This window comes from Leptidea sinapis, chromosome 3 (genome assembly GCF_905404315.1).
Source record: "Leptidea sinapis chromosome 3, ilLepSina1.1, whole genome shotgun sequence".
Lineage (NCBI taxonomy): Eukaryota > Metazoa > Arthropoda > Insecta > Lepidoptera > Pieridae > Leptidea > Leptidea sinapis.
In genome coordinates this window covers 6,610,923-6,818,354 of record NC_066267.1, presented here as the reverse complement: position 1 = coordinate 6,818,354, position 207,432 = coordinate 6,610,923, and the positions used below count along the sequence as shown (strand labels likewise).

Genomic DNA, 207,432 nt, shown 5'->3' with positions numbered 1-207,432 from the left:
TAAAGGAATCAATTTTGAGAGAATAAAATCCTATTATGCCTTTAAACATTTTTATTCAAAATAGAATTATAAATTACATAATGAACGTCAAAAATTACTACAGATTTGAAAATGTATGCTTCAGCCTGAAAAGAAACACAAGAAACTGAGCGGCCTTTCTTTTTTTTAAATATTTCATTAGGTATCGTAATATTTATTGTTTAAATAGCCTAAGGGCGGTCTCTCCATTCCAGATCTGTGGTATAATTAAGAAAGTCACTTTGTTATACTTACCTTTACCACATAAAGGTTCTTTAACAATTCTTTTCAATTACGTTACACATTTGTAATGTACATTTTCACCTCATAAAAGTATATACATCACCAAAAAAATTCTTACCAAATTGATTTAACCGAGTAAAAGGCGTATAAAAAGGTTATGTTTGTTGGCATTGTAAGTGTTAGTCAAAGGTAACAAAAATAAATCATTTATTTAGTAAATCCATTTTAATGTTCACAAAATATATCATTGTAAGCCAATTCTCTCAGAAGCAAATTAGATTCGACTGATCTGGATTTTTCCTAAATCTTGTCACGTACACGTAAACCGATTTTGTCGAAATTTTTCTGCTAAAAAAAATTAATTATCTTTTTTCTTATTATTAAAATCTCTAAAATCTTATTATTACATATATTTATAACACACTGCCCTGTGCTACCCAGGGGTATAAAAGAATATACTATAATATATATATAGAAGTATAAAAGAAGAGACTCCTTTGCACGGGATGCCAGCTAGGTTATGAGAACCACACCGGCGCATTTTCTGCCAAACATGGAAAGGTTGATGCGATAACCGATCATTTTTATTTATACGAGTGGCCGTTGAGTTTTTTGTATGTTCTTCTCATTAACTCTGTTTTTCCGGCTACTGTGCATACAGTAGGAGATTCATTAATTCAAATTACCTACCTAAATATTTTGATTGACAATTCAAAACCGTCTTGTTTAATCCTAATTGAATAAAGTCTATTTGACTTTTCTTTGACTTTAACAATACGTAATTGTAGTTATTATAAGTTTTTACTAAGTATTAATAATGTCCACGTAGATGAAATTTCCGATACAAACTAAAACAATTATTATAAAGTTAACGATTTTGTTTGTTTGTAGAACACGCTGATTTATGAATCTATCAGTGAGATTCGAATAAGAATTAACAAACTCTTTAGAGGTTATATTAAATTCGAAAAAAATTTTGTGTATTTACATTATATGATATTTAATCCTATAAAAGTTAGAATTGGTTCGAGTGAGAGAGGAGGAGCGTATCGCTGCCGTATGCGTGAGAGAAAGACAAGCCAGACAGACTGGCTCCGTTACGCGTTACGTAACGAAGCGGCTTACCCTCACACATATAATATATAGGGTATCACGGGCTACTATCTGCAACACCCGTGGATTGGGAATTGGAATCCTGCCATCCCAGCTCTTCAAGGTGGTCAACATCTAACCGTTGATGTCACCCATGACCTCGTGGGGGAGTCCTCGGTGACTCCAGAGGTTTGGCCCGGTATGTGGCCACACTCCTATACTCTAAAATGATGTGTGTGACCGTCTCTTCTCTCCGCCTCCATACAGGTGGACTGTCGGTGACTATATTAAACAAATACTTGTTAAAAGAGGCGTGACCCTTTATTTTATGTAACCCTGGTCTGGGCATTTTACCAGCTTGCGAGAGAGCTTGGAGTCTATTTGAAGTACAGCTTCTTTTGCTTGTCTATTACTTTTATATCTATTCTTACCCTCCCATAAGAAATAATTACTTAAAACACTTATACAATTCCCTGGAAATAACAGCAAGGACTATATAATATATATATGTAATTCAATCTTAGCTCATAAATGTCCTACGTAGCCTCAGAGAATTTCTGTAATAAGATTTCAGGTAACGTTCTCACTGAGAATAAATAATCGAAGATACCTTAGGACTAAAATTATAAAAACCTTCACGACTCAAAGTAAAACAAGTTACATCGTTTATTAGTACGTTTGAGAAAGGTGTCGAATATTTTATTAAATTGTCACAATTTTTCCTTTTTTTTATTTCAAATAGTAGCGATCGCAGACATTGTTGGATTGCATAACTTGGCTGTTCAAGAGAACAAGGCGTAACATTTTTTATTTCATACAATCAAACTTCCAATGAAGCCGGGGCATTATGTTAAATATAGTGACGTATCTATCTATATAAATAAAAATGAATTGCTGTTCGTTAGTCTCGCTAAAACTCGAGAACGGCTGGGCAAATTTAGGTCTTGAATTATTTGTGGAAGTCCAGAGCAGGTTTAAAAGGTGAATAAATATGAAAATGTTCGGAATTAAATAAAAACAACAATTTTGTTTTTCGTTTAATGTGTCCCCCGTCGCGTCGTTAGCAAATCAAACCGAAAGAATAGTTTAAAATTAATTACTAATTAAAATCTTTATATCGTTCGAACTTTCTCCGGAGGTAAACAAAAAACTTAATTTTAGCTACATATAGTTCGCAGATTTTATGTACGATTTAATATTTGGTAGGTCTGAGAATCGGTCGTCATCTATTTTTTATACCCCGAAAATGTTTTTTTTTTCTTATTACTTTATATGGCAATACAACGTTTGCTGGGTCAGCTAGTCGTTTATAAAACCCTTGTATGCTTTGTTCAACTTTCAAGTTGTGGCTTCATCGCGATGGCTAAGTTATGCAATCGAACAATGGCTGCGATCGCAATCAATTTTAAGTAGTTATATAAAAAATTAAAAAATGTTATTTTTGTAGAAATAGAGTAATATTTATATATTTATTTACCACAGGAAGTGACAATGACATAACATATTGCAACAACACTCGGTAAACGTCATGAAGTTACATCAGTTCGAAAAGGAGCTTTGAACTGGGGAGAAGAACTGATAAGAAACTCTAAGCCCATGATATTAAGAAAATTGGTAAGCGTACTTAACATAGTACAATTTTAGGTATCACCAGTCAAAAACCATGCATTATTATCCTGTATATTAATAACAATACTGCAGTATACCACGGCTGCCATAAATGAGGTCAGTAAGATTTAAAGTTTTCTCCAACATTTTGAGCCTTTACTCTAGTGTTGCAAGACAGTATGGGCGACAGCATTAACGATTGAAATAAAAAATAATGGGTTGCACTCCAGGAGTTCCGGCAGAAGTGAAAACTGTTCATTTTTGAATATTTTGGAATGAATTGCTTTATTTATCAGTATAAAAGTACTAGCGTTAAATACAATATCTAATATATAAAATTCTCATGTCGCGGTGTTTGTAGTTAAACTCCTTCGAAACGACTTGACCGATTCTCATGAAATTTTGAGTGCATATTGGGTAGGTTTGAGAATCGGACAACATCTATTTTTCATCCCCCTAAATGTTAAGAGTGGTTCACGACAAATTTATTTTTTTATTTCTTTGACATTTTTTTTTATTTTGTTTGATTATAAGTCAGCATTAAAAAATACATACAACTTCAAATTTTCACCCATCTACGATCAACAGTTACTTTTGTATCGCGATTTTAATATCGGCAATACAAAGTTTGCTGGGTCAGCTAGTTCATCTATAAACAATACCGAATGCACAAAAGTACTATATAGAGTATTTGTCTGTCTGTCCGAAAAAAAGAATTAAGATACATTATCTTAAGACAGATACTTAAATTAAATGTGTATAAGATATGTTTTCTTCAAACCAGCGCTATAATTTAAGTTATATCTCAAATCGACAAAGCAAAAGCTGGGACAATGGAAGCAGATATTCCAGGTAATTTTATTTTGATGGACTGCCATAAAGTTTCACATCTAATACGTCTCATTCATAATTTTATGATCCGCATTTTACTGCTTAGAGGTAATGTTTCAAAGCAATTTATCAAGAAATATCTTCGTGAAATTGTTTTATAAAAATATATCTCTGAGGTTACTATTAAAATTCTTAGTATGAATTATTGTTGATTGATGATCCTGTAGATGAAGCCTCAACCTGAGACTTGAAGAAAACATACAAGATTTATCAACGATACGTCACTCGAAGAGTTGGCCTCTGGAAAGAGCGCAGGCACGGAACGTGAGGGGTCGCGAATTAGAGTTCCGCATCGTTCATAAATTTTGTTTTCAAATTTAATTTGTGTAATTAATCCCAGAAGTCAGGGTTATCACTTAAAAAAATTGGGTATTTATATTATTTAAAAAATCACAACCTATTGTTTATTTATTTTTCATGGAAAAATGAGCATACGTAAGTGTTCAATACAGTCCATAGTCCCTTATAAGTTTCAACACCAGACGAATCACAAAAGCGTCGCCGTCCTTTTAAAGCGTCGAAAAGTACATAATATGTTCAAAAAATTCAAACACCGAAAACAGGTTGGTATGTGGTGGACGAGAACCGGGGGCTAATTAATTAAATAAAGAGTTTGATAATAAAAATAATAATAATACTGTCACACTTTTACATATAAAAAGGTAATTATTTTCTCAAAATGGATTCCTTTAGAATTCTTTTTGTTTCTTCAAACACCACCACCGCTTCGAAAACAAATGGCGCTCTGAGAGAGAAACGACAAAAGACACTCACCCGGCATTCTTTTTTGCGCTCTTTTTAATAAAATCATCTTGCCCCAAACAACGATTTATTTAATACAGTAAACAAACTTAAACATACACAAATAAATGTAAACATTATTGACTCGGAAATAAACATCCATCGTATAAATATTTATACCTACGAGGATTCGAACTCGTGACCTCTAGATCAGTAGGCAGGGTCACTAACCACTGAGCTATATAGGTCATCAAATCTATTGATCCTAAAGATTATGTTTTTAACGAGTTTCTGCTTGTATGTTTGAGTAACAAATTCATCGGACTATCTTATAATGAGAGATTTCCTTGGGCCATCTACTTGTCTCTTAGAGTTCTTTTTATCTTCAAACCGGTGGTTTTAATTAAACTGTTCTTCAAACAAAATTCTATTAATATAGATGCGGAGATAATGAAATACCTTTAACTAATTCATAACTCTTAACTTTATTTCATACTAGCTGACACCCGCGACTTCGTCCTCGTACACATGACTAAGCAAGTAGTACTTATAAAAATCTTTATTTCTTAAAACTTTATTAACTTTATATTGAATTAAGATATCGCCATATTTTTTCCTAAATGTGGGCCAAGTGTCTAAAGAATAAAACTTAGAAGGCTTAATAATTTATATCTAATAGTTTTTCCATGATGTGCGCACAAATGAAACGTATATTACTTGGGTAGCATGTTTACAAGAGACGGAAGATACGAAGGTGAAATTGAAAGGAGAGTGATTGCGGGAAACTGTGTGAATGGAGCGCTGCATGCATTTATAAACGGTCAGACTGTGCCAATAGAAGCGCGAATGGCTGTACATAATGGAGTGCTTGTCGCCACGTTAATGTATGGAAGTGAGAGTTGGGTATGGCAGAAGAAGCATAAAAGAAGAATTAACGCAGTTGAGATGTGATCACTGCGTAGTATGTGTGGGGTAAGACTGACTGATAGAAATCCGAATGCGGTAATAAATATATAAGGCATGTGTGTGTGGGCAAGTCGGTCGCGGGAGACCTCGTAGAACATTCGTCGACCCAATTGGGGACGTTTTGAGAAAAGGAGAGGTCCGAAGCACCCGCAACCGGCGAGCATGTATGAAAACAGTAATGAATGTAGAGGAAGCGCGTGAGGTTTGTAAGGATAGAAACAAATGGCATTCTAGTTGACACAACGTACTCGTAGTTGGATGGAACTATTGTACTCAATAGCTTTTTTGAGAATAAAGTAATTAGGTCATTTAACTACCTACGTTTTAACTTAATCAATTGATTCAAATGTTTGAGCTCTGTCTGTCAAGACCCTTTATATCGGTAGCACGTGGAGGAATCTTATATTGAAGTTACATACACACAGTCTTACACTTATACTGAAGTAGGTTAATATAAGTTTACTTGTTTCAGTTGAAACTAAATAATTTAAGTTAAAATAGGTTGAGTCTAAAATACTTATTTAAGTTGTGTCTTTAATTCCTTTTTAGAGCGATGAATATGCTTTTACATAATCCCAGAAAATATACAAAACCAATGTGTTACGAAGTTCAAAATAATTGTTGAAAAAAACTTTTATGTGGTTAAGGTTATACAAATGATTTGAGTTTTCTTTAGTTTTAATTCCGCCAATTTTTGTCTTTAAACAATTCGACACGTGTTTCGCCTCTACACAAGGCATCCTCAGGACGTGTTCTCGCCAAAATCTGGCACGAGACTGAATCAAATGAGCCGGAAGCCGCTCTTTTATACCTCCGTCCCATGAAATGACGCGCTGTGTTTGGTTGGCTATTGTGACGTATTACCCCCGGAAGATATACGTAACAATAGTGAAGGGACTAAATTTGTTTATTCATTCAGCAATGTTAACATGTTGTGTTTTATTATTTCTAATTGCTCTAACACATTTAAGCGAAACCCTTTTTCACATGTATGTAAAATATTAAAATTATTATTGTTTCCGAGTGATTGACCGGTATCAATTAAATGTTTCGCGAAGTGTGATTTTTCGGTCAGGGTCAGTAAGTAATTAATAAAAACTGTTTTTCCAAATATCGTTCGCAAAGTTCCATTTTGCTCATACATTTGCGTTCGCAAAGTACCACTTTCCCACATGTTGATGTGCGGGAATGTGTTGAGTGTGTGGGAATGTTTGAAAATTATTATAGTCGTCGGACTTTGCGCAACTTAATAGGAAAAATAGTATACGATACTCGTGCGCACGTAGGTCATCCTGCACTCGCTTCGCTTGTACTTGGAACGACGTAATTTGGGCAAGAAAGAATACATTTGCAAAAGGAAAACAATCCAAATCGGATAAAAGCTGACATAAAAAAATTCACATGTTTTTATATCCCTTGTAGACGTCATGAAAATTAAATTTCGTGAGACATTATCAACCTTATTTAGTGTTTTTGTGCTCGACATCACCGCCAGCATACTCCGCGTCCCCCGCCCTGTCAAGCCGTGCACTACCAGCGCAAATCTGTAGTCTGAGACGGGTTGCGAACTCACTACACTTGCCCTGATGAAGAACCTCTGAAAGGTCCGAAACTAGTCGGTGCCAATACCGTGAGCAAAGGTGATTTAATAAATAATCTCTAGAGGTCGATGAAATAAAATCGTAAATTGATACGGATATAACAAAGTTAACAATATTAACAATTCATAGGGATGTGTTAGAGGTACTCTATCAAATTACTAGGAATAACTATGATATTTTATTGGTACTTGCGCCATTGCCGGTGAGAACGCAAGTGGCTATAAACCATTTTGTTGCTCAAAAAACGTACAATAGATATGACTCGTGTGAATAAATCTTTAAATGGAATGAAAAAATTTAAAAAATTACATGGACAAAATATATACTACCAACAGATAAATTTACTAATGTCACTCCTGTTAATTCACTTATAAATAGTAAATAGTAAAACACATTGTATGCTTCGTAATATATTTGGTCCTAATATAGCAGACGACGTATTCTTTCATATTTTGGCCACACATTGCTCAGCGGCGACGAAAGCTTAGAACAAATAATTGTGATTGGAACTACTGAAGGGAAAAGATCGCTATCCAACAAGATGACTGACAAAATTAAAAACTCGTCATCCAAATCTATGGTTGTAAGAGACGCGTGGACAGAAACCGGTGGAGGCAGATCATGCGCTACAGATGCAACCATAATAATGACCACAATACTCAGATGATGAGGTACCGACCCCAGAGAGAGTTGATCAATAATTTATTAATTTGTATTTTAAGGTGACATCAGTCAGTTCATTTTTGCCTTTTATTCGGCACATTTCACTCAAAATGAAATGTCTGACCACAAAATGACTCAAAAGCGCCGAACGAATTAATTAGTGAGCAAAACCAACAATGACGGATTTTAGCATTCGGCATCATTCACTATCACTTCGAATGAACAGTCTGAACCCGGAAGAGAACATTCATTGGCATTCGACCATTTTGTTTAGAATCCTGTAGCAGACGAACGTCAGCGTTTATTATGATATTTTGTCAAAATGGTGTTCAAGTGGGACGATCGAAAAATCGCTACTGTTTTCGGAGAGCTTTAAAAATAATCAATGCCCTTGGAACCATAATTTAGACGAATACAAAAACAAAACATTACGGGCAAACCCTATTAAATCTCTTATAAGTGACATAAATATACAAGTTAAGACGATATTAATCATAAAAAATAAACGATTCATCATCATTACGACTCATCCGATGATGTCTATGTACCGACTCTGTACTGGATTAAACTTGCAGAATTTTTGAGCAATGTACGGAAATTCTGTATGCGTTCCACGTCAGTCATTTCCTCGTCTTCTTAATGACTCTGGACAATTTCACACTAACTTCAGAATGTCGAAGACAAAATTCTATAACAAACAATTATAAGCTTGTATAATGAAGCGACTCTTGCTACGTCGCACTGCGCGTCAATATATTCTCTCGGAGGCTACTACGCCGCGACGCGACGCAGTACCGCTCTAATGCGACATGCTCCATACAAAATGATTGAAATAATGCGTTCTGGCCCTAAACCTAACTAAACTAATTCCAAGACGCACGACTTTAGTCGACGAGTTTTGAAATAAAGAGCGAATGAATTTTCTTTTTTCTATCATTCTATAAATGCCGTGTACACATGTAATGAAGAAACCTGAAAAAAAATTGTTTTACCTTAACAAATAGGATGATCACTAAAATATCTTCAATGCTGAATTACAGTAATTATACAACCAATGACATTATTTGGGTGTATAAATACAGTACAGTTGAAATAAGAATGATTAATTATAATTAGTTTAGTATTCAAATTCAAATAATTTTATTCAAAATAGGATTTATAATCACTTATTGAACGTCAAAATCTACCACCCATTCAAAAGAGACTGCCTCAGACCTGAGAAGAATGGGCGCAAGAAATTCAGCGGGCTTTTTTTTATATAAAATATGGATTACAATGTACTATCGTACAATAAACATTTATAATTAAAGAGCCTGAGGGTGTTCGCTTCATTCCCAGTCCGTGGTGTCATTAAGAAAATCGTTTATGCTATAATAATCTTTCCCACACAAACGTTTTTTAACAATTCTTTTAAATTTCCTAACACATTTGCTTTGTACATTTTCTGGGATCATATTGTAGAAGCATATACATCGCCCAACAAAAGACTTACTAACTCGACCCAACCGAGTAGTAGGCATAACAAGTTTATGTTTGTTCCTCGTGTTAACATTATGAATGTCACAGTTTCTAGAAAATTCCTCAACGTGCTTTAACAAAACATTACCAAAAATGTATTGAGAAGCAACAGTCAAAATGTTTATTTATTTAAATTTTTCTCTTAATGATTCTTATGTACTCCATATATTTTTAGTTAATGTGAACACGCAATCAAAATATTACGTATGCCGTCGTGCAGTCAAAGCATATTATCAAAACCTCATCGAATAAAATTTCATTCAATTCCGTGACCCAAATACACCCAAAAATGACCTAAGAATACTTTCAGCTTGCATATAGTCCGGAACACAATAGCGGTCGTTAGATGGCTGTAAATGTAGGAAATTACCTGTTCTGTGATTTATAGAGCTGCCGGTACAACGCGGATCGTTGACCCCGATAGATAGGGCTCAATCTTTTAGTAATGACGGTGTTCGCACACACACGAACGACACGCATCACTGTAACAATAAAAATAGTGTGTATATTAAAAATAAAAATATAATAATGGTTCCGAGGAAGAGATGATCTGCAGCTGGGCGCCCCCGCTAATCCTTTAGGAACACCTGGTGCTAAAGTGTGTATTACTGTCCTCTCGGCGTTTGGTGAACGAATTGCGTTACACTGAGTACTTTAAGGCAATGCGAATATTCACATTGCTCGGTGACAATTGATTATTAACCGGCGCGAAATTCAATTGGCATTAGATTTGCCAATCAGATACCAATGCGTTTGTTGTCTTTAGGTATCTCTCTATTTCTACAGGAAACATCTGCACTTTAGTTTGCCATAACAAAAAATTACAACAAAGAATAGATAATTGCGGCACAACCATAATCAACCAAAATGGAGCCTTTATTCGTGACCAACCAGATGTTACTGGGCTATTGATATTTGAAATGTATTTATTTATTTGGTTATAGGTCTACAAATAGTTATTACACTAAAACATATAAAAAAGGATCAAAAGTGTACAACTATTACTATATGTATTATACTTATTTTTTTTTGTTATGCATACTATTTTTTAAAAGATTACTATATTTAGCCACAAATTCATATCTATTGGTGGGGATATCATCCCCTCCAACTGGAATGGCGGTCAATTAACTTTCTTGCATCTAGTATAACCCTGTGGAATGAGCTTCCTTGTGCGGCGTTTCCGGGAGGATACGTCATGGGTACCTTAAAAAAAAGCGTGAACCTATACCTTCCGTGAACGCTCCTTTGATTCCTCTAGTGCTGTGATCACTTAACACCAGGTGCGCTCTTTTGTCCTGATTTTCCATAAAACAACAACATTATTATAATATTGTGCCATTTGACTTCTTAGCCTATGCAAAAATAATGATCAACAAAATGTATTTATTTAAATTTACCTCCTTACTCAATTTTAAATACAGCTGTGATTATACAATTTAATTCTTCTTGTATGTTTGTATATAAAGTTTCTTATATGTTCTTCTCACGAGCTCCACTTTAGCACATGGTTAGTGGATTCAGTAATTTAAAAGAAATATTTATAGTGACGATTCAAAAGAGCTTAATTTAAACCTAATTGAAAAAAGTTTATTTGACTTTGACTTTTACACAAAAATAAGAAAACAGACCTTAAAGTGTCACAAAAGAGAGAAAAAATATTGAAACTCTTATAAAGACCCCCTAGGGATGTGCTTAGATTATTTAAATGAAAATCTACCCCTCGCAGTACTGCCTTGTATGAATATAGAGTTCGTTCTTCTAATCTTCCTTGTGATAGAAGTAACAATGATAATCTTTGTCTTACATCAAAAATTCCGAATAAATAAACGTCTTCAGGTATTAATGATGAAAACAAAACTCAGAAATAACTTTTAAAACAAATATAAAACTAAGAACATTCAGTAAGCGTTACAATAATACAACAAATCAATGAGACTATGAACAAGAAGTTAAAAGTGTCTTAAAGTCGTTAGTGTGTAATCCGCCTTATAGCAATAAATGTGAACAGTGCACGGAAACTTTTAAAGGGATTAAAACTTGATTCGGGTATTGCCCTGACATGGCTTTATTCCTTACAAATGTCGTATCTCACCTATGTTGTAAACATTATTTTATATTAATTAAATTACAAAAATGCAGAGTCACTAACCACTGGCTATATAGGTTGTCAATACCTAGGTGCCCTTTGAGCTCTGCTTTTAATATATTTAAATATCTTAGTAAACTGAGAAATTCATAAAGTGTATAAAAGCCTTAATAATGTCGAATATTCTTTTATATTTTATAGACCTACTAGCTGTCCCGACAAACGTAGTTCTGTACATAATAAATAAAATACTGTTTTTTTTTATGAATTGTCAATTATATTTCAAAACATTAAGAATTAATTCGTAAAATATGCTCCCTGTTGTTATAATGAAATTGTTTCACGGCAGAACTGTCAAACTGTGCGTCAATAAATTTTTTCATAGCAAATTTGTCCATACAAAACAAATAATGAAAATAAATATAATTATGGGTCCCAAATTGAAATAAAAACTATGCTATCTCTCAAGTTGGACTAAACTGAACTCCATGCAGTAATCCCCATTAAAATCCGTTGATTAGTTTAGGAGTCCATCGAGGACAAACAACGTGTCACGTAATTTATATATATTAGACTAGCTGACCCGACAGACGTTATTCTGTATATAATAAATAAAATAATGTTTTTAAATGAATTTGTCAACATCACAACATCAAAAATTACTTCGTAAAATATGCACCCTGTTGTCGTAATGAAATTGTTTTACAGCATAACTGTCAAACCGTGCGTCAATGAATTCTCTCCTAGAAATTATGTATGGACATATCAAAGGAAAAAAAAATTTGTTGTTTTTATTTAATTTAGCAGCATTTTCCTATTTATTCACCTTTTAAACCTAACCTGGACTGCCACAAATAATTCAAGACCAAAATTAGCCAAATCGGTCCAGCCGTACTCGAGTTTTAGCGAGAATAACGAACAGCAATTCATTTTTATATATATAGATTAGATTATACTTAACATCTGATGTCTCAAGGTGACAAGCGCAATTGTAGTGGAGCTCAAAATTTTTGGGTTTTTCAAGAATCCTGAGCGGCACTGCATTGTAATGGGTATGGCACATCAATTACAATCAGCTGATCGTCGTTTTAGTCTCGTCCCTTAGCCTTAATGTCATAAAAATAGACAATTTTCGTGCAGTCATCCAATTCAAAGAATTAATTTTTTACATGATATCTATATTTAAAAAAAAACATAATTTAAATGTTAATCATGTATAATATTTTCGCTGTAAAATTATCATTTCATTCAAAAACTTGTACAGAAAACTAAACTTCACTAAACATACAGAAAACAAAAAGCACTAGTGCGGAAATGAATAAATTTCCGCACGCGAAAAACACATGGAATATAAATAGAATTCAACTTTTGCAGCAAATATATAAGAAACTTATACGACGTGTCATGTAGGAAACATATTTTCATGTAAGAGTCTGGCTCTAACCTAACTGGTATTAACCAGAAAAAAGTTCTATCTAGTGTCTATTCTAGTGCACAGAACAGTTTATTTTGTGTGTGTTGATAAAGACCGAGCTATCGGCAAGTTGACTGCGGGAACGCTGTCAGTCGCAGCGAAATAAACCATAGTAATTTATACCTACTAATATTATAAATGTGAATGTAACTTTTTTTGTTACGCATTCACGGCTAAACCACTGAACCAGTTTTGATAAAATTTGTACAGAGATAGACAAGAGCTTGGAAAAGGACACAGGGTTACTATTATCGCAAATAAAAGGCTTGGCGGGATTGCACTAGGGGTGGAAGTTTGTATGAAATTTCGGTGCTATCGAAGTAAGTACCATGTAACTTTGTATTTAGTCTCTTGATAAAAAATAAATAAATATTTGTACTAGCGTTTTTAAAATTGACATCTTTATAGGGATGAAAAAGAGAGGTGGAAGTTCTACTGTTTTTAGCTTATAAAAATGTATTTGTTACAGAGGCAATAAATGAGCAGATTTTGGATTTAATTAATTTCATTTTTTTATTAGGATAAGAAATATAAGGACATAAAAAATCAAGTTCGTAAATGATTCTTTATTCGCTATGTATGGGTTGCACTCTTTAGTGAAGCACCTTGTGATACGACATTGCCAACCCACGAACATGCCACATTTATTAACTGACCATGGGAAATGGATTTTCTAGATTCAGACCACAAACTTTCAAGAATTGGCCTTGAGATTGTTAATGGTCATGGCGAATGCAAGACGGATCGGAAATTAAAGATTTGCGGGCTAACTCGACATGCAAAATGTTCATGAAGTAGTTGCTGCAGATCATGAAGAATTGCTATTATCATTGCTGCATTGATCTCTTCATGTCGTTGTTCCTCCATGGTGCCCATGAAATATAATTGTTAAAATTTATGGTGTGCATCTTCGAAAGATTGCAATGATCCAATTCGAAGGTGAATCTGTCTTTGTATCTACAAAATCAAAAGCAAAGTCCGTATTACTGATTTGTAAACACTTATTTTTAGAATTAGCATACATAATACATAGGAATAGGTATAGTAAGTATGTTATTCTTCTACTGTATTGTGTGTAAGAATATAAATAAATTAATACCCTGAATATCGGATTAAATCGTCGTTCTTAGATAATATCTGCCCCAAATGAAGACATTGGGAAACAAACATTGTATTTTTGAGTGTTTGCTAGAAAATGTCGTGATTCAATGGTTTCCCACTAAGGCAGCACAATCCTGGCATTTCTCCGGAAAATACTTGCAAACAACGTCCATTGACCCAATGTGAACGCTAGTATGCAAGCGGTAATCAGTACTGCAATCGTATCGACATGCTGCTCGATTCAAATCAGTACTTAATAAATTTCTTCTTGTGTGTCGAAAATTATCTAGTAGTTGATCTCTAAGGTTTACTGGCTGCCTCGCTTTGCTCTTGTGATTCAGAAACACAACGTCGAGCCCATACTAACGCGGTGCTTTTTACCTGCAATTTCTTGTTCTTCGTCAGTCCAATTCGCAATGTTTCGAATCCTCGTTGCATTACGTCTATGTCGGGAAAAATGGCACAATAAGCTAATTGAAACTCGAAACAAACACACCCACCCAATGACATTCTATACATAAGAACGTCATTGCACTCACTAGTCAACTTCAATAACATGACGTGCACTGTCAGTTGTATTTTATTACTCATGTAGCGTGAAACTAACAAAAAACTTCATTGAATTATTTCTATTCTCGAGATGTCATGAAAATGTCAATCCATACAAAATGTATGAGAAAATAAATGATTTTATAATAATATTTTTTTGTAATTTTTTCGATATTTTATTACTTATTATCCTATTCTGGACTACGAGAAATCCAAAAAATCAAACAACAGAAAAAATGGTCTAGCCGTTCTTGAGTTATAAATGGTGTAACTAACACGACTTTGTTTTATACATATAGATAATATGTATATTGTAAATGTTCTTATTTTTGAAAAAGGAACAGAAGTATGTTGTATATATTACTTATCTCGACTTGATGAGATATTTGCTTTTGTCGTGTAGTTCTCACCACACACCGTTTTGGAAGTGAAAACGTCTTTAGACGCGTTGGACACTTTTTGGTAGGGGAAAATCTTTTAGGTTAGCTTCACCGACATGCACATGACTGGCGCACGTGATAAGTAATAAAAAGAAATATAAATATATATAGCTACACACTTTTTGGATGGGTGAAATAGCTGATGGTAGTTGATATTCCCTACCCATTACAATGCAGTGCAATTTAGAATTCTTGAAAAACCCAAACATTCTGAGTGGCACTACAAGTGCACTCGTCTCCTTGAGACATAAGATGTTGAGTCTCATTTGCCCAGTAAATTCACTAGACTGACTGAAACACAATAATAATTACACATTACTGCTTCTTCGTCGTTTGATGCTAACCTTGATCAAACTTCATTAAATAAAACTAGACAAGACTAGATAGACTTTTATTTTCAGACATAGATAATAAAATTTGTTATTTTAATTATGAAAATTTGCGATTAAAAATAAAAACCCAAAATTAGAAGAAAAATAGAAACAAAATTCTTAAACGCCTACATAATATAGTGAGCAAAGTGTTGTAATAGTGTAATTGAAATAGTTTTTTATGTATTTTTCTGGTTTTGTCAGTTCAGCCTCACTGGCTCGAACTTTTCTGTACAAATATTTAAGTCTTTGCTTAATTTAAACGGTAAAAATTATAAATCAATCAGATTGTGTTAATTAACCTTATTAGCTCTTAGGTTACGAGCCAACAACACGTAAAACTATATTCGGGTACAGTTTACTGGTAACACAAAAACTAAAATGGCCTAAGATGTAATTTATCTCTTTATATTGCAACTTAATTGAATTCTAATATGTAGTTCTGGTAGCGTTGTGATTACCATCGAATTGTCTTTCCATTATTAACCCAACCCAAGTCAATAAAGTGTTATATAAGGTTGTTTTCCAGAACGAGCGATAATTTAAACGACACAATAACATCATTCACATTTACCTTAAAGTAAAGTTAGTAAAAATTTTAAAATTAGAATATTTTCACACAAGTGCGAAGAGGTGCGGTGCAGGGGAGGCATAATACGCTTCCCGGCTATTACTAGGTATGTGCCGGCAGAGCAGTTAGGGTTAGCACTTCAGATTTATTAAATGAAAATGATTACTTAATCAATGAGTTTTTTGGAGATGTTGACATCCCTATACACGTATCCCACTAAACTTGCCTGAAAAAAACGATAGTTGAAAATGTTCTACTTACTAAGGCCGCTTGATTTAAGTAATTTGCTTAAAGAAGCAGACATATTTCAATACAATATGTAGATATATAAAACGTTTCGTTGAAAGAATAGGCAAAAGCGCATTGAATGCACAGAGAAGTAGAATTTCAGAAGTCATTAAAGTTGCAATTGATTACTAATATTAAATATGAATTCACAGAAATTACAACAATTATAATACCTTAAGATTAATAAAACTTCATCAAACAGTGCTTATCTGATGCATTGGGATTTCAGTATGTTTTTAATATCCAACAATGAATATTTGTATCTTAAAATTTATTTTTAGCAATTAAGACTAAACAGAATAAATGAAATAAAGCATCAACCAACACATAGCAAATCTTTATACATAAAAAATTTCGAGTCACGTTGTATGTCCGCGATGAACTCCTAAAGTACTGAACTGATTTTAACCAAATTTTGCGCACTGTGTGTAGTGAATGTGTAGTTAATAAGAGTTTTATTTCGATACATCACCCTTAGTTTTGTTTAATATCGAATTTTATATCTGTATGGTTAATTATATTAGATAATTTTTTGACGCACAGTTTGATAGTTCTACTGTGACATTATTTCGTTACAAGATCAGGGTAAAACTAAATAATTATTGTAATGAAATTATTAAATTTATTTAATTTAATAATTAAATTTGTACACTACTAATAAGATAGTATATATTAGCTCTTTTTATACTGCGACAAATATAAAACAGAACTAGCTAATTCGAAAACAAAATTATCTGTTCTGTTAGTGTTAGTAGGTGTTTCGATTTTACCACCCTATTCTTTTTTAAATTATCAGTTAAGAAATTATACTATTATTATTACGTATACTATTGAATCAAAATCACATTAAGTAAAGTATCTCCCAAGGGAAAGATTGCCTCCATCAATAGTGTGAATAAGATTGCCAATAAAGGGAGAATTTATATTGTATATTATACAATTTATATTCTCTCTATGAATGGAATCGTACAATATGCTGTGTATTAAATATTTGTATTTAGTAGCTTTAAATACCTTTTGATAATCTTCATAATTATTCTTGCAATAAAAATTGTTACAATTAAAAATAAACAAAAAATTACATTTGAATTTGGAATCCGTCATAATAGTATGATTGTTCATTGATTTTCTCATTTTGGTGCCAATATAAACACAACAGGTATTTCAGAAGAAAAAGATTTTTAGAAATATATGCTAAAGAAATATTTCAGGTATATCACCTCAAAATATTAGTATTCTGTACATTATAGTCATAAATTATTAAATTATTAATTTTATTCTATAAATTTCATAATTAACGTAACACAAATAAAATTTGGTATGAAATGTTATATAAATGCCTTTGTTTACATGAAGCGAAGCGCACCTGTCAGCTGCTAGTAATAATATAATATTCTTTAATAAGAACAACCTTATGGTAAAGTTAAATAGAAGTGGAAATTGCACAAGAGGTATTTCAAAAGAAAAAGATTTTGAGAAATATATGCTAAAGAAATATTTCAGGTATATCACCTCAAAATATATGAGTATTCTGTACATTATAGTCATAATTTTTCAGATTAGGTATCTTAATTGTATTATGTAAAGCTTAAAAACTTCAAAAATTGCATAAAATAATATTTTAATGTCTTTTGTTTATTAAATTATACTCATATCATCTAATAATAAATTATGTTAATATTATAATCAAAATAGTAATAATAAAAGTTAAAGATAAGTATAGCTTTTTATGTAGAGAAGTCCTTATCTTTTACGGCATAAAGAGCGAAAATTCTCTCCAGAATGGAACAGGCCAGCATGAAATTGTCGGGGATTCTCCCTTTATTGGCAATCTTATTCACACTATTGATGGAGGCAATCTTTCCCTTGGGAGATACTTTACTTAATGTGATTTCGATTCAATAGTATACGTAACTCTCTCTATGAATGGAATCGTACAATATGCTGTGTATCAAAAATTTGTATTTAGTAGCTTTAATTACCTTTTGATAATCTTCATAATTAGTCTTGCCATAAATACTGTTACAATTGCAAATAAACAAAAAAATACATTTGAATTTGGAATCCGTCATATTAGTATGATTGTTCATAGATTTTCTCATTTTGGTGCCAATACATTGAACAATATTTTGCTATATTAAAATGGAGTGGGGTGATAAAGAGAACCGAATCGCTGTGATTGTATTACACAAAGAAGTTGGAGCCAAATTCAATTCTTAAAACTCTCCGTACGCTTAGTATTAGTAAAATGTATGTGTATGAACTATTAATAGGTACAATGAGACATCCTCTATTTGTGAAAGAGAAAAATATTTGGCCGTCCACGCAGTGTTGGTACTAAACAGGTGGCCAAAGCAGTAAGGGAAACAATTCGAAGAAATCCTGTCCGAAGAGAAAAGATTTTATCTCAGGGCATGAAGATAGCAACTAGAACCATGTCGCGTATTTGAAAAGATGACTTAGGACTTGCAATCCTTGAATCTATAAGAATCTCGAGCTCCCGATGTCGCGCAAGAGGCCAACCAGCTGGACCTATATTCCCCTTGTAGCCCCCTTGGTTAAGTTAACCATCCCCAGGTGCAGGCTCCGTGGAGGGTGGGGAGCGAGCGGTATGAAGTTATACCCGGTAACGATATGGACAACATCAGATCCAAAAACCTCCCGAAAATAAACAATTCCCCAGTGGAGAAATCCACCGGGACTACCCATACCTCTGGAGAGTGTTCAGCATCTGCTGCCACCCAGAAAATACAGGCCAAGGAGCCTATGAGCCACAAACCGTCTATGTGTACAGACGCCGCATCAGCAGTGTCTACCCAATCAGTCAGGTTGGACCCTCGTATCTTACAAGAGCCGAAAACAAGACAAACCCCGTATAGGGGAGAGTCATTCGGCACAGGTGAATACAGTTCACCATCGACCCAACAGGAGGCAAAGGCGCATAGCAGCTCGCCCTCGCAAGGCCAATGCACAGAATGCTAGCGCCTCAATGCCCTCCTCTGAACCCGAATTGCAACCCAGCATCTCACGAGGTTCGGAAATGCCGGATAATCACGCCCGGTATGAGCCCAGGAAGGCCCCAGACAACCGAGGGCCTCCTTCTAACAAAGAAGGCACTGTAGCCCAACCTTAGGTATCTACCAAACGCACTTGTTTGGACGACACCAACTCTTCGAGGGGAGACCACAAGAGGGCCAATTTTTTGAATTTTTGGAAAACCCAAAAATAGGTGCCTTTGTGGAATCCATAATCTAGCCGGCATCCTGTGCAAAGGAGCCTCCCACTGGTGTTATGACATGGGTACCTTCAAAAAAAGCTCTGCACGTTCCTAAAAGGCCAGCAATGCTCCTGTTATTCCTCACTTGTTGTACGAGAATGTGAATGGTAATGTTTACTTTTAATCACTGTTTAATTAATAAAAAAACCCTTATACACCTACCTACTAATTTTCCCAATTCAGAGAACAACACAGCAAAGTTTACTGGTAAGTTTTTTTTTTTATTTAATTTGTAAGGATGTTGTTTAAAGTTGTAATTTATAACAGGAATTTAGAGGGTGCAGATGATTACAACAACGGCACAAATAGAACTATCCACTTAAATACACCTTTTCTTATTTACACATACATCCTTGCATCCTTGGATGTATGTGTAAATAAGAAAATCCATCATTGGATTTTTTCAATATTCACATTTTTTATGATGCTGAACGATCGCATCTCCTAGAAAAAGATGATGATTTGAAACTAACACTTGAATTTATTCGTACACAATGTCAATATATTACATAATATTATGTCAATATTGATATTGCGTCAACTGAAACGTTAAAACCAATATCTGAAAATCTAAGAAAAGTGTAGAAACTCCTATCTTTATTTATTGCTTCGAATACTGCTTGCTTGTACGTGCCCCTGTCAAAAGAATAAATTGTCTTCATCAAAACACGTGAAAGCTCTTAAATTTTTAATGATTCTCTTTGATTATAGCAGTTTATTTCACGCTGCAAGACATGATCCACATAATTTTAATGATATAATGTTCGTATAAAGGAAAAATCATCAAAGATAATTTTAACTAATATTAATTATTCTTGTGATTCTATGAATGCGATTCTGTAGGATCTATCTTATTTAATATTTATACTATTAAGAGTCGAGACGATTAGGACGTTCAGTTGATGGTAATTGATACGCCCTGCCCATTACTTTTCATTAGGAACTACAATTGCGCTCGTCACCTTAAGACTAGCAATGGTCTCCGTGATTCCTCTGGTGTTTCAGGACAATGTGGGTGGCATCTTTTACCATCGAGTGCCTCGTACGCTCTTCAATTAAACAAAGGAATCCCTGTTGTTCTTGTTCTATTTTTCCCAATACAGTGAACAACACAACACAGTTTACTGATCTATATTACGATATAGTGTACTTAGATAATTTATACGTTTAGATAGAGCATTTTGATGATAGACAACCGACGAAAACAGGCCAATTTTATTACTTTAGTGTGCATGTACGTCTTACACTCGCGATTTGTATGTCACTTATGTAAGATTGTCATGGTTGTTTATATTGTTATTGTAGATATATATATCTACTTATCGTCTGTGGAGATAAGCATCTATTAATTTGGCTAGTGTTGTAGTAGTGACAGTTCAAACGCGCTGACAATGACAGCTGCTTGTCATTGACAGCTACTTAACAGATAATTTTCGCACGGGTATATATATATTGAATTGATTAGTTTCTCCGCCCTCTTTCACACCATCAAGTCAGGAGGCCCAGAAACGCCCTCACCGATCCCCCTAACTAACTCTAGTCTAAACTGGATCGCCTCTTGGCATCCGGGGATAATCAGACGCATTTAGATTCACCTCTAGTTTGTGATCATCCTTCTGATGTTACTAGTCCCAATTAGATAGCACCTTCTGTGCTATATCCTAGCGGATACTCCAGAGGGAGTGCCGCTTGCACCTCTCTCTCCCCAAGAGAAGGTCGCCTCCGAAGAAGGCTTAGAGGGCACTGGCCCAAAGCCAATCTCAGGTGGTGTTTAGGTATGGTGGCACATAGGTTTTACGTGAGTCCCACATATCCAACGCAGACTTAATCTGCATTGGTATGCATTTGCATTCACCACCTCCCTTCCGTCGCTATCCCGGAAGGTAGCCCTTTCCCTTTGTCTGGGCGCAAAAAAAAGGTTGACACTGATGGTCTTGTTACGACGAATTGAATGGACGTGTGTTTCTTTCTTTAAATTAACAAGAATCAAGAATATCTTTGTTTTATTTCTGAGTTGGAACTATAATATAATACTTAGTGTTAGTGTGCGTGCATTGCTAAATATATAGGTTGACAGTCAACCTCAAATTTTAACGTTTTCCCAGCCGTAACAGTATATAATAATAATAATAATAAAGCCTTTATTACAGTTAACAAAACAAAAATTTACTTACTAGCTAATAGAAATACTATAAATCATTTTAATTAATTAATTTATCTTACATAACTATATTATTAACCTAATTATTAGCAGTAACTTTTAAACAGTCTGTGTCCTCATTATGTTACCTGTTTGTCCGACGACAAAGGCCTCCTCCAAGGTCTTCCATTCTTTCCGGTTCCTTGTTATTCTATTCCATAGTGGTCCTCCTATCTGTTTCAGTTCATTCTCCCATCGTATGAACTGTCTTTCTCTATTCCTCTTATCTCCTCTGGGGTACCATTCAGTTATTGATCTAGTCCATTTTGGTGTTTCATCCCTCATAAAGTGGCCTACCCATCTCCATTTCAAAGTGCGTATTGTTTTCTCTATGCTTTTGAACTTAGTTTTTCCTTTGATATGATCCAATCGCACTTTGTCTTGGCGCTTTACCCCGACTACACTTCGTTCTATTGAGTTTTGGCAAACTTTTAACTTACTTAGTTGTTTTTGGGTAAGGGCCCAGGTCTGACAACCATAGGTAAGTCAAGGCAGTATGCAAGAGTTGAATACTTTTCTCTTGTCTTTTATAGAGATTTCCATTCTTCATCACTTCTTTTAATGACCAATACTTCTTCCAAGTGTTTGTAACCCTTCTGTTGATTTCTTTTTCTGTTGACTCCTTAGTAGCTATCACTTGTCCGAGATAAATATACTCTTCTACATATTCTATGGGTTCATTATTTACTGTTATTATAATTTTGTCAGAATTGGTCATTATTTTCGTTTTTTCGGTGTTCATAGAGAGTCCAACTCTCATGCTTTCTTCTGCTAACTGCTGAAGCATAACCTCTAAGTTTTTACCATTTTCAGAGAAAAGTATCAAGTCGTCAGCGAAGCGTAGATGATTTAGGTACCCTCCATTTATTTTTATGCCATATTCCTCCCAATTCATCTTACTAAATATCATTTCCAATACGGATGAAAATAATTTTGGCGAGATCTCCTTGACGGACGCCTCTTTCTATGGCAAACTCTGAACTGAATTGGTCGAGTCTTATAATAGCTTTACTCTCGGCATATAATTTTTTCAGGATGCGAATGAATTTCTGATGTACACCTTGTTGTTCAAGTGCGCACCATATAGCATTGTGGTCCAACGTATCAAATGCTTTGTTGTAATCTACAAAGCCTATGTAATATTTCTTTTAATATTCCGAGTATTTTTGCAGGACTTGCTTGACAACATGGATATGGTCTAAAGTTGAAAACTAACTCCTAAATCCTGCCTGTTCTTTCGGTTGGTTAAATTCTAATATATTTGTGCACCTAGAAAGCAAAGATTTTGCAAAATATTTTATATATGTTTGACATAAGACTTATCGGTCTGTAATTTGCAATGTCTTTTTTATCACCCTTTTTGTGTATTAATATTATAGTTGATTTGGTCCAGTCTTCCGAGATAACTTCTGAATCTAGGATATCATTATATAGCTCTGTTAGTCTTGGTGCTGATTCTTCTATTGTGACCTTTAATAATTCGTTCGTTATTTGATCTTCTCCCGGCGCTTTGTCATCTTTTTGGGTTTTTATGGCTTTTAGGGTTTCTGAAAGTAGATATCTGGGATCAGGTTCTTGATTTCTTATTTCTTCAGTACCTTGGTTTGCTCTAATTTTTCGGTCTATCTGGTTTTCCCTTCTTTTATAAAAGCTCTTTGTAATAATTTGCTGCTGTGTTTGCTATTTTTTGTCTCTTTAATTTCTTTGTTGTTTTTGTCTTTTAAACTTGGCATCCATTTCTTTGCATGTATCAGTTCTTTGAAAGCCTTCTTTACTCCTCCGGTCTTTTCTATGTGTCTTTGTAATGTTGCAGTTCTTTTTGATTTCCTTTCTTTCCTTATTTTTTCTTTAATTTTTTTACTTAATGTCATAATTTCTTTTAAATGTTCTTTTCTATTTTCCAATAATATTTTTCTTCGATCCATCAATTCTTTAAAATCATCGGAAATTTTGGTTTTGTTGGATTCATTATGTTTTTTTGTTTCTGTTTTAAGATTTGTTATAAAACGGTTGTATTTTTCTTCTATGGTCGTGCATTTTCCCATTGTAATGTTATTTATAGACTTTAATATTTGCGTTAACTTACTTTCATTAGCTTTACACTGTAGTGGCCTTTCTGCTCTCTGTAATGTTCTTGGCCGTTTTGCCATAGAAATCATCAATTCTGATCGTACCATTCTGTGGTCTGTGTCGAAATTGAATTGAGATTGACTTATAATATTTATTTTATTAAAGTATTTTCTGTTGTTCGTCATAATTAAATCTATCTCGTTTTGGTATTTGCCGTCGGGTGAAATCCATGTCCATTTCTTGTTCTCTTTTAAGTTGCATGAGCTATTCAGAATGAATAAATTATTCTGCAGTGCAAAGCTTATCAATCTTTCGCCTTTTTGATTTCTTTTCCCGTAGCAGTATTTATCTAGTATTTGTTCTTCGCCATTTTTCCGTTTACCTATTTTTGCATTGAAGTCGCTCATCAAAATTATATTTTTATGTCCATGCTTTAAAGTATTCTGCAGGGTTTCAAAAAAATGTTCTGTTTTCAGCAAACCTTCTTTATATTAACCTGTATGATAGAAATTTTTTCTTCCTTGCCGTTGCTGTTTGGAATAGTGAGATGTAAGATTGCTATTCGTTCGGAAACTCCGTTTATTTCATCTAACATGTGAGCAATATTTTTTCGTATTAAAAACCCAACTCCGAATTGACCTGGTGTTTCACCTTTGTAAAATAAAATATATTCCTTGTATTGTTCTATTTTTTCTCCTAGTCTTCTTACTTCGCTCATGCCAATTATATTCCACTTTAAATTTTGTAAAGCAGTTTCTAGCTCGATTAATTTTTCTGGGGTACTTAATGTTCTGACATTGATTGTTGCTACATTTAAGCAAACGGATTTTTTGTTTATGTTCCTTGGAGGGGTTTGGTCTTGATTCCCCGCGGGGATCAACCGTTTTGGGGAATGGTAAACAGTATATATAGAGGTATAAATGATATTAGGTAATATAAATATTATGTACACATTAATATTGCGCCACGCGATATGTTAGAACCAATATCTGAAAATCTGAAAAGTCTAGAAACTTCTATATTTATTTATTACTTAGACTGGCTTGCACGTATATGCCACTGTCAAAGAAATAAATTGTCCTCATCAAAACACGTGGAAACTCCTTAAACTTTTAACGATTCTCTTTGGTTATAGCATCTATTTTCTACACTGAGAAATATTTACCAGAAAATTTTAATGATATGAAGTTCCTTTAGAACTCACGGCTGTAATGTTATTAATAAGAGTGTATACTCTTATTAATAACATTACAGTTATTAATAAGAGTGTATACTCTTATTAATAACATTACAGCCGTAACAGCAACTATTGTATAATACAGATATATCAGAATAGCCATGTTTAAGAAAACAGTAAACAATGTAATAATATAATATAAAACCCTAACCAAGTATTTGTTGCCATTAGAAATTCGAAAGAAATCAATTTTAATAAAACGCTACTAATGCTTTTTTCGATGGATATTTTAAATACAGCCTCATTTAATCCATAACTCTCTTTTACACAAAACTAATTATTAGTACTATTAGTAATTAAGATAAAATTCTGATTGTTTTCTGTTAGTCAGATTGGTTTCTTATACTACTATTTCTTTGAGTTGTGGATCTCGTTGGAGTAAAGGCCTCCTCCAGTTTTTCAATAATATTCTATTTTACCTTTTTATCTTTTATGCATTCAGTATTTTCCTGCAATCTCTATTATGTTCATCAGTCCACTTTTTTGTTGGTCTGCCGACTCTACGTTTGCCTAATGTTGGTCCATTCCATCTTGTGGTTGGGATTGTCTTAATTGTTCTACATTTAAATATCTCGTGCTCTGTGAGCCGTTCGACATAGGCATTCAAGTGTCTACATTGAGTTCAATATTCTGCAACCTTTGTCAAATATGAATGGCGTTGATACTTAGGCTGAGATCCATAGAGTGTACTTAGACTTTGCTCAGACTTTACTCATGTTAAGTATAGCTAAGTGTAATTATAATCATTTATTTCGATTTTATAGTTATTTGATAGCTTAAAATATACTGAGCTTAAGCTAAGACAACCGAATTCAAAAGTCAAGTTCGCATTTTATCACAATCAGCAAATTTTTACGTAAGTAAAGTGTGAACAAAATCTAAGTCCCCTTTATAGATCTCAGCCTTAGGATCGGTATCCACCAAAGCGAAGAGGAGAGGAGATGTATTATGGTAACCAATCAGATTTAGTTATTTTCACATCTCCTCTTTGCTTAGCTTCGGTGGAAATGGATCAAGCGGAGAGGAGAGGAGATGTCTCATTTGTCTATAGAATTTTGTGCCGCGTCGAGCGATCCAGCGACGCTGCGGAGCGGAAATGCGTGTATTTATATCCCCGCTACCTTCTCCCCGCTTCTCGCACAACCGAAAGCGTTGCTTTATGCACAACTCACATCTCCTCTCCGCTCTGGTGGAAATAACCTGAGAGCCTAATCTCCTCTCGTCTCCGCTTTGATGGAAACCGGGTCTTACTCTTACTACTTACTCACATGTGAGTTCATTCTCTCGCCTGTTCCAAAAACAGTAACACTAACTACATTCCATTCCTACTAGTAAAATTAATTACATATTATTACCTACGCAGTGTTTGTTCGGAGCAGTATCGCCATCACACTTAATAACTTTGGATCACTTGTTCTGATGTGTTCCTGTTTGGGTATGTGTAGGTGTTATTACCAACAATTTATTTCCAAACTTGAGGGTAAGTACGGTGTCTTGTAATTTGAATAACGCTACTGCTATTACTGGAAATTGTTTCTGTGTAATACCAGTGGGAGGCAGCTTTGCACAGGAAGCCGGCTAGATTATGGGTAACACAGCGGCGCCTATTTCTGCCGTGAAGCAGTAACGTATAAACATTACTGTGTTTCGGTCTGAAGGGTGCCGTAGCTAGTGAAATTACTGGGCAAATGAGACTTAACATCTTATGTCTCAAGGTGACGAGAGCAATTGTAGTGCCGCTCATAATTTTAGGGTGTTAAAGAATCCTGTGCGACACTGCATTGTAATGGGTAAGACGTATCAATTACCATCAGCTGACTGTCCTGCTCGTCTCGTCCCTTTTTTTTAGATTTAAGATTGGGCATCTATTACTTTCATCACTTACTCTTTTAAAAATGTAATATCAAGTTAACTACAGAAAACACAAGCTAACACAACGAACGCCTTATTTTTCAAATGGATTAGGAAAATGTAATCGTCAATATATTTTTACAAGGGAATGAGAATGTCAGCTTAATCCAATTTATCAATATTTGTTGTCGACTTGATCGTAGAAGCTTTTTCTGGAGCTTGCTTTCTTAAAAAATTATTGCTTGTGTCACACAAATGGCAGTGTATAAATATTCTAGGAATAGGACTAAAAGGGATTTTTGTAAGAAATTTTAATATAACCTACCAAATATTTACAAACAAGCTAACGCCTAAATCATCATCACCAGCCGGAAGATGTCCACTGCTGAAAAAAGGCCTCCCCCAAGGATTTCCATGACGATCGATCCTACGCTGCCCTCATCGAACGTATTCCGGCGATCTTGACCAGATCGTCGGCCCATCATGTGGAGGGCCTACCAACACTGCGTCTTCCGGTACATGGTCGCCATTTGAAGAATTTACTGCCCCAATGGCCATCTGTCCGTCGAACGATGTGCTCAACCTACTGCCACTTCAGGTTCGCAATCGTTTTTGCTATGTCGGTGACTGTGGTTCTCCTACGGATCTCCTCATTTCTGATTCGATCTCACAGGGAAACTCCGAGGATAGCCCTCTCCATTGCCCTCTGAGGAAATAAACGTCTAAATAATTAACTAAAATTAAATGGAAGTCAATAATTGAAACGGAAGTGTGTCGACCCCCTTTTTTACTCCCAGAGAAAAGAAAAAGGGCTACCTCCGGAAAAAAGACGGGGAGAGTTGGTGAATGCTCATGCATAAGGCTAATACAAGTTTTGAAGAACAACTTTTTTATTAGAACAAGACTGTCTCGAACGCAACGTTCACCTTATGGAAAGTGATACGCCCTGGCCATTACAATGCAGTTCCGCTCATAATTTGAAAATATGATTATACAAATTCACAATTTGCGGTTGTCACTTTGAAACAGAAGTTGTTTAGTCTCCCTAGAAAAAGTGTGCTAAGAAAACTGCAAAGAAGCCTCTCACAAAATTAATACAAGTTTTTTTAAGGAAAACAAAGCAAATAATAATATTCTCAACAAATTCGATATTGAATTTTTTAAACGAAAACAATTTAACTGGGATAAATGTTGTTACTTTACATAAAAAAATATATTTTAATATTCATATAAAATCACAATAATGTACTTTAATGAGAATATTTATATATATATATATATATATATACCTTGTAATTACATACAATCTACAAATGTAACGAAAAATTGAAATAAAATTATATTAATATTCTGTTATAACAATCCACATAGTATGATTTTAAGGGTACCAAGAATACTGACAGCATTTCCGCGTTGGATGGCTAGGCTGATCCGTTGACCGAAATAGCTGCCTGTGATTAGTTTACCAACAGCCCTATTGAGGCGCGTAGAATGTACTTTATACTGAACCCTACGGGCCAAGCGTCTCGCTACCAATCAACACAATGTCAGGAAATTCTGAAACTCAAAACCTATCTTGCATCTAAATTTGTGATTAATTAGTTCATTGAAAGCCTGGTTACATGGAATACCTATGGATTTCATAACAAGATATAACACTGACGTGGCATGAAGCCTCATAAAGTAATAATAAAATATGTAAAAGAAAAAAAATGAGCGTTAATTTCAGAAATCGATACCAATTCAGAAATATCAAATTAATTATTCAATCAAAATCTGAGTGAAACTTTCTTGAAACATTTAAACGGTTTCTCGAACGAACTGCAAAAGTTTAATGTTTGCGGTGTTTCTTTGCCTGTTTTATTAAATGAAACGAATAATTTCACTGAAAGGTTCAGTTATATATTAGCAGATGTTTGAGAATATGTAGACAGTTACAAATTTGCCAGTTAGAGGCTGGGCCAACTATGTAAGGCGCAAATTCGGCCTCACATGGAGTACTTTTCTCACCTCTGCGCGGGTGCTCCCCAACTTCTTCCAATTGACCGCATACAACGAAGAGCGGCTCCAATAATCGACGATCAAGTCATCTCCTATCGGCTTGATTCGTTCGCAAAAATCGTAAGCCTTTTGCTCTAAATAATTAATTGTTTTTCGTTATTATAACACAAGAAATAAAGGATGGCTTGTAACTAATTCTAGTAGGCTTTATAAGATACATAATAGCTGTCAATTCAAAAACATACTTACTAGATCTCGTTCTAACCAATTTTCGGTGGAAGTTTGAATTTGAAAAAAGTTTGGGTAATGTATATCATATTTTTTTTTAGTTTTATCATTCTCTTATTTCAGAAGTAAGAGGGGGGGGGGGGGAACACATTTAACTACTTTGGAAGTGTGTCTTGCACAAACTATTTAGTTTATAAAAAATTATATTTGAAACCTCAATATCATTTTTGAAGACCTATCCATACGTATTGTTTGGGTTTGATGAAAAAAATTCTCAGAGTTTCAGTTCTAAGTATTAGTTCCGTTTTATCCATTTGGCTACGGAACCCTAAAAATTGCATCTATCCAAAACCTATAAAACACTAAGGGAAAATTTCTTATATTACCAAGTAATTCGCTTGACTTAATTAGGATGGCATTAACGTTATATAAATAGATTTATGAAGCATTTTCTCTTGCGTTATCTGCAGGCGCTATTATGTCAGGCTAAAGAGATGTACATTTATATTATCTCTGCAGCTAATAACAGCCGTGGAAGGCTGCTTGAAATGTCATTCATTCTATTATAAGGCCTATCGCAGATCACACACCTTTTGTGCTATCGAGTCTGCGGCACACAAAAAGTCTGCATTGCGTGCAAAATGTCTTTGGCAGATATTATACAGACTCAACGCACACGACGCATTCTTTTGGTCATTTTGTCGGCAGAATTAAAAGGGACTGTTCCATATTAAACATTCAGTTCTAAAACTATATCCAAATAAATTTGCACACTTCATCCAATAATTTTCTTTTTAAATTTCTATCATGATACTCTGCCAAAGATGTATCATACAGTGCTGGTCTGTTTTTTATTTCTTGTGTCAACATAGATACATCGATGTCTAGCGCCATGATACACGTCAATCACTAGCAAGTGCAGACTACAGACTAAAGTGATTGTCGTCTGCGTTAGTGCGTGTTGACGCGAACGTTATATTCTTGTAGCGTACTTTTTGATCAGCGCGGTGCGGCGTGGACTGTCATATTTACGAGGATATTTTGTGTGTCAACTTTTTGCGCGTCGTATGCGTTATCGGTTTTATAATCACAGACTAATAAGTGCGTCACTGATAGTGTGTCGTCTGAGATAGGCATAATATTTCAGTCAAGCCTTTGTGATTATATAATGTACACTGCTTTGTTACGAGCATTAATTAATCTATTCCTTTCATGATTGATGCCAAATTGGGCCTTCTTAAAAACATACATAGCAATTTAGCTTACATAATTTATAAGTCTCTTCCTGTTAGACAACCAATGAAAACAAGCCAGATTTAATAGTTTAGTGTGCGTGACAAGCTACGTCTTACAGTCGCAATTTGTGTGTCACTTTGTGTAAATGTGCATGCATTGCTCAAAATATATGTTAACTTTCTAACTAAATATATGTTAACATCTACAAAACGCAGATCCGGCCACACATGGAGTATTGCTGTCATCTCTGGTCGGGCGCACCCCGGTATCGTGCAACCGACCGACCGTGCAACGCAGAGCAGCTCGGATTGTCGGGAACCCAGTGAACGGCTGGATCACTTGGCGTTGCGTAGAGACGTCGCTTCATTGTGTGTCTTCCTCCGCATTTATCACGGGGAGTGTTCCGAAGAGCTGTTTAACCTGATTCCTGCCGCCGAATTCCACCTTCGCACGACACGTCACAAGTTAGGATATCATCCCCACCATCTGAATGTGTGGCTGCTTTTTAAAATATTATTAAAATAATAATTCTTCTACACCCCACGCTTTTTTTTACAACAAAATATTTTTTTTTACACTAATTTCAATTTAAATTTATTTTCTATTTTTTAGTTGAATTTTATATAAAGCGTGCTTTTTAGTTTTTTTTTAAGTATTATTTGTTTTTTATCATAAATTCCTCAACCTTAGTCAATGTAACACGTAATATGTAAAAATATAGTCGAGTCGAGAGAGTCGGAAAGAGTAGGTTCTTTCCAAGACATTTCTTTTACCAGTGGGAGGTTCCCTTGCACCGGATGAGTACCACAATGCCTATTTCTGCCGAAAAGCAGTTATGTGTAAGCATTACTGTTTTACGGTCTGAAGAGCGCCGTAGCTACTGAAATTTATGGGCAAATGAGACTTGACAACTTATGTCTCAAGGTGACGAGCGCAGATGTAGTGCCGCTCAGAATTTTTTGGGTTTTTCAAGAATCCTGAGCGGTACTGCGTTGTAATGGGCAGGGCATATCAATTACCATCAGCTGAACGTCCTGCTCGTCTCGTCCTTTATTTTAATTAAAAAATACATCTTCAGAACCCATCATGCGAATTCCTATGAGAGTTATATTTAAACCATAAATTATTGCTGTAGTTCGATATTTATTTAAATCAATATTTGTGCATGTGCTAAAAACACTGCTCCGTGATAATTAATATTAAGTTTTTGCAGGCATATTTATTTTGCGTTAATATTTTCGATGTTAGCTGAGTTATAAATGCTCTGCAGAATCCGACAGTGTCATTCGAATCCCTGAGGATTTATATATGATGAGGGTTGCGGATTTTTCTTGGGAAACTGTCATTTACGACGAACGAAAGGTTTAAAGGTTTGAAAATATTATGCGAAGTACATTATAAATTGACAACTGCTATGAACTGTAACAAAAGATTGCGTGAGGTAATAATATATTTTGGAAATAAGTTTATAACAATTTAATGGTGGAAGTAATGACGTTCTTACACATATTATAAGAAAATGCCACTCGCAGTCTAATTGCGGAACGGCAAAAGAGTGCTGAAAGACAATGTATTATTATTATTTGAAGAGAGTGGCTTTTTCCTAGTCCTAAAGATTCCTAGTATTCCTAGTCCTCCGCCACTCATACTAAAGCTCGTCGTCAAGCCCTGCCGCCTTTACGAACCGCAGTAATTCCTTGACGCGAGTGTTGCAAAAACTATCTGGTGGCACGAAGTAGTCGCCAAAGATTGTGTTACGCTTATGCATTAGTGGGCCGCAGTCGCAGAGTAAATGAATAGGCGTTTCATCATCCTCAAGGCAGAACCTGCAAGTTTTGTCGCTTTTGATGCCGACCACACTGAGGTGCTTGTTTAGGCGACAGTACCCGGTTAGCATCCTTGTGGGTATGCATAGATTTTTCCTGTTCAAAGATAGGGCTTCATTCACATAGCTGCTATATGCTATATATAAGACAATGTAAGCTTAATATGATGAATGTGCAGTTTGTTTTCGAGTCATGGATGTTATTCTGTATTTCTGTATGTTTAATTAAGTCTATCGTATTAAATATATTAATTAATTAAATTGCACCCATAGCATAGGCTATGCCTAGTTTGGGGCGAGATAATTGATATAAAATTGTGCCAATATTTATGAAATAAAATGTCTGATTTTTTTATTAATTTGTGTTAGTTTAGAGTTATTATATTCAGAAAAAAAACCTCACCTTAATGCTGGAGCTTAGATAAAAGAATTAAATAATTCTTTTATCGATGAATTACAAGATACATACAATAGAGACACGGCTTTGAAAAGATTAAACGTATAAAACTGCAAGGTATTGAGACACGACATTATCGTTTTGATAAAGAAGAATGAAAATCAAACCGCGAGGATATTAATCTCACAGTGCAAATCCAGTGTTGGATGAAATAATAAATGCTTTTAGGCTTTTGTTAAAAAGTGTAAAGCTATTACTATTGATACCTACAAAGAAAAGATTATGATGCAAAAAGTATGTTATCATGCTAAATTCTGAACGAAGTATGATGCAAAATATTGCTTGATAGCTTGTCCCATAATAATACTAAACTCCCCGGATATCATCATCATTTCAGCCAGAAGACGTCCACTGCTGGACAAAGGCCTCCTCCAAAGATCGCACCGACGATCAGTCCTGCGCTGCCCTCATTCAACCTGTTCACTGCGTCTATCAGTATGTGGTTGCCATTAGAAGACATTACTGCCCCAACGAATATCAGCTATTCTTCGAGCTATGAGCCGTCCCCACTACCTCTTCGGTTTCGCAATTATCTGCTAAATCTCGTATATTTATTAACTATGTGAAAAATACTCTCCTATTTATATTAAATATTCCCTGTGCATCAAGAATATCCGAAACAAAATACAATTTTAACTTAAAGAGTCCTATTGAGTTTTTACATTTCATTTAACTTACTTGAAGCTGACAGTATTATGCGACGATAAATAATACTCTGTTAGCATAAATAATATAAGATAAATTTTACAATTATAATGATCATCAGTATATGTGACAACAATCATTGAAATCAATAAAGAAATAATGATTTGTACCTATTTGCTGAAACATTTTTTTTCTGTACTAAGCCTCATAAAGGGGATAGCCGTTTAGAACTCAACTTATGACTGATAATTAACTAATTAAGTCCAATTTTGCAATATCCAATCAGAATTTATTGTTGGCCAATTTGATTAAATCAAATCAAATTTGATTTAAATAAATTATTAAACCGATGTTGTTGTATATATTTTATTATAAACTATACATACATTTATTTTAATTTATAAACAATTTTATTATAGATATGTATTCGTTTATAATTGACAATTTTATTAACAATACAAATATTATTCCACAGAAGGCACAAAATGTTATATGACTTGAAAAATTTAATTTGCTTACCAATTAAAGGAATTCTATTTTAGGAATTCTTGTGAATGAATGTTATCCACAAAAGAATACTCAAATTTAATAACGCTGTTCTGTCATCAGATAACGTAGATTTAATTTTTCGCCCCATATTAAGTTGAACCTTAAAAGGTGAATGTTATAAAGGCTTCAATTTATTGCTGAGTGTCTTGTTCTGAGGGATGTATTCGTAGATGGTAGATTTTAATGTTCGTTTAGTTTTGACAAGGTTGACTAGGAATGATAATTGGTATTTGTACTCTAAACATCAACTTTTTTTTATGACAATGTAGGACGAAATGAGTCGGACGTTCAGCTGATAGTAATATATACGCCCTGCCCATTATAATGCAGTGCCGCTCAGGATTCTGTAAAATCCCAAAAATTCTGAGCGGCACTACAATTGCGCTCGACACCTTGAGACATAAGATAATAAGTCTCATTTTCCCAGTAATTTCACTAGCTACGGCGCCCTTCTGACCAAAACATATTAATGATTGCACATTACTGCTTCACGGCAGAAAAAGGCGCCATAATCTAGCCGGCATCCTGAGCAATGAAGCCTCCCACTGGTGTCTCGAGTCGTTTCAGGTCTTGCTTTATCATAGAGCATAATTAACCATATTTAACCAAGGCTCTCAAATTCATAGCCCCTCTTTAAATAGTCATAATCATGGCGTTTGATGACATCAGGCAAACTTGAAGTACCTAGAGTTCACAATTACTTTGGCGAAAGAACTTTAAAGAAAAGAATACCATATCTGCTAAATAGTTTACCGGAGAACATCCGACGTGAACCAAACAAAAATAAATTTAAAAAACTACTGAAGAACTATTTATTGTTGCAGCGACATTTGTTAAATTAGTTTTAGGATTTATTGTATGAGACTTGCGTGACAGGGTCATAATGTGTGAACAGTTTTACAGAACATTGTATTAGTTCAAGAAGTGTGTTTGTTTATTTTTAATAAATAATAAAAACAAATTTAAAAATAATTAATTATAAAGTAAATTGTGACTACCTGCTCAGTTCTATTGCACTTAATGTCTGTTACAAGTATCCGAGAGCTAAATTATAGATTTCTTTTATAAATCCTACAGTCTTTAAAATATGTCGCATCGATTTGGATGTGTTTTATAACTCTTTATATAGTTTTAAGTAAAAAAAAAGTTGGGGCATTTCAAAATTTAATTTATACATATCTTAGGAGTTAAAGTATAAAATTGCCGTTTCATTGTAATAGATCTTCGAATTGATTTAGAACCTTATGGTTTGAGATTTTTGTGTGAAACTTTTTGACATTGTACCTATGAATTATTCTTCTAAAAAAGGTGTAACATTCGATTATCGATTTTCAGTTGTTATTTTTACTCAGCTTAGCCAAGAAAGATGGATATTTTGAAAATTCGTGTGATGTTTTAATACGAGTTCCGACGAGGAACTAACGCGGCAGAAACTGCTCGCAATATCAATGTTGCGTTTGGAGAGGGGAATGCTAATGAACGTACCGTTCGATTTTGGTTTAAACGCTTTCGTGATGAGAACTTTGATTTGAAGAACGAAACAATGAATTGCAAACGATGGTGGAGCCGAAAATTAAAGTCATTTAGTATTACTATTATGAGTCTTACGTGTTGTACGTACTTATTTAAATAGTTGAATAAATATTTCCCGTAAAATGTCTTATTCTCGTGACTCTTACAAAATTATTACTAGTAATAAGATATCATTTAAAATATCACTTTTTGCGAACCAGCAGCGTACAATTATTTTTTATCGTTTGTTTTGCAAAAACATATCTTAAGCGCCATTTTATGGCATTTCATGATAATATGGTTTTATATCGTAGATGTATGTGTATACACTGGTCTTTTATTTTATTTATACTACTAATAATTTACGAAAAGAATCTTTAGTTAACATAAACAGTTTGTCTGCAAGATCACTAGCAAGAATTGGAAGGAGTGTAATCGACAAATTTTAATGACAACTTAGTGAAAAGTCTATATTTAGGGCAATGCCGATAAAAAATCTGACCTCTTTCAGCTGCTCAGTCTGCTAGAGGGCCTATAAGACGTGTAAATAGTTTCAGTAGGAAAGAGTGGCTAATAATTGAAGCTGACAGAAATAGCATATCAACAGGGTAACTTTAATATTACGTGAACGTTTAGGTGTCAAATAGCATTGCATGTCATAACTTTAAATCATTGAATTAAGGCCGTGTAACACAATAGAAGTTTCATTCATATATTTAGTTCCAAAGGTGATCCAGAGATGGCGCTAATAGAATATTTACTCGCACGTAAACAGTTTTTTGCCATTTTTTTTTATGGAATAGGAGGACAAACGAGCGTACGGGTCACCTAGTGTTAAGTGATCACCGCCGCCCACACTCTCCTGCAACACCAGAGGAATCACAAGAGCGTTGCCGGCCTTTAAGGAAGGTGTACGCGCTTTTCTTGAAGGTACCCATGTCGTATCGTCCCGGAAACACCGCACAAGGATGCTCATTCCACAGCTTCGAGGAACAAAGCTCCTTGAAAACCGCACTGTGGAGGACCGCCACACATCCAGATGGTGGGGATGATATCGTAACTTGTGGCGTGTCGTGCGAAGGTGACATTCGGCGGCAGGAATCAGGTTGAACAGCTCTTCGGAACACTCCCCGTGATAAGTGCGGTAAAAGACACACAATGAAGCGACGTCTCTACGCAACGCCAAGTGATCCAGCCGTTCACAGAGTACTGGGTCCCCGACAATTCGAGGTGCTCTGCGTTGCACGCGGTCAAATGGATCGAGCTGATACTGGGGTGCGCCAGACCAGAGATGACAGCAATACTCCATGTGAGGCTGGACCTGCGCTTTGAAGAGTGCTAGAATGTGGGCCGGCTTGAAGTATTGCTGTGCTCTATTTATGACGCCCAGTTTCTTCGAAGCCAATTTGGCTTTGCCCTCCAGATGGCCACGGAGTTGGCAATCGCTCGAGATTTCGAGACCCAGTATTCCGATACTAGGCGAGGCTTTAAGGGAAGTGTTCTCGAAGAGCGGTGATTTTAGTGGTAAACGCGCAAACTTGAGTGTTCTGGGGGTTAAATTGGACAAGGTTCAACTAACCCCATTACGCGACCTTCTAGAGAGAGGACTCGATAGAAGACACAAGTTTCTCCCGGCACTGGTCGACGTTTTCCCGAGAGAGACCTGCATGGCCCGTGTATACGGCATCACCAGTGCTGTCATCTGCATAGCAATGCATGTTGGCGGTGTCCAACATATCATTGATATGCAGAAGAAACAGCGTGGGAGATAGCACACAGCCTTGGGGCACTCCAGCGTTCACGGGCTTGGGATTCGAGCAATAAACGTCGACAACGACCTGTATGCTGCTCCCAGTGAGGAAGCTGGAGGTCCACTTGCATAAGCTCTCGGGAAGCCCAAATGATGGAAGTTTTGCGAGGAGCGCTTTGTGCCATACACGATCAAAGGCCTTCGCTATATTCAGGCTAACTGCCATGGCGAAAGCCGTACTGCTGGTCCTTGATCAACTGGTGACCCTCAAGGTATACCAAGAGCTGGCGGTTAATTATGCTCTCCATGATTTTGGAGAGTAGGGAGGTAATAGCAATAGGCCTGTAGTTTGCCGGATCCGAACTGTCTCCTTTTTTTGGGATCGGATGGACAAGGGCTGACTTCCATGAATCAGGGACTACGCCTTTTGAATAAGAGTGCCGGAATTAAACGCGTTAGCACCGGCGTCAACTCAGGGGCACACGTTCTAAGCACGATTTAAGAAATTCCATCCGGCCCGCTCGACTCCCTGACGTCCAACGAAAACAGAGCTCGCCTAACAGTTTTCTGTCGGAACTGTACTTCAGGCATGGAGCCTCGACACCGCAGGATGGTCGGCGGTGTTTTTCCGTTGTCGTCAAGAGTCGAGTTGGAGGCAAAAAGAGTGCACAGAAGATCGGCTTTCTCTTTTTTCGTATGGGCCAGGGTGTCTTTCCTCATGTGCAACGGCGGCATGGACGGCTGGTTGAAATTACCAAGAGTAGCTTTCGACAACGACCAGAACTAACGTGTTCCGGTCGGGTAACTGGAAAGCTGCTCGCCAATTTTGACGACGTGCTTCGATTTCGCACGGGCGATTTGGCGCTTAAAAAATCTGGAGGCACGGTTATATTTGTCACCTTGGCTATTAACTCTCGTATTGTATTCCTTATTCTTAAGGTAGGGTCTGTTACTTGTTTTATATACACACCGGCACAATTAGCGGAACACAAAAAAAGCAGGATTTTAAAATCTTTTACTTTAGGAACTGGCCAGTTATGATATTTTTTTAATTTATTGTCAAATTTGAAAATAGAAAATTAGATGACATACACTTTTTTCATTCATTTGTTTTATTTTCCCGAACGTTTTGTCAACTTGTTCGAGTAATAACTACGTAATTGTAATTTTTTTGAAAAATTGCACTTAATGGTTTTTTATAAATTTGTTATTCTATAGGCAATTTTGTTTATTAAAAGCTCTTTATTATGCCTGACTTAACATCACTGGAAATCATTAGGGCTGATGAAATGAGAAGAAATGGCCATACCTAAAGATTGATTGCCTCAAGGCTTCGTCGACCAGTTTCAACGATTCATCGCAGCATCCAGCGGTACAGAACGTCTAATTCTCTTGTGAGGAGGAGGGGTCAAGGTAGAAAAAGATGTACATCGAGGCGAGATGACAGTTTTTTACAACTTGGAGTGCGTAGGAATACCCGATTAACGGCTGTACAAGCTCGAAATGAACTAGAAGACATTCGAGGAGTACGAGTAAGTGAGCGTACAGTTCGCAGGAGATTTGAAGAAGTTGGTTTAGGGTCGTATATACCTGCCAAAGGCCCAAAACTTGAGAGACGTCACCGCGTAAACCGATTAAGCTATGCGCGAGAACATCGTCATTGGGATTTGAACGAATGGCAGCAGGTTCTCTTTACTGATGAGTGCAGAGTTCTTTGGGAGACAGCGAATATGGAGACGCAAAGGAGAACGCCACATACAGTCTAATTTTGAACACACAGTCGCTTATGGTGGCGGCTCGATTATGGTTTGGGAAGGGATATGTTTGGGAGCTCGCACGGAGTTAGTGATAGTCACAGGAGGGACCATGACAGCAGATCAAAACATCAGAGACATTTTAGAAGAACATGTTGTACCATTTGCCCCATTTATTGATGACGACTTTATTCTAATGCAAGATATGCTCGTGCTCATAGTGCACAATCGGTACAGGCATATCTGAGCCACGTAGGTATACCGGTGATGCAGTGGCCAGAAAATTCCCCCGATATGAATCCGATAGAGCCTGTCTGTCTGAGACTTGCTAAAAATAATGGTTAAATCCAGAATGCCACCCCCCAACAATCTGAATGAACTTGGAAACGCATTACTTGAGGAGTGGGAGCGGTTGCCTCAAGAAATCATCGATAACATAATCTGTAGCATGCCCAGACGAATGGAAACCGTAATCAGAGCAAGAGGGGGAAACACTCGTTATTAATTTTGTTTTAATTTTATTGTTAAATCATTTAATGCTTACTTTTTTTATTTTTGTGATGGTTCATAATCATCTAAAAATTTCACTTATTTCAAATTTCTTTATTTTTCAATAAAAAATAACGAAGACTTTTCAAAGTCGTTGTTAAAAGATGTTAATCAATTTGTTATTTTGTGTCTAATTACATTTTCGGCAAATATATGCGTTATTATCTCAGAGTTTCACTTTTTTTTCTGTTCCGCTAATTGTGCCGGTGTGTATATATAGCTTCCTGCTTACACGCTAGTGTGACTGTTCTGGGACATTAATATTATATATAAAAAACTTATCAGGCAACAGGTATACTTACAGAGCGCTTACACGTCAGTGTGACACTTTGTTAAGTATTTCATTGTAGTAAAACTAAATTTGTTAAGTTGTACGTTAGACCAATAAATAGTTACTTCTCAGATTCTTAGAGTTTTTTCACTATAATAAGCGTCCAGCAACCACCCGACCTTACAGCCGGAATTAAAGTCATTTCATTCAATGGATAGAACAATTGGATAAACCACCGTTTACTATTACAAATGTCTATACGGAATTAATTATTTATTGTATTAAATTTGTATTATACGTTTTTTTAATCTGGAAAATTTCAGATAAAAGTGTTAAAAAAAAAACAAACAAAATGACATTTAAATTTCAAGAGGATGAGAAATTTCTAAGTGATTGCTTTATGGAATCAGGAATAAGATTTCGACTATGTAAGTAAATATTGTTTAGTATGTGTCTTCCTTCACATGTGAGATCGTTGTACAATATTCCCTCTAATCTTTGGTATCGATATTATTTTATTCATTTTAATATACTGTTTTAATTATTAAACATTAATTATTAAACCAGCTAACGCGACGCACGCCGTTCTGTTCATAGTAAAAAAACTCTTGCGGGTGGAATATTCTAAAATCAGTTATTAGCATACTCGTATACTTGGCTAAAGGAATATTCCAATCAAAGGAATGACCAGTATTGTATGGAGCTTTGATTACGTACAAATATTTTTGTGTCTGGATAAATGTTAGTATAAATTAAAGTTTGATAATTCCTTTTTTATTCACAAAAATATTTTTCGTTTTGGAACTCCAGATTCAGAGAAAATCATTTTCAAAGGATGTTAGGTTATGTTACTTTGTTATGAAGGAAGTGCTAGTTTGCACGAATATTACTGACTTATGGTACTTACCTACAGAGTTATTCTGACCCAATAACCAATCATGATTGAAATAATGGGGTAAAAACCACGTATACCCTTAAATAGGTAACTAATCGCATAATAAAGTAAGTAGGTACATTACTTCGTACTTATTTTATAGAAAATAACACTCACTGTAATAATTTTAAGAAATATAATTAGTATCTCAACTTGACGTAATCAAAAACAAAAAACAACGACATGGGATTGAAATAAAATTCAAATATCCTTTGGTTTGCCACATTTCGAATTCGTGGTTTTTTTTATGGAAGGGAGGACAATCGAGCAAACGGGTCATCTAAAGGTCACTGCAGCCCATTTCCTCTTGTACCAGAGGAGCGCTTAATAAATACCTTTAAACTCTAAGATTTCATAAATAGTGCCTGTTTACCGTGTAAGAATCAGGTTTTAACAATCTATTCTTATTAACCAGAAAGATAATATAACCAATTAGAAATATACATTTAACTTACAAATATACATTTTACTCAAATATACGTTATTGTACCAATTATAAATACATTATATTATATTACAATAAAATAACGTGTATAAATAATTCAGTCAAATACATTACAATTACTCGTTACTAAAAGTAAATATAATGATGCGCACAAAATTAAACGAAATGCAAACACTCCAGATTTTCATTAAAACGGGATAGACGACAGCGTTGATAATTACTAGTGGGAAAAATAAAAATAGATGAATTACTTCTGTTGGGAAATCAATTAATTTCCAGGGGCTGTTTTATTTTTACTAATTATGATGTTACGTAGTCCATTGCTTGTTTTGATTAGATTTGATGCTAGTACTGATAAATATACGGCAATGTATAGCGATCAACTTTCAAATATCGGGGCTGAAATGAAAATGTTTTCAAGAATTCAGGGTATAAGAGCTTTCCAACAGGTGCGCGTGAAAGCTTCATTCGGCGGCAACCGTCACAGCTGCCGGACGTGTTCGTGGCGGCAAGATAATATATAAACTTTAATTCCAAATTTTATTCGCGTGCTTTCAGTGTGAGTGTTAAAAACGATTAACGGCGTGATTCGTAAAGTTTATAGCGGAGAGATAAAACCTTTGTGGATATCAAAGTGTTTTTTGGATTTAAGGTAATGTCTTTGTTATAATTAAACTTTTATTGCCTTACTTTTTGTAGCCATAGGTCTTTTTTATAAAATTTAATAAGATTTTATCACATTTCTTATTAAATATGTCATGTTTTATATTTATGTATGTATTTTTTGCAAATTATGAAAGATAGGTTTATTACTACACGTAAGGTTCTTTGCAAAGCCAGAACAGTACCATAAAGGTGCCTTTTTCTGTCATGAAAGAGTAAATAAATGCCGAAATGAAAAAAATATTTACGTAAACTTATAAAAGCATTTGTAAATAGTCAATGATTGTCCTTAAAAAAAAAAAGATCCTTCACAATAATAAGTGTGCAATAGCGTTAAAAAGTAAAGTATGGAAGCGATGTAAAATATTATTTTAAGCTGTAGGTCTTAATAATTTTGATTATTTTAAAAACATGAGGCAGAATTTCTGGTAACAGGATCATTCTAGCATGGCGCATGGGCCAGCCAAAGCCTCCGTCAACCACATTTATCAGTGGGAGGCTCCTTTACACGGATGCCGGCTACATTATGGGTACCACAACAGCGACTATTTCTGCCGTGGAGCAGTAATGTGTTAAAATTATTGTGTTTCGGCTTAAAGGGCGCTGTAGCTAGTGAAATTACTAGGCAAATGAGACTTAACATCGTATGTCTCAAAGTGACGAGCGCAACTGTAGTGCTACTCAGATTTTTTGGGTTTTAAAAGAATCCTTAGCGGTACTGCATTGTAATGGGCAGGGCGTACCAATTAACATCAGCTGAACGTCCTGCCCGTTTCGTCCATAACTGTCATAAAAAAAAATTGGGGAGGGAACAACTCGCCCCATGTTTCCGCCACAAGTAGAAGCATTTAAGCGAACGTAGCCTCTCAGGAGAACCTATCCAAATAACAACAAAAAATAAAATAATCGACATATTATGCAATACTCACTCGATACCCGCGTACACCTTCCTTGAAGGCCGGCAACGCTCCTGTGATTCCTCTGGTGTTGCAAGAAATTGTGGACGGCGGTGATCACTTAACAACAGATGATCCGTACGCTCGTTTGTTCTCCTATTCCATAAAAAAAAAACTCTAATTAGATTTTGAACATTTTATAAAAATTTTAATAATATGATTCATAATTAACATTACATTTTTCGTTTATTTACACGTCTGTGATTTTTTAAGCATTGTTAAGGTTTGCATATGATAAAATATGTCTATAGAATCATTTATGCGTGATTATAAAGAGATTTACTTCTTGGTATTTAAGGGTTTTTTTTCAAGGTTTCATCTATTATATCGTTGTTATATTCTCACGGCTCACATAATCTTAATATATATAAATTACGTGACACGTTGTTTGTCCGCGATGGACTCCTAAATTAATGAACGGATTTAAATAGGGATTACTTCATGGAGTGCATTTTAGCCCAACTTGAGAGATAAGTTTTTATTTCGATTCGGGACCCATTATTATTTTTATTTCCAATAATTGCTTTGTATGTACATATTTTCTGTGCGAAACATATTGACGCACGGTTTGACAGTTCTGCTGTGAAGCAATTTATAACAACAGGGAGCATATTTTACGAAATAATTATTGATGTAATGAAATATTATTGACAAATTCATAAAAAAAATTGTATTTTATTTATTATGCACAGAACAACGGGTCAGCTAGTATTATATAGTAATTAGAATATATTTTCTCTATAAGTGAATATTGTAATATTCTTCTGTGAAATAAAGTTCTTAAATCGTAAAAATCGTAATGCAGGTTCTTCGTGTTGTAGAGTTAACAATTCCTAATACAACCCAAGGCATATGACTCGCGTGTAGGTTTTTGAATCCACTTATATACAAAATAAAATTTCTTTTGCAGCCTTTTTAGGGTTCCTTAGCCAAATAAGCAATAAACGGAACCCCTATAGATGCGTCATGTCTATCTGTCTGTCCATCCGTAGCCACTTTTTTGCGAAACTATAAGAACTATACCTTTAAAACTTGGTAAGTAGATAGGTATTCTGTAAACCGTATTAAGATTTTCACGCGAAAAATGAAAAAAATTTTTTGGGGCTTCACTATACTTGAAACTGAAATTTAATATTTTTTTATTCATCGACGTATGGGTACGTTGGTGGGTTATCTATGGATAAGTCTTCAAAATGATGTTGAGGTTTCTAATAAAAAAATTCTAAACTGAATAGATTTCCAGAGTGGTAAAATGTGTCCCCCCCATCTAAAATAAGAGAATGTTTAGCTTAAAAAATATATAATGTACATTACAATGTAAACTTTTACCGAAAATTGGTTTGAACGAGATCTAGTAAGTAGTTTTTTAATACGTCATAAATCAAGTCAATCAGTATTATCAATAACTTAACCTAAAAAAATACACTATCATAAAAACCGATCAAAGTTTTAACTACAATAACTTTTATATTATGTTAGTTGTTGCTACGGAACCCTTTATGGACGAGTCTGACTCGCACTTGGCCGCTTTTTTAAAAATTATACACGGATCCTTAGAACCTAATTTAAAATCTTACTTGAATTTCTCCATTCCAAGGTGTTTACCAAGACAACCGATTAATGAAATATTTTCAAATAGAACGAATGTGAAATATTATGGATTATCATTTTAATAGAGTATCTAAAACATTTGACTATATCAACGATCATAATATTGACGTTTTTACTAAACACTTGCTTGAAGCCGGTACCAACCACTGAATCGAGTTGCATAACCCACGAATGATTTCTGCTGAACGCCAATACATGTCACGGCTTGTTAGAGAAGGTATTGAAATTAAAAAACATCCTAACAATTTTAATAGGGAGGATGGTTTAGGCTACACTAGGTCTCAGTATGTGGTACAAATGCAACAAAAACACCCGAAAGTATGGACGTCGTCAGTCCTCTTGTGAATTTGGGAATCAAAGACCGAAACGAACTAGGCGCCACGTGGACAGATTGATGTACTATCAGTGTCAAGTGTCAATGTGTCAAGATTTCACACCGTTACCGCAGTTCCGCCGCGACCACGATACATGCAATTGGATCGAAATATCGGCATCGTATCGTGAGTACCAGCTGTCATAATAATTTCAATGTCAAAGTTCCGCGATGATAAAAGTTTAAAAACATATATTTAAAGAAATGGTTCCATATAATACTATTGAATTCTACCATACTTCAAAGAAGCGTATTAAATAGATAAATAAAATGAGTAGTTGTTTATCTAAATTCCTAAGAATAACGTTTTATAGGAAACCTAACTCAAGGTGAGTAACGTATACCTTCTACGTGAAGTCGTGACGTTGCATTTCTAGCTAAGTCATTAGTTAAGTCGTAGTTAATGTTTGATTTCATTGTGGGACCTTTGTTAGTTCATTTCGCGTCACACACTTTGTTTTTAATGTCTGGTGAAAGTAAAATATTCTCGCCCCAAACAGTGTCTGAAAACGAAGGTTTTCAAGCAGTGTGTGTTGCCAGTGACTTACAGTACGCAGACGTGGTCGCTAACTATGGGCCTTATGAGAAGCTCATGGTTGCTCAGAGGGCAATGGAGAGGTCTATGTTCGCAGTTTCCCTACGGGATTGAATAAAAAATGAGGAGAGCCGTGTGAGAACTAAAGTTACCCCAATTACCGCACAACTGGCAGTGGGCGGGGCACATAGTTCGGCGGACAGATGGCCGTTGGGGTAGCAAAGTCGAATAGACCCTCATAAGATGGACCGACGGTCTGGTCAAGATCGCGGGAATACATGCTGAATGAGGGAAGCCCGCCAGGATCGATCATAATGGAGATCTTTTTTTTTTATTTATCTATACTATTAATCATTTACAGAAAGAATCTTAAAAGCTAACATAGTCCCGCAAAACTGTTTGGACAGTTTGTCTGCAGGATCAAGTATTTTTTTATACATTAATGCTTATTAGAACATTGATTTTATACAAGTGTAATTAACAAATATTGATAAAAAATATAATAAAAAAACCTAATTTTAATTTTAAGGCAGTGTTGACAATAAATACATCTTCGGATGTCCTCAGCAAGCTCTTTAATAGGTAGTTTAATAATTTAAGGTAGGCGTTTTTTCAAAGTCCTATCTCCGTTGTAGTTATTGATTCTAGGAACCTCGAACTTACCAGCGGACATGAACCGAGTATCGTGGTTGTGCATAATTGGGTTATGTTCTTGATTGCCGTGATTGGGGGAGGCCTTTGTCCAGTAAGATAATTGTCTCAAGCCAACCTAGAGGAAAATATCTGTCAGTTAAGTTGATGCCTAAAATCACAATAATAAATGTTTAAAATGAAAAGTGACAACAAATAGCAATCGAAAACAACAAGAAATATCTAATGCGACTTCAATCCGCGTTTTCTGCCCTCGGAGAGAAAACGATGGTTTTTCTGCCCGGCAACATTTGCACTGGACTGAGAATGACTAATTTCGGGTTCAAGCAGATGTGTGGCGGTCCTCCACAGTGCGGTTTTCAAGGAACTTTCTTCTACGTACGACCAAGCTGTGAAATGAGCTTCCTTGTGCGGTGTTCCCAGGACGACACGACATGGTCCCTTTCAAAAAAAAGCGCAAACCTTTCTCAAAGGCAACGCTCCTGTGATTTCTCTGTATTGCCATTATCACAACTTTTTCATAAATAAAAAAAAAGAACAAGTAGTTTTCACATAAAATCATATGACAGACGTGAGAATTATGAAATATAACTATGCTCCGGATCAAGTTTCACTTATTCAACTTGAGCCGACTGTACGTGACCGAGCGCTACATAGCCCAGCGTGACGGCACAGTTTCATTCAATACCACAGAAACATCTTAGCGCGCAAGTGTTACAATAAAACAGTTTAATCAATTTTCCTATTTTAGAAATAGCCCGACTGGAAACGAGGACATTAAAAACGTTTTAGGCGAATTTATTCAATGCATTTCCAATTGGAGGCGCGTTTCCTATATTATATGTAAGTCACCTGATCTGAGGGAATATTTAAATGTATGAAGATTTCATTGCAAACTTGAATAAATTTGGAGCGGAGAAATTTGAGCGTAATGCTCTTGAGTTAAGGCTGATATTTGTTTATCAAATCACATTTAAATATATCACTCTTTTACGTACTTTGTACATCGATCAGATTTTAAATATTTTCCTCCCTGTTATAATAGATACATACGAAAATGTACGAAAATAAAATAATATTTACAAAACACAATATATAGAGTGGATTTATGTGTGAAATAGTTTTGTAATTGTCCATTATATATCACTACATATTAAAAACAAAGTCTGTCTGTCTGCTCGCGATAAACTCAAAAACAACTGCACCAATTTTCATTCTGATTTCACCAATGGATAGCGTAATTCTCGAGGAAGGTTTTAGTATATAATTTGTAAAGTTTTTGTTTAAAGTTTAAATTTTGAAAAATAAAATAAGCCCTGTCTGGATGCTTTTACAAAAATGCTGTCTAAACCCTTTGAGATATAATACCAAAATAATATATGGTGGAATTATTTATCTTATAAAGTTCTACAGATCTATCTTTTAACGATAAGATACAATATTAATCTTAATGCTTTAAAAAATTGGCAATCGTAAAGCGAATATGTAAAAGCTGTTTACACAAATACGATATTAATACTTATCATTTTAAGTAAGTTAGATATTTTACTCTTTTATAACCGTGAAAATGAGTCAAACGATTGTTGATTAATGATAAGGGTCACAAAACGTCGGGTTAAATAAATAAATAACAAAAATGTTAATTTTACGCAAATACCGAATGTAAAAATATAGTTACAATTACACGGGTCTTAATGATTTAAAAATATTACTTATTTTATTTAAATGTGTAACATTCGCAATAATCAAAGGGTCTTCTTTGTATCTAAGAGAAAGATTTTTTAATATTTCGCTATTCATAAACAATTTCGCTATTCAATATCATCAAAATTGTGCTCTTTAAGATACATCGGGTATATTGATAAACGAAAACTGAATTAAAAGGTTGTTGTGTGGAATGTTTGCTCAATAGCATCTTCATTTTAAAATGAGATGTTTTTTTTATGAAAATAAGAAACGAGACGAGCACGACGTTCAGTTGATGGTAATTGATACGCCTTACCCATTACAATGCAGTGCCGCTCAGGACTCTTGAAAAACCCAAAAATTCTGAGCGGCACTACAATTGCGCTCTTCAGCTTAAAACACAATATGTTAAGTCTCATTTGCCCAGAAATTTCACTGGATACAGCGCTCTTTAGACCAAAACACAGTAATGTTTACACATTACTGCTTCATGGCAGGAATAGGCGGCCATGTACCTAATATCTAGCCGGCTTGATGTGCAAAGGAGCCTCCCACTCCCACAGATGTGAAATCGAAGTAATAACTTTGCTAATGTAATATTATGGATTGTAAAGACAAAATTTCACTGACAAAAACTGTTAACCAACGAAATAGCTTATGCCGAATAATCTTATAGAACCGCATGACTCGACCATTAATCAATAAAATTCAAGCTAGCACTGTCAAATTTTTTCAAGCAGATATAAAACCGAGGCTTATCTCAATAAATTGAGTGCAGACTTTGAAACATTTAAATAAATAGTCCTTGCTGACAGTAAAGAATGAATTTAGCTGAAATTCATTACACTGGTAAACGGTGCCTCGGCAGGGATTTGTTTAAAGATCCGAGTGTTTTATAAATACCTTTCTTGAATGAAATAGTTTACTTTGCGTTAAATTATTAAGTCCGAATAATTATGGCCATGGTAATACTTAATACAAAATTGAATGTAAACTCGAAATACATTTATTTTTATTTTACGAAGACATGACATCATGCAACAACATTTAATAATTTACTATTTAATATATAATTTAGGTTAATCGATAAAAATTTAATTAAACTAACTAAATTAAGCTCCTTTGCACAGGATGCCGGCTAGATTATGGGTACCACAACGGCGCCTATTTCTGCCGTGAAGCAGTAATGTGTAAACATTATTGTGTTTCGCTTTGAAGGGCGCCGTGACTAGTGAAATGACTGGGCAAATGAGACTTGTAATCTTATATCTCAAGGTGACGAGTGCAGTTGTAGTGCCGCTAAGAATTTTTTGGTTTTTCATTAATTCTGAGCGGCACTGCATTGTAATGGGCAGGGTGTAATTACCATCAGCTGGACGTCCTGCTCGTCTCATCCCACATCATTAAAAAGAAATTGGTCCGTGTGGTCTAAGGCACTCTCGTTTATTTTTCTCAAAAGTAGTCAGACAACATATAAAATCATTTAGTTTTATATATTTTGTGTACGGAATTAAGACGAAGGGTAGGCAGAAAACACGCAAACAAGGTGTTTTTAGACAATTTTAGTGGTGAAAATATAGCATTTGGAGCTATGAACACTATTTTATCCGATTGCACATACCCTTAAGGCTCATTTGTAGGTTTCTTTTACTTGCTGTTGGTTATAAATAAAGGCATTTATTTTCTCAAAATTGATTCCTTTAGAATTCTTTTTGATGTCATTTCTTATACTACTAGATACTACTACCGCTTCGGAAACAAATGGCGCTCTGAGAGAGAAGAAGCGGCGCAAGAAACTCTCCCAGCATTCTTTTTTTTGCGCTCTTTTCAATAAAAATATACAATATTGTACAGTCATTTCTATCGCTATAAAATAATCACAATCTAGTCCCAGGCTGTTCGATCATTTTGATATTCAGCAGTGGAGTAATAGGATTTACGACGGAGCCATTTTTTTATAAAACATTTAAATTTATTTATAGATTATGCCTGAACAGTGGCTGGGACTTTATTGTAGAAGTGTATACATTTACCCTTAAAGCTATTATGTATCTTAAGAAGCCTACTAGAAGCCTATAGTTCACACTTCAGAGCTATTTTGATCTACCACTTTCATTTACAGTTAAACAAGTTTTTTCTCGGCATTACGCATTCGTTTAATACTTCTCTCAGAAAAGTTATTTATAGAACTTGTCATTTTTTGTGTAGGAACATTTATTCAGATAAGTAATCAATAATGAGAATTGTAATAATATAAACTGTTTGCGCCTGTTAAAATTTTACGTTTTTCACGCAAGAATTTTGAAAAGATTAGCTTTGTTCCATGACGGGCCGGCAGCCATAACTCATATCGCTCAAGGTCGCTGGCATTTAGTGTCGCCTTAAGCAGAGTAGCTTAGGCTGATGTTTTATAATGATAGAGCAAACGTGCAATTCGTTCACCTAATGACAAGTGAGAATAGTCGCCCACGGATCTGCATATCAAAGGCCTTAGATAGGCTTTGCAAGTCTTTGAGGTGAGAACGTAATACACTATGCTTTAAGATCTTAATAGTATCGGTTCTTATATCAAATATGAACATAATTAAAAGCAACAGGAATATCGCTGATTTAATGCATCGTATTTAATTTAACTTATAAAAAAAATACGTTTACAATCTGCATCGTTGAAGCCTGAACGCTCATTCCGAAAATGAACGATGAAAATTAACATAATTAATGAATCGAACAGTTTTAATGAGTTTACTTTCATACGTTAATTTACAATTCAATGCTATTTGTCATATTTGGTGTTCGAACAATTGCAGTGTATATAATAACACTTTTTATGGAAAAGAAAGACAAACAAGCATACCTGGTGTTAAATGATCACCGCTGTCCACAATGTGCAAGTGCAATACCAGAGGAATCACAGGAGCATTGCCAGCCTTAAAAGTACGTATGTTTTTTTAAGGTACCCATGTCGTATCGACCCGGAAACACCGCACTAGGAAGCTCATTTCCCAGCTTGCTTGAACGTGGAAGAAATTTCCTTGAAAACTGCACTGTAGAGGACCGCCACACATCCAGATGGTGGGGATGATATCTTATTTTGTGGCGTGTCGTGCGAAAGTACTATTCGGTGGCAGGAATCTGGTGAAAGAGCTCTTCAGAGTACTCCTCGTGATAAATTTGGTACAAGACACACAATGAAGCGACGTCTCTACACAATTATTTCTATTCTTTACTCATCCAATAGTCTATATATTCCATTGTTTTTTTGTGTTTCTGATTGAAACTTGAAATTAAGAATATTATGAAATTGCAGCCTTTTTTTTATTTTGGTCATACATGGAAAAGTATGGGATCCTTTAAGCGTAGGTGGCCACCCCATCATACTATATAATTGCAATTTATACTTATTGGCTCTTATTAAAAGTGTTTCGTTTAGCCGTAGGTATTCATAATTAACATAATATATGACTAATAAATCTGAATCGCATAGCTGAAGAAATTGCAATTTAGGCTCACAATTTACAATTGCTGTTTAGGCTTTTGAATATTTTAAATGACTTTCTATTCTTTAATGCAAAGGGAAATTGATTTAACATTTTCTGCCAAAAATTCAAATTAAAAATTAAATTTATTTATTGTTAATAGATTTTAAGGAATTTATTTTGCGCGTCACTTTTTTTTACCCTACCGTCATCTTGACGTCAATAGATACGTAAATGGTCTGTTGACAAAACATTTGTTGAAATTTATACGTTGTTTTTCTATAAATAACTTATTGCACTTCGGGAGTGCTGGCGGAAATGATAATTTGAAAATAAGCGTTGTGCATCTTTTAATATTTTGGTATGGTTAGGGAATAATCTCGCACGAATTGCTTTATTTATTAAGTTCACATTAATACTAGTACTGTTATCCTATAACACTACTAGTATTAATGTGGTTAAATACGTACACAAAACAATTTATATTACTTTAAAAAAATTAGCACTATTACAATTATTTTACTTTAAAAAAGTTAATCTCTCAGAAAAATCAACTTTCATCCATAATTTCAACGACTGTCTTACCAATTTTCGATCAGGTCACGTGTCCTTTGCGAGTGGCACATTTTATACCCATCCCTATAAAAGTGCTCAATGCCACTAAAGAAATTTTCACAAAATAATATGTTTTACATAGAAAATGTAGATGAACAGATAAATGTAGCGTTCAAAATATTTTTATCTTTTAGCACACATAGCAACTGTAATTACAGAAGACCTAATGAGATAGTTTCAAAGAAACAGGAATAATATATGCCAAAAACAAGCAAATCAATCTTAAACAAACCAAACATTACATTAGAAATTACACGTCATTACACAAAAAATTACCATAAACTTCAACATACAACTATTGACTGTATCATACTACATATTATAATAGTACCCTTGCGAGTTCACTCCACATACAACCAAAAATGTCCACATTGTTTTGAAGTTCATTTATATGGCGAAGGGCTTAGTTTAGTTAAAGGCGACTTTGCCGACACATTTGTTCTCGTCATCATTAAAAAGATTATCAATTTTGCAGAAGCTTTTTTTTTGGAAGGCAATTGGATAATTATGGTGATCAAAGTAATGCACATTCATATATAGGGGAATGGTATCTGAACGGGAACTTTAGAGCTTCCCTTGTAAGCTCTAGATATTCATGTTTTCTTTTCATCCAAAACACGTCTTTTGTACTAATTCTAACCAAAAATATTCTAGACTTTACTTTTATTAAAAGACGCTACACCAATCCCTACTTATAATATAAATGTGAATGTAAGTTTGTTTGTTACGCTTTTACGCCAGAGCTACTGAACCGATTTTGATGATATTTTGTACAGCGATAGAATAGAGCTTGGGAAGGGTTATAGGTTACATTTTATCCCGGAAAAATCCATGGTTCTTGCGGGATTTTTGAAAAACTAAAATTCACGTCGACGCGCTATAACTATACCAATAATTGGTTTAGATTGCCATAGCAATCTTCCTCGAAATAGGATTCATATAATATGTTGGGAACGGGAGCGAAAACGGGAACCGGAACTGGAATAGGACATGAGATAATCTTCAATTTTAAACTTGCTTATTATTTTTAAAACCCTTATCTACGCGGACGAAGTCGCGGGCATGAGCTTCTATGGTTATAAAGTGATATAACAACGGTTTATTTTTACGTATTAATATTGTATTAATATAATTTTCAAATAATATCAAGTCTATTCTAGAAATAAAGCACTTCAAAGGGTGCTTATATTGGATCATTTTATGAAAGAAAATAAAAAGTGTTTTTTGAATTTTGAATATTATTATGAAAAGTAATTTGTAACTGAGGAATTAACTGTCGCGGGGCTTGTCGTAACAAATTCGAGCTGAGGCATTTCTTAATATGCCTATTTATATAACTCCCACTCAATTTTAGAAGAGGAAATTATTAATATGGATTGAGCCATTTTATTTAATTGTGATAGCCTCTTAGATATTGTTATTGCGATTAAGTGTTCGAATGATATAGAAATTATGATTATTATTTCACGATATTCTTTCTTTTTAAAAAACAAGCCTTACTAAAAAGTTTATTGATTAGGCGTTATTTTTAAGGAAATCCATAAGTATCGATTAAGACGAAGACTTACTGAGCATTTAAATGTGGATTTTATGTTGTTAAACTTTATGTTGAATTAAAGTATTATTAAGGGTAATTTTAAATATGATTCATTAAGCTTTACTTAAATAAATCTGGTCAAGATCGTTGGAATACGTTGGACGAGGGCAGCACAGGACTGATCATCGTGAAGGTCTTTGGCAGAGGCCTTTGTCCAGGAGTGTCTTCCAGCTGATATGATGATAAAGAGGAAACTTTACTTGAAAAATAAATTGGTTAAAGACATCTTTTAAAAAGATACAAACCATCTATGCCATTTCATCTCTGCATGGGTTGAAACTAAAATAATTTAATTTAAGAAACATCACAGGGAACAAGGGATTTATAGAATCACCAGTGGAAGGCTCGTTTGCACAGAATGCCGGCTAGATTATGGGTACCACAACGGCGCCTATTTCTACCGTGAAGCAGTAATGAGTAAACATTACTGTGTTTCGGTCTGAAGGGCACTGTAGCTAGTGAAATTACTGGGCAAATGAGACTTAACATCTTATGTCTCTAGGTGACGAGCTCAATTGTAGTAGTGCTCAGTAAGTCTGAGCGGCACTGCATTGTAATAGGCATGGCGTATGTATAACCATCAGCTGAACGTCCTGCTCGTCTCGTCCCTTATTTTCATAAAAAAGAAAGACATTAATCCCATAATCGAATATTACATGAACAGGACAGAAGCAAAATTAAAGAAAAATCTTGCCGTCGTAGATTTCACGTATTATATCAAAATCCTATCATAGTTTCATACACAAATATAAACATTTTTAATATGATAGTAAGCCTTTTATTTATTCTTGCAATGAAAAACTTTAATATGATTAATATACTTTCAAAATGGCTTCCAATGAAATCAGAGATGCGAAACTGATAACTTTTAAAATGATTTAAATATAAGTCGTTTTTGAAGATTCACAAAAATCCAGTCAATTTCATTATGTGGATTATAGGCTTACGATTGTGCCCTCATATTTTAATTACAAAACAATTAACCAAGAAAACGAGCGCCAGGAAGGATATTTCTATTACGAAATAGATTGCTCGCTCAAACTCAACCGAGATTGCATTAATAAATACGTTACATTGCCTCACAAAGACTCGGTAGCTTCTAGTCTAATATTAAACTTGGATAACATTTTCATATAAATTATTCTGGTTTTAGAGGAAGTTCAATTTGGGATTAGTTGAACGCCTTTTCATTTTGTTTCAAGCTAATAAAAGTAATGGGAGTATAATATTTGGTGCAATAGGAATAAGCGATATTGACAATTTATTTGATTGACGACCTACGATGTTATAGGTAGTGACAATCAAATAAAATCAAAATGACACTTATTAATATCTAAACGTTTTCTTCCTTTTACGAGTTACAACCGCTCCGGAAAAGGTTGAGCTTTAATGATAAGAAGAGGTAAGAAACTCATTCCTTTTTTTTAATCAACATAATAAGAAACGTAGTAGTAGTAATTAGGTATGTTGCTCTTCAAAGTTATGTTAATATTGTTTGCTTTAAATAAAATAATTAATTAAGTAGTTATTAAAATTGAAGTAGTGTGTAACTCCTCAAAATTTATATCTATAAATAAGTATTTGTGTTATATAAAATAATTAATAATGTTGTTTGTAAAATGTAGGAAACTGTAGGTCCATAATGTATAGGTATGTTACCTTCAAAACTTATGTTAATATTGTTGGCTTTAAATAAAACTATAAAATAGATTTAAAAAAAAATAAGAAATTGTAGGTTAATAATGTAGATAGTATGTAACTCTTCAAAACTTATGTCTATAATTAAGAATTTGTGTTATATAAAATAATTAATGATGTAGTTTAAAAAATCTAGGAAACTGTAGGTCTATATTTTACTAAATGTTTCTCAGCTAATATAGTTATAAATGACTGTTTGTTTCTGAATAAAATAAAATAATTACGGCTTTAACTTTATAAAATTTATTTGAATTTCAAATTATTATGTAAAGTGATGCAACAAAAATACTCAAACGTCAAATTCTTAATGCCTTACACGAGTAAGATACTATATAAACAATAACATATTGCAACAACACTAGGTAAATATGCGTCAAAAAGCTACATCAGTTCGTAAAGGGGCCTTGACATGGGCTTCTGGCGGTTCTTCTTACTTATAAGAAACTCCTGGCCCATCTTATTAACCATATAGTAACAAAAGTACTTAGCCTACTAAATAAAATAGTATACGATTTTGGTGGCCTACGCTGAACTAGAAAAGAACTATGTATTTTAAATTCTATACTGTAGTAAGCCTTCTTCTCACTTCTACGATAAATCCACAAATAAAATTTGAAAACAATATTTTATGAATAGTGCGGGACTCGAACTCACGATCTCTCGAGTTCCGTGTGAGTGCTCTGCCAAATGAGCTAACCGTTCGAGTGACGTATCGTCATAAAACTTGTATGCTTTGCTCAACTCCCAGGTTGTGGCTTTATCCACATGATCTACTTTACAGTTGATAGCCCCAATATTTGCATATTAGGAAATTGACTTAAACAATTTGTTACGTTTTTAAAGTGATAACCCTCACTTCTAGGATTAATACACAAATTTCTTGAATTTGTATTCAGTGACCTATGAGAGAGCCCCTAATCGTAGCTTACATGGCAGCTATAGTATATTATTTTTTCTTAAATTGAATGAATTACAATCACAAGCAATTCAATATTTGCTTGCATTTAGAGTTTGTAGCACTCACCATGACGTGGACGTCTCACTCGTCTTGTGTCTTACCATAACTTTCTTTCCCTTTCTTTTTTGCGACTAGACAATCTGTTCTTGATGAATAAGATTGTTTTTCTCCAACTTGTAGTCTCGTATCTCTCTTTACAAATTGCTTGTTTACTGTTGTGTCATGGGATGTCACTAATCTTGTCCAGCAACTCCACACTTCGAATCTTTTCTGAAATCGCTTTTTTTGCTGAACTATTTCTTGCTCTACTTATTTATATTGGGGTAGCTTTAATTATTGCTTGAGCTATATGCAACATAATTCTCAGTGTTTTATTCTGCAATATTTTTTTTTTATTTGAAAATTATTATTTTTGCTTTAATCTATAGTTATGTGGCATATTTTCAAATTGTCTTTGTAGTTCATTAATTTGCTCATTGTGTAAGTGGATTAAGTGGCAACTTGTGAGCCAATATATATTGCAGATTTTGGTATCAAGTTGTTTAGGCTTAGACTTGATGACGTGCTTCCGCCAAATTTATCTCCAATCCAAAAATAGACCTGGATTTTTTTTTGCTTAGGCATTTTGCATATTATGTGGACATGGTCTTATTTGCTTGTATTTCCCTACTGTAAGAAATCACTTCACAATTTAGGTCCGATGATTTTGAAGTTTTGAATGTTTGTTGAAATGTTTTTTTTGAAAGTTCGGAGGATGCAGTTTTTATCTAAGAATGTACTGAGAAAACAGGAATATATTAAGTGTTGGTCACAGTTATTATGTCCCCAGAATGGTTGTTGTATGAATTAGGTAGAGAACCGGTCTCAGAATGCTACTTGAGGGACCTTAGTGTATCTCATGTAGAGTAGAATAACCACAAGCTTTGAAGCTATTTAATATATTTGCGCCATGATTTTTTATGACTTTTACTGTAGCTTAAATCAACATAAAAGTTACCAGGGAATGTATAGTTATTGTGTGTATATATATAGTTGGTTATGAAGCTTTGCACAGCTTACATAGTGCATCACATATATGTAACATGCACTCGAAAGAAAATACCATAAGCCAAAGCCAACGCTCAATAACTAAAGGACAGTTTCTGCAGATTGGTATGTACATACGTCCTTCCCTATACGTGGGAAAAACAACCTCGTAGCAAAGTCGTCCTTCATCACTACAACTCGACTACACATTCGCATAAATTATCGATTGAGTTTTTTAAGGCCATGACGCATCAATAATACCGTCCGGATGATGTGCTGTGTCATTTGTAATGAATGATGTGCTACGTACCAATTACATGACCCGGAGAAGCGATGGCTGAATGCAATAATGACCAAGAGGCCATTTAAGTCATCCTTAGGAAATGTAAAAGTGTGGAAATAGTCAAATTAAATCAAATAAATAGCACTTTATAAAAAAAAAAACCTTAAATTTTAAAACATGAAGCATAAGTTTCTGGCATCAAATAGATAGTGAAGAAAATAACTTTCGAAAACAGTAAAACATAATGTCATAATATGGTATTATTAATAAGAAACCAAAAACCTACATAATGAAATATTGTGATTTTGTATGCCATTCCATCGCCATCACTCATGTCTTACAAGGCAGCAGAGTAGTAAAATATACCATTTTTTTAGTTGGTACATGAATGATAAGCTTCATTTCATTTTCATTGTCTATTTGTCTAATAATTATCAAGATAAGAGGCTATATTATGAGCTACTTGATGGTATCTGTTTGTAGATTTATTATAAAAACATATACGTGTACAAATACAGACTCAACAGCCTTTTTGATTTGGGAGCATGTTCCAAGTTTCTGAACTGAAATTACATTATGTCATTGTAGAAGGGAAATCCTACTGATATTATAAATGTGAAAGTTTGTATGTCTGGATGTATGTTTGAACTTCTTTAACGCAAACACTACTGAATGGATTTTGATGAAACTTTGCAAATTTTATATCTTACACACCAGAATAACATATAGGCTATAATTTATAAAAATATTGTGTGAATTATCTATACATTTAAATAAAATTGGAGTGTCTGTTTGTAATATTGAAATAACCGTTTTTTACTAAATGTTATGAATAAAATGAAATATTATGAATACATATACACCAAAATAACATTTTTTTAAATTTTCCGGCGACTTTTATTGGCAGGTAGCTGATGTAATAAGGAGTAACTTAGGCTACGTTTATTTTATAAAATTAAATCAATATCCAAGAAACGGTGTAACTCTAAAAAAAATTATATGGCAAAACAACGTTTTCCGAGTTAACTAGTATAAAATAAGGATGGCAAATATCAATTTTTGTACGGATCTGGAGATAAGTCTCGTGAAAATAAGCGTTATGGCTACAAAAGCATCAAGTAATATTCAAGAGATCTAGGAAAAACTGTCAGACTACGTAACTGAATAATTTGTCACGAAGCTCACGACATAGATTTTAGTGACGTTGAGATAGAACATGGGTAAATTCTATCCGAATATTATTACCACCATAATAGGTGCTGTTGTATTTAAAAATAATGTATTCTATCGTCATAGAATTGTCTTTTATTTTAAATTCACTAAATGCATTATCTACATATAGGTCTCTCATTACTTTTGCGTGCATGTTTCTGTCATTTTATAGAATACTAGCTGACCCGACAGACGTTGTTCTGTATATAATAAATAAAATAATGTTTTTAAATGAATTCGTCAATAATATATCATAACATCAAGAATTACTTCGTAAAATATGCACCCTGCTGTCGTAATGAAATTGTTTCACAGCAGAACTGTCAAACCGTGTGTCAATAAATTCTCTCATAGAAATTATGTATGGACACATCAAAGGAAAAACAAATTTGTTGTTTTTATTTAACTAAGCAGCATTTTCCTATCTATTCACCCTTTAAACCTTCTCTGGACTTCCACAAATAATTCAAGACCTAAATTTGCCAAATCGGTCCAGCCGTTCTCGAGTTTTAGCGTGACTAACGAACAGCAATTCATTTTTATATATATAGATTGTGCCTGTTTTGCATTTCTTGGATATTTTCTTGTTTTATATGTTGTGGTTCAGTTTAATGATATAATAATTTAATATTTTTGCAGTGTTTCTAGAAAATTCGAATATTATGTTGCCTACACATAAAAACTTCTTTAAATTTTGCTCTCAATGATTCTTTTGAACATCATAACGAAATCAAACGCAAGTTTAAAAAAAAAATTAATACTTTCCTTAACCCTTGAGTCAGAAATTAAAAATACACTTCGCCCTCTAACTACAACAGTAGTAATTTGTGTCATTGACGGTTTAAAATCAATAAAACTCGTTGATTGCATTAGACTTACGTCAGAGCAGTACAAACGGTTTTAAACTTTATGTAACATTTAAGGATTTGTAGTTATGAGTTTTTAATACATACAATTTACAAATATAAAACATTTATTATCTTTACAACGTTGTACATAAGACAATATTCATGATTGGAGAATCCTTTTAAGCACTATAGCGCCTCTGCTAGAAGATTCGCTCTTCCATAGCTTATTAATATAACATTATTTACAGACAAGGGTATTACGGATTATTAGACAGAGGTATTAAGTTTATGAGTATTACTTAATATACAAGGTGGTTTTTTGAGAAGGGCGGCGATGGCCAAGTCGGGAACTACGAGTCTTAGATAAAAGTCGTGAAAGGAGTCATGCCCTCGATTTATAAGAAAACAATAACTGCATATTTAGTCTTTTTAAATTTCTTGAACTTTTGATGGAAATCGACCCGAATGATTTTTCAAAAAAATTACATGGACCAATGGAATTTATTGCTGATAAGGATCAATCTTTGCAAAGAAATGCATTACTAAAAATGAAAGGAAATACCAAATGTTTCACTATAGTTATTTTAGACAGAAGAAAACTCACCTCTTATTCAAACTGTTTGTTAGAAATCTTACCTTTTAGCTGATATTCTACCGAGGATAAGTCCTGTCATGGTACCCATCAAAAGTTAATACCTTGAATTTTATCTTTAGTTCTTGGGAAAAGGGAATAAATAAGCCAGGTCAGGACTGTATGGCGGATGACTCATTATCTCGACACATGCCATAGTAAAATATTCAACAGTCCGTTTTGCGGAGTGCGCTGAAGCATTGTTGAAGGAAGTTCCTGCTTCATTTGGTGAAGGAGGTTCCTGCTTCGAGGGTGCTGCTGTCGAATTTTTTTCAAGACAACAGGCAAACAGCGATTGACATACCAGTCTGCAATAACTGTCCTTCCATCTTCTAGCACAACTGTCGCGAAATGACCTTTCCGACTAAAGAATTAGTCAATCATCTTTTTTCCTTGACTTCTTCCTTTCTTTACCTTAGTAGGCCGATCCTCGAAAGGAAACATCAACTGAGCTGATTGTCTTTTGGTTTCGGATTGGAAGTAGTATATCCAGCTTTCATCACCTGTGACGATGTCAAATACAGCATTTGAGTCACTGCAACATTTGGCGACACCAGTCCATGCGAAGGTGTTTCTGGTCGTCGGTTAAAGTATGGGGAATCCATCTGGTACAAAGCTTCCTGACTGGCTTGTCCGTCTGATGATAGGTCACTTTCTTATCTTCCTCTATCATGTGTCGCACAGCACTGATGCTATCTTCAGTAGTCGCTGTTAAAGGACGTCCCTCACGCGGATCATCATTGAGATTGCTACGTCCACGCTTAAACTCGTTAAACCAATCGTAAATAGTGGCACGAGATGGGGCTTCAAGAAATGCTAATCGCAGCATTTTGTACACATTTTCAATTTTTTTGTGCACATTGTCAACGAAACAACGAAAGTCATAATAAATGATAAACCGAAAATTTTCTCGCTTTAGGTTCATTTTCACGTGTAACAAGAGTTTTAGATTTGCCGCCAATTCCCAAAAACAAATGACAAATGAATGCAATATACTACATTAGGTTACCAAGGAGTTCTAAAATTGAATTTCAAAAAAAAATTCATTAGTAATGTTTCTAACTGGCCAGTTCTAAGCATTTTCAGTGTAACCCACGTATGCATTATTGATTCATAAACAGGTGTTGTGTTGTGATGCTGATTTTTATTATTATAATGATGAAAAAACTACGTGAAGCAGTAAGGTCTAAGCATTACTGTGTTTCGGTCTGAAGGGCGCCGTAGCTAGTGAAATTACTGGTCAAATGAGACTTAACATCTTATGTCTCAAGGTGACGAGCGCAATTGTGGTGCCGCTCAGAATTTTTGAGTTTTTCAAGAATCCTGAGCGGCACTGCATTGTAATGGGCAGGGCGTATCAATTACCATCAGCTGAACGTCCTGCTCGTCTCGTCCCTTGTTATCATGAACAAAAAAATATAAAAGCATTATAGCAGACAGAACTATTATATCGGCACAGAACAACAATATGCATGAAACTTCTAACCGTACTGATGTAACAGGACGAGTTCGAGGGGGTGAATACTTTATTTTCCTAAAGTAAGAGTAAAATAAAGTCTTAGTACTATTCAATTTCAAATTCAAATTCAAATATTTTTATTCAAAATAGGATGTGACATCACTTATTGAAAGTCAAAAAACCACCACCCATTCCAAATTGAATGCCTCAGACTAGAAAAGAATGGGCGCAACAAACTCAGCGGGCTTTTTTTTTCATCGAATAAATATGTTTACCAAGTAATATTGTACAATTAAACTTATTATTTAATAGCCTGAGGGCGGTCACTCCATTCCCAAGCTGTGGTATCATTAAGAAAGTCATTTATGTTATAGTAACCTTGACCAAACAACTGTTTTTTAACAATTCTTTTGAATAACGTTATACTTTTGTTTTGAACATTTTCTGGTATCTTGTTGTAAAAGCATATACATCGCCCCACAAAAGACTTACTAACTCGACTTAGCCGAGTAGAAGGTATCATAAGTTAATGACAGTTTCTGGCAAATTCACTTATGTGCCTATGAACATACATTACATTATCAAGAATATATTAATAACATAATTAATTACATAATAATTATGTTAGCATTTAAAATCAATACATCGGAGGAATTGTATTGGCTGTTACTAATAAGTGTATTATTAGATATTTATAAATTCATGTGACGTCACTATGTATAGAAAACATGTGTTGTTTCACACGACACTATATTGTACATTAAAATTTTATATTAGCCTTACAGAACACATTATTCTCTACTGTAATAAAAACACTTTGACGAACCACTTGAATAGAATTTATAATATATTCAATTATTTCATTATAATCACAACTATAGTATATAAGTAACACTAAATTGTTTAAAACAATATCGTAATCGGATGAACAGCAGCCAGCACGTCCGATACTTTCGACTGCCCCAACAAGAAGTGCCCAATAACTGAGAGCAATTCGTCACAGTACTACCAACATTAGTGATACGAAATTACCAACTTCATAATAAAGTGACATCACGAAGATTTTGCATGTGATTATATAATATTACAATTACTCAAAATATACTAAATATAATAACTAAAACAATATAATTCAAATTCAAATATTTTTATTCAAAATAGGATGTGACATCACTTTTTGAAAGTCAAAAACTACCACCCATTCCAAAATGACTGCCTCAGACCTGAGAAGAATGGGCGCAACAAACTAAGCTAAATATTAACAGGTTACATATTATTCTTTTGATATTATCATAAATGAATGTTGGTACTAATTGGAATGCCAAATATCCATAACTCTACTATTTATAGGCTATTGAATCAAAGAATGTTAAATCAAATGTACTGCAAAATTTTGGATGATAGCGATATACATACAACGGTGTAATTGTACTCTTGTATCTTGTCTTTGGCGGTAATTTCTGTCCCGGAAAACGTTGTTTTGCCAATCAATTATGTACCCAGCGCCCGCTAATTGTATGAATTGTCAAATGTAATTAAATATCATTGGCAGAACTATTTGTGTTGCGGATATATAGGTATTTCTAAGTAAAAAAATAGGTTACGGATAAGTAGTAACCTACATTATCATATACTTAAACTCCGTAACACGCTGCATCTTATGGTATCAGTATTATTCCAATCGGTTCAGTAGTTTTCGCAGTATAACCGAAGGAAAAAACCGACTGTTAATTTGATAGGTTTATTTATTTATTTATTTTATTGTCCAATAAGCACGATTATTATGTTTATATATGTCGGAGAATTAGAATATAAAAGTAATGTGGCCTGTATGATTATATTCTACTCTGTGTATTGGGCTGAACTGATGGCGAACGTCATCTTTCAAAGTGTGTTTGAAGTTGTCACGGTGTATGTCACTGTCGGTGACGTGATTGAAGTTAGATATTATTGTCCATCAGTAGAGCGCTCATTGAGAAGTCGCATTCGTCTTCAAGCTAGCGCCCGCGCCGGTTGTGCGCACTGATCGACTTAAAACAACATGGATAATACCAACACCGTGACGCCCGATTTTAAATCCAAATAAATCTCTGAGATATATATTTATTATTATATTAAGATCAATGTCGTTTGGCTAGTTGATGCTGCTCGATCCGTGAATTAAAACTTTTCTAATACTGTTGGGAGGGAACTTAAGTATTATACATGAATTGGTTTCAGATTATCACAAAAAAGAATATATTATAGTTTTAATTCAGGAGTAGCTAAGAAAAACAAATTAAAATATTATTATTTTATTAAAATTGATTAAGTATTTCATCTGTAATTTATATAATACAGAACATCGTATAATTTATTACTTAAACATTTAAATAAAGCGGAGAGCGTTTGAAGCCCCTATCATCACAAAATCAAACAAGACTTAGTTACAATTAATACAAAGTTTCATTAATTAATTACTAATTGGTCTTCACTGTTTACCCTTTGCATGTTTGAAAACTTTTCTGAAAGACATTTGACGGCGAGATGTTCAATAACAATTAGTAAAAGTTTTTTTATTTGTTTTGATATTATTGAGTGTCTACTATTACCACCATCATAAGCCGGAATACGTCCACTGCTGTACAAAGGCCTCTCCCAAGGATCTCCACGGTGATAAGTCCTGCGCTACCCTCATCCAAAGTATTCCTGCGATCTTGACCAGATCGTCGGTCCATCTCTGGGGCTTCAAACATGTCTTCCGGTACGTGGTCGCTATTCGAGGACTTTATTGCCTCACCAGCCATCTGTCCGTCGAATTATGTTTCCTGGCCACGGCCACTTCAGTTTCGTAAGCACTTAATCAAGTAATTATTGAAATGTATTTTTATAAAAATATCTTTACAATCTGCATCGTTGAAGCCTGAACGCTCGTTCCTTGGATGAGTAAAGGTATTCCGGCGATCTTGACCATATCGTCGGTCCATCTCTTGGGGGGTCTACCAACACTGCGTCTTCCGGTACGTGGTCACCATTTGAGGACTTTTCTGTGAAAAAGATGTGACATAAAAATCATATGACTTCGTGTCTAATACTATAAAAAATAACGAAGATTTCTTATAATCTCAACTTTGGTCCAAACACTCTTTATTGTCCAAAAGTTTATTTATTTATTTAAAACATCACAAAATCGACAGAACTTAAATTAGGTTATAAAAATACTATTGTAGAACTTACTTCAAATAATGGATTTACAATATTTATAATAAGTTATATGAAGCTATTGCATAGCTTCTATCGCGGGCCTTGAGCGTGGAGACCGAATCCAGAAATTCTGTAACGAAATAACCTAACACTTACTTACTACATGTACCTATATAGATATTTCGTCACGCTTTTTACAGTTGCCGTGGAACAGCGGTTATCATATATGCTCGTTGTGCAGAAGGTCCCAGGTTCGAGCCTTTTTATCACGTTTTTTTAATTTTTATTATTATGACAAGCATTTTTATTTAGTTTCACCTGTCCCGTTTTCTGTCTGTAATCAAATCTTGCAAGTAAAATTTTTCTCACTTCCCGTTTGCTTTTTTTAAAAAATAATTTTATCAAAAAAAATAGTGCATAAATAAAATAAATAAATAATTATAAGTTGATAAAAAATGCTATGCAATAGCTTTACCGCGGCAGTCCCCGAGTGCCACACGTCTTTTTTTGTTAGTTTATCTACTTTTTGGTGTATCAGGTTGAAATTTTTAATAATAATAATATTGACCCAATTTTTACATAAATTATCTAACCCCATATTAGGAATAGCATATACTATGGGTGCAAGATAACTACATATTTAATACAATATACTTACTTAAACATACATAAATACATATAAACATCCATGACTAGGAAACAAACATCCATATTCATCATATAAATGTATGCACCTGCCGGGATTCGAACCTGGGACCTCTAGCTCAATTTACGTGAATTACTCTTGTTTGAAAACAACCTATTGAAAGATACGGCCATTTTAAATTTTAACAATTCGCAGGTGATTAAATACTTGCTTTTGTCAAGAAATTTATCAATTAAAATAAGGTAAAGAAATGGTTCGTGCTTAAGAAAATGCAATACAAGTGAAAACTACATCAAGGTTTTTCTTTAAAAATAACCCTGGTCTTTTGCCTTATTAATTTAATATTATATTCATTATTAAATCCACATAAATATTATATACATAAACGTATATGACTCGGAAAAAGAAGCATACTTTTCATGTAAATGTTTGCACCTGTCGGGATTCGAAGGGGTCACTAACCACTGGGTTAAAGGATCGTCAACAGTACAAATTCTGTATTCTTAACTTTTATAACTCTTTTGTTTTAACTAACGAGCTCATCAAATTTTTGGACAGAACAAAGTCAGTATTAAAAATAATACTGACTTAATTTGGCAGTAGATTATTTTGACCAGGGAAGACTTCTTGGCATAGAATGAAAAAATGTGAAATTTAAATAGAATAAAAAAATCTTGGGGTAATAAACCAGAAATAAATTGTTCGTCCCCTTACCACATCAATTTAAATGTATCTCCAGGGATAACTCACTGAAACTATTCTACAAACTAAAAACTTTTAATAGAAAAGCAGCCGTAACACGTGAGCCACAAGTTTCCTTTTAATTTGAATTAAAGTTAGCTTTTTGCTCATAGATGTAGTTACTTTGCACAAAATCCAATATAGTGATGCGGATACGTAGCAATTACTGTTAGCGGATGTGAGGCATGCTTCTACAACTTCCTTTAACTTTGTAATGGTGTGTACACATCTATCGTAGATGTATCGCATATTTATTTTACGAAAGTAAAGGAAATAAAAAAGCGATTTCAAAAACTGAAAAGTATCAAATAGCTAAAAAATTAATTTAATACACCTTTACCTTAAATATTAATAAAATACTATTATTTGTATATGCAACCTATTGATAGGTTTTAAGTCGGTGCCAAGCCAAATGTAATAGTAGGTACCTACACTCGCCACGCGTGACTGAAGCGGGATAGCTTCGTCTAGATTCTAGACAAAGCTATCCCTATGCTAGCTATTACTATGTTGACATCTATTTATATAACAAAAAGCAATTTACTAGTATTCATATATATAATTCTAATTAGTTAAAAAAAAAATACTAGAGCCTTACGAGATTTCATATTCTAGTACATATTACAACTAGTGAATTGTAGGTATAGATTAAAAGTTATAATAATATTTTTGTTAGTATATTCTACGTGGTTCAAGATCCAGCAAGAAGTTTACATTTATAAAATATAATTACAGTTAATGAGAATAATTTAAATTGGGTTTACATAAATCTTATTGATACCATACTTTGATACTTAGGGGAGAAAGTATGATTTGGTTATCGGTTGCCGACGTGCATATATATATATATATATATATATATATATATGTATTTTATATAAGAGTGGGCAAACGGGCAACCGCCCATGGACATCCGCAACAACAGGTGTGTCAAGAAATGCGTTGCCGGCCTTTAAGGCGGGAGTATTCTTTTTTCTTGAAGGTCCCTAAGTCGTATCTGTTCGGGAAAACCGCAGCCGGTAATTGATTCCACAAAGTAGCTGTGCAAGGCAAGAATATTCTAACGAAACGCGCGGTCCTGGAATGCCAGACGTCTACGTGGTGCGGGTGGTACTTTGCACGTAATGTCCGGTGGTGGAATTCGGCCGCTGGAATCAACCAGGACAGCTCCTCTGAGCACTCCCCGTGATAAATGCGGTAGAAGATGCAGAGAGAACCCACATCTCTACGCAATGCTAGAGAATCAAGCCGATCGCAGATGACTTGATCGTCGATGATTCGAGCCGCTCTTCGTTGTATGCGGTCAACAGTACTCCATGTGAGGCCGAATTTGCGCCTTATAAAGTTGCAGGCGGTAGCTTTTAGTGAAATACTGTCTCGCCTTACTGAGTACAGTGAGTAATTAGCTTAATTAGAGGCCAGTTTGGCCTTCTCTTCCAAGTGACCACGGAACTGAACGTCGCTCGATATATCGATGCCAAGTATTCCAATCCAGGCTGTGACAGTAAGAGGAGTGATCTCGAACCGAGGGGATACGACAAAAGGAAACTTTTTAGTGGTGAATGCACAAACTTGTATCTTCTCAAGGTTGAATTGGACTAAATTTTGTCGGCCTCATTCCGTGACTTTATATAAACATAACATATTAATTTGTAAGGTGCTGCATCAAATTTATGAGTCGTGTTTAAATAATATTTCATAAAAACTAATGAAGAATTAACTGTATAAAATATAAATTATCGTATAGCATCAACCTTTAGAGCTTGAACTCTGTTTATAAAACATATAATAATAAATAGGGAAACCTGATAGTAATAATATTAATAAAAACAAGATAATTTGGCAGCCATTTGTTTTTTGCAGTACTAGCAATATCTGGTATACTTAATATAAAGTCAGTATTTTGTCTTAAGTAAACAGCGAGCAAAACTTGATTTAATATTCTTTTTGTTTTGTACGAAACATGAGCCATACGGAGGCGCAGCTCTTAAGTCTTAACGATTTGATATATATAAAAGACAATGTATACATCACAATGTCACAAAAGCTTCAACGTGGACAAACAATCAAATATTTAATGTAATTAATGACTTTCCTCGAGCCGACGTCGTCTGTATAATAAATGACCATTGCTGGTTATTGTGATAATGGGGAATGAGTCACATGTATTGAGATAAAACCGAGCACTTACAAGAAAACTAATCAGGCGGTTTTAAAGAAGTTTTAAAAACTCTTTGACTGAGCCTTTGATCTCTATTAGTCAAAAAAATTACATACAGTTAACTATCAAAAAAGTACGAAACTTCTATTTGAATGGCTGAAACACTTGGAACACACTGAAACTGAAACTTACTTAATATTAAATAAGGTAAAATTTTTCTATCACACACACACACCTAACATAACTATCACCCACATTAACAACAAATCTCTGTTTTAAAACATACTTTTATAAGGCACATTTTGTCTGGTTTGTTTTTCTCAACACAGATAATGTTTTCTCTCAATTACTTTCCTTATATAAATAAGTTTTCTTTATTTAATTAAGTTTTATTATAATATATTTATTTTTTGTATATCCTTTGCATCATAACCATGTGCTTTGGGGGCCCGGTGACTTGTAGCACAGGTATTCGTTACCTATTTCAAGTACCGGTCTCTTACAATTGAAACAATGTTTACAATTTATAGATTTTAATAGACTGTGTATACTTAGTTTTTATTGTGAGAGAAAATAAATATATTTTGAAGTTAAAGGTGAAGTCTTGTTGCTTATAATATTGCATCAAAAATGGAAAATATTTCGTATAGTTATTTCTTTGAAATGAAATGAAAAATGATTACAAAAAAGCCACTAGTTTTTAATCAACATCGCGATCAGAATGTGTGGTGCTTACAAGTTTCGTGTTTCCTAATCGCAAATTTTTTAATGATTTCATTAAAAATGTGTACCTAGTATCCAGATTTTTTCCCAATACTTCTAGTATAAGATGGTATTGCCAAATTTCATAGTTTTAGGTCCAAGAATAATAATATAAATTTTGGTTACCTTGAGATTGTCGAAATATACGTTAATTGCGGTATAAACGTTCGCACGTTTTAATTTCAAATTCACATGCTCACGAGATAAAGGGTAGATAGACAGGCAGACGGATACGTAGACGAAAGGATAACAAAGTGGTCCTGTAAGTGTTCTATTTTACCATTTGAAGCAACAAACCCTTAAAATGAAATTTTCCTGACAATTTAATAAATCATAATTTATTTGGAAACATTCTTAAAAACTTTCTTTCTGAAAACAATAGCTCATCAAAATTCATAATATGAACATAGTGCGTTATCAATCTTATATTCTAGAAATTGCAAAATTGCGAAACGTTCGCATTTTTTTATATTTTTATGACAATAATGGACGAGACGAACATAACGTTCAGATACGCCCTGCCCATTACAATGCAGTGCCAATCTGGATTCCAGAAAAACCCAAAAATTCCAAGCGGCACTACAATTGCGCTCGTCTCCTTGAGATATAAGATGTTATGTCTCGTTTGCCCAGTAATTTCACTAGCTACTATCAATGAATTTTTGTATTGCAGTGACATTGTAATTTTTAATAATCTATAAAAAATATCAATGTAATATATTCACAAAATGAACACGCCTGCAACACTAGAATCTTAACGAGCCAATATTAAAGTAATTTCAGCTTCTGGACTTCGTAATTGCGCTAGTTTGCAAAGGCCCTTATTTTATCTTCCGTGCCTTGTTAGTCCTTACACCCTAGTATGTATGTACATATTTAATAGCGCTTCAATTACGGTATACGTCCCGTTCTTCGTGGCTAAACTACTCTGATACATCTACTAACTTGGTATTAGGTGATGCTTATCGACGCTAAGTGCTCTAGCATTAAAGAAATTTACGCTGTATAATATATAGGAATATATTATCGAGGTTAGGTATATGTGTAAATTTGGTGATGTAAGTATGAATATATACAATCGCCGAAATTCGCGAGTTTTGAAAAACATCAAACAAATTTGTTATTTTTTATAGTGATAACTTCTGGGATTAATTACACAAATTAAATTTATAAACAAAATTTATGAACCGTGCGGGATTCCAACCCGCGACCGCTCGCGTTCCTTGCGAGTGCTCTTCCGCTGAGCCAACCGGTGGACCGTATCGTTGATAAATCATGTATATGTTTTGTTCAACTCTCAGGTTGTGGCTTCATCTACAGGATCTACTTTACAGTTGATAACCTGCTCAACCCCAATATTTGCATATTAGGAAGATCGAGCCCGGCCCAGTGGAACAGCACTCGCACGGAACGTGAGAGATCGTGGGTTCGAGTCCCGCATCGCTCATAAATTTAATTTATGTAAACATAAAACACTTTAATTTTTAAATTCTACAAATGTTTTTTCATTCAAATATAATCAAAATAGGTCGTGGATTTTTAAAGGCAATGCGATGTCTAAAAGCATGTCAATCGTCAATGAAGTCGACGTAACAGGTACCATTATCATATTATATAAAAAAAAAAATTAAAATAAGGGACTAGACGATCAAGACTTTCAGCTGATTTTAATTGATCGCCTTGCCCATTACAATGCAGTGCCGCTCAGGATTATTGAAAAACCCAAAAATTCTGAGCAGCACTACAACTGCGCTCGTCAGACCGAAACACAGTAATGCTTACACATTACTGCTTCACGGCAGAAATAGACGCCGTTGTGGTACCCATAATCTAGCCGGCATCCGGTGCAAAGGAGCCTCCCACAAGTTTATCAAAGTTTGTCAAGTATTGAGTGTAATTTTGTATCTGAAAGTAGGAATCGTTGTAATAATAAATCGGAACGTCCGATAGACTCCTAGTGATAAATATTATGACATATAATGGATCCTCCTCCTCGCGTCGGTTTCCTCAGTGCTGAGGGTCGTGATCATCTCGACAGAGTACTTTGTTGCGTATTATTTGCCGCCATCTGCCCCTGTCAGAAGCAGAGTGTAAAAAGTCGTGGACAGTGGTTTCAAGAGCAGTGCGAATCTGATCAGTCCATCGCATGGGGCTCCTTCCTCTTGGTCTTCTTCCCTCCACCTTCCCTGTTACCACCAGTCTCTTCATGTTGTCTTCATCCCTTCTGTCGATGTGGCCGAAGTATTCCAGAACCCTACGCAAGCAGATGGTAGAGAGCCTAGTCACAATGCCCAGCCGTTTCAGGATCGACACATTAGTTCGGTGTGCTGTCCAAGGTATGCCCAACAACCTTCTCCAGCACAGATTTCGAAGGCATCGATTCGTTTTCGGTCGGCTTTCTTTAAAGTCCATGTTTCAGCGCCATATATGAAAATGGAAAACACCAGTGATCGCACAAGATTGGTCATGGTTTTTATGCTGATATAATGGATATCTCTTGGTTAAATCCCATAGTAAGGTGAACCAGATTACTCCCAATGTGGGCTTGAAGTATTGCCACGCTATGTTAATACCTTCCAAATTTTTTTGAAGCTTATATGGCTATGCATTCCTTATAACTGTGGAATTAGCAATCGCTCGAGATTTCAAGGCCATTTATTCCTATACATAGCAAAACATTAAGGGGGGTGTTTGAAGCGTGGTGCTACGACAAATGTATTTTTAATAGCTTACGTGCAAACTTAGAATACAATAGAGAAAATAATTTTAAGGCGTTGAATATTCCTATAAATGCAGTATAACCGTTACAGATTCTACCAGAGGGAGGCTCCTTTGCACATGATGCCGGCTAGATTATGGGTACCACAACGGCGCTTATTTCTGCCGTGAAGCAGTAATGTGTAAACGTTACTGTGTTTCGGTCTGAAGGGCGCCGTAGCTAGTTAAATTACTGGGCAAATGAGACATATTGGAATGTGGAGCACATGTGGAAACACTATTTTCTGCTAAATTAATATAATAAGCATACAACATATTCATATGGTTTTTTTTTCTAATTACTGACACATCACAACGTTTTCTTTTATATAGCATTGTAAAGTTTGTGTTTACACTCTTACATTAACATCTTATGTCTCAACGTGGCCACTCAGAGTTTTTGGGTCTGTCATGAATCCTGAGTGGCACAGCATTGTAATGGGCAAGGCGTATCAATTACCATCAGCTGAACGTCCTACTCGTCTCGTCCCTTATTATCATATAAGAAAAATTTAGAAGAGATAAAACAATATTGTTTCATTTTGCAATCATATTGAAACATCCTGCATAATGAATAGGCAACCTTTTTCAGATTGTCAAATAAAAGCCGATTTAAAGAGAAACGTGAAACGACCTTGAGAAGTTTCATTAGAAAGAGACAGTCAGTTCATTATAGTATTCCATTGTTGGGAACACAAAGGGACCGATGTCAGCTTGGGGATGATAAATTATTGTGTTTGTTAATCCATAGGCTTACTGTGGGGATGTAGTCGTATGTAATACATACACTTTGTTTTGGATATCGTCTACAGACTTGCGTGCAAACGAGTATCGAATGTGGGTTACATAATATTATGTAATTCTGCCTATAATGGTTCTGAGCGCATTCTAATTCAAATTTAAATATTTATATTCAAAATAGCTTTTTAAACACTTTTAATTTCATTCATTTTTCATTGAACGTCAAAAATGTTTAGACAAGTGAAGAGCGCGCGCGATATACTCAGATGGTTTCTTCTTTTATAAACAAACTAACAATTGATAAAAATATTGTGACATTTTAATTTATTATTTTAATAGCCTGAGAGTAGTTGATCAATTCCCAGTATGTGTATCATCTTTTATCGAGTATTTCGAATTTCGTAGCACTTTGCGTAGCACAGGGATTTTGTAATGAAAGCAATACATCGACCAAAAAATGACTTATTACGTTCCTTGACCGAGTAGTAGGCACATTAATATGATTACCACAGTTTCTAGAAATATAACTGAGAGAATTCGTAGCCTTGAAATGGGCTACGGATTAACTACGTCAAATCGTAGTTTGTAGCACAAAACGTTTTTATAAAGCTTAAAGATACTATATAATTTTTAATCAAGCGATTAATAACTTTATTTTTAATAGATAAAATTGCTAAATATTCTCTTCCTATTCTTGTTTTAATGTATAATCTATATGATTTTACTTGCAAGATGTTCATTATATATTAATACTAGCTGACCCAGCAAACGTTGTATTGCCGATATTAAAATCGCGGTACAAAAGTAACTGTTGATCGTAGATGGGTGAAAATTTGAAGTTGTATGTATTTTTTAATGCTGACTCATAATCAAACAAATTTAAAAAAAATGTCAAAAAAATTTGGCATGGACCACCCTTAACATTTAGGGGGATGAAAAATATAATGTTGTCCGATTCTCAGACCTACCCAATATGCACGAGAATTTCATTAATCAATTGAATTTCATGAGAATCAAGCCGTTTCGAAGGAGTTTAACTACAAACACCGCGACATGAGAATTTTATATATTAGATAAATAAAACACACATTTCACTGACCCATAGATACTGTTGCACTAGTTCCGAGGTCTGATGTCCACTCTTTCGATCTCACGCAAAACCGATGTTCATTTTTATTAAAAAAAACAAAAAAAAACATGTAAATAATAACAGTAAGTAATAAATTTTGTAAGATATATAATGCACTGAGTGTGAAGAAAAGAAAATAAGTATTTGTAATATAATTCTCTATTTATATTATGCACATTTTCCTTACTAATCTTTATATATAAAAATGAATTGCTGTTCGTTAGTCTCGCTAAAACTCGATAACGGCTGGACCGATTTGGCTAATTTTGGTCTTGAATTATTTGTGGAAGTCCAGGGAAGGCTTAAAAGGTGAATAAATAGGAAAATGCTGCTAAATTAAATAAAAACAACAAATTTGTTTTTCCTTTGATGTGTCCATACATAATTTCTAGGAGAGAATTTATTGACGCACGGTTTGACAGTCTGCTGTGAAACAATTTCATTACGACAGCAGGGTGCATATTTTACGAAGTAATTTTTGATGCTATGATAAATTATTGACAAATTCATATTATTTTATTTATTATATACAGAACGACGTCTGTCGGGTCAGCTAGTATACTATAAAATTATGCTTTAGCGTCTATCAAATTAATTTATTTTTATACAACCAAGCTGTGGAATTAGCTAACTTGTGTCATGTTTCCAGGACAATAGGACATGAGTACCTTCAACAAAAACACGTTTACCTTTCTAAAGACAGACAATGCTGCTGTGATTCCTCTCGTGTTGCAAGAGAATGTGGGCGGCGGTGATCAGTTAACATCAAGGGACACGTACGCTCTTTTGTCCTGCTCTTTTATAAAAAATATACATTTTATTAAATATACAGAGTGTTATTAAAATTATTATATTTAATATTCACGGAGTATATTTTGGATAATGTTTCACTAATTCAAATGAACGAACTAGATGCAATGTTATTAACTGCCTTGAATAAATCTTGGAGGTAACGGTCATATTTTTTATTTCTGTTCGTTGGCTAAAGAGACCTAAGTATGTATTCGATATTTTTTTAAAGTGATTTTAATATTAATATAATTCAAACGATTATATTATTTAGTATAAGTACTTTAAAAACACTTCATACCAAAACACTTTTATTATTTATAATTTAATTTAATTTTTTCTACTCATAACTTTATATTTACTGATCTACCAGTGGGAGGCTCCTTTGCACAGGAAGCCGGCTAGATTATGTGTGTAGTACACAGATTATGGGTACCACAACGGCGCCTATTTTTGCTGTGAAGAAGTAATGTGTATACATTACTGTGTTTCGGTCTAAAGGGCGCCGTAGCTAGTGAAATTACTGTGTAAATGAGACTTAACAGCTTATGTTTCAAGGTGACGAGCGCAATTGTACTGCCGCTCAGAATTTTTGGGTTTCTCAAGAATCCTGCGGCACTACATTGTAATGGGTAAGGCGTATCTATTACCATCAGCTGAACGCCCTGCTCGTCCTATTTATCTTATTTTCATAAAAACAAAACTCTAAAAATTTACGAGTTGACCAATATATTATGTTTTTCAAAATATATCAAACAGCACATATAAATCAAATAGCCTCAAAAGTAAACTTAATCAAATGACAAATCAAAAGCCACCCTATCAATTAACAGAAAGAAGTCACAATGAAAATATCCATTGTTTTAATATTCTGTAGCTACACCGAAATGGCTTTCACGCTAAAACCGGCAAAACCTTTTGATGGATTGACGTAATAATTCACAAATAGCTTTGTGGTAATTGCGACATAAAATATGGGCCTCTTTCTAGAGTCCATTTTGTTTCTGAATAATTCAAGACATTTTTTGTTCGTTTCTCGAGTTTTGTTTCCAATAGATTTTTATTAGAACCTTATTGTACGTCACAAAATTAAATTTTTAAGTAACTTTACTTATTATCACAAGCCAGTAAAGTTCCATACATAAATTATTATTTATTCGCTATTTATAACCAAGGTCCTACGGAATCATTGAGAGCAATATGTAACAAAATAAACATCTTGACTGTTGCTTATCAATGTATTCTTGATAATGAAATGTATGTTTATTGGCACATTAGTGAATTTGCTAGAAAATGTCATAGCCGTAATGTTAACACCAGGAACAGACATAAACATATAATGCCCACTACACAAGTTAGCATATGCTTTTACAACAAGATCCCAGAAAGTGTCCAAAACAAATGTATTACGAAATTCAAAAGAATTGTTAAAAACGTCTGTATGCTAAAGGTTACTATAACATAAATGACTTTCTTAATTATACCACAGACAGAACACAGCGTCTTTTGGTCGTGACACAAAATTAGTCAGGTTTAAGCATTACCTTCTGCGCCGAATGGAACGCTACTTAATAATATGACATGGTCGATATGCGTATCACTCCGGTAAAGTTAAATGAACCACATCAATGCCGAATTGGCATTCAGGTAGATGCTCTTGGGCGTCACAGGCTATCCTGTCTAAAATGGGCAGGCCGTATCAGTCGTCATGCCAGCATTAATGAAGTCATCCTCAGGGTATTTGCCGCTCTTAATATACCAGCTGTTTTAGAGCCAAATGGTTACTACCAGCAGCAATGGCAAGCGTCGTTCTAATGTCCAAGATACTTCAGTTGATGCTAGGGCTGCTTCTACTACAATCGTCGCATATACGTCGGTCTCAGTGAGTCTTACATCGTCGTGCCGTTTGGTGTTAAGGTACATGGCCCTTGAGGTCCAGAGGCGTGGAAGCACTGCTAATAGCTATTTCAGTCAACGGATCATCCGTTGGAACCAGTCCAGTTGGTATCCAACGTGGAAATGCTGCTAGTATTCTTGGTACACTTCCCCGTATTATTACAGTATTATTTTTGTGTTGTTCAAAAGTAGATAACGAAATTTAAGGATTAATTAGGAAATTTAAAGATTACTTAGGTAATTTATCTAATAATGGTACAGTTCTAATGTTATACAATGTAATGCCTTTAGAGTTACTAATAATATAAAGTGATGATCAAAATACAGCTTGGACAAAACCGATGCTTAGACAAGTGATTGAATCGTTCGGTGACACACCTTAATTACTTAGAATGGCTTCTATGTTTGATGTTATCTATAGAATCGGTTGATGCAGTATATGTATTGGATTGACAATATTGTAGTGCAACTAGAGTCGATTTAATTGTACAAAGGACAATGTAAGGTTGAATTTGTTTTCAGCAATTCCACTGAAAATTATTTTACAAGTGCTGACCAGACAAGAGCATCGTCATGCTCGCTTAAATGCCACTGTTTGTTGCGGCGACATGGGCGGGTCATTCCCTTCCCTAAAATATGATCGAGAGAGGCGATGGCTGGTCCATGCGTCATGCTCGTTTAACTTACTCGTGTAAACCATTTAGTTTTTGACGTTTGAGTATTTTTGTTGCAACACTTTGCATATGAAATGTAAATTGCATTAAAACTAAGAACTTGTATTACTATTCTGTTTTGAAACGATTAGATTAACTTGCTCATTCTTCTCTAAGTAAATCTGCCATACAAATGAACTGTATGAAAAAAATACATATTTCAAGTGTAATATGATTTACTTTTGGAATAAATAAAACGTTGTTTTGCCATATAAATACCCCAGCGCCCGCTCATTGACTGAATTGTCATACTAGTGAAATATCATTTATTTTTATTTATTTATTTATTTTATTAGATGTACTAACAATAACTCAACATTAACAAATTGTTTTGCACTTATATACTACTTCTGGGTTGGTTATTCTAATAAGATACCTTCAAAATTTTTAAAAAGAGAGTAACTTGAATCTTGTGTGTAAATATTTATAAGTGTGAAATTACAAAACTAAAAGTAAGAATTAATAAGTAGTTAACTAGTTAACAATCTAACACAAACTATTGTCTATGGTGGTCGTAACATTTTTTAAAACTTTTTTTTCTATACGACCGAAACGTGTCGGGAAAAATTCCATTTCTATTTGTGACTCTACTGTTCCAGTGTGTTAGGCGTTAAGATATGACTCTCACTATTACTGCGGCCCCGTGGCCGAGTAATGCGTTAAGATATGACTCTCACTATTACTGCGGCCCCGTGGCCGAGTAATGCGTTAAGATATGACTCTCACTATTACTGCGGCCCCGTGGCCGAGTAATGCGTTAAGATCCGTGTCTTATATTTGTTTATTAGGCGGAAGATAATCTGAAATAACAGTGATGAACTGGTGATTCGCCGGAGGGGCGCGGGGGCCGAGGGAGTTGCCTCTGTGTAAGCGTTGGTAGCCGGAGGAGACCTCGCCCTAGCGTTTGCCTTAAGAGGCCGCGCAGGTTTGATGGTTGGAGTGAACTCCACCTTCTCTGCTCTGCCTTCTGCCTTCTGGCTGGCGGTGCCCTGGGTGACGCCTATGTTTGGGTGCCTTGGGACACCCGCGATGGCTCGCGGGGTGCCCCTTCTCCCCGCACAAGACGCAGGCCGGGGGCTCCGCGCATTGCGCTGGTCGAGGGCACTCCGGAGTGCCATGTTTGCTGAGGCACTTCACACACCTCAGGGTTTGCTTGCAGTTGCTCGCCGAGTGATCGTACAGTTGGCATTTGTGACACTGACGCCCCCGCGGTTGCGAGGGGCTTCGGCCCGGATGCCCTGAAGGGAGCAAACCGATTTTATGTTAATGATATCCTTTCCCTCTTTTGTGAGGTCAAGGATGTCTAGAACCATGTTGAATGGTTGTTTCGTGGTGAACTCATGAACCGGGTAACCCTGTTCTTTGAGGTCCGACAGAATGTCGGCCTCGTTTATCTCTTTGGGGACGTTCCTTAGCACAACCCTCAGACGCTTCTCCTCAGGCAGTTGGCACTGCTGTAGTACCAACTTACTTACACAAATTAAGTAAGCTAAAGATGTGAATGAATATTATATGTTATTATAATTATTTGTAATTATAGTGATAATTAAATAAAATACCATTACTAACACAGTAAGTAGTTAAATTAATGTAATAGTTAAAGTCTGGCTGAGTTGTGTGTCCGATGGCCTGTTTCATTGTAAAGGAACATGAGAAACATTATTATTTGTGTATTTATTACATTTCAAGTGATACAAATTTAGGTACCGGTCTTGGATTGATCTTTAATATATATATATATTTTGTATGGATAAAGTAAATCTTTTCAACAATATTTCGTTGTTCTTCTGTTCTTTTAATCAAATGAATGATCAATGAGACTTATGTCTCGAGGCAACAAGCACAGTTGTAGTGCCGCTCAGAATTTTAAATGGGGTTTTTAAGAATACTGAGTGGCGCTGCATTGTAATGGGCAGGGCGTATTAATTACCATCAGCTGTACGTCCTGCTCGTCTCGTCCCTTGTTATCATGAAAAAAAAAATGAAAGCATTATAGCAGACAGAACTATTATATCGGCACAGAACAACAATATGCATGAAACTTCTAACCGTATGCCGTAACAGGACGAGTGCGAGGGGGTGCACACTGCATTGTAATGGGCAGGGCGTATTAATTACCACCAGCTGTACGACCTGCTCATCTCGTCCCTTATTTTCATTAAATAGAAAAAAATAAGTGTCCACGAATCGAAATATATCTAGGTATACTATTTATCAACACTAATGGAAAGTATTTTTTCCATGGCCAGAAGTAAATGAAACCTGCTCAGAAGGCCTTATAATTATACCGGATTCCTTAATCAATCTCTTAGCTCCAATAGCGGAAAGAAACACATTACGCTGATGTTGGATGTCCTAAACAGTGACAAAAACCTTGTCATTACATCGATGTAATTGAGTAAGGGTAATTAGGAAAATACAGTGAGTGCGCCTTTTAAACGACCCGGTTGTATACAGTGCTGACTGTCTGATATGACGAGAGACTGCAAGTTCGTATTAAATATCAGGCCACATCGAGTTTTCTTAGAAATAATAGAATTTAATAGGCGTAAGAAAATCTCTACCTTATGATTCACGTCTTAAGGTTGAGAATAAATTAACTTACTGCTACATAAACAACGTTTTTACGAGTTTATTCTTTCTTGTTTATTATTTATGATACTGTGTAACTGATTCAGGAATAATGATCACTGGTGTATAATATAAAGGTGCACATGATTTATTGGTTAATGCAGTATTTGAGAGATCTAGTGAACATTCAGTGCGATAAAACAAACATTAGGTACCAACTTCTAGTGTTATTGGTGATCAGTATCAGTGTGTCACGAGTTATAGGTTCCAAGTATGCTGGATGTGCGTTCTAACTGCCTGGATGCGCGATTAATGATCACCGGAATTATAGTTATATTTTCTGAATCTTGTAGTCTTGATATAGTATAGGATCCCGATATAGAAAGACCTTCACCGAGCTGGTTATTGGATGAAACGTATTTTTCATGAAATTTAATATGTCAATTGACATATTGCATATGGGCTTCCAAGCAAATTTCAGTCCAGGATACGATTACATGACATGTTGACTAACTTCACGAAAACTAAGTGACGTCATGTTATAAACAATAGGGTGTATAAAATAAGTGTTAAAAATGTAATTGGTGAGCATGAAAAAAAAAAACAAAATTCTTAAATTATGTGAAGATTTCTATTACAATAACGACAGTGAAAGCTCTTGAACGCGATCAAATAATATGTTAAAACGTCAAAATTCGATGGTCAGCAATTAAACGCTTTTACTGGTTTACAGGCGTAAACTTAGTTTAAAGTGTTCTAATCGCGTTCCACTACAATGGTGAAATCAGACCTAAGCGACAAAAACTGTCTGCAATCAATATCTGATTATAATATTAGTGTGATGAAGCAATAGTTACACTTTGGTATTTCAGATTAGCTAGTTACTATTACTGTACTACTGTAGCTAGTGATTTTCCTTGACTACTAGACTTGACATTTACGTATAGCGTCAAGATCACAGACAGAATTGCTGGGCTGCTCAGAATTTTAGGCTCTAAAATTCTAAGTGGCACCACATCGTAATTAATGTATCATGTAATTATGATTTAATAATTAATTTGTATTTTAGACAATGATTTGAAAAAAAAAGCGATTGTTTAGATTCTTACCTTGTTTTATGGAAGAGAGGACAAACTAGCGTACGGGTTACCTGATGATAAGTGATCACCTTTAATATTAACAGCCTTACAATGCGGTGGTAGTGTAATAAATTTAAATAATGTTTCAAAAGTATTATAAGACTTGAATATTTTTTTTCTTCAATTCTATGCATTTTCATTATGGTATAGAATATAATCAGATATGTATATCAACAAAATCTGTACTCTTAAACAACTGACGCTGGTAATTTAACTTTATTAATTATTTAAGTGGACTGTATTTGATACCTTTTAATTAATGAATTAATGTGTGTTCTCTTTAGGTCTGACTACGATGCGCAAAGTCAGGCCAAAGATAAAATAGTGACCACTAACCTTATATTCCATTTCCTTTTTTTTTATTATCTGTTTTTTCATAAAATATTTAATAATAATATTGACAGACTTTAATACAAATTATATTACCGCAAACTAGGCATAGCCTGTACTATGGGTACAAGACAACGATATATTTAATACAATATACTTACTTAAGCATACATAAATACATATAAACATCCATGACTCGAAAACAAACATCCATATTCATCATTTGAATGATTACACCTACCGGGGTTGGAACCGGGGACCTCTAGCTTAGTAGTCAGGGTTACTAACCATTCGTCTATATTCTATATTATTTTTATCAAACAGTAATTACATTTCAAAGTTAACACTTTAATTATATGTAAAGTATTTATTTAATTTTTATTACTATCTATCCAAGAATGAAAAGTATAAGCGTTCAAGAAAAACAAGATAATTTTTGCAGGCTTCTGTATCTAGTGAGATGGAGCTTAAAACATTGCAAGAAGATTTCTGCGGTAACTTCTTAGAAAACTTGTCACATTGCTTTCAAGATGACTTAATTCTTTCCAAGCTTTTCCTCAGCGTGGAAAATACGCAAGCTTCTACTTTTTCCTTTATTTTTTCTTAATATACCTTTTAATCTTACCATCTAAGTGAGTATCGAGTTTGGATTTCCTTGTTATATTAATTGAGGCATGCCTATAATCTATAGACTTAAAATATGACGATGTGACAGCCCCATGGTTCAATATTCAAAATAATAAGTAATTATTTAAATAAATCACTTTTAAACCCCCTGAAAAGCTCTTGAAAATTCGGATTAACTAAAATAAGAATAAAAATGTAATTTTTACGCAAAGATATAATGTTAAAAGACAGTTATAATTACACGCGTTTTAATCCTTTAATAATGTTTTATATGTAAATGTGTAACACTCGTGTTATCCAAAGAAAATACTAAGTAGGTAGCTAGTTCCAAGCGTGCCTGACTGTGTACGACTTATCAATTAAAATCGGTTAGAGTATCATCAGATTCGCTTATGTTTTTAAAGTGATAACCCTCACTTCTAGGATTAATACATATTGTTGTCACTTTGCTCGTGCGACACAAGCGCATCTCACCTATAACAATGTATATAGTTACAATCCTACTTTGGCTGACACGACTCCAAAATTTACAATAATTGTAACTAGTACAAGATTAATTAATAAGATTAAATTGATTGTTTAAAATACGCTACTATTTTTTTTACTTTTTAGTGTATATTATATCTATTGCAATGGGACCACACGGGAAGCACCAGTTTTCAAATAAAAACAGAATTATTGAAGTTGCAACACTTCCCTCTTCGGCAACACTTCCCTTAAAGCCTCGCCTAGTATCGGAATACTGGGTCTCGCGATCTCGAGCGGAGGACAAAGCCAAATTCGCTTCGAAGAAGCTGGGGGTCATTAATAGAGCACGGCAATACTTCAAGCCGGCCCACATTCTAGCACTCTACAGAGCGCAGGTCCGGCCACACATGGAGTATTGCTGTCATCTCTGGTCTGGCGCACCCCAGTATCTGCTCGATCCATTTGACCGAGTGCAACGCAGAGCAGCTCGAATTGTCGGGACCCAGTGCTCTGTGAACGGCTGGATCACTTGCCGTTGCGTGGAGACGTTAAAAACGCATTTAAAATTGAGTAGTAATACTGTATACTTGAGAATCTATTCCTACTCTGTGGTAATACTTAAAAAAGCATTCAAATAGCTAGAACAGAATACAATAGCAAGACAGATTGCTTTTCTTGTTCGAATAGTGGACTCATTTAACCGGAAAAAGGTCTGCAACTCAATCTGTTGTTAAACGATGATAAACTTGGTGTGCTGATCATTATTAACACAGATTTGTAACAAAAGGCAACAGACATCCCAAGAGATATCAAGAAAATCGAATTTCTGTTCATAGTTTTTGTTCCATGATAGTTTCTCTAACATTTAGTGAATATTACTTTATATTATTAAATACTTGTATTCAATTATGATGTGTTTTGTTTGAATTGAGGTAATTGTTATATTAATTATGCTGATAGATGTCGGGTATATTTTGAGGGTAGGTATATTTTTGTTATAATTATGGTTCACTATTTTGGCGATAAAGGCTTACACATTTCTATGTGAAAGAATATATGCTGTCGCGCGCTTTAATGTAGGACTATTTCAGATAAATATTTCCACAATGCATTATATTCCTGTGACTCCAGCGGTATTTCAAACAATCTAATATATAAAATTCTCGTGTCATGGTGTGACCTGTGTGAGTTTGAACTCCTCCGAAACGGCTTGACCGATTCTCATTATTAATTTTGAGTGCATATTGGGTAGTTCTGAGAATAGGACAACATCTATTTTTCATCCCCCTAAACGTTAAGGGTGTTTTTTTTTTAATTTTTTTGACATTTATTTTTCAATTTGTTTGATTATGAGTCAGCATTAAAAATACATACAACTTAAAATTTTCACCCATATACGATCAACAGTTACTTTTGTATCGCGATTTTAATATCGGCAATACAACGTTTGCTGGGTCACACAAACTTTCGCATTTATAATATTAGTAGAATATGTTATACATCAATAATTTCTAACTGTTAGTTCCAATACGATTTAGACATTATCCTACAGCCCAAAATAACTTTGTCATAATCAAAATTATAAAGTTTAAACATACGTCGTACGGAAGCTAAATTTATATTGTAATGATTAAGACCGAATAAAAAATAATGCTCGAAACCATACCACAATTCGTTTGAAGCATGGCTTTAAACATATTTTCCACATATCGTAAAAATTTATTGTTCATATTGTAATGTTTCCCTGAGAATTCTTCGAATTTTCCTTAAGAGGTTTACCGTCAGATAATCATTGCGATGAAGGTTTTTCGGTTTTATAATTTATTTGTACTTTATAGCGTTTATATTGACGATTCAACAGTTAAAGGGATACGAGTGACTTAAATCAGGAGTCTGTGGTGTCAATATAACAAAAGTCTCGTAATACCGCGATTATCATGGGGGGTGTTGCGAAGAGCTGCTTCACCAGATTCCAGCCGTCGAAATTCCACCTTCGCATGACACGCCACAAGTTAGAATATCATCCCCGCCATCTGGATGTGTGGCGATCTTCCACAGTACGGTTTTCAAGGAGCTTTCTTCCACGTACTAGAAAGCTGTGAAATGAGTTTCCTTGAGGGGTGTTTCCGGGATGATACGACATGGGCACCTTCAAAAAAAGCGCGTACACCTTCCTTAAAGTCCAGCAACGCTCCTTTGATTCCTCTGGTCTTACAAGAGAGTGTGGGCAGCGGTGATCATTTAACACCAGGAACGCTGATTTGTCCTCCTTTTCTTAAAAAAAATACTGAATTTCCGATCATCTTGATTCTTTGGCGTTCCGTAGAAATGTGGGTTCTCTCTGCATGATTCTTCTTCTCTGCTGGAATTTCACATTTTGACATAATGTCATGAACATTATGTCAAAATGTGAAATTCCAGCTGTATCACGTTAAAGTCTGGCATTCGAAAACCACGCGTTTTGCGAAAAATTTCTTACGTGGGAGAAGAACCGTAAAGAAGCTCCTAGATCATTTTTTAAATCATTATACAATAAAATTTAATACATTTTAAGCCTAGCTTATGTGTTTTTTTTATCAAAATAAAGAACGAGACGAATAGGACATTCAGCTGATGGTAACTGATACGCCCTGCCCATTACAATGCAGTGCCGCTCAGGATTCTTGAAAAACCCAAAAATTCTGAGCGGCACCACAATTGCGCTCGACACCTCGAGGCATAAGATTTGCCCAGAAATTTCACTAGCTACGGCGCCCTTCAAACCGAAATACAGTAATGCTTACACATTACTGCTTGAAGGCAGAAATAGGCGCCGTTGTGGTACCCTTAATCTAGCCGGCATCCTGTGCAAAGGAGCCTCCAACTGGTGCTATACAATTTTAGGTGGACTGCACAGAACCAGTCAAAAACAATTCATTATTATCTTTTATATTATACTACACTATGGTAGCCTTCTTTGACAAGGAAGCTTTTATATATTTCTTGAATATGTGAGTAAGTTTATGTCTGGTATTTTATTGTAAAATTGAATACATGCACTTATGAAAATGTCATCAGCCCTAGCTAGCCCATTATCGATCAAGCAACTTTTACTATTTGTCCCAGGCAGTGGGCAAATGGACGTAGATAATAAATATTTTCATTCTTAATTATATAATAAGGTATGAAAATATTTTCATGCAAATATGAAACAGTTACATGCGACTGCATTTAATCGAGACCTAATAAATATACAAAGGCTTTAATTATTTTTCAAACAATGAGTATATAATTAAGGGCACTTTCTATGTTGTCTGTAAAGGTCGATAAAGATTTTCATGAGATTGAAAACAATGCAATGTTCACAATCACAATACATTTTAAGTTACGACGTTTTCACCTAGAATCACCTTTTGTTTTTATTATGACCTGAATTTTTTGTTAGAGGTTAAATTGAATAGTTTTTAGCAGCTATCCATAGTCTCTCACAAGATAAATAATCATTAACCATTTATGAAATATATCGTTGTTTTGCGTCCATAGAAGCGGCTATACCTAGATTGGGGGTAAAAAATTGTTTGTATGTAAATGTAATTAAGGAAAAATATAACACATCATGGTGCGCTTCTTCTGATGTTACAAGAGAATGTGGGCGGTGCGGTGGTGATCACTTAACATCAGGTGACCCGTACGATCCTTTGTCCTCCTCTTCAATAAGAAAATCTCCTCATCAAAAAGAATTCTAAAGGAATCAATTTTGAGAAAATAAATGCCTTTTATGCCTTTTAATAAAAAACCAAGTAACATAAGGAGTATTATTTTGTTTTTCCTTAATTACACACTTACACACAAATTGTTTAGCCATAAACAAGGTATGCCCTTTTCTATGGGTGCAAGACAACGATATATATAATGTGATATAAACACTGAATACATGTGTGCAACTATCGGGACTTGAACCCGGGATATAAAGGTAGCGGGTTCAGTGAATCGTAACCACAGGGCTAAATGGAATACTAAATATATATAATTTTGATATATATATAAATATTTTAATCTACATAATTAGACCTTTGGCAGGGAATTCAATTGTTCAACTGAAAATATCGAGCTTGAATATCTCAATATATATAAATTACATGTCACGTTGTTTGTCCGCGATGGACTCCTAACGTAGTAATGAACGGATTTTAATGGGGATTACTTCATGGAGTGCAATTTAGTCTAACTTTGAAAGATAGGATGTTTTTTTTTTTCGATTTGGGAACCATTATTATTTTTATTTTCAATATTTGTTTGGTATGGACTTATTTTCTATGAGAAAATATCGTGACGCACGGTTTGACAGTTCCACTGTGAAACAATTTCACTATAACAAAAGGGAGCAGTTTTTACAAAATAATTCTTGATGTTTTGAAATAATATTGGCAAATTCCTGTAAAACAGTAGTTTTAAGCCGCAATTGTGCTAACATTCAAATTGACACTTTGTACTTATTTCCTCAGAATAACTAATGTATTAAAAATATTAAAATTTTAAATATAATTTTATAACTTTTTATTAACTTTTAACAAAATTGAATCGAGGCGCACCTTAAAGTTATTTACCTACAGTCCTAATAAAGTAGTAGGTCGAATCTTAAAGTCTTTTTTCGTGCGTCGTGTACTAACAGTGGGAGGCTCCTTTGCACAGGATGTCAGCTAAATTACGGGTACCACAACGGCGCCTATTTCTGCCGTGAAGCAGTAATGTGTAACCATTACTGTTTCGGTCTGAAGGGCGCCGTAGCTAGTGAAATTACTAGGCAAATGCGACTTAACATCTTATGTCTCAAGGTGACGAACGCAATTGTAATGCCGCTCGGAATTTTTGAGTTTTTCAAGAATCCTTAGCGGCACTGCATTGTAATGGGCAGGGCGTATCAATTACCATCAGCTGATCGTCCTGCTTGTCTCGTCCCTTATTATCATAAAAAAAAACTTTTTTCGTGCAAATATAAGCCAACCCAGCGAAACTCTATAAGAAAAAAGCCATTGAATCGATTGTATGAAACGTGCAATCATTGATAGATTAACAGATGACGGCTTTAATCTTGGCATAAACGAAGAAAGCGAAATCCACTACGTTTAAGGCAAAGTGTTAGCTTTCAAATTTAGCCGGATTACACTTCGTCGCCTATCGCCATACCGAAATTACTACTATTTCAAACTTATGTGAAATTTCATACTAAACTGTATTAAAATTTTTGCTCAGGCAATATTATTATAATATCAGCAAAGTGGGGCATAAATCAATTTTATCGATGGTAAAGTCACAATATATTACATATTTTATTGTGTTCTGCACTCGTACAATTACAATATCTTTATGGGGCAGCCATTTTAGGCTGTCTTAGTATTTATGCCAGAAAACCGAAACCTCTATAATCTCAATAAGATTTTAAGCGAGACATTTGAAAACAAAGATTGTAAAACTGAAAGTGCTTCACCCGTAGCTTTAAACTTTAATGGGATAAAGTGTTTCTAAGACAAAAGTTTCACCGCATTTTATTTCCCGTACATCAGTGTTACCAAGTTTACCACTTTTTAAAATGCTTTTAGCTCTAAAACTTTGAAGAGAATTGCATAAGATACAGATTTAAAGACAAAAATGTCATGAGTATATTATATTATAACATTTTGTCATATTATTCAAAAGTATTTATTTGTGACGTGATAACGTCCTACTGATCTAAGAACGCCGGCTGCATGCAAGATAAAGTTTCACGTTCTGCATACAACAATACACAACTGAAAAACAACTCCAAGCCTATCTTTTGAAATGAATTTCGAAAAATATGAAAATTATCAGAATTAAATAGAAACAACAAAAATGTCTTTCCTTTGATGTGTCCCCCGTCGTTTTTATCTCCGCCATGTTTATAATCTTAAGTCGTCATCTATTTCTCATTTACCCCAAAATTTTTAAATATTGTTTTTTTTTCCTATATGGCAATACAGCGTTTGCTGGGTCAGCTAGTTCTTTATAATTATGATCTACTATACTTGTAGTTAGCCTTCATTGTCAAAGAAGCTTTAATATATGTCTTTAATTTGTGCTTAGGTAGTCCTAGTACACTGTGTGTTGTTGAAGTGAATACTTCTTTAGCATCGTTGTAATTTGAAAGTCGACAAAACGTAAAAGCGAGACAGTAAAAAGAGACATACACATTAATTCATAACATTTCGTGGGAGATAATGAGATAAGAAGCATTATTTATTTATTTATTTACTTTTACTAACATTACATTTATTTATTATGCAGTAGTACCAGGCGATCAAAGTTGAAGAAGTATTTATTTTTACATACTTTAGTTACTTTAAGCCTTTTGTATCATTTATTGAAAAAGTAAGCTCTAGGTCTGGATAAATCTATGTAATATATATATATATATATATAAATATATATAAATGAATTGCTGTTCGTTAGTCTCGCTAAAACTCGAGAACGTCTGGACCGATTTGGCTAATTTTGGTCTTGAATTATTTGTGGAAGTCCAGAGAAGGTTTAAAAGGTGAATAAATAGGAAAATGCTGCTAAATTAAATAAAAACAACAAATTTGTTTTTTCTTTGATGTGTCCATCCAAAATTTATATGAGAGAATTGATTGACTCACGGTTTGACAGTTCTGCTGAACAATTTCATTACGACAGCAGGATGCATATTTTACGAAGTATTTTTTGATGAAAATGAAATGAAATGAAATGAAATTTATTTGCAGGAAACATTGTACTTAAGGTGTTAACAATATAATGGATAATCCAATATGTTTCGTCAATTGACATGCAAAATATGTTACAAAATTGTCTAAACACTAATCGTACTGTTATATTGAAACATGTCGGATTTCACAATGATATCAATAATATTTATAAAATGAAATGTTAATACTTATATAATATTATAATATGAGACGTAAATAACTTAATAATTCATTTAGTACCTATGTATAATATTAACAAATTCAATGTCATAAAAGTATATTAATTTACATATATTATTATCAAATAGACTAATTCATTTTGTATTGAAAAATTCATTTAAACTATAGAAGCACTTATTTGTTAACCACTGATGCAGATGTTATGACATATTATTGACAAATTCATATAAAAACATTATTTTATTTATTATATACAGAACAACGTCTGTCGGGTCAGCTATTATAGAAATAAAATGTAAAATAATTATCAAACATTGCATCACTATGAAACCATAGTATGATCACCAAAATCTTAACTCGATTGCAACATTATACATTATTCTTGCAATAACCACTTATCCAAAAAAGATGTGCTCTTAACAGACAAAATTGACTTCCCAATAGCCCAAGCAAAGTCCTATAAAACCTCGGACCAATTCATTTCGCACGTTATAGGTGTAATAAGAGAAATTGCCGAGGTAATAGAGTTGAGGTGGAAAGGTCGGAACATATGTAATGGACTGGGATTTTTATGTCTACAACAATGTGAGTGATAGAATCCTTTTAGAAACTCTACCGTATTCATTTAAAGATTGACTTACTTTTATATCTTTATTAGTCAAATTTACACGTAACAGTGATTTAATAACGTGTGGCTACTGAGTATACAGATAGAAACTTAAAATTATAAATCATTGACTTTTACTGAAGAAAAAAATTAAAATTAGTTAACATAATATAAGGTCAGCATATTTTAGTTTAGTATTTATTAATTCACGTAACTTTTTATTTTACCAGCTCAAATAACTGCTACCGCATTTATCACGGAAAGTGCTCAGAGGAGCTGTTCGGGTTGATTCCAGCGGCCGAATTCCACCACCGGACATTACGTGCAAAGTACCATCCGCATCACGTAGACGTCTGGCATTCCACAACCGCGCGTTTTGTTTCGTAATTTCTTGCCTCGCACAGCCACTTTGTGGAATCAACTACCGGCAGCGGTCTTCCCGAACAGATACTACTTAGGGACCTTCAAGAAAAAAGCATACTCCCACCTTAAAGGCCGGCAACGCATTTCTTGAAACACCTGTTGTTGCGGATGTCCATGGGCGGTTGTCTCACCTCTCCCCATCCCGTGAGCCTCTTGCCCGTTTGCCCCCTCTCATATAAAAAATTGCTTCATATATATAATAATAATATCTAGCTAACTAATAGCTTTTACCCACGGATTCGTTCGATAACTATTGCACATAGTTACTTTGGGCTGTATTTTTTATTTTAACATGGTTTTTATTAGCTTCACCTGTATGTTTGTTTGTGACTAACTCATTTGGCGCGATTATGACACACTTTAAAGTGCCAGATTTAGTTCAAACTTCGCAGATTTATCGATGACCGATGAAAATACATTAAGTTTGATAATTATTTTCCATTTTTCAATTTGTAAAATAAGATTTTTGTTAATTTATATAATTTTCATCATTCGTCTATAAGGCAGGAATTGGTGTTATTTTGAATTTCGAAATAAATTTTCAAATATTTTACTTCAGTTTTCTATAAAAAGGCTTTTTTTTAGTTTTTTACTGCTATTTATTTATTTAATATACTCACTTTCGAAATAATACACTACAATATTAAAAAAAAAACAAACTATAGAACTTTCACACTCCTTTTTGACCCCACTAAAACCGCTATCGTCTAAATTTAAAAACGCTAGAAAATAGTTTTATTTATTTCTTATCAAGTGCTTAAATACAAATTATCATGGTGTTATCTTCGATAATGAAGAACTTTAAACAAATTTCCACCCTCTAATTCAACCCCGCCAAACCTTTGATACGTGATAGGTAGCCTGTGTCCTTTCCCAAGCTCTTGTCTATCCCTGTAATAAATTTCATCAAAATCAGTTACGTGATTTAGGAGTGAAAGAGTAACAAACAAGCTTACAAACTTCACATTTATAATATAGTAGGGATAGGGATATATTTATCGTGACGTCAACAAATGGCCCAACGGAAGACCAGCGTTGGTTTTCAAACCAGCAAACTTGCTGAGTTGGGAAATATTAATTTTATTTTAATACGACAACTGAATGACAGGTTGGGATTCGGGGGAGACCTTTGTCCAGCAGTGGACATCTTCCGGATTATGACAAAAAGCATTATGAAAAATACACTGATAGTACATTATATTTTTATTTCGCTTGGATTTTTCGAAATTCCACACGCAAAAGCTTTTTTTATTATATGAACAGAACTGTGTCTGTCAGGTCAGCTAGTCAATAATATATATTACACATTTTCAAGCCTAACAACTAACTTTAATATATGGATATGGTATTGCAACAGTTGTATAATGAGTGTCAAAGAACGAGAGCGGCGTGGGTGGTGTAACTGGTCGCCTCTTACGATGACCAAGGGCGTTTACATGTGAAAGGCTCCTTAGCACAGGATGCCGGCTAGATAATGGGTACCAAAACGGCGCCTTTTTCTGCCGTGAAGCAGTAAAGTGTAAGCATTGTTGTGTTTCGGTCTGAAGGGCGCCGTAGCTAGTGAAATTACTGGACAAATAAGCTTAGCAGCTTATGTCTCAAGGTGACGAGCGCAGTTGTAGTGCTGCTCAGAGTGCAGCTCATTTTTAGGTTTATCAAGAACCCTTAGTGGCACTGCTTTGTAATGGGCAGGGAGTAACAATTACTATCAGCTGAACGTCCTAGACATCTCATCCCTTATGTCATAAAAAAACTGTTATTTAAGTGAAGCTATACGTTTATGTTTTAAGAGGAAATGTTTAACATACATGAAATGTACGAATCTCTCGCGTTCATCCTGTATAGACTTACCATCTGAAACGTAACAAACGTTATGTATTATTCTCCGTCTATTACAAGAATTGGCTTTAACAAAGCCATTCCTTTCATCTGCATTACCAAATAATCAAAGGGTATAAGCACTACGTAAGCTAGACAAATAATCATATCTTATATCTTTAAACGAGTAATTGTTGCAGATATATTTAATATGTAAATCTCGGAAACGGCTCCAACGATTTTCATAAAATTTTGTATACAGGGGATTTCGATGGCGATAAATCGATATAGCGCTCTCTCAGGTCTCAATTTAAAAAATGTAGTTTTATCCGTATTTTGATGAGAAACTGCTACAGTAACATTAGAGTACAAAAGTAAATTTCGTCACTATAAACAAGACTATAATAGCTCAAATGGGAAATTGGATTATCCAGAAGGCAGAAGACCCCGGTTTGAACCCAGATATCCTATAAGTTTTTTTCTGTTCACGTTTTGTATATTATTAAAAATCCAAGCAAGGCTCGATCGTCCGGATATTATTAATTATTAGAGATGACGAAAATAGCGATTCTATTCCTATTGATTTATTATTATCACTCGTGTCTGTGAGGGAACCTATTAATAATTTATTTGTAAATAAAGTATAACGTCTGTTGGATTTATACTTTGGATATTTATATCTTCCAAAGCTGATAAAATCAACGTGTAACAAGTACGTAGTCGGGGTCCAATAGACCGTAATAGTGCAGCAATCTTAAACTGCAGAAATCCGGATCCTATTTTACGCAAATTACTTAAAACGTCTTGCGTCCTCTCGCGTTTTGAGCGCTCTTTCACTGAGCCAAACGTTCGAGTGACGTAACGCTCATAAATTTTCATTTATCTTTTTCAACTCTCAGATTGTTGTTTCAAGTCGCGCGGGATTGAGTCCAGCATCGTTCATAAATGCGCGACTAGTATACTTTAGTTATTTCCATAGTATTATGTCCTATGGTATATTGCTATGGGGAAACGCTGCCGATATTAATACAATATGTGTGCTGCAGAAGAGGGCTATTCGCGCTATTTATAACCTAGGTCCTAGAGAATCATTGAGAGCAAAATTCAAAGAAATTAACATCTTGACTGTTGCTTCTCAATATGTTCTTGATAATGTAATGTATGTTCATAGGCACATAAGTGAATTTTCCAGAAACTGTCATAACCATTATGTTACACTCGGCTAAGTCGAGTTAGTAAGTCTTTTGTGGGGCGATGAGAGATCCCAGAAGTTGTTCAAAACAAAAGTATAACGTTATTCAAAGGAATTGTTAAAATAGTTTGTGTGGTAAAGGTTACTATAACATAATTGACTTTATTAATGATACCACAGATTGGGAATGAAGTGACCGCCCTCAGGCTATTAAATAATAAGTTTAATTGTACAATGTTACTTTGTAAACATATTTATTCGATGAAAAAAAAAAGCCCGCTGAGTTTGTTGCGCCCATTCTTCTCAGGTCTGAGGCATTCATTTTGGAATGGGTGGTAGTGTTTTGACTTTCAATAAGTGATGTCACATCCTATTTTGAATAAAAATATTTGAATTTGAATTTAAATTTAAATTATGTTTATAATTTTAATTTGTGTAATTAATCTGAGACGTGAGGGTTATCACGTTATTAGAAGTAAATTAATTATGAAACAAATTAATGTTTCGACAGCTATTTTAGTATCTGAAGCCTTATTCGTACTCATATTGTATTAAAAAGAAAAGTCAGTAAAAATCAAAGTATAAAATATCAATAAACACGAAACCTATGAAAATAATAGCATAATTAGAAAACTTGGAGACTGATAAGTAATTGTAACATTATTTCCAATAAAAGAAAAGTAAGGCTGCCTATCTATTATGTTATTATATCTCAATATAGCTTTTTACACAAGTCTATTCTTATCTCTATCTCGTTACTGATTGAATTCTTAAGAGCAATATTGACTGAGAAGGTTTTTGTGTTTACTTGAGAGCCGCACACAAAGCCTGTGTAGTTGAGGCGATCCTTTACTATCAGGTAAGTAATGAAATGTAATATATTTATTTATTGGCTGGAAATAAAACAAAATACTTACATATTATAATGCTTAACTGCTTTTTTTTATTGATATCAATTACTTCAGGAATTAAGTGCACGTAATTGCCGAAAAACGTTTCATACCACAATCATGTCGAAATTGAGTTAAGCACAGAAAACTGGTCACGTGATTCATATTAATATAACGGACTGACAAAAAATGGCAGCCCTACTGTGACTCTTTAAATGACATCATGACTTAGTAACCCAATCCACATGTATGGAATACACTAATATTTATTAAACTTTAAACACAAATTCCTTAAAATCTGATCTTTGTGGCTAGGGACGTTTTTCAGGAACTACGTCCAAGTATAAAAACTGAATTTGAATATAAAAGGACAATGCCGGATTCGAACCCGCGCCTTTCGGGTACGTCCCAGTGCTGAGAGCATGAACACATGGAACATTCAAACTGTAGAAGGCATAAAAGGCATTTTTTTGTCTCTAAATTGTTTCGTTTAGAATTCTTTTTTTATGTCATTTCTAATATACTAGATACTACTCCCGCTTGAAACTCCGTTAAACATCATCTCTGAATGTTGTTCTTAAATGCGTAAACGCAGCATCTCTTTGGGAAATCCATTCTTCAACCACTTGTGACACCTCAGCTCACTGCAAAAGATATAATAAGATTCAAGAAAAGAATAAATCTTGTCAGTGATTTATGCAGATTATAAGCAGCCTACAGAAACACTCAAAGAAACAAGCGATTGTATGAAACGTGCAGTCATTGATAAATTGACAGGAGACAGCTATAACCTTGTAAAAAACGGAGATAGCCATAATCAACTACGTTTTAAGCAACTGTTCACTTTCAAACTCAGACGGATTATACTTTGTCACCTATTGTAATTACTATTTCAAACTTTGACTAAAATATAGTAAACCAAATTTCAATATTTACTCAGGAAGTGCCGCCTCTTATTACGAAGTATTTACATCCACTTTGGTTAAAAGTTTGTGTCACACCATTCGCAAAGAAACAGAGTTGCAATGAAATGTTTCCACTAAAGCCAAATTACAAACCATAACCATGTTACATCCAAAATATGTATGAAAAAAGCAATGAGAAAGAAAATACTACTACAAATCGTAAAGGTATCACAGTTGACGATGATAAATGACAGTCTTAAAGTATTACGAAAACAAGTTGTGCTATACTTGAGGTAGGTACGAATGGAGACATTTATTCGAGGCACGTACTGAGCTTATCCTTGGCATTGATCTAACAAGTTGTATCCAGGGATTCATACTTACGAGATGAATTGGAGTTTTGCTTAATTGGCTTTGTGTTACAGACATTTTTAAATGAATTCTTTGTCTGAATTTTACTGAACTTATTCTTCGCTTTGTTGTTTTAACACACTCTCTCTCTTAAATTTATGTGAAATTGGATTCCATCTATATATATAAAAATAAATTGCTGTTCGTTAGTCTCGCTAAAACTCGAGAACGGCTGGACAGATTTGGAAAATTAAGGTCTTGAATTATTTGTGGAAGTCCAGAGAAGGTTTAAAAGGTGAATAAATAGCAAAATGCTCGGAATTCAATATAAACAACAAATTTGTTTTTCCTTTGATGTGTCCATACATAATTTCTATGAGAGAATTTATTGACGCACGGTTTGACAGTTCTGCTGTGAAACAATTTCATTACGACAGTAGGGTGCATATATTACGAAGTAATTCTTGATGTTATAAAATATTATTGAAATTTATAAACAACATTATATTATTTTGCATGCCTGTCAAACCGTGCGTCAATAAATTATCTCACACAAAATGTGTCCACACATAAAAACTGTCTATATCTATATATATAAAAATGAATTGCTGTTCGTTAGTCTCGCTAAAACTCGAGAACGGCGAGACCGATTTGGCTTTGTGGAAGTCCAGAGAAGGTTTAAAAGGAATTGAATAGATATGAAAATGCTCGGAATTAAATAAAAACAACAATTTTGTTTTTCCTTTGATGTGTCCTTCGTCGTTCAGAAATCAAATTGAAAGAATAGTTTCAAATGCAATGTTGCAACCGGTAGCAATCGAATATTGTAATAATTATTGTAGTACGATATATTTTATGTTCGATTTAACATTTGGTAGACATCTGAGAATCGGTCGTCATCTATTTTATACACCCCAAAAAATTTAATTATTCATTTTTTTCTATTTACTTTATATGGCAATACAACATTTGCTGGGTCAGCTAGTTAGAAATAAAAATAATGGGTCCCAAATCGAAATAAAATCTATCCCATCTCTCAAGTTGAACTACACTGCACTCCATGAAGCAATCCCCACTCAAATCTGTTTATTAGTTTAGGAGTTTACTGGAAGCAAACATCAGGACACTGTTTTTATATAAGTAAAGATATATTACACAAATAAAATTTAAAAACCAATATATGAACGATGCGGGACTTAAACCCGTGACCTGTCGCGGTCAAGAATTATTTGTGAAATTAATACCAAAAGTGAGGGTTCTCACTTTGTTTAATTAAAAAATTGTTTAAATATATATTTATCTACCTACAAAATACTTTTAAAGCAAACAATGTAGGACTGAACAAAATATTTGTGAAACATTTTTGTACAACCGTAAGGAAGTATATAAAGTCCTGCCGCACGACGGTCGGAAAATATTCTCATTTATGAGTGTTGGAAGCATAAAGCAGGAATTCCATTTCCCTTTTAACCGTAGCACCGGTCGCATTCCATTTGTATAAATTGTTCCAATATTTAGTCTATCTCGTCGTGTTTTTAAATGTTGGGTTATTATTTTGTAAGGTTTTTTTATGGCTTAAATTTAACTGCCCATTTCGTGACAAACTAATGTTTTGTTACTCCACACATGCTTTTTATAATTTTAGTGCAGCATTTAGGGCTGGTTTACATTTCTTTAGTCTTTTTTGCTGAAAATATATATAGTTCTTACATTGACTAAGTCTGTTAAATACATTTCGGTCAAAATATTCTTTTATTAATATTTTTTTATGAAAATACGGGATGAGACGAGCAGGACGTTCAGCTGATGCTAATTGATACGCCCTGTCCAATACAATGCAGTGCCGCTCAGGATTCTTGAAAAGCCCAAATATTCTGAGTGGTACTTAAATTGCATTCGTCACCTTGAGACATAAGATGTTGTCTCATTTGCCCAGTAATTTCACTAGCTACGGCACCCTTCAGACTGAAACTCAGTAATGTTTACTGCTTCACGGCAGAAATAGTCGCCGTTGTGGTACCCATAATCAAGCTGGCATCCTGTGCAAAGAAGCCTCCCACTGGTTAAATTGTAAATGATTGGGACAAAATTGTTACTTATCAATTAATGTTATTAACACTACTCACACTCTATTGTAATACCAGAACAATACAGAATATTACAGGAGCATTGCTGGCTTTTAAGGTGTCATATAACGTGTCATATCGTCCTGGAAACACCGCGCAAGTAAGGACCATTATACATGTAACAGTAGCGTAACCCAGCGGAAATTTATACCGACGTCTAGGCGGAGCGCTAGGGTAACTACCCCTAGAATAGAGAGAGAATAGTAGATAGAAGTTGTTCATACCCGTAGAATGGAGAGAGTTTAGTAGATAGAAGTTGTTCATACCCGTAGAATAGAGAGAGATTAGTATATAGAAGTTGTTCATACCCGTAGAATAGAGAGAGATTAGAAGATAGAAGTTGTTCATACCCGTAAGAAAGCTATTCTGTTCATAATGTTACTTTTATATCGTTTCTTATTTTTGTATAGTCTAGAAAAGCGTGTTGGTGTATATAGTAAAGTAAAGTATGCATTTATTCATAAGAAAACAAACTAGAATAACAATATATTTTTAATATATAATATATATTAAATATCCACATAGACATCCTATTTTTAATATATAATATATATTAAAAATAGGATGTCATAAAAAGGACACCCACTCAGCATATTTGAAATTGAAATAAGGATCACGCCAATTCCAACACTGGTTGTCAGTAGGTACCTACCACAGAATAGGGTTCTGTTGTACCTACCAAATCGACCTATTGACAGCAGCCGTAGACAACACGGTTCCTTTTGTTATAGGTCTAAAAAAAGTAGAAAAAGAGAAGAAACTAAAAAGATTGAATTCTAATGGGAGTTTTAAAAGATTTTTTAAATAGGATATGTTTAGTTTTTTTTATTCATTGAAGCTGTTTATTATTATTTCTATACCTCTGAACTTTTTTGTTTTTTCTCTAATACAACAGATTACAGATTGTTTTTAAAAGAGAACAAATCTTTTTTGATTATTAATAGGTAGCGGCAAATCATTCCATCATTTCGAGGCACTGTATTTAAAGCTACCCCTAAAAGCTGCGCCTATAATAAATTAATTAATTAATACAGAAATATTGATGATGCGGAGGACGCGGGGGGCGCTACGTAACTAAATTCACTCACCCCAAGATTGCTTAGCAGCCATGTAAATCGTGTGTATGTGTGCGTGCGTCAATTCGGGCGCTCTAGTATAAAATTAATAAATGGTATTTTGAAATGATGTTTTCAAAAATTTGCAACGTAGAAGACCGACACACATCCGCATTGTCATGATGAGACTGATGTTTTTAGCGAGTTGTATGGAGGTGAAATTGAGGAATCAAGTTGAACAGCTGTCCGGAACACTCCCCGTGATAAATGAAGTGACGTGTCTACGGAACGTTAAGCCACAGTAGACATATGTATCAGTACGGAAACTAAGCCTTGTTGATAAAATAATTACCTACACGTGCGTACACTTCATTGAAGCAATAGGGTTTTAATGTAACTCTTCTAAGCGACTTTAAAAAACGAAGAGGTTCTCTAGACTGTATTTTTGAACGAAGTTCTATAATTAAAAAGCAAAAAGCGTAAGATTTTTATGTATAGTGTATGTAGAATGGCTATATAGTGTCTAATACAATATTATAGTCTAAATGATGACTGTTATGTAATAATTTTAAAAACCATTTTATTGAATGTTTTTTTGGATGTTTTTTTTTATTTTCGTTGAAATATTTTATTTTATTTCGCTATTATTACTAGCTCTATCAGTTTTATAGATCTGAAATAGATAGTGATGTAATTACACCCTCAAAACCAATGAAAACTACACCCTTTATGCAAAAATTGTCAATTTCATGCGGCCGCCATCTTGGATTTACATTATGACAGCACTATCTATTTCAGCACCCTCGAAAACCATGAAAACGACACCGGTGACGAAAAAGTTGATAATTTCATGCAGCCGCCATCTTAAATTTTCGTTTTGACAGGAGTAGCTGGTATTGGTTTCAACACCCACGAAAACCATGACAAAACACATGTAGGTAAGGTAAATAGTCCAAAAGAAACAAATATAAAAAACACCCTCGTAAAAAAAATTGATAATAAATATTGCAGCCGCCATCTTTGTTTAACATTGTGAATAATTATGTTCACGAATTTATCACAATCGATCACACGGACTTATAATTCGAGTACCTACAAATTATAATAATAATATTAAAACAATAAATCATTCTTACCTTTCAAAATCACCAGGAAATTTAAAAAACAAGGAAGACTGTATTGACCACGAAAACTGCTTAGGGGCCTCGTCGAATCATTTAGTACTAGATCTCCGACAATTTGAACTGTTCTGCGTTGCATGATCAGAATAGAAACAAAAATTTAAAATAGCTTTATTGAAAACCGTACAGGAGAAAACCAGTAACTTTAAATTTTTTAAATTATAGGTTTTACTATTTTAAATTAATGGTAATACGGCACTTCTACATATGCATAGGTAAACGTTCGCTTACCATTGCGAGGCTCCTTTGCACCGGATGCTGTCTAGATTATGTGTACCACAACGGCGTCTATTTTTGCCGTGAAACAGTTGTGGCCACCTCATACAAACCAATATAATTTACCAAAATATATTATATATAGCAGAACCCTACTTTTACCGAATATATGGCAGATTCAGTAATTTCAATTAAATATTTATAATGACGATTCAAAAGAGTTTAGTTTATGTCTATTTGAATAAAGTTTGTTTGACTTTGACATAACGTGTGTCCTTCCCGTTTACAATCAAATGTTTTGCATAATTTGATTGGATTTATACCATAAATATTAAATTTAAATTGCACCAAGAGAATTTTAAAAGAAAGTTTTACCTAAAATAAGAAATGAAACAAGGGTTAAAATATTTAGTCGCATTATCTTTTACTTACACATTTGTTTACGATCGCAACTTAATGAAAACAATTTTGTATGAAAAGCTACAGTATTATTCATTCTTCCGAAGAATATAACAGCTCGGTCAAGACACTCAAAGGTTGTTTCCAAGGATCCTTAAGAAGTGACGAAATTGTGTACACAGATATTTACTTGAAGATTTTGTTTCTTTGAGGAAATAAGAGTTCTTAAGAATTCTTAGCATTCAAAATGTATAATGGTTTTTCTTGAGGGTTCAAAAGGATAGAATAGGACTTAGTTCATATTTTTTTAAGTAGAGGCATCATAATTAAGTCTTTCTTTTCATTATGTTTAGAATTAACTTCATACAGGGCTTATAGCATTATATTATTGTTTTCTGTTAGTTTATTATGTATTGTTATTTTATAAAGTGATATCTCTCACTTCTGGGATTAATTACACAAAGTTAAAAACAAAATATACGAAGCCACAACTTTATTTTTATAATTATTGTTGTAAATTTGAGCGCTGTGAATCTTATCAGATACTATTAGAGAACAGAGAGTTTGAACATATTGAGTGATCATATAGACTGAAATTCTTAATCTATCTATCTTTATATATAAAAATTAATTGCTGTTCGTTAGTCTCACTAAAACTCGAGAACGAATTGACCGATTTGGCTAATTTTGGTCTTGAATTATTTGTAGAAGTCCAGGGAAGGTTTAAAAGGTGAATAAATATGAAAATGCTCTTAATCAAATAAAAACAACAATTTTCTTTTTCCTTTGATATTTCCCCCGTCGTTCAGAAATCAAATTTAAAGAATAGTTTAAAATGAATAACTGATGAGAATCTTTATATCTTTTTCTACCTTTCTCAGGAGCTAAAAAACTAACTTAATTTTAGGTAACTATAGTTGGTAGATTAACTACAGTTGTTAACTATCTATCAGATTATTTTTATGTAGATTAATAAATCTTAAGTTTTGTCACAAATAAAATTTCTGAATACAACCATTCAATTCAGTTTTTGTGATATGCCGTGGGGCTGCACCAGTTGGGTGCAAATTGAAAAATGATTCAGCATTAAAAAATACATACAACTTCAAATTTTCATCTGTCTACAATCAACACCTATTTTTGTATCGCGTTTTTTATATTATTCTGTTCCATCCATAGAAATAGGGTTGCAAGCTAATGGCAATCAAATATAATTATTATTGTAGTACGATACATTTTATGTATGATTTAATATTTCGTAGGTCTGAGAATCGTTCTATTTTTTTATACCCCATAAATTTTAATTATTGATTTTCTTCTAATTACTTTATACGGCAATACAACGTTTGCTGGGTCAGCTAGTAGTTAATATAAAATGATACTACTTACAGAGCTATTCCCTTGTAAATGTAAACTTATTAATTATTATAATATTAATAATTTTGTCATGCTCAAGTATAAGAAAGCTTAGCAAAACACTGGAATAATTCCTTATTGCGAAAATGTATAACTGAATTCAAAGAATTGGTAAAAATATTTGTACCAGGTTACATATATGACTTTCTTATTGATACCGCATATTGTGAATAGAGTGACCGCCCTCAGGCTATTAAATAATATATTTATTGTACGATATTACATTTTAATTTTTATGAAAAAAAAAAAAAGAAGCTCACTGAGATTCTTGCACCTCGGTCTTCTCAGGTCTAAAGCATACTTTTTTAATGGGTTTTTGACTTTAAATAAGAGATTTCATACCCTATTTTGAATAAAAATATTTAAATTTCAATTTGAAAAAGAGTGGAAATAACCTTTTAGATAATAGGCATGCTCAATCGCCTTACAATTTAATCAGAAATAGTTAAAATATTCTTCCCATTTTGGTCATAAAAGACATCGTTAGTGATGATGTAAACTCAGGTTTGAAATATATAGCCAGCCAACGATAATTGCATTTTCATCAACATCTCTATATACATATAAAAAAATCGTATAAAAAGTAAAAAAAATACAGATTTTTTTTTAAATAATCTCGTATTTGTTTGCCTGTATGTACATCTGACCAGACATAAATCAAATTTTTCACGAATTTTAACAAGAGTGCGGGATAACATAAAGGCCATGTTAGCTTTAGGATTTTTGCTGGTTTGTAGCGTCTACGCGGACTACGTAAGGTCAGCATAATAAAGTAAGTCTTAAAACACAAATTTATATAAATTAAGTGTTTGTTAGATAAAATAAATTAAAAAATGGCAATAATATTGTTAAAAAAAATAATATAAAATATATAAATAGTAAACATTACTGTGTTTCGGTCTGAAGGGCGCCGTAGCTAGTGAAATTACTGGGTAAATGAGACTTGACATCTTATGTCTCAAGGTGACGAGCACTATTGTATTGTCGCTCAGAATTTTTGTGATTTTCAAGAATCCTGAGCGGCACTGAACGTCCTGCATCCACTGAACGTCCTGCTCGTCTCGTCGAGACGTCTTCCGGCTGACATGAACGAATGAAAATAAACAATAAGAACTTCACAATAGTGTAGTTTGAGGTTTGTTCATATAACCTTAAGATACGCTTGCTTATATTTTGGTAATAGATTTGATTTCATTATAATTTTATTAATAATAAGTTAATATTATAAGTAAAATCCTTAAATGAAGCCAGCGAGTTTCTAAGCACAGCCTTTTAATAAAATGAGATATATAATTTTTTATACTTATAGATGCATGGAAAACAAATAGTACACCATTTTGCGAATTACATATGGTTAGACATATAATTAATGAATACTTAATTACACGTGTCTCTTGCACTAAAATATCACACAGTTCAGAGTGTCCATTCTTGTTAGCTTAAAGGTTAATGACAGAGCGCACTTATTCAGAGAAATCATATGAAGCTTTATTCCATTTAAATACAAAAATATTTGTATAATTTGTTACCAGTGGGAGGTTCCTTTGCACCGTATGCCGTCTAGATTATGGGTACCACACCAGTGCCTATTTCTGCCGTGAATCAGTAATGTTTAAGCATTATTGTATTTCGTTTTTAAGCTAGTACTACTGGGCAATATTACTGGGCAAATGAGATTTAAAATCTTATGTAAGGTGAAGGTGACGAGCGCAATTGTAGTACCCTTCAGAATTTTTGGGTTTTTAAAGAATCCTGAGCACCACTCCATTGTAATGGGCAGGGCGTACCAATTACCATCAGCTGAACATCTTGCTCGTCTTTTCCTTTATTTTCAATAAAAATGAAAACACAACATTAATAATTATTTTATTTTTTAACATTGTAAAATGTCTGACAAAATTGTACAAATCACTATTTTTACTGTAAAAAAGTAGTTCTAATCTTAATCATTTACACTGACATTACCAGTTTCATATTAATAGATGTAGAAGTAGCACAGGAACTGCGAGCGCTCTTCCAACCGAGCCAACCTTTCGAAAAAATTATAAATTGTTTAGATTTGAAAGAGCCACATTTCAAGTCAATTTTATTATATGCAAATATTGGGGTGAGCAAGTTATCAACTATAAATAGATCCTGTAGATGAAGCCATAACCTGAGAGATGAACAAGACATATTAAGATTTATAAACCGTGACTCGAACGGTTGGCTCAGTTGGAAGAGTGCTTGCATAGAACGCGAGAGGTTGTGCGTCTGAGTCCCGCATCGTTAAAATATTTTGTCTTCAAATTTAATTTGTACTACACTTTAAATATAATGATTGATATCGTTTCAGGCCGGTTATGTGGCCTTACTTCAGATGGGCCATGTTTATTGATATTTTTATTATTCTATAGGTATTATTATAATTGCTTTTTTGCGTAAGCACCATCGGGAGACAAGATCGTTTCTTTTCTCTTAAGATAAGATGTTTACTTAAAAGCTCTTAAAAAGCAAAGTCCCTAGGATATACAAGATTTATGAGTAAAAATTATACATTTAGCCTCTACAGCTCTCTACTCTGTGCAGCGTAGTCGCCTCTGGCCACAAATTAAACTACATAGTTCTGAGCATAAGAGCTTCCACCCACATCGTTAGTGCTACTCGAGTTTTACGATTCTGTCATTTTAAAACACTGAAATTGAAGCTGATATTACAACGTTATATGGTAATCTCAATGTTTTTAGATAGCGTATTGTATATATGACTTATTATTGGGATAGTTTTACAGGGACTTTCATTAACAAATAGTGTAAAAGATAAAGTTACCTTAAAGTAATTGACAATAATTAGTTTTGGACTTTTTTTATGTTGACATTTTAATCGTTACCTATTTCTTTTTTTTGTTTAGTTAAAATTAATCCCGGTAAAATGTATAAGGCTCATCATACAATATTGTACCTGCGTTTTATTGACTAAATAAATCATTCAAAGATTAATTAATGAGAAAACTGATACAATTCGTTTACCAGTGGGAGGCTCCTTTGCACGGGATGCCGGCTAGATTATGGGTACCACAACGGCGCCTATTTCTGCCGTGAAGCAGTAATGTGTAAGCATTACCGTGTTTCGGTCTGAAGGGCGCCGTAGCTAGTGAAATTACTGGGCAAATGAGACTTAACATCTTATGTCTCAAGGTGACGAGCGTAATTGTAGTGCCGCTCATCCATGGAAATCCATGGTATTTGTGAAAAATTTAAATTCACGTCGATGAGCTATAACTAAACCAGTTTAGTTTGCCATAGCATTTAGCAATCTTCTTCGAAATAAGATTCATATAATATGTTGGGAAAGGTAGCGAAAACGAGAACCGGAACTGGAATAGGACATGAAATAATCTTAAATTTCAAACTTACTTTTTATTTTTGAAACCCTTTATTTAAGCGAACGAAGTCGCGAGCATCAGCTAGTCTTTTCTCTTAAGTGTGCATATACAAATGTAAATTTGTTTCCCTCTTCGAAACCGATATAAAATGCCTTGAAATACAAAAACGATGTGCGAGTTTCGTAACATTTACAACCGCGTATTCCTTAGGGATTAAGTGATAGAAAGAGGAACTTTTAACGTTGAACGATGAATGGGAACATACTTTGCTCTTAAAGTAAAAATCTAGGCTTTTGACGATGCGCAAAGTATTTTTCAAATATACAATATTACAACGCATTTCTTCCGAATAAGATATGATTTTTTATCTTATAATGTATAAATCCAGTTTACAGTGTCCTTCTATTCTAATAAACGAATTTGAATGGGGATTACTTCATGCTATGCAGTTTAGTCAAATTTGAGAGATAGGATGGTTTTTATTTCGATTTGGGACCCATAAGTCACCCACCAGTGGGAGGCTCCTTTGCACAGGATGCCGTTTAGATTATGGGTACTACAACGGCGCCTATTTCTGTCGTGAAGCAGTAATGTATAATCATTACTGTGTTTCGGTCTGAAGGGCGCCGTAGCTAGTGAAATTACTGGGCAAATGAGACTTAACATCTTATGTCTCAAGGTGACGAGCACAGTTGTAGTGCTGCTCAGAATTTTTGGGGTTTTTCAAGAATCCTGAGCGGCACTGCATTGTAATGAGCATCAATTACCATCAGCTGACCGTCCTGCTCGTCTCATCCCTTACTTAAATAAAAAGAAAAATTTGACTGACTTCAAAAAAGGAGGAGGTTCTCAATTCAACGGTATGTTTTTTTTTTATGTTTGTTACCTCAAAACTTTCGACTAAATTGATTTTGATAATACTTTTTTTATTTGAAAGCTTCTTCTGTGGTTCCATTGTAATTTGGTCCAGATCTGACAATGACATCCATGAGAAACCCATAACCCATAGAACAAGCCGGCTTCAGAAGCGGTTCCAGTACATCGGATCATATCCAAGTAGTCGACCAAGTGATTGAGAAATATCTAGAATTTCGCAGACCCTTGTATGAAGCCTTTATTGATTATAAAAAAAGCCTTTGACTCTATATCACATGACAGCATCTGGGAAGCATTAAGATCACAAAATATAAAAGAAACATATATAAACCTTCAAAACATCTATGCCAACAGTACAAGCAGAGTGAAACTAGATAGAGTCGGTGAAAACATCAATATAAATAGAGGCACGAGACAAGGCGACCCAATCTCTCCAAAAATATTTATAGCCGTCTTACAAAACATAATGAAAAACTTACCATGGTCTATGCAGGGCATCAGTATAAATGGAAATTTTCTAAGCCATCTACGGTTCGCCGATGACATCATTCTGCTTTCTGTTCTGGGAACGTGCACAAAAACTAGAAAACATGTTAAACGACCTATGCCATTCTAGTATAAGAGTTGGCTTAGAACTGAACCCAGACAAAACAAAAGCCATGACTAACCACCACAAGACTCCCATCTCAGTAAATAACACTCCTCTCGAGTATGAAGAAAAATACGTCTACCTTGACAAACAGATCTCGTTTAGTAAAGGAAGAGGTGCGCAAGAAATAGACAGAAGAATAGGGATCACCTGGAAGAAGTACTTGGCTTATAAAGAAATATTCAAATTACAGCTTTCAATGCCTACCAAGAAAGTAGTTATGGACTCTGAAATTCTTCCATGCCTCACCTATGGCTGCCAAACCTGGACGTTTGATCTTAAAACAAGAAACAAAGTACAGACTAATCAAAGGAGAATGGAGAGAAGCTGTCATGGTTTAAAAATTAAAGACAGGGTGAGAAACGCAGACATCCGAAGTATAACTAAAGTAACCGATGGACAAACTTTCTCCCTCGAGAGAAAATGGAAGTGGGCGTATCACGTGGCCACATACTCTGATGACAGATGGACACACAGAATAATTAAATGGTCCGGTCCTCGAGGCATTAGAAAGAGAGGCAGGCCTTGTGGTAGGTGGACAGATGACAGAATAGTGGCGGTGGCGGAGCAAAATTGGATAGGGACTGCAAAAACCAAAACTAAATGGAGTTCTTTGCAGGAGGCTTTTACCCAAAAGGGTTCCATACAAAACCAGAGATAGAGATGAGAGAACTTAGAGAAATATAAAACAATTGTTATTTTTGCATGGAATCAAATAAAGCTTCATTATTATTATTATTATTATTATTATTATTATTATTATTATTATTATTATTATTATTATTATTATTATTATTATTATTATTATTATTATTATTATTATTATTATTATTATTATTATTATTATTATTATTATTATTATTATTATTATTATTATTATTATTATTATTATTATTATTATTATTATTATTATTATTATTATTATTATTATTATTATTATTATTATTATTATTATTATTATTATTATTATTATTATTATTATTATTATTATTATTATTATTATTATTATTATTATTATTATTATTATTATTATTATTATTATTATTATTATTATTATTATTATTATTATTATTATTATTATTATTATTATTATTATTATTATTATTATTATTATTATTATTATTATTATTATTATTATTATTATTATTATTATTATTATTATTATTATTATTATTATTATTATTATTATGTAGATGATGAATTTACGAATAACTTTGATTTATTGGAAAGGATATACTTCAAAGGTAGTTAGGTGAGAGTCTGGTTGGGTTCTGATTACGGAATCCATGACAAACTAACGGAACTCTTGAATTCTTAGGAGCAAATTAACGATACTCGGCCGAATCTTTTTTATGCTATTAGGATATTTAACTCATCTACCATAACATAGTTATGGTCAAGTAATTTTCGTAGTCAAATATGATAAACAATGGGACGCCTTAACAACTTACAGTAAGGGTGCGATCTGTGGTAGAATTTCTGTCTGTAATCAAATTGCAAAGCGCTTACGTTCATTGTTGCATTGGAAAAATTTAGTAAATCTAAACAATTTGTTATGGTTTTAAGGTGAAAACCCTCACTTCTAGGATTAATATACAAATAAAATTTGAAAACGAAAATTTCATGAACGATGCGGGACACGAACCCACGACCTCTGGCGTTCCATTCCAGTGCTCTGGCAACTGAATAACAGTTCGAGTGACGTATCGTCATACAATCTTGTAAGCTTTTTTTTTAAATTGTGTATCCACAATTACTTAAATAACATAGCGTTTTTCACCCACTTCAACACATCTAATTAACTTGATACTTGCACAGTATCAATGATCGATTACAATATTTTTAACCACAATTACAAGGATAACGAAGTGATTTTTCTCAGATCTTTGTGTGTGGAAACATCACCGGCCTTACAAATAAAATTGGCATATAGTTATAACTAATCATAAACCAAGTAAATGCAAAATGTTTACAATTAGACATTTTGCTTACGATTGGTTAATTCGGACGCATAACGTTTCCCGCGTTTATTTGCAAGGCTGAAATGAAATGAAATGAAATATATCTTTATTGCACACCAAAAAATAATTAAACATAAAAAAAATCGAGACTACAAAAAGCAATAGGCGGCCTTATCGCTTAAGAGCGATTTCTACCAGGCAACCTGTAATGAAGTAGTTTTAGTTGAAAAGATAACAGAAGGTGGTGTTATCGATATGCATATAAACTAAACATACACATACAGTAAATAATTCCAAGAAAAGAACTAGTACTGAATTTGTCACAGTAATAAATAATAATTATGAAGCATTGTTTTGAATGATTGGAGAGTTTGAGCCTTTCTGATTTCAGAGGGAAGAGAATTCTATAGGTTAACAGCTTGCTTGTCATTCGGAAAACTTCATAATTATCAGTGTTTGTTTTTAGTAATCCAGTGTATTTGACAGTGTTGTCAACGATATTATAAACATTTTGCATATTCTTTGTTTATGCTAAGTTATAAATTTATACCAAGTGCATTTGTACGGCCGCACGTCTTTTTATCACTACATATAATAAAACAAAGTCCTCCACCGCATCTGTCTGTCTGTCTGTTCGAGATAAACTCAAAAACTATTGCGCCTATCTTCACGCTTTTTTCACAAATTTTCTCTTCTCGAGGAATTCTTGTATAAATGTTAACGAAATATGTTGGAGATTTCAGAAAAAATAAGCCCTTTGAGATATAACAATATAATGTATGGTAGAATTGTTTATCTTATTTAGGTCTACAGAAAAGTCCGCGATGGCATATGTCTATCTCTTAAACATACTAAATGCAATTTTTTAAACAAATGTTAATGTTGCAAAAACTGTTTGCACAAATATGACATTAATCCTTTTCATTTTCTATTGGTAGGACAGCGTTTTTAGAGGCAGCTAGTTAAATATAAGTTACACTGTCAATAAATGTCGTAAAATGATTAAGAACAAATAATGGAAGTATATATAGTATTGACCAAAGCCACAAGTTCCGAGACAATGTGAAACTTCAAAAACAGATTAGCGCACTGAAATGTTCTCTCCATCAATATAAGCCCAGGTAAACGCCTCTGACTTTGTCGATAATTCAGAGGAAATTCTGAATGGGAGCCATAAATAATTCCGCGTAGCCCATCCTAAACGTGTCGTTTATAATTTACACGGAACTAAAACAGGTCACGCACCGAGAAGCGACAATAACTTTGTAAGGGTCTATTCTAACTTGCCGAAAATTATGTTATCCTTAGGCCAAGGACACACTTGAGTAATGAACAGAATTCATCAAAACTCCAGGTAAAAGGAAAATTGTTTTTTTTTTTTATATGATATATCGCAAGAGGCTCATGGGATGGGGAGAGGTGAGGCAACCGCCCATGGACATCCGCAACAACAGGTGTGTCAAGAAATGCGTTGCCGGCCTTTAAGGTGGGAGTATGCTTTTTTCTTGAAGGTCTCTAAGTCGTATCTGTTCGGGAAGACCGCTGCCGGTAGTTGATTCCACAAAGTGGCTGTGCGAGGCAAGAAATTTCGAAGAAAACGCGTGGTTGTGGAATGCCAGACGTCTACGTGATGCGGATGGTACTTTGCACGTAATGTCCGATGGTGGAATTCGGCCGCTGGAATCAACCCGAACAGCTCCTCTGAGCACTCCCCGTGATAAATGCGGTAGAAGTTGCAGAGAGAACCCACATCTCTACGCAATGCTAGAGAATCAAGCCGATCGGAGATGACTTGATCGGCGATGATTCGAGCCGCTCTTCGTTGTATGCGGTCAAATGGAAGAAGCTGGTACTGGGGAGCACCCGCCCAGAGGTGAGAACAGTACTCCATGTGAGGCCGAATTTGCGCCTTATAAAGTTGCAGGCGGTGGCTTTTAGTGAAGTACTCTTACTGCCTAACTGAGTACACCAAGCTTTTTAGAGGCCAGTTTGGCCTTCTCTTCCAAGTGACCACGGAACTGAACGTCGCTCGATATATCGACGCCAAGTATGCCAATACAGGCTGTGGCAGTTAGAGGAGTGATCTCGAATCGAGGGGATACGACAAAGGCAGACTTTTTAGTGGTGAACGCACAAACTTGTGTCTTCTTGGGGTTGAATTGGACTAAATTTTGTCGGCCCCATTCCGAGACTTTGCAAAGCATAGTCTCGATTTCAGTCAAAAGTTTGATCCGGTTCTCGTCGACGCTATCCCGGGACATGTTGGCACGGCCGGTGTAGGAAGCATACCCCGTGTTGTCGTCTGCATAGCAATGAATATTGCTGATTTGCAGCATATCATTGATATGCAGAAGAAACAGCGTAGGGGATAGCACACAGCCTTGCGGGACACCAGAGTTTATGGGTTTTAAGTCGGAGCATGCACCTTTGATAACAACCTTGATGCTCCGATCAGCCAAAAAGCTAGTGACCCATTTGCACAACTTCTCGGGAAGCCCATAGGATGGCAGTTTCGCTATAAGCGCTTTATGCCACACCCGATCAAAGGCCTTCGCTATGTCCAAACTCACCGCCAACGCCTCTCCCTTCGACTCAACCGCTCGCGCCCATTTATGGGTGAGGTACGCAAGAAGATCACCAGCTGAGCGACCCTGACGGAAACCGTACTGGCAGTCGCTGATCAGCTGGTGCCCCTCTAGGTATCCCAAGAGCTGGCGGTTGATGATCGACTCCATTACTTTGGAGAAAATGGAGGTAATGGCAATTGGGCGGTAGTTGGACGGATCTGAGCGTACACCTTTCGGGACTACGCCTGATGAGTAGGAGAGCCGGAAAAGACGGGTAAGGACTGGCGCCAGTTCCGGAGCACATGTCCGCAGCACTATCGGGGGAATGCCATCGGGCCCGCTCGATTTGTGAATGTCCAAGGTGAGAAGCGCCTTAAGCACGGCACCATGCCGGATTTTTACCTCCGGCATATATGAATCGCACCGCGGAATATGCTGTGGTGGTGCACCTTGGTCATCCAGAGTCGAGTTGGACGCGAAGAGGGAGCCCAGGAGATCAGCTTTTTCTTTCGCGTCATGGGCCAGCGATTCATCATCCCTGTGCAGTGGCAGAATGGCTGGCTGGCAGAAGTTTCCTTGGACAGCCTTGACGAGCGACCAGAACGCACGAGTTCCCGAGGGAAGGCGTGCAAGTCTCTCGCCAATTCTGCCAATGTGCTTCGACTTCGCGTCAGCAATAACTCTTTTGAAGGATTGTTTGTGTGTAATTTTTGAGTGAAATTGATTCAAAATCTGTTTATTAATTAATCCATTTGTTGTTAGTTGTTATAATTTTATTTGAGAGTAAGGCTTTAAAACATAAACTATAATTATAGAGTCTTAAAAAAAATCTAAAAAATTATGATGTTTTTATTTTGCCCATACAGTAATTCATAGACATATTGAATATGGCTTGAATATAAAAATCTTCAATTATAGCTGTAAGCAATTTCCAGTGGGATAAAATGCTTTTAAATCGTTATTAAAAATAGAGGCTGGCAGTTAACCTCTATTTTGAGCAATGCACGCACACTAACACAAAGTGACGTACAAATCGTGAGTGTAAGACGTAGCTTGTCACGTACAGTAAAGTAATAGACCGGACCTGTTTTCATCGGTTGTCTAGGAGCAAGAAGCTCTATCAAGACGTATAAATTATCTAAGGCTTAAGCATACCCATTTATATTCGCCGTTCACAATTTGATCTTGACATTTATAGGCAAAACTAATAAAATTATTTCACCTCAGTAAAACTGAAAGTAATAACCAACTTCCACTAACGTCCGGTTCTTGGTAAAGGTACGTAGGCGGACTTTAACGCCAATTTACAAAAATCAGTATGATTTCACCAGGGGATTATCAACAATTAATGCGGGTACTAGACTCATTGAGCAGATCTTTGACGCCTGGGAAGAGTCAAAGGATGCATTGGGCATTTTTTGTGATTTGTCAAAAGCATTTGACTGCGTCCACCATGAAACTTTACTCCTAAAACTAAAACATTATGGAGTGAAAAATAGAGCCCTAAATCTGTTAAAATCATATTTAAGCGAAAGAGTTCAGATAGTCGATGTAAATGGCAAACGGTCTTCGGGTAAACCTGTGGGAATAGGTGTTCCACAGGGTTCTATTCTCGGTCCTTTCTTGTTTCTTATATATATTAACGATCTACCGTTTGTGGTAGATGATAGCCATGAGATTGTATTGTTTGCTGATGATACTTCACTTATTTTTAAAGTGAAGCGACGTACAGATATTGATGACGAGGTAAGCAATGCACTCTCAAAGATAGTGCGTTGGTTTGAGACGAATAATCTGCACTTAAACAGTGAAAAAACAAAGTATTTACGGTTCATTACACCAAACACAGCGGAGGTACAAACCAACGTACTTATAAATGACCAGAGATTGGAACTTGTGGACACTACGGTATTCTTGGGTATCACGTTAGATAAAAAGCTTCAGTGGGGTCCACATATTACCCATCTAGCAGATAGACTGAGCTCTGCGGCATATGCAGTTAGAAAGATTAGAGAGTACACGAATGTTGCGACCGCTAGATTAGTGTACTTAAGTTATTTTCACAGCATCATGACGTACGGTATATTACTATGGGGTCATGCTGCTGACATTGATATAGTGTTTGCACTGCAAAAGAGAGCTGTTCGTACTATATATCAGCTTGGTTATAGACAGCCTCTCAAAGAAAAATTTAAAGAATTAAATATTATGACTGTTCATTGTCAGTACATTTATGAAATTTTAATATATGTTCACAAAAATCGTCACATTTTTGCTCTTAATAGTGATTTTCATTATTATAACACTAGAAATAAGGGATTGCTTGTAACTAATTCTAGTAGGCTTCATAAGATACATAATAGCTTTAAGGGTAAATGTATACACTTCTACAATAAAGTCCCAGCAATTGTTCAGGCATTATCTATAAATAAATTTAAATGTTTTATAAAAAAAATGGCTCTGTCGTAAATCCTATTACTCCACTGCTGAATATCTAAATGATCGGACAGCCTGGGACTAGATTGTGATTATTTTATAGCGATAGAAATGACTGTACAATATTGTATATTTTTAGCGCGTAATACAATATTGTATATTTAAGAGCGCAAAAAAAAGAATGCTGGGAGAGTTTCTTCTTCTTTTTCTTTTTCTCTCTCAGAGCGCCATTTGTTTCCGAAGCGGTAGTAGTATCTAGTACTATAAGAAATGACATCAAAAAGAATTCTAAAGGTATCAATTTTGAGAAAATAAATGCCTTTTATGCCTTTATGCATTTATGCCTTTTATGCCGTTATGCGTTTTATGCCTTTATGCCTTTTATGCCTTTATGCCTTTATGCCTTTATGCCTTTTATGCCTTTTATGCCTTTATGCCTTTTAATGAAATCATACTGTAGGCTTCGTGTTATTAATAAAACTTTAATTTCTACGAATTTACGTTTGTTTTACAGATGTATTTTGCGGCTTTACAATGTAATCCTGCATAACTTAAAAATATATTTAACTTTAATTAGTCTGTCTTGAAAATATTTTCCTCGCACAAAAACTGTAGGTAAAGTAACCGCAATTCAGTGAGCTTATTATAAAACGCAATGTTATTTTTATGAGATAAGGGACTGGACGAGCAGGACTTTCAGCTGATGGTATTTGAAACGCTCTGCCCATGCCATGCAGTGCCGCTCAGAATTCTTGAAAAACCCAAAAATTCTGAGAGGCACTACAATTGCGCTCGTCACCTTGAAATATAAGATGTTAAGTCTCATTTGCCCAGCAATTTCACTAGCTACGGCGCCCATCAGGCCGAAACACAATTATGCTTACACATTACTTCTTCACGGCAGAAATAGGCGCCGTTGTTGTACCCATAATCTAGCCGACATCCTGTGTCAAACTGGTAATTATATTTTTATTTTATATTTGATAATAGCTTAATTGTTATTTTAATGTCAAGGTTTTCAAGCAAAAGTTTCATTGCGAAGTTAAAATATAAAATGACCTATAAATAATTATCTCACAATAAACAGATTTTACAAAATATTTGTACTTTCCATTCATTCTTTACTTTACAATAATAATCTCTTAATCACGGACAAGTAAAAATAAGGACTCCGTATCACCTTATATAACAGTGCGGCACCAAAACAAGCCGGTAAACGTGTAAATACATAGCACACAACGCACACACTTACACTAATACAAGCAGATCGGCCGCCATTATGGGATTTGCCATCGTCTGTAACAGATCAGTTTGCAGCGCAATAAAATATTTTAAAAATGCCGTTGTGCGTTGTGACACAGTGTAAAAACAATAATATAAAAGTTCTATAAAAATTTATTTCCTTTGCATCTGCAGAAAATTAATTTCATCATCATCGGGAGGTGCTGGAGACTTGGAAGCTGTTATAGTCATCCAAATGTTTGCAAGCTTTTTCCAGCCCCAATCTTCAGGATTTTGATATCTTCCGAGCCACGACTGGACCTGGTGATATACTTGAAGACTGTGAAAACGAGTTGTAGCAGGCAGATGTTCAATTGTCCCCAAACCTCTTATTGACCTGCTTAACATTCTCGAACATGTACCTACACTCCTCTTAGAAATTACAATAAGAAACAATAATTTGGTAAGTTCTATAGAAGGGAAAATAATTAGGAATGAATGAGTAACGTTGTACGGATTTAAATTTTTTTTTAAGAATGTACAATAGAACGAGTTTTTAAGAATGTGAACAATAGAAAAAAGATAATAAAACTTAAGTTGCACATTTCGTTTTGACGGGATACTAGCGAACCCGGTAAAGTTTAGAGCACTGTATCAGCATTTTAAATTATTGAAATTAAAGAAAATCATAGAGAAATACTATATAAAAAAAGCTATAGAGCAAAAAATAAATTTGTTATAGAAATTTTCTTACCTTTTTACTCATAACTTTTTTAATTTTAAATTAAGGGCAAAAAGTCATATCAGGTTATTTTTTGTATAATGTATAAAAAAAGCTATAGAGCAAAAAATAAATTTGTTATAGAAATTTTCTTACCTTTTTACTCATAACTTTTTTAATTTTAAATTAATTTTATTTTAAGGCAAAGCAATTTTCTACAAATTATGTCTTTAAGAATTTTTTGTAGGACGCATACTTTCTGAGATATCGGGAAAACGGTGTTTGCACCTCTTTTTGAAAGATGGCGACTGGGGGACAAAGGCGGCAACCCCACAAAGGGGTTATGCTTCTATTTACCCCCCACACATTTCCCAAAAATTGCGTCCTCTAAAAATGCAAAGCTCATGTAACATTTCAATGGACTATACACGAAGCGTATGTTACAAAATTTGAAAGATGCCATTGAGTGTCAAGATGCCACGCACACAAGCATCTAATAGTTGCCGTAATTAAAAAGCTATTGTTCTTAGATAGTGTGGTATCTAGTTTGAGCGCAGCGGAGACCAATCCTTAATCTAAGAGTATAAGCTTGCGAATTTTCTCGTATGTCATTGAAGGTTCTGTAACACATTTCGGTAACAATTTTACTTCTATTAAGTGACATAATGAAGTTCACAAAACTTTTAATATTTTGGTTCCGGAATATGCTAATTTTCTTCTTAAGTGTAAAAGTTCAAAAAGAATAATCTTAAATGCGATTTTGAACATAATTTGTTAGAATTTTAAAACAGTAAAGATTATCTTAAGAAGAATGCCTCCTGAATACCTATTTTCATCTTACGTGTATCAAATGTCTCGTTAAGATTTTGGAATTATCAGATTTCATTCAATTACCGTTTTTACGTAACGTAATTGGTTATCTTTGTGCAAGAAAACTGTATCGATCCGATGCCACATGGAACACAAAATTATGAGAAAAAAAGTAATTTTTGAAGTTATAATTCTTTAGGCGCATTAGAGAAAAAATATCCAAGCGAATTTTTATGTGCCTGGTCACAGAATGATGTATTCAAATTTGCTTATAATCCCTATGCATAAAACTTTGTCAAACTTATGCTACAGGTTGATATTTCGCTCACTATAAATGCAGTATTCCTTAAAATAATATAAAATCACGTCAATAATACGATTCAGCACAGATTAATTATTAATGTTCGTTAGTCTCGCTAAAAGTCGAGAACGGCTGGTCCGATTTGGCTATTTTTAGTCTTGAATTATTTGTGGAACCCCAGGGAAGGTTTAAAAGGTAAATAAATATGAAAAAATGCTCAGAATTAAATAAAAACAACAATTTTGTTTTTCCTTTGAAGTGTCCCCCGTCGTTCAGAAATCAAACATATTTTCTACGAGAGAATTTATTGGCGGACGGTTTGGCAGTTCTGCTGTGAAACAATTTCATTATGCTATAAAAAACATTATTTTATTTATTACTAGCTGACCCGGCAAACGTTGTATTGCCATATAAAGTATAATTCACGCGATAGTTTTATAAGTAATAAAATATTGCCTATATTATAGCCTGTACATCATTTTGTTCTATTGTCAATAGTTTTTTCAGGGCACGCAAAAATAGGTTATCGATTTTACACCTTGTGTTACAAAATAGCAATTTTATTACGGATCCCTAATTTTGAAAAAAAAAAACATAGCCTATAGCCTTCCTCGATAAATGGACTACCCAACACTGAAAGAATCATTCAAATCGAACCAGTAGTACCAGAGATTAGCGCGTTCAAACAAACAAACACTGCAGCTTTATAATATTATAGTATAGATATACAGAACAACGTCTGTCTGGTCAGCTAGTTTGTTAACATTTTGTTTCACAATGATTTATGTCAGCTTCAGTAAGTTCAGGAATTGTAAGATTGAAATGTTATCGAGTTATTTTCCTCTCTCAATTAAATACTTCAATTAATTGTTTCTTTTCTATCTATATTTTATCAATTCAAATATTTGAGCAATACTCAGTGGTTTCATAATTATTATTCATTGTTCACATAGGACTTATTTGGTTTACTGATTAAGTAATATTATATTTAATTTTTTAATTTAACTTTCCACCAACGAATATGTGTTATGTATATATAATATTATATCGCAAAGAATGACGATATAACCCCATCTTTTGAGTAGCGTTGGTATTTTCTCTACCTAGAATAAAAAAAATCCTTTACCATCCTATTATTATTTTAACAAGTGAGATTTTATACATTTTACATAACATTATACAAATACTGATAATATAATTTTATATAATATTATCGGGTTCTTGATTTTATCTTTTATTCATATTTATTTATTTATTTAATCTAAAGTTAATTCTAAATGCATTATCTTTTCAGGCAGATACAGAATGCAATTAATATGAAGCTTACAAATATTTATATGGTATAATCAAATGAAGTTGCTAAATACATAATTTAAAAAACGTATTAACTTATTACCGAAAGTATAATGTTCCTGGGATTCTGTCATTCTATTTTCTTTTTCTTGTTTCATTTTCTTTCCTATATAAAATTCATTAATACCGCTTTCACATTTTAAAAATGTTCAGTCATTAAATAAAATGATTGAGAATCGATTTCTTTGTAGATTGTCACCCACACTAGAGTTATAAACCTGGCCTGTTTTTATGCGTTGCCTAATAGCAAGAGGCTCTATCTAGACGTATAAATTATCTAAAGTCCAATGTAAAGATTTGAAGATTGTTTTTCAAAATAGTTTCGTGAATTACAACAGTGAGTGATAACAAGTTTGTCTCGGAAATTAAAGATATAAATTATTTCTGTGAGCACGCGAAAGCCGGAAACCCAAAGGTCACAGAAGTTTATCAACACGATAATTCACATTTAACTATATTTAAAGTTCCTTAGGTTTCTCAACGAAGCATGGAACCCTCATTGGATTTTCTAATCTTAAGTCTATCCAACTTTATGTTTGTCAGGACACTTTTCTCATCAACGTGTCTATGGTACGTAGAAGTTAATTAAATTTTAAATTTAACCAACTCAAAATACACCAGCACTAAGCCTAATATACCAGTGGAAGGCTCCTATGCACAGGATGCCGGCTAGATTGTGGGTAGCAACGGCGCCTATTTCTGCCGTGAAGCAGTGATGTGTAAGCATTATTGTTTCGATCGGAACAGCGCCGAGAATGGGCAGGGTGTATCAATTAACATCAGCTAAGCTCGTCTCGTCAGTTACTGTCTTGAAAAAAATATACACTTCGCATGTGGTTTTACCGAATCCGTATGCTGGGAATGAAAATTTTAAATTATAGCTGATTTAAAACCTGATGAAATATGAAAATATAAAAAAAAAACGAAAACAGCAGTGCCACCTACTAGTTAGTAGCATTATCAAGGTTGACGGTCGTGCCCTATATAGCTAGAGTGCTAAGTTCGAGTATTCATTACTTACTGTGAATTCTTAGTACAAACTCTGCCATAAGAATTGTATGTGTTTATACGTAGGTAAAAACAACATGTTATAACGAAAATATTATGTTTATTGCTTTTCAAAATACTCTCCTTTACATTTTAAACATTTTTTCATGCGATCGAACCATTTTTTAGAACAGGAGGACCACAGATCTGAATGAATGTTTTCTACATGCTGATTGAACGCTATCACTGCCTATTCGGAATGGTAAATGTGAAACCTCTCATAAAATATCCGATTTTGGGGAAAATACAGAAATCACAGGGTGGTAGGTCTGGCTATGTGCAAGATAGGTGACGAGTTGTACTTTTTCGGAAGCTAAAAATGACTTAGTTTTGTTGGCCGTGTTTGAAGAAGGGTTGTCATGATGTAGGAGATCGCGGACTTTTGGTCGTCTTTCGCGAACTTTTTTAAACACCCTGAGTAAACAAATGGTAGAATATCACTCGGCAGAAACACTCGTTTGATCTTCGAGTGGAAATGTGCAGATGGGAACCATAGCTGAGCAAAAAAATGCGATCAGTTTTTTACCAACGTTTCTCGCCTGCCTCACTTTTGTTGGCCTGTTCTCATTTTCAAACACCCATTCACAAGATTGCTGTTTTTTTTGGGTTCAAAACAATAAATCCACGTTTCGTCTCCTATGACAATGTCATAAACAGCATTAGAATGTCCGTGGTCGTACTTCATTAGCATCTGTGAGCACCATTCCACGCGAGCCCGCTTCTGCTCCGCTCTCAGTTCATGAGAGATCCAACGATAACAAAGTTTCCGAACTTTCAATTCTTCGTGTAAAATTTTCTGAATTTGTCTCATACCAATCCCCAATAGTACTCGAATTGTCTCATAGGTAATCCGCGGTCCGGTTTTCTTCAATTAGCTGCTTAACAGTAGTCACATTATTTTCATTGACGGCAGTTGAAGGCCGCCCTTAACGAAATCCCTCATGTAAAGAAACCCGACCTCTCTCAAATTCAACAAACCATCGCCTCACGGTGCTCAAACAAGGTGCTTCTCTCCCAAAAGCATTTTTAAGACGCACACACTTGCGGAGACAGACAACTTTTAAAATCATAAAAAATCATTACTCTAAAATATTTTCGACTTAATTCAATTTTTTTTCGTTGCGTACGTAGAACTTTGATGTGTAATTAAAAACAATTGGCAAATGATTTTCCGCAAATTTTATTTTATTACTAAGAAGGTTGCAATGTTTAAAAAAATATAACATTCGAAATTCAAATAGTTCCGATTAGCTAGAAGTGCAAAACATTTAGTGAGCCCCATGTATTACCAACTCCTTTTACACACATTTATTTATTCTGGCTTCTCAACTATAATCACATACCAACTATTATTTTACATTATCGAATAAGATTCTAACTTACAGGTATTCACAACATTATCAACATACGATTACACATACAATGATGACATCCAGAGGAATTAATACATCAAAGGTGTCTCTTTGTCTTACGAGACATACATTGTATAAGTTATACTAAGCACCTAATCACGACCATCATGTTCACGAAGCATCCTTACACAAACAATGAATTCAAGCTCTAAGGGTTGATGCATCCAATATACGATAATTTATATTCATACGTTAATTCTTACTTTTTATATATTTTATTTAAACATGACTCCTATATTGAATGCTGCACCTTACAAACTAATTTGTTATGTATATTACAATCATTGTAAAATACTGTGATTGAAAAGAGTGGCCGTTGAGTTTCTTAAATATTGTTCTTCTCACGAGATCAACTTTTTACGAACACATGTACGTAAATTCAGTAATTTAAAAGAATTTATTGTAGTATTGCTTCAAAAGCGCTTAGTTTAAGCCTTATTGAATATCGTTTAATTGACTTTGACTTTAATGAATAAACGAAATGAATATAACGGAATTTAAAATTGGCAAAGCGAAATGTAGTGATGTATAGTCAAGTTTCATTTGTTGTTAAACTTAATATCGCTGACAGTTTGACTAAACAAATCCATCCTCATATATTGAAGTCTATACAACTACGAAGCTTATACAGAATCAAAAACAATTTAATCCGCTGAGAATATAACATTTGCTGAATTCAATAAAATGTTATGTTCGGGATTCAATGAGTGTCCGTAATGCATGTATATTTTTAAATAAAAACTTTATACAAATTAAAAAACTATACATTATTACAATATTGTTTTATTTTTAATTATATTAATCTTTATTTATCTATAAAAACTTATTCTATTGCACAAATACTGTGTGATTACAAATATGTCAATCTTATAGAAAAGTAAGCAAAATTTTATATTTCTAATGTTGTTATTTATAATAAACTCATTTAGGTCAATTCAATATTACGTTATGAGTGCTGATATGTACTTTAGTGATGTCTAAGCTAACTAGGAGAAACTACCTGTGTCTTGAAGATCAAATTATCTAATTAGAAATTACAAATGCATATCTACAAAATACATACATTTTATAAACAACTAAACATTAAATTCACCTTACATATTGTTTATAATATTATGTCCTATTATATTTACTCTAACTTATGACTTATAATAATTTTTCTGTCACTTCATATGGTTTTCCTAATCCTACTTAAAGTAAACACACACATTTTTTGAAGTTATACTTCCTTAGGCGCGTTGTGAAAAAATGTTGATAATGAAATTTTAACATGCGCGCACAGTAACACAAAAGTAACAGGTTGAAGTTGGTTACTAAAATTATCTGACAATTGCGTCATTCGTAATTTTTTTGGTTTCCTCGTCCATTATTAGAACAGGCTAAGGGTTCAAGCCCACACAGCAGTATTTAATAAGTAATTGTCAAAGCCATCGTTGCAAGATTTTTACAAAATTGTTCTTTCTAAAAGCGTATTATAGAGGAATAAATAATTTTAATGATTTTGCTTCGTTCGGCCAAAGGAGTATAACTTCTTGCGTGCATACAATACTTGCGTGCATAACACACACACATTTTTTTAAATATTGACACACTTCTGACACATTATCTTGCCTCAAACTAGTTTGAGCAAGATAGAACAGGCTTTGCTTAGGCATTGCCTGTACTGGGTGCAAGACGACGATTCTTTAATACGATATACATACACAAAATACGTATGTTTATACGTATTTAGATGTTTATACATGACTCGGAAACAAACAGCCATATTGACCATAAAAAATATTTGTACATAACAGTAGTTGAACCCGTGTACTATATCTCAGTTGGCAGAGTCCACTTACCACAGGCTATATGAGTAGTCATGTTTATAAGTCCGGTTCTAGGCCAATTACAACAGTGAGTGATAACAAGTTTGAAATTAAGGATGTAAATTATTTCTGTGAGCACGCGAAAGCCGGAAACCCAAAGGCCACAGAAGTTTATCAACAAGATAATTCACATTTAACTGTTTTTGGGTTCTTTAGGTATAAAAACCAAATAAGGTAACTTAATTGGATCGTCTAGTTATCCATCTATCCATCTTTCTGACCCTTTCGGGTCTGTGGTCGCTAGAAGCTATAAATAAATTAAATTTCAAATTGAACCCAATCTACCTATACGGTTATTAAGCCCAATATTTTACACTTCGTCTGTAGGTATATTATTATAGGTACAATTCTGTAGGACAATCCATGAGGATTATAATTTTTGTTAGTTGTAAACTTCTGCAAGAGGGTACCTACAATTATGATAATTATTGCATGTGAAAGTAAAAAAAATGCTGAAAAAAATAACTAAATTTCTTGACAGTATCAATAAGTGATTTGGGATGAGAGTTCTTGTAGTATACTTTAGTTATTTTCATAGTATTATGTCCTATGGTATATTGTTATGAGGCAGTGCGGCCGATATTAATACTATCTTTGTGCTGCAGAAGAGGGCTATTCGCGCGATTTATAACCTAGGTCCTAAAGAATCATTAAGAGAAAAATTTAAAGAAATAAACATTTTGACTGTTGCTTCTCAATAAATTTTTGATAATGTTTTGTATGTTCATAAGCACACTGAGGAATTTTCTAGAAACTGTGACATTCATAATGTTAACACAAGGAACAAACATAAACTTGTTATGCCTACTACTCGGTTGGGTCGAGTTAGTAAGTCTTTTGTTGGGCGATGGATATGCTTCTACAATATGATCCCAGAAAATGTACAAAACAAATGTGTTACGAAATTTAAAAGAATTGTTAAAAAACGTTTGTGTGGGAAAGGTTATTATAGCATAAACGATTTTCTTAATGACACCACGAACTGGGATTAAAGCGAATAACCTCAGGCTCTTTAATTATAAATGTTTATTGTACGATATCACATTGTTATCCATATTTTATGTAAAAAAAAGCCCGCTGAGTTTCTTGCGCCCATTCTTCTCAGGTCTGAGGCAGTCTCTTTTGAATGGGTGGTAGATTTTGACGTTCTATAAGTGATTATAAATCCTATTTTGAATAAAAATATTTGAATTTGAATTTGTACATAACAACGGAGCCGCTACGACGCCGCACCGGCGCCACAAAGGCATCGCACTAGAATGCATTTGTTATACGTTAAAAAAAATAACTAAAAAAGGAATATTTTTTTCATAATATATGAGTTATAATGACAAAATAAAATTCATATTAAAATAATAAGCAAACGTTAATTAGGTTTAGTTGGGAAGGCTTTACTGATCTATATTCGTTGCTTTACAATTTAACTCGACATGCGGTTTGCATGCGGTTCCGCTGCGGCGCTGGTGCGGCCTTAGCCGTAAACTGTCTTTAAAACCTTAATCTTAAACCTTATTTATATATATTAATCTTTCAAGTAAATCATCATATTTTGACGTTAAGTTCATTTCAATAATTTTTATTACATGGTTTTTACGTTTTACACGTTTTCTAATCGTTCAGATTGGACATTACATATCAGTCCCTGTCATATTTGTTTTAATCTCCTAGCTAATTCATTGCAGAGCATTAGGCCCTCAAAGATGATCATTTCACAAGACCAAGCGCCTTAAATGAAACACTGGAAACATGCCAAACGTACTTATTTGTGTTTTGTCACTTCAACAAATTTAACTCTATTTACATTTCTAATATTTTAACACTTATTAAATAAATGCAAAGCATTCAAAATTGCAGTACAAATTAAGGTTGTTACAAATAAAGAATAAATTAGTAGTTCGACTTAAAAGTTAAATTATTTTATTTTCAGTGAGCTTAAGTAATCGTTGAATATTTGAGTTTATTCTGAAAAACATTTTGTGTGTTACAATGATTATCCTCATTTGTGGGATTAATTATACAAATAAAACTGAAAACAAAATTTTATGATCAATGCGCTACTCGAACCCGCTGTTTATTTATCTAAAAAACATATTATTTATTGTTCTTTTGCCTTAAATATTATCTTAAATGAATTATTACAAAAACGTTTACGCGAAAATTACGAAGGTACAGCCAAATATATTTTGGGAAGTATTATCAATTGAATTATTGAAGAATTAAAATTGTTTGTTGGTAAAGACGCTTCGTTTAAAGACAACTGTGACGAATTTCGCTTGAGGAACAATGTTAGTGAAAGTTCTTTAGATATTTTCCAAAGGATTCCATATAACACAAGCATATTCAAAATAATTTCAGACTACAGCGTTGAAGAGAATTATTTTTGTGAATATTAGCTTAAACTCTCTAGAATTTCTCATAATAAAGCCAAGTATTTGTGTAGATTAAGACACAAAAGTATCAAAGTGCGATGTACGATGTAGTTCTTTATCTAATATAATCCCAAAATCATTTATTTTTTTTATGTTTATGTAATGTTGTCTTACACAGAGTGCTATATTATTGAATATGTTTTATTCCGTTAGAAACGAACATGGTAGTATTAGGGGTTAAAGTATGAAATTGCCGAGTAGTACTGAAAAATTGTAATTCGTTTTTTTTTATTTAACATATTTAAACTGAAATCACACGTGCTTTCATTAGCAGTCCTCTAATCAAACGCAACATTGATATGAGCCTATTGCGAGCCGTTTCTGCCGCGTTAGTTCCGCGTCGGGACTCGTATTCAAAAATCACTCGAATTTTCGATTTATCCATATTTCTTGTGTAAGGGGAATAAAAAAACTGAAAGTCGATAATCGAATGTTGCACATTTTTTAAATGAAGACATAAGTACATATGTAACCATGTGAAAAAAGTTTCACTCAAAAATCACATACCATGAAGGTTGTATATCAATTGGAAGTACCTTTTACAATAAAAGGGCAGATTTCATACCTGAACCCCTATTATTTAAAAGAATATTAATAATTGTACAGGATACACTAACAGTTTTTTCCTTTTAAGGGTCTAACTCAAGAGCTGATAGGGATCGTCGTTTATTTGGATTGTTTTTTAATATTATTTGCTAAAACTAAGTGCTTATGTGAAAGTTACAAAATTTTGATTATTTGCCGTTATACTATATTGTTTGTGTATTATCATTATAGCATACAGTCCACCTAAATGTGATTTCAGAGAACATTAAATGCCATTCATTATACAAATAAAATTTGAAAAACAAAATTTTATGAACGATGCGAGACTCGAACCTCCGGCGTTCTGTGCCTATGCTCTAACCAACTAAGCTAACCGTCATAAAATCTTGTATGCTTTGTTCAACTCTCAGGTTGTGGCTTCATCTACAGGATCTACTTTACAGCTGTTGATAGCCTGCTCAACCCCAATATTTGCATATTAGGAAATTGACTTGAGATGTCGCTCTTGTAAATCTAAACAATTTGTTAATTAAAAACATTACAATTAATTGCCATTCATAACTAGATTGTTACGATGTGTTGAAAATATGGCAATTCAGCAATTAAAATAGTTATTAATATTGCAGGTTTCATTGTAAAGAAAAGGGTTTGATAAGATAATAATGGTTAACTGCATATTTAAGTTATTGAGCAGGATGTGTTGTTTAACATCTGTTATTGTAACTTGTTTTTGTGATTTGTTTACTTTTGAAAATAAAGTACACAAGTGGTTGATGCGTGGGAAATGGTTGAAGAACGGTGTAGGGAGAGACATGAGTTTATATTATTATATCCGGGCATTTGTGAGCACGGACATGCTTCGATGATCCTTTTAAGTTCAACTACTCCACAAGACATCAAAAAGAAAGTTATTTTTATCGATTTCCGGTGTAGTATAGTATAATCCATCATTCAATAGTGCCCCTGACGTGGATACATATTTTATTATGGTTTACTTGTTTTGTGTAAAGTGAAAGCCATTCTTTCTGCACTCATTCGCTCCACGTGTTCAAACCATTTCAGCATTCCTTTCTCAATCTTTGTCACGACATCTTTCAGACCAATAAATTCCTATTCTGAAATAGGAAATTCTATGAAACGTTTTAATATCAAGTAAGTTTCAAAATTGAATTATCTCCCACGCTGCTGAGAATCTGTGTGTGGGAGTAGCCGATAAACTATTCCGTTTAGTTTGCAAAATTACATTAATTCCATGAACCATTAAATTTTGCTGAGTAATAGTTACTGCCCAATGATAACGTAGAATTCGATTATAAATTATTCTACATTCCTTAAAGTACTATCATAAAAGCAACAGTTAAATAAAGGAGTAGGTTTTTAATTTCAAACTATAAGTGTCTGACAACTAACTTGCTGCAATAGCCGCAAGCGTAGACCTAGTTTTATCTGAGCCTGTTAATAAAAAATACACGTGGTTCTGTTTGTCTGTTAGTTTGAGAATTTAATTTTTTTGGTCTTTCATTTTATTTATCTAATTATCCAATCACTAAACGAGCTAAACTAGTTGGAAAAAATAAATTATAATATGTTTTAACTTATTATGACTGCGCTCTATTGCTCAGTGCCACGTACTCATCTATATAAAAAGAAATTGTGTGATTGTTTTGTCATAGTATTCACTTTTTAAAATATTTGTCTGAATTTATGATGTAAAAAATAAAAATATGACGACCGATTATCAGACCTACTAAATATATCGTACATAACATTAATTATCGTACTACAATTAGGTATTGTATTCGATTGCCATCTTGCAACCCTATAGCGGAACTATGAATGGAACAGAATAATATAAAAAATCATGATTAAAAAACTGAGGTTGATCGTAGAAGGGTAAAAATTTGAAGTTGTATAATATTTCTCAATGCATAATAAAATAAAAATAAAAAAAATTGTCAACAAAATATATTTTTGGGCTCAGGCCCAATACACATACATACATCCAAATGATAAGGGTGTCCCCTTATCATAAGAACTATGAAAGGTAGATGTTGGCCAATTTTCAGACCTATCCGATATGCACACAAAATTTCATATGAATTGGTTTAGCCGTTTCGATGGAGTTCGGTAAGAAACATCACGACACGAGAATTTAATATATTGGATTATGCATAAAAACTGTATAATGTGTATATCTTATTATAATAAAGACTACTATTAATTATCTGCTACGGTTTTCAACAAATATCAACGCCCATAAATATTAATTATAGTTGAATAACTGGACTCTTTCTAAACCTTGCATTGGTACATTCTCATTAAAAATGTATCCAACGCGGTGGGCAGCTAAATGACTTTTAAATCGTATAAAGTTCCACCTCCAACCGCCTCGATTTAAAACACAAATGAGAAACCTCTACGCTTCACTTTGCTAGTGAATTGCAGAAACAATTATTAACAAAAATGGTACTTAAACAATTTGTTATTTTTTTAAAGTGATAACTCTCACTTCTGATATTAATTACACAAATCATATTTGAAAACAAAATTTATATCAAAATACATCAAAAGTCGGTCAATTTATATGTCAATCTAATAACCAATTTAACTTTTTTTTTATTTAAAATCTAGGATTTTAAATTATATATATAATTGAATGTCAAAAACTACCAATCTTTCGAAAATTTATGCATCAGACCTGAGAATGGGCTCAAAAACTGAGCGGGCGCATTTAAACATATTTTGTAAAAAAAGGTCGAAAAGCAATAATTTCTACTGACACAAATCAAAACAGCACAATAAAGGCAATATTGATATCCTTAATTCAGTAAATATTTTCTTTCACAGATGATAAATGAAAGCGGAATGAAGAATTGAGAATGAACAACACAATGGATTCACCGAATACAATATACATTTACGAAATAAGATGAACTGTTTCCGCTCGAAAATGAAATTGAAAACGGAATTGCAACGTAAACCGACCAAGAATGAATGAACCAGAGTTCACTGTGTATCCAACAACGGAGATTGTATTTGAGTTAAACGTTACTCTCAATACCAGTTGGGACAATGAGGAATATATTGCTAATAACAGCACTGACGATGGCAAAGACAATGTTAATAACTGGTGGGCTTTAGTAGCATTGGTCCTTGTACTATGTACAGCGGCTGGAAATATTTTGGTCTGTCTTGCGATATATTTGGAGAGGAGATTGCAAAATGTGACGAACTATTTCCTGATGTCATTGGCGATAACTGACTTACTAGTTGCGGTGCTCGTGATGCCAGTTGGAATTCTGACACTTGTAAGAGGTGAGTAAATATTTAGAGCCTTCCTTCTAAATAATCCTTTATGGTTTGGTTTATTTGGTCTTGTTTTTATATCATTTTTGATTATATTATTGTCATATAGCCAACCAATGTAAATCACCAATAATATTGTATGAACTTAGTATATTGTGTTTTAACAGATGATAACATATCAATGGAAACCGTATTCAAATCGATTAAGCTGTTTCGAAAATATGTGGGAATAAATGCACAAATAATAAATATTACAAAAACCACTGTTATGAGATCTTTGATGTGAAAAAAACTGGCGGTATTTAATTAAATATTCTTACGAAAATCAACAAGAACCGGAACTGCTTGTGGTGGCATCGTAGAGGAATGGTTTCCGCTGAATTGATAAAAATTGCTGTTAGATTGTATGTAAAATATTTGGTAAAATGTCAAAGTTATAAATATTATTAATCACTAGCTGACCGGCAGACGTTGTTCTGTGTATAATAAATAAAATAATGTTTTTATATGAATTTGTCAATAATATATCATAACATGAAAAATTACTTCGTAAAATATGCACCCTGCTGTCGTAATGAAATTGTTCAGCAGAACTGTCAAACCGTGAGTCAATCAATTCTCTCATAGAAATTTTGTATGGACACATCAAAGGAAAAACAAATTTGTTGTTTTTATTTAATTTAGCAGCATTTTCCTATTTATTCACATTTTAAACCTTCTCTGGACTTCCACAAATAATTCAAGACCTAAATTTGCCAAATCGGTCCAGCCGTTCTCAAGTTTTAGCGAGACTAACGAACAGCAATTCATTTTTATATATATAGATTATTATGAAAAGAGTGACAATGTGTCTTCTTCCATTTCTCACTATAGTAAATGTAAATAACGGACTAGAATCAGTTTCACCCTCTACAAAAGGAAAGCTGAAAGAAAAAAAACGAGAAATTTCAGATTTAATTTCAAATAAAATAAAAGTCAACAAAGCATTATTCAAATCGACTTAAAGGGAAACGGTTCAGTCATAAATTATGCATGTGCAGCGTACAAAGTAACCTGTTCAGGAAAAAGAAAACGTGACACTTCAAAAATAATGTTGTATGTTATAAAGCCAAAAATTCATAATGTGAGCAACATTATGAATTTTTTTCTTAAATATGTAATACGGCAATTTGAGCATTATTTTGACAACCTTCTTCGAGATAAATATAAACTGCTGTATTGACTACAAAATACATGTGATCAGCGGCCAGCAAAAGTTGTATGCAAAGAGGATGTAAATACTACGTAATAAGAGGCGGAACTGCCGTAGTAAAAATTGAAATTTAGTTTAGTATGAAACGTGCAGTGATTTGACAAAAGTTTGAATGCGAACAGTTGCTTTACGACCGTTCTCACAATATACTATCTACAGATAGAGATATATTACTATTACCTTCTACTGTAAGTAATTAGCTGTCAATAATCTGAAGCTGTCCCAATATACCCGATAAATCATTCTTATCGCCTTATACTGGGACGCGTGAATTGGCATTTCCATACAAACTTCTATCGCTGGTAAGCTATACGTCGTCCCATTGACAGACCGCGTGTACGGATAAGATGAGTAACCGACGATAAGTTTATTGGAACATAAAAGTCAGCGATAGTTACAATTTTTATCTCAAGTAAGAGATAGACTGAATATTAGGAACGGCCGTAAAACGTAGTGGATTTCGCCTATCTCCGTTTTTTACAAGATTATTGCCGTTACATGACAATCTGGAAATGACATCACGTTACAAACAATCGAGTGAATCGCTTTTTCTTAGAGAGTTCGTTAAGCTGGTAATATGAAATCAATTTAAATATCGTCATGATTATGGTCAAATAAATTAGGTTAATAGCATACTAATATTTGTCATGCAATTTAAGAATGGAACAATCTTTTACCCCGAAACATGGCAACCAAGGAGGTTACTAATCAAAGGTTTTTTTTAAATTTCGAACTTGCTTGCAAATAGAAAACTGTTACAAATATGAACAACCGGGACAAATTATTGTTGATCGTTGTTCGGTATAGGGGCTCCTGTTTCCGCAATTAAACCAATAGTATGGGTCCATTTTGCGTGCATCGTTGTTCGCCATTGATTTTGAAAATTTAATGTTTTTGACAAAATGAGTTCAAGTGCAGACATTGAGTTGAACTTACTTTAATGCCAGCGGCAAGAGCCGTCTAATTGCCGCGGATTAATTGAAAAAAGTACTACAAAAGCATTTTTTTTTTAACAGAACATAATATTATTACAAGAAAATAGCAATCCCTATGCGGGTTTGTTTGGAGTGCCGCGCTTTCTACGTTGCAATTTATAATTATAAAATCTATATTAATAGGTAGCTAACACTGAATCTATATTTTTTAAATGGAAAGCCTTTTTTGTTTGGTTATACTTCGAAAACAAATGAACCGAACGGAATAGAACTTATACCATAAGTGCAGTATGTTTCGGAGAAGGTTTTAGTTTCACGTTGGTGATTACTTATCTGGAACCTTTATTTTTTTGATTTAGTAATAAAATAAATAATGCCTTTTAATAGTCGATTACATTTATTACATAGGAAAATTAATACAATGAAGGGGCGTGGGGTATTTAATTAATATGGTAATAAAACGTGTCCCAGGTCAGCACTTGTACAACATAATCACCAGCCGTGATATAACTCCCCTATCTTCCAGGGGGGTAAACTCAGATAGTAGTAATTCTGTTTATTTTCGATAATCAGATTTTTTTAGTCCGAGCGTTCCTACCAACTGATCCAGACGTTCAGTGAGACATGGATCGTAAATCTTGGTATGCTTTGTACAACTCTCAGGTCGTGGCATACAGGATCTACTTTACAGTTGATAACCTGCTCAACCCCAATAATTGCATATTAGGGATGTTCTCACTAATAAGGTTCAGAATTATTTGGTAACTTAGCGAATTAAAAATACGTCTTTCTTCGATAATTGTTTATTGCGAACTATCTTTAAACACCACTGTTCTTTACTTAAATGGCATAAGATTAAACATAGCTGTGTGCGTGGAAACTTGTATCGGACAGTTGCTACCAAATACCTACTTCATTACTTATAGTAATTTAGATCAAACAAGGGAATTGAAATGAAATGTCGCTCTTTTAAATGTAAACATATTTTTTAAATTTTATTAAATCAGTATTTTTGACTTGGAATATTTTCTATAAATCTTTAATTTAATCGTGACGCAACACTTCCATTCACGCTATTTAATTAATACATAACAGACAATATTGCTTTCTCATAGGTATCACATAAAATGTATCAATTAAATAAAGAAATACAAAATGATTTATGTTGGCAACACCCACTGTCCAATTTGCGTTTCAAATAAAATAATGAAACAAAAATATTATGATAAAAGCAAACAACACAGTGTTTGGTAGCAATTAGCATGAAACATAAAACCTACGAAAACAACTTTATATTTTTTACAAATGAAACACGATCACGAAAATTTCACTAGTAATATTTTTAATTCAATTTCAATAACGCTGATATGAAAACAATACTATCAGGATTTCTGATATTCCAGCAATATTTTTATATATATTATTATTAGCAATATAGTTTTTTTTAATGAAAATACGGGACGAGACGAGAAGGACGTTCAGTTGATGGTAATTGATACGCCCAGCCCATTACAATGCAGTACCAATCAGGATGCTTGAAAAAGTCCAAAAATTCTGAGCGGCACTACAATTGCGCTCGTCAACTTGAGACATAAGATGTTAAGTCTCATTTGCCCAGTAATTTCAATGGCTATGGCGCCCTTCAGACCAAAATACAGTAAAGTTTACATATTAATGCTTCACGGCAGAAATAGGCGCCGTTGTGGTACCCATAATCTAGCCGGTATCCTGTGCAAAGTGTTAATTAACACACTTTCTTGTGACTCCATATTAATAACAGGAGGGTTTCAGGTCTGTTAGGTATATAAGTAAGATACCCATGTCTTATGGGCGTTGAAATACCTTTAAAATTTTCCACTCCACCAGTGGGTGGCTCCTTTGCACAGGATACCGGCTAGATTATGGGTACCACAACTGCTGCCTCAGTGATGAGTGCCTCCAGTCACCTGACGAGGGTACGTCTTTTTAGTTGGTACCAAGGAAACGATACATTGTATTTTAATTTAATTTTGTCTTACCGCCAATCTTCGCAAAGAATCAATTCGACACGTGTTTCACCTCTACACGAGGCATCTTCAGGAGCTGTTTACTCCTCAAAAGCTGACAAGACTTCAATTAATATTCTTAAATTCGTTTGAAAAACATGATCTTGAACCAACTTGCTCAACACATGAACATGAAACTTTTAATGAGGTATCACTTTTAGAAAAGTGTATAAAAAATTTTTTTGTTCTAATGTGCCAACTTTAGGAGCGCTGAGAACTTTATTTTTTGGACAGCTAATACGTTATATGTAACTTCGGGTTAAATTAGCTTGACTCAACTGAGGCAGGGCTATCAATTAGAGGATTATTTACCACAGTAATAAGTCCAAGTATTATAAACAGTTTGTATGTTTAAGTGATAATCCTCACTTCTGGGATTAATTACACAAATTAAATTTTAAAAACAAAATTTATGAACGATGCGTGACTCGAACCCGCGTTCCGTGCCAGCGCTCTTCCACTGAGCCAACCGTTTGAGTCACGTAAGGTTCATAAATCTTGATATGTTTAAATAAAACACTTTTAAGGGATTAAAACGCGTGTAATTGTAACTGTTTTTACATTCGATTTTTGCGTAAAAGTTACATTTTCATTTTAGTTAACTCGACGTTTTAATACCTTTCCAGAACTCGTCTCCCTGAAAATGAGATCTGAAATCTAATTTAAAAACACAGTTAGAATTTTCTTAGAATTCACCTTTAAAAGTGTTATAATTAAATGTGTAAACTCGCGTTAAACAAAGAAAATACAATCTTGTAATTATGTCTTTTTTAAGTCTCAGGTTGTGGCTTCATCTACAGAATCTACTTTACAGTTGATAACCTGCGCAACCACAATATTTGCATATTAGGAAATTGACTTGATATGTCGCTCTTTCTAACGAAGAGCGCTCGCATAGAACGCGCGATGTCGCGCCGGTTAGGGTCCCGCTGCTTTCAAAAAAATTTGTTTTAAAATTTAGTTCAACCAAGTATTATTATTATTTATATATGTACTTTATGTTTATTATTATGAATACAATAATTACTTTGTGAGTATTTAATGAAAAATTGTTTACACACCGTCTTTATGTTGAGTTTTGTTTGTAAATATGAATGTTCTCTAAAGATTGGATTGGATCTCATGTTTTGTTATAACTGGATAACATTAACAACTACTAGAAGAGTGTCGATAACTTTTGAAACCAAAAAAAATAGTAGTAGGATGAAAACCGTTGGAAATGGAAGAGAATATATCTTGAGTTGAAAAGAAAAATAAATTACGGGCGATCTGAGGACGTGGAAAGGGGGGGTGTTTAAGGGTAAAAAACGGTTTATCTCGATTTCCGGCAAAACTGCAAGTCCTATGGACGTAAGTCAAATAGCAAAGTTGTAGGTAATAAAATGATCTACAACTTTTGTTTGAACAGTTTTTTCACATAACCTCAAAATTAATGTGAAAAATTCAAAAAACCAAGATTTGGTGTTTTATTTTTAACTTTTATAAAAAAAATGTCACGAAATTTAGTGAAAAGTTACCAGTTTATGTCCCAAATACACTAAAGTTTTTTTGAATTGAGATATTTATTTTTCCACCTTTATTGTGACTCAAATATCGAAAAAGAACCCTTATTTTCAATCGAAAATTTACTTGTAAAAATATCAGCATTTTTCAATAAGTTGGTGTGCCTTCTGTTCGTATTTAATCTCTAATTTTCGATTGTGTTAAAAAAATATACATTTCAATGATAATGATTGGAAAATTTAAGCCTTTTTAAAGATATTTCATAAAGAATTTTTAACCCTAAAGCGAGTGCTTTAGGGTTAAAAATTCTGGGTTAGGTTGGGTTAAAAAAGGGGGAGTCCCCTTTCCCACTTCCCGACCTCAGATTCAGATCCGTAATTTATTTTTCCTTTCATTTTTGTTATATACTCATCCTTTTCCAAAAGGTTTCATCCTACTATATTTTTTTTTTCACTTTTTATCATTTTCAAAGGCTTCAGCACTGGTCTATACAGAGTAAACAGCAATCAAATTTGCCTACAGAGTACATCAATCCTGTAATAGAAAGTCTGGAACTAATGAGCCAAATCTAGGTTCAAATATTTAAATGCTCGTAGTATGTTGAATAAGTAAATCCGTGTTCACCACAGTGAATTATTTCGGACTGTGTAAATGTTCTCATTAATTACAAGTTAATGAGCAAATAGTGTGGAGTTTGTGCTGTAAGTTACTCTATTCGAAATCACTGCAATTTATACAAGTCCGTTCTGACCACGGAGTTTTGATGGAGATGCTAACTCAGCTTGGACTGGTATTAACTTAGCTTAAACAATTTAAATAATGAACAGTGGGAGGCTCTTTTGCACAGGATGCCGGCTAGATTATGGGTACCACAACGGCGCATATTTCTGCCATGAAGCAGTACTGTGTAAGCATTACTGTGTTTCGGTCTGCAGGGTCCCGTAGCTAGTGAAATTACTGGGCAAAAGAGATTTAACACCTTATATCTCAAGGAGTCGAGCGCAATTGTGGTGCTGATCTGAATTTTTGGGATTTTCTAGAATCTTAAGCGGTGCTTAATTGTAATGGACAGGGCGTATCAATTACCATGAGATGAACGTTCTGTTCTCGTTCCTTATTTTCATGAATAATATCTCAAGTCAATTTCCTAATATGCAAATATTGGGATTGAGCAGAATATGAATTGTAAAGTAGATCCTGTAGATGAAGTCACAACCTGAGAGTTGAACAAGAAATACAAGATTTGTGAACCTTACGTCACTCGAACGGTTTGCTCAGTGGAAGAGCGCTCGAGTCACGCATCGTTCATAAATTATATTTTCAAATTTAATTTGTGTAACTTAGTTTAAATTAATATTATATACAACAAAACTTAGTTTGAATTTTACGCTGTTCCATCTTTTGTAATTCTGTCGTAGCAGTTATTGGAAGTGTTTTGATGTTATTACTACTCATCTTGAGTTTGAGCGGCGTGGCTGTCCAAAGTAATTTCGATTTTGTGAGACTGTCGAGGACTCGGTTTAATAACAAAATAATAAGTAACAGACAGTGAATTCTAATCGGTGATATTGAATTTAAATAATTTTTTGGCCATAAGCAAGTGAAAAATATACAATTGTTAATATTTTTCACTTCGCCTTTATCTATAAAAATATATATATGGTCTATGGCTATATTATTTTATTTGTAATAAGATAAATAAAATTTAATTTAGTTCCTTTTAAAGCGGGCGGGAATACTATGTTACTTAAGAAGAGTTATTAGTTTTTGGCCATTTTTTCGATTGGCATCATAAAAGTAGGGGTGTTTTTTTTTACATTTAAGTCAGTTCGATTCCCAGACGCGGCAAGTAATTTTTAGAAAATCTTTGAATGCAGCATTACTAACTTTTAAAAATAACATAAAGTCTTGTTTTAGTAAAATAGCCTATCTTCGATATTTAAGGTACTTTCCCTTCATGTCCCATAACTTTGGGACACCTGTATATAATATTAATATTATTAACCCGTTTGCCAAAAAGTGGCCATACAAATAATTGTATTTTATTAATATAGCCACAGCCTGTATTTGCATACTTGGCGTCGATATATCGAGCGACGTTCAGTTCCGTGGTCACTTGGAAGAGAAGGCCAAACTGGCCTCTAAAAAGCTTGGTGTACTCAGTAAGGCGAGACAGTACTTCACTAAAAGCCACCGCCTGCAACTTTATAAGGCGCAAATTCGGCCTCACATGGAGTACTGTTCTTACCTCTGGGCGGGTGTTCCCCAGTCCAGCTTCTTCCATTTGACCGCATACAACGAAGAGCGGCTCGAATCATCGACGATCAAGTCATCTCCGATCGGCTTGATTCTCTAGCATTGCATAGAGATGTGGGTTCTCTCTGCATCTTCTACCGCATTTATCACGGGGAGTGCTCAGAGGAGCTGTTCGGGTTGATTCCAGCGGCCGAATTTCACCATCGGACATTACGTGCAAAGTACCATCCGCATCACGTAGACGTCTGGCATTCCACAACAGCGCGTTCGAAATTTCTTGCCTCGCACAGCCACTTTGTGGATTCAACTACCGGCAGCGGTCTTCCCGAACAGATACGACTTAGGGACCTTCAAGAAAAAAGCATACTCCCACCGTAAAGGCCGGCAACGCATTTCTTGACACACCTGTTGTTGCGGATGTCCATGGGCGGTTGCCTCACCTCTCCCCATCCCGTGAGCCTCTTGCCCGTTTGCCCCCTCTCAAATAAAAAAAAATATATAAAAAGTATAAGATTTGCATAAGAGATGTATTAAATTAAATCTCTATTAAGTTATTTTATACTTTTGAGGTTTTGAAGTCGGTTTTTTTGACGAAGTTTTTTTATAATTTTTTTGTTGTATTCTAAAATGCTTTATAAAGATTGAAACCATTGTAATAGTCTATATAACAATCATAAATGTTACAAAAAATCTATTTTGTTATCTGAGGGCGTTGCTATGGGCGCGTTTACGACGTAATATGAAACAGAAATTACTTGGAACTCATTAGTTTCAGGTTCTTTACGTTCCATTAAGGCTGTGTTGAGGTGCGACCATTTATCTTTAAATTATAACATAATGATAGTAAGGTAGGCTTTAAGTTGCAATAATTTACATTAAATACTTATTTTAACTATAAGTACATACGCATGTAGGATTTTATTATTGTTTTGTAGTTTAGATAAAACAAAATTATAAAGGTACCAAAACATATTTATTAAAATTGCTAAATTTATTAAAATTTATATCAGTATATAATCATAACTATGGTATTAACTATTATATGATATTGATACAAGCTGGATAGATGAATTTGAGCCGTAATTATTTTTGAAACTTCGAACACGTAATGGCAGATATTTTTTATTTATTTATTTTAACCTAACTTTACAGCATTTCTATTCTACAGATTAATACTATAAACTATAGACATGTATTGCCTTTAATATAGTTTGGCAGATTAAATTGTTACGAGTATGAAATAAAAACGCTGGCAAATAAATGCTAATTATATCAAATAAAGAAGAGGAAGTCCTGAGTAATGTGTGCTTGTGACTCATGATTATTAAATAGATATGTGTATAGTGTGTATGACTATGTGAGAGTGTTATGAGTTGTGAGTAGTGTGTAATGTTCAGTCTAATGGGCATCGTTCTCAGCTTGGGACATATGCTCGATCACTGAGTTAATAAATTTATTACGGCTGATGAAAAAAATGTCAATATCTTTAAATTTTTTTTCGTATAAATTTACTATCCTGTGCTAAACATAATGTCTGCCATTATTAGTACGCGGTTGGCCAACGTCGAAAAGGCGTCTACTCCATATATGTGCTGTACTGGTCGTCAGAAGCGAACAATTTACTTGCAGAGTTAGCCACATCAAATAAAAATTTCATGTCTGCTACTTTCCGTCTATCTTCAAGGGTAAGAAGACCAAAATATGTAAGTCTATCCTCGTATTCGTCTTTTCTTCGAAGAACATAATTTAGGCGACGTGTAAAGGACCGCTGAATAGACTCTAATAGAGATATGTAAGTAACATACGACGGGGACCAGAGGGCATCAACTTTTAATAAGCGATGCGAATCCGATGCAGTTCATTTTAGGTACCTAAACTGAATCACTAAAATTCGTACCATGAAGTGCTTTTTACTGTATGGCGTTTGGATCGCTTATGAAGAATGAACGAAATAAAATTGCGTTTCATAACCTAAAATGATATGATTTTAGCGGGTTTTTTGCGTAGAAAATACTAAAAATACATTTTAAAATTGCGCAATTTCGTCAAATTATAAACCATTAAGCCCTTTTTTATACCTATTAAATAATAGTAATTTAAATAAATGTAGTTCTTTGAATTACAAATTAAATGTTTGTTATGTGATTTCGTAAAAATAACGAGTTATGAACGCACCTCCATTGATGTTTGATTTGAAAGGACTACAGAGTACATTTTTTTTAATTCGTTCTTGCGAACAGGCTATAGCCGGGCCCTTACTGCCTCGTCTTTAGTTTTTTCGTTTTTGGTATTTATTTTCAGTATTTTGTTTTACAAAAAAGTCAAATAAAGTATTCTCATCTTATCTTTAAATCAATAAATTTTTTATTTTCTATGTTTTCACTATTTTTTTTAAAGTTATTAACAACAAGATTCACTTTCCTCTGAGGAAGTAGCAACTTTTTTCGAATCGGTCACTTTGACAAATAAGCTATCCAGTTTAGGTTGAACTAACACCTCATGGTACGAATGAATGAACGAACTAAATCAGTTTGCGATTCAGTTGATATCATTTTTGACATTCAATTGACATTATTGCGATTTAATCACTTGATTTGACGACAACCTAAATTAGATAGCTCTAATCACGTCGTGGTGCGAAATAGCCAAGCAGTTCATTTTAGGTTGTCAATTGAATCGCAATAAGAGTTCATGGTAGGCCCGCAGATCGGTGCGACGTACTCCATAATGCTACGAACATAAGCAAAATACAAAATTTTATGCGAGGCAATTTTTTTTAAACTTTTAACATTTCTATGTAAGAATCCAAGCATTCTATAAGCTTTTTGCGTTATATAATCATAGTGACAAGTGTACAAAAGCCTACTATCCATCATTACTTCAAGATCACGGACGTGCTCAACTCTGGAAATAGTGGTACCATAAGATAATAGTTCTGAGAGATAAAATTGCATTTTCGGGTAGATGGGATGTACTACAACAATCTAGTTGGTAGACATAATTCAATCATGGACAAAAGTAATGGAGTATCTAATTATTCATTTTTAAATAATTTTAATAAGAGTAAAATATATGAAGTATAATTTATTCACATTTACAAAGCTTTTATTTTGAAGTTGTTAGTATAAACATAGATATTTTTTATTGCATAATTTTGGTAGACTACGAGACTGCCTCAACGTTAAATAAATTCGTTCATGCAGTTATTACCAGTTACCAGGCCCCTTTGCATCGGATGCCAGCTAGATTACGGGTACCACAACGGCGCCTATTTCTGCCGTGAAGCAGAAATGTGTAAACATTACTATGTTTCGGTCTGAAGGGCGCCGAAGCTTAGTGAAATTACTGGGCAACTGAGACTTGTCATGTCTCAAGGTGACGAGCGCAGTTGTAGTGCCACTCAGAATTTTTTGATTTTTCAATAATCCTGAGCGGCACTGCATTGTAATGAGCAGGGCGATTCAATTATCATCAGCTGAACGTCCTGCTCGTCTCGTCCCTTATTTTCTTAAAAATAGTTATTACAATAACACTATTTGTGACGTAGATATATTTTATTTAACCTTGATTAGATATAAGAAATAAGTTGGCAAAATTATATTTTATTATAAAAAAATAGTTATAGTTCACTTTCTTTTCTCCCTGAGCTTATATTTTTCTATTTTTGTACAGTAATTTATATTTTTTATTTTGGTCTATTGAATTTAATTATTTGTATATTATATTTGTATATGACTGTTTGTTTCTTTAAAATCATACCTTTATAAAAAATAATACCTTTAATTACTTATATACATATGCAATGAGAACATAAATATGGTAGCGGTGATAGTAATGCTATTCGTAGCGGTTGAACACATATGTCATTCTAGCAACATGTACCAGGACTTCATATATAGTTAAGAGGTTCAATGTAAATTTTGCATCGAAAAAAAATGTGCAGAAGTCACACTGTATCGACAATAAGATCAAAAACAGTAATTGACGCAGTATTCAAATGATATATGGATAAATGTAATAATAAATTATCAAACTTTGTATCATTATGATTATAAAGCCTACAATTATCCTCTTCGCGAAATTTCACATTCGTTTCATTATCTTGAAGCCAAAATTTTTGAAGATTTCACTTCTAACAAGTGTGAATTACACACATGTTTTTTTTTTTTCATTTTAATTATTATGAAATCAAGGATTGTAATAATGTATTTACTAAGGGCTTAGTTTAGCAAAAGTTATAAAATATCTTATCACCATTGTTTTACAGGCTACTTTCCACTGCCAGCTGTCTACTGCCTCGTGTGGGTCTGCCTCGATGTACTCCTCTGCACTGCCTCCATAATGCATCTGTGTACCATCAGTGTGGACAGGTAATGTACACTTTTAAATTGATACCCGCAGTTTTCTTTCGGTTATAGGTACTGCGAAAACTACTAAACCGATCGGAATAATGATTATTTCATAAGATGCAGCGTGCTTCGGAGAAGGTATGTAATTTGTGATGATTACATATCCGGTACCTATATTTTTCTCGTATATATTCTGCTGCCCCACGCTCGTCTCTCGCCTTGTCACGTTGCGCGTGCGACACAAGCGCATCTCACCTACAACCTTCCTACAACTATGTAAATAGTAACAAACTTACCGTGGCTGACACCGACACCAAAAACTACAATAATTGTTACTAGATTTAGATAAATTAACTAGATTAATTAGACTGCATAAAATACGCATTTTTTTACTTGCATATTATCTATTGTTTTGGAATAGTTTTTTTGAAGTCGGTTGTTTTATGGTTACATTTATTTTTTATTTTTTAAGTTTATCTAAAATACACAAACTAAAAGTTTGTCTAAATTGTGCAGTAGATGTACCTACGAAATTCAAGTAAGCACATGGCAATTTGATTACAGAATACAGACAGTCATAAATTCGCACACAGATCGCACCCTTACTGTAAGTCGTTAAGAGTTCCATTGAGCATTATATTCGACAGCGACAATTACTTGACCATAACGACGTTACGGTAGGTGACTCAAATATCTGGACAGCATAAAAAAGATTCGGCCCAGTATCGTTAATTTGCTCCTATGAATTGAAGATTTCCGTCAATTTTTCATGGATTTGAAATTTAAAATTCGCATCAATTCCTGCTTTATAAAGATAGATGAAAATTATATTATACTAGCTGACCCAGCAAACGTTGTATTGCCGATATTAAAATCGCGATACAAAAGTAACTGTTGATCGTAGATGGGTGAAAATTTGAAGTTGTATGTATTTTTTAATGCTGACTCATAATCAAAATGTAAAAAAAAATTAAAAAAAAAATCGTGTGGACCACTTTTCTAAACTTCAAGTTCGTTAATGATTCTTTATTGGCTCTGTATTTTGGTGCTTGGGTTGCACTCTTCAGTGAAGCACCTTGTGATAGACCATATTTACCGTTTTATTATCCTGCGCAAAAGCAAATAACGCGGATGGTCTACCATCCCGTGAACATGCCACTTATAATTAATTGAACATATAATGGATTCAAAAATCAGACCACCAACTTTCAAGGAATGGGCTTAAGATTTGAATGGTCAGGGCGAATGCGAGACGGATCGGAAAGGATTTGCGGGCTAACTCGACATGCAAAATGTTCATGAAGTAATTGCTGCAGATCTTGAAGAATTGCTATTATCATTGCTGCATTGATCTCATGACATCGATCAAGTTATTCCTCCATGCCCATGAAGTTTAATTGTAAAAATTTATGCTGTGCATCTTCGAGATGTTGCAATGATCCAATCCGATGATGAATCTGTCCTTATATCTACAATATCAAAAGCAAAGTCCGTATTACTGATTTATAAACACTTTTTTTAGAATTAGCATACATAGGAATAAGTATAGAAAGTATGTTATTCTTCTACTGTATTGTGTGTAAGTATATAAATAAACAAACACCTAGACTGTCATCGTTCTTAGATAATGTCTGCCCCAAATGGGGTCATTCGGAAACAAACATTGTATTTTTGAGTGTTTGCTAGAAAATGTCGTGATTCGGTAGTTTCCCAATCTCAAACAATAATAAGTACTGCAATCGTATCGAAATGCTCCTCGATTCAAATCAGTACTTCATAAACTTCTTCTTGTGCGTCGAAAATTATCTAGTTGTTGATCTCTGAGGTTTTATTTAACGATTTCGTATTGCCAGCCGATCCGTTTTACGGTCTTCGCCTCGCTTTGCTTGTTGCCTTCATTCTGTTGTTGGTGTTGTTCGTTCTTCTTCAGTCCTTTCATTTGCAATGTTTCGAACCCTAGTTGATTTACGTCTTTGTCGGGAATATTTTGATCGTCTTGGTTGTGACATTGTTAATGATAATATCGGCACAATAAGCTAATAGAAACTCGAAACAAATACACCAACCGGTCAACTTGAATAACATGACGTGCACTGTCAGTTGTATTTTATTACTCATGTAGCGTGAAACTAACAAAAAACTTCATTGAATTCTTTCTATTCTTGAGATGTCATCAAAATGTAATTGTTTCACAGCAGAACTGTCAAACCGTGCGTCAATAAATTCTCTTATAGAAAATATTATGTCCATACAAAACAAATATTGTAAATAAAAATTATTATGGATCCCAAATCGAAATAAAACTATCCTATTTCTCAAGTCGGACTAAACTGCACTCCATTAAGAAATCCCGATTAAAATCCAAAATCAAAGTCCATCAGGACACTGGATTTATATATATTAAGATCATTCTCTTAGTTTTTGGTTGATAATAATTTTAAGTTCCTTCGTTTAAGAGCTTACTGTTCATGTCGAGAAGTGTGTGCTAAATATTCATTTGATAACTGTTACTTTGTAATTTTAAATATAAGAAACTTTCTGATTTTCATTTTTCTCTACCTGAACACTATTGTAGAATTCCTTTGTTATATGAACTGAATTTCCCTTGAGCTTAAGTCCATAGCAGTTAAAATCACAGTCACTTTTAGCCCTATTAGAATTCTATTTAATCTTCATTTTTGTGTCTCTTTTTCTTGACTGAAATAATTAAAAATTATATGAATGTGAGTATTCTATATTCTATTTTTTATGGAAAAGGAGGACAAACGAGCGTATGGGTCACCTGGTGTTAAGTGATCACCGCTGCCCATATTCTTCTTGCAACGCCAGCGGAATCACAGGAGCGTTTCCAGCCAGTTCAGTCCACTTTGTTGTACATGGAAAAAAGTTCCTTGAAAATCGCACTGTGGAGGACCGCACTAATCCTGATAGTGGGGATAGTATTCTAATTTGTAACATGTCGTGCAATGTCGGAATTTGGCGGTAGGAATAAGGTGAAACAGCTTTTCGGAACCTTCCCTGCTCTGCCTTGGACGCAGTCAAATGGATCGAGCTGATTCTGGCGTCCCAGACCAAAGATGATAGCAATGCTCCATATGTGGCCGTACCTGCACTTTGTAGACCGCTAGAATGTGGGCCGGCTTGAAGTATTGCCGTGCTCTATTAATGACGCCCAGCTTCCTTGAATCAAATCTTATAAAGTATAAATTTTAAATTACCAAGTATGGGTAGAATAGTACTGGAAAATAGGAATTTAGGAATCCTAAGTGGGCTGCGCCGGTGATCGCTAGCGATTTATAAAATCATTTGTGAATTCTTCGAAATTTGTCAATGATTTGCTATTTTTGTCTGATATTATGTTGAAATTGTTTATTCCTTCACATAAATATGCAAATAATTGATAAAAGGTTTTTTTGGTAGTTTTAAAATAACGGTATATACTATTGAGCTAGATCACTGTTTATTTTAATGATCTTATAATAATTTAATACGACAACGCTTGTAACTAGATTTACAATATATAGGTAGATTACCTATATGCAGTAAAACGTATAACTACGAGGAAATGTACCAAGAATACTGGCAGCATTTCCACGTTGGATAGCTAGGCTAATAAGTTGACTGACGAAACTGCCATCGCTTGGGCTTCCAGTAATTGTATTGAGAAGATTAAACAGTATTTTGTACAATCTCTGGACCACATGAGCCAAAACTCTAGATACTTCAGTAGTCAAAACAGCAACCCTACAACTAAAGTAGTTTGGACATACAAATACATAATATAGGCATAAAGGCATAAAAGGCATTTTTTTTCTCAAAATTGATTCCTTTAGAATTCTTTTTGATGTCATTTCTTATACTACTACCGCTTCGGAAACAAATGGCGCTCTGAGAGAGAAGAAGCGGCGCAAGAAACTCTCCCAGCATTCTTTTTTTTTGCGCTCTTTTCAATAAAAATATACAATATTGTACAGTTGCTATAAAATAATCACAATCTAGTCCCAGGCTGTCCGATCATTTAGATATTCAGCAGTGGAGTAATAGGATTTACGACAGAGCCATTTTTTTATAAAACATTTAAATTTATTTATAGACAATGCCTGAACAGTGGCTGGGACTTTATTGTAGAAGTGTATACATTTATAGAACTATGTATTCGTTTTTGTTGTGCAAAGGTAGTAAAATAGTGACTAATAAACCGCTACTTTTTCGGTTTTTCGTTCATTATAAAAGGTTCCATTAAAAGAACAGGGTGGTAACGGTTTTTAACATACATTTTCATTGCTGAGTTATTTGACAGAGGAAAGGTTATAGTTATATTTAGTTAGTTGGTTAGTAAGCGTTATTAAAAGATACATACAAAAGGTTTTTTTTTAATACCGGCCTTGCAGATATGAGTAGTAGTAGACACTTTATAAGAAAATCAGATTTAGGGCAAAGCTTTATCAAAATATTTATAAAGTTTTTCAGGGGAATTCGAAGCATAAAAACACTACTAACGAGATAACCAATTGGAAATCTTACATCCAGCCAATTGTAATTCTTACAATTAACAACAAAAGGCATAAAAGGCATTTATTTTCTCAAAATCGATTCCTTTAGAATTCTTTTTGATGTCATTTCTAATAACTACTAGTGACTACTACCGCTTCGGAAACAAATGGCGCTCTGAGAGAGAAGAAGCGGTGCAAGAAACTCTCCCAGCATTCTTTTTTTACACTCTTCTCAATAAAAATATACAATATTGTACACAGTCATTTCTATCGCTATAAAATAATCACAATCAAGTCCCAGGCTGTCCGATCATTTAGATATTCAGCAGTGGAGTAATAGGATTTACGACAGAGCCATTTTTTTATAAAACATATAAATTTATTTATAGAAACTGCCTGAACAGTGGCTGGGACTTTATTATAGAAGTGTATACATTTACCCTTAAAGCTATTATGTATCTTATGAAGCCTACTACAATTAGTTACAAGCAATTCCTTATTTCTAGTGTTATAATAATGAAAATCAAAATATTTACTATCAAATTGTTGTATTTAAATATTATATATTAATATATATCTGATGTGTTTTTGTTTTTAAAACAGTTGCTTTCATCCATGTACGGTATTAGTTTTGCTTTAGATTAAATTTTTTTATATAATGCTGTTGAGCTCAATATGGAATTTCAAATAGATTTTGTAATAAAGTCATGTAGGCTTTTGTTAACTTGTGGCTATTGTTGGCATTGCTTCTGTGATGCGCTCATGCAGACGATACTATAATAAATATGTTGCGTTGGTAACTATGTGGTATAACCTTTGTATGAAATAAATTTTGTATTAGAGATATTTTAAGCTTTAAGCAAAGGGTTTATTTACCTTAAAATCAGGGTAATTTAGCCACTGGTAAATACAATACTTTCCATTTTTGAAAAGACAGACGGAAAAATATAGACTACGACAGAAATAGACAGAGTAATATGGAAGAAGTTGGAGAAAGCATATTCCAAAAGGCACACAGACTAAAAAACTATTGTAGTATATTAGTAGGATGCTGGTGTCAAATAATATTTAATACTATCTCATTAGTTAAAAATAGGTTTTGAAGTGAAATTTTCTTTAGCATCGTTGTGATTTGAAAGTCGATGAAACGAAAAAGCAGACAGTAAAAAGAGACAGACACATAAATTCATAAGATTAAACGTGGGATGATAATATGATATAAAAATGAGATAAGATGCATTATACAGTGTTTTTGTACTAGAGGATCATAGTTGAAGAAGATATTGTCTTGTGCATGACGCGAGCACCATAAATATGGTAGCGGTGATAGTAATGTCTTTCATAGCGGTTGAAACCATGTCCTGTACATGTTGCTAGGATAACTTAGCAACATGTAGCAGGACTTCGTAAGCAGTTTATAGCTTCATGCACAGTGCAGGTTTCAGTTCTGACATGAATACTTTGAATGCATTTCTTTAATAATAGTCTGAATAAAAGACAAATTTATTATAAATACAATAATAGAAAATATAGACATTATACAGTAAGGGGCGGGACTTAATGAATGCCAAACAAAATGAGCACTGATGAATAGATTAATTAAACTGAATCTACTTTCATGTATGAATGAACCGATAATTTACGTGTTAGTTACAAAAACAGAATTCATAATAATAACTAAATCTAAATCTTATCATTATTAAGATAGCCGTGAGAAACACACTGTTAAAACCTTAAGGAAATCAGATGGTATAAACTAAATTATAACGAGCATTACCTCTGACGCCTTGGAACAAATAACATTTATTTTTATTTCTAAAAACTATTAAAACTACTCGTATAACTCAGATTGTGCATATAGTAGTCAGTACCCATTAAGCTTGCAATATTATTTTTTATCTGCACCTAACCTGCCTGGTTTTGAATAAAATGTATAAAAATATACTGAAAAGTAAAAGCTTAGCTAATTACCAACATATTCCACTCAATACCTAGTTTTGCCGCACATTCCTAAAAACAGCTATGCAATAACTCACCGGAGTACTAAAACTCGTCTTCTTAGTCGTCCCCTCATTGCTGAGGATCGTGACTCCGAAGACTGTCAACAGCACGCCTCCATCGCTTACAATCTGTGGTCTGGTGCAGTGCTAGTGACAGGGATATCCAGGTGTTCGGTAATTTGATCCGATCAGGTCTTCGAATTTCACCCTCTCGGTCTTTTCTCCTACCTTCCCCGTCACCATCAGCTTAGACTATCTTTGCTTCTGCTATTAATGTGCCCGAAATATTTGAAACAACCGCTGATATTTTTGAATCCTGACTAATCTCCAAAACACAGGAAAATTTAGAAGTTAGAGCTCAGTCATAATGTAAACTACCAACCTACTTTCCAGCATTTTAATATTAATAAAGTTAATTGAAGGCCTAAAGGCGCGGGAAATGAACAAAGCAATATCTACGCGCTTTAATAGGGCTACTGGGAACTATTTCGATCAAAGGATCAGTCTGGCTATACAACGCGGAAATACTGCCAGTGTTCTTGGTACACTTCCCCGTAATAATAGAGTTAAATATTTTAATCTAATCATAATCGACTTATTTGAAAATCTTTCTAATGTTTAAATATTTCTTATTGTTCTTAGTTTGAATGGGTATGATAAACTAAAAATTAGGACGCCTCCTGGTTTTATATTAATGGAAAATTTTGCGTGGTGTGGTGAGTCATCCAGCCCCACTGGAAGGTGACAGCAGCTGCTCGTAACTCCGCGAGTGAGAACCAATACTATGCGAGACACGCCTTTAACAGCCGCTTTACGAAATTTAATTGTTTACTTGCTCACTGAAAGAGCTAAAATTAGGATAGTTGGTGTTCTAGTAATAGTAATTATCTAGTATAAGTCGGTATAGATTGTTCGTAGTAGCTCTAAGATGTATGCTTATAATATAAATTTAAATACTTAAATTTAAGTCAAATCTCTATCCCAATAGGTCACTCTGTAAGGATATATTTTTGGCTTTATTGGTTAAAAAAATGAAGTGTCATTAATAAAGTATATGTTTCAGGTATCTGTCCCTTCGGTATCCAATGAGGTTTGGTCGGAACAAAACAAGAAAGCGAGTTACCGTCAAGATCATGTTCGTGTGGATCCTGTCTACTGCCATGAGCCTGCCACTTAGCTTAATGTATTCGAAGGTACACATCCTTGTTGATCTTAATTTCATCGTATATTTTCACGTTCCACTTAATAAAATATCACGCAACATTCAAGTCACAAAAAATTCCTTCGTTGTAGCACCGTTCTTAGAAGGCTTTGAAATTACACGTGATTGCCAGTTGGGGAATTGGTCACCTGGAAATCAAATTGGCTTTGAAGAAACAAGGGGTCTATTTAAAATTATTTTTAGAAAAAACGAGGATACAGCAAGATAGCAAAAGGAAAGCGAAACTTTTTTGATTGCATCCAATTTTGATTGACAGGTCGTAAGCAGTCAGCTACGCTTGACGTTTGCTCCTTCGTATTTTGAACATCAAATCACTAGCCAACGTGCACATTGACAAGGCAAAATTGGACTCGTGATATCGGGATGTCAGGTCATCTAATAGCTAGTATATTCAAGGGCTATATTTCACCGAGACACCACGGTGGCGCAACCAGTCGCCGCTACCAACAAAATGTATACAGCTCTATCGAGAGTTACTTACCTGATGTCCGTTTGGTGGCGCGAGCAGCTCGGACGCGTCATGATAACGGTGTCTGTATGGTGTATAGTTTGTTAGCTTACGGACACCACGGTGGCATCACCACTCACCGCTAACAACAAATTGTATACAACTCTATCGAGAGTTGCGCACCTGATGTCCGTTTGGTTGAGCAACCAGTCGATGCTACCAACTAAATGTATACAGCTCTATCGAGAGTTACTTACCTGATGTCCGTTTGGTGGCGCGACCAGCTCGGACGCGTCATGTCTCCGGTGTCTGTATGGTGTTTAGTTTGTTAGCTTACGTACACCACGGTGGCGTCACCGTAGTGTCCTTGTGAAATATAGCCCTAAGTCTATGGCACTCACAATCTTAATCTATCATTCGTTTTATTATAACATCGCATGAGTCAAAATCCTCGCAAATTGTTGTTGAGTTATGATAAAGTCTAATATAAATTAGTATACAAACGCTCAACAGTTTTGATTAATAATTATGTTTAAACACTGCAAACACATTACCGTTTGTCATCAATATGACGGTAACATAAACATCATGCACTAAGCGCATCTTATATAAATAAACAGAGACGCAACAAGAAACAAATGGCTGCGAAGTGAATGGATGGATTTGCGAATGAAAATAGAATAAAATGGACGCGTATTAAGGATAAAGCTGTATTGTTTTATTGACTTTAAAGAGTGGCAATGAGTTTTTCTCATTAAAGCTGAGCGTTTTCCGATGTGGTGGTTAAATGGTAGGAATGTAATTTTTTTGACTTTTATAAGTGCAACGCTTAGTAAATATAATTTTCACGATATCTAGGCTTTAAGTTTATAATACCTAATGTAAACTATGAAGAACGCTGCAAGCCTTAGACCCTTTGCCACTTAAAACTCGTAGCGAGTGGAGGCTAGATTATGGGTACCACAACGGCCCCTATTTCTGCCGTAAAGCAGTAATGTGTAAACATTACTGTGTTTCGGTCTGAAGGGCGCCGTAGCTAGTGAGATTACTGGGCAAATGAGACTTAACATCTTATGTCTCAAGGTGACTAGCGCAATCGTAGTGACGCTCAGAATTTTTGGGTTTTTCAAGGATCCTGAGTGGCACTGCATTGTAATGGATAGGGCGTGTCAATTACCATCAGCTGAACGTCCTGTTCTCGTCCCTTATATTCATAAAAAAAGAGATATTTCTGTTATAATTACCTAAATCGAAATACTAAGAAGTAAAACACAGTGAATAAAACGGTGAATCATATTCACTGTTTTATAATATTGACCAAAGTCTGTCTGGCAGTCCCTAGTAGAAGACAACAGCCTATCTTTGCTGTACCATTCTGTCGCACGAATTATACAAGTAACACATTTATTTTAAGAGCTATGCAGTCATACAATCATTTTTGTGACACGGATTAAATCGATCTTTTAGCTCCAGTTTAATTCAATGAGAGCTCATTTGGTATAACAATTTAGCAGTGATTAACATATTAACATAAGTCGTGAAATTACTCCTTTTTTATCATGCTTTAAACTGGCGAAGGGAATGCAAGAAGTTTTATTTAATAATTTTATGAAGTTTTATTTTATAACTTTTTATTATACTTGTGTTGTTTGTTATAATTATATTATACTTATTCATATGTACGTCTACATGTGGAAGATTATTATTAGCTTGAATTAATTATGTTTGTTAATTATTTTAATGTATCTAGCTGTTGCCTTTCTTAAGTGTGTGACCAGTACACAACCTTTGAACTAAAATAGGTTTAAGGCCTGAATTTACTTTGAATACTGAGTTTGAGGTATGTTCGGAGTTTCCCTGCGAGGTCGAATCAGAAATGAGGAGATCCGTAGGAAAACCACAGTTACCGACTCAGCCCAGATGGTTGCGAAACTGAAGTGGCAGTGGGCAGGCAGCTCGATGGACAGATAGACGTTGGGGCATTCGGTCGCGTTGGTTAAGATTAGCAGGAATTTCCCCGTTGGATGAGGGCAGCGCAGGACCGATCGTCGTGAAGATCTTTGGGGGACGCCTTTGTCCGGCAATGGACGTCTTCCGGCTGATGATGATGATGTTGACCAAGTTTTTATTTAAATAAATAGAAATAGCAGTTCTTAATTTCTTTTAATTTGTATAATATGTTAAATTATTGTGTAAAAACCTTCATCTAATTCTTATGTTTTACTCAAGCTCTATAATATTATCTTGCTTGCAGGGTACAAGGACTTTGTATTTACTACCTTTTTATTTTAAAGATTTTCTAGAAAAAAAGCGGCCAAGTGCGAGTCGGACTCGCCCATGAAGGGTTCCGTAGCAGCAAGTAACATAATATAAAAGTTCTTGTGCTTCTTTGTAATTAAAAACGTATTAAAAAAAACAACTTACTAGGTCTCGATCTCAAACCAATTTTCAGTGGATGGTAATGTGCATCATATATGTTTTTAGTGATATCATTCCCTTAATTTATAAGTTACAGGGAGACACACATTTTACCACTTTGGAAGTGTCTCTCGTGCAAACTTTTCAGTTTAGAAAAAAATGATATTAGAAACCTCATTATCAGTTTTGAAGACCTATCCAAATAATTTTCATGAAAAATTTTGTAAGATGACACGTATGGGTTTGATGAAAAAATTTTTTGAATTTCAGTTCTAAGTATGGGGAACCCCCAAAATTTACTGTTCTTTTTAAAATTTTTGTGTAAAAAACATACCAAGATTCAACAGTATAGTTCTTATTGTTTCGGAAAAAAGTGGCTGTGACATACGGACGGACAGACAAACAGACAGACATGAATCTATAAGGATTGCGTTTTTTGCCATTTGGCTGCGGAACCCTAAAAATTAACATTTGCACAATAACATCAAACGCTTCTGTTAGATTTAAGAATTTATTCCTTTAAAAGCATAATAACCCTAATTTGATACTGTGATGTTTTTGATATTGGGATCATAATTTCCAAAATAAACGACTAACATTATAATGATTTTAATAATTTTTGAACGTAAATTACGAAAGCTGTTGCAAAAAGGCCTATTTAAATTAAGTAACTGTCATAACTTAAGTACAGCTGTGTTTAATGCCTATTTAGGTAAAATTAACTTGCTTAAAAACGCACTTTTTAGAAGCTGGTTCGTTACCTCAAAATGCACAATTGTGTTTTAATGAAAATAATATGTATAATCATAATAAAAATTACTTAATATTATATTGTTTTTTTTTTTTTTTTTATGGAAAAAGTAGAAGCCACCTGGTGTTTAGTGATCAACGCCGCCCACATTTTCTTGCAACACCAGAGGAATCACAGGAGCGTTGGCAGCCTTCAAGGAAAGTGTATGCACCTTTTTTTAAGGTATCCATGTCGTATCGTCCTGGAAACACCGCACTAGGAAGCTCATTCCACAGTTTTGTAGTACGTGGAAAGAAAGCTCCTTGAATACCGCATCCTGATGATGGGGATGATAATGTGTCAGTTAAACTCACAAATTTGGATTTATTGAAATATAATATAAATCCTAATGAAATGTATGATATGCTATTTAAAATAATTAAAACAGAGTTTACTTTTATATTTACTTCAAAGACAGTCAAATCAGGTGGTCTCTTGTCATTTAATGATTTGGCAATAGCTGGCATTCATAGGAGCAGACAAAGGCTATATGAACTATATAGTGAGAGAGATGTTAAAAAATACTCTAAATTATTTAAAAGTGTTTGTTCTATTGCAAAGTCTATGCATATCAGACAGATAATTAAAAATGCACCGAATAAAATAAAAATGACTTGGAATGTGATTAACTGGGAATCTGGAAGAGTGGAATACCGCAACATTGAATACAATTTATCAATAAACAATACTATAATTCAATCTCAGCAGGAAGTTGCTTCTGCTTTTGAGAATTTTTTTTCTGACATTCCAGTTTCTATCACACCTAGTCTCCTCCACGAGTGTTGCTGAGTCACTTCTTCTGGAAAATGTTAAAGAATGCCAACAAACTTTCAATTTTGGTTTTGTTAGCCCTGGAGAAATAATTAAAACTTTTAAGTCTCTCGACATGAAAAAATCTGCTGATATATGGGGCAATTCTGTTAAAATAATAAGTTCTATAATTGATGTCATAGCACCATATCGTATATACTAACACCATAGTCTTTAATAATTGTATTAGTCGTGGTGTGTTTCCTGACCTTCTGAAACATAGTAAAATTACACCAATATTTAAGTCAAGTTGCTCTTCTGACCCAAATAACTATCGTCCTGTGTCGGTTTTGCCGACCCTTAGTAAAATTTTTGAAAAAATAAATTTAAGCCAAATGCGTAGAGTTAAAGTAAGTAATACTTTAACTCTCATAAGTTACTCCATTTGAAACAATTTGGTTTACTAGGGGACGTTCAACAACGGATGCAAGTGTTGAGCTAATCAAGAATATTTTTGATGCTTGGGAAGAATCGCAGAATGCACTTGGCATCTTCTGTGATTTATCTAGGGCTTTTGATTGTGTTCAACATTCAACGCTGGTCAGGAAGCTATACCACTATGGCATAAAAGGAACTGCGCTCGATCTTCTGACTTCATATCTAAACAATAGAATTCAGAGGGTCGACGTGAATGGCAAGAGATCTCCTGGGACTCTTCTCAGTATGGGGGTACCACAAGGGTCTATTCTTGGACCGTTCCTCTTCCTTATCTATATAAATGATCTTCCTAATCTTATAGAGAAAAAACATAAAGTAGTATTGTTTGCGGACGACACTTCACTGATTTTCAAAGTGAAAAGAAACCAAGCTATGTATGACGAAGTGAACGATATTTTATCTGACATCGTGTACTGGTTTAGCGCTAATAACCAATTGTTAAATAGCAAGAAAACTAAATACATTAAATTTACCGTACCAAATGTCAAAAATGTAAATGCAAATGTTTTGTTAAACGGAGAGGTGATAGAACCGGTGGAATCTGCTATATTTCTTGGCATAACTCGAGATGAAAAAAAAAGCCCGCTGAGTTTGTTGCGCCCATTCTTCTCAGGTCTGAGGCATTCATTTTGGAATGGGTGGTAGTTTTTGACTTTCAATAAGTGATGTCACATCCTATTTTGAATAAAAATATTTGAATTTGAATTTGAATTTGATATCCTAACTTGTGGCGTGTCGAAGGTGGAATTCGGTAGTAGGAATCATGAGCAACAGCTCTTCGGAACACTCCGTGTGATAAATGCTATAGAAGACACACAATTAAGTGACGTCTCTACGTAATTTAATATTTCTAACATTTTCAGTTTTACTTAATCTTTTTAGAAGTTAATGAGTAGTTTATACTTACCAGCGTGCCAATGAGAAAAATGCTAACACACCTATTTCTGTCAATGTACTGTCCTGTACCAGTTTGAAAGTGTGAGTGTTTATATAACAGCATCCATAAAAGGGTTATTACGTTCGTTGCTGCATTGCAACATGACTCAAACATTCTATCTATTTTTGCGCTCTTCACACAGTCCCTTTTGAAACTGTTCTCAAGGTAGATTTCCTCTATTGAGACTGTTTCTCCCTGATTTCGTTGGTTTCATTTGTACGGTGCTGTCTCTCATAATCAGCACGTTTAGTAGGTCTACTTATATTCAAACAAATTAGTTAGTGTACTACATTACTACCGCAGTACTACTACAGTACTATTAAAAATAAAAAATGAAAATTTTGTTCTATATCTAATACTTAAGCGTAGTCGATGGACAAGATGGATATATATCCCCCCACAAGATGGACCGACGATCTGGTCAGGATCGCCGGAAAGAATTGGATTCGGGCAGCGCAGGACCGATCGTCGTGGAGATCTTAGGGAGAGGCCGTTGTCCACCAGTGGACGTTTTCTAGCTGATGATGATAATGAATCGTACGCAAAAAAAACTCATTCTGATAAAAAACCGAATGAGTAACAGTATCACTGTTTGTTTGTAAATTATCCCCATTATCGAAAGTATTTTTTTTATGAAAATAAGGGACGAGACGTGCATGACGTTCAGCTGATGGTAATTGATACGCCCTGCCAATAACAGCATTCTGAGCGGCACTACAACTGCGCTCGTCACCTTGAGACATAAGATGTTAAGTCTCATTTGCCAAGTAATATCACTAGCTAGGGTGCCCTTCAGACCAAAACACAGTAATGCTTAAACATTACCGATTCACGGCAGAAATAGGCGCCGTTGTGGTACCCATAATCTAATTATAACCGATGCAACATTAATATGAAGTTGTGAGTACAAAGCGAAGTGCACCTGGTACGTTCAATGCCATCATAAAATGAAAATCTCTAAACGTGACCCAGTAACTGAGTCAACTGTTGGATATCTAAAAGTGCCTCTACTTTATTGTGGTAACACGGATTCTACCGGGAACAATGTCGCTTAATCGATTCTTTCTAGTTTCAGAAATTGTGTAACAATTTCTACTAAAAGGTGCAGTTCCACAGAAGGGAATTAAGAGTCTATTTTGATAATTTGTTAAATTGATTATTTGACTGCATAGCTCTTACAATAAATGTTTTTCTTCTATAATTCGTGCTACCAAATGCTGCAGCAAAGATTGGCTGTTGACTTAACATTCTACTTGAAGCTGCCAGACAGACCATGGTCAGTTCTAAAGAAACAGTTCATCACACTTCTTACTATTTTAATTAAGCTGATTATATCCCTACGTGCTTTAAGTGATAGAACGCCACAGGGCCTATTTCTTTGAAGTAGTTTTGTGCAAACACTTATGTGTTTTGGGTAAATTACTAGGCCGCTAACATTTGACATCTTGTGTTTTAAAGCGACGAGCGAGTTAAGGGTGTTCACCCACTACAAGATGTATGCTTTGTCAGCCAAAGTAAGACCTATAAGTCATACATATACATCAAAAAGTAATATCGTACAATTAAACCTATTATTTAATAGCCTGAAGGCGGTCGCTCCGTTCCCAATTACCTTTACCACACAAACGTTTTGTAACAATTATTTTGAATATCGAAATACTTTTGTTTTGAACATTTTCTGGGATCTTGTCGTAACTTATTAACTCGACTTAGCCGAGTAGTAGGCAATAAAAGTTAAAGTCGACAGTTTCTAGCAAATTCACTTATGTAATTGCGTAATACATCTAGAATGTTCTGAAATAAATATTGCTAATGTCTCTCTCTTTGGAGTCCGTCCCTCATGTCTGAGGATCTTGGTCATCATTAGTGCTGTATCTGGAGTGGATAATGTGCCTCCACCAGTCCAGCGCGTTTCTTACGGAAATTTGGATGACAATCCTTAAATTGGTTGGTCCATCTTGTTGGACAACGATCACGCCATATTTTGCCTTCGGTATTTCTAACCACAATTAGTTTCCAAACTTTAGTCGTCTGTGAGAATTATGTGGCTAAAATATGAATGTATACATTTTCTGGATAATGTGGACGTACGATTCTTATTCAGAGCTAGTTCTTTACATTATGTGTTTCAATCTTTATGAAATAAGTTACATAACACCCATTGTTTAAATTGACATTAAAAGTAAGTTTCCTTAAAACTAGCCATTCTGTATTCAGTCTTCGTTTGATTAACATATAGAGTTTAGCGTTTTTTTTAAACTGGTCAGTTAGTCCTGACGAGAGAAATCGCAGTAAGTCTTGCCACCGTAACTACCAAACTACACACCATACAGACATCAGAGTCATGACGCGTCCGAGCTGGTCGTGCCACCAAATTGGTTGCACAATCAAGCGGACATCAGATGAGTTACTCTCTATTAGAGCTGTATATATTTTGTTGGTAGCGGCGACTGGTTGTGTCACCGTGGTGTCCCAGTGATACAAATTTGTGTTTTATTTGTTACCTGTCACAGTGTGAGGGTGGTATGTTCACTCTTCGATCAAACTCTCTTTAAATAAATTAATATTTAAAAAAAACATTGCTTCAAGCTGGGAGCCTTTCCCGTAACGTAATTAAAGTGCCACAGCTTGCCTGCGGGATGCTCGATAACATACAAGTAAACATGCAAACATAGATCGATCAAACTCAAATCTGGAATAACTAATGACCGCATAAACTATTTTCACATGCTGCAAGTTATATGAGCAAACTTTGAAAATTGAATTTGTCGGCAATCCAAATAAGATTTCCGCTCGGAAGGTGAATAATGAATCAAATTAAGGTTAGAGTTTTTCCAATAAATTATCTATGATTAGAACTGATTATTTACCAACAATAGTGTTACCTACACAAACTTAGTCCAACGTGATACTAACGTTTTAATTTTTTGTACGTCGTCATTTTACTGTCTCATTTTTGTTATCAATCTCAATTCAAAAAACGCTGCACAACAATGTAATTTCATAACAAATTGTCTACCAATTGCTGGTGATGAAGAATAAAAACAGATTGTTTGAAAAAATAGTTTGATTTAATTCTTGGTAATCTTGATAAATATTGTTGCAATTGAAGATCTTTTCTCTTTCGCATTTGTATTTGTATACAGCCCTTAAAACGTTGAGGCTGGATATCAGTTACAACAAACACTTTTTAAACTATGGCACAGTAATTTCCTGAATGCTGACACCTCATCAAAATATCACTGAAGTCGGATAATTCCCACTTCGTACAGGGAACAGCGTACACAAAAGGATGAAGTGGAAAGAAGATGGAAAGAAGAATTAAGGAAGAAACAACTTCTAAATTTAGTAAACACTTTAAATGCAAATTCTTAAGATCCTTCTGGATAGTAAAAATACGGTCGTCAGAAATAAAAGTATTTCTGTGACTTCCCTTGTTGCACTATTGGAGAAGTTATTAAAATTTTACCACCGTATTAATTTTTATCGGTTTAATAATAACCAGTCTTTTTTTATAATCCCCAAGTCCTAAGTAATCTTTTAAAATGCTTAACATTATTCTACATGCTCGTTCTTCGAATTCGTTCCTTCGCTGCTTTTATCGCATATCTAGTACGAACACCTTCCGCCGAATAAATAATTGTACTAATACTAGAAGGATTTAGGCTTAAATTGAATTTGGCTCGAAACCTACTTTTTTATGAAGATAAGGGATGAGACGAGCAGGACGTTCAGCTAATGGTAATTGATACGCCCTGCCCGTTGCAGTGCACACCTTGAGACGTAAGATGTTAAGTCTCATTTGCCCAGTAATTTATGAAATTCAATTACAGCTATTAAATTCTCTTTATCATCCAATTCCATTTTAATATCAGGAGAATATACGAGTATTTCACAGATTGGCGCGAAAATTCTCTATAGGGTACAATACATCTGCCAATAAGTACCAAGTAATAAGCAAGACATTTGAAATAACATAGTTAAAAAAATTAGAACTACGAGTATTAATATTTATTTCATTAATGAAAAAAAAGTTGAACCTTTGATTCTCATCACTGTGTGGTTGGATCCTAGCTTTTCACGTACCAATGTGCTTTCTGCTTTCGAATTAATGTTTTTTTAAACTTTATAAATATGCATTACCTCACTATTTCCTATAAATTACCATCACCACACATAGAGATCATATCAATAGTGATAGGACTGTGTTTACCATAACTCTATGGTGATCAGATGTTTTTCTATGCATTACTATTACGTGATTACTGTGGTTCTGATAATTTATAGGACAAATTAGGATAGGACGGCCAGTTCAAAGTCAAATAAATTTAATTAATTTAGGCTTAAACTAAGCGCTTTTGAATTATTGAATCTACCATATGTCCGGAAAAAGTAGAGCTCCTGAGAAGAACATATAAGAAACTCAATGGCCCACTCATTGCAATCGATAGGGTATTTTATAATTGCTGTAATAAATAAATTCTTCATTGCCATACAAAACATTACAAATATAAAATGAATAATTAGGCTACGCGATAAAACAATAGGCAAAAGGAAAAGGCTCAGCTTCACCTGACATGGAAGCATGGATTTATGTTTCCATGCAGTGCTGTTTTTCAGCCATCCCCTCCTCCCTAAGGTGTTGAGTGGGAGTGGATGTATTGTAGCTCCCCGATTACCTACTTAAGCTATCTTTTTTTATAAAATGTAATATTTAAAAAAAAAAATCTTATTACCCTTGCAAGTATATGTATGTGTGTGCTTTTGTTTGTGTGTGTGCATGAGTGTGGGTGTGTGTTTATGTCCGCACACAGAAATAATCTTTTAGAGACACGAAATTCCAGTGGATGTAGTGGTGGTGTGTAATATACAAAACAAATTAGTTTGTAATGTGTTACATCCAATATATGAATCCTGTTCAAAGTTAAAAGCATTTTAAATATTAAATAATTTATGAACGAAACCCATGACCCATATGTACGCTAGTTTTCCTCCCATTAACCATCCAAAACTAAGTACGTGTCTTTCTCATTAATTCACTGTCAATTGTTTTTCTCTTTGCAGAATGAAGAGTCTGTATTAATTGGTGGTTCCTGTCAGATACCAGATCCACTTTACAAGGCGATAGGGTCTGTTATATCGTTCTACATACCCCTCGGTGTGATGCTGTTAACCTACGCTCTCACGGTGCAGCTCCTGGCACGGCAGAGGAAGGGTCTCGGCCAAGGATGGGCAGCTGGATGGCTTGGTGCGCTCCCAATGGGTATTTATTGCATGTTTGTCCTGGGGTTTGTTGAGTCCTGGGGGTCATTTAATTACCGGCGTAATCGTGTGTCTTAATATTTTTTTTATGAAAATTAGGGACAAGACGAGCAGGACGTTCAGCTTATGGTAATTGCGTGCCCATTACAATGCAGTGCCGATCAGGATTTTTGAAAAACCCAAAAATTCTGAGCGGCACTACAACTGCGCTCGTCACCTTAAGACATGAGTTGTTAAGTCTCATTTGCCCAGTAATTTCACTAGCTACGGCGCGTAATAATATACATTACTGCTTCACGGCAGGAATTGGCGCCATTGTGGTACCCATAATCTAGCCGGCATCCTGTGCAATGGAGCCTACCACTGGTTACTGGTATCTTAACATCATGCACACTCATTACCAAATCTTTATACAGATCTTACACAGTAAAATAGTCTAAAGTAATATCTATGCTAAGATTATGCAGCTGAATTATTTTTGTTTGTTTTAATACTTCCGTAAATGAAATTATTTTTTTTTGATATTTCAAACTCAACTTGTTATTTTTTATAGCTTATTGTTACTAAAGACCGTATTTTGATCGTTTTTCTGTTAACTAAATACTCGTAAAACTACAAATTACCATAGTTCATAGTAACAGTGATCGCGCATTCTTGAGACGACAACAAGTGTTTTTATGTAGGTATATTGTTTACAAGTTTAGTGCGAGCCACGCAGATATTAAACTACCTTCAAGTGTATAGTATTATTGAAACCATCTTTAGTTAGTTTATTTTATGCTTAAGATTAGTTTATTTAAGTATTTATGTTTTTGTTATATAGGTATGTAAGCATTCTTATCCGTTGAAAAGAAAGGTCTTCCCTAACACAGGTACTGCGAACTAAAAAGGGAAGTCCTTTAAATTCTATTTACAAAATGCTAAATAGATAAATATTGTTAGCTTGTTATTTACTCTTCAAAATTCTAGCTGTTTAGCAAATGCGCTTTATGAGATACTAGCTAGACAGCTGATAATAATCCGCTATTAAACAGAGGAATTGACAGACAGACAGACAGTGTCTTAGTATTTTAGTTTAGTTACGCTTCGTTTAAGGTAAAAAAATATGAAATCAAAGTAATCCAAAAGATTATTTACGTCATATGCATTGATTTATTAAGTGAAACGATGGTACAGACATGTCGTTCATAGTAAAACGGGGTTTTCATACTGTGTTGGTCTCAATGAGTCTTACATCTTTGGCCCAATGCACCCAGAGGCACGAAGATTGTACAAAGTAGCATATAAACATATTAATATGACTGGAAACTCAAGCTCTGGCAGCCATTCCAGACAAGGAATCAGCCTAGGTATCGAACGCGGATATGCCGCCATTTTTCTTGATACACTTCGTTATTGTGACTTCGTTATTCACTTCATTCACTTTCTATATATATTCTATATATCTATAATACTAACTAATTAATCATATAATAATAAGCATTGTTTTGTTTTGAATAAATATCATTATTAAGTCATATAATAGCTTCTTGTATTATTAAAATAATTTGAAGCTAATCGACAATATGTTTTAATAAACGCTGAAACTGTAAGTTCAGTTCCCCATTTTCAAATGGAAACGACATCTTAAACTTCACTTGATTCGCAAACGGCTTTAAAATAAAGATTAATGGGACTTTTGAACATTTGCCACGCCTCAGCAGTTTTACTAGATGACTTACGAATTTCTACAATCACATTTCAGTTATATTAGTGTCCTTGCAAAAATATATCGTACATTTTAGAAAATTATATCTCAATTTTTAGTTTTGTCGTATTAATTCAAGTTATTTGACAAATCCTCTTTATTTTGGAACCCGACCAAAAATAAAAATACCTCAAGCATGAATAGCTCGTTCAAAGTAGTTAAGAAGTTAATGAGATTAGCGAGGACTAACCCAGAGACCATAAAACAAAAATAATAATGACCTATATTATAATTATGGGAAAATATTTTAAAATTTATTTTCAAACTTAGTTTGAAGAAATATTTTAAATCCCGAATACAACATTTACCAGTGGGAGCTCCTTTGCACCGGATGCAGGCTAGATTATGGGTACCATAATGGCGCCTATTTCTTCCGTGAAGCAGTAATGTGAAAGCATCACTGTGTTTCGGTCTGAAGGGCGCCGTAGCTAGTGAAATTACTGTGCAAATGAGACTTAACATCTTATGTCTCAATGTGACGAGCGCAGTTGTAGTGCTGCTCAGAATTTTTGGGTTTTTCAATAATCTTGAGCGGCGCTGCCTTGTAATGGTAAGTGTTTCAATTACCATCAGCTGAACGTCCTGCTCGTCTCGTCTCTTATTTTCATAGAAAAAAAGGTCAAAAACCTGGATAATTTCCACTTGTTTGCAAATGATGTAAGGTTAATTGGAGTTGCGTCAACTTCCCGATATCAACAATTAATAATACTTTGTCTCGATTGCCAGATAAGATTTTAAACTATACATAAGTATGTTACTCTCAATGAGAGGGACGCCTATTCTACAAAACAGATTTAACAAAACGAATGTTAACTACGTAATGATTTTTTGAATGTCTGTTTTTATGGAGGCCTGTGCACGATCGCTTCTTGAAATGTATATAAATAATATAAATTTTAGTTTATCCTGGTCTGTGATCCTTGGCTGTAGGTATATAGGCTAAAGAAAAACTAGAACGCATTTTTGTAAGATGAAACAAAATAAATAAATACCTGATTCATTATTTCTGCCCCGTGTTACAAAGACTTCGCAAAACTTAATTTAGATTTAAGCGATCTTACAGAAGCCTCGAATACTTTTTTGAACACGATCATCAAAAATCTTCATTATAATTATGATTTAAATGAAGGGGATCCAGCCGAATTTCATTATACAGAAGGGATTTTTCCGAATGTTTGATAAGGGAATTTATTGTTGAATTGAAGTCTGATTAAAATTGGGTCGTGTTTCCGTATAAGATGGTATTACTTTTCAAATTATGGTGAATCCAAGGATGGGTTTAGTTAGGTTAGTCTTATATTTTATAGATTTACAATTTAATCACGTGAGACATTCTTTGTGATACTACTACTACAAAAAAGTTTAAACGTGTGTTGAACACTTGTCTTAAAAAAGTTCTATTACAAATCTGTCTTTCTGTGGTTTACCGTTCAACAATCTTTAGACACGCTTATTTTTAAACACACTTCGAAGCTTGTCTTAGGTGTGTCTAACGGATAGATCAAATTTTTAATGAAAATTTATTGCCGTTTTCAATAACGTATCTCTAGTTACGGATACATTGCTGTCACCGTTTAATGACAAGATCTTGCAATGCTTTATGTCGATAGGTTATTGAAATGTAAGTAAGCGTAAAAGGACAGATTTGTCTACCTCTAGAAAGTTAAACTAAGGATAGATAGGTTATTGAAAACGGCCATTAGATTATGTGATGACAGATAGCTGTCAGCTGTCAAAAATTGATTCTGTTCCTTTATTTCTTCCTGTACACTTCAGTTAATGTTGTGCTTAATGACGTTTTAGTTAAACACAAGCTAAACAGTGTTTATATATAGAGAAAGATAAACTCCATTTTAGACGTGGTTATTGTTAGGTCACTGTCTAACAAAACACGTGTTTAAGCCATGTTTTAATAAATTATTTTTAATAACACCGTCTATGTTTATGTATTTTTTTTTTTTGGAATAGAAGGACAAACGAGCGTACGGGTCACCTGTTGTTAAGTGATCACCGCCGCCCACAATCTCTTGCAACACCAGCCGACACCGACAATTCAAACTGCTCTACGTTACACCCTAACTCAAATGGATCGAGCTGATACTGGGGTGCGCCAGACCAGAGATGACAGCAATACTCCATGTGTGGCCGGACCTGCGCTTTGTAGAGCGCTAGAATGTGGGCCGGCTTGAAGTATTGCCGTGCTCGATTAATGACGCCCAGTTTCTTTGAAACCAATTTGGCTTTGCCCTCCAGATGGCCACGAAATTGGAAATCGCTCGAGATTTCAAGACCCAGTATTCCGATACTAGGCGAGGCTTTAAGGGAAGTGTTGTCGAAGAGCGGTGATACGACAAATGGGGTTTTTTTTAGTGATAAACGCGCAAACTTGAGTCTTCTGGGGGTTAAGTTGGACAAGGTTCAAGGATAGAAGACACAAGTTTCACCCGGCACTGGTCGACGATTTCCCGAGAGAGACCTGCATGGCACGTGTATACGGCATCACCAGTGCTGTCGTATGCGGTAATGGAAGAATTGTTTGTCTTACAGCAGTTAGAATAGTTTTTCTGAATTAACTATTTCTTTAACCATATTTGCTTTTATAAAATATTTGAAAAGGGGTGCACTTAGGGGTAGATATATATGTATTGGTTTTATGGCAAAAGTATTTATTTACTTAAGATACTAAATTAATCTATGACACATGGTAAATAACTATAATTAATGGTTCTATTTGTGTTAAAATGGTTACTCGGACTAGTCCTGTAATGGTTAATGGTAACTAGGACCGGACCGATCAATGGTTACTCGCGGACTGCCTTACTAAAGACAACACATGGTTATGACTAATTAATATTATCTACTAAGCAATATTTGTAATATAATGCTGTTCGATGGATTTACTTCGAACATATGAGTCACAAAATAAATTTAAATTGAATAGACTATTCTTAACTAATTTTATTTTAATATTACTTGAGTGTTTCTATACTCATTTGAAGAATGTAATTAGCACTAACGCTAACTAATTAATGTTTAAAATACAATATACTTGACAATTTGTTATGTTTTTAAAGTGATAACTCACTTTGTTTTATTTGTGTAATTAATCCCAGAAATGAAGATGAATGAAGATGTCGCAAGAGCGACATCTCAAGTCATTTCCTAATATTTTTCAAAGTATTGGAGTTGAGCAGGTTATCAACTGTAAAGTAGATTCTGTAGATGAAGCCACAACCTGTGAGTTGGACAAAGCATACACAATTTATCGGCGATACATCTCTCGAACGGTTGGTTCAGTTGGAAAGAGCGCTCACACGGAACGCGAGAGGTCACGGGTTCGAGTCCCGGATCGTTCATAAAATTTTATTATCAGTTTTATTTGTGTACAAGATACTAATTAAAAATTCTGCTTCGTATATTGTTTTATCTTTAAATTAATTTTCTTCACCTTCTGAAGCTTCACATTGTTTATATCATTGATGCAGAACGGCGATGCACGTGGAGACGATTCCTTAGTCCTCGTGGTGGGACTCCTCAACATTCGGCAGCTTCGACCGACACTGAACTTCCACCAATAGACACCAGAGACCTATGGCTTCAAGACTCCAGGTAAACAATTAGAATTGATGAACTGATTCTCAAACGAAACAAATAATTTGTATTAAGTTACCAGTGGGAACAAATTAATAATATTATTATTTTTCAAAATAAAATATACGTTACAAATTCATTTATAACTCATTGAATTCATAAATATTATAGACGATTTTAAATTTCAATTCAAATGCTAAAAAATAAAATAATGTTAAAAAATGCAATACTGTTTAAATTTTTTCCATAAATCATATAGAAATGTGTTTTACCTCTTCACAAGGCATCTTCAGGAGCTGTTGAGTTCAAAGGTTTTAACACGAAAGCATATGATTTATAACATTTTAATACAATTAAATAAACAATAATTATGTGTTTTTAAGTATGCTTTTAAACTTGCGCCTATTGTAAATGCTGTTTTCACCATTGGATAGTGTGGTTTTCGAGGAAGGTGAGGTTAAGATATGAATTGTTAAGTTTTTGTATACATTAATGTTTAAATTAGGTATCGATATTTGTTGGAGGTGTCGGAAATAATAAGGCGTCTGAGAGCTTTCAACGAAAATGCTGTCTAAGCTCTTTGAAAAACAATAAAAATATATACATAAAATATAATATGGAATTGTGTAACATATAATATAGGATAACATTCTACATCCATTTTAAAACTTTAAAAAATTTTTTGATGTAGGCGTTACTTTGCGGAAATCCATAATTATACAAATGATTCCAGTCACGTGCCACATTTTGGCGAGACATCACGTCCTGAGGATGCCTCGTGTAAAGGCGAAACACGTGTCGAATTGTTTAAAGACAAATATGGCGGAATTAACACTAAAGAAAACTCAAATCATTTGTCCTTTAAGAATTGACAATTTTAAATCGGTAATGTAAAAACTGATTACACAAATACAATATTAATTCTTATTATTTTAAATAAGTTAGATATTAGACTCTTTTAAACCATATCATTGCTTGCGACACTTCCCTTTCCTCACCGTCTTGACTGCTATAAACAAGGAACGGTAGTTGAAGGCTGATGATCATACAGGAATACGATTTTCTTTTATTTTTCACTAATTAAATAATACCACACATTTCTGATGGTTTTAGACTACACTATTCCCGAATATTACGTTATATTTCTTACGTCATATTTCTTTTCTATTGACAGATCAGCATCTATCGGGTTAGGTAGGTCCTTTGCACAGGATGCCGGCTAGATTATGGGTACCACAACGGCGCCTATTTCTGCCGTGAAGCAGTAATGTGTAAGCATTATTGTATTTCGGTTTGAAGGGCTCCGTAGCACTAGCTTACTTATTATTTCTGGCCAAATGAGACTTGACAACTTATGTCTCAAGGTGACGCACGCAGTTATAGTGCAGCTCAGAATTTTTGGGTTTTGGAATAATCCTAAGCGGCATTGCATTGTCATGGGCCGGGCGTATCAATTACCATCGACGTCCTGCTCGTCTCGTCCCTTATTTTCATAAAAAAAAAACCAACAATATTATTATAGTACCAACTATAAATGAGCCAGATTGCAAAAAATAACCCGTTTTCGTACTTTATTATGTAATTTAAAACAGGTTATAATTTAAACATTCTGGCCAAAGCATTATTGTTTTATTAATTTGCAAAAAAAAAAAACAAAGTAATAAGGGTTGACACCCGTCATTACACGTAACAACTAACAAAGGACTCCGACGTTAACAGTAGCAACTGTCATTTGCACTTTTCTGTGTTGAAAATACTACAAACAACAGCAGATAAAGAACATATTTTGTGCTTTAAAAATGTTTCGTTTGAGAATCTTTGTACAAACGCTTTTCAGTGCCAATATTGTATCGTTCATTCTATGTTTTATGTAAAAATATATTTATTTATATTTAAAATTATATTATTTTTTTTTTATTTCAGAAGTTCTTGTTCGTATTTCACAATGACGTCCTATACATAGAGACAATTCACGTCGTGTTAAAACAAAGCCAAAATATAGAACTTGCCATAAATTACACCTAAATAAGCTGAGACTGTTATAACACCTATTCATTGCCGCATTTACTCCAGTTGCTTCAAATATTCTGGTTTGATTAGCAGAAATGTAAAACATTTATTGAATTTAGGTTACCTATGTTCCACTTAGACCTGATTCGGACAGTGACAGTTGACACGCGACTGTGGGGAAAGTGTGCTTACATTGTCTTCAAGCACACTTTTGCCGTTCCGTTATCAGGCTGCAAATGATATGTCCTTATATGTGTATAGAACCTCATTGACATTTCAATTTAAATAAATTATTATGTACAACACTTATATACATACACAATATAATACTCATATAATAAAATTGGAACAAAATATAAACTTTACATTAAATATTTTTAAAAGCTTTCTGTGTAAAAAATTACCAAATCCAAAAAAAAGTACTTTTGTAGTGATAGCTTCTTATGAGAGGTTCGTAACGTAACGCGTTACGGTGCTAGTCTCTCTGGCTTCAGTTTCTCTCACGCATGTGACAGAGGTAGGCATATTCCTCTTTTCTCACTCTAACTAATTGTTACTTTTATAGGATTCAATAAAATATTTTATAACTAAATAGCATTTCCTTACATTATCATGTTAAATATCCGGACGACCGAGCCTTGCTCGGATTTTTAAGAATGTACAAAACTTGAACAAAAAAAAAACTAATAGGACATCTGGATTCGAACCGGGGTCTTCTGCTTTCCGGATCACCCAATGTCCCATCTGAGCTATAATAGTCTTGTATATAGTGGCGAAATTTACCTTTGTATTCTAATGTTATTGTAGCTGTTTCTCATTCAAACATGAATAAAACCATTTTTTTTAAATTGAAACCTAGCTAGATCGATTTATCACCCCCGAAATCCCCTGTATACTTAATTTTATGAAAATCGTTGGAGCCGTTTCCGAGATTCAGATTATATATATATATATATATATACAAGAATTGCTCGTTTAAAGATATAAGATATACAATTTTAAGTAATACACTAAGCTTTTCTCAAGTTAAACAATTAGAATATTAAGTAGTTCAACTTAGATATCTTTAAGTTCTCACTTCTGTCTCGTCTCGCGTTGTTATAGATTTTTTATCTATTACTTCGTTTATCTGTAATAATGTCCGGGAGAAACAAAAACATATTGAATAGTTTTGTTCAAATTTGGCATGAGTTTTCAACAGGTTAGGATAACAATGGTAACATATTATTACGCTGGATGCAGGCATGGTATTTTTACTCCCTTATAGCGTCGTGTGTGATGACATACGGAACGCAGACGTGGTCGCCAACTATGGGCGGCTCAGAAATCTCAGATGCTATGCTCGGAGTTTCCCTTAGAATCAGAAGTAGGAGATCCGTAGGAGAACAAAAGTTACCTACATAGCCCAAATGATTGTGAAACTGCAGTGGCAGTGGGCAGGGCACATAACTCGATGGACAGATACCACAACCAGCGACCACCTACCGCAAGATGTAGTGTTGGTAGGCCTCCCACAAGATGGACCAACGATCTGGTCAAGATCGCCGGAATAGGTTGTATGAGGGCAGCGCAGGACCGATCATCATGGCGATCTTTGGGGGAGGTCTTTTTCCATCTGTAGACGTCTTCAGGCTGATGATGATAATGATGGTAGCGTCCACGTGGATGACATTGGAGGGCAACAACTAGTACTATCAACAAAATTGATTCAAGACAAAGATATAATGAAAAAAATAGTTTTATATTCGAAAAAGATTGTATGACAATTGATGACCTGTCAGTGTCTCATAAAATGATAACGGTTACGTAGGAAATGTATGTTCAAGCGAATTTCTACCTGATTGTTCATTAGAAATAAAAATTACATTAAGGTGAATCACGGTTTAAATTTTTTGATAGTACATAATTGATCAAAAGAAAGCCACAAATCATAACTTTTTTGTAGAAGTGAAAAGAATTGAAAAGGTCAAACGAGGTTAGCAGATGAACAGTTACAAGTAATCCTTAATGCAATCGCTTAGTGAGTGAATGTTAATTGAATTGTAAGATCCAACTCCAAACTTGTCAATATTGATTATCGGCAATTTCATGGGTAATTAGTTCTGATATCTTAACAGAGTTTCTTGATTTGAAATCTGATTGTTCTTCAAATTATTAACTAAAACATGTAAATCTATGTTTGTTAAATCTTGATTTACAAGAAATCAATTTAAAAGATAATTAATGACCGAAGTAATGATAGTACACTAATATTGTATTACTCGTCTTTTTTTTAATTACCTTAAAGTAATTAATAATAATAATAAATCCAAATTTTTTGTGTTACCTTGCATGTTAATTCCGCTAATAATTGTCTTCAATTAATGATCAAATCAATCCTCAGGAGATGTTGACTCGTCAAATTCTGGCAAGAGAATCGTTTATTTTTTGGGAATTGGGGACGAGACGAGCAGGACGTTCAGCTGATGGTAATTGATACACTCTTGATTCTAGAAAAACCCAAAAATCTGAGAGGCACTACAACTGCGCTCGTCACCTTGAGACATAAGATGTTAAGTGTCATTTTCCCCAGTAATTTCACTAGCTGCGGCAACCTTCACACCGAAACACAATAATGCTTACACATTACTGTTTCACGACAGAATTAGGCGCCGTTGTGGTACCCATAATATAGCCGGCATCCTGTGCAAAGGAGCCTCCCACTGGTTTGTCCTTCTTTTCCAAAAAAAAAATATATATTTTGAATTATTAGGACGGCGATTTTGAAATTTGCCGTTCATTTATATTATTTTCTATTAGAATGTCAATACATACTCAACGTCCATATTTTTATCTATTTATAAGTACGGAACTCTGAATATCAACCACCTAAAGCGAACTCAGTAAAATATGAACATAAGTTTCACAAAGTCAGCATCTCAACAAAAAACAAAAAACAGGAATTAGTCGCTCGCATCATGTGAAATTCAAAGAAAATTTAATGTTTCCGTGGCGTGCCACAGAGTACGTTGTAGTTGTTTTACTAGAAAAACGCTGAATTGTATGAAACACTTCAATTAAAATGTTGTAATACTTACTGTGTAGCACTTTGTTTTTCATGAAATATGTGTTTTATGAAATTTACTTGTGTTCGTTTTGTCGTAGGGAATTATTACGTACCTACCGATATTTTATGCAGCTAAGAAAAGAGTAAAAGTTATATAGTTTTTTATTCCTCAATACACGTTAATTTTTGCATAGCAAAAAGACCCAATAACTAAAAATTTACACGGGTTTCACGTATTTGATTTATATACTTCTTCTGTTTAGTGACAAACAGAACGCGATTTCAATGAAATTTTCTGTGTGTCTTCAGGTATAAAAGGCATAAAAGGCATTTATTTTCTCAAAATTGATTCCTTTACAATTCTTTTTGATGTCATTTCTTATATACTAGATACTTAGATTAGATAGCGGCGCAAGAAACTCTCCCAGCATTCTTTTTTTTTTGCGCTCTTTTCAATAAAATTATACAATATTGTACAGTCATTTCTATCGCTATAAAATAATCACAATCTAGTCCCAGGCTGTTCGATCATTTAGATATTCAGCCGTGGAGTAATAGGATTTATGAAAGAGCCATTTTTTTTATAAAACATTTAAATTTATTTATAGATAATGCCTGAGCAGTGGCTGGGACTTTATTATAGAAGTGTATACATTTACCCTTAAAGCTATTATGTATCCTATGAAGCCTACTAGAATTAGTTACAAGATTATTTTAGGTAGATTCGAGAATGGCTTATATTCACAATTGAACTACCTCCTAAACGGCTGGACCGATTTTGATGATTTTTTGTGTATTCCAGTGAATTTGATGATGGTTTAGATTCTCAATTCAGTCCATTTAGCATTCTCCTGCCCATGTTAGTAAACTCCTTCTACCTAACTCGAAACGGGGACTTTGTAGTGAAAGTCAATAGTTTACTCCTTTGTAACGTTTCTATTGCTTACTAAGCTCAAATTCAAATTATTTTTTTACAAAAGGATATGATTTATCGCTTAATGAAAGTCAAAAAATTCCACCGATTTCAAAAAGTATGCCTCAGACCTGAGAAGAACGGGCGTAACAAATTCAGCGGGCTTTTTTTTCATAAAAAATATGGTAATAAAGTAACATCGTACAATTAAACTTATTATTTAATAGCCTGAGGGCGGTCGCTCCATTCCCAATCTGTGGAATCATTGAAAGTCTTTTATGTTATAGTAACTACCACTCAAAGTTTTTTAACGATTCATTGGAGTTTCGTAAAACATTTGTTTTGAAAATTTTCTGGGATCTTGTTGTACAAGCATATACATCGCCCCACAACAGACTTACTAACTCGTCTTAGCCGAGGCATCATAAGTTTATGTCTATATCTCATATAAGGTTCATATAATGTGATGTATGCCTTAGATATTAACATGACCCTATAAATTATATGTCTGTTTGATTCCCTGTCGTTGCCGTGCCTGTATTTGTGTTGTAAACTGCAGCCAACACACTCACACTTTTTAACTTTGCTGGGCATGAATATTTAGGTTCAGTGTGTTTCCGTATTTATCATCTTTTTTTTTATGGAATTGGAGGACAAACGAGCGTACGGGTCACCTGTTATTAAGTGATCACCGCCGCCCACAATCTCTTGCAACACCAGAGGAATCACAGGAGCGTTGCCAGCGTTTAAGGAAAGTGTACGCGCTTTTTTTGAAGGTACCCATGTTGTATCGTCCCGGAAACACCGCGCAAGGAAGTTCATTCCACAGCTTAGTAGTACGTGGAAGAAAGCTCTTTGAAAACCGCACTGTGGAGGACCACCACACATCCAGATGGTGGGGATGATATCCTAACTTGTGGCGTGTCGTGCGAAGGTAGAATCTTATACATATATATTTTTTACCCGCGACTTCGCGTTGTATAGTTACTTTGGGCAATATTTTTATTATTATTAAGGATACTGTTCTATAATACACATAAAAACTGCTCTTTCCGTTGCTGGCAGCGGTTTTCTAGGATACAGCGCATATCCCTTGTCATTGTGGACAGTCTCTTTAATAGTGTTTCCCTGTTTACCCTGTAACTTTAACCTCGTATTTCATCCCCATGTAGGTCAAAGTTTTAAAAATGCTCGAACAAATGTTTATAAATTATTTCTTATCCAGTGCTACACAAAGTTTAATGGTTTTATCTTCGATTATGACGAATTTCCAAACAAACTGCCATTCCCTATTTCAACCCCTCCAATTTTTTTGCAGGTAAAGGTAGCCTATGTCATTTTTCATACTCTAGTCTATCCCTGTACTAAATTATATCTACATAGGTTCGGTGATTTAGGCGTGAAAACGTAACAAAATTATATTCAAATTTATAATACTAGTAAGGATTTATGTACCCAATTGTTATAGTTGTAAATGTAAAGAGTAATAAAACTATTTTGCCCTACTGCCTCTTCCTTCCATTTAAGGACTTTACTGCCCCAATTCTTATGCATTTCATTAGTGATTAGCATAGCCCTTTCCATTGCCCTCTGGATGATCTTAAGCTTTGTCATAAGAAAAATACTTACAATTTCTAAATTTAACATAAAACTTAAATAAAAAAAAGTTCAATCAAGCAATATAATGGAAAAAACGTAATAAGCAGGAAGTTATTAAAATTAATAATTAACATGAAAATATTTTTATAATTATAATCTTAAATGAATCATGAATGTGCACATTTATCTTGTAAATTTTTGTTCCCGAAATTGATCGCTATAAAAAGTTTTCATTTCAAAATAAGGGTTTCACTCAGAAGTGAAAACTTGAACATTAATGTTGTGCATTTTTTAATATTTTGGAATGGTAAGGGGAATAATTTCGCACGCATTGCTTTATTTTTCAGTATAAAAGTACTATGGTTAAATACGATATCTTATATCTTTAAACGAAATTTCAGAATTATTACAAATATCTTACATTAAAAATCTTATCTCTCAGAAGAATCAACTTTCATCCATAATAAACTGTAAAAATATTTCACTGCTGAGATATTATTAAGACGAAATTACCGCGTTTTTTTATTAGATTTATTAAGACGATTTTTTTTTATGTCACCGGATTACAGACGCTACTTTTGATGGCAATTACAACAAACAGAAATTTTGAGCAATTTGGAACAAAAAAATATATACAGCAAATAAATTTTGGGGTGATTTTGTCACAAAGAGAAAAAATATGAAATTAGATTGACTGTCCAAAATAGAGCTACTGTGGATGGATGTTTTGGAAAATTTTGAAATAAGCGTGACTAAACCTATGCAAAGGCGAAGGATACACTTTCATAAATTATTGGGCTTAGATCTAAAAGGATCAATTTAATGTCAATTAATAGCTTATAAATTAACAAAGCATCAATGATAATTTGAGGAATTTCGGCAATCTGAAAGCAGTGTTATAGGAGGTTATGTAAAAGTGAGTTTATGCAATATATTTGTAACAACCTATACTAAACAACTGTTTTTCGAAATACGATTGTTATTTTGTTGGACTGAAATGAATGAACAGGTTGTTTACAATATTGAAATAGAAATATATTAATAGGGAGTGACAATAATATAACATATTGCAGCAAAACTTGGTAAGCGTCATGAAGCTATATCAGCTCGTTAAGGGGCATGAGGAGAAGAACTGATAAGAAACTCACATCCTATCTTTTAAATCATAATATTACAAATAAATATAATCAATAAAACAACGGGAAACACTTAAAACACGTTCGCAACACTACGAAACAAGTGATTGACATTCTAGAGTCTGGACTAGTCAAAATGTATTCTGTGGCTGTCACTGTCAGCACAGATTAAAAATACAGAACGAGATTCAGAATCGATTTTTTGTTCGATCGATTTCTTTATAATATATAATATTATTATTATTTAAACTACAGACAATGTTGTAATTGGAATGTATTTAATATGTTACTTTTATTGAATCAATCATCTGGTGCAAGTGGTACAATTGTTTAAACTCATTCACGTTAATCGATTAAAGTAATCGATATCCCATTTTATTCGTGAATTTTAAGATAATGATAACTTAATATTATGATATCTCGTCTTCTAGATTATGGATAAGGCTAATTTTTAATATTTTGAAATATAAAAATATGACGGTTCTTTTAAACCATATCTCAACTTATTACATTTTGGCCCAGAAATCCCCGTCTCCTTTAAATTATTACAAAATTTATGGATTCAAAAGCGTGTCTCTCAGAACGCATCCAGCATTTGATCCGTACAAACGACGCATGATTCGCAAATATTAGTATGTTTGTTCAACTGTTTGTTCAACTACACAAGAGTATCAAAATGTTTATGCAATTTGCAAGGATTGACACTGGTGGCTGAAAGCAGACTTAATTAATCCACGCCTTCATGAGAAAAGAGTTTAGATGGGCAAAAAAATAATTAATCCTAAAACAATAATTTTTCTTTTTGAGGTTCAAAGGACTGAATATACCCAACAGTGGCAGACGTGTTAAATTAACTACGACTTACATCAGTCTAGACACAAAGCAAAGTGTTAAGAGAATATTAATTGAAACCTTGATGTAGTTGGAGATAATAATAAGATGTTATTGCATATAAGATGGTATACTTCCTCATATTTTTATACAATTTTATTGAACAAATGCAGTATATTTCGACAAAGCCCAAAAAAGAAAGGAATACTCAGGCTTAAGTAGGAAATTTAACCTTTATTAGTTTTTGAAGTGAAAACTTCTTTAGCGGCGTTGAGCACTTTTATTGGGATGGGTATAAAATGTTAAACTCGCGTCAGGACACGTAGCCTGATCAAAAATTCGAAAGACGGTGAAATTATGAATGAAAGATTTATATACTTCATCCGTTGGACCAGAAGTTGAATCATTTTGATTGCGAAGCCAGAACACCGCGAAGTCGAGGTATCTTCAGAAAGCCTTGCACGATTATATTTTACTCTTCATCTGGATATGTGGCGTTCTTCTACAGTGTGGTCTTCAAGATGCTTTCTCCCACGTACAACCAAATCATGGAAAGTATTTTCATAAGCATGGATTTTACAAACCGCTGCAAAAGGCATAAAGTGCATTTATTTTCTAAAAATTGATTTCTTTAGATTTTTTTTGATGTAATGTCTAATATACTAGTTACTAATACCGCTTCTGAAACAAATGGTGCCCTAAAAAAGAAGAAGCGGCGCAAGAAAGTCTCCCAGCATCCTTTTTTGCGCTCTTTTTAATTAAATATACAATATTGAACTGTCTATTGCTATAAAATAATAATAATCTAGTCCCGGGCTGTCCCGTCACTAAGATATATAGACTGAGTCATTTTTAAATAAAATATTTAAATTTATTTATAGATAAGGCCTGGGACTTTATTATAAAAGTGAAGCTTAGAGACGGCAACGTTTCTAAAATGCTGATAGACTTTAACTCGGTGAGAAAAACTCTCAGTAACCTTATTAACTATAACACTATTGACACAATTATTTTTTTTTAATCATGAAAAGTGCAGTAATGCCTGTTCACTTCTAATTCAGGCGTTATCGTACGCCTACGTTGCTCACAAAACGAGCGTAGACCTTGTACTCAATAGTGACTACGGTTTTACTACGGTGCTACAGAGAACTACGTTTGCCGCTGAGTGTGTATGTTTCGTCGAGTGTATGTTTATTTTCATACAAACCTCTCATTTTATAATACACACTTACAAACTGTAGTAATATTGAGAAAGTATTAATAATGTTGAAGTAAAGCAACTCTGTGAGATAAAAGGGCTTTTATTAACATTAAGGTTAATAAAATGATTAAAGTGTTATCTTTACGAAGGTCCGAAGCCTTACGGTGCAAACGTTTGTATGAAGAATTAAATCAAATCAAAATCACTTTCAGTTTGCTACGGAAAGGATTGATCTTTAACGAGACGATATGGCAACAAACTCATTGCCACTCTTAAATCAACATTTACAACTTCATCTTTTTAGAAATCATTTCAATTACAATATATTATGATGAAATAAATGTTTTAATCTCAGATATGGATAATTTTATATCTGTTTATGTAAGCTTACTTGTTTATATAGTTTTATCATATCCATATATAGTATACCATACATTAGGCTTTTCACGGTAGACTAATTTGTGACTAGTAGAAGTCCCAGATTAAAGGGTGTCGTAAGATTCGACTTAAGGCATTTACCAGTGCTTTATTTAACTTTAATCGCTGCGTCTTGAATAAACTATACTATAATTATTCAATCGATGAATAAAATTGTAGGAATAATTCAACTTTTTATTTTTATGCGTACTAATTCAAATTTTTATGCATACTATGTTTTCGTGCAATCTATCATTTTCATCTTATCCATTCTACATCACTAAAACAATCACCTCAACTACTCGTAAAACTCTTAATCAGCATTAATACTATCGTCAAGAACATATTCAATTCGTTCTGTGAAACTATTACTGCAGTCTGGATATCCGTTTGCCAAATTATTTTACTGCAGCATCGCTAAGTAATTGACCATTTGTGGAATAATTGTTAATCGTTGTCATATAATACGAGCTTGGATTTTGGCCAATTTTAAAGAAATAATAATAATGATAAATTTGTTTGCATCATATATATATATGCAATAATCACTATTACTTGTTACACAAATAAAACTGAAAACAAAATTTTAATGAACGATGCGGGACTCGAACCCGAGACCTCTCTCTCTCCAACTGAGCCAACCCGTTCGAGTGTCGTATCGTTGAAAAAATCTTGCTGTACGCTTTATTCAACTCTCAGATAGGCACGGAACGCGAGAGGTCGCGGGTCCGAGTCCCGCATCGTTAATAAAATTTTGTTTTCAGTTTTATTTGTGTAATTAATCCCAGAAGTGAGGGCTATCAATTTAAAAACATAACAAACATAAAAAAACAAAATACAGAATTTCGAAAAGACATAATTGTTAACAATATTTCTGGATTACGCAAAATATTGTTCACAATTTTGTTGAAGTTCACAAGCTTTCACTTGGGACTTGTCTTCATAACGACATTTTATCATCGTTATATTCATTGTTGATAGTATTATATATTTCAGTGCTATTATTGTGTCGTCTAAGATCATCCAGCTCATATTATGTGACGAGTACTGCATTCAATGTTAAGTGTTGTGTCCACTGACCTCTACTATGTATCACTGGACTGGCGGCTGTCAAAGTGCTTTTGTGCCTGTTTGATATTCGCCATTTTGGCACTGTTGGCCATGTAGCGAGAGTCTGCGGTAGTAAAACTTGCTATGATAACCTCAGCAAACATCGATAGATAGTGGTGAACTATTTACAAAAAGTAAATAAAACAAGAAACGAACGAAATTAAAACTAAATGCAAAATAATTCAGAGTATTGTACGTTCCTTTGCAGCCATTTGTATTATACGTCAAAATTTGTTCTCTGGACGCTCGCAAGTGGCGCTTCATATAGGCACAAATAATTTGCTGTCAAACATATGAAACAGCCTGTCCAGTGGTATTTATACAGATCAGTGGTTGTGTCATATCTATGTTGTGTTGCACAGTGAACCTGCTCCATCCGCAATGAGTGCACTTCATCATTTTGGTGCTGAGATGTTGCGTCTATCCCGAGGCTTGGAAGCCTCTGCTGCTGCAAAGGCAACAAAAGGGTACTAGCACTTTATTTTGTTCTGCAAACTTTAGATATATTGTGTTTCTTTAAATAAAACAATGTGGTCTACATATCAATATATACTATTACATACAATTTAGCAACAAGTTTTGGGAATAGCAACTGTTAGCAATTTTTATTAATTATTACTGTTGTTATTTCTTGCCAAGTTTGGTCATTTGACAAAAATGTATACAGTTCTATATCCCTCGCATTTTTTCGCGTCTCAGCCTTTCCACAATATCATCCTTCCATCTTTTTCACTCCTCCTCCTCGTGTCGTTTTCCTTATAACTGAGTGTCGTGACTCCCCAGCTGCCTCAGTTTCTCCCGTACGATTTCCCTCCATCTGTTACGATCCTTAGCTTCATGAAGGGCATAGTGGAAGTTGATATTCGGAGAAGATCGTATTTGGTCCGACCATCTCGTGGGACTGCGTCCTCTGGGACGTTTGCCACTACCTTGCCTGTCACCATCAGCTCTTCAAGATTGTGACTCTCTTTACGAGCAATTTATCCGAAAAATTATCTTTTCTATTTTATTCTCTTAAGTTACGAGAACATGACAGACCAAAGTCAAATTTCCTTAATAATGTCTGCAGCCCCTGTTCTTCCTATAATATAAAATTTTTGTTAGTTTTACTTTATCCCTTTATCTTATCTTTTACTTCTCTCCATTCTATTTCGGGATATTTTTAGAGCTTTTTAGTATTTTTTGTAAGAAAAAATATTCAGACTAGCAGTAAATATAAATAATTCATGAATAGTGAACAAAAGCACAGAAAAGTAATGAGACACGGAAATTGATTATAGTTAATTTTTCAAACGCTTTCAATGTTGTTGTTAATTGTGCCTAAACCTCGTTTTTAATTAATTAATCACGCTTTAGTCCAACATTTCATATTTGTTTTTAGTGGTCTTGTTGCAATTCAGTAATTCGTGGAATTTTCAAAATAATATTTTTTTACCATGTAATTTCCGAAACAAACTACTATATTTTTTAAAATAAAAATTGTGCGTCCATGTTTGAAATTTAAATAGCTTAATATTTTCAGGGTTAATATATCAGAAAAAGGTGGTATGCTGACACCTGGGTCATTAAGCGTCTCATCAAGTTCGCCATCTTCCATGATACATGACAGAAGACGGCCATCATCGACTTACGATACAAACACTCCACTTCATCGAGCAAGAAGTGCCTCCGACGATGAGGGCAATGAAGGTTTGTTAGCACCAGTTACATTGACTGCGAAATCTAGAAGTTCCGAAGATGGCCTCCTCCTACCTCCACCTTGTACATGTCCATACTTTGGTTCAGAATCCACCCCTCCAAGAAGAACAACAGAAGTTATTATAGTCCCTGGTGGGAGCATAAATGGCTGCAACGGCTACCCGAGAAATGGCAATCTGAAGCCAGAAGAACCGACCTCTCAATATCTTAGAAGACCGAGTAGAGGAACATCCTCCATGGTAACTTGGGAGGAAGCTAGAAGATTTAGGCGTGGTTCTAGTTTCGGAGGTGCTAGAACTACAATATCTACACCTATCAGGAATGTGAAAAACCAAAGATCGATCAACTCCCGACCTCAAAACAATACCACTGCCACACCACAAAGACAAGCTCCACGAACCCATCATTCAAGAAACTCAAGTGTGATCTCACGGAACTCATCACGACACGGGAGAATACTTCGATTAGAACAAAAAGCGACTAAAGTTTTAGGAGTTGTGTTTTTTACGTTTGTCGTACTCTGGGCTCCGTTTTTTATCCTTAACATGGTACCAGCGGTATGTCCCGAATGTGAAAGAAGAATACCAAGTTGGGTATTCGATTGTGTGCTTTGGTTAGGTTATGCTTCTTCTATGGTTAATCCTATATTCTATACTATATTTAATAAAGTATTTAGGCAAGCTTTTAAGAAGGTACTTATGTGTCAGTATTGTAAAAAGAAAAGATAGCCAGCGCCCTGGGAGCGTATGCGACCTGCTTCAGACCCAGGCTTTGCTGCGCTCTCAGTTAATAGAAACTTACGATCTCAATTTGTGTGAGATTTCAATTATTACACTTTTAATATTTAAGAGGCTAAGTACATGAAATACATCTCAAGATTTTTCTTCAATCTTCGTTTGTCCATCGTTGGCAATAATACTGTATTCTTTTAAGGCGAACACGAGAACCACTTACGTAGATATTCTCACAAATTCATTGCAATTAAATTGTAAAAAAAATACATAGAATTTTGGTCTATTATTATAACTATTTTATATTTAAGAGCGTTCCTACAAGAAATATATAAAATATAATTAAATTATAAAGGTATCACAAATTTTTAGTTATTTTTTTATCATGAGTCATAGTGCCATTGAACCCCTAGACTTTCTACTAGTATTATACTAGAATTTTTTTTCTATTTAACCCCATACACAAATCCAGTATTATTTACATTATACCCTACAAGCTGTTGTCAAAAATACCTACGCTGTCATAACACTACTGTAGTATAAATACAATAATTAACAATAAATTATTTGGTCATATAAATAGTTCCTTTTTCTCATGAAGTTCGTCTTTTTTATGATAATAAGGGACGAGACCAGCAGAACGTTCAGCTGGTGGTAATTGATACGCCCTGCCCATTACAATGCAGTACTGCTTAGGGTTCTTGAGAAACACAATAACTCTGAGCGGCACTACAATTGCGCTCGTCTCCTTGAGACATAAGATGTTAAATCTCGTTTGCCCAGTAATTTTAGGTCTGTCACAGTTTTGCATGTAGTACCTATTGTTACAACAATTATTATTGCAATTACTAATAATAATAAAGTCTTTTATTAAAAGTGGGGGATATATTCTCAGAAGCTCTGTAAATTAATAATAAACAGCTTGAACCTCGTGTTAGATTGAAATGTAAGCTGTTATAGATGATTTTATAAATTAGATACTCTGTATATAAATTATTCTCAGTACGTTCAAACTCTTCATAGTTTTAATTAACATTACTAAGAAGACGCTTAAAGCATTTGACGATATAATGTTAATTGCTAGCACAGTATATGTAATATCAAAAGTTAATTAACTCGAGATGATATGTTCATGAATTGTCTACAATATTCACGACAATTATTTGTAAATGAATGCGATTATTAATTAATGTTCGGGTAAATTTAGTCTAGTCATACAAAGGTTGAGGAGTCGCGATGAATTATGAATACGTAATTGTTGATATAATTGACTGTATGATAAACGTTGTACGTGTAATATATTATATAATCCTTTTAGAAAATCAACACTTTCTGACTGATCTCATGTTGAAATTTGAATCAGTAGTGATAATGTATAATAGTTAAAACATTAGCGGCTTTACAAATAAACTTGGAATAAAGTTATAACTGATGATAAAAAAAGACAATGCAAAATGTTTACAATACCCTTGAAAACACTGTCAATACAATGTTAATTGTGAAGTTTTCCGAATGACAAGCTGCCTTGGAAATAAACGCGGGAAACGTTATACGTCCGAACAAACCATTCGTAAGCAAAATGTGTATTTGTGAACATTTTACATATTCTTGGTTTATGCTTAGTTATAACTTTATGCCAATTTTATTTGTAATGCCGGTATAGTTTAAATTGGATAGTTATTATAGTTTAGAGTTTATTGATATCTAGAAGCCTTGATTTTGTTACTGACTTACTGATGGTCATCAAAATTCTTAGCGTACTGTATGTACTGTACCTAATGTCCTAGAAAAGTGGTTTAGTATGTAAACTAGTATTAGTAGAGAAACAACAAAACAATCTAGTCGAAATATATTGCTTGGTCCTTTCGTTCATACTAGAACCTTGCATAACAGAAAAGTAATAAACATTGGATCAATTTTTTACGTTGGCCCGAGTGAATATTGCAAAATGGCCAAGCTATATATTTTGATAAAGGTGTAGAGTTTGTGAAGTTAGGCCTTGTAGAGTTAGGGCATTTAGAATTAGAAGCTTGGATCCTGTGCTCAGCTCTACATGATATCTGATAACGCAACACTTATTTAGGCAACATTCTACATGAAAATGTGTTTGGAGGGATATTATTTATCTGTATTAAATATATAATTATAATAATAAAATTAATATTAATATTTAAGAACATTTTGGCAATGTGCTTTCTTAATTTCTTTTGAAAAATCTTGATTAAAAGTTACGCCCTAATAATTTAACAGTGCAATTTTCGTGCAATCGAAATTCGTAGGTGATTTCTATTTAGATATAACTATATCATTAGGTAAACCACTAGGTCTCAGAATATAAATAAAGTAAAGAACAGTTATTTCTTGTTTTGTTATTTTGCAGCGAATATTTATATTCTAATATTGTTTTGAAATGATGATTGCGAAACTGAAGTGTTCAAGTCTCCAAGGACAGATAGCCGTTAGGTCAGCCAGAAGACGCAGTGTTGGTAGGCCTCTCACAAGATGGACCGACGATCTGTTAAGATCGTCGGAATAAGTTGGTCCTGCGCTGCTCTCAGTACGGGACGGATCGTCATTGAGATATTGGGGGAGGCCTTTTTCCAGCAGTGGACGTCTTTTGGCTGAAACTATGATGAAGATAATTGAAATATGTATATGAAGTTGGTATTTCTGTAAAGTGTATTATTTCATCAGTAACAAGTTCGTAGTTCGTGAGACAGGCTTGCACTTAAGTATTTCTCTTTTTCGTTTACAGTAATGTGACGATTGTTGATGGCAATTCATAATTTGAAGTTAGCAGTCGCTCATTCACATATCAACAGCCACCTAAGGGTTCTTTGTTGAATAGGTTATTGGAGATATTGTGAGTTTTTGTTGTTTTAGGAATACTTAATATACAAATGCAAGTTAATTAACCGAGCATGTAATTCGATTTGACTATGCTATTATGTCTGGTATCAAGAAGTCTCTCACAGCTGAAACACAGTTCATACTAGTATAGCTGCCTTTGCTACCTGTATATAACTTATATACTTGAGAAACATGTTAAAAAGGCATATAAGGCATTTATTTTCTCAAATTTGATTCCTTTACAATTATTTTTGTTGTCATTTCCAATATACAAGAATACTAATACTGCTTCGGAAACAAATGGCGCTCTGAGAGAGAAGAAGCAGCGCAAGAAACTCTCCAATCATTCCTTTTTTGCGCTCTTTTTAATGAAATATGCAATATTGTACTGTCATTGCTTAATAAGCAAAGTCTAGTTTCAGACTGTCGGATCACTAAAATATTCAACTGTGGAGTAGTAGGACTTACGACAGACCCATTTTTTAAATAAAAAAATTAAATTTATATAGAGATAATGCATTAACGGTTGCTGGTACTTTATTATAAAAGTGTATACATTTACCCTTAACGCTATCTATGTAAATATCATAAATGTATTTTATTAATTTGTGTTAATTTAAACTTTTATTATTATTTATTGTAATATTTGAGATACAAAGTAATTATTAATTTTATATTCATAAAAATATATTTTATTATTCTGTTCTTAGAACTAGATTTAATACTAATTTGTAAATTTTCGTTAATTCAAATTAAGTTATCATAATAATTATTACGCAATTTTGTAAATAAATTGATGTCAATATTGTACGTAGGTGTGAGTATGTAAGCTAATCAATTGTATAATGTAAAATTGTAATAAAACAATATCTAACTATTTATTAATAAAATATAATTATATAATCTGATTTTCTATAACCGATCCCTTTGTTACACTGTGACGTATACATACAGGTTTTCATCATAGGTTTAATATCCATGTCTTCTATCGCATTTGTCACGGGAAGTGTTCTGAAGCCAAATTCCACCTTCGCATGATACGCCACAAATTAGGAAGATTTTCTATATCGGTATATGATTTATTTGTATGTTTTGTTAACTCATCGTATCGATACGGAGGTTCATTGCCTTTGTTTCTATATTAGCTTATTAGACAGGCCATCATATTGCCAATTGGTGGACTACATCGTCTACATAAAGTATAATTATTACTCCATGGTATAGATTTTTGTATCTCAGATGTAAGGTAGTCCATCAAGGTTGAACAATAGCGGGTTCAGAGTTGAACCCTGGTGGACTCCCACCTCCTCACAAAATTTCATAATTGAGTCCTGCTGGGCCACCGCACGCTGTCACATAATGTCAGCTATCATTGTCATAACATTCTGGTACCATGTTTGTTCGAAATGCCTGCCAAATCAGTAGCATTGCATCCAAGCATTTATAGATCTATAAAAACCATGTAGAGCACTTTCTTATCGTTCCTGTGGGCTTCCATTAAGATGCGGGTGGTGTGGATTGGATCCGTAGTTGACTTTTCTGTGACGAAGCCACACAGTTATTCTATAAGGCCCCTTACCTGGCGTAGCCTCTGCTTCATCACTCGTTCCAGTATTTTGAGGCTATGATGTACCTATTTGTTAAGCTACCTTTTATAGAATTGAACCAAAAAGCTGTTTTCCATAACTAAAGATCGCTTTTTGATGGTAGTTTTCTTGAACAGCGTGTTTAAAAATTAGACTCCAGCATCTCCCAGTAACTTCCATAGTTCCACAACCAGATCATCAGAACCGGTTACCTTATTATAAGCCATATTAACAAGTTTATTAATTCAAAGGGGTTTATCTCGTTTAGCAATTTAGAATACCCTCCCAATATTCCCTCAATCGTGTGATCCAAGATATAATATTTAAAAATATTCTATTTTTCATCGGACATATCACTGTTTTTGGGTTTATCATAGTACTTCAAAGGTAAAGTACCAATAATATCACTCAGTAACCAGTGGCGCAGCAAGAGGGTGCAGGGGGTCCATGGCTCAAGGTGATATACGAAAGGGTGTGTCGGCAAAGAACATTTTTTAAATTAGGAATAAGAATAAAACAAAACGTTAAGTCATACCCGCATTGTAACATGCCAAGCAAAACCGCAAGGGTGCGGAAAGAAGGCGATATAAAGCCGAAACCTGGCTAATAACAGTGTGGCGGAGAACCAGCCCCGAGTTTTCCCGTTTGAACGACGGGGACGGTTTGGGACGCAAGAGGTAGGTAATGCTGTAAATATATATAACAATGCAACTTTGACTGCACAAGAAAAACTGAAAAAAGCTAATGAAAGCTTAAGTACACGGACGACCGTAATTCCTTTTTATTTTATCAAGTTAAACTCTCTAAAGAATTGAACATCTTTCAATACCTGTAAAGGTTGGTAAGTATTCAGCTCTATGTATAATTAAAGATCCTGTTGTACACTTAATTGGATAATATATACTGCAATACTTAATATTACATTTTATTGTTGTGTGTGCTAAGTTTACTAGACTTCTTTGCACAGATCCATCTAGATTATTGGTACCTTTTCTGCCGTGAAGCAGTAATGTGTAAGCATTATTGTGTTTTTGTCTTAAGGATGCCGTAGCTAGTGGACTTATTGTGCAAACGAGACTTAACATTGTGACCTTGACACGAAGGTATTAAGGTGACGAGCGCAATTATAGTGTTGCTCAGAATTTTTGGGTTTTTCAGGAATTTCACTGTAATGTGACATTCCTGAAAAAGGCGTATCATTTAATTCAATTACCATCAGCTGAACGTCCTTCTCGTCTCGTCCGTTATTGTCATAAAAAAAGTTACAAATGTTATTTGATTTTTTGAAAGATAGTCAATTCCTTGCGAGTTTCTTGCGCATTTCTTCCAGAGCAGTGGAAATTTAGCTTGACTTTCAATGATCTGTGGGATGATACCACAGACTGGGAATGAAGCGAACACCCCCAGGCTCTTTAATTATAAATGTTTTTTGTACGATATAACATTGTATTCTATATTTTTATAAAAAAAGCCCGCTGAGTTTCTTGCGCCCGTTCTTCTCAGGCCTGAGGCAGACAATTTTGAATGGGTGGTAGTTTATGACGTTCAATAAGTGATTTTGAATCCTATTTTGAATAAAAATATTTGAATTTGATCTACATTATTCTGTGCGGGTTGTGAATTTCCTTTCAGCTCCGGATACAATCCACGCTACACCACTGTCTATAACTGAATTAGAAGTACTACGGCACTTAAAGAGAAGAAAATTAAATAAGTTATTTTTGAGTGGTAAACAATTAGTCATCAACATTTCGAGATAAAAACAACTTCAAAGTCACTTAATTTTATAATTATGATAAGTTGAAACAAATAAAGTAATTTTGTTATTATAATATTATATTGCGATTAGATTTCAACAGGCTTGCGTAGATTTCAAAGTTTGTTTTCAATTGAACTTAATTTTTTATGTCTGAGCTTGTTACAATAAAACAAATACTAAATATTGCGGAGATCTCTCCGCTCTCTATAATATACAAGTAGTTACCGCATTCAAATCAATTTTATAACATCTGAGATATGTGTAATATTAAATTTTTGCCTCAATACTCGAGTACGTATAGATTCTTTTTGAATATATTATGATTGTGTACATAATATAATATGCATATTTTATATATTATGTATGTTTAATGAATGCGAAAGTAGATTTTATTCTTATTAGAGTGAGAATCGTCGAAACTTTTGATTATTTTTGTTGCGTAAATAATTATATGGTGCTTTATTTGTAAATATCAATTTATATAGCTCCATTTTTTTAAATTACCGTAAATGAATGAACATGAATGAAATATGAAAAGCGTAACTTTAATATTCATAAGTGTAATTTTTTGACCTTAATGAATAAATGAATGTCAATTTTGAGCCACAAGAGAATATTTTCATAAATATTCCTCTGAATATCTTAATCAAAGTAATCCGCTATCTCGCATTTATAATTGAAATCTTCGAAGGGACCGGGTTAATTAAAGTAAAGCCTTGGTCCGGTTAAGCTTAAGGCTTTCATGTTGTATAATAAGAACACGTGTTCCTAAAATTAAGATTACTTAAGTGTTTGGTTTGGATGGATCTAGAAAATTGAGATAATTTTGCAAGTAGGTTAATGGACTATGACTTTGACTATGACTTTGACTACATGGGGTCTTACACTGCAATATAATGTTATTGTCACGAGAGTGGGTCAGGGATTGGAAAGAAATACACAGCTAAAAGGAACGAGCCTTTATTTAAACCAGTGGGAGGCTCCTTTGCACAGGATGCCAGCTAGATTAGGGGTACCACAACGGCGCCTATTTCTGCCATGAAGCAGTAATGTGTAGGAATTATTGTGTTTCGGTCTTAAGGGCGCCGTAGCTAGTGAAATAACTGGACAAATGAGACTTAACATCTTATGTCTCAAGGTGACGAGCGCAATTGTAATGCTGCTCAGAATTTTGGGCTTTTCAAGAATCCTGAGCGGCACATCATTGTAATGGGCAGGGCGTATCAATTACCATCAGCTGAATGTCCTACTCGTCGCATCTCGTATTTTCATAAAAAAAAATGAAAATTTGCGTTCACTTCCCCGACCTTGCACTTCGCCGGTCTGCCGTTGTTTCTCTTCAGATGGCGGTGCCTTCAGCAGATCACACCGCACCGAACACTCGTTCTCTTCTATCTTCTCATTGAATCACTTTCCACTTTTAATTACTTTTACTACTCCTTCTTCTCTTCCTTTTCACTTTCAAATCTGAACTAGAACTGCCGTTGACCACGCTTAGTTCGCCTTATACCTATACTCCCGGGTCTGTTCTATTTTCAAAATGATTCTCTTCCATCTTTAAACTTATATTGTACTAGAAATTTTAGTAATACTTTTCCGCTAGGCTACGGTTGTTGACGGAGCTGTCGAAATTAGCAATGCCTTGAAGTTTGTCATCTCTTGTCATGTACGTCGAAGCGTTGCTACGCGACTATATTGAAGATGATACGACATAGAAATGGGTGATCCTCCCAAATGCAGGAGAATATGGATGGCAGTGATCACTTAACAACAGGTGACTAGTACGCCTATTTGTCCTCCTCTTCCATAAAAAAATGTATACATAATCCAACATGAATTTAATTTGCTATAATTTAAAAACAACTCAATTTTGTTAGTTAAGCCAAGAAAATAAACCAAACAATTAATTTCTGTAAGTATATTATTACATAATTTAAATTAGTTCAACAATATTTAAGAGCACAGGTAAGCCATGCCAGTGCTATAAAGTTCAGAATTTTTGTGAGTATTTTATTGCAATTTCAGTAGTAAAACTCCGTTTCAACAATCATTTTACTACAGTTGTCGTTAAAGAGACTGCTTTTTGGCCAGCTTAACGAAAAACTGAACAAAACGAACGAATGGCGATGCTCGTAAAGTTGCTTACTAATAAAAAGTCAACTTGCATTTTAGGTCAGGCTATGCAATTTGAAAGTCGTTACATTTTATTATTTCATGAACATATTTACATAAAACAATTTTGAAAGGATTAAAACGCGTGTAATTTTCACTGTGTTTTTACATTAGATTTTGCGTAAAACCATGAGAACGTGCTCTGGAAAGGTCATGAAACTAAAAACGCAAAATCTTATGTAGAAACACAATTAAAATTACACTCTTTTTAATCTTTTAAAAGGTGTTTTACTTAAACGTGTTACACTCGCGCTAATCAAAGAGAATACTTCATAAAGATATTTAGCGAAGAATACACCTTAATTTAATACTTAATTCGATTATTTGATTATCTTAACATATATAAATTCAGTGTCCTGACGTCTATTCCCAGTGAACTCCTAAACCAATAAAAACAACAGATTTCATTGGGGATTCCTTCATGGAGTAGAGTTTAGTTGAGAGATAGGATAGTTTTTATTTCGATTTGGTACCCGTAATTATTTTTATTTCCAATATTTGTTTTGTATATTATATTTTCAATGAGAGAATTTATTGACGCACGGTTTGACAGAACAACAGAAGCTGTAAAACAAAATCATTATAGCGTGATGACAACAGGGAGCATATTTTACTATATAATTCTTGATGTTATGAAATATTATTGATAAATACATGAAAACAGTATTTTATTTATTATGTACAGAACAACGTCAAAAAAAATAATAAGAATGATTAATTGACAATTCACAACACAATATGAAGACAAAATTGTACATTGCAAAATAAAAGAACGGACAAGAAACTAAATTCTAGCAGCCTGACGCGTCATTAGAGCTGGAACCGCAACCACCCAAAAAAAAAGATGAAAATTGAAAATTGTTTTGCAAAAAGATGAAGGACCTGAGTTCAATTATTATAAGCGTAATTATTAAAAGTTAGTACCTACTTGTAGTATAATTATGGTAAAAATTCAACCAATATATATTTATTTTGAATTATAAATACTCTTCGTCATCATTTCAGTCGGAACACATCCACTGCTGGATAAAGACCTCCCCCAAAGATCCTGCGCTGCCCTCATCCAACCTATTTTTGACCAGATCGTCGGTCTATCTTGTGGAGCCTACCAACACTGCGTCTTCCGGTACGTGGTCGCCATTCGAGGACTTTACCTTACGGTCCCGCAGCCCCGCTCTCGCCGGTCACGTCGCGCGTGCGACTCAAGCACATCTCACCTATAATTATGTAGGTAGTTACAAAACTACGTTGGCTGACACTGACTCTAAAAATAACAATAATCGTAACTACAATTAGATTAATTAATTAGATTGTCTAAGAATACGCAATTATTTATACGTTTTAGTGCTATATTATATCTATGGTTTTGGAATAGTGTTTTTGAAGTTGGTTGTTTTTTTGTTCAAAATTTTAATAAAGTAGAGAGATTTACTGATTGAATTAACATTTATAGTATCTTGTTTAAAGAGTAGATACATAATATGACCAGGATTATAATAGCAAGTACCTGAAATGAAAATGGATTGGAAGATTGGAAATTTCTAATTAGTGTGCGGCATTCTCATTTTGTTGGCATTGTTTTCAGATATTGCTTCTTTTAATCAAAATCATGACTCTTCTGAAATGCAAAAATGCTAAAAGCCTATTGGTTTTCCTAAATTATTATGTATACAAGAGCGGATTGACGTAATAGAAAGTGGTGAAATTACCGCTCATGGACATCCAGAGGTCAAGAGATGCGTTGCTAGCCTTAAGGTGAAGGGCAATAACTCGCAAACAAGGAGTTTTAAGACTAGTTTTATGGTGAAAATAAAGCATTTGTAGCTATGAAAACTACTTAATCCTGTTACGCATAACCTAAAGACTTTTCTGCAGGTAGCCAATGCTTGCTGTTGGCTATGCTCAACACTCCAGACCTATTTTGAACTACCATTTTTCTTTACAATTAAACAACTTTTTCCTCGGCCTAACCTGTTTAGTACGATACACAGAAGAGTTGTTCTTATAGCTTGTATTCTTTTTGTGTAGGTACATTTACTCAGATTAGTAATGATGAACAAGGATTGTAAGCATATAAACTGTTTCCACGAAATAATTTTGCTCGAAAATATGATCAGGCGTTTCATTATGTTTTTTGCAAACGACGATCCGTGAACTGCGACGTTGCCAGAGCTTAAACTTGCACAATATGTGTTCTTCACCTATAAGCGTGCGTTTGTTATTATTAGTCTTCACCTACCTGTATTAGGTCCAGGCGTTTGCTAGGTTTTACCACTTCGTAACATAGATGAGCGGCCGTTAAATGAACTCAAATCGGTCAAGGTGCATTTAGTATCGCCTTAAAAGTGAAGTATGCTTTAAGTTATTGTGCCCATGTATAATATCTTTTACTGATGCAAAAATCACTGTCCATATTGGGATCTAGAAACAAGTTTTAATTATAAGACAATTATATGTGCTGTCACCAGTCGCCACCCTAACTTAGCACTGTATTGTCGTAGTAATTATTTTGTAAATTATATTACATATTATATATATATAACATATATCTTAATTGATTTTCATTCTACCGACCCCTTGATAGGCAAATTATGACGCAGTATTAATTATAACGGCATTTATTAAATTCCTTACAAAAAGTACACCTTACTTTTTAAAATATACATTATCACTTTGTAGCTAAGATACAATTAAACTACACTTGTATTTTCAAGAGAACAGTTCTAATCGAGCGCACGATAAGAACTGTCTTAAAACTGCACCTCCGCATCTAAAGTTGACACACAAACTAATATGGCCGGAAATTACTAAATATCAAATCTGTCCTTTCATTCTTTACTCATGCAATTCAAATGATACGTGCTCTTTATTTTATTCAATGCAAAAAGTGGATGCCACACAATTATTATTTTTAATGTTATTTGGTTGTGGCTAATTTATGGCCGACGATTCCTGTAGACAAAGAAATAACATATACAACAGACGCATTGTCATCTGTGAGGTTAACATAATGACAGTTGTCTATTTCGCCGCCTAATTATTATTATTATTATTAAAATTGTTAAAATTGTCACCGGGCTACATAGTTCTCACGCAAATCGTCACATACGCATAAATTCCTCTTAATATAATTACGCAAGTCCTTCAGAAGACTTCATTAGTAGTCAACTATATAATTGCAAGAAGTTCTCGGTGTAACGAATCGCAAAAACCCATTTTTCTGCGCACCTCGAAGGAAGTAGCATGCACCTAGCGGGGGATCTAGAGAATTCTTATAATTTAATCATATTATAACCACGCATGCGACCAATAAAAAGAATTTCGTGTACTTTACACATGTCAGAAATGAAACTTCTTTGACAAACTAATTTTTAAATCTAGATTATATATTTTATACTAATCTGTTCTCTACGTCGAGTGTTTTTTGTCGATATTAGAAATTATTAATTATTTTTTTGAATCAAAATTTTGTTGTTTTAACTAAGATGTTCTACTCGACGTTTCACTTCAAGTATCTACAAATAAGTAGGGAAATTATTTTACTTACTAGCGGCGCTATGTACGGCGCTAAGGTATGTAGCATTAACTACGTTCGCCCTTTCTCACTCTCTCTCAATCGGTCTCAATCGCTGTCTCCCTGTTCTTGGACAAAAACGTCCCACATCTGCGTGTCACTAATGCGTTTCATCCGTAAAAATTTTATCCCCATGAGCGCATACAAATTTCACTTCAAATTTTTCTCATTATCGCTAATATTATACATAAATCTTTATTTATGTAAGTATTATTTGAAAATCATGACAGACGAAAAATGGAATTCAAGTGCGATCTATTCATTACCTCATGTAAATAACTTTCGTTAGCAAATCATTGATCTAGAAGAGCGTGTCAAAATAGATTACGAGCTAAATAAAATGTCGGGAAGTCCGTAATCTATTGTAGAACAAAAGTCTGAGACAATATTTCATTCACGAATTCGCGTTTCCCTTGATTTATATCGGTCGTAAAGTTTCAACTTATTGTGATGTCGTTCAACTGGAAGGGACTGAAGTATTTTAGGGACAGAGGTATGAAATTGATTCAGTGAAGTTAGTACAAGTAGAATATTTCTAATGCTCTCAACCAAACGAGGTTTACTGCGAAGCCAAACTGCCTAATATTCCAAACCTTGGTATGTTTACTCAACTCTCTACAATGATTTGTGTGTCTTCGTGTTTATTTATAATAATAAATATAAAATTTTACCATCGTAGTTCTCATACTGAATTTAACTGTATCTAGACGTTCATTATTTATTTGGTGAAATAAGCATTATTTATTTTTAAATTGTTTCGTTGATCATTCATTAAACATCACTATCTGTGACTATTTTATTCTTTTAAAAGAACATTTAATTGACACCGGTGTATCACTTTTAAACAATAATAGTTTTAATAATTTACATATCTGTGAAAAAGTATTCCGCTTAAATATTTTGGAACAATTAGAAATAATGAAACATAAAAATAACATGTTTAAATTGCTGAATGAACAAACAAATTTGGTGAAATCATAAATGAAATACGACACTTCATCCCTTTTAAGTTTGCCGTATTTGAACAGTCTTCGCTGAACACATTTTGTCATTGCGTGGCGTTGTACTCAAAGCGCGGTCGAAACACAACTGGAACGTTTAATAAGACGCGCAGGCAGAGTTTTGTCTCAGACAATTTTTGAGCGTGATTGTGGGTCTATTTATTTATTGTACATCAACGGTAGTGGGCGGTGATCGAACTGGCGTAGCCGTGAAGAGAGTCAACATTTAATCTGTTGTGGTATCAAGATCTCACCGAAAGCCCACTCACCAAAAGTGAATATATAAGCTTTTTTAAATATGAAGAAGCAAACGGGCAAGAGATTCATGTGATGGGAAGTGGTAAGCCTAAAAGCAACCGCCAATGAACATCCACAAAACCGGGGGTCAAGAGTTGCATTGCCATCGTTTAGTAAATATAAAAAAAAAACTAAAAATCTAAGTAAAGTGTAAGCATAATATCATATCTAGTAATTTGAATCAAGAATCAACAATTGCGTCACAAACTTTATAGCGGGCTCGTTCGCAGCCTTATGCAATATACCTTCATTTGACATGAAATGAATTTTACAAAAGACAGTTATATCAACGAGTCACATTTTATCAATATTAAATATTGGCGCGGCGTCTGTTACTTAATAACTTTTATGCAGTGAAAATGATTTAAAACTTCACCAATATTATTCTCAAATACTATAAAATTTCTTAGTAATGTGGTATTCAGTTAGTGTGTGTAATTGTGACAGTAATAACGACCATCAAGTCCACAAAGCATTCTTACACATACTATGAATTCAATCTCTAAAGGGTGATCATGTACTAAAGAATCCAGTATTGTATATTAGTATATATAGTTTAAGTTTATATTGCATTAGTTCTTGAATGAAATATTTGATGTTTAAAATGCTTTTTTACTTTGAACCCTACTATATTGTATTGCAGTAGGTATCTTACAAATTAATTTGTATATTAATTACCTCTATTGTAACATGTTCTAATTGATTTAAAAGATGCCACTCTTTTTTCTTTGTTCAGTTTGTATGTTCCATTCACGAGCTCTACTTTTTAACCGAACATATTATTATGATGGATTCAACAATTTAAATGAAATATTCTAAGATCATTTATACGTCTACACAGACCATGACTTTAGAACTTAGTTCTATTTTGAGAAATGCAAGCACACTAACACAAAGTGTCGTACAAATCGCGAGTGTTAGACATACCTTGTCACGCACACTAAACTATTAATCCTGCCCTGTTTTTATCGGTTGTCTAACAGCAAGAGACTCAAGAATTATAAATCATCTAACGAAATATTTATAATGACGTTTCAAAAGCGCTTTGTTTCAGCCTATTTGTATAAAGTTTATTTGACTTTGACTTATTAACTTAATTTGAAAAACACGCATGTTGTGTCAATAAAAATAGAACAGCCATTATAATATGCACATACATGTAGTACAAAATATTATAATAAACGAATAAATATATCTAAACCAAACTTTCACCCAGGATGACATTGATTTCAAAAATCTGATTCGATCAAGGAACAAATACGGGACGAGGTAATCCGTACAAATCAGGCAATCTATCTCTGTCAAACAGATCTCGTAAAGCATGGCGGAAATCGAAATACATTTTAAATGCATTAGTATATCAACCTGATATTGCCTCTTGAAAATATTGGATATTAAGCTCTACATAGCGTGGTGAAAGTTTATACCGTCTGTAATAATGAATATATATTAAATATAAAAGTGATTAAAGTATAAAATTGCCGTTTTATTGTAATAACTACTTCGAATTGACATAGAACTTTCATGGTTTGAGATTTTGGAGTGAAACTTTATTCACATGGTACCTATTTATTTATTTATTTATTTATACATAATCCACAGCTCTTAAAAATATTTAACTAATACATATAAATATGATCTGACAGCCAAAAGGGATTAACATTTTAAAGGCCTGAATTGTAAGCAATCGACACAGTAAAACACCATGAATGTATTCGGATAGGTGGTAGTCAGTATACAATTATATATACATGTGGGCATGTGTGTGTGTGTGTGTTTGTGTGTGTATTCGTTTTAATGTGATAAAAACACAGGATTTAAACTATGAAAAGATACCTAACTAACATGAAATGAACTATCTTAATAAAATCATAAAATTATGTTTCAACTAATATTCTTAATATCTCATTTTTGAATTTGAGTTTATTGGTGGTTTGAGTGAGGTGGAAAATATCAACCGAACTAAACTTATTATTAGAGGTTTTATGTAACCGAGTTATTTTAGAATGTTGTGCGTAATTTGAGGACACCAGAGGAATAGGAAATAAGCATGTGTGCCTAGAACGTCTGTTTGGAGTACAAAAATTTACAGTTTTAGTGGTAAGTTCCTGACAGTCAACATAACCGTGACAAAGCCCATGTAAAAGAGATAATTCAAGAAGTTACGTCTGTTTTAAATACTAATGAGTTGATAGTGTTTACAAGATTCTTCATAACCTTTATTATAACTGTGAGTCCTAAAGTTAAGGTGCTTAACATATTTTCTCTGAATGCGATTATCGACTTCTAGTTGTTTTTTTATTCAGCTTAGACAAGAAAGATGAATTCGAAAATTCAAGTGATTTTTGAATACGAGTTCCGACGTGGAACTAACGCGGTAGAAACAGCTCGGAATATCAATGTTGCGTTTGGAGAGGGGACTGCTAATGAACGCATTGAGCGATTTTGGCTAACTTTGATTTGAAGAACGAATTGAAAGTGATGATGGAAGCCGATACGAGCGATTTATATAATATTTAAACTAGGAGTTATGATTTTTAGGTGCCTCACTTGAAAATTAATATAATGTGGCTTATTTCAACTGATTTTACGGGTTTCGTACCCGAAGGATAACTCTTACTGTTAAAATCTTAAAAGCGATAATAGTTACACAGTTTACATAATTCTTAACCTAAGCCGAGGAAAATATGCATTACAATATTGGTGATGGATAAATATTTTTTTTTTTGGGTGGAGACTATGAACTTACATAACGCACTACCTAAGAGCAATTGTTTTTTAATTACGGCGAGTTTATACTGTAGTGTGTATTGGCTATTTGTAAAGATGTGTGCCTGGCATCTTGACACTCAATGGACTTTTTTGATTCTTTTAAATTTTGTATCTTACATACGATTCGTGTTATTTTACAGTGAAATTAATAAAACACAAAATACCTACAGATAATATGTGGTCCCAGTCTTTCTAATCTCTTGTAGTATTATTTTAACAAAGTCTTACCACGCAACCGGCATTTTAGTCTCAATTATTAGCAAAGCTTAGCAGATCATGTGGCACGTCAACGTCACACATTGTTCGAGACTGGCTCGAGTAAACCCACTTGGGCGTAGTATTGATTGCCGCGCATAGTAACATAAAAAAAAATGAAGTACATTGATGTAACTTTTACATTTACTTATAAGAAAACATTTTCCTTCTCTTAAAGAGACCTAGTTCAGCCTCTATACATAGCTTACAATGCAATGTCAAGAGCTTATAAGATATTGTCATGAAGCCATCGTTCAGACAATGTTGCTTGAACATTTTGTGCATTGTTCACACGTACCAAGAAAAGTCCAGCAACAACAATATATTCACAAATAGTGTTCATAGGACATGTTCAGATTAATAACGTATTTTGATATCATCGATATTAATGTAACATCTCTTCATACAGTTCGCAAGGTATTTGTAAGTATGTTTAGCGAATAAAATGTTTCATAATTATATATCTTTATTATTTTAACTCCTGAGGTGCTAAGCTGCCACACCGCGCATGGCGCACGGGCCAGACTTATGACGTCACGTCTTACCGACGCCAAGGTCAACGGGCTCGGGTTACAAAATAAAATTTATTGCTTTTGAAGTGTTTGGGCTTGTTTATAAAAACGAACGTCAACGCTTTTGTTTTTAAACAAGCTAGCGCTTTGTTAGATAACATAAGCAATAGATACTGCGTAATTTGAACAAATCTTGTATAAAGTAGGGCTGTCATGCTTTTATTATGACTTTTTTAGATTTACCTACAGATTACATTTCGATTATTCCTAATGAATGTAGTATTTTCTTCTAACTAAAACATACTTCAAAGTTACTAATCAGTAATACAATAGTAACTAAAACATCATAGATAATACAAAAAAGAATTTTTAAATCGACTGATAATTTTTAAGGCTGACCGCATTTTGACGGCTTATCGTATTAAATTACACTGGCCTGCAAAAGTAAGTATCACACTTTTCAAATTAAATTTTTTTCTTAACTATAGAAGGTAGAGAAAACGTTTTGTTGCAAATTTTAATAACTGGTATTGCCTCCTCGAGCTCTGATTACACCTTCGAGCCGGTTTGGCATACTGAACACTAGGTTTCGGAGCCGATGCTGGGGAATATTCTCCCAATACCAGGGCCTGCTTTAGTGCCCTGAGGGTAGTAGGTGGTGGTCTGCGATTTCTGACTAGCCTTCCAAGCTCATCCTAGGCGTGTTCAATCGGGTTGAGATCAGGACTTCTTGATAGCCAAGCCATCACGCTGATACCGACCTCCTGAATATACTCTTGTAGGATATGAGCCGTGTGTGGCCGGGCATTATCATGCATCAGCATCGATCCATCACCCATATTTGCTAAATACGGCCCTGCATACTCATTGAGAATCTCTTGAGCATATCTTTGCCCAGTGAGGGTGCCATATTCTATGGCTACTAGCTCTGTGCGACCTTCTGAAGATATGCCAGCTCATACATGTACACTGCCTCCACCGTATTGAACTCTTTCTGAGATGCAGGCTTGAAGGTATCGCTCAGCAGGTCGCCTGTAAACACTTCGCCTTCCATCAGAAGTGTAAAGGGAGAATCGAGACTCATCTGCTAACAAAATTCTTGACCATTCTTCTTCATCCCACTGCATGTGTTCACGGGCGTATCGCAGTCTCGCTAGTCGATGCTGTCTCTCGAGTTTTGGGCCACTCGCTGGTCTTCGGGGTTTAAAATTTGCTTCAGCAAGTCTTCTTCTCACTGTACTGTCACTAATGTAGTCCCTCCGGGTCTGAAGTAGCTGTTGCTGGACTTCAAATGCATTTTGGTGGCGATTTCTTAACACAGTGGAAATAATATAACGATCTTCTCGGGCACTGGTATACCTGGGTCTGCCATTACAAGGTCTCCTCAGATAGTGTCCAGTCTCTTCGTACCTTCGCTTTACCTTCTCGACCGTTCGTACCGTCACACCCACCATTCATGCAGTGCGACGCATACTGATGCCTAGTTCCAGAAAAGCCATGATCCTAGCACATTCTTCAACTGAAAGAGGCATTATAAGTAAATGTTATGTGCTTTTTAGCATAAATTTTTAAAACATCCATCCATCGATGTTGAATAAAATTTAAAACAGAAAGAAAAATGTGAATGGTAAAATTGTAATTCGGAAACGTCCACTTTGAAAGGGAATGGTTTTGTTTTTGAAGTTTTTTTTCAGCCAATTCTTAAAAGAAGGTAACCGACTATAAAGTTTTTATGTACAAAATTAAATTCTCTTTGGAGTCTATATCTTGTGAACTTAAAACGTTATCCCAATTTTAAAAGTGTGATACTTACTTTTGAAGGCCAGTGTATATCAATACAATTAACTCTTATTTCTTAAGCATATTTGTTTTTTAATATCTTGTTAATATTTTAATGTTTTTTATCTCTAACTCTTTCTTACTCTTTAGTAAACTAATATTTAGTTTGTGAAAATGATTAAAGCATGTGGTAGATACCTGTAAATGTTTGTAACAAGTACAATATATTTTGTTTGTAGCGTAGTGAATGATGCATCAATTTGTGACGAATTTTCACAGTCAGGTTTGTGGTGTATAATAAAACTGCTTCCTTCGTGACAACAATTATTATAATCTAATCACTCTTGAGTAAGTTGTGTAAGAATAACTTACTAAAACTTAAGAATAACTTCATCATTGCTTGTAATTGTAAGTATAACTAACATTATCACTAACAATTGCACGGCTAAGTATTCAACGTCTATCTCCGACCCGACCCTCTATCAGAATGCCCCCACTTTTTAAAAAGAATCGACCATATACCTTTCGTTCTTGATAGACTACATTAGAATTGAACAACATACTAATATCGATTAAAACATATGAATCAATTACAATCATTGATTGATATTATAAATGTTAATTAAAAATTAACTTGATTTATCTGACACATTTGTAAAACAATAAAAAATAATCAGGAATTCATTACAAATGTAAACAAATGTTGGTATTAATAAATTAATTAAAATCAGTCAATATCAGCAGCTAAATTTCATCATAGAACATGACGTCATATTGCGAAATTCCAGTCGCATCATGTAATATCTGGCATTCCACAACTGCGTTTTGCAAGATGCTTCTTGCATAACCACTTTCAGGAATCAACAAACAATTGATTCAAGCTTTTACCAGTGGGGGGCTCCTTTGCACTGGATGCCGGCTAGATTATGGATACCACAACTGCGCCTATTTCTGCCGTGAAGCAGTAAAGTGTAAGCTTTACTGTGTTTCGGTCTGAATAGGCGCCGTAGCTAGTGAAATGGGCAAATGAGACTTAACATCTTATGTCTCAAGGTGACAAACGTAATTGTAGTGCCGCTCAGAATTTTTGTGTTTTTCAAGAATCCTGAGCGGCACTGCATTGTAATGGGCAAGGCGTTTTAATTATTATCAGCTGAACGTCCTGCTCGTCTCGTCACGTAAAGCTCTACAGGTTGATGCATCCAATTTATATTTATATAGTTTTTTTTTATTTATTTTATGAAATATTTCATATTTAAAACACTTATAAACTTCATATATTGGATGCAGCTCCTTGCAAACTAAAAAGTCGCCATTGAGCTTCTTGTTTGTTCTTTTCACGAGCTTTATTTACTTTTTCCGTATATAATATTATTTTAAGTTTAATAATTATAATTAAACCCTTACATAATGTTGCGTAGCAAACCTTCGAAGTATATGACGAGAGTTGTCAAACTTCAAGACATTGTTAATTTCAACAGCTCCGTCAGCAATACTTGCAGCTCAGCGGAAAAGTGTTTACTTTAGACGCTGTAGACCCGGGTTCGATACACCTACCAGTGTATGGATTTTTTTGGGTTTTGTAAAGTTAAAAGAAATTTTTAGTAAGTACAGGATCAAGTCGAACAGAAAAAAAGGGATGGAAAATGTGTAAGCAGGATAAAAATAGTTAAAATAATTTTCTAGTACAATTTAAATTTAAAGATGGAATGGGAGAATCATTTTGAAAATAGAACGGATCCGGGGGTATATAAGCCGTACTAAGCGTGGCCTACGGCAGTTCTAGTTCTGACTCGAAAGTGTAAAGAAGAAGAAGAAGAAGAAAAGAAGAAGTAGTGAAAAGTAGAAGTGTTCCAAGAAGAAGAAGATAGAAGAGACTTAGTGTTCGGTGCGGTGTGACGCGTTGAAGGTACCGCCGCCCACAAGAGTAACAGCGGCAGACCGGCGAAGTACAAGTTCAGAAAAAGTGAACGCAAATAAAGACTCGTTTCTATAAGCGGAGTATTATTTCCAATCCCTGACCCACTCCCGTGTCAATAATGACGATTCAAAAACAATTTTAATAAAAAAATCACTTATAGCGTATAATAATGATTGCGTTTTGTGCAATCTCATTAATTATTCTTACTCTAGTTACGATTATTGTTATTTTTGGAATCGCTGTCCTCCCGCGGCGGCCCCGCTCTCGCCTCTCGCCTTTTCACGTCGCGTGTGCGACTCAATATAGGTGAGATGTGCTCACCTATAACTATGTATGTAGTTACAAACCTACCTTGGCTGACGCAATGGGACCACAGCGGCAGCACCAGCTTTCAAATAAAAAATGAATTATCAAAATCGGTTCACCCAGTTGAAAGTTCTGGGGTAAGAGACATAAAAAAACCCACGAATTGAGAAGCTCCTCCTTATTTGAAGTCGGATAAAAGGTGCTTAGTTCATTTGAATAATTGACAAAACTATTTGACTTGACATTGGTTTTGGCCTTACCTTTAACTTGACTTTATCTTTGAAGTAGAATATTTTTTCACGTGACTGACTGTGTAGATACTTATTTTGCCGCGTATTGTGAACCGATTTCAATGATATATTTTTGTAGAAATTAATATAGAACAGTATTGAACTAAGAGAAAATGAAAAGAATGTGGCAAACATTTCTTCTTCAGAGTGATACATGGTGCTTCATACTATATCTCAGAGTTTTAATTTTGGAAAATTAAATGCTAATAAATATTTTTCAATTTGAATGCAGAATGGCATTTGAAGTCTTTTTGAAAGCCTGTAATATTATTTTAAAGGCTCTCACATATTATGCATATAAATTGTTGGTTTACACTTTAGTTAAATGCCAAAACATTCATTAGCCAAACAAAAAAAAATGAAATATGTTCCAAATAGATTTGCATACATTATTTCTGCGCCTTATTCTTACATCTATCCCCAAAACTTTATTTTTTATTCCTGGAAGGTGAAGTATAAAGTACTACGTATTAATTGAGTCATTTGGCACAGCTGCTCTCCTCGTACATACAAAATACATCCTCGTTAGGGATACCTTATCACATTGCTAAACAATTTTTCTATTTATTCCAAGTCAAAATCAAATAAACTTAATTCAATTAGACTTAAAGTAAGCGTTTTTGAATCGCCACTACAAATATTTCTTTTAAATTACTGAATTTACGATATGTTAATTGTTGACCTCGTGAGAAGAACATATAAGAAACTCAACGGCCAGTCTTTTCAACCAAATAGAGTATTTTACAATGGCTGTAATATACATAACAAATTAGTTTGTGAGGTGCTGCATTCAATATATGAGTCGTGTTTAAATAATATAAACTATTTCATAAAAAATAATAAAGAATTAACTGGATGTTTCAACCTTTAGAGCTCATGCCCTACAAACAATGAATATGAATTCATTGTTTGTAGGGCATGACAATGAATATGAATTCATTGTTTGTGTGAGGATGCTTCGTGAACATGATGGTCGTGATTACTGTCACAATTACAATACAATAATTTTTTAACTATACCAGGACGATCTGGCACCACAAGCACCAAGTTGACGCATGGACCAGCCATCGTTCTCCTCGCACATATTTGAGGGAAGGAGACGATCCAGCACACGACGCCGCAATGTAAATTCTTCACATATCCTTTTGGCTTGTAAGAAGTATAGTAGCTTAATTTAGTAGTTAAAAGGCATTTTCTCAAAATTGATTCCTTTAGAATTTTTTTGATGTCATTTCTAATACTACTAGTTAGTTTTTAGAGAGAGTTATTAACCCTCCGGATAAGTTCTGAGTAGCTAAAATAATATAATTCAATTAAATTCATACAACATGTGACCTATAAGACATTCCCTTCTTATTTCCCAAGAAATATGTTTCTATGAACAAATAACCAACCCTGAGCAAAGGTCAAAGTGTAGACATTGATTATGATTAATGTTCGTTACCTGGTTTATGTTATAAATGACGATGAAATGATTCATCCATGACACGTTCTATGAGTAAAGGTGAATCACAATATAGATATAATAGTATGTGTTCATTTATAAACAAATGAAAATGTTACATGCAATGCAGGAGGCGACGTGCTCTTTATTATATTATCTAGTCCTTCTAAAGTTGTTTAAGTCAAAGAATCTTTTATAAGGACTACGTCGGGAATATAGGTACAGCTGGTCGGCCTCATGTGAGACATCTTGAGCTCGAGATGAACAACAGGTCCTGTACCCATTCTTACCCCGTCAGCATGGCCGAGCATCCCCTTGCGGGGGACCAACCAAGCCTCGCCTGTGGCCTCGCTGATGTGGGGCACGTGACCATTACCCACGTGGCAGCTACTCACGGGGCTACGGTTTAGTTTGAAATTAAAAGGACCACTTGTGTTACGTTACAGGAGTAACTATACTCCGACCCTTAACCCGCTCGGCTCCCCCCTGAACGGCGATGAACTACGCAGACCAAACGTCGGTTCATGCCTGCGCAGTTGATCACCGTACAAAACGCAGGCTTGTGCTATAAAGTCTTCCAGTTGGCATCCACTAACCACCGGAAGAGTTGAGCAGATATTAGCCATTTGCCATTGCGCAGCAGTTAGTGTAAGCCGAGCTTAATAACTATCAATCACTGGACCAATGCTAACAGGGCGCACAATGGAGGTGGGTGTCACTCCATTCAGATAGTCTGTTACGCTTCTTTTTGGATCAACACCTCCATCCATTCGTGGAGGTTTCTACTGAGTGTCTGAGTGAGAGTGAGCGCTACTTGCTGGGGGCACAACGATATTTTTTTTTATTGTAATTTTTTTTTGCTGTCCCATAGCTTAGTCTGTCTGTATGTCGGTTTCCGTCGTTTTCGGGGTCTTGTGGATTTTTCATTCTCCTCTTCAATTGCACAGTCCCTGGGATACGCCTTCATTTTTCTTCTACCCACATCATCTAGGGGTCTTGCGTGTAGCGGGGCAATCCCCACCAGATGAGGGTGTGAGGAGGCATCTGTTCGCCGGAAAATATCTGTTGTAAGCCTTCGTACGAAGGCGTCTATATTTTCAATTTTTAGATCTTTGGTGATCGTTGCGTTTCGTACGTAACGCGGTGCCCCCACTATGGCGCGCAACGCAAGGTTTTCTTGAGCCTGCAGGAGATCCTGGTTCCACGAGGTAAGAAACGGGTACCAAACTGCTGCTACATAGATCAGTCTGGACCGCATGTATGTCTTGTATATCATGAGTTTAGTTCCTAGTGGCAGGTTGTCTACGTGCTTCTTGAAGCTGAGTCTCCGGTCAATTGTTACTCCCAGGTATTTGGCGTCCGGCTTCCATGGGAGTTCCTCCGACATCAGCTTCAAGGGTGAGGGTAGTTGCGTATTCCCGATGATGACGTTAACCACGAGTCTCCATTTGTTCAGCCATTCTGGCAGAGCTTCTAGAGTGGGTTGGAGTCTTAAACTGTGTCTGTAGGAGGATGTTTAGAAAGCCGCGTCATCCACGTACAATGCGAGCTTAGCCTGTCCAACGACCGGGATATCGTTGGTATACCAGGCATAGCAGTGCGGAGAGAGGCAGCTTCCTTGAGGTACTTCGGCTCTCACTGGCCTAAAACTCAACTGGAAATCCCTCCACACAGACAAGGATTTCCTGTTTGATAAAATGCTTGCTATTGCATCTCTGTTTGCATTATTTTGTACAGCAGCCCCTCGTGCCATACACGATCGAAGGCCTTCTCCATATCTAGCAGTACTTCTGCGACATATTTGACAAGGGAGGACAACTCTTGCAATATCATACAAAATAGGCAACATTCACCAAATATAAATGTTACTGCTATAGATAATCATAATATAAAGCTCATAAATATTGTTCACAAGAATATACAAGGTATCTCAAGTAAGGAATTAGAAATTGAACTGTTTGTTATTATGTATTACAGAACATTGGCGTAAGAGTCATCAGCTCCAGTTTAGTTTTAGAAAACATAAAGTAGTCAGTTCGTTTTGTAGAAATAGGGCAATACATGGAGGTAATTAGTTCCTAATTATTATTAATAATAGATTAAAATGTAAAAATAGAAGAGATATTGTTAATCTCTCTATAGAACAACTAATTGAGATAGCTTATATAGAACTAGAGCAATTTATTATTGTAAGTGTATACCGCCCCCCCACTGCATCATATGAACAATTCCAACATAGAATGGAGGAGGTACTATCAAAATTTAGCAAAACTAGCAAGTCAATTATAGTGTGTGGAGATTTTAATATAAACTTGCTTGAACCTTCGGCCAATTGTACTAGCCTTAAAAATTTATTTCAAAGTTTTAATTTGTTCAATGTATTTTGGGAACCGACTAGAATCACTTCTGCAACAGCAACCTGTTTAGATAATATTTTTACTGATGTTACTATTACTAGTAAACTCATAATTAATAATCTTCAGTCCGACCATAGTGGGCAACTTATAAAAGTAAATACAAGATTGGAAAATGTCAGACCAAAAAAGGTGACGATTATACCATACTTTAACCGACGACCAGAAACACCTTCGCACGGACTGGTGTCACCAAATATTAGATAAGTTCAACGGCGGTGACTCAAATGCTGTATTTGACATCGGGAAAGGTGATGAAAGCTGGATATATTGCTACGAATCCGAAACCAAAAGACAAGAAGCTCAGTGGATGTATCCTTTCGAGGATCGGCCAACTAAGGTAAAGAAAGGAAGAAGTCAAGGAAAAAAGATGATTGCCTCATTCTTTGGTCCTAAAGGTCATTTCGCGACAGTTGTGCTAGAAGATGGAAGGACAGTTACTGCAGACTGGTATGTCAATCGCTGTTTGCCTGTTGTCTTGGAAAAAATTCGACAGCAGCGCCCTCGAAACAGGATCCTCCTTCACCACGACAATGCTTCAGCGCACTCCGCAAAACGGACTGTTGAATATTTGACTATGGCAGGTGTCGAGGTAATGAGTCTTCCGCGATACAGTCCTGACCTGGCGCCCTGCGACTTTTATTGATTCCCAAGACCTAAAGATAAAATTCGAGGTATTCGCTTAAGGAGCCCTGAAGGTGCGCTGAAAGCCTACGAAAATGCCATAGAAGAGACATAAGGAAGAATGGGCCCACTGCTTTTCTCCATCTCCTCCGAGTGTGTTTTTTTTATGGAATAGGAGGACAAACTAGCGTACGGGTCACCTGTTGTTAAGTGATCACCGCCGCCCACAATCTCTTTCAACACCAGAGGAATCACAGGAGCGTTGCCGGCCTTTAATGAAGGTGTAGGCGCTTTTTTTGAAGGTACCCATGTCGTATCGTCACTGAAACACCGCACAAGGAAGCTCATTCCACAGCTTCGTAGTACGTGGAGGAAAGCTCCTTGAAAACCGTGCTGTTGAGGACCGCCACACATCCAGATGGTGATGATAATATCCTTACTTGTGGCGTGTCGTGCGAAGGTGGAATTCGGCGGCAGGAATTTGTCCTTGGTCATGCGCGGTTCTGTGCCCTCCCCAGAATACGAAGGGCAGCCCGAGCTAGAGAGCTCGGGGCGGGATTCTCCGACTCTGGTAGAGCCGGTACCCTCCTGGGGTAAAATCTTTTGAAGATCCGCTGTCATATTCGGGTGGAGAGTTATGGCCATCGGTCCTCGACAATAACCTATGCGAATGTTAGGTTAAAGGTTCCATCGAATGCGACGAGAGAGGAACGGAAATTACTTCGAAAAACAATAAAAGTATTGGCAACTTTCTACATTAAGCCGTTTTTCATTTTCTAAACATATTCAGTGTTACCTAGGTTTGAGATTATATTGGGATGAACTCTAAGTAAAATATACACAGTAAAAATAATATTAAGATATTTTGCCCTGTAGGTGTACGAACACGAAGAGACCCAAGGGAATGCTCGAAAGCATCTAAATTTACATAGGTAAGGGTTGTAAGTATTTCATGAAATATTTATATATTATTTTAAGGATTAGTTATGTTTTAAATGACAAAAACCAACAATGTAGGTTCGCATGATTACTGTATTTAAATAGGTGGTAGTTCAATGTTTATTTATGTATCAATCCCAGAAGTTAAACCGTTATTATTCTAGTTCCTAGATGACAAATTTAGATACTCATTCATCCTATAAATCTCACTCATCATATAAAAATCAATTGAAGTTTTTGTCCATATTCTAGTCCATATCTTTAGGCTTACGAAAGACTAAATAATATTGTATTTCTATACCTTGGCAGTTTTTAAAAGCTCCTTCAGTTACTGTTCCTTCAGTTAGTACTGAGGTCTAATTTACTTTTTTGTTAGTCGCTTTGATGCCGGGCTTAGTATATTGGGTTTGGTATCGATTGAAATCTTTTTTATTAATATATTTCTACCTCCCGATGTACCGATTAGAGCCAGAAATTTAGTAATATTTAGCCGCGAATGTAGCAATTGGGTCGCATTTGCAATCCGCGAATCGTGAAAACGCGAATGAAGGAAGCAGAACTACGGCGCCTTTCTAACAAAAATAAAATTATGCTACCCCAGTACTCCTTGATGACAGAAAAGGCGCCGCTGTGTACTTACCTAGTCGGTCTATGTAAGTAACCCTCCCACATGTAGGTACTTACATAATAAAAAAGAATCATTCCTTATCGAAATTTATTAGCATCTTAATATCAAGACAGACCCAGAAACTTCAATGCATACTGCAAATGCATCCTAACGAATTGGCTGTAGACTTAAAAATGAGGAGGTACTACAAAACGCCTGAAGCGTAGTCCTAAATTTTAACGCTGTAAATTGTCAGGAAATCCAATAACGTGAAAAAGTAGATATTCTCATTGGGAATACACTCGAACTGCTAACAAACATACTTCACACATTTGCTTATATTTTAGAGACTGATTGCAAATAAATGAATAACAAAAAAATGCTTTGCAAGAAAATATCCATAGAAATTATCACTTTAAAATTTAATGCAGTGTTTTGTATTCAAGAAAATCATCAGAATAACGTAAATACAATGAAGAAACAGAAAAAAATATCAGAATATAATATATCAACAATTAGTCTCATTCAAATACAGCCTCCTAAAAACCACCGGAACATTGCAAATATAACTCATAAATAACAATAGAATTACATACAGTTTCAAGAATATTAACTGTTACCGACTAAGCTTGATTTACAGTCATATTAAAAAAGTTTAAACCGCGCGGGTCTTTCGAGAGTTAGGCATGGTACACATTACAGATGTGTAGGGGAGAAGTTATGAGTTGCAAAACGGTTAAATTTGATTGCAAGATTTCGTTGACTGTAAATATCTATAGAATGGAAATTTAGATGAATTTAAAATTTTATTTGTTTTTACTTTGCTAAAAAAACTCAAAGCAGTCAAA

General features: G+C 34.4%; 2 protein-coding genes across 2 annotated transcripts; one reads left to right on the top strand and one right to left on the bottom strand.

The window, feature by feature from the left end:
- Positions 1-22,137: 22,137 nt before the first annotated feature.
- Positions 22,138-22,596, bottom strand: LOC126979321 (uncharacterized). The gene has a single exon (XM_050828565.1). The coding sequence runs from the start codon at positions 22,594-22,596 to the stop codon at positions 22,138-22,140; it is 459 nt and encodes a 152-aa protein (XP_050684522.1).
- Positions 22,597-41,501: 18,905 nt separating this feature from the next.
- On the top strand, positions 41,502-182,977 carry LOC126979403 (5-hydroxytryptamine receptor 2C). Its single transcript, XM_050828687.1, has 7 exons — positions 41,502-41,667; positions 127,836-128,303; positions 140,553-140,655; positions 148,191-148,320; positions 159,255-159,453; positions 164,685-164,808; positions 178,576-182,977. Exons 2-7 carry the CDS (start codon positions 127,979-127,981, stop codon positions 179,477-179,479), a joined length of 1,785 nt encoding a protein of 594 aa, XP_050684644.1. The 5' UTR covers positions 41,502-41,667; positions 127,836-127,978; the 3' UTR covers positions 179,480-182,977.
- Positions 182,978-207,432: the final 24,455 nt, after the last annotated feature.

Bases quoted from the DNA above. Each gene is read 5' to 3' on its own strand.
- LOC126979321 (XM_050828565.1), bottom strand. From the start codon at position 22,596: ATGAATTGGGAGGAATATGGCATAAAAATAAATGGAGGGTACCTAAAT.
- LOC126979403 (XM_050828687.1), top strand. From the start codon at position 127,979: ATGAATGAACCAGAGTTCACTGTGTATCCAACAACGGAGATTGTATTT. The intron at 128,304-140,552 runs GTGAGTAAATAT...ATTGTTTTACAG, and splicing joins AATTCTGACACTTGTAAGAG to GCTACTTTCCACTGCCAGCT. The intron at 148,321-159,254 runs GTACACATCCTT...TTCTCTTTGCAG, and splicing joins TTAGCTTAATGTATTCGAAG to AATGAAGAGTCTGTATTAAT.